A 288,358-nucleotide genomic window follows, 5' to 3' on the forward strand; every position below is an offset into this window, starting at 1 on the left:
AAGGTGCAGATTGGAAGTCTGTGTGGGGCGTCACTCCTCACACAGACACTAGAGCAATGTGTGGTTAAGTGCCTTGCTCAAGGACACGCAAACACGCTGCCACAGCTGAGGCTCAAACTAGCGACCTTCAGATCACTAGACAAACACCTTAACCACTTGGCCACGTACCGTAGTGAGAAGGTAAAGAAATCAGTAAACACTCTAGCCAGTTGATCAGCACAGGCCTTTAGAGGTCAGCCAGGTACCCCATCTTGGCTGGATGTTTTCTGTGGGTTCATCCTCCTGAAGGATGCTCTCACATCAGCCACAGAGACTGAAATCAGGGTAATCGGGGGCTGTGGGACATCTTATCAGTCAAAGTGAGCGTAGAAGGCATTGACATTATCTGTAAGTGAAGTCCTTCTATATATTGGCGAGACCTGACACAGACTGGGAGACCGCTTTGCTGAACATCTACACTCTGTCCGCCAGAGAAAGCAGGATCTCCCAGTAGCCACATATTTTAATTCCACATCCATTCCCATTCTGACATGTCTATCCACGGCCTCCTCTACTGTAAAGATGAAGCCACACTCAGGTTGGAGGAACAACACCTTATATTCTGTCTGGGTAGCCTCCAACCTGATGGCATGAACATTGACTTCTCTGACTTCTGCTAATGCCCCACCTCCCCCTTGTACCCCATCCGTTATTTATTTTTATACACACATTCTTTCTCTCACTCTCCCTCTGTCCCTCTGACTATACCCCTTGCCCATCCTCTGGGTTCCCTCCCCCCACTTGTCTTTCTCCCTGGGCCTCCTGTCCCATGATCCTCTCATATCCCCTTTGCCAATCACCTGTCCAGCTCTTGGTTCCATCCCTCCTCCTCCTGTCTTCTCCTATCATTTTGGATCTCCCCCTCCCCCTCCCCCTCCCACTTTCAAGTCTCTTACTAGCTCTTCTTTCAGTTAGTCCTGACGAAGGGTCTCGGCCTGAAATGTCGACTGTACCTCTTCCTAGAGATGCTGCCTGGCCTGCTGCGTTCACCAGCAACTTTGATGTGTGTTACTTTGTAAGAAGTGATAGCTCTCAAGCCTGGCCACAACTGTCAAGCATCTTTCAATAATTCATGTTTAGTGTGGAATTACCACTTCACCTGTGAGTTGGCTTTCTGGAGATCGTACCTGGACCTCTTGTATCTTACTTGGTCACCAGACCTGAATGCCATAGATCTGGCCCTCAGCACATGGCAGATCTCATGGTTCACCTGGGGCTTCTGGATTTGGAAGTACTCATGTACGACTGCCTTTTATAAAGTGCAAGACAACCATGGTGTATTCATTCAGATCCATTGATGAGTCCTTGAACACGGCCTAGTCCACCAACTCAAAGCTACTCCTCTACCTCCTGTGACCACCTCTATGTTGTTAATTTATTTGTGCTAATATTACTTTATATTACAATTTCTGTGTGCATTATACGTACTGTGATGTGCACTTTGGTCTGGATGAATGTCGTTTATTTTTGGCAGTGTACATGTATGTGGTTGAATGACGATAAACTTGAATTTGTACTTGAAGAGCTCTGATTTTACTTTTAGCTATACTTCTGATATAAAGTTATTAATGAAATCAGTACACAGTGTTAGTTTAAGTTAATAAAAAAACAGTTGGTGGCAGAGGCTGTACAAATAATCAACTAATTGATAGATGCTTCAAAGTTGTTAAAGATTTTAAATTCATTATTGGAAATATCGGCAGAATTATATAATGCAAATGGAAAGTTTAATAATGAAACACTCATATAGTTTAATGTAGACAGCTGATGATGTACATCAAAGCTCAGTGCTGGTAATCAACACTGACATTGTGGAGATTTCATGACTGATGGTCTTAGTGTGGTGTAAGTTAATTCTCTGTGTTTACAGCAGGTGACCCATATGGACTACTTGGAAAATTACTTTCGGTCAAGATGGCGCCTGTGTACAACATTCCTTCGGTTGACATCTTCTGGTTAGATTATGAAACCATATTTTTCTTTTTTATGTCTTTTACATTTGTTTTTCATCTTGAATGTGATTCTGGAACTGTTGGAGGCTGTGATTTGTAGCTTGGAGATCATCTGGGTGTTTCAGTGCTCTGTAACCTCTGTGGAGATTCCAGGAGGCAGAGGCAGAATGCGGGAATCTTGTGGCAAGAAGGCTGCCAGTCGATGTTCGACTCCATTTCACCAATTAAAGCTTCCATTGTTCATCGATTAAAACGACAAGGGAGATTGAACCGTCGGCTGCCTGCCTTTTTATTACTGGTGAGATCACTTTGATATGGAGAGGGATAATGTTGCCCAGGTTTTCTGCATTTTGGATGCGGACTTTTTTCAGTCGTATAGTTTTTTTCTATTCTGTGTTTTTTGCCTGATCGTTCTCATTTTTTTGTGTTGTGTTTGTGGGGAGGGGGATTTAGGGGTTGATGGTTGTGCTGCCTTTCTTTTCGTTCTTGATTTCATGGCTATCTGGAGAAGAAGAATTTCAGAGTTGTATACTGTACTTTGATAATAAATGAACCTTTGAAAGGCATCTTTTCTGGTCATTATCACATTAAAGTTTGCGAAACTTTGTTATTTGTGAAGTGACTTCTGCATCTTAACTTCAGCAGCTGTGCCTGAAATATACTTCTAGTTGTACAGCCTTTGGGGCATGCAAATCTTATGTTCTCATGCCTTCACTCTGAGGCTACAAGATGCAAAAGAACATCTAAATTTCTAAACACGAGAAAGTCTGCAGGTGCTGGAAATCAAAAGCAGCACATACAAAATGTTGGAGGAACTCAGCAGGTCAGGCAGCATCTATGGAAATGAGTAAACAGTCAATGTTTCAGGCAAAGACACTTCTCCAGGTCTGAAAGGGAAGGGGGAAGATACCAGAATAAAAATCTTGGGGGGGGGGGAAGTGGGGAGGGGAAGGAGCATAGCAAGAAGGTTATAGGTGAAATCAAGTGGGTAGGAAAGATAAGAGATTGGAGAGGAAAGAAACTGATAGAAGAGGAGAGTGGACCATAGGAGAAAGGGAAGGAGGAGGGACCCAGGGGGAAGTGATAGGTAGGTGAGAAGTGGTAAGAAGCCAGGGAGGAGAAAAGAAGAAAAGGGAGAGGAAGGAAAAAAAACAGAAGAAGAAATCAATATTCATGCCATCAGGTTGGAGAGTACCTAAGGCGTATAATCTTAAATTTCCTTCAATATTTCATCTGACCATTCAAGTGAAATAGAGATGATAGCATGTAGAATACTCAACGCATTCTCCCCAATCCTATCTGTTTCCAAATACTGATCCACTCAAACCTATCAGGTTGCTCTGGTTCTGTGCTCTCCCTTTGTTCCCCAATTGCCATAAATAGTGCCTGACCTGTTGTATATGGTTGCAGCATCTTCTCCTTTTAGATTTCCACCAACTGTAGATCTTTATATACATTTCAATGTCTGCAAGAGATACATTCAGTGGCCACTTTATTAGGTACACCTGTACACCTGCTTATTAATGCAAATATCTAACCGATGTTAAAAGTACAAAGTCAACTTAACATCAAAGTACATATATGTCACTATATATAACCCTGAGATTCATTTTCTTGTGGGCATACTCAATGTCTAATAACCATAATAGAATCAATGAAAGATCACACCAACAGGGTGGACAACTTGAAACCCTCTGTGGAGAACCCTCTATGGTAGACGAGATGTCAGCAAGGAAGCATTGAACACCTGGCCCTGAATTGGAGACCTCTTTTCAGAAACAGAGGGGCTTCTTGTGGCAATGCTGGACCAGGTGGTTAACGGGCTAACACAAAAAAATGATCCAAATACATAATAAAAGACCAACCAATTCAAGAGGATCAATGCAGAAAATGACAAGAGAAACAAGAAACAATCCAACACATTACAGGATCCTGCAGCAGTTTAATTCAATCTGATTACTTACACAGGTACAATCAAGTGGCAAACATCATTCATTAAAATCCTGCTTTAAAATACAAACTCATGAAAGACAACATACCTTGCTATAAATACAAGCCTGATCCAGTTTTAGAGTCAGAGTCCTGCAAATTGTATTATGACTGATCCATTATTGTAGATAGGACAATCTATAATAATCATTCAGCTATAATATCAGAATCAGATTTAATATCACCATATGTCGTGAAATTTGTTAATTTAGCGGCAGCAGTACAATGCAATAAATGATAATATAGAAAAAAAGTAAAGTCAATTCAGTAAGTGTGTGTGTGTGTGTGTGTGTGTATTAAATAGTTAAATTAAAAATAGTGCAAAAACAGCAATAATAAAAAAGTGAGGTAGTGCTCAAGGGTTCAATGATCATTTAGGAATCAGATGGCAGAAGGGAAGAAGTTGTTCCTGAATCACTAAGTGTGTGCCTTCAGGCTCCTGTACCTTCTTCCTGACATAACATTGAGAAGAGGGCATGTCCTGGGTGATGGGATCCTTAATAATGGACGCCGCCTTTCTGAGGCACCGCTCCTTAACGATGTCTTGGATACTACAGAGACTAGCACAATGGACAGAGCTGACTAATGTTATAACTTTCTGAATCTTTGATTACAGGATAAAAAAAGCAAGAACAACTTAATAGATACAGTATAGCGATTCCAAACACACATAACATACAGAAATCATTAAGTGAAAAACACCAGAAATATGCTGAATTAAAAGAGGAAGTTGAAAGACTATGGAACGTGAACAGGATATACATTGTCCCAATAGTAATAACATAAAAATACAATAATAATAAATATACAATAAATATCAAGAACATGAGATGAAGAGTTCTTGAAAGTCAATCCATAGGTTGAGGGAAAAGTTCAGTGATGAGGCAAGTGAAGTTATCCCCTCTGATTCAAGAGCCTGGTGGTTGAGGGGTATTGAACCTGGTGGTGTGGGTCCTGAGGCTCCTGTACTTTCTTCCTGATGGCAGCAGTGAGTAGAAATCGTGACCTGGGTGTTGGGTTCCTGCTGATAGATGCTGCTTTCCTGCAACAATGCTCTGTGTAGATGTGCTCAGTGGTGGGAAAGTATTACACATGATTGACTAGGCCGTATCCACTACTTTTAGTAGGATTAGCCAATCATGGGGCAGCAACTCAATGCATAAAAACATGCAGACATGGTCAAGAGGTTCAGTTGTTATTCAGACCAAACATCAGAATGGGGAAGAAAGGTGATCTAAGTCAGTTTGACCAGTGGGATGATTGTTGGTGCCAGATGGAGTGGTTTGAGTTTCTCAGAAACTGATCTCCTGGGATTTTCAGGCACAACAGTCTCTAGAATTTACCTAGAGAGTGACGCAAAAAACAAAAAAAAACAAAAAATATCCAGTGAGCGGCAGTTCTGTGGGTGAAAACCCGTTAATGAGAGAGGTCAGAGATGAATGGCCAGACTGGTTCAAGCTGACATGAAGGCAATAGTAACTCAAATAATCACACGTTGTAACAGTGGTGTGCAGAAGAGCATTTCTGAAGGCACAACACGTTGAACCTTGAAGTGGATGGGCTACTGCAGCAGAAGACCACAAACATGCACTCTGTGGCTGTCATAAGGGGGGTGCTGGGAGTGGACCCAAATGCAAGACACAGATACTGACATACTAGGAACAAGACTAGACTAGAGGGCTGGGACAAGACGATGAACTGGGAACTAGGAGCCTGGGCTTGGACCCCGAGCCAGAGACTGGACAAGGATCCAGAACCTGAATCTTGACTCAGGCTCGGACCCCGGAACCAGGCGAGGACATGACGTGGCTACAGGACTGGACATGGCTTGAGTTCCTCGAGGTGAGGACATGACAGGGCTTGGGTTCGGACTCCGAGCCAGAGACTGGACAAGGATCCAGAACCTGAATCTTGACTCAGGCTCGGACCCCGGAACTAGGCGAGGACATGACGTGGCTACAGGACTGGACATGGCTTGAGTTCCTCGAGGTGAGGACATGACAGGGCTTGGGTTCGGACTCCGAGCCAGAGACTGGACAAGGACCCAGAACCTGGGTCTTGACTCAGGCTCGGGCTCCGGAACTAGGCGAAGACATGACGTGGTCTTGGGAGACAGGACTAGGCGAGGCTACAGGACAGAATGAGAGACTCCTGGGCAAGACAAGGGTACTCCAGTACAGGACGAGGGAACTCCTGCACAGGACAAGGCACATGGACAGGACAAGGTTCTTAGACGTCGCTTGGACAGGACGAGAGACTCCTGGACAGGATGAGGGAACCCCAGCACCAGGCTGGGCGAGGCACGTGGACAGGACAAGAACACGAAGCATTGACTTGGTCAAGGGAGACAGGAACTCAGAGCCTTGGTCGAGGGAGAACAGGAACATGGAACACAGAGCTGGGACCCCACCTTGGAATCAGGACATAGGGCCAGGACTCATACACAGAATGCTGAACATGACGAGACAGTTTCCCAACACTAGGTAGAGGCAAACAGCCGGACCTACCTAGCGAAGGCATGGACACAGAGATGGTTCCCAACACAAGGTAGCGGTAAACAGCCATACCTACCTAGTGAAGGCATGGACCCGTGGACACAGAGACAGTTCAAAACAACGATAGACAGTTCCTTATCTTGCTCCAGCAGTTAAACTTGACAGCAGTGCAGGCAAGGGTTACAGGCGAGGCAAGGCTACGGACACTGGTTGCAGGGCAAGGCTTCAGGAGGTAGGGGCCAAGAAGGGATTCAGACACAGGGGTTTGACAGGAACAACCCAGAAGCCAAGCCCTGGTCTCCGGAGGTATTTATGTGTCAGTCCGAACGAGAATCATGTGCCTTAATTAGAGCACCCAACAGAACAATGGAAAACCAGAAAACCTGGAATACGGATCAGGGACCGGACCGTGAACCGGAATGCGGATTTCACGGACCGGACCATGACAGTGGCCACTTTATTAGATACATCGGCCGGTACCTATAAAGTGGCTATTGTGTGTACATTTTCAACGACTGTAAGGGATATGTTGGCCAGCAGAGGGAGATCATTTCCCACCTCATACAGTGGAAGCGACAGCATCGGAGACAATCTGGACGAGCTGGGATTTTGTCGATCGATTTAGGTGACTGAAGTGGATGCACAACTTCTCAGTGTATTGTATCTGTCTGGGTCTGCTTGCATTTTCAGGATGGCCAAGGTTGAAAAAATTGCCGTTTTCGGAAACTCGTCAGAGGAATCGTTCATTAATAGCCCAATTTACGAGTTCGATTACGAATATTACGATCTTGATATTTCATTTGACGGACTCAAAGCGAATAAGTGTGAGTATTCCCGGGAACTCGATGGATTTTTATTTAGGAGAATTACCGGGTGTAACATAACATATTTAATACCTTAGAATCACTTACCCATGTTTGTAACTGATTGGTCGTTTTAATACTAACGAGTACGAAAGATTATTTTGTGAGTAAGCTTTGCTGTAAAGTAAATCAGTTTTCACACGGAAACGAGACCCTCGGCTTTCTTAAATCAGCGGGTCAGCGTGTCTCAACCGCTCAAGTTTTAAAAAGTATCGGGTTTGTAAGTTACGACGAAAGAGTGAAACGAGATCCGCTCGGAATAGATGCGAGTTTTTAATGGAACTGACAGACTAGGTGAGTTGCCCAACTGATATTTTTTGACAGACCAGGATCTGGAGGCTTCTCTGTTCTGGTGTATATATCAATAACTTACGAGCAGCTCCAATGATGGCTCTGCCTTCACCTCTCGAGATCCACACCTCGAAAGATCTAAACCCCATTTTCCCTTCTCCTTCAAGACTTTCCTTGATAGCTATTTTTTAACCTCTTTTCATTATCTTGTCCTCTCTATTTACGGAGCCCAATGCCGAGTGCCATTAATGCTCCCTGTAGTGTATCAGAAAGTTTCATAGTAAGGCTCTATAAAAACGCAAGCAAGGTGTGCATGCATTGCCTCATTTTTTCTTCGGCAGCACACAAAATAATGGAGGAACTCAGCAAGTCAGGCAGCATCTATGGAGGTGAATAAACAGTCCATGTTCAGGCTGAGACTGTTCTTTATGTTTATATGTTTCTACCTTTTTCTTCGTGTGTGGAACAACAGGAAGAAGCTAGAGGCTAGTTAACCCTTATAGCTGGTCCCCGCTATTCAATAAGATCAGTGATCTATCCTCAGATGTTATTTTCTTTAACATTCCAGTGACTTACAAAAATCTCAGTTTTAAAATTTACAATTGATCTGCTATCAACTATCATTTCTAGAAGAGATTCCACATTTCAGCCACTTTTTAAATGTATTGAAATGCTTCATAGGCATATCTGGAAGGCCTGGATGATTTTTTTTATATTGAATCGACTTGTCCTGGACTCCATAATCTGCTGAAATTGAATTATCTTGGTTTAACAGGAATTCTTCTTAATATTTTGAAAAAACAAATTCAGCTCTTCCCTTAATATGAAGTCAGACAAACACAGCCCTTCTTTTGGTTACAATTTCATCCTTGGATTCCAAGTATCATACAGTAAATTTATATCAGACTCTCTCCAAGTAAAATAGATTTATCCTAATGTGTAATGTCCAGAAATACTTACTGTTCTTTGGGTGTGACTACCTTTTTTATCTTAAGGTGGCACAGAGGATCAAGGATTTTGTGTGTTTTCAGGTGACTGAAACATCCATAGTGAAAATCACAGATGCTTTCACCAATGCAACAAGAGAATGCCTGATGGGATGGGTACTTGGGAAGTTTCGGAGCTGGCGCACTTCTGTACTTCCAAATGTACAAATAGAAGACTGCCAATATTTGAGATATGCTCTGTATATTTTTCACTTTGAGCCATGTTAGAGTGAACTGAAGAGTCACAAGATATTCACTAATTGTGGAGGGCTGGCTGCTGAGATGACAGACCAGCTCATTTTTGATGATGAAGCTCAATAGGCAAAGATAACATTCCTTCTCTGGTTACCGTCCTTAGAAGATGTGACTCTGCTTTGTTCTTTAGACTGGCTATTTTCTACCTACAAAGTCTCATATTTGCAATGTTGACGTCAAAATGTCTGAGTGCCCCCCTCCCCATCAAGGAGCAGCCTCAGCAGTTTTCCTGCCTTTTGCACTCCATTTCTACAACTATAAAGACCGCATTGCACTGGCATAATCTCTTGCTGACCTTAACTTTTTAAAATGTAGCCAAATGTGAGTTAAAATTGACAGTTCATGGAATGTAATGGTTTTATATGGTACCTGAGAAAACATAGGTTAAATCTACATAGCATCTTTGTTTAGTTCTCTTCTTTACGATAAATGTAAATGTTATTATTTTAATAGGAAGACTATACTTTGTCTTAATTCATAGTTGAGATATCTCTGAAATGATCTACTGGCCTAAGAACACTCAACAAACACAGCATGTTCTGCATGATAAACAATTTAAAATATAGTATAAATTGCAACATAACTTTGGGTGAGTTATGTGGCGTCAGCTTCATTGTTTGCTCTTACTTTTGAATCAAAGTCTGGTTCAAGTCAGAATCCTTGAGTATAAGACAGAGAGGTATTATGGGCTGAGAGGTTAAACTAAGGCTCCTGTGCTTATTGATCAGATAGCTGTTTGAGATCTTAGAATTCTCTTTGAATCAGAGTAGCATTCTTTCATAGTGTTGCCTTTTTCCCTTATTCATATTTCAAAGCCTTGTTAATGATTTGTATTTTAATTAATTATTTATATTAAATGTTTTTGGAGAAAAATCTGCAGATAGGGAAGGCAAAAGCAATACACTCAATCTGCCGAGTTCCTCCAGCATTTTGAGTGTGTTGCTTAAGATTTCAATGATCTCTGTTAGAGTCATAGCAATCTCCTCCCTTTTAACCCATTGCAGCCTGGGATGCATCTCTTGGGCCCTTGAGGATTTTCCACCTTTAATCCTGCCAAGACATCTAACACCTTCCCTTCTTTAATTGCAATGCATTCTAACTGACAAGTTTGGGCCTCTGTATCTCCCTCTGTAACTAAATCCTTGACTTTCTCATTGGGAGACCACTGTCAGTTTGGATTAGTATAACATCACTGACAATCAGTGCAGGTTCACCTCAAGGATGCATGCTTAGCACACTGTTCTACTCACTAGGCACACGTCACACACCACTTATACATTTGCCAATTACACCACCATTGCTGGCAGAAAATCAGATGGTGATGAGGAGGTGTACAGGAAAACGATAGGTAGGTTGGTTGAGTGGTGTGGCAATACAGCCTTGTGCTCAATGTGAGCAAGACCAAGGAACTGATTGTGAACTCAGGAAGGGGAACTGGGGAGAATACACACTGATCATCATCGAGGTGCCAGCAGTGAAAAAGAAAAGCAGCTTCAATGTCATGTGCCTCAACATCTCAGAGTATCTACCCTGGGCTCACCATATGGATGCAGTTGTGTCGGAGGTGATTGGGTATATCTCCAAAGGTTCTAGCAAATTTCTACAGATGCACTGTGGAGAGCAATCTGACAGGCTGTATCACTGTCTGGTATGGAGATGTCAATCCACAGGATCATAAGAGGCTTCAGAAGGTTGTAGACTCACCAGCTCCATCCCGAGCAGAAGCCCCTCTCCAATGAGGACACCTTCAAAGGCGGTGCCTCTGGATGGCAGCATCCATCATTGAGGACCCTCATCATCTGGGACTTGTTGTCTTCTCATTACTACCATCAAAGAGGAGGTACAGGAGCCTGAAGACCTTCTCTCAATACTTTAGGAACAGATTCTTTCTCTCTGCCTTCGGATTTATGAACGATCCGTGAACCCATGAACACCACCTCTTTGTTCTTTTGCACTATTTGGTTATTTATTTATTGTAACTTGTAATTTATTATGCCTGCACTGTAATGCTGCCACAAAACAACAAATTTCATGACTAATGTCAGTGACAGTAAACCTAATTCTGATCTGATTCATGACTCTAGAATTTTATTATCCCCCTCAAGATCGGAAGATCGGAATCAGGTTTATTATCATTCACTTACATGACAGGAATTGTGTTGTTTTGTGGCAGCACTTAAGTACAAAGACATAAAAATGACTAAAACTGCAAAATAAATAAATAGTGCAAAAAATAGGAATAATGAGGCAGTGTTCATGGGTTCAGGGACCATTCAGATATCTGATGGTAGAGGGGAAGAATTTCCTTAATCAACTACAATGTCTTTCTCTTTAGTGAATATGAATGAGGAGTATTCATTGAGGCTCTTGCCTATGTCCTCTGGTCTTGTTTTGGTTTCCTGTTGGGCACTACTCTTACCTGATTACCCTCTTGCCTTTTTTATACTTACAGAATAGATTTTTTTTATTGCAATAACTCTCCTATGGAACATACTGAGATATTTTAGATACTTTAAAGATGATGCATCAATGATGGCGGGAAGAGAGGGAGCAGCGCACGTGCGTGCGCAGCCCTCTGGTGAAAAATGATATTGTATCCGTTAAATAGGGGCTGTGGACAATTCTGATTTGATGGAGGGGGACGTGAAAGTACAGAGGAACATCTGGAGAAATTTCTGAAACGTTCGTTCGCAGCTGTCGTTACTGCGTGGTCGGGAATCTTTCGGAGGGTAGGCCTCAAAATCCCCGGCTTTGCCTGCTGTTGGTGACCGAGATTGAGGTTGAATCATTCGGACAGAGATGGTGCTCAGTGCTATACTCGGTGTCAGAGAGCTGATCAGAGCTCGAAGTTTTTGGATCACTCAGAGTCGGACTGTGGTCGGCATGGCAGGGAGATTTCTTCCTTCTCCCGTCTGTGTGAGATGTGGGACATTTGAGAGACTTTGAACTTTACTGTGCTCATGGACTTCTTCATCAAGTTATGGTGTTGTTGCACTGTTGTAACTATATGTTATAATTATGTGGTTTTGTCAGTTTTTTTCAGGCTTGGTCTGTCCTGTGTTTTGTGATATCACACTGGAGGAAGTATTGTATCATTTCTTAATGCATGCATTACTAAATGACAATAAAAGAGGACTGCACGTCTTCATAATCTAAATGTGAATTGCTGTTGTTGTCATTTTGTCGGCCTTTTGCTTGATTTTTTTTCTGCTTGTAATTTTTTCTACAGAATGATTTATTTATTGATTGATTGAGATACAATGTGGAATAGACCTAACCGGGCCTTTCAGTCCGGCAGATCCAAGTGGCAATGCTCTGCTTTATCACTTGGGTATTTACAAATACTGATAATTTTGGCAATTAAATTAATTAGCTATTAAATAATTATCTTAAGTACAGTCAAAAGATAATTATTTTCAAAGAAACTATTTCTTTGTTAATTCTGTCAACAAATCGACACCTGAATGAGTGTTCAGGTAATGAGCGAGGAAGGATAGGAAAATGAGTCAGCACTGAAATAGATTAAGAAGAAATGCTGGGTTTTGGAAAGTCGGCTGTGCAATGAATGTAGCATGTGGCACTCAACTAGTTTCACCAGAAATCCATCGGCCAAGTACATGAGCAGCTCTGCAGTCTGAACTACCCAAGTGATTCTGTTGGAAATGGTTAGCAGTTTAAAAAGTACTCGGATGAGCTGTAACCTGTAAGTCCATGGACCAAGAGCTTGGAGGCAGAATTTTGTGTCCCCACCCCCTACTCCATTCACAGATTTATTCATCTGTTCCATCTTACTGTGACCCCTTACTCATACACAGTATTATTCTTCATTAATTCTAGCCGGCATGCTTAATTTCATCATTTCATAGAGACATCTATTCATCGAGCCACACATGATGCCCACTCTCCAATTCGTGCAAGCGCCTTTTAGTTAACTTTATTTGTAGCTTACCTTTGTCCCTTGTTCTTTCAGAAGGAACAGTAAAATAGCTGTACTAAATGAAATAATATTTGCATGATCACTGCTAACACACACAAACAGTTGGTTCCATAAGGACTGAGGCAAGATCTTCAACAGCATGTATCACCAGCATCCATGGGTCACCAATGCCTAACCAGACAAGCCACATAAATACTGCGAATGAGGAAGTTAGAGGATCATTGTCAGGTGGTGTCTAGTTCATCTCTTGGCATTTATAATGAATAAGAGACAAGATGGCACTGAGCTGCAGTCTCCGTTGATATTGTGGTTCAGACTCAGTGTCTTTTTTTAGGTTCATTGGGATGGTTTTGGGGACAGGGAGGGGAAGTAGCAGTCAGGTTAGGGTTTAGGGACAAGAATGTGAGGGAGTTAGAGGTCAGGCTGGAGTCTAGGCCCACACTCCGCTCTCGAAGGCCAGTGATGTGGACCTGGGATGAAGGGCTTCAGAGGTTGGAAGTCAAGCTGGTAGACAAGGGCTGGTGGCCCCTCCCTCCAAGTTAGTGAGCTGTTGGTGGGTTGTAGGATCAGAGGTCTGTGCAGGCAGGAGGAACGAGGGCTGGTGACACTCAAGGTGCGTAAGTTGGCAAGACTGGAATTCTGCCACTCCACGAATATTCATAAAACTCAACAGCTCCCAGGAAAAGGCAAACACCAACCACCAACCTGAACTTTCACTTCATCAAACTCAGGCACATAACCTGCACTATGTGTCTCCTTTCCAAGTTACACTAAATTGCCAGGGGTTTTCAAACAGTACATGACAAAGCTAGAAATTCAAGTACAGTAGGCACATGGGGGAGTTTGTTCCAAGTCATACCCAACTCTATTGAAAATATGTCAAATATCCTTTAAAGTAGCTAGTTCCAAATCTTGAAGCTCCTTGCCTTGCATCTCTGGGTGAGTCTACACCACCAAAACAGCAGAGGTTTAAGCTGGTGACTCATTTCTAAATCTTAGTAACAACTAGGGATCCAAGAAATTGGTAAATGTCTTTAAAAATTTCTGGCTGCCTGTCTCACCTCTTATACGATATTAATTTTATTTTGAATAGATTAAAAGTGTCTTACATTAAAATCTGAAAATACATAATTCTTATGATGTTCTATTTTTAATAGTCAATTATCATTTGGGAAACTTTATAATCTTTATAAACATAATCTCACAAATGTTAAAAATGGAAATAGTATTAAATATGTTAATAAATACTATCAACATGTAACCTATGCTGTTTATTTATGCATAAATTACAGTTTAACTTTCTTAGATATTAATAATTTGTAAAATAAGAAATATTTCTTAATAGCTTACACCTAAGAAATAATAGAAGCTTGCTGATAGTGGAATCCCTCAATTAGTCAGACTCCAATCAGAAAATCAAAGTATACAATTATGTTTCCAAACCAAACATTTCATCAGTATCCCTCTGGATTTCTGATTGTTTCTGACTCTATTTCAGTCAATTGATACAAATTTTGTTCATGCTAGCTGACTTAGAAAACCCTTTTGGAATAGTTGAATACAAGAAATAGTAGTTGGAAAAATGCTATTGCAGTGAATTTAAATCCCGGCCTCTAGGGACAACGGGCCCTGAATTAGAGGCAACCCTTTATTATCAGAGGCACTTCATTAGAACTGGAATAGTAAGAAAACAAGAGATTCTGCAGACTCTGGAAAACCAGAGCAGCTCACACAGAATGCTGGAGGGTGTCAGCAGGTCAGGCCAGGCAATATCAGTGGAAATGAATAAACAGTCGACGTTTGGGGCTGGAAACTTTCTTCAGGACTGGAAAGGAAGGGGGAATAAAATGGTTTGTCGGGATGGTGGAGAGGGGAAGAGGACTAGCAGGAAGGTGATAGGTGAAGCCAGGTGGGTAGGAAAGGTAGAGAGCTAGAGAAGAAGGAATCTGATAGGAGAGGAGATTGGACCAGAGGAGGACAGGAAAGAGGAGGAGCACTGGGGGAGGTGAAAGGAAGGCAAGAGGCTAGAATGTGGAACAGAAGATGAGGGAAGAAAAAATACTGGAAGGAGAAATCGATGTTCATGTCATCAGGTTGGAGGCAACCAAGATGGAATATAAGGGAATACGAGAGTAGCCTCATCATGGCAAAAGAAGAGGCAATGGACTGACATGTTGGAACGAAAGTGGGGATAGGAATTAAAATGGTTGGCCACTGGGGATTTCTGCTTTAGGCAGATGGAGTGGAGGTGCTTGACAAAGCAGTTCCCCATTTACATTGTGTCTCATCAGTGTAGATGAGGCTGCAATGGACAACCCCAACAGATCTACAGGTGGAATCCTGGAAGGAGTCCTTGGGGTCCTGTATGGAGGCAAGGGAGGAGGTAAATGGACTGGTGTAGCACTTTTGCCACTTGCAGTGATATATGTCAGGAGGGAGATTAGTGGGGAGGGATGAATGAACGAGGGAATCGGGGAGGGAGCAATCAGTGTGGAAAGTGGAGAGTGGTGGGTGCAGGTAAAGATGCATTTGGTGGTAGGATCTTGTTGAAGATGGTGGTGCGGTAGAGAATGATGTATTGGGTGCAGGGGCTCGTGGGGTGGTAGGTGAGGAACTGAGGAACTCTATCACTGTTAAGGTGGCGGGAAGGTGGGATAAGCGCACATGTCCGGGAAATGAAGGAGATGCAGGTGAAGGCAGCATCAATAGTAGAGGAAGGGAAACCCCGTTCTTTGAAGAAGGAGAACGTCTCTGATGTCTTAGAAAGGAAAGCCTCAACCTGGGAACAGATGTGGTGGAGACGAAGAGTTGAGAAAAAGGAAAGGCATTGAAACATAGAAAGTCAAGTCAAGTCACTTTTTATTGTCATTTCGACCATAGCTGCTGGTACAGTACATAGTAAACATGAGACAATATTTTTCAGGACCGTGGTGCTACATGAACAATACAAAAATTACACTGAACTACATAAAACAACACAAAACTACACTAGACTACAGACCTACCCAGGAGTGCATAAAGTGCACAAAACAGTGCAGGCATTACAATAAATAATAAACAAGACAATAGGCACAGTAGAGGGCAGTAGGTTGGTGTCAGTTCAGGTTCTGGGTATTGAGGAGTCTGATGGCTTGGGGGTAGAAACTGTTACATAGTCTGGTCGTGAGAGCCCAAATATTTCGGTGCCTTTTGCCAGATGGCAGGAGGGAGAAGAGTTTGTATGAGGGGTGCGTGGGGTCCTTCATAATCCTGTTTGCTTTACGGATGTAGAGTGTGGTGTAAATGCCTGTAATGGCGGGAAGAGAGACCCTGATGATCTTCTCAGCTGACCTCACTATCCGCTGCAGGGTCTTGTGATCCGAGATGGTGCAATTTCCAAACCAGACAGTGATGCAGCTGCTCAGGATGCTCTCACTACAACCTCTGTAGAATGTGGTGAGGATGGGGAGTGGGAGATGGACCTTTCTCAGCCTTCACAGAAAGTACAGACGCTGCTGGGCTTTCTTTGCTATGGAGCTGGTGTTGAGGGACCAAGAGAGATTCTCTGCCAGGTGAACACCAAGAAATTTGGTGCTCTTAACGATCTCTATGGAGGAATTGTCGATGTTCAGCGGTGAGTGGTCGCTCCGTGTCCTCCTGAAGTCAACAACCATCTCTTTTGTTTTGTTCACATTCAGAGACAGGTTGTTGGTTCTGCACCAGTCCGTTAGCTGCTGCACCTCCTCTCTGTATGCTGACTCATCGTTCTTGCTGATAAGACCCACCACGGTCGTGTCATCGGCGAACTTGATGATGTGGTTTGAGCTGTGTGTTGCAGCACAGTCGTGGATCAGCAGAGTGCACAGCAGTGGACAGAGCACACAGCCCTGGGTGGGCCCCCGTGCTCAGTGTGATAGTGTTGGAGATACTGCTTCCAATCCAGACTGACTGAGGTCTCCCAGTCAGGAAGTCTAGGATCCAGTTGCAGAGGGAGGTGTTCAAGCCCAGTAGGTTCAGCTTTCCAATCAGTGTCTGAGGAGTGATTGTGTTGAATGCTGAACTGAAGTTGATGAACAGCATTCAAACGTACGTGTCTTTTTTGTCCAGGTGGGTTCGGGCCAGGTGAAGGGTGATAGCAATGGCGTTGTCTGTTGAACGGTTGGGACGGTATGCAAACTGCAGGGGTCCAGTGAGGGGGGGCAGCAGGGACTTGATGTGCCTTATGATGAGCCTCTCGAAACACTTCATGATGATGGATGTGAGTGCAACGGGATGGTAATCATTGAGGCAGGACACTGAAGACTTCTTCGGCACGGGGACGATGGTGGCGTCCTTGAAGCACGTAGGAACAGCGGTGCTGCTCAGGGAGATGGTGATGATGTCAGTGAGAATCTCAGCTAGCTGGTCTGCACATCCTCTAAGCACTCTGCCAGGAATATTGTCTGGTCCAGCAGCCTTCCGTGGGTTGACTTTGCACAGGGTTCTCCTCACATCGGCCACGTTAAGACACAGCACCTGGTCGTTTGGAGGAGGGGTGGTCTTCCTCGCCGCCACGTCATTTTCCGCCTCAAAACGAGCATAGAAGTTGTTCAACGCATCTGGGAGGGAGGCATCACCAGCACAGGCAGGTGGTGTTGTCTTGTAGTTGGTGATGCACTGAATACCCTTCCACATGCGCCGCGTGTCACCGCTGTCCTGGAAGTGGCTGTGGATTCGCTGGGCGTGTGCACGCTTTGCCTCTCTGATGGCCCGGGACAGTTTGGCCCTCGCTGTTGTTAGCGCTGCCTTGTCACCTGATCTGAAGGTGGAGTCACGGGCCCTCAGCAGCGCATACACCTCCACGGTCATCCATGGCTTCTGGTTAGCGCGTGTAGTGACGGTCTGGCCACGGTGACATCATCAATGCACTTGCTGATGTAGCTAGCACTGATGCCATGTACTCATGTAAGCTGGTAGAGTCGCCATCGGTTGCAGCCTCCCTGAACATGTGCCAGTCAGTGTGCTCAAAACAGTCTTGAAGAGATGGCTCCTGCTGGCCAGGCTTTCACCTGCTTCTGAACTGGTCTGGAGTGCCTGACGAGTGGTATGTACGCTGGGATTAGCATAACAGAGTTGTGGTCTGAGTAACCAACGTGGGGGCGGGGCTCAGCCCGGTACACGTCGGGAATGTTTGTGTAAACAAGGTCCAACGCGTTCTCCCCTCTTGTCGCAAAGTCCACGTATACTGATGGAATTTGGGGAGCACTGACTTAAAGTTTGCGTGGTTAAAATCTCCGGAACATAGAGAACCTACAGGACAATACAGGCCCTTAAGCCCACAAAGCTGTGCTGAACATGTACTTACTTTAGAAATTACCTAGGGTTACCTATAGCCCTCTACTTTTCTAAGCTCCATGTACCTATCCAGGAGTCTCTTAAAAAACCCTATCATATCCGCCTCCACCACCATCGCTGACAGCCCACTCCACGCACTCACCACCCTCTGCATAAAAAACTTACCCCTGACATCTCCTCTGTACCTTCTTCCAAGCACCTTAAAACTGTGCCCTCTCGTGTTAGCCATTTCGGCCCTGGGAAGAAGCCTCTGACTATCCACACGATCAATGCATTGTCACAGGAGACCGTGTTGGTAAACATTTTGTCTCCCAAGATGGAGACAAAGAGATTGAGAAAGGAGAGAGGGGTGCCAGAAATGGACTGAGTGAATGTAAGGACAGGGTGGAAGTTGGAGACAAATTTAATGAAATTGATGAGGTCAGCATGAATGCACAAATCAGCAACAATGCAGTTGCCAATAGAGTTGGGGGCATTACCAGTGTAGGCTTGGAATATGGACTGTTCCACATAGCCAATGAAAAGGCAGGCATAGGTGGGGCCCATGCAGGCCGCCATGGCTACCCCTAGTTTGGAGCAAGTGGGAGGAGCTGTAGTCATGAAAACAAGCATGAGGGATGAAAAGAACAGGTGAATTATCTGTGAAGTGGTGCAGTTCAAAGTTGTCAAGGTAACTATTACTTTAAGAGCCAGCAGAAGAGAAAGTAACAAATTGCAACTGAAATATCCAGCAAAATCTACAGAAGAGAATTGGTTATCTGAAATCTTTGAATTCAAAATTAGATCCCAAGGGCTGCAACATGTCATTTGGGGAATCAGATGCTGTTTCTTAGAACAGTATTGGGACAAAGGCAAAGAAGTCAGAATTGGACTAGGGCAGAAATTTAAAATGGCAGATGGCTGGAAACAGTGTGAGCTTTATGGATTGAATGGGCATGTTGTGCAAAGTTGTCGTGTGGTCGACATTTTGTTTTCCGAAAGTAAAAGGACTGCGGCATGAAAAAATATAAATTGTCTATGCCAAAATGGAAGAAATAAAATTCTGCTTCACTGGAGGACTGAAACAAAAACAGAAAAACTTAGTAAGTCAGTCATACAGGCTAGACTCACTGCAAGTGGAGTCACCTCACTAAAAAGGAGAATACCATTAACAAATAACGGAGAGCGAGCAAAAGTGGTTAAATTACATTTGTGAGGTGGCATTCGGTGCAAAAAGCTTCAATTAAACTATTAGACATCATTTCATGCGCGCTACAGGGACTGAAGTCAAAGAAACTTGGCTTTCATGGACATTCAGATCCACAAATCATTGAAATCTGATATTCTTTCATGGTTGCTTTCCCTGTGCTTCGGAAGACTAACATTAGAATTAAAAATATATAGGAAGGTGTGAATCAAATAAGAACTTTTCTCAGGTGACATGTTAGCCACTGCAGTCTATCTATGTGAGAAAATATTTCATTCTAAATATAGAATTGATTCCAATAGTTTCTAATGTTAAAATATAAAATCTGAGTTTTGATCTTGTGATAGTTCCTTAGCATGTTTAAGGTACATTTTAACAGTTGTTGGTGTATTACATCAAATTGTGTTCTCTTTTTCCAGATTCCATTGTAATAGCTTTCTGGGTTGGTCTTGCTGTGTTTATGATATTTCTCTTCATAATACTTATGTTGATGTCACGCTCTGGCCCTACACCAGCACCGTAAGTGGATTTATTGGGCTTTTTTATATACTCACCTCTTGTCCATCAATTTTAGTACCAGTGATTATTGATTCATCCTACTTGTCAACATGCATTTGATTTATACTTACATCTACACATTTCTAGAACGTTGTCAGTCAACCCACATATTATGAAAGCATATCATTTGCTGTCCATTTTCAGTGGTGTTAAATAGAATAAGATTATTAATGCCAAGCTATCCCATATCAATTAATTAATTAAAACAGTCAGTAATTCCACCAGGAACTTCAGTACAGATATCAGCACAAGAACAGGAGTGAAGTGAAATATTAGTAAATTAATGTTGTTACTAAAATTATTCTAGTCTTTTGGGATTGAGATTACTCACTTAACAACAACAGTAATCAATGATGCAGATTCAACTTTCTGGAAGACTTTGCATTCATATCTAGACTTGCTGCCCTTAAACATTGGCACAAAATGTCCCTAAATAATGTTTATTATAGCTCATTACTGATAAACTTAGACAGTCCTGCAAGAATTTCTCCAGATATTACAGAGCATAATTTCAGGCCATATTTTCATTGCTCCTGTGTGAACTACTCCATGGGTACAACACTCAGCATTAAGACTTCATCTGAGACCTTACTGTCACCAATTCAACCACACTGGAGGGTGGCTAGGCAATATAGAAATCGAGTTTTAGCAATCTATAACTGGAGAACTCCCGGGGCATTGCTTACAGCAGGGTTGGCAAATTCTGTCTTCAAATGATGACGGCCACTTTTAATACAATGATTTTTAAGCAGGCTGACAGTGATAACTGCAATAAATAACTAGCAGAGGTAAACCTTCACCCACCGGACCACCAGACATAAATTTTCACCCACCAGACCACCAGACATAAACCTTCACCCACCTTACTAGCAGACATAAACCTTGACCCACCAGACCACCAGACATAAAACTTAACCCACTGTACTAGCAGACATAAACTTTCATCCATTGGACTGGCAGACATAAACTTTCATCCACCAAACTAGCAGACATAAACCTTCACCCACCAGACCACCAGACATTAACCTTCACCCACAGGACTAGCAGACACGAACATTCACCCACCGGACTAGCAGAGTTGTATCTTTACAGTTTGCACTGATCTCTATTCTGCTTTGATTACGGGTATCTATAGTTTTTTTGTAGGTAATCTTGTTGAGGTTTTTCATTTGATTGTATTCTGCATCAGATCTAATCGCGTACAAGGGTAAAATCCCACTTCTCTCAGTAAGGTGCTTCATGTTAGGAGCCAGGGCCTCCAAATCTGAATTATGTGTTAGTATTTTGTTTTAGTTTAATGATTTTAATTATTCACAAATGCTCCTAGTTATATGTTTTATAAATATTTAATACATTTTATTTTTATAAATAATTTATTGTTGTTAATAAGGGTTAAATTCAGCATCATATAAAAGCTATTAACCTCATAGCACCCCTATAGCATGATAGCCAGCAAAGAGACAGAGTAGCTCGGAAAAGTAACCCAGTTGTAGATACCACACACCTCTGTGCATTGGTAGTGGAAGGAATAGATGAACTAGACTGGTCTGTCCTGAATGGTGTTTTTCCAACACATTTCTTCTACCTTGTGTATGGCTGGCAGCTGTATGACACTATGATTACTTCATATTTATAAAAAGTTAGTACATCCAGTACCTTCAACCATCTGCTGAATCAAAGTCATGACAAAATTATACTTTGACATTAAGCTGCAATGCATCCAAGTAATGATAAATTTAAAATGCACATTGAGTAAGATGAAACAAAAAATAAAATCTTATTTAACAAAAAATCATGAATGAGGAAGATCATTTCATCCATTTCATTTAATCCGTCATTCCATTACTTGATAATTATTTACAGATAAATTAAAATTGCTTTCATATGAGCTCTTAGTACCTATAACCTAATAATACCTTTTGGACAATTTCACTTTACGATGAATACAGACTTCTTTAGTATTTCTTCATACTTTTTTCTTAACCATGTCGTACCAGACATTCAGCCATTCTTGTTTGGCACATGGTGTCAGGATTAACCGGGTCACGTTATGAGCGTTCCTGACTCGACACTTGTATTTTTTACGAGGCTAGCTCGACACTCAACCCGGCGTGGATAGACTGGATTCGAACTCGGGAACCTTCGCTCCAGAGTCCGGTGCTGATCTCACTGCGCCACCAGCCAGTCTTCATACTAAAGACAATTTGATAGATCTTAATAGTAATGGGGAGAAGGCAGGAGAATGGGATTGAGATAAAGTCAGCAATGATATAATAGTGTAGCAGACTTGATGGGTTGAATGGCCTAACTCTGCTCCTATACCGTATTGTCTTATGATCTGTGTTAAGGATGTTACCTTGTTGCTGCTGAGGTTCATTGGTGAGTATAAATGGGCTGTTAAATTTCCCTCAAACTGCATGACAACCTTACAAAAGTGAATTATAGTTTCTGCTGCATCATGAGTGCATTATATATATAAAAAAGTCAAAGATATGTAACATTATGATCTGTTGGCTGGGTGATAATGGGTCATCTCTATCCCTTGAATAGTGCAGTACATCATTCAGCATCCAGCTGAGCAGACATCTTAATGTGTTTAATGTGGCAGCTCTTATGACCTGATGTCAGTGCTAAGTCCAGCACATATCCCAGCAACTCTGTGGATGTTCTGGTTCCCAGCACGGCTTTTGGCTAAAATCAAGTTGACCTCTTTCGCTTAGCCCCTGCTTGCCTTGGTTGTCCTGTTTTGTTCTGATGAGCTCCTTGCAGAGTCCAATGGGGTAACATAATCTCCCACAAGCCTTCCAGCTCTTAGGCTCGAACCATGCCTGCTGGGTATGTGCCCAATTAAACCTGGTACAAGCAACACAGTCTGCATGCTATTGAATTGGGGAACATCAGCTCCCAGGAACAAAACAGAGATCCATTATATATTCAACTGAGTTTTAATGATTTTAATTTATTTTTAAAATGTAATAAAACATATTTCTAACATTTTAACAATCTCTTTTTTATATATATCCTAATTATGACTATCAAAGATGACCAGTAGCATTCATAAGTACTGGTCACACTGACATATTTGATTACTGAAGTTGGAGTCAGCTGATTTACTTTTTTATTACCGTTGTTTTGCTGCACTCTGAGGTACACTTCATTTTATTTATTTTTATTTTTAGTTAGAGATACAGCACGGTAATGTGCTCTTCTGACCTAACGAGCCGACACCGCCCAATTACACCCATGTAACAAAGTAACCTACTGACTCGTACATCTTTGAAATATGGGAGGAAACCAGAGCACCCGGAGGAAACTTACATTGTCATGGGGAGAACTTAGAAACTCCTTCCAGACAGTGGTAGGAATTGACTTTCAATAAGATGCTTTGTGTGTTGGTAAGTCACTAGCAGAAGGCAATACATCAGTGTAAATACATTTTATGCAGTCCAGTGAGTTTTATTTTTACCACAACTTGAGCTAATTTTGCTCTCGGTGTGTAACATCTTCAAAAAGCAGCTCGAATAGAATTTTATTGTACTAGGAAACCTGAGGACATTTTCCCCATTTTACAGCTAATTAGAGATGGTTGTAAAATGGGGGGCACTGGAGCTTCTGTCGCCTCAGAGCCTGCACTTCGTGCCAGGCAAGCATAATGATATGTCTTGTTCCTTTGAACAGAGTTGGATATTTCAGAGGAAGATGCTTGAGTCCCCACAGGTTTAAATTGTCTGCAAAATAGCTGGTGCTTCTGTATGGAGCAAATCAAATTTGGCAATAATAGTACCATATTATTCAGTTCTAACAGTGACTATCCTCTGTTGAATGGAGACCTCTCCATTTATTTTAGTCATTTAATTGCCAGTGCAAAAGAGGTGGGGGAGTGACACTGCTAATCAGGGATAGTATCATGGCTGCAGAAAAGGAGGAAGTCACAGAGGGATTGTCTACTGAGTCACTGAGGGACAGAGGTCAGAAACAGGAAGGGGGCAATAACTCAACTGGGTGTTTTTTTATAGACCCCCAATAGAAACAGGTGAGAGGCAGGATTTATGAACATTTGGAGAGACATAATCTGATTAGGGATAGTCAGCATGGCTTTGTCAAGGGCAGTTTGTGCCTTACGAACCTGATTGAATTCTTTGAGGATGTAACAAAACACATTGATGAAGGTAGAGTATATGGATTTCAGTAAGGCATTTGTTAAGGTTCCCCATGCAAGGCTCATTCAGAAAGTAATGAGGCATGCGATCCAAGGAGATCTTGCTTTCTGGATCCAGAACTGGCTTGCCCACTGAAGGCAAAGGGTGGTCGTAGATGGTTCGTGTACTGCATGGAGGACGGTGACCAGTGGTGTTCCGCAGGGATCTATTCTGGGATCCGTCCTCTTTGTGATTTTTATAAATGACTTGGATGGGGTAGTAGAAGGGTGGGTTAGTAAGTTTGCTGATAACACAAAGATTGGGTGTGTTGTGGATAGTCTGGAGGGTTGTCAAAGGTTACAGCTTGGCATTAATAGGGTGCAGAACTGGGTTAAGAAGTGGCAGATGGAGTTCAACCCAGATAAATGTGAAGTAGTTAATTTCAGTGGGTCAAATTTGAGACAGAATATAATATTGATGGTAAGACTCTTGGCAGTGTGGAGGATTAGCAAGACCTTGGAGTCTGTGTCCATGGCACACTCAAAGCCCCTGCACAGTTTGACAGTGCTGTTAAGAAGGTGTATGGTGTGATGGCTTTCATCAACTGTGGGATTGAGTTCAAGACCATGAGGTAATGTTAAGGCTATATAAGCCCTTAGTTAGACCACATGGAGTACTGTGTTCAGTTGTGGTCACCTCACTGCAGGAAGGAGGTGGATACTATAGAGAGAGTGCAGAGGAGATTTACAAAGATGTTGCCTGGATTGGAGAGCATACCTTATGAGTATAGGTTGAGTGAACTTGGCCTTTTCTCCTTGGAGCAATGGAGGATGAGAGGTGACCTGATAGAGGTGTATAAGATGATGAGAGACATTGATCGTGTGGACAGCCAGAGGCTTTTTCCCAGGGCTGAAATGGCCTGGGAAAAAGGTGCTTGGAAGTGGGTACAAGGGGGATGACAGAGGTAAGATTTCACACATAGAGTGGTGGTACATAGAATGCACAGTGACAGTGGTAGAGGCAGGTACAATGGGGTCTTTTAAGAGAGTCTTAGTTAGGTACATGGAACTTAGGAAAATAGAGGGCTGTGTGGTAGGGAAATTCTAGGCAGTTTCTAGAGTAAGTTACATGGTTAACACAATATTGTGGGCCGAAGGGCCTGTAACATGCTGTAGATTTCTATGATCTATGTTCTAAAAGGAAAGATCTTCACCATATCTACTGTTAAGATGCGTATGTTTTAATTTTGTCTGTACTCCAGTATGAACAAGTATAGCTTGTTCAATCTTTCCTGGCAGGACAACCTGCCCATTGCAGGTATTAATTTAGTAAACTGTTTCCAAAATTTTAATACCCTTCCTTAAATAAGGAGACCAATATAGCACACAGTACTGTAGATGTGGCCTCACCAGTGCCTGATATGACAGATGCATTATCTCTCTGCTTTTGTTGTATTTAGTTCCACTAGAAACAAATTATGATAATGTGTACCTGCAAACAAGTATTTTGTGAATCATGTGCCTGGAGATTACTCAGTATCTCAGAACTCTGCAATCTCTCACCAGTTTGATAGCTATGTTTCCTTATTTTCCTGCCAAAGTGGACAATTTTACATCTTCCCATATTTAACTCATTTCGGCAGATCTTTCCTTACTTACTAAACTAGCTACATTCCTTTGTAGCCGCCTCTGTGCTGACTTGGGGAACCAGCAGAGTAAATAGAACATTTATCTGCATCCTTGGGTGTAACCCCTGTAATAAAAAACAATCTGTTTGGCCTTCTTCCCCAATAGAAAACCTACAGCACAATACAGGCTCTTCGGCCTACAAAGCTGTGGTGAACATGTCCTTACCTTAGAAATTACCTAGGGTTACCCATAGCCCTCTATTTTTCTGAGCTCCATGTACCTATCCAGAAGACTCTTAAAAGACCCTATCCTATTGACCTCTACCACTGTTGTTGGCAGCCCATTCCACGCACTCACTACTCTCTGCGTAAAAAAAAACTTACCCCTGACATCTCCTCTGTACCTACTTCCAAGCACCTGTAACCTCTGCCCTCTCGCGCTAGCCATTTCAGCCCCAGGAAAAAGCCTCTGACTATCCACACGATTAATGCCTCTCATCATCTTATACACCTCTATCAGGTCAGCTCTCATCCTCCGTCACTCCAAGGAAAAATGGCCGCGTTCACTCAACCTATTTTCATCAGACATGCTCCCCAATCCAGGCAACATCCTTGTAAGTCTCCTCTGCACCCTTTCTATGGTTTCCACGTCCTTCTTATAGTGAGGCGACCAGAACTGAGCACAGTACTCCAAGTGGGGTCTGACCAGGGTCCTATTTAGCTGCAACATTACCTCTCAGCTCCTAAACTCAATCCCACGATTGATGAAGGCCAGTGCACCGTATGCCTTCTTAACCACAGAGTCAACCTGCGCAGCAGCTTTGAGTGTCCTATGGACTTGGACCCCAAGATCCTTCTGATCCTCCACACTGCCAAGAGTCTTACCATTAATACTATATTCTGCCATCACATTTGACCTACCAAAATGAACCACCTCACACTTACCTGAGTTGAACTCCATCTGCCACTTCTTAGCCCAGTTTTGCATCCTATCAATGTCCCACTGTAACCTCTGACAGCCCTCCACACTATCCACAACACCTCCAACCTTTGTGTCTTCAGGAAATTTACTAACCCATCCCTCCACTTCCTCATCCAGGTCATTTATAAAAATCACGAAGAGAAGGGATCCCAGAACAGATCCCTGAGGCACACCACTGGTCACCGACCTCCATGCAGAAAATGATCTGTCTACAACCACTCTTTGCCTTCTGTGGGCAAGCCAATTCTGAATCCACAAAACAATATTCCCTTGGATTACATGCCGCCTTACTTTCTCAATAAGCCTTGCACGGGGTACCTTATCAAATGCCTTGCTGAAATCCATATACACTACATCAGGGGTCCCCAACCTTTTTTGCACCACGGACCGGTTTAATATTGACAATATTCTTGCGGACCGGCCGACCGGTGGGGGGGGGGGTGTTCAAATAAGGTTAAACTCACCTCAACATGTCTTTCACAGTTAGGGTTGCCAACTTTCTCACTTCCAAATAAGGAACAAAAGTGGCAGTCAAATCCTGGGACACTTTACCCCAGGAAAGACTACCATGACCATGAAGCCTTGCGCAGGCACCTGTGTGCGCATGCGTGACATGTGCATGTGATGCGCGCATGCACGTACGTGCTGAATTTTTTCCCCACTAATCGGTTTTGCCTTCATCTTCCCAACTATACTGTACATATATTATTTCTATTTTATATAGGCTGTGTATTTATCATACCATTCCTGCTTTTACTATATGTTAGTGTGATTTATTTTTGGTTTTTGTGTTATTTGGTATGATTTGTTAGGTTATTTTTTGGGTCTGGCAACACTCAAAAATTTTTCCCATATAAATTATTGGTAATTGCTTCTTTGCTTTATGCCATTTCAGCACAAAAGGTTTCATTGGAATGCTTTACTTTAGTGGGGGAAATATGGGACAGACCAATTTAGCCCACTATACGGGACGTCCAGGGAAATACAGGACAGTTGGCAACCCTATATTCAAGTTCAACAGCGCATGACAGGGAATGAGGAAAGGTGCAGCTGACTCATATCATTTCCTCATGGCCCAGTACCTGGGGACCGCTGCACTACATCTACTGCTCTACCTTCATCAATGTGTTTAGTCACATCCTCAAAATAATTCAATCAGGCTCATCAGGCACGACCTGCTTTTCACAAAGCCATGCTGACTATTCCTAATCATATTATGGCTCTCCAAGTGTTCATAAATCCTGCCTTGCAGGATCTTCTCCAACAACTTACCAACCACTGAAGTAAGAATCGCTGGTCTATAATTTCCTGGGCTATCTCTATTCCCTTTCTCTAATAAGGGAACAACATCTGCAACCAATTTCTTGCCCCTATGTGTATCATCAGTAAATTAGCAAACATACCTTCAGCAAAATCATTTTTATCTCAAATTAAAAGGTTGGGACTTCATCAAGATTATTCACTAATGATTACATCTTGTTAACTGGAAAACATGCATTTCTGATGACTCTCATTCTTGTGTTAGCCAGAAAAATCCCATGACCTATGGTGGGGGGGGAGTCGAGGGCCAGAGAGCACAACCTCAGAATAGAGGAATGCCCCTTTAGAACAAAGTTGAGGAGGAATTTCTTTAGACAGAGGGTGGTGAATCTATGGAATTCATTCCAATAGACAGCTGTGGAGGCCAAGTCATTGGGTATGTTTACAGCGGAAGTTAATAGGTTCTTGAATAGTAAGGGCGTCAAGGGCTACGGGGAGAAGGCAGGAGAATGGGATTAAGAGGGATAATAAATCAGCCACCATGGAATAGTAGAGCAGACTTCATGGGCTGAATGGCCCAGTTCTTCTCCTGTGTCATATGGTCTTGTGATCTAATAGGATTAATCAAAAGGTTGACTTTAAGGAGCAATTTAAAGGGGCTGAAGGAGGTAGAAAATTCCAGGGTTAAGCATATACAATACATAGCTGTGGGTCGCCAGTCAATTACATAGATACATGGCTATGCCCAAGAACCTGCTTGGGAGGAGCTGGAAGTGTCATAAGGTGGGCGTTGATGGCGGACCCAAATGCAAGACACAGACACTGAAGTACTGGGAACTGGACTGGACTAGAGTTAGGGATGGGACTGGACATAGACTAGGAGCTGGGACAGGAACACAGACTTGGGCTGGTACTTTGGCTAGGAAAGCAGGACCAGGACAAGGAACTGGGAATTAGGAACCTGGGTTTGGACTCCAAGCCAGAGACTGGACAAGGACCCAGAACCTGGGTCTTGACTGGGGCTCGGACCCGGAACTAGGCGAGGACCTGACCTGGCTACAGGACTGGACATGGCTTGGGATCTTCGAGGCTTTCCTGGGCAGGACGAGGTACTCCTTAGATCACAGGGCCGGGACCCTTCCTAGGACGCAGGGCCGAGATGACTGCTGAGGTAAACCACCGAGGAAACTGTCAGGGATTCAGATGGGGGGAGGGGAAAGAGAACAGTCCTGCCTCAGGGTAATGGCAAAGATGGCCTGACTTACCCCATGGAGGCAAGGACAGGAAGGGAGCTCAATCCTGGGTGGCTCTGAGTCTCAGGGCGGCCAGCAACCTTGGCTGGCTACGGAAACAACCAAATTCATATCTAGCTCAGCATGGCAGACGGCCAATCAGCTGGCCCCGGAAACAGCCGAATCCATACCACGATGACTGCTCCGACTAGAGACAACAAGGCTCCATGAAGCAGTGGTCCTCCAACTAGGCCTGGAGATCACGATTGGCTGCTCTAGCCTTCCACCAGCGGGTTGCTCCAAGGTGATACTGACAAGACAAACCAGCACCCACACTTGATCCCAGGGCCACTTACATTCCCAGCACCAAGACCAGCATCAGGTGCCCATGATTAAGCCCAACTGAAACAAGGGACAGCCGGAAGATCCGGAGTCTGGAGTCCACGGACCGGACCGTGAACCAGAATGCAGACTTCACAGACCAGACCAGGTCAGGAAGAGATTTTAGACAAAGGAGGAGAAACAAATTCATTTGGGTTTGTCCCTGGATGTTAATCAGTGGCTGTGATTTTACTGAAGATAAAGATTATCTTTATTTGTCACATGTACATCAAAACATCAAAATGTACATTTGTAGACTTTGAACCAAAGCAGCGAGGATTGTGCTGGAGGCAGCTTACAAGTGTTGCCATACTTCTGGCGCCAACATAGATGCCCACAACCCACCTAACCTTAACCGTATGCCTTTGGAATGTGGGAGCGAACCGGATATTTATTTATTTAGACAAACAGTGCAGAATAGACACTTTCAGCTCTTTGAGCCAAGCCACCCAGTAACCCCCCCCCAACCCCCCCAATTTAACCCGAGCCTAATCATGAGACAATTTGCAATGATGAATTAACTTACTATCCTGTGCATCTTTGGACTGTGAGAGGAAACCGAAGTACCCAGAGAAAACCCACGCATTCCACAGGGAGCACATACAAATTCCTTACAGACTCCTTTTAGCCTGTGCAGTGTCCAGTCCATTGTGGTCGTACATTCTAGCAGGGATATCTCAATTCCTGGGCACAAATTTGAGTGAACTGATTATCAGAAGGAAATTCAAGCTTGTTTGTGTACCAGGCTGTCTTATTTTTATGAGTTCACTGAGCTCATGTGATCCAGTGCTCAGGACTATCTCCTTAAAACAGGGAGCTCACTGCCATATAGCATCTGCAGTAAACAGCATTAGTGCACATTGGATACACAATAACCGATATGAATAGAAGGGAGTGAAAAATGTGTTGAAGGAGGAGGAATGGGTGGAAACTTATGTGGGGCATAAATTCTGCAAAGATCAGTTGAACGCTCTGCATCTGTGTGTTCGGTGTAATGCTAGTGTAATTTAGATGATAAATAGTGAATCATGCCAAACTAGATTTTTTCCAAATTCTTGAATATTTTACAGAATTGACAGTTCAAGAAGAAAGCCAACAACAACGTTTACTAGGAATAATCATCAAGAGCAAGCAGAGAATGTGATCAACTGTGTTATTTCATCATTACTACCAGATGACACCGGAAAAGCAGCGAACAGCAATGTCAACAATGAACAGAAGTGCCCTGGAGCCTCTGCAGGGCCACAGATACAGCTGGATAATACTATAGATTCTGGCAGAGTAATTCCACAATCAAACTAACTCTAATTGGCATAGGTTTCCTTGTGTTAGTCCTGGGATAAACTTGTAGTGTCGCAATATTTAGCAATATGGTCAGAAAAAAATATTCATATATGTTTGGATAGTTCAGGGGATTCGTGAAATTCCTAATTGAATTGTTGGAGTTGTACTAAATAACATCACTAGCAAATAAATGAACTTGTTGGAACAGCAGGCCAGGCAGCATTTGTAGCAAGAGGGGCGTAAATTCTGGGCCTGATTGTGCTGGTTCAGTCTCGCACATAGAAGTGGGGACTATGGAAAGTAAATCACAAAGCTCCAGAGGAAATATTCTTTACAAAATATTGTAAAGGCTGGGAGGGAGTCATGTGCTTGGTGGTGACATTATTTTGGTGGTGTCAAGAAAAGGGCAGAGAATGCTTCTTTGAATGCAGAGGCTGACAGAGAGGAAAGTGAGCACAAGGCAACTATACATAAACAGGAGTCCTGCTGAAGGGTCTCAGACCGAAATATCAACCATTTATTCTGCTCCATAGATGCTGCCTGACCTGCTGAGTTCTTCCTTTATTTTGTGTGTATTGCATAAGAAAGCTATATTCCGATTCCCATTCCCATTCCGATGTGTCAATCCATGGCCTCCTCTTGTGCCAAGATGAGGCCACCTCAGAAAACAGGATTGTGGTTTTGAGAGTGTGTGAAAACCAAGTGTGGCAACTGGAAACATAAGACATATAGTTAAGATATGGAATGGATATGCCTAACGGCCTTTCTGGGCTTAAAGAAAGAGAATCCTCAGCTGAGGACAAAGGAAGATCCTTCAAACCAAAGCAAGTTTTACCTTCTGCTCCACCAGCAAATCTAACAAATCACCTTCTTCAATTTCTTACACCTCCAGGTAATGCTATAACCAAACGCACCTTCTCCTCCTACCCCTTCTTACTGATTTTGCTCTCTTATTTATCTCCAGCAGGACCCACTCTCATCCAATGGCACCTTTCTATAGAATTACAGGAAGTTCAACACCTGACCTTGTATTTCTTCCTACCAACCAGGGGTCCAAAATTTCACTGTGGGTGAGGGAATGAAATTGATACTTCTTTTCAGCATCTGGACCATTCTCTTCACCCATTCCCCACTCTGCAGCATAGGCTAGTTTTCTCATTTTTCCAGTCCTAATAAAAAAGCCATCAGTCTGAAACATCAACTGTGCCTATCTCCACAGATATTGCCTGGCCTGCTGAGTATTCCCAGCATTTTTGTTTTCAGATTTCCAGTAGCTGTAGAATTTTACATTTGTGTTGGCAACAAATGCACTTTTCAATTTTTTTTTCAGTAATACTTTGAAGCATCTACTGTGAAAGGTCACGCAACTGTGACACGGTAGTGTAGTGGTGAGCACAATGCTTTATAGTACAGACTGCCTGAATTCAATCCCCACTGCTGCCTGTAAAAAATTTGTTCCTTCTCCCCGTGACCATGTGGGTGCTCCGGTTTCCTCCCACAGTCCAAAGACGTACTGGATGGTAGGTTAATTGGTCATCATAAATTATCCCTTACTTAGGGTAGGATTAACTCGGGGAGTGTGGCTTGAAGAGCCAGAAAGGCCTATTTTGCACTGTATCTCAAAAAAAAATGCTGATGCCTTCAATACTTTCATAAAAAAGTGCAGTTTCAACTCACTTGTGGTAACGCTACACTGCAGAGTGCCTGAGGTGACAGTTGCTGATTAATAGAAAAGTCCTGGCTTTACAGGAATATGCACATACACACTGTCACACACATTCACTCACACACATAAACAACCGCCAAAAATTCTGTCCTCAACATTCACTGATTCTGATCCCCACAGTGAGAACAAGTTTGAAAAAAGGACATCTTCCATCTATGGCTCTGTCACACAAACATGATCAACACAAAATTGCAACCAAATCTAGTTATCATTCCATTATCAAAATAAATCCACCAAGATGCAGGTTATACTGAAACCTTCTTGGTCTGTGACCTCAGAAATCCAGAAACATGTATGTATCCAACGCAAATGAAATAATGGAGTTGGATTATTTTTACTGTAAAGCTTTAACATTAAATGTTTGGCTACAGCATTATTGGCTGGATATCATATTTCTGAAAAATATAAACCGTTTTTGTTGGTAAATTACAAACATATCTGCAGAGTGATTGAAAGTCTTTGCACACTAAACTCATATATTTTTTGCTGAAGTCCAGTTGGAACTCCCAGAAAAATATATATATATTGGCCAAAAGGATGTTTGGACTGGCAACAAAATGAAGAAAACTGAGTTTTCTGTAGTTTCCAATGGGTCCAAGTCCTATTCATCACAATTTGCACTGCACCAACTTGAGCAGGGTATTTCCTATAGTAGGCACACAACAGCAACACACGGCTTGGGTACTATGAAGGAGAAAGGCTTTCACAGATTGGTAGAGAGCCCAAATCTTTTCTGGAAGAGACTTGGGTACTCTTATCAATGAAGTACTATATAGGCCAAGAGGGAGGTCCAGTGTCCTGGGTAGTTAGGATATTTGCCAAGGCCACCACAGGAAGAGCATGGTAGGCACTACATAGAAAGTATCAGGAGTGGCTGCAGACAGTGGGGAGCTATTTCAGTAATTGGACCAGCGATTCATTTATTAGTGTGTTGGAATCAGCAAAGGTGGACCCATAATCAGTACATGAAGAGTTATGAAACCCCATCTGGACTCCTCAGACATGATTCCTTTTATGATAGGTTGGGTAACTACTGGCTCATGATTGCATTGACAGAAGCCATTGATGAAGCCACATATGTTTCCTGGAAACATGACATTGACCATTAACTATTCTTCCTGTGGATCCTCAGTAAGGGAGTGGAAGAGTTTGCGTTTTTAAATTCACTACTGCGAAGCCTCTTCTGGTGATGCCTACACTGAAGAAGTTTAAGTCTCTCTTCGAAGGGAATTCAGTGTGTCAAGTGACCGGCAACAATGAATATAAAATTGAGTCAGGTTCTATAAACACATAAATGTTTATTAAACACAGCTCAAAATTAGGAAAATGATAAACAAACGAAAAACTTTAACCGGAAGTAAACTGTTATGCGGCCATTTAACAAACCGCCACTCAGCACTAGTTCTTAAAGCAATAAATGCGAAAACAGTTCTTAAAGTGGAAAATTCAAACACAGTTCTTAGAATGGTAAATTCAAAAGTCCAAGAGATTTATACAGTCAATTAGGAGAGACTTTCCTGAAGTAAAGAATTCCTCAAAGACATGACATCACTGTCAATCTCAGCCGGATCCGGCCTTGTCCGCAGGATTCACGATGACGGAAATAAAACGGTTTAAAGGCACTGACCTTTCCCTCTGGATAATAGATACTGCACAGCCTTTTCTGCCGCTTTTAGCAAAGGCTATCTCATGCAGATCACTCTTTCTTGAACGAATTCAATAATGGTCGATTCTCTCCAAAACTGCTGAACGACTCCTTCAGGTTCTCGTCTTCACTCTCCAATATTACTGAAGAGGTACATCAACAAACCTGACAGCGATTGGTTAAGCTGCCGGCCCAACACTTTTGTATCTTACAATAGAACGTAAAACTCCATTTTAAATCAAAACTGCGTAATAAGGCAAATACACAGCGTAGCGGAGTATCTGGCTGACGTTCTAACTGGAAAACTAACTGCGTCACCAGGGGTGTACACTTATATACCTGGTGAGAACAGGTCATCATGTGACCTCACATCGGTGGGAAAATTACATCGTGACCTCCGTAAGACCATTACATCATCCTCATAAGACAGTCACAAGATATCCATGAAGTATGTAACAAGTGAAAACATCTCTCACTGCTCCCCATCTATACTTTCTTTGGCTCTTCAACTTTTTGACCATATTTTGACTCAGACTTGCTATTCCAGCTCTTGGCTCCATCCCTCCCCCTTCTGTCTTCTCCTATCATTTTGGATCTCCCCTCCCCGTCCCACTTTCAAATCTCTTACTATCTCTTCTTTCAGTTAGTCCTGATGAAGGGTCTCGGCCCAAAACGTCGACTGTACCTCTTCCTGTAGAAGCTGCCTGACCTGCTGCGTCCCAGCAACTTTTACGTGTGTTGCTGGAAGTAATTGGCTGCTTGCATGAGTGAGATGCCAGCAATGCCTGAAAATCCAAGTGTCTGACATGCCTCTGGTTCTCAATGAGATAAAAGTAGGTGAAATTATTCTCTTGTGATGGCCATGCCTGAACAATCACTTTGATGCCAGGGTGAGCAGAAAATTGGGAGACGTTGCAGAGTTATTCTGTGGCTGTGGGAACAGTCCTAAAGCAAAGAAACTGAGAGACAATATAGCCTTCCCCTTCATGGAGACAGAAGTCCAAATATGAAAACCTGGTCAAAGATCTTCCAAGAGAATGGTACATAACTCAGAGATGACAGCCTTGGAAGAGCCGAGCCTGTGAATACATTCTTCATTAGAAAGGTCCAGATAGGATGTGGCAGCTCCGAAGATTCTACAGCTCTTTCCCAATTCACATGTCTTTGCTTTCTGCCTGAAGTCTCCAACCCAAGCTGAGAGAGTATAATTTCCATAGACCCCAGTCAACTTGGATTGGCAACAAAATCTGCATGATCTCCATCAGCACAGGTGCACCATAGGGCTATGTGCTTAGCCCCTGCTCTGTTCATTTTACACCTATGACTGTGTGGCAAAGCAGTATGGTAGGCTCCAGTAATGAAAAGATGCTAGTAGTGCCACCATGATATCCAATTAAATTAAAGTCTGTAGTACCAGACGCTGCGGAAGTGAGAGGTTAAAGATCTCAGTGAACACGCCAGCCAGTATTTAAGCGGCAAAATAGCATGGAAAACACACCCTGTTAGTTGCAACACTTACAACGGATTTTGAAAAAACATCTGAGCTGCCATGTAGGCATTTCTTATCAAAGTTCAAATACATTTTCTTATCAAAATACATAGATGTCACCATAGACAACTCTAAGATTCATTTTCCTGCAGGCATACTCAGCAAATCTATAGAGTAGTAACTATAACAGGATCAATGAAAAATCAACCAACTGTGCAAATGTAAACATAAATAAATAACAATAAATAACAAGAACACAAGATAACAAGATAAAGTGTCCTTAAAGTGAGATCATTGGTTGTGGGAACATCTCAATGGATGGGCAAGTGTGTGTAGTTATCCCCTTTTGTCCAAGAGCCTGATGGTTGAGGGGTAGTAACTGTTCTTGAACCTGATGGTGCAAGTCCTGAGGCTCTTGTACCTTCTACCTAATGGCAGTAGTGAGAAAAGAGCATGGCCTGGGTTGTGGGGATCTCTGATGATGGATGCTGCTTTCCTATCACAGTGTTTCAGGTAGAAATGCTCAATGGTTGGGAGAGCTTTACACATAATGTACTTGACTGAATCCATTTCCTTTTGTAGGGTTTTCTGTTCAAAGGCATTGGTTTCTCCATACCAGGCCATGATGCAGCCAATCAATACACCCTTCACTACATATCTATAGAAAATTGTCAGAGTTTTAGATGTCGTGCTGAATCTCCGCAGACTCCCAAGGAAGTAGAGGTGCTGCCATGCTTTCTTTTCAATTGCACTTACGCGTTGGGTCCAGGACTAATCCTCTGAAATAGTAACACATAGCAATTTAAAATTGCTAACTCTCTTCATCTCTGATCCTCCGACGAGTACTAGCTCACAGTCCTCTGATTGCCCTCTCCTGAAGTCTACAATCAGTTCCTTAGTCTTGCTCATATTGAGTGAAAGGTTGTTGTTATGACAGCACTCAGCCAAATTTTCAATCTCCGACCTGTATGCTGACTCATCACCACCTTTGATTTGGGCCATAACAGTACTGTCATCAGCAAACCTGAATGTGGTGTTGGAGCTGTGCTTAGCCATACAGTCATGGGAGTAAAGCGAGTAGAGCAGGGGGCTAAGCACATAGCCCTGTAGTGCACCTGTGCTGATGGTGATTGTGGAGGAGATTTTACTGCCAATCCACTGACTGGGGTCTACATGTGAGGAAATCCAGGATCCAATCACACAAGGAGGTATTGAGGGCAAGGTCTTAGACCTTATTGCTTAGTTTTTGAGGGGATGATGGTATTGAATACTGAGCTATAATTGATAAAGAGCATCCAGATGTATGCTTCTTTGCTGTCTAGATTTTCCAGGACTGAGTGAAGAGCCAATGAGATGGCATCTGCTGTGGACCTGGTACTCCAGTAGGCAAACTGGAGCATGTCCCAAGTCACCTCTCAGGCAGGAGATGGTATGCTTCATCATCAGTCTCTCAGAACTGTGGATGTAAGTACAATTGGTAAGTACAAATGAGGCAGGTCATTACGCTCTTCTTGGGCACCGGTTAAATTGAAGCCTGTTTGAAGCACGTGGGTACCACACACTGCAGAACTGAGAGGTTAAAGATCTCCGTGAACACACCAGCCAGTTTTCATGCACAGGTCTTCAGTATGTGGCCAGGTACCCTGTCCAGTCCAGATGCCTTCTGTGGATTCACCCCCTTGAAGGCAGCCTGCACATCAGCTTCAGATACTGAGATCAAAGAACCATCAGGAGATGTGGGGATTCGCGATGCTTTCTTCATGTTCTGATGGTCAAAGAGAGCATAGAAGACATTCAGCTTATCTGGAAGCAAAGTCCTGCTGTCTCCCATGTCACTTGATTTAACTTTGTAGGAGGCTATAGCATTCAACCACTGCCACACTGTCAAGCATCCCTTGTTGATTCAAGTTTGGTCCAGAATATCCACTTCACCTGTGAGATGGCTCTCCAGAAATCATACCTGCACCTTTTGGTAGCTTTCTTGGTCTCCAGACTTAAACGTCTCAGTTCTGGCCCATAGCATATTTTGGATCTCATGGTTCATCCAGGTCTTCTGATTAGGGAAGATGCTAAATGATTTAGTGGGGACACTCTCATCTACAGTTGTTTAATAAAGTCCATTACAACATGGTGTGTCCATTCAGATCTCTAGATCATGGCCCAGTCCACTGACTCAAAGTAATCAAATTCCTTTGCCTCTTGCCTGCTATCCTGCCTGGTCCCCTGATTCCAGTAGAGTGCTACTGTACTTCCGAGCTCTACTATGACTGTTTCTTAATGTTTATAATTTAGATTTCAATGTTCAAATTGTTTCAGTGAAGGTGGAATTGGACATGGCACAACCAGCAATAGGTATGCATCAGATGCCACAATCGGACCCACCAGGATATTTTTCTCTGTGCATGAAAAACAGGTACAAATTGAATAGCTAGACTACTATGTTATGTTCTGACATGAGAATTTTAAAGGGGCATATTTCATGGTACAATTTGCATAATCTACTAACATTTTACAGTAGAATCATCAGCATTGTAGATGGGGTTTTGAAGGGGTAATTTAATGCATCTTCAATAGTTTCAGGGTTACTCAATTAAGATTTGAACCCTGTCAGCCTTAAATTAAAGTCAAAGCAAACCAAGAGCTCTGCCTGAAGTCAAAGACCAAGACAATGAAAGAAATATGTTTTATGCAGGTTATATTTTCTAATTATCTCATAATGTTCTAGAGCAGGGGTTCTCAACCTTTTATATGCCATTAGGCAAGGGGTCTGCTATCTATCCTTATTTAGCATTGTGGGTTGCTGTTATTCACAGTTACTGGATATTGATCTAGCTCTGGTTTCATCTGATTTGACAGTATGGACAAACTTCTCTAATTCAGCATTGAGCCATGGTCATTCCATATATACATGGCTGGGTCTGTCTCTAGGATAGAAAGACCACATTTCACCTTCTTCTTATGCTGAAACGGGAATATCACCTATTTACCAGGCCTCAATGAAACAATGTACACTCATATTGTGGCTTTAACACGGCAAAACGTCTCAATGGACAACAGCTGGAGTGATATTAAGCAAAATTTGAAATGAGTGATGTTGCGTATGCATGTGCACAGATTTTTGGTGAACACTATTTACCACTCCCAGTGCCCCTCCCTCTCATCACAATCCTTCATAACTCCCAGTGTGAAATTCTCAAACTGGCATAATACTCAGTGTACATCATTTCCTCTCCCAGGTTCAATCAAAGAGCGTCACCGGGGCATAATTGAGTATAAATATTTAAATATAACATCTACAATTCTGTCTTTTACCAATTCTGTCTTTTACATTTATTTTAAACAAAGCCGATGTTCACTTAAGTAGTCATGCATGCAAGACTGACTTTTGAATATTTTAACCAACTGACCATTTTGAACAGCTTCATTAAACAGTAGCTTAAAAAAATATAGCAGAGTAACTGTATCATATCAGCAAGATCCTGCCCTTCTGGAATGCTGATTACATTCAAAGTAACTTTATTATCAAAGTACATATATGCCACCATATACAGAACATCTCTGAGATTAATTTTCTTATGGGCATACTCAACAAAGTCAGCAATGCAAAAGACAACAGACTGTGCAAACAAAAAGAGAAAGAAAAAAAGAAATAATAATAATAATAATATATTATTATTATAATATTATTAACCCCAAGCCTGGCTCAGAGTTGGAGACCTCTTCCCAGAAACAGAGGAGTTACTTCTAGCCATACAGGACCAGGTGGTTAACACAAAAATATATCAAACATACATAATAAAGCAGAAAATGCCAAAAGAAAGCAGAAACAATCCAACACATTATAGGATCCTGCAGCAGTTTAGCACAATCTGATTACTCACATGGCCACAATCAAGTGGCAAACATCATTTACCAATATCTTGCATTAAAATACAAACTCATAAAAGAAGCCATACCTTACTATAAGTACACATCTGATCCAGTTTTTGTGTCAGAGTCCAACAAATTATATTATGACTGATCCATTATTAGAGAAAGGAAAATAGATAATAACTGCCTGGATATAATAATACAAGATAAATGAGTAAGAACAGCTTACTCAATGAATATAACCATTCCAGACAGACATAACGTACAGAAATCAATAAATGAAAAGCACCAGAAAGATGCCAAATTAAAAGGGAAATTGAAAGGCTATGGATCGTGAAGAGGGTATTAATATCTACAACTGGTATCATCCCAAAGCCACGCACAATAGCATTAAACAATTAGGCCTGCACGTCAATAATTATGCAAATCTTCAGAGAGCCACAATACTAAACACCACCAGAATAGTCTGAAAGTTCTAGCAATTGAGAAATGAGTGTGCTTGATTATGCCTGTATCTCAGGTTTTACCAGCCTGAGCTGAGAAAAAAATATTATACTAATAATAAATAAGGAACAAATATCAAAAACATGAGATGAAGAGTCCGTGAAAGTGAATCTGTAGGTTGTGGGAACAGTTCAGTGATAGGGCAAGTGAAGTTGAATGAAGTTATCCCCTTTGATTCAAGAGCCTGATGGCTGAAGGGTAGTAATTGTTCCTGGACCTGGTGGAGTGAGCCCTGAGCCTCCTGTGCCTTCTTTCTGATGGCAGCAGCAAGAAGGGAGCATATCTTGGGTGGTTGGAGCGCCTGATGATAGATGCTGCTTTCTTGTGACAACTCTCTGTGTAAATACGCTTAATGGTGGGGAGAGGTTTACCCATGATGGACTGGGCCATATCCACAACTTTTTGTAGCATTTTCCATTCAAAGTCAATCTACTCTCCACTATACATCAATAGAAGTCTGCCAAAGTTTTAGATGCCATGTGCAATCTTTGCAAACTCCTAAGGAAGTAGAAGCGATGCTGTGCTTTCTTTGTAATTGCTGGGCCCAGGACAGGTCCTCTGAAACGATAACACTGAGGAATTTGATGTTGCTGACCCTCTCCTCCTCTGATCTCTCAATGACGACTGGCTCACAGACCTCCGCTTTCCTCCTCCTGATGTCAATAATCAGCTCCTTGGTCTTGCTGACGTTGAGAAAGAGGTTTTTGCTGTGGTGCCACTCAGCCAGATTTTCAATCTCCCTCCCACATGCTAATTTGACATCACCTTTGATTCAGCCTACGACTGAACATTGTAGCTTTGTGTATGGAAGATAATACCTTATGAACTTGATTTAAGTATTTTGATGAAGTGACAAAGAAAGATGACGAGGGCAGGATGATAGAAATGCCACTTCAGTAAGGTCTTTAATCAGGTCCCACATAGTTGGCTGCTCTGGAAGGTGTGATTGCATGGAATCCAATGAGAGCTGGCTAATTGATACACCATTGGCTTGATGGTAGAAAGCAGAGGGTAATGGTGGGAGGCTGTTTTTGGACTGGAGGCCTGTGACTAATGGTGCTGGCCCATTGTAGTTTGTCATCTATATCAACAATTTGGATAAGAATTTACAAGGTATGGTTAGTAAGTTTGCAATTGACTCTAAAATAGGTGGTACAGTAGCCCATGAGGAAGGGTATCAAAAATTACATGGTGATCTTGATCAGTTGAGTAAATGACCACAAGACCATAAAACATAGGAGGAGAATTAGGCCGTTCAGCCCATTGAGTCTGCCCTGCCATTCCATCATGGCTGATCCCTGCTCCCACTCAACCCCATACACCTGCTTTCTTGCCATATCCTTTGATGCCCTGATTGATCAGGAAATGATCAACATCTGTCTTAAGTATACTCACGGACTTTGCCTCCACCGCAGTCTGTGGCAGAATATTCTTCAGATTTACTACTCTCTGGCTAAAAAAATTCCTCCTTACCTCTGTTCTAAAGGATCACCCCTCAATTCTGAGGCTGTGCCCTTTAGTTCTGGATACTCCCACCATAAAAAACATCCTCTCCACATCTAGTCCTTTCAACATTTGGTAGGTTTCAATGAGATCCCCCTGTATTCTTCTAAATTCCAGTAAGTACAGACCCAAAGCTGCCAAATGCTCCTCATATGTTCCCGGAACCCCCTCATTCCTGGAATCATCCTCGTGAACCTCCTCTGGACTCTCCAATGACAATACATCCTTTCTGAGATATGGTGCCCAAAATGTTGTAAGCACTCTAACTGTGGTCTGACTAATGCCTTATAAAGGCTCAGCATTATCTCCTTGCCTTTATATTCTATTCCCCTTGAAATAAATGCCAACATTGCAGTTGCCTTCTTTACCACAGACTTAACCTGTAAATTAACTTTCTGGGAGTCTTGCATGAGGACTCCTAAGTCCCTCTGTACCTCAGATTTTTGAACCTTCTCCCAATTTAGATAATAGTCTGCACTATTGTTCCTTTTACCAAAATGCAATATGATACATTTCCAACACTGTATTCCAACTGCCACTTTTTTGCCCATTCTTCCAATGCGGCCAAGTCCTGCTGCAATTGTATTGCTTCCTCAGCACTACCTACCCACCCCTCCATCTATCTTCGTATCATTGGAAAACTTTGCCACAAGCCATCAATTCCATTGTCTAAATCATTGACAAAGGATGTGAAACAAATGGGCTGAGGAAAGGCAAATGGATTTGAATATAGTTAAGTGTGAGGTATGTAATTTGGAAAGTTACTGCGAGCGTCAGGACCCTGGGGAGTGGTGTAGAAGAAAAGGACAGAGAAGTATAAGTATATGGTTCACTGAAACTGGAGTCACTTGTAGACAGGGCAGTGAAGAAGACTTTTGGCACATTGACCTTCATAAGTCAGGGCACTGAGGATATAAGTTGGAAGGTCACGCTATGGTTGTTCAGCATGCTGATGAGGTTCCACTTGGAGTATTGTGTTCAGTTTAGATCGCCTTTCTATGGAAAGAAGTCATTAAACTGAAAGGTATCTATGTAGAATGAGCTGCCAGTGGTAGTAGCTGAGGCAGGTATAGTAATATCTGCTAAAGAGAACAGTTGGACAGGTACATGGATTCAGAGGAGTAGAAGGTTATGGGCCAATTACTGGTAGATGGGACTAGTGTGGATGAGGTACCTTGGTCAGCATGGACTGGTTAGGCCTGAGGTCCTTATGCTGTGCTGTATAAATTTATAAGGTTACATTGAAACCAATACATACCGTAACTCCTTACCTATCTGGGTTTAAATTTTCTCTAATATTTTTGCCCAACCATCATGTTTAATTTCAATATTTTCAATGAATCACCAGTTTTCTGAAGGAAGCTCTTGGCACTATGTGAAGTATTGGTTCCTGTCATTAGCCCTGAAAAGCTTGGCTCTGATTTCAAGATGTTCTTTGTTTATGTCTACCTCACCAAAAGAAAAAGTTCCTCTCTAAATACCCTATAAACCTTATAATTATCTATAAAATCTAAATATATTTATGATATGTGTCATGAGACCTCAAGATGGCTTCAGTAATTTTAAGCTATTTCAGTACAATAGTGGTTTTATACTTCGTTGAAAATAGCATTGCTTTTGGTTAATTCATAGCAAGCTGCTTTGAATTACTGTTAATATTTTAATGTATGTACTTGCTTGGCTTGTGTTTGTTTTCTTCTTTTCCTGCGAGTGCATATAGAAACCTGTATCACCCTTTAAAGCAACTAATCCACTGTAATCTATTAAAATGATTAATCCCAGGCATTCTTGGTTGGTGTTGACTTGCTGAAAGTGGTTTAGGCAAAGCATTTCTGATGAGTTTCTACAAAGATTTAGCACAGACTTTGGGCTGAAGGTGAAGGCATATTGGATGTTTTTCAGTCGTTCTTTACGTATTGTTTTTCATAAATCCATTGTATTTTATATTTCTCACGTCAATGCTTGCAAGAAAATTAATCTCAATGTAGTATAGTATACCTTGAGTATATATACTTACTTTGATAATAAATCTACTTTGAACGATGAAATTAAAGTTTCTGACTTTTCTGAAGCAAAGTATCTTGCCTTGTGCTCAATAGTTGGGCTTTCCATTCCATCTTTCACCTGAGAATTGATGCAACAGAACTACAGGCCATTTGGAACTTGAGGGAATAACAGGATTAATAGTTTGGGCCCTAACCAGCAAAAGCCAAGATGTGTTCTTTAATATTAAATGGATTGGTATGTAAATAATTACATCTCAATTCTGAAGTCACTTTGAGTTCCCCCATCTTGTCAATTAAACAAAGATATATAATATTATGAAAGTAGGCATCCGTTAGTCTCATGAGACCATGGATTTGCACCTTGGAAGGTTTCGAGGGTGCATGCCTGGGCAAGGTTGTTTGGAAGACCAGCAGTTGCCCATGCTGCAAGTCTCCCCTCTCCACGACACCGATGTTGTCCAAGGGAAGGGCATTAGGACCCATACAGCTTGGCACCAATGTCGTTGCAGAGCGATGTGTGGTTAAGTGCCTTGCTCAAAGACACACACGCTGCCTCAGTCAATGCTCGAACTAGCGACCTTCAAATCACTAGACGAATGCCTTAACCACTTGGCCACGCACCAACACTTATGAAAATAGAAACTGGAATATATTCAGCAGGTTAGACAGGAAAGAAATTCAGAGGCCAACGTAGTTTGAATGTGCCTTAGATTTGTATTACTCCATAGAGTTTCTGTCTAATTAAAATCTCATATCAACAAATTTTCATCAGAACTTTTAGTACATCAAGTAGACAATTCTTACTGCCATTTATTGGTGAGGTGTGGTCAGTTCTCTCACTAAGCAGTGTGGTAGAACAAAGAGATCTGGGAATACAGGTACGTAATTCATTGAAAGTGGCATAAAGAAAGTAGATTGGGTTGGAAAGAAAGCTTTATTAACATTGGTCTTCATAAATCAATGTATTGAGTACAGAAGTTGAGATGTTATGTTGAAGTTATATAAGACATTGGAGTACTGTGAGCAGTTTTGGTCACCTACCTCCAGGAAAGATGTAAATAAGGTTGAAAGAGTACAGAGAAGATTTACAAGGAGGACTTGAGTTATAAAGAAAGATTTAATACGTTAGGACTTTATTCCATAGAACGTAGAAGAATTGAGAGGAGGTTTGATAGAGGTATATACAGTAAAATTATCAAGGGTATAGATAGGGTATATGTAAGCAGGTCTTTTACACCGTGGTTGGGTGGGGCTATAACCAGTGTTCATGGGTTAAGGGTGAAAGGTGAAAAGTTTAAGGGGAACATGAGGGGAAACATCTTCACTCAGAGGGTCGTGAGAGTATTGAGTGAGATGCCAGCACAAGTGGTGCACGTGAGCTTTCTTTCAACATTTAAGAGAAGTTTGGATAGTTACATGGATGGTAGGGGTACGGAAGGTTATAGCCTGAGTGCAAGTCGATGGGAGTAGGCTGTTTAGATGGTTTCAGCATGGACTAGTTGGGCTGAAGGAGCTTGTTTCTGTGCTATACTTCTCAATGACTTCCAGATGAATGTAAGGACCCTATTCTGTGAAGGATTAGGTGTGTTACCTCTGATATTGCCAATATTTTTCTCACAACTAACAACTCTAACATTGCTTGACCATTAACGCAATGTTGTTGGCCAGAATTGGTTCTATGCAAAGCTTGCATTATAACAGTGCATGCATTTCAGAAATACCTCCCCGGCTTTGAGATATCCTTAGACCATAAAATGTGTTTTCCTTTGAGTCCCTTTGATAGAAGCAGGTATGATTGAAGCAGCTTTGTAAACTCAAACCCCAGGGCAAAATTACTTATATAATTTCAAGACAGATAATAAATTAGTTCTCTGCAATTTTTGTAATCTGATTATATCATTAAGTTGAAGAATTCATTTTGGAATAACATTTGTTATCTAGTAAAGAGATAACAACGATAAGTAATATTTGCAAGGTGATAATGTCCTTATAACAATATATTTATTTTCTTCTCCTTTGATAGATTTTACTCACTGCTCATCTCCCTGACTCTTTTCTGCTATATATCTTCAACGGTTCCTTAAGGATGACTGTTCCATTAGCCTTTCTTGATTTTTGATACATGATCTTTCGCTCTTCATTTAGTATTTTGTTATCTTATCAATGTGACGTTGTTGCCTGTCAGTAAATTGCAAGTTGCATCCCTAATTTGCAGATGGAAATTGTTAGTCACACATGACATTAGAAATACGGAAAACAATTGCTCCGTACAACTACAGTAAATCCTGGTTAGCTTTGCATGGAACATTTACATAATCGAAAGAGCAATGGTGGAAATAATGTAAATCCATCCGAATCCTTTCTAAAAATATTTTCACAACGTTTTCATTCATAATTTACAGATAAGCATTTACATGTGCCATAGTTCAAGGAGTAAATTATCATGAAATTGTTTCATTTCCTTTAATTGTCTTTGTCATTCTTTCTCATCACCTAATTGCTATTTCTATTGCGCGTAGTTCCAGCTATTTTCTCATAGTGATGTCCCTTCATCTAAAATATTCTTGTTATTTCCTCTTCTCCTTATATTAAGTCTGTCTGCATTATGTATTTCCTAATCCGATAATTTGACTTTAATATGTTGCCAAGTCACAAAATAGTAAGGGAAGCACAACCATCTGACCCATTTTTGTATAATCCAGAAATGTTTTATCACAGAGTGAAAGTGCTCGTTAATATATCCAGGATGTCTAGAATGTTACTTCAGAAACTGAACACAGTCTGTTTGATTATATCCTTGGCATTAGAATTTCTTAATTAATATGGACCTACCAACGGTATAATTTATTTAAATGCCATGTTATCAATCTCCTTAAATTTCTTTTGTGGTGAAAGGCTAGTCTTTTCATGTCCTACAGATGTTTAGAATCAGAATCAGGTTTATTATCACCGGCATATGTAGTGAAATTTGTTAACTTAGCAGCAGCAATTCAGTGCAATACATAATTTAGAAGAAAAATGATAATAAAATATAATAATAAATAAATAAATAAATAAATAAATAAACATATATTGAATAGATTAAAAATCATGCAAAATTGTTTTTTGCACAATGAGAAATATATTAAAAAAGAAGTGAGGTAGTGTTCTCGGGTTCAACGTCCATTTAGGAATTGGATGGCAGAAGGGAAGAAGCTGTACTTAAATCACTAAGTGTGTGCCTTCAGGCTTCTGAATTTCCTACCTGATGGTAAGTGAGAAAAGGGCATGCCCTGGGTGCTGGAGGTCCTTAATAATAGACACTGCCTTTCTGAGACACTGCGCCTTGAAGATGTCCTGGGTACTTTGTTGGCTAGTACTCAAGATGGAGCCAACTAAATTTAGAGTTTATTTCAGTCCTGTGTTGTCGTAGATCCGGTGTCACCTCCAACCTCATTCGAAATTGTCTCTTCGTCCTTGAAAAAGCCCTCTGCAAATCATACCTGGTTTTCTGGCACGGACCTGGATGGCCAGTCTTGAATGTCACAGATCTGGCCTCCAGCAGATGACGTACCTCCTGGTTCATCCATGGCTTTTGGTTTGGGATTGTACAGTAAGTCTTCATGGGCACACACTCATCCACACAGCTTTTAATGAAGCTGATAACAAGTGCAGCATGCTCATCCAGGTTCTAAGATGAACCCCTGAATACAGTCCAGTCCATCGACTCAAAGCAGTCCTGTAGGCGCTCCTGTGCTTCCCTTGTCCATACCTTCTTGGTCCTCACTACTGGTGCTGCAGTCTTCAGTCTCTGCCAATTCTCAGGGAGTAGGAGTACAGCTAGGTGATCAGACTTCCCGAAGTGAGGCCGTGCAATAGCACAGTAGGCATTCTTGATGGTGGTGTAACAGCGGTCGAGTGTGTTGTTTCCTCTGGTATTGCAAATGATCTGTTGATTTTTTCAGACTGGCCTGGTTAAAATCCCCCAAAACAATGGTGAAGGTGTTAGGGTGCGCTGTCTTGTGCATGTTGATCCCGTTGCTCAGATCATCTAAAGCCTGCTTGACAATGGTCTGCGGTGAAATGCATACCACCACCAAAATGATCCCAGAAGTCTATTCCTAGATATTTCAGATCTGGTGAGCAGATCTGGGACAGCACTGATATATTTGTGCACCAAGAGAAGTTGATCATGAGGCACGTTCCTCCACCTCTGCTTTTGAGAGTCTCTATAGATCTATCCTGAAGGTGTACAGTAAAATCCGTCGATCTGAATCACTGCATCTGGTATGGAAGAGGTTAACCAGGATTCCGTGAAACAAAGGACTTAGAAAGTGTAATAGATTCCTTGTAAGAGGGTTATTCTTATTTTCATATTCATCCATCCTCGTTCACTCTTTGGGCTTACCTTATCTATGCCCAGTGCATCTTCCACTTCACACCTTATCTCACAATTCATATTTCTGATCTCGTGCTAATGCATGAAGTAGGTATCAGAGTTCATCTTTCAAAACCACATATCTCATCAGAAATAGAAACATTCCTCCATTTGACCTCTGTAGCTACTGTAATGTACCCAACTTCTCTCTCCAAGTTTTTCATTTGTCACACTTTCAGATCCCAAAATTTAGTTAATTTCTGCAGTTTATAAACAACAATAAAGGCTTTCTGAATAGTCAAAAATAATATACTCTGCAAATGTGACTGAGATAAAACATCCCCCTTCATTTTATCTGCAACACTTAATACAGTTGGGTTCAACGTCCTTTTGCCATTCAGCTGGTAGGGGCAACCTCTTTATATGCAGTGTCAGTGGGACATCAGTGACTGCTGTGTACTTTGCTTCACAGAAACACGGCTCACACCCACCATTTGGAAGCTGTGCCACAGCTTAATGGCTTCACCATTCTCCACCAGCATGGGACAGCTCAGTCTTTTAAGGCAGAGGAGTTGGAGTATGCTTTGTGATTAACTCTTTGTGGTACACAGTCTTCGTGGTTCTTCCTCAGTCCTGCTCACTCGATCTGGAACATTGAGCAGTCAAATGTTGTCCATTTTATCTGCTGAGGGTGTTTTCCACCATCATCCTGGTAGTGGTGTACATTCCCCCTCAGGCAGGCACTGGAGGAGCTGAGCACCATGATCAGCAGACACGAAACAGTGCACCCGGATGCCATCCCTATCATTGTGGGAGTTTCTACCAGGCCAGCTTGAAGAAGTCTCTGAACAACTACTACCTGTGGAACCGGAGGAGCCAATACACTCAACCACTATTACATCACCATCAAAGATGCCTGCACTTTGAAAAGTCTGATCACCTGGCTGTATTTCTACTCCCAGTGTTTAGGCAGAGACTAAAGACTGGAACCATAGTGGTGACGACCAAGAGGTATGGTGGAGGAGCGCTTACAGGACTGCTTTGTGTCAGTGAATTGGAGAGTATTCATGGATTCATCTTTGGGCATGTCTGGTATGTTCTCAAAGGCACACACAGGTCTTGATGAAATCGGTGACAACTGTGGTGTATTAATTCAGACTCCATCAAAAGCCATGTATGAACCAGGAGTTTCATAGCCTGCTGAGAGTTAAATCTGTGGCATTTAAGACCAGTGATCCAAAACTATATAAGAAGTCCAGGTACAACCCATGGAAGGCAAAGATATAACAATCCTGATTGAAGTTAGAGTTGGAATTGGATGTATGTCAGCTCTGGCAGGATTTGCAGGCCATTACTTCATACAAGGTGAAACCTAAGATTATGAATGGCTATGACGATTCACTCCCAGATGAACTCAACACCTTTTATGCACCCTTTGAAAGGAAGAATAAAACTACACCTGTGTAAACATAGAAACATAGAAAATAGGTGCAGGAGTAGGCCATTCGGCCCTTCGAGCCTGCACCGCCATTCAGTATGATCATGGCTGATCATCCAACTCAGAACTCTGTACCTGCCTTCCCTCCATACCCCCGATCCCTTTAGCCACAAGGGCCATATCTAACTCCCTCTTAAATATAGCCAATGAACTGGCCTCAACTGTTTCCTGTGGCAGAGAATTCCACAGATTCACCACCCTCTGTGTGAAGAAGTTTTTCCTAATCTCGGTCCTAAAAGGCTTCCCCTTTATCCTCAAACTGTGACCCCTCGTTCTGGACTTCCCCAACATCGGGAACAATCTTTCTGCATCTAGCCTGTCCAATCCCTTTAGGATTTTATACGTTTCAATCAGATCCCCCCTCAATCTTCTAAATTCCAACGAGTACAAGCCCAGTTCATCCAGTCTTTCATCATATGAAAGTCCTGCCATCCCAGGAATCAATCTGGTGAACCTTCTTTGTATTCCCTCTATGGCAAGGATGTCTTTCCTCAGATTAGGGGACCAAAACTGCACACAATACTCCAGGTGTGGTCTTACCAAGGCCTTGTACAACTGCAGTAGTACCTCCCTGCTCCTGTACTTGAATCTTCTTGCTATAAATGCCAGCATACCATTTGCCTTTTTCACCGCCTGCTGTACCTGCATGCCCACTTTCAATGACTGGTGTATAATGACACCCAGGTCTCGTTGCACCTCCCCTTTTCCTAATCGGCCACCATTCAGATAATAATCTGTTTTCCTGTTTTTGCCACCAAAGTGGATAACTTCACACTTATCAACATTAAATTGCATCTGCCATGAATTTGCCCACTCACCTAACCTATCCAAGTCACCCTGCATCCTCTTAGCATTCTCCTCACAGCTAACACTGCTGCCCAACTTCGTGTCATCTGCAAACTTGGAGATGCTGCGTTTAATTCCCTCATCCAAGTCATTAATATATATTGTAAACAACTGGGGTCCCAGCACTGAGCCTTGCGGTACCCCACTAGTCACTGCCTGCCATTCTGAAAAGGTCCCGTTTATTCCCACTCTTTGCTTCCTGTCTGCCAACCAATTCTCTATCCATATCAATACCTTACCCCCAATAACGTGTGCTTTAAGTTTGCACACTAATCTCCTGTGTGGGACCTTGTCAAAAGCCTTTTGAAAATCCAAATATACCACATCCACTGGTTCTCCCCTATCCACTCTACTAGTTACATCCACAAAAAATTCTATGAGATTCGTCAGACATGATTTTCCTTTCACAAATCCATGCTGACTTTGTCCGATGATTTCACCACTTTCCAAATGTGCTGTTATCACATCCTTGATAATTGACTGCAGCAGTTTCCCCACCACCGATGTTAGGCTAATCGGTCTATAATTCCCTGGTTTCTCTCTCCCTCCTTTTTTAAAAAGTGGGGTTACATTAGCCACCCTCCAATCCTCAGGAACTAGTCCAGAATCTAACGAGTTTTGAAAAATTATCACTAATGCATCCACTATTTCTTGGGCTACTTCCTTAAGCACTCTGGGATGCAGACCATCTGGCCCTGGGGATTTATCTGCCTTTAATCCCTTCAATTTACCTAACACCTCTTCCCTACTAACATGTATTTCCCTCAGTTCCTCCATCTCACTGGACCCTCTGTCCTCTACTATTTCCGGAAGATTATTTATGTCCTCCTTAGTGAAGACAGAACCAAAGTAATTATTCAATTGGTCTGCCATGTCCTTGCTCCCCATAATTAATTCACCTGTTTCTGTCTGTAGGGGACCTACATTTGTCTTAACCAATCTTTTTCTTTTCACATATCTATAAAAGCTTTTACAGTCAGTTTTTATGTTCCCTGCCAGTTTTCTCTCATAATCTTTTTTCCCCTTCCTAATTAAGCCCTTTGTCCTCCTCTGCTGAACTCTGAATTTCTCCCAGTCCTCAGGTAAGCCACATTTTCTGGCTAATTTGTATGCTTCTTCTTTGGAATTGATACTATCCCTAATTTCCCCTGTCAGCCATGGGTGCACTACCTTCCTTGATTTATTCTTTTGCCAAACTGGGATGAACAATTGTTGTAGTTCATCCATGCGATCTTTAAATGCTTGCCATTGCATATCCACTGTCAACCCTTTAAGTGTCATTTGCCAGTCTATCTTAGCTAATTCACGTCTCATACCTTCAAAGTTACCCTTCTTTAAGTTCAGAACCTTTGTTTCTGAATTAACTATGTCACTCTCCATCTTAATGAAGAATTCCACCATATTATGGTCACTCTTACCCAAGGGGCCTCTCACGACAAGATTGCTAATTAACCCTTCCTCATTGTTCAATACCCAGTCTAGAATAGCCTGCTCTCTAGTTGGTTCCTTGACATGTTGGTTCAAAAAACCATCCCGCATACATTCCAAGAAATCCTCTTCCTCAGCACCCTTACCAAATTGGTTCACCCAATCTACATGTAGGTTGAAGTCACCCATTATAACTGCTGTTCCTTTATTGCACACATTTCTAATTTCCTGTTTAATACCATCCCCAACCTCACTACTACTGTTAGGTGGCCTGTACACAACTCCCACCAGCGTTTTCTGCCCCTTAGTATTATGCAGCTCTACCTATATCAATTCCACATCCTCCCGGCTTATGTCCTTCCTTTCTATTGCGTTAATCTCCTCTCTAACCAGCAACGCCATCCCACCTCCTTTTCTTTCATCTCTATCCCTCCTGAATATTGAATATCCCTGAATGTTGAGCTCCCATCCTTGGTCACCCTGGAGCCATGTCTCTGTGATCCCAACTATATCATATTCATTAATAACAATCTGCACTTTTAATTCATCCAGCTTGTTACGAATGCTCCTTGCATTGACACACAAAGCCTTCAGGCGCTCTTTTACAACCCTCTTAGCCCTTAAACAATTAAGTTGAAAAGTGGCTCTTTTTGATGCTTGCCCTGGATTTGTCGGCCTGCCACTTTTACTTTTCACCTTACTACTTTTTGCTTCTACCCGCATTTTACACCCCTCTGTCTCTCTGCACTGGTTCCCATCCCCCTGTTGTGAACTAACCTCCTCTCGCCTAGCCTCTTTAATTTGATTCCCACCCCCCATCCATTCTAGTTTAAAGTCACTTCAGTAGCCCTCGCTAAATCCCTACAGCATTTTGTGACCTTGTGATCTCTGTCTCGGAGGCTGGCATTAGAGCATCTTTCAAGAGGGTGAAGCTTTGCAAGGTGTCAGGCCCTGATGGTGTACCTGGTCGGGCACTGGAAACCTATGCCAACCAACTGGTGGGAGTGTTCAAGGACATCTTCAGTTTCTCATTGCTGTAGTTGAAGGTTCCCACCTGTTTCAAAAGGGCACAAATTATACCAGTGTCCAAGAAGGAGGAGGAGGAGAAGATGGCGGCGCGACGCAGCTTGCGCGGCCACTGTGGTGATTGATATCTGTAATCTGTCAAGTAGGGTGCCGTGCACAATTCTGATTTGATGGATACAGATGTGAGAGAATGAAGGAACATCTGGAGAAACTTCTGAGATGTCTTTTTCACTGCCACTGTTACTGTGTGATCCTGAATCTCCAGAGGGGAAGGCCCTGAATCCTTGGCTTTGCTTGTTGCTTGGCGGCCGGGATGGGGTCGAGGCGCTCGGCAGAGATGGTGCTCGGTGTTGAAGGGCTGGTCGGAGGCTCAAAGTTTTCGGACGGACTCAGAGTCGGCTGGGGTTGGGTGCTTCCAATTCATCGACTGTTGTCGGTGCCTGGAGGTTTATGGCAGAGAGAGTTTCTCCCTTCTGCCTCCTGCTATCGGGCACCATCGGGAGTCAATCAGAACTTTGAGACTTTTTTTTACCGTTCCCATGGTCTGTTCTTTATCAAATTATGGTATTGTTTTGCACTGCTGTAACTATATGTTATAATTATGTGGTCTTGTCACTGTTAGTCTTTGGTTTGTCCTGTTTTTTTGTATTATCACTCTGGAGGAACATTGTATCATTTCTTAATGCATGCATGCATTTCTAAATGACAATAAACGAGGACTGAGTGTCCTCATAAACTAATCTAAAAAAAAGAGCGGGATGAGCTGCGTCAATGACCATCACCCAGCAGCACTCAGATCTACTGCAATGAAGTGCTTTGAGAGGTTGGTCATGGCCAGAATCAACTCCTGCCTAACTTGGATTTCCAGAAGGCATTTGAAAAGCTGCCGCATAAAGGACTTATCCGTAAGATAAGGATGCCTAGAGTTGGGGATAATGTATTTGCATGGATAGAGGATTCGTTAACTAATAAAAAGCAGAGAGTTGGTGTACATGAGTGTTACTTTTGCTGGCAATCAGTGGTGGGTGGTGTGCCGCAGGGGTCGTTGCTGGGACCGCACCCGTTCATGATATACAGTAATGATCTGGAAGAGGGGACCGAGTGTAGTGTATCAAAGTTTGTTGATGACATTAAATTGAGTGGAAAAGCAAATTGTGCAGAAGATAATAAGAGTCTGCAGAGAGATATAGATAGGTTAAGTGAGTGGGCAAGGTCTGGTAGATGGGGTATTATGTTGGTAAATGTGAGGTCATCTACTTTGGAAAGTAAAATGAAGGAGCAGATTATTGTTTAAATGGTAAAAATAATTGCAGCATTCTGCTGTGCAGAGGGACTTGGGAGTGCTTGTGCATGAATCGCAAAAGGCTGGTTTGCAGGTGCAGCATGTTATCAAGAAGGCAAATGGAATGTTGGCCTTCATTGCTGGAGGGATTGAATTTAAGAGTAGGGAGGTTATGCTGCAACTGTACAGTGTACTGGTGAGGCTGCACCTAGAGTACTGTGTGCAGTTCTGGTCTCCTTACTGGAGGAAGGATACTTAGAGGCAGTGCAGAGGAGGTTCACCAGATTGATTCCAGAGATGAAGGGGTTAGACTACGAGGAGAGATTGAGTCGCCTGGGACAGTACTCACTGGAATTCAGAAGAATGAGAAGAGAAAATATATAAGCAGATAAAATAATGAAAGGGATAGATAACACAGAGGCAGGAAAGTTGATTCCACTAGTAGGTGACTCTAGAACTAGGGGACATAGCCTCAAGATTTGGGGGTGTAGATTTAGGACGGAGATGAGGAGGAACTGCTTTTCCCAGAGAGTGGTAAATCTGTGGAATTCTCTGCCCAATAAAGCTGTGGAGGCTACCTCAGTAAATACATTTAAGGCAAGGTTCGATAGATGTTTGCTCGACGGGCCAGATGGCCTACTCCTGCTCCTATTTCTCATATTCTGAGCAAAGACCTGGACCCAAAGCAATTTGCCTAAAACCACAACAGGTTTACAAGTGGATACAATCTCACTGGCTTTTCACTCGGCCTTGAATAACCTGGACAAAAGCAATACCTATGGCAGGCTAGGATTACAGCTCAGTGTTCAAAGCAATCATATCCTCAGTTCTATTCAACAAGCTCCAAAACCTGGGGCTCTGTACCTCACTCTGCAACTGGATCCTTGAAATCCTCATCAAATGACCACAATCAGTGAGGATCAGAAATAATATCTCTTCACTGGACAATCAACACCAGCATACCTCAAGGATGCATGGTTGGACCACTGCTCGACACTCTCCAAAGCCATGACTGTGTGACTAGGCACAGTTCAAACATCATCTATAAATTTGCCAATGACACAACTATCCTTGGCAGAGTTTCAGATGGTGATGAGGAACTGTACAGGAGTGGGATAGATAGCTGGTTGAGGGTTGTCGTAATAGCAACCTTGCATTCAACGTCAGTAAGACCAAGGAATTGATTGTAGACTTCAGAATGGGGAAGTCAAGGAAACACATACCAGTCCTCATTGAGAGATTAGCAGTGGAAAGGGTGAACAGTTTCAAGTTCAGAATCAGAATCAGGTTTAACATCATCGGCATATGTTGTGAAATGTGTTAACTTTCTGGCAGCAATACAATGCAATACCTGATAACATAGAGCAAAAACTGTGAATTACAGTAAATGTATATCTATTTTATATATTTATTTTGGATTTGAACCCAGGACCACTGGCTGGCTGTATATGTTAAACAGTTAAATATGTAGTGCAAAAACAGAAATAAAAAAAAGTAGTGAGGTAGTGTTGATAGTTTGAATGTCTGTTCAGAAATCAGATGGCAGAGGGGAAGAAGCTGTTCCTGAATCATTGAGTATGTGCCCTTAGGCTTCTGTACCTCCTTCTTGATGGCAACAAAGAAAGGAAGGTATGTCCTGGGTGGTGAGGGTCCTTAATGGACGCTGCCTTTTTGAAGCACAGCTCCCTGAAGATGTCTTGGATACTATGAAGCCTAGTACCAATAATGGAGCTCACTAATTTTACAATTCTGCAGCTTACTTTGATCCTGTGCAGTAGCCCCTCCCATACCAGATGGTGCTGCAACCAGTTAGAATGTGCTCCCCAGTAGATCTGTAGAAAGTTTTGAGTGTTTTATATGACATTCCAAATCTCCTCAAACTCATAATGAGGTATAGCCACAGTCTTGACTTCTTTATAGCTGCAATGATATGTTGGGACTGTTAGGTTGTTGCTGCGACACCACTCAACTAGCTGGTATATCTCACTCCCTCTTGTCACCATCTGAGATTCTGCCAACACTGGTTTTATCATCAGCAAATGGGGCACTGTCCAGGATTGGAAAGTTGTAAACTCAGCCAGCTCAATCATGGGCACCAGCCTTCTCAGTGTCCAGGACATCTTCAAAAGGCCATGCCTTAAGAAGGTGATATCCAGCATTAAGGACTGCCATCACCCAGGACAGGCCCCCTTCTCATTGCTATCATTGACGAGGAGGTACAGGAGCTTGAAGACACACACTGAGAGTTTCAGGAACAGCTTCTTCTCCTCTGCCATCATATTTCTGAATGGATATGAACCCTTGCACACTACCTTATTACTTTTTTCTCTTTTTGCATTAATTAATATCATTTTTGTATATATTTCTTATTATAATTTATATATTTTATTATGTATTGCAATGTACTGAAGCTGTAAAACAAATTTCATGACATATTGCAATGATATTAAACATGATTCTGTTTCAGTTCCCACTAATTCCTGCAGTCAATACATTCTCCAGAAATATCTGTTCCGCCCTTCCTCACAGATACTCGTTCCTGTTTTTTCCTGATCTAACACAGGGTCTTCAAGTCAAAACATTTCTCTTTCAACTGATGATGCTTGTCCTGTTCATTGTTTCCAGCATTAAAAAAAAATATTTCCCTATCTAATCAATGGACCTTTTTTTAAATAACTCTCTTTCATATTTTCAACATAAATGGTCAAAAATACAGTTTATACACTTTTGGCTAGACCGTTAGAAAAATGTGTTGAACTACATTAAAAAAATATTCTTCAACATTTCAATTATATCGACTAGAATAGAAAATAATTATGAAACAAAGATGGAGTTTAGAAACCACATCTACAAGTGTAAATAAGACGAAGAAAAGTATTTTAAAAGTAATTCCTCAGATGGGAGATACTTCTGATTGGGGGTTCAGTAACTAATTTGAGACGTGAAAGCAGGAGGAATTTATTTGCAAACCATGCAATGCTTTGCTAATCACTGAACCAGTGGCTATTTGTTTCTTAAAGAAAAAGTAGATGAAGATTTGAAACAGAGTTCAAGCACATGAGAAGATAATGGGGCAGTGTGATTGCTTAGACAATAACACAATTGGACGATGAAATTTCAGTGCCACCAGCTAACATGGTTCTATTTTTACCCAATTTCCCTTGATCCCTGAAGTCTGCTGGTCAAACATCAAGTCTTGTATTAGTCACAGCATTCTCCAGCTCAGTAATGAGAAGACATAAGCCATTATCTTTTCTATCTACTGCAAAGTTTGTTCCTTAACTACTGATTCCATCATGTACACCTGCCTCTCTCAGTCCAAATCAAGTCAATGACAGTCCTAGTATCTGGTTCAACTTTGGGTCAAAGTCAGCAATCATATTATGTTCCTGTGCAGAAACAGTAAACTTATTTCTTCACTTCACTGGAATTTTACATTATCTTTAACCAGACTTTGTTGTTCGAACATTGTCCTTCCTGTCTCAGCATCATTATCCTCCATAAACATTGTTTGCCTGTTACCCTGTCTTTTTGTTCACTTATATAAAAATCAGGTTTATTATCACTGTCATATGTCATGCAATTTGTTGTTTTGCAGCAGCATTACAATGAAATACATTTTAAAAATTACTAATGGTCAACAAGGAATATAAAAATAAATAAATAGCTTGAAAAGTGAGCAAAATAGGGAGGTAGTGTTCATGAACTGTTGAGAAATCTGATGGCAGAGGGGGGAAGAAGCTGTTCCTTTCTTTCTTTCTTTCTTTCTTTCTTTTTAAATCTTTTTATTGAGTAAGTATACAAAAAAGGTAAGCCATATAAACATTAATACAATGTTAAAGTACAATAAAATTCCAAAAGATAACAATACCAAAAAGAAAATACTACAAACAATGTAATTTAAGCATAAGAAACCAAGATAACATAATAGTATACTAGATTTTATATATATCAATGGAAAAAAAAAAGAAAAAAAAACCCCCCAAAAAAAAACCCACCGTGCAACTACCTAAAAGCAAAGCAAAGCAATGGGCTAACTTGAAACCAAACAGAGTTAAACTTAAAATCACGTCCTCAATCCCGACCTCCATTAAAACAGTGAAAAAAAAACAAGAAGGGTAAATATTACATTAAATGAAAATATCGAATAAAAGGTCCCCAAATCTGTTCAAATTTAAATGAAGAATCATAAAGGTTACTTCTAATTTTCTCCAGATTCAAACATAAAATCGTCTGAGAAAACCAAAAAAAGGTAGTTGGAGCATTAAGCTCTTTCCAATGTTGTAAAATACATCTTTTCGCCATTAAAGTAAGAAATGCAATCATTCTACGGGCTGAAGGGGAAAGATTACTAGAAATTTTAGGTAGTCCAAAGATAGCAGTAATAGGGTGAGGAGAGATATCTATATTTAATACCTTAGAAATAATATTGAAAATATCTCTCCAAAAAGTTTCCAAAGTAGGGCAAGACCAAAACATATGAGTTAAAGAGGCTATCTGCCCCGAACATCTATCACAGAAAGGATTAATATGCGAGTAAAAACGCGCTAACTTATCTTTGGACATATGTGCTCTATGAACCACTTTAAATTGAATTAGGGAATGTTTAGCACAAATAGAGGAAGTATTAACTAATTGTAAAATCTGCCCCCAATCATCCACAGAAATGGTAAGCCCCAATTCCTGTTCCCAATCTACCCTAATCTTATCAAATGGAGCTTTCCTAAGTTTCATAATAATAATATAATAATAATACACTGAATGTGTCTTTAGACTCCCGTGCCTCCACCCTGATGGTAGGAACGAGAAAAGGGCATGTTCTGGGTGGTGTGGGTCCTTAATGACTGACACTGCCTTCAGGAGGCACTGCCTTTTGAAGATGTCTTCAATATAGTAAATATAAAATCTTCACCCTTGTTTCAAAATTGCTCAATTTTCATCTCAGTTTGCCTCAACTTTTCCTTTCTGTGTCCAAGACATTATTTGTAAATCTATTTACAAGTATTTGGCATGTCTTCTACATTGAAGAAGTGATTGCCTTGCAAATCATTGTTTACACATTACACTAAGACAAGGAATCAAACCCCAAACAATTGATCAATTGGTGGCACTCCCACCACTGAGCCAGAAGACTGGGAGTACAGGTTCTAGGGCACAGATGTAGCAACTTATTACAGCTGCATCATCAGTGAAAAAACAGTTGCACTGAACACGTTATCTCTTGGGAACTAAGCTATCTGTCATGCCAGGTGACTTGTAAATAATCTATTGCCTTTATTAGTCAAGGAAATGAGATCACGTGTCACATAGCTGAATAGAACTCCAGTTAGTATTGCATTCAATTATGGCCACTCAGTTATAGGAAGGATGTGCAGGCATTGGAGAGGGTGCAGAAGAGGTTTACCAGGATACTGCTTGAATTAGAGAGCATGTGCTATAAAGAGAATTTGGACAAACTGGGGTTGCTTTCTCTGGAGCGGTGGAGGCTGAGGAGATTTGATATAGGCATCCGTTAATCTCTTGAGACCATGGATTTGCACCTTGGAAGGTTTCCAGGGCACAGGCTTGGGCAAGGTTGTAAGGAAGACCAGCAGTTGCCCATGCTGCAAGTCTCCCCTCTCCACGCCACCGATGTTGTCCAAGGGAAGGGCATTAGGACCCATACAGCTTGGCACCAGTGTCGTCGCAGAGCAATGTGTGGTAAAGTGCCTTGCTCAAGGACACACATGCTGCCTCAGCTGAGGCTTGAACTAGCGACCTTCAAATCACTAGACGAATGCCTTCACCACTTGGCCACGCGCCAACACACACACGCACACACAATTATGAGAGAGTATGAGAGTTATTGATAGAAAAACAGCATCGTTTCCCCACTGTTGAAATATCTAATACTAGAGGGTATGGTGAGAGAAGGCAAGTTCAAAGAATATGCTTGGGGAAGTATTTGTTCCCAGAGAGTGGAGGGTGCCAAGAACATGCTGCCTGGGGTGATGTTGGAGGCAAATACGATAGAGGCTCTTAGACAGGCATATTCATGTGTAGGGAATGGAAAGATATGCACGTTGTGTAGGTAGAAGAGATTAGTTTAGTTTAGCATTTGATTACTAATTTATTTAGTTCGGCACTACATTGTGGGGCGAAGGACCTGTCCCTATGCTGCACAGCTCTGTGTACTAATCCTATGGAACTACTTTTGGCAATGATGTGGAAGAACTCTTGTATTTCCTGGTCAAGATTCCTATAGAAACACATGGCAAAGACAGCAGCTATTGAACTATCATATCCATGCTAGCCAAAAACTGAAATTTATGTTACTTGTTTTGTTATTCTTCTTACTTTGCTCGACTTCAATACACTGGGTAATGAATAATATATGAACAGCATGCACAATTAGCTTTTCACTGTACATTGTACATGTTACAATAATAAACCAATTCCAATAGTCACTCACAGGTTTTGGTCCAATGCCTTGTAACTTAAGCTATTCAAAAATTCAATGAGTTATTTCTAAATGCAATGAATATGTCAGTCTTCACTATCCAATCAGTGAGCTTGAGACCTTCATTATGGGTTTAGAAACTTTTTCTCAACTTCATTCAAATCTTTCTATTAATTAACTAACTTAAATCTATGCCCTGGGAGCCTTGTCGCAAGCAGCATCCATCTTTGTTGCTCCCACCACACAGGCATTTCACTCTTCTCACTGCTACTACCAGGCAGAAGATGCCGACTGTTTATTTGTTTCCACAGATGCTGTCTGACCTACTGAGTTCCTCCAGCATTGTGTGTGTTTTGCTTTGGATTTCCAGCATTTGCAGACTTTCTCGTGTTTGCGAAGTTCACTCAATTTCACAAGCCCCATCATTGAAATGTTCCCACATCCTATGGACTCACTCTCATATTCTCCATATTTATTGATTATTTATTATTATGTTTTTCTTTCTTTTTGTATTTGCACAGTTTGTTGTCTTTTGCACTCTGGTTGTATGCCCACAAGAAAATGAATCTGAGTTATATATGGTGACATATACAGTGCCTATAAAAAGTATTCGCCCCTCCCCCCCCCCAGGAAGTTTTCATGTTTTATTGTTTTACAACATTGAATCAGGGTGGATTTAATTTGGCTTTTTTGACACTGATCAACAGAAAGAGACTCTTTTGTGCCAAAGTGAAAACAAATTTCTACAAATTGAGCTAAAATTATTACACATATTAAACACAAAATAATGTATGCATAATTACTCACCCCCTTCAAGTCAGTATTTAGTAGATGCACCTTTGGCAGCAATTATAGCCTTGAGTTTATGTGGATAAGTCTCTATCAACTTTGCACAGCTGGACACTGCAATTTTTCACCATTTTTCTTTACAAAACTGCTCAAGCTCTGTCAGTTTGCATGGGGATCATTAGTGAACAACCCTCTTCAAGTCCAGCCACAAGTTCTCGATTGGATTGTGGTCTGAACTTTGACTTGGCCACTCCAGGACATTAACTTTGTCATTTTTAAGCCATTCTTGTGTAGCTTTGGCTTTATGCTTGGGGTCATTGTCTTACTGGAAAACAAATCTTCTCCCAAGTCGCAGTTCTCTTGCAGACTGCATCAGTTTTCCTTCCAGGATTTCCTTACATTTTGCTGCAGTGAAGCATCCCCACAGCATGATGCAGCTATCACCATGCTTCATGGTGGGGTTGGTATGTTTTTGATGATAGAAACATAGAAACATAGAAAATAGGTGCAGGAGTAGGCCATTCGGCCCTTCGAGCCTGCACCGCCATTTATTATGATCATGGCTGATCATCCAACTCAGAACCCAGCCTTCCCTCCATACCCCCTGACCCCTGTAGCCACAAGGGCCATATCTAACTTCCTTTTAAACATAGCTAATGAACTGGCCTCAACAGTTTGCTGTGGCAGAGAATTCCACAGATTCACCACTCTCTGTGTGAAGAAGTTTTTCCTAACCTCGGTCCTAAAAGGCTTCCCCTCTATCCTCAAACTGTGTGGTTATGTTTAGTCTGATGGCCAAAAAGCTCAGTTTTGGTTTCATCAGGCCATAAAACCTTGGTCCAGCTGACTTCCCACATGCCTTCTGGCAAACTTTAGCCAAGATTTCATGCGTTTTTGTTTCATCAGTGGCTTTCTCTTTGCCACTCTCCCATAAAGCTGCAACTGGTGAACACCTGCACAACAGCTGTTGTATGCGTAGTTTCTCCCATCTCAGCCACTAAAGCTTGTAACTCCTCCTGAGATATCATACATCTCTTGTTGGCCTCCCTCAGTAGTCCCCTTCTTGCACGGTCTCTCAGTTTTTGAGGACAGCCTGCTCTAGGCAGATTTACAACTGTGCCACACTCTTTCTGTTTCTTGATGACTGATCTAACTGCACTCCAAAGGATATTTAATGACTTGTAAATTTTCTTGTACCCATCTCCTGACTTGTGCTTTTCAATAACTTTTTTGTGGAGTTGCTTGGAGTGCTCTTTTGCTTTCATGGTGTAGTTTTTGCCAAGATATTGACTCACCAGCAACTGGGCAGGCATATTTTTACTATAATCATTTAAAACACCTTGACTGCACATAGGTGATTGCCATTTAACTAATTGTGTGACTTCTAAAACCAATTGGCTGCACCAGTGATGATTGGTGTGTCATCTTAAAGGGGGTGAATAACTATACAATCATTTTGTGTTTTATATTTGTAATTAATTCAGATCACTTTGTAGAGATCTGTTTTCACTTTGACACAAGTCTTTTTTCTGTTGATCAGTGTAAAAATAGCCAAATTAAATCCACTGTGGCTTAATGTTGTAAAATAATAAAACAAAAACTTCCAAGGGGGATGAATACTTTTTATAGGTACTGTATGTACTTTGATAAATCTACTTTGAATTTTAATCTTTACTGAAGGGAACAGAGTGTCCCTATTTTAATACCTAATTAAATGATGTTGTTCTGTCATTTAGTTGAGTCTGACTCTTCGTGACATCATGGACAATAGGGTTTTCAGATCAAGATACAGAAGTAGATTACTGAGTTAGGACCCGGCTGGGTTTGAACCCTGGACCATCTGCCTTGAAGTCTAGTACTGATGCCACTACACCACCAACCAGCCGAACATTTAATACACCAAAATTATATCTTCTCTGAGTTCCAAACAAAAGAATAACATTAGCCTATCAGTTTCAGTTCAGTTACTATCATTTTGCAGCTCCTGAAAGGAATAGAAAATAATCATCATTGCTTCAGTATTCATTATGGAAAAGATCCTTGGCGATTGTAGGGATGGCTTACAGTGAACTGAAAAGCTTGGGCATATAGACATTAAGAAAGAGGATGAGCTTTTAGAAAGCATCAACTTAGGTAAGTTCACCAGGACCGGATGACATATACCCCAGGCTACTGTGGGAGGTGGTAATCTATTGAGTCTCTGGCAATGATCTTTGCACCATCAGTGGGGACGAGAGAGGTTCGGGAGGATTGGAGGGTTGTGGATGTTGTACCCTTATTCAAGAAAGGGAGGAGAGATAGCCCAGGAAATTATAGACCAGTGAGTCTTACTTCAGTGGTTGGTAAGTTGATGGAGAAGATCCTACAAGGCAGGATTTATGAACATTTGGAGAGCATAATATGATTAGGAAAAATCAGCATGGCTTTATCAAAGGCAGATTGTTCCTTACAAGCCTGATTGAATTTCTTTGAGGATGTGACTAAACATGTTGATGAAGGTAGAGCAGTAGATGTAGTGTATATGGATTTCAGCAAGGCATTTGATAAGGTATCCCATGCAAAGCTTATTGAGAAAGCTTGGGATCCAAGGGGACCTTGCTTTAGGGTCCAGAATTGGCTTGTACACAGAAGCAAAGAGTGGTTGTAGACTGGTCATATTCTGCATCGAGGTTGGTGACCAGTGGTGTGCCTCAGGGATCTGTTCTGGGACCCCTTCTCTTCGCGATTTTTCTAAATGACCTGGATGAGGAAGTGGAAGGATGGGTTAGTAAGTTTGCTGATGACACAAAGGTTGGAGGTGTTGTGGATAGTGTGGAGGGCTGTCAGAGGTTACAGCAGGTCACAGATAGGACGCAAAACTGGGCTGAGAAGTGGCAGATGGAGTTCAACACAGATAAGCGTGAGGTAGTTCATTTTGGTAGGTCAAATATGATGGCAGAATATAGTATTAATAGTAAGGCTCTAGGTAATGTGGAGGATCAGAGGGACCTTGGAGTCCAAGTCCATTGGACACTCAAAGCTGCTGCACAGGTTGACTCTGTGGCTAAGCAGGCATATGTTGCATTGGCCTTCATCAACTGTGAGATTGATTTCAAGAGCAGAGAGGTAATGTTACAGCTTTATAGGACCCTGGTTAGACCCCACTTGGAGCATTGTGCTCAGTTCTGGTCACCTCACTACAGGAAGGATGGGGAAACTATAGAAAGGGTGCAGAGGATATTTACAAGGATGTTGCCTGGATTGGGGAGCATGCCTTAAGTGAATTCAGTGAATTGAGTGAATTCAGCTTTTCTCCTTGGAGCAACAGAGGATGAGAGGTGACCTGATAGAGGTGTATAAGATGATGAGAGGCATTGATCGTGTGGATAGTCAGAAGCTTTTTCCCAGGGCTGAAATGGCTAACACGAGAGGGCACAGTTTTAAGGTGCTTGGAAGAAGGAATAGAGGAGATGTCAGAGTCAAGTTTTTTTATGCGAAGGATAAAGATCCTGCTCAATGTGCATCTTATAGACCAATATCTTTATTAAATGTTGATTCTAAAGTTTTTTCTAAGTTATTAGCAAATAGATTAGAAAAAGTACTTCCCTCTATTATTTCGGAAGACCAAACGGGTTTTATTAAAGGTCGTTACTCTTTTTATAATATTCGCACACTGTTAAATATCGTTTATACTCCCTCACAAAATGTTCCTGAGTGTGTTATCTCTTTAGATGCTGAGAAAGCTTTTGATAGAGTAGAATGGCCTTATTTATTTAAGGTGCTTGAAATGTTTAATTTTAGCTCGAAATTTATATCCTGGATTAAACTGTTATATTATTCTCCTGTGGCCTCGGACCGTACTAACTCTTTAAGTTCACCTTTTTTCCCTCTTTTTTGAGGTACTCGACAAGGTTGTCCTCTTAGTCCCTTATTATTTGATATTGCATTAGAACTTCTTGCAATTGCCATTCGAGAATCTCCAAATATCACTGGGATAACTCGGGGCTTAAAGTCCCATAAATTATCACTCTATGCTGATGATTTACTTTTATATATTTCTAATCCTCAAAAATCCATCCCGGCTGTTTTAGAGTTATTAGCACAATTTGGTCTTTTTTCAGGTTATAAATTAAATCTTAGTAAGAGTGAACTCTTTCTGATTAATAAACAACTTCCCTTATATTATAAATTTCCATTTAAATTGATTAATAATTATTTTTCATATCTTGGGATTAAAATTACTTGTAAATACAAAGATTTATTTAAGACTAACTTTTTACCATTAATAGACCATATTATTCAACTTTCATCTAAATGGTTTCCTTTATATTTAACTTTGATTGATCGTATTAATGCAGTTAAGATTTTTTTTTGCCAAAATTTTTATATATATTTCAGGCATTACCAATCTTTGTTCCAAAATCTTTTTTTGACAAAGTTGACTCTAAAATTTCTTCATTTATTTGGCAAAATAAAAACCCGAGACTGGGTAAAATACATTTACAGAAAGCTAAGAGAGATGGAGGTTTAGCATTACCTAACTTTAGATTTTATTATTGGGCAATTAATACTCGACATATGAAATTCTGGTTACTGGACCAGGATATACTATCCATTCCTAAATGGGTAGCATTGGAATTACAATCTGTTCAGGGTTTTACACTTGGCTCTATTTTAGGTTCCTCTCTTCCTTTTGATTTGAAACGCCTTAAACAGGTGTCTTACCCGATAGTTAAATATACCTTGCGTATTTGGTTTCAATTCAGAAAAGTTTTTGATCTTAATCAATTTGGGTTAGCGATTCCTATTTTAGGTAACATATTTTTTCCTCCCTCTTTTACGGATCGTGCTTTTCAAACTTGGAAGACTAAGGGTATTTCACGGTTTTTGGATTTATTTTTAGATGGTTCCCTTATGTCTTTTGAACAATTATCTAATAAATATAACTTATCAAGAATACATTTTTTTAGATATCTACAAGTTAGAAATTTCCCAAGTACTATACTTTCTTCCTTTCCAATGCTTCCTCCTACATACATTTTAGATACTATAATCAACCTTAATCCATGTCAGAAAGGTGCATCGGCTATGATTTATAATATTATTATGAAACTTAGGAAAGCTCCATTTGATAAGATTAGGGTAGATTGGGAACAGGAATTGGGGTTTACCATTTCCGTGGATGACTGGGGGCAGATTTTACAATTAGTCAATACTTCCTCTATCTGTGCTAAACATTCCCTAATTCAATTTAAAGTTGTTCATAGAGCACATATGTCCAAAGATAAGTTAGCGCGCTTTTATTCTCATATTAATCCTTTTTGTGATAGATGTCCGGGGCAGATAGCCTCTTTAACTCATATGTTTTGGTCTTGCCCTACTTTGGAAACTTTTTGGAGAGACATTTTTAATATTATCTCCAAGGTATTGAATATAGATATCTCTCCTCACCCTATTACTGCTATCTTTGGACTACCTAAAATTTCCAGTAATCTTTCCCCTTCAGCCCGTAGAATGATTGCATTTCTTACTTTAATGGTGAAAAGATGTATCTTACAACATTGGAAAGAGCTTAATGCTCCAACTACCTTTTTTTGGTTTTCTCAGATGATATTATGCTTGAATCTGGAGAAAATTAGAAGCAATCTTTATGACTCCTCATTTAAATTTGAACAGACTTGGAGATCTTTTATTCAATATTTTCATTTAATGTAATATATACTCTTCTTGTTTTTTTTTACTGTTTTTAATGGAGGTCGGGATTGAGGATGCGATTTTAAGTTTAACTCTGTTTGGTTTCAAGTTAGCCCATTGCTTTGCTTTGCTTTTAGTTAGTTGCACGGTGAGTTTTTTTTTTGGTTTTTTTTTTCCTTTTCTCTATTGATATATATATATAAAATTAGTATACCATTATGTTACCTTGGTATGTTATGTTTAAATTACATTGTTTGTAGTATTTTTTTTGTATTAATATCTTCTGTAATTTTATTATATTCTAACAGTGTATTAGTGTCTATATAGCTTACCTTTCTGTATACTTATTTAATAAAAAGATTTAAAAAGAAAAAGTTTTTTTATGCAGAGAGTGCTGAGTGTGTGTGGACGGGGCTGCCGGCAACGGTGGTGGAGGCGGATAAAATAGGGTCTTTTTAGAGACTCCTGGATGGGTACATGGAGCTTAGGAAAATAGAGGGCCCATAGGTAACCCTAGGTAATTTCTAAAGTACCGTAGGTACATGTTCGGTATAGAATTGTGGGCCTAAGGGCCTGTATTGTGCTGTAGATTTTCTATGTTTCTATGGTCAGAAACTCTGCTCTTTCAGTCCTTACTTAAGTTAAAGCTTCACTTCTTTTAACCTTGCAATGTGCAAATGTTGCATGTTTTCTATCTTATTGAAATAGGGTACACTAAGATGACAATAGTAGCTATCAAATAAATTAATGCTATTATATTATTTACATTTAGATTTAGTCAAAATAAAGTGAAAAAGGTAATAAAGTTGATTAAAGTCTGAATTACTTGACAGCGTGAGGCATTTTAATATGAAGATTACCCAGTTAGCCCAGGGCTCACTTTCTGGATCAGGACTCTTACCTCCAGAGGTTGTGATTTCAAGTCAAACTCTATAGAGTATTTTTTGGCTGCAATGGAGCCATATAACATAGAATATAACTATTCTTCTTATTCATAACATCCTGCCTGATTTTATCTTTGGTAACTTTATTTTTCCTTGCTGATCTCCATAACCATTGATTTCCCAGTAGTTCAAAAGCCTAACTGACCTTGTTAATAAACCCAGTGCCTCAGCAGCCACAGCCCTTTGTGGCTGAGTTTTAAAGATTCATAGCCCTCTGAGAGAAGAAATTCTGTATCACATCAGTTTTGTAATCAATACCTTATCCTCAGATAATGCCCCCCTGCCTCTTTCACATTAGGAAACATAACCTATCAAGGCCCCTCAAAATTGTTCATTGCAGTTATCCTTTTCATCCTTCAACATCCTTTTGTTTAATTTACCTTCAAAAGACAATGTCCACATCCCAAGAATCAATATCATTGACATTAGCCACACTGCTTCTAAGTAAGCCTTTCTCTATAAAAAAACCAAAAATACATCCTTCAACCAGTGTTATTAAAAAAGATTATCTGGTCATTATCACATTTCTATTTCAGGACACTGCTGTACAGAAAATGACTGGTGCATTTACAGTAGTAGCTACAATACAAAAATAGTAAAGCATTTAGAAACGTTCTGAAGTTGACGAAGATGTGATATAAATAAAAAGCTTATCACAGTAGTTTTATGAAGAATCAAATTAAAGCGGCTAGGTGTGAGGAGGTTAGTTCACAACAGAGGGATGGGAACCAGTGCAGAGAGACAGAGGAGTGTAAAGTGAGCGTAGAAGCAAAAAGTACAAAGGGGAAAAGTAAAAGTGGCAGGCCGACAAATCCAGGGCAAGCATTAAAAAGGGCTAAGAGAGTTGTAAAAGAGCGCCTGAAGGCTTTATGTGTCAATGCAAGGAGCATTCGTAATAAGGTGGATGAATTGAAAGTGCAGATTGTTATTAATGATTATGATATAGTTGGGATCACAGAGACATGGCTCCAGGGTGACCAGGGATGGGAGCTCAACGTTCAGGGATATTCAATATTCAGGAGGGATAGACACGAAGGAAGGGGAGGTGGGGTGGCGTTGCTGGTTAAAAAAGAGATTACCGCAATAGAAAGGAAGGACATAAGCCGGGAAGATGTGGAATCGATATGGGTAGAGCTGCGTAACACTAAGGGGCAGAAGACGCTGCTGGGAGTTGTGTACAGGCCACCTAACAGTAGTAGTGAGGTCGGAGATGGTATTAAACAGGAAATTAGAAATGTGTGCAATAAAGGAACAGCAGTTATAATGGGTGACTTCAATCTACATGTAGACTGGGTGAACCAAATTGGTAAAGGTGCTGAGGAAGAGGATTTCTTGGAATGTATGCGGGATGGTTTTTTGAACCAACATGTCGAGGAACCGACTAGAGAGCAGGCTATTCTGGACTGGGTTTTGAGCAATGAGGAAGGGTTAATTAGCGATCTTGTCGTGAGAGGCCCCTTGGGTAAGAGTGACCATAATATGGTGGAATTCTTCATTAACATGGAGAGTGACGTAGTTAATTCAGAAACAAAGGTTCTGAACTTAAAGAGGGGTAACTTTGAAGGTATGAGACATGAATTAGCTAAGATAGACTGGCAAATGACACTTCAAGGATTGACGGTGGATATGCAATGGCAGGCATTTAAAGGTTGCATGGATGAACTACAACAATTGTTCATCCCAGTTTGGCAAAAGAATAAATCAAGGAAGGTAGTGCACCCGTGGCTGACAAGAGAAATTAGGGATAGTATCAATTCCAAAGAAGTAGCATACAAATTAGCCAGAGAAAGTGGCTCACCTGAGGACTGGGAGAAATTCAGAGTTCAGCAGAGGAGGACAAAGGGCTTAATTAGGAAGGGGAAAAAAGATTATGAGAGAAAACTGGCAGAGAACATAAAAACGGACTGTAAAAGCTTTTATAGATATGTAAAAAGGAAAAGACTGATAAAGACAAATGTAGGTCCCCTGCAAACAGAAACAGGTGAATTGATTATGGGGAGCAAGGACATGGCAGACCAATTGAATAATTACTTTGGTTCTGTCTTCACTAAGGAGGACATAAATAATCTTCCAGAAATAGTAAGGGACAGAGGGTCCAGTGAGATGGAGGAACTGAGCGAAATACATGTTAGTAGGGAAGTGGTGTTAGGTAAATTGAAGGGATTGAAGGCAGATAAATCCCCAGGGCCAGATGGTCTGCATCCCAGAGTGCTTAAGGAAGTGGCCCAAGAAATAGTGGATGCATTAGTGATAATTTTTCAAAACTCGTTAGATTCTGGACTAGTTCCTGAGGATTGGAGGGTGGCTAATGTAACCCCACTTTTTAAAAAAGGAGGGAGAGAGAAACCGGGGAATTATAGGCCGGTTAGCCTAACGTCGGTGGTGGGGAAACTGCTGGAGTCAGTTATCAAGGATGTGATAACAGCACATTTGGAAAGCGGTGAAATGATCGGACAAAGTCAGCATGGATTTGTGAAAGGAAAATCATGTCTGACGAATCTCATAGAATTTTTTGAGGATGTAACTAGTAGAGTGGATAGGGGAGAACCAGTGGATGTGGTATATTTGGATTTTCAAAAGGCTTTTGACAAGGTCCCACACAGGAGATTAGTGTGCAAACTTAAAGCACATGGTATTGGGGGTAAGGTATTGGTGTGGGTGGAGAATTGGTTAGCAGACAGGAAGCAAAGAGTGGGAATAAACGGGACCTTTTCAGAATGGCAGGCGGTGACTAGTGGGGTACCGCAAGGCTCAGTGCTGGGACCCCAGTTGTTTACAATATATATTAATGACTTGGATGAGGGAATTAAATGCAGCATCTCCAAGTTTGCGGATGACACGAAGCTGGGTGGCAGTGTTAGCAGTGAGGAGGATGCTAAGAGGATGCAGGGTGACTTGGATAGGTTGGGTGAGTGGGCAAACTCATGGCAGATGCAATTTAATGTGGATAAATGTGAAGTTATCCACTTTGGTGGCAAAAATAGGAAAACAGATTATTATCTGAATGGTGGCCGATTAGGAAAAGGGGAGGTGCAACGAGACCTGGGTGTCATTATACACCAGTCATTGAAAGTGGGCATGCAGGTACAGCAGGCGGTGAAAAAGGCGAACGGTATGCTGGCATTTATAGCGAGAGGATTCGAGTACAGGAGCAGGGAGGTACTACTGCAGTTGTACAAGGCCTTGGTGAGACCACACCTGGAGTATTGTGTGCAGTTTTGGTCCCCTAATCTGAGGAAAGACATCCTTGCCATAGAGGGAGTACAAAGAAGGTTCACCAGATTGATTCCTGGGATGGCAGGTCTTTCATATGAAGAAAGACTGGATGAACTGGGCTTGTACTCGTTGGAATTTAGAAGATTGAGGGGGGATCTGATTGAAACGTATAAGATCCTAAAGGGATTGGACAGGCTAGATGCGGGAAGATTGTTCCCGATGTTGGGGAGGTCTAGAACGAGGGGTCACAGTTTGAGGATAGAGGGGAAGCCTTTTAGGACCGAGGTTAGGAAAAACTTCTTCACACAGAGAGTGGTGAATCTGTGGAATTCTCTGCCACAGCAAACTGTTGAGGCCAGTTCATTAGCTATGTTTAAAAGGAAGTTAGATATGGCCCTTGTGGCTACAGGGGTCACGGGGTATGGAGGGAAGGCTGGGTTCTGAGTTGGATGATCAGCCATGATCATAATAAATGGCGGTGCAGGCTCGAAGGGCCGAATGGCCTACTCCTGCACCTATTTTCTATGTTTCTATGTTTCTATGTGATATAAATGTAGTTTTAAAGTGTTCTTTTAATGTAGTATTATTTAAAGAAATGCTCTCTTCAACTGTAAGTTATATAGGTGATGGAAATTTAAAATAAGACTAAAATGGCCCCAGTCAAAACTGCAGATGTCTCATTGATTTCCTGAAGCATCAAATGAAAAATCTGAAACCATAATATTTATAAATCATAATAAATGTTAGTATAATGTTGTTTAACTTTTCATTTGCAAAGTAACTAGTATTTATACAGTAATAATTTATTTAAAACATTTAATAAAAATAATTTTTTAAAAAGCATCTTCAATGCTGACAGATTAGTATCCAAAATAACACACATCTTGACAATGCTGAAAATATTCAATTACATGACCATACATTTTCCAACCTTTTAACAAAATAAAATGTGAATTTGAAAGTGTAACTAAAGAGGTAGTTTTCTGACTATAGCCTTTCAGTAAGGAAATGGATGTCTCGACAGAGAGATACAAGAGCATCAGTCGGCTTCTGGTTTTCTTTTGGATTCCTGTCAAGTCGTTGTGTTACTTCAGTGGCTTCTAGGATCAAGGCTACATGAGATGGTAAGAGCTGAGGATTCTGACCTCCAAGCCACAAATCCCACAAGTAGTCAGACAGAAGAGCCAGTGCTGCGGCTGTAAGAAAACATAGAATTAGCATAAGAATGTCCATGGCAAATGAAACAACAATTCACTTTTTACACAGGATAATTCTGTCATTTTGTGGTATGTGTTATCTTCCTGCGGAGGTGCACATTTTTTTTCATTTTCTCTTATTCCTATTGAGCCAAGAAAACGCCATAACTGAGAGAGTGGTTTATGTCCTTTCTCAATAGTGCTCATACTCAGATTTCATCTGTACCTACCTCCATTATCTAATCCAGCTCTCTCAGCCTCTTGGACCATTTCAAACAAACATTCTTTATATTTTCTTCAGCTGCTTAGCAAATTCAAGAAGGACCGTCCTAAGGAACTTCACTTTCATCTTTTGTTAAAGGGGCTCAAAATTTCCCACTTTGACTAAGCTCCTTCTCAATTGTCCTAAGGATTCCTTGCAAAATGTTTGATTATGCTCCTATGGAACTCTTTAGTGTATTTGCATCACACAAAAATAATGTCTTTCTAGTAGGTGCCTGCAAAGATGTATTCAAAATCAAGTCATCTGATTTACTGCTCTTTTTTGTATGCAACACTGCAGAGATTAGGGGTTTCCTTATGGTTATCATCGCTGGGGGTGGGTAGGGGAGGGGGAGAGAAGTGGGGATAAGCTCCCAGCACCTCTTAAATGCTTCCAGTGGCATGTGTCTCAAATGACCAAGTCCAATTCCTGTCCTTCATGTGTACCAGAACTACTAAGCCCAGCAGAACAGTTTCTGCTAGCAGAAGGGGCATAGGACGATTACTGGCGCCTTCAAACCAGTCGCTTTGGGGAGATGGGGCCCATCAGCCATGGCTGGCAGCTCATCTAGGAGAAGGAAAACTCTGATCTCAAACCTTCACTGCCTTGTGGTCGTACCCACTCATGAGGAAGGCTTGGTGAATAAACCACGAGGAAAAATACGAAGCTGGAGCCCCTATGACAGCACTACGTTGTGTTCGACAATGACTGGCAACTCCTACGATGCCACTGGTGCTGAACTGTATTGGTCTTCGCTGTTCCTTTGGATGCATCAGCTGTGTGGAGAGGGGTGCCTGCTGCATGGGCTACTGCTTGCTTTCTGTATTGTACTTTCCTGGCTTGTGTATCAAATGCGGAGAGGTAGGATGCAATAGCTGGAGCAGACCTCAGCCAATGGAGGCCCTATATACAGTTTGGGGACGCACCCTCTGGTGATGTGTAAGGCCACCATATCCAACTGTTTGGTTTAAGTTAATGAAACTTTATTTAAATTCACATGTAGTATTCTGTTTCTGGTAAGCATATATTTATGCAAAAAGAAACCACATAAAAAGAAATAATTGTCTGATGAATCTCGCAACGTGAAAATTAAACTGACTTTATAGCTGTGTACAGGAAATTGCATTAAACAATCTTGAAAATGGAAGCACTGATGTGATTACGCTGCTGGCCAGCTTGCGGTTCCATGGAAAACGGCTGGTTAGCTACAGTGGGTGCTGACTTCCACAGCTGTGCGCTGACTAGCAGACGTCAGGAATCAGCTGGAGGTGAGAGGTCACGTATCTGATCCCCACTCTGCCACTGGACTCAGTACTGATTTCCGCAGCGAGCACATCCTGGGCTGAGGTGCTGAGTACACTTTAGTTTCTGCTCCTTGGCTTAATGGCAGGGATGACTGGTGAATGCAGGCTGATTGAAAAGCTAGGTTCAGGAGTGGTTCGTTTTATATCACTCTCATTTCACAATTCTGGCACTTTTAATTAATTTATAGTGTATGACATAGTTAAGTATATTTATTATGTCTAATTACTTTTCAAAAGTATTTAAAATGTATTCAGTCGTCAGGACGTAAAGGCAATTCAAAAGCAGCAAGCTGCCAAAAGGTTGCAACGCTGACTTCAAAGCAAGACTTTTGGATTCCCACTGGATGGTTGTGGCAGTGAAACCCTCAGGAAATTTTGACCAGCAGTGCTGCAAGGTATACAGTTCCAGGGATACCATGGGTAGCAAGCCAGATTGAGCACAATTCAGACTCCTAATACTCAATGAGCAAGGAACAGAAAACTCTCATAATATTGGGTGCAAAAGCTGTATTAAATATAAATTATAAGTGATAGAACATTAAAAAATACTTTATTGAGGAAACATGGTTGTGAAAACTGTATGTGAAAATAAGCTCCTGAATTTGAAATTTTTGATGATTTACCAGAGTTTAGAGCAATCAGGAATTAAAACTGGGTATATAACATTGATTCCTACACTTAGTATATTAATTTTTTTACATGAAGAATTTAATTTCCTGTGATAACAAATTAACATGTTAACACGTCTGTGAACAATTTTAGTGTACAATTCAAATCGAGTTAACAAGGCACATTACCACAGGAAATTAAATGCATTCAAGCATGGTTTAAAACAATCAGATGTTATCAATAGCATCTATTAATACTGTACCATCATAATTTATGAGAGCAGACATGTCATTGTCTGAAAGTCAAGGAAGTGTAAATCAGAGTTTTAAAAAAGCAGAAAAGGGGATGATTGATGAATTTGTAGATGAATTCCAAGGATGCGTACTTATCTCACTGGTCTACTCGGTCTACGCTCATGACTTTCTGACTAGGTGCAGCTCAAACAGCATTACTACACCAATGGCAGCACTTTCCTTCTCAGAATCTCAGTTGGTGACAGGGAGATGTGCAGGACTGAGATAGATCAGGTGGTTGAGTAGTGTTGTTAACAACAGCCTTGTACACGTCAGCAAGATCAAGGAATTGATTATGGACTTCAGGAAAGGGACGTTGGGAGAACAGACACCAGTCCTCATTGAGAAGTCAGCAGTGGAAAGGGTGAAAAGCCTCAAGTTTCTGGGCATCAGCATTGTGGAGGATCTCTTCTAGGCTCAACACACTGATGTCATCACAAAGCCAGATGCTAGTGGCTTTACTTTATTATGAATATGAGGAGATTTATTATATCACCAAAGACTCTTGTAAATTTCTACATTTGAATGTTGGAGAATCATCTGACTGGCTGAATCACCACTTGGTATGGAACCTCCAATGCCTGCAGAGGGTAGTCCACTCAGCCAGTTTCACCATGAGCACAACCCTCTCCAACACTGATAGTGCCTCAAGAAAGCGGAGCCCATCATTAAGGCCAATTTATACTTCTGCGTCGAATCTATGCCGTAGGTATAGCCATGTACCCTACGCCGTAGGCTGACGCGCACCTCCCCAAAAATGTAACTACACGTCGCGGTGATGCAGACTGCAACAACTGCGATTGGTCCGCTTGATAGCATCGCATTTCCGGTTGCTTCTTCGCATCAAATCTACCTGCCGACATCTGAAAATATTTGAAATGCATTTCCTCATCCATGTCTCTCAGTGGCCAAACAAGCACAGAAAATTCACTCTCCTTCTGCCTCAATCCGTTCAATGGTCGTACACACCATCTCCTCCGATGTCTTCTCTCTTTTCTGCATTGCAGTAATTTCAGTAAAAGTAACTCTTAGTCAACATTAGCTCCAACTCCATGATGCACTCCGTTTCAGTCGCCATTGAAGTACACAAAGAAACTCAACACAGTGGCATAGAAACACCACCGCCAACTAGTGCTTTGGCGGTGAATTGCAGAGCGATGCAGACACACCAACGCACAAGTATAAATGCTAACAAAGGCGTAGGCCACTTGTGTAAGCTACGGCGTAGAGCCTACGTGGAAGAACAAATCAGCCTTTAAAGACCCTCACCAGCTGGGACAAGCCCGCATTGTGTACAAGAGCCTGAAAACCCCAGATTCAATGTTTGGGAACACTTCGTCTTGTCCACCATCAGATTTCTGAACGGTCCAAGAACACTATATTATTTGTCTTTTCTTTATTTCTGTAACTGACAGAAATGTTTATGTCGTCCACTGTGTTTCTGCCACAAAACAACATATTTCATGATATATCTCAGTGGTAATAAATCTTATACTGGTTCTAAAAATCCATCAGGTTGAATTCATGAATCAGTAGAAATATTGGTATTATTCTCTGGAAATAATGACTTAAGTTTAAAAGCCAAATCTTACTGAATCATTATTAGCCAGATCCACTTCAGATGTTAGTAAGCTCACATTCCACCTGGGTAGTCCACAAGCCAAAGGAATAAACATAGAATTTTTAAAATTTTAGGTAAGTCTCATCTTTAGTGCATTTTTTCCCACCTCTCTCTCTTCTTCCAGTTCTTCTCCAGTCGTCCCATTTCTATCCCCTTTTCCATGTCACCATCTAGTCTCCTATTACTCATTTAGACAATAGACAATAGGTGCAGGAGTAGGCCATTCGGCCCTTCGAGCCAGCACCACCATTCACTGTGATCATGGCTGATCATCCACAATCAGTACCCCGTTCCTGCCTTCTCCCCATATCCCTTGACTCCGCTATCATTAAGAGCACTATCTAACTCTTTCTTGAAACCATCCAGAGAATTAGCCTCCACTGCCTTCTGAGGCAGAGCATTCCACAGATCCACAACTCTCTGGGTGAAAAAGTTTTTTCTCAACTCCGTTCTAAATGGCCTACCCCTTATTCTCAAATTCTGGCGCTCTCCATCCCTCTCCTGGTTCCATCTGCCCTTCTCTTCTCTTATGGCTTTCATTACCACTTTACTGACTTGGCAGATTCCAGCTTATCACCCTCCTAGGTGTCTCTATCATCCCCTTCCCTCTATCATCACCTGGCTCCATTTATATCTACCTGCCTCTGTCTTCTAACACCACCACCTCTCTTTGCCAACTCCCCACTACAGCCCTGACTCATTCGGACTGTCATCCTTTGGCACTCCTTGGTCCACTGGCCCCTGTCGCACCACTTTCTCTCTCCTCTTCAAAATTATCTTCCCATTCCATCCTTCGTCATGACGTATTGGTCCACTTCCCCAGGAGGAGCTGCTCAACCCACTGAACTCCTCCAGCAGGTAGTTTGTTGCTCCACTTCAAGTTTTGCTTCTTTCAGCTAGGTGGTCGGTGGAAATTTTGTCTTTAACAAACGCTGATGAAAAATAATATATTTACCTTTTCTTTCATGATCCTGGCCTTTCAGTGCAGGAAGACAGACTGCCTTGATGACACTCTTGTATATATTGCTGTCTGCCAATCCTCGAATCTCCAGCAGCTGAAACATGATACAGGTGAAGAGGTGAAAATGGTTCCCTGTCAAGTCATCTCCATTTACACTGTTAGTAATTTTACTATAAAACTGTAGTAGGTGACGCCGTAAAATACTGTCTTTCAAAAGTTCTTGAGTCACAGCAGCATGTGGCAGGAGATTTCTCTGAAGCCATACCAATAATGAGAAAGTTTGTGGATCACTAATAGGATTTTCAAGTGCTGACTTTATCACCCATCGAGCTACAACAAATAAGGTTGCTTTAACAGCACTGTCTTCTTCCTCTTCGCTTTCTTGGGGGTCAGTGGTTTTACTGGGGAGTTCTGCATCCCAGTTAATGAATATAGACCTCAAAGAAATTCTGCATTCCTCTAAACAAGATTCATCTGCTTCATTTTCAGCATCGTCTTGCATCTCCTCTCTCTTTTTTCTGCCACTCCGAGTTGCTCCCCAACCAAATCCTTTAGCTTTGTTCTTCTCTTTAATAACTTCTGTAAAGAATCATATCAAAGGCGAAATCAGTAATAGTATAAAGGACACAATTTAAATGGAGTCAGGTAACCTCTCATTCAGATTTAGGGTTATTAATCATCCAAATCAGTTAATGTTTTATCTTGTCTCTAATGGCTTAAATAATTTAATAACTCCTTTATTTTTAAGTACAAGACTTTAAGACCATAGAACAGTACAGTACACACCCTTCAGCCCATGATGTTGTGCCGACTCTTTAATCTACTCCAAAGATCAATCTAACCCTTCCCTCTAACAGAGCCCTCCAATTTTTTCCATCCATATACCAATCTTTGAAAAACAAATCAGTTATTATGATGTGAAGACAGATGTAATGCTGTACTTCTTGTTGGGTATACTTCAGTCACTGGAAAAAAAATGACAACCTAAGTATAAAAGATATTGAGTAGCAGTGCAAGAAGACAGGCACTCCAGCCCACTATTAAGGACCAATTTATACTTATTCCATTTCAATTTTCACACACCATCATCCAAGATTCTATCACTCACTCATACACTTCAGGCAATTTACAATGAACCATTAACTTATCAATTCTGCACTGGGATGTGGAAAGAAACTGCAGCAGCTAGAGTAAATCCACAGAGTCATAGGGAGAATGACCAAACTCCATACAGGTAGTCACACCAGAGGTTGGGATTGAACCCAGGTTGCTGGAGCTGCCTGACAGCAAGACAGCAATTCAATCTGGTGCACCATTGTGCAATCCTGCGCCAGCAGATAATTTATAATTTGTCATTTCATTAAAATTGTCTGATTTTTATGGCCTCGCCTGAAGAACTTCTTTAAATGTAAGAAGTAAATATATCGAGTTAGATGTGCTATCGAACAAGCCTAAAAACCTAAACTTTGCAAATAATGAAAGTATCTCTATTTATTCACTGTGGCCTCATCTTAAATAAAGCTTCTTGCATTTACATCTTCTGCTAAATGGAACAGTTTGTTTTTGGGGCCATATGGAAATAACGTATAGCAGATGCTGGAAATTTGAGTAAAGACAGAAAATACAAGAAATCCCCAGCTGGTCAGAAAGCATGGGGAAACTGAGTTAATGTTTCAAGTCTATTATCTTTCATGAGAACTAACCCCAGGGAAAAAGGATCTAGTGGTTTCCCAGCATATATGATGAATAAACTCTTCTCGGGCTTCCAGCCGGGTACAGGTATCGATTTTAACTCACATTTTGATACCAACTCTGTTATCTTCATCAGGGATGATGCCTGGGCATTCTAGTCCGGTGGTACTTATACCCCAGTTGTCCATCCCTCCTGACTGGTTAGGCCTCATCTACTCAGGTTTCCGCTATCCTACCTTGTTTACAATCGAATTCCAGTTCTTACTTAGAGTGATACCTTTGCCTTTGTTAAAATTATTTTCCTCTAGTTTTACTTCAATGGCTTCCTTCACCAGGTGGTTCCAAAAGCCATTGGTGCGGCACAGTAGTTTTGTGCCATCAAAGTCAATCCTATGAATTAACCCCGGAGCTTTGCTTTGAAACACTATTTCATTTCCACTTATTCTATCCTGCCACTAACAGATTTGGATATTTATTTCCAACTTCAAATGTCTTCAATGTAGTTCATGTACAGTTCTGTGCAAAAGTCTTGGGTACATACATTTAGCTAGGGTGCCAAGACTTTTGCACAGTACTGTATATTATGTCTTTCCAGTTACCAAATAATACTTAATACTACAAGTACAAAGCTAAGTACTCTTATTTTGGTTTCCCAGCCACCTTCCCATTTTGACCAGTATAGAGTACTGTGCAAAAGTTTTAGGGACATGTACAGTATATTGCAAGGGTGCCTAAGACTTTTGCACAGTATTCTATATTGGTCAAAATAGGAAAAGTACTGTAAATTGGGTGATTATGTATAGCCTCATCACTGGCATCAGTGTACAGATAAGAACTATCAATCTTTCTATATTTACAATAGGATCATAACTAAAGCAAATAAAAATTATATATATTTTTTGTAAGTTCTCTGTGTTATATTGGCCATCAACCTGAGATGCTTTAAATGTTGATGCATGGAACTTGCTTTACCCCAGTAAAGACAACTTGGATCTAAGTAATGGTTGCAAGATTAGCAGCCTTTCACTGAAAATCCCACAAAACTGCAAGGTGATCTTTACTGGCTTTATTGGTGTGAATGTCAGACCACCTGGTTGAAGTACTGTTGCCGGAGGGCAAAACAGTGAGAAGTGTCTGCGGCACAATTTCTCTTAACACCAGAAAATTAAAAAAAAGAATCAAATGCAAAACACTTTTCAAAACAACATAACCAGTAGAATGATTAATCTCTTGATGAAAAGCCAACATTTTCTACAGACTTTCAGAGAGTTTACTTCTCAGTACATGAACATCCCTGGCAATGCCAGCAGTGGGAAGGTTGTGATGAGCTTCAGTTATAATAGACAATGTTAGGCCAATTTATAGAACAGTTCAAATTCAACCCGATTGCTGTAGGTCTGGAGTCAGACCTAGTAAGGGATGATGTTAGTGAACATGATCCCTTTTTCAGCAAACTAGTAGTTTCTTAAAGATTATTTTCAAGATTAATTCTCTTAAAAATTCTTATATTTAATGTTTGAATTGAAAACATAGAGTTATCTATGTCAGATTTGGCCCTACCTTTTGCTAGTCTAGGTATTTACTAACTTGACCACTACACTATTATTGAGTCCATGGTTGCCAAAAATGAATATGAAAAATATTATTTTTATATTAAAACTAAACGATAATAAGCCATAAGGAAAAGTATAAACTTACTCTGCAATTCCTTAACATTATATTTGTGAGCCAGATTTTGTAAGGATTCCTGCACATGGGACTCCTTTCCTACAACACTCCACTTATGTAACAATAACAAGACCTCTGTGTAAGACAGAACTTTTTCATTTAGAACAATCCACCCTTTCTCCTTGTAGTCATCAAAAGCATCACATCGATGTTGCAGAACAGAACTCAATGTTTGCAGAAATTTTGACAATGTTCTGTTCTCCATCTTTATCCTGCCAAAAGAAATACACGTTGGTGAATTAGTTTAATACAGTACGTAGAAATGTATAAATAGCCTGTTTTTTCCAATGTGTGACATTCTGGATGGAGTACGGTTATAATCTACCTCTGAAGATTTTCTGAACTTAGAAATCTTTTAACTGAGCACAGTTGTGAGGAACAGGTGTCCCACCATCAAAATAACCACAGTCTGCCCTGTCACCTGGACAAATTTTAACAAATAACTTAGGAGACAGCTGTCAGAATCAGAATCAGGTTTATTATCACCAGCATGTGACATGAAATTTGTTAACTTAGCAGCAGCAGTTCAATGCAATGCATAATATAGAAGAGAAAAATAAAGTAAAATAATAATAAGTAAATCAATTAGTGTATATGTATATTGAATAGATTAGAAAATGTGTAAAGAAAGAAATACTGTATATTAAAAAAAGTGAGGTAGTGCCCAAGGTTTCAATGTCCATTAAGGAATCGAATGACAGAGGGGAAGAAGCTGTTCCTGAATCGCTGAGTGTGTGCCTTCAGGCTTCTGTACCTCCTACTTGATGGTAACAGTGAGAAAAGGGCATGTCCTGGGTGCTGGAGGATCTTAATAATGGTCTCCATTTGCCCTTATTTTCTTCCATTTAGCAAACACACATGAAGACTAGGTTTGCATGTTGATGGCATACTGAAGGAGCACCTGTCAGAGATGCTGCATCTGGACATGACGTTACACGAAATTAGAACATAGAACACATTCTACATGAAATATGAAGATTCCATTTTATTACTCATGAATAACAGGAAGCATTCTTGAATAATGGCAAAATGCACCTCTCAAATCAACTCACTTTAAAATAGGTTGATTGTTTATTCATTATATGATTATTTCTTAGATTTTATTGTATAACACAATGTTTTGAAATATTTCAGCAAGCCAAGCAGTGGGTAAACCCAAACATTATGTCAGTAAGAGAAAGCTTTCAGAATTCATATTTCTTACCAGATATGTTGTATCAGAAGAGAGAAAACAAACAGAAATTCATTTATCAGTGGTAAAGGTAGAAACTTCTGAGTCGTTTCTTTGTTTCCCAGGTTAGTGAACCACAAGGTATAGAGGAGTGAAACTAAGTCAGAGAGCAGTCTGTTTTCTAAAGTCCTTTAGAGCAAAGAGATCCAAATCAATTCCAAAAATATATAAAAGACGATTATAATGCAAACTTCACAGATAAATTTAACATATTTAATAAAGTTGGTATTAAAATAATGTAAAGCCATGAGTAAATTACCTTGTAAGCACAGCACATCTCAGAAGGTCCAAGTATATTAGAAACCTAGAAAACCTACAGTACAATACAGGCCCTTCGGCCCACAAAGCTATGCCAAACATGTCCTTACCTTAGAAATTACCTAGGGTTACCCATAGCCCTCTATTTTTCAAAGCTCCAGGTACCTATCCAGGAGTCTCTTAAAAGACCCTATCGTATCCGCCTCCACCACTGCCGCCGGCAGCCCGTTCCACGCACCCACCACATTCTTCGTAAAAAAACTTATTCCTGCCATCTCCTCTGTACCTCCTTCCAAGCACCTTAAAGCTGTGCCCTGTCATGCTGGCCATTTCAGCTCTGGGAAAAAGCCTTTGACTATCCACACGATCAATGCCTCTCATATTATGGGAATTACATTCTCAGAGATGATTTTATAACCTTCCCATTACAAATGATTCTGATATAAAAATGCAACACAGAATTTCACAAAGCAGTATTTTAAAAATGAATCAATTCAACAATTTGCAGCCTGACAATAAATTAATTTTAAAGTATCAAAGTTATACAGGAAGGAAACAGACCCTTTCGTCCAATTATCCAAGCAGACTAAGGTGCCTACCACAGCTAGTCCTACTTGCCTGCATTTGGCCCATATCCCCGGAAACATTTCCTATGCTTTAAAATGTATTTTAAACATTGTAATTGTACCGGCCTCTACCACTTCTGATGGCAGCTTGTTCTTTATACCCACCAACCCTCATGTGGAAAAGCTGCACCTTAGGTCCCTTTTAAATCTTTACTCTCTCACCTTAAATGATCTCTAGTTTTAGACTCCCCTACCCTGGGAAAAAGACCATGACCGTTTACCTTATCTAAGCCATTCATACCTCAGACACCTCTTAAACTCTTATGCTTCAGGGAGAAGTCCCAGCCTATCCAGTCTCTCCTTGTAACTCCACCTCTCCAGACTTGATATCGTCCTATAAATCCCCTATGTACCCTTTCCAGCTTAATGACATCCTTCCTATAGCTAGGATACTCGAACTGCACATATCCAAGTACAGACAAACCAACATTTAGTTTCAGTGCAAACGTGATGTTCCAACTTGTACTCAGTGGTCTGACTGATGAAGGCAAGTATGCCATTTGCCTTCTTTACTAGTCTTTTTAGCTGTGTTGCCACTTTTGGAGAACAATGTACATATATCCCCATAGACCTCTATGTTCTACAACACTCTCCAAGACCCTGTAATTTTTTGGTACCATGGTTCACTTTCCCAAAATACAATACTTTCCCTTTGACTGAGTTAAATCCAATCTTCCACTGACTCATTTTCCCAGTTGATCAATGTCCTGTTGGAATCTTAGATGTCCTTTTTCACTGTCCACTACACCACCAGTGATGGTGCCATCTGCAAACTTAAAAACCTAGTTCTCCCAGATTGTTAATATACAAGACAAATGACAGTGGATCCAGCAGTGATCACTGTGGATCAATGACTGTTATTGGTCTCCAATCTGAAAAGCAACCCTACAATACTAGTCGACTCCTACTACCATGCAAATGCAACATTCATTTGGCTGGCTCACATGTGACCTAACCTTCCAAACCAGCCTACCATGCAGGACCTCGTCAAAGACTTTAGTAAAGTCCACGTAGATAGAGGCTAACACTCTGCCCTCATCAATCTTCTTAGTCACTTCTTCAAATACTCAATCAAATTCAGTGAGGCACAATTTCCCCATACAATGCCATGCTGCCTTCCTTTCCTTTCCAAATGCAGTTAGACCCTGTCTCTCAGAATCCCCTTCAACAATGTTATTTTTCACCAGGCTGTAGTTCCCTAGCTTGTCCGTGCAGTTCTTCTTAAACAATGGCAGAATATTAGCACTCTCCAGTCTTTCAGTAACTCACACATGGATAATGAGGATCCAAGAATCTCAGGAATTTCTTCCTTGGCTTCCCACAATGCTCTAGGATACATTTGGTCAAGTCTTGGGGACCTAACCACCTTAAGACATTTTAAGACTGGCAGCATATCTTTTTCTGTAATTTGTATATGTTTCCAGACAACACTTCTCTTCCCCATGTATCTTGGCCTCATGATCTTATCCATGGTAAATACAGATGAGAAATATTCATTCAAGATCCTGCCCCTCTTCTGTGGCTCCACACATAGATGACCATGTTGATTATAAAGGAGGCATATTCTTTCCCTTGCTAACACTTTGCCCTAACATATTTAATCTCTTGGGATTCTCCTTAACCTTATTTGCCAAAACCCTCTCATATCCTCTACTTGGCTGCCCGATTTCCCTTTTAAGAGTGCTCTGAACTGGATGAAAAACATAGTTGCTAAGTTGGGAAGAGTGCTAAGTTTGCTATTGCTGCAGAGTGTGAACATACCTTCTCTGCAAGATGTGCGATATCCAAGTCAGTAGGTTGTGGTCTCTGATCAGTTGGTATGCTGCTTTTGTAATGTGTGCTGCACGTAACAAAATCTGCATAATCTGATACTTTAAATAAAAGAAACATTAAAATGACTTGAAGTGAGGGATATTTAAACACCAAAGAAAATATAGCAATGATGTCTCATGTGACAACACTTTATGAAGCCAAAATTTCACAGTTATTTTACTTCCAAGTGTAAATAACACCTTACCTCTGTTCTCTCATCACACAATGGACTGTTAAAGAAGCCTAAGAGAACATGGATTATTTTCTGACGGTCGCAAATCTCAAAGCAATGCTTGTCCTTTAAACTATTGACAAGGATGTCGAGGATCCATTCACGTTCAAACTTGTGCTGTAAAAGATCAAAAGGACGGGGTAAAAGATGAAATCAACACACACTTTCCATCATAGAAGTTGAGATATAAGAAGTCATTTGGATCATTGTGATGGGTCAATAGCAATGACACCCCAAATGTGTTAAGCACTGAAACAGGGAACTTCTACCTCACAGGTTTAATATCACTGACATTTGTTGTGAAATTTGTTGTTTGCAGTAGCAGTACAATGCAATACAAAACAAAAATAATGAGGTAATATTCATAGTTTCATTCATGGTCCATTCAGAAATCTGATGGCAGTGTGGATGAAGCTGTTCCTAAAATGTTGAGTGTGTGTCTTCAGCCTCCTGTAGCAATGAGAAGAGGGAATGTTCTGGTCTGATTTTTGACTTGGTTAGTACTTGCCATTCGTCATATGTCATTAATTTTTGCCTCGAATCTCTAATGAAGACAGTGTCTGCATGCCTCCATGTGAAATGGGAAATAAATCTGGAAGCTATTTGTCAAATGTTAATGTATGTATTTCCCAAAGGGACATCCCTGCCAAGCTCAATGCTCTACCCTTTCCAACAGCAATTGCTAAATACGTGCTTCCAGATAGATTGTTACAAGGTGTGAAAACAACACTCTGGATTTATATACTTCCATCCCCCATCAGGAAGGTCTCAAAGCTCTCCGCTTCTTTTTGGATTCCAGACCTAATCAGTTCCTCTCTACCACCACTCTGCTCTGTCTAGCGGAATTAATCCTTACTCTTAATAATTTCTCATTTAGCTCCTCCCACTTTCTCCAAACTAAAGGTGTAGCTATGGGCACCCGTATGGGTGCTAGCTATGCCTGCCTTTTTGTTGCCTTTGTGGAACAATCTATGTTCCAAACCTATTCTGGTATCTGTCCCCGACTTTTCCTTCGCTACATCGACGACTGCATTGGCGCTGCTTCCTGCACGCATGCTGAGCTCGCTGATTTCATTAACTTTGCCTCCAACTTTCACCCTGCCCTCAAGTTTACTTGGTCCATTTCTGACACCTCCCTCCCCTTTCTAGATCTTTCTGTCTCTATCTCTGGAGACAGCTTATCCACTGATGTCTACTATAAGCCTACTGACTCTCACAGCTATCTGGACTATTCTTCTTCTCACCCTGTCTCTTGCAAAAATGCCATCCCCTTCTTGCAATTCCTCCGTCTCCGCCGCATCTGCTCTCAGGATGAGGCTTTTCATTCCAGGATGAAGGAGATGTCCTCCTCTTTCAAAGAAAGGGGCTTCCCTTCCTCCACCATCAACTCTGCTCTCAAACGCATCCCCCCATTTCATGCACATCTGCTCTCACTCCATCCTCCCGCCACCCCACTAGGAATAGGGTTCCCCTTGTCCTCACCTACAACCCCATCAGCCTCCGGGTCCAACATATTATTCTCCGTAATTTCCGCCACCTCCAACGGGATCCCACCACAAAGCACATCTTTCCCCCCCCCCCCCCCCCCGGCTTTCAGCAGGGATCGCTCCCTATGCGACTCCCTTGTCCATTCGTCCCCCTCACCCTTCCCCACTGATCTCCCTCCTGGCACTTATCCTTGTAAGAGGAACAAGTGCTACACATGCCCTTATACTTCCTCCCTTACCACCATTCAGGACCCCAGACAGTCCTTCCAGGTGAGGTGACACTTCACCTGTGAGTCGGCTGGGGTGATATACTGCGTCCGGTGTTCCCGATGTGGCCTTCTATATATTGGCGAGACCCAACGCAGACTGGGAGATCGTTTTGCTGAACACCTACGCTCTGTCTGCCAGAGAAAGCAGGATCTCCCAGTGGCCACACATTTTAATTCCACATCCCATTCCCATTCTGATATGTCTATCCACGGCCTCCTCTACTGTAAAGATGAAGCCACACTCAGGTTGGAGGAACAACACCTTATATTCCATCTGGGTAGCCTCCAACCTGATGGCATGAACATTGACTTCTCAAACTTCCACTAATGCCCCACGTTCCCCTCGTACCCCATCCGTTATTTATTTATATACACACATTCTCTCTCTCTCTCCTTTTCCTCCCTCTGTCCTTCTAACTATACCCCTTGCCCATCCTCTGGGTTTCCCCCCTCCTCCCCCTTTTCCTTCTCCCTGGGCCTCCCGTCCCATGATCCGCTCATATCCCTTTTGCCAATCAACTATCAGCTCTTGGCTCCATCCCTCCCTCTCCTGTCTTCTCCTATCATTTTGGATCTCCCCCTCCCCCTCTCAAATCTCTTACTAACTCTTCCTTCAGTTAGTCCTGACGAAGGGTCTCGGCCTGAAACGTCGACTGTACCTCTTCCTAGAGATGCTGCCTGGCCTGCTGTGTTCACCAGCAATTTTGATGTGTGTTGCTTGACTCTGGATTTATCTTGCTTTAAGCTTTGATTCTTATCTGGCTTAATGTACAGAGGTATTTTGGGATGCAAGTATGTAGCTCCCTGAAAGGGGCACCACAAGTGGATAAGAAGGTGTACAGGATGCTTGCCTTTATGATGGGGATAGTGAGAATAAATGTCAGGATGTTGCAGCTGTGTAAAACATTGGTCAAGCGACACTTGGAGCACTGTGTGCAGTTTTGATTGGAATGATGTGGAGACTAAGGAGAGATTGCAGATGAAGCACACCAGGATTAGAAAATACTATTAAGTAGTTCTCTAGCTTCTCCGTGCAATAAGTAGTTCAACAAACTTGGATTGCTTTCTCTGGAGCTTTGAAGGCCGAGCGGTGACCTGATAGGAGTATATAAAATTCTGAGATGCAGGGACAGGGTAGATGGAATCCTTTTCCCATGGTGGAAATGTCAAGTACTACAGGCACAGGTTTATGCTGGGAGGGGGGTGGGGAAGTATAAAAGTGATTTATGTGGTAAGTTATATAGAGAGTGGCAGATGCTTGGAATGTCAGGGGAAGTGAAGAAAGCAGGATGGTAACAATGTTTAAGAAGCATTTGGAGAGACACATAAACAGACTGGAAATCGAGGGATGTCGAACATGCCTGGCAGATGTGCAGTTTAATTGGCATCATGGTCAGTGGACTCCATGGGTCAAAGGACTTGTTCTTGTGCTGCAACGTTTTGTTTAAAGACATTGAATCTGAAGTCCTCTTGATTTGCATGGCTCATTGTCATACTACTTAATGTACTTGCATTAAAAAAAATTAAAATTGTTTTGAATGCTGGACATTAATCGTCCTGCCATCACCAATAGCTCAGAAAGAAAAAGGAAAATAATTTTACCTCCGCATTAAAGCTGTAGAAAAGCCTGAAAAATCCAGGCACTTTACTTAAGTCCAAATATTGATGCGCCAGAAGGAAATGGTTAATCTTCACATACATGTGCTCCTCTATCGGGAAGTGAGGGAAAACAAATTTATTTTAACAAGGAAAACCACACTGACAATAGAAAAGTTGGCTTCTAAATTTAACAATTATTCTTAGATCAGACCTTTCTTCTTTAATTACAAACGAAGCTAACTTTAATCAATGCAACCCCTTCGTTTTTTTGCAAAGTTGAACTTTGTTCCAGTTTTAAAGACATTCTTTTAACATTAAAATTGTTTTAAATTAGCTTTAATAGAAACATTTTAAAAACCTGATTAACACGTGAATAACAGAGACTCTTTATTAAGTATGCAAAACAACGTTGACTTTTATGTTGAGGGCCAAATCCCATATTAGGAAATGAGTGTAAGAATTTATGATGACAGTAGTACAATATTGCAATTAGGTACCCAACATTTAAATACTTAACTATAGTTAATGAGACATAGATGAAAAACAAGACTAATCAGGCACATTTTATGCTCAAACTGGGAACTACAAACCATGCAGTTAAAGTTAACCATGTGTACTTGTAGAACTGGGTGCAAGATATTAGTCAGAATAACTAACTACAACTATAGATTTATAGTTTAAATGTAGTGCAAATTACATCTTATTCAAATCATTCTTTACTATAGTTCAATATACAATACAAACATTTCTTAAAATTACATTGTTCAGTCTTTTTTTTTAAATTGGCTTAAAAACTGTTAAACAAAGGACTCAAAATAAATTTGCATTTCAGGACTTCCAAGATATTGGAAATGGAACAAAGAAATCATTTTTGTATTATTTATCATCACAGCAGTATGCAGTAGGACAGTATTTTTGACGTTATTTATAACTCCTACTATGATCTGTTGCACCGCTACCTGAGGCCACAAACCTTGGAATAGTTTGCTGTGTACTCCACCAAAACATACTGCAGTTAAACAAGAGATTTATGTAAGTTGAAAGAACTGAAAATTTATTCCAAATTTTCAATTTAAATGGGTATTAAACTGGCTAGATCAGAATGTGATGGCCTGAATATGGTTACGTTTGAAGTTGCAAGATGACTGAATTGGAAACAAACTAATTAAAATAAAATCTGGTAAGATATATCAAATATAATATATACACAAATAACTGGATGCAACTGATAATATAACCACAATTTTACTGTTAATCTAGAAATGTACTTTGATGGAATGCTACCAGATAAGAGACTTCAGTTATATGGAGAGATCAGAAGATGAGGTTGTTCATTTCAGTGTAAGGGAAGGTTATAGATGTTTTAATAGTAGGTTTAGCAGGATGTGATTTTTTTTTTAATTGGCAAATGCTTATTTCACCTTGCATTCAGAGACCAACTGAAAAAAAAACAATTGTTAACAGTAGGCAATCCAACATGATCAAATTTATTTGTTCAGTTTTATTTGAATGTAATATATTTATTTAAAACAAGTAAAATTTATATTATTAATTTTCACACATTTACTTTTTATATTTTGACATACAATTATATAAAGCTTTTAACAGTATTTGGATCATTGCTAAACTGTCTGCCACCCAAGCCCCCAATTTTGGACAATTACGTAACGATTTCACGCATTGGAATTATTTAACGTCAAGAGAACCAAACTTTGCCAATTCTGAATGCAAATGATAAAACATTTGAGTTATTTCATTAGGATGCACAGGCAGAACCTGTTTCATAGTAGGAGAATCAGTAATCAGAAAAGACGGATTTAAGATATCTGCTAAAAGATAGCACATACCTTAAATCTCAGCAGAATGTTATAATTTGGAATCCATATTTTGAAAGAGTGAAAACAGATTTTAAAGTAATTTTCAAAAAGTGAATTGAATAAATAGCTTTATTTATAGGGAAATGGTGGCGCTAGAGACATTAAATTAGATGTTTTTCATATGACTAACACATGCACAATTGGCTGCATGGTCTCCTTTCTTCTCTATCATTCTATTAGGTTAGCAAACTCTTTAAACCTATATTAATTTCATGGAACTAAATAATATATTTTGGCAATTAGAAGATTCAACCAATCCAAATTTCAAATACTCAGCATTCGTACTAAAAGCAACAAATGAAAGAGAATAGTTTTAACATTGGTGAATGGAAGATGCAGCACAGAGACAGATGAAAATACCTCAATGAAGCATTTTGATATTCCAATCCTAATGAAATAATTGAAAAAGTTTTTTGCAGAATGCGATCAATATACAGTGGCATGCAGAAGTTTGGGCACTCTGGTCAAAATTTCTGTTACTGTGAATAGTGAGTAGAAGATGAACTGATCTCCAAAAGTCATAAAGTTAAAGATGAAACACTCTTTTCACCTTTTTAAGCAAGATTAGTGTATTATTTTTGTTTTGTACAATTTTACAGTGAAAAAAAGGAAAGGAGCACCATGCAAAAGTTTGGTACCCCAAGCTCTCAGATAACTTTTACCAAGGTCTCAGACCTTAATTAGGGCTATGGCTTGTTCACAGTCATCGTTAGGAAAGGCCAGGTGATGCAAATTTCAAAGCTTTATAAATACCCTGACTCCTCAAACCTTGTCCCAACAATCAGCAGTCATGGGCTCCTCTAAGCAGCTGCCAAGCATTCTGAAAATTAAAATAAATGTGCCCGCAAAGCAGGAGAAGGCTATAAGAAGATAGCAAAGTGTTTTCAGGTAGCCCTTTCCTCAGTTCGTAATGTAATTAAGAAATGGCAGTTAACAGGAATGGTGGACCAAGAACACTTTCCAAGAGAACTGTTCGTAGGATTGCTAGAAAGGCAAATCAAAACCCCCGTTTGACTGCAAAAGACCTTCAGGAAGATTTAGCAGACTCTGGAGTGGTGGGGTACTGTTCTACTGTGCAGCGACACCTGCACAAATATGTCCTTCATGGAAGAGTCATCAGAAGAAAACCTTTCCTGCGTCCTCACCACAAAATTCAGCATCAGAAGTTTGCAAAGGAACATCTAAACAAGCCTGATGCATTTTGGAAACAAGTCCTGTGGACTGATGAAGTTAAAATAGAACTTCTTGGCCGCAATAAGCAAAGATATGTTTGGAGGAAAAAAGGGTGCAGAATTTCATGAAAAGAACACCTCTCCAACTGTTAAGCACGGGGGTGGATTGATCATGCTTTGGGCTTGTGTTGCAGCCAGTGGCACGGGGAACATTTCACTGGTAGAGGGAAGAATGAATTCAATTAAATACCAGCAAATTCTGGAAGCAAACATCACACCGTCTGTAAAAAAAACTAAAGATGAAAAGAGGATGGCTTCTACAACAGGATAATGATCCTAAACACACCTCAAAATCCACAGTGGACTACCTAAAGAGGTGCAAGCTGTAGGTTATGCCATGGCCCTCACAGTCCCCCGACCTAAAGATCATCGAAAGTCTGTGGATAGACCTCAAAAGAGTAGTGCATGCAAGACGGCCCAAGAATCTCACAGAACTAGAAGCCTTTTGCAAGGAAGAATGGGCGAAAATCCCCCAAACAAGAATTGAAAGACTCTCAGCTGGCTACAGAAAGCGTTTACAAGGTGTGATACTTGCCAAAGGGGGTGTTACTAAGTACTGACTATGCAGGGTGCCCAAACTTTTGCTTCGGGCCCTTCTCCTTTTTTGTTATTTTGAAACTGTAAAAGATGGAAATAAAAAAGTAATCTTGCTTAAAATATTAAAGAAATGTGTCATCTTTAACTTTATGCCTTTTGGAAATCAGTTAATCTTTTACTCACTTAGCTAGTCACAGTAACAGGAATTTTGACCGGGGTGCCCAAACATTTGCATGCCACTGTAGTTTGAATAGTATAGATCTGGGATTCTAAATATAAAATTTCTTAAACAACAGGAATTCTGCAGATGCTGGAAATTCAAGCAACACACATCAAAGTTGCTGGTGAACGCAGCAGGCCAGGCAGCATCTATAGGAAGAGGCGCAGTCGACGTTTCAGGCCGAGACCCTTCGTCCTGACTGCGCCTCTTCCTATAGATGCTGCCTGGCCTGCTGCGTACACCAGCAACTTTGATGTGTGTTTCATAAAATTTCTTATTTACTTTTCATTACTTTCAGGGCCACACACAATATGAGATTAAAACAGAACCTCGTGACAGAAGTTATATATCTGTTAAACCAGCAGAATTGAAGGCTTTGCTTCATCAGATCCTCAGTTTCTATCCACTTAAGATTTTGCACAGATGGCAATGGAACAATTAACATTAACAATGATGCTATATGACATATGTTGAGTGTACCAATTTATCTAAAGGAATCCTCTTATATATTGCTGAATTTGAACACTTCCATTCTGAATACAATACTTTTATCAGCTATTAAAAAGATTTTCTTTCAAGAGTGGATCTTGTTTTAATGCAACCTAAAGCATTTGTGCAAAAATCCCAATTACTTGCAAATAATACAGGAATCCTTTCAGCAATTTCCATCTTGTCTCTGAGCTCCCAGTGGCATTTTACAAGGCTGCAAAGATTGATGCTAATCTTTGGGAGAGGAGGGAGAGGGGTGGGAGTTTCTGAGTTTTGACAGCAAGAGTATGTTGGTTTATAAATTCCTGGGAAATCCACCAAAGGGTCAGGAAATTCAAGAAGGTCACAAACAGTACTCTTCCACTGAATTTAATGGGCATCCTGATGGTGTTTGACCTCTTACATTACTCTGACCTGCTTTTCAATATGCAGAGGCTGAGATCGGAGACAAATGCAGAACAACTCAATGAGATCTTCCACAACATCAACTACCTAAAATGGCATCTGAAAATCCTCCCTAACCCAAGTAGAAAATATTTTAATTTTGTCTCAACATTTATCAGTCTCATTTCATTTTCTGCCTTGGAGTGTTATAATATCACAGACCTTTTAAAAAAAAGCAGAAAATTAACACTATTTTCACTAACCTGGTTTCAGCATCAGTTGAGCAACTTGAGCAATATAAAATGCCAAGCAAAAGGTTAACCTGGCATTAGGTTCTCGGATCCCATTTTTCACAACATCCAACAAATACATCAGCTAGACAATAGGGAGAAAAGAGAAATTATTCATCATTACAAAATTCTCAGGACATTATTCGAGTTTTGTACATTCAACTTTGGTTGAATGCAAGACCGTGAGCCCGATAACACAAATGGAAAGAAAATACTGAGCAAGAAAAATGCAAGCAGGGAGTCATGACTAGTGATCAGTTTAACCCATTTTAGTCATCGCAATGGAACACAGTTGCGATCTAGTAAAAAAAGGTCAATACTAGAGAAAAAAAAACGAGACAGCATTATCACTTTATAAACCGTTGGTGAGACCAGTCAGGGAGATCAAGCCATAGAGCACTACAGCATTGAATTAGGTTCTTTGGCCCATTAAGTCCATGCATACTTGTTTTTCTGGATAATCCCATCTACTTGCACTCAGACCATAACCCTCAATACCCCACTCATTCATATCCAAACTTTTCCCAAATGCAGTGCAGAATGTGCAAGTCCTCTCTGCCACCTCTTCCAGCTATGCTTCTCAAGTGGTGTGTTCCCAGAACAATGGAAAATAGCATCAGTAACACCAGTACACAAGCAGGATTCCAGAGCTGATCCTACAAATTACCACCCCATATCCTTACTCAATGTCATCAGCAAAGTAATGGAAGCAGTAGTCTACAAACAAGCTCAGAACTACCTACTCCGTAACAACTTAATTTCAAGTAGGCAGTATGGATTTAGACCTGATCACAGTACAGCCGATCTCCTCACCACCTTATCTCAAATGTGGAACACCTTCTTAGACAAAGGTGGAGAAGTGTGTGTCATAGCCCTGGATATCAAAGGAGCATTTGACAAGGTCTGGCATAATGGACTCTGTGTTAAGCTGAGATCCAAAGGAATAACTGGAAAGCTGCTTAGGTGGCTGCAGAGCTACCTTCATGGACAGACCATCAAAGTTGTTATCTCCGGTCAGGTTTCTGATTCTTCAACCATCAATGCATCTGTACCACAGGGTTCAATACTTGGGCCACTTCTGTTTTCCATCTTTATTGATGACTTGGTTGATGCATGCAGTAATGAGCTATAGCTGTACGCTGATGACTCCACACTATTTGCCCCCATTAGAGCAGGAGAGAGTAATACAGTGGCAGCAGGCCTGAATAGGGATTTTGACAGGATGAAAGCCTGGGCAGACGACTGAAATGTCACCTTTGAGCCTACTAAGTGCAAGGCGATGGTGATGTCCTGGAAGAAGCATCCATCTGACCCCGACCTGTATTTTGGGAACTGCAAGCTGGAGTTAAAGAAGGAGCTAGTAATCCTTGGTGTTAATATTGACAGCAAGTTGGCGTGGGATAAACATCTTTCCACTATTTCAAACAAGGCTGGACAAAGGCTTGGAGCACTGTGGAAACTAGCATCTAAACTAGACAAAGAGGACAGAGCCACGGTTTACAAAGCCCAGGTACGAAGTATCATGGAGTATGCCTACTTATTATGGATGAATGCCTCACAGACTGTCCTCAGCCAGCTTGATTTCATTCGAAGAAAGGCTCTCAGGATTATAGGTGTAGATGAAGCCACAGCCCGTGAGAAGCTAGCCATCAGTAGCTTACACCACAGACGACAACTACTGTGCTATACAAAATGCACACCAGCCACAGCCCTGCAGACCTTCACGCCATGCTGCCTTCATCTTATGAGAGACGGCGCACCACACCATCAAGTTTATCTATGCCTGCTCATGCTGTTTCTATGCCAGATGCAAGAACCTACACACTGGATAGAAGCTTCCTTCACTGTGCTATCAGAATTTGGAACAGCCTTTCAGATGCTGTAGTTGGAAACATCTGTGATGATGGGGTCCAAGCCTTCAAGAGTCCAGTACACAAACACCTATCATCTCTGGGAGGGAAGTCACATGCTTTTACATAAGCTATCATGAAGGGGACCAAGATGGCAATGCTTGGTTGTTGGTAGGTAGGGTTAATACCTGACTTTCAAGACCACTTGTGAGTTATGTTCCGGCTGGACTTAGTCCTTAAACTGCTGGAGAACGGTGCAGAAAGAACAGGTGCTATTTTCTCCTGGTAGGGATTAGTTTTTAGCTCCAAGTGCTCCTGCCACGTTTTGTCACCCTGCAACCTTATCCTTCAATCTCTCTGAATTATGGAAGACAGCATGTGTATAAATGTCTCTCTCTAGCAGACTTCATCATGACTCCAGTATTTCAACTATTTTTTAATGTTTCTTAATTGTACTTATGTTTTTTTGTGTTGTCACTGAGCAGCAGTGAACCATCTGATTGGCCTATCAGAGTTCTCTTTGGGAACTAGTTGACTTGATCAGCATTTCTGATCTGTCTATTGTTCACGATTGCACTTAATTAAAAAAAAACATCCACCACCTCCACTTGCAGCTCACTCCACACTTTCATCATCCTCTGATCGAAAAAGTTCCCCTCAGGTTTCCCTTACAGTATATCAAGGAGATTAAACTACTTGGTTCCTTAAAGTTGTTAAAGCTATTGGTGATAATGGGGACAAGCTCCAACTACCTATTAAATGTTCCCAATAGCGTGCGCCTCATAAAGCCTCTGACAACCAAGTCCAGCTCCTGACCTTCACGTCTGGCTTAGCTACTAAGTCCGATGGAACCATTTCTACTAACAGGAGAAAGGGCAAAGGCGGGTTACTGGTGCCTTAAAACCAGTTGCTTCAGGCAGATGATGCTTATTTGGCAACTCATGTAGAAGAAGGAAAACGCTAATCTCAAATCTCTGCTACCCACTCATAGGGAAGGCTTCGGGAGTATACCCAGAGGGAAAAATCTGGAGCTAGAGTCCGTAAGGCAGACTTATATTGACTTCAATGCTGACTGGCAACTTCTATGATGCTGCTGGTACCAAACTGTGTTGATCTCTGCTGTTCTCCTTTGAGATCAGATGCGTGGAGAGGGGGAGCTTGCTACACGGGCAACAGCTTGTTCTCTATATTGTACTGCCTATGCTTGCGTATCTAGACAGCTCGGATGCAATATCTATGGTCAACTCTGACCGACAGAGGCCCTCATCTCAAACTACTGAGAAGTTTTGGATGAAAATAATAAGTTTGAAAAATTGGGAGATGGGTGCATTCCATTGGTATGAACAATTATGCAAACTGGCATATTCTCACTGGAAAAGAACTTTGAAAGTAATATGATTACTTGCTTTTAGGACTCTGAAATGGATAGGTAATGTAAAAATGACAAGCTACTTCACTTTGTTCACAGCAAAAGAATCAGTGATCCAGCTTTTATACCTACAAGGGCAAATTCAAAACTAGATTAGGGACGGATTATTTCAATGAACAAATAATCAACCTATTGAACTGACTCCACAGGAAGATTGTGGAAGCAACTACCATTAATTCATTCAAAAGGAAATTAGGCAGTTTTGTTTCAGAGAACAGGAAAACAGTAGTGGAAACATTTTTGGTTGCATATAAATATTTGGGAGGAACTAATTAATATTTTCTTCCAGCTTCATTTCGGCCATAAATGACTTAAATGAGATTAATCTTTTAAGTCAACAACACCATTGTTGCTGAAGGGCGAAGTGGATAACAGACAGCAAACAGGTTGGACCATGACCTTTTCTCCCCAATTAAGCATTCTAACATTTCTGTCTTTCAAAACTAGTTTCATACTTTACCTCTGCCTGCAATAAGGTTGTGGAATAAATTTAGAGACCCCTAGTTAAACCTCAAAATAACATACTGGAAAAAGGATCTAAATCAGACTAAAAATGATAATATCAACATGAAGGCAAATAATATTACTTTACAGTGCAAGATCCCAAGGTATTAACAGTAACAGTCAGATTTGTGCTATGAATTGAATATGTTTTCAGCTAGAGTTGAATATTGGAAAATAAATAGAGTTTATAACTTCGGAGTAGTATCACTGGTTAACCACTGTGATGGGGTGTTTTGCCATGGCGATAATGATGCACCGTGCCAGAGAGTGTTAAACCTTTCTGCTCTTTCCAGGGAGGATTGCAAGGTAGTCATACAAAAGACAGTGTCAAATATACACTCAGTAGCCATCTTATTAGGTACAGGAGTGGAACCCACTGGGTATTCTGCTGCTGTAGCCCATCTACTTTAAGCTTTGATATGTTGAAGCTTTTCGGTATCATGTGATTATTTGAGTTACTGTCTACTTTCTGTCAGCTTGAACTACTCTGACATCTCTCATTACAAAGGTGTTCCCCCCCCGCCCCCCACATAACTGAAGATCATTGGTTGTTTTTTGCTTTTTTGCACCATTCTCTGTAAACTCTTGTGTGTGAAAATCCCAAATGATGATGCTAGGAGCATTAGAAGAAAGGTGGATGAGCTTAAAGCATGGATTGATACCTGGAAGGATGATGCGGTAGCTATTAGTGAAACATGGTTGCAGGAGGGGTGTGACTGGCAACTAAATATTCCTGGATTTCGTTGCTTCAGCTATAATAGAATCGGAGGGACAAGAGGGGGAGGTGTTGCATTGCTTGTCAGCGAAAATATTACAGCAGTGCTGTGGAAGGATAGGTTAGACGGCTCCCCTAGGGAGGCTATTTGGGTGGAATTGAGGAATGGGAAAGGTGTAGTAACACTTATAGGGGTGTATTATAGACCACCTAATGGGGAGCAAGCAGTGGAGGAGCAAACTTGTAAGGAGATAGCAGATATTTGTAGTAAGCACAAGGTTGTGGTTGTGGGAGATTTTAATTTTCCACATATAGACTGGGAAGCCCATACTTTAAAAGGGCTGGATGGTTTGGAGTTTGTAAAATGTGTGCAGGATAGTTTTTTGCAGCAATACATAGAGGTACTAACTAGAGAAGGGGCAGTGTTGGATTTCCTGTTAGGGAATGAGATAAGTCAGGTGACGGAGGTATATGTTGGGGAGCACTTTGGGTCCAGTGATCACAATGCCATTAGTTTCAATATAATCATGGAGAAGGATAGGACTGGACCCAGGGTTGAGATTTTTGATTGGAGAAAAACTAACTTTGAGGAGATGCGAAAAGATTTAGCAGGAGTGGATTGGGACAATTTGTTTTATGGAAGGATGTAATAGAGAAATGGAGGTCACTTTGAGGGTACAGAATCTTATGTTCCTGTTAGGTTGAAAGGAAAGGTTAAAAGTTTGAGAGAGCCATGGTATTCAAGGGATATTGGAAACTTGGTTCGGAAAAAGAGAGGGATCTACAATAAATTTAGGCAGCATGGACTAAATGAGGTGCTCGAGGAATATAAAGAATGTAAAAAGAATCTAAAGAAAGAAACTAGAAAAGCTAAAAGAAGATACGAGGTTGATTTGGCAAGTAGGGTGAAAATAAATCCAAAGGGTTTCTACAGTTATATTAATAGCAAAAGGATAGTGAGGGATAAAATTGGTCCCTCAGAGAATCAGAGTGGACAGCTATGTGTGGAACCAAAAGAGATGGGTGAGATTTTGAACAATTTATTTTCTTCGCTAATCACTAAGGAGAAGGATATTGAATTGTGTAAGGTAAGGGAAACAGGTAGGGAAGTTATAGAAACTACGATGATTAAAGAAGAGGAAGTACTGGCACTTTTAAGGGATATGAAAGTGGGTAAGTCTCCAGGTTCTGACAGGATATTCCCTAGGACCTTGAGGGAAGTTAGTGTGGAAATAGCAGGGGCTCTGACAGAAATATTTCAAATATCATTAGAAAAGGGGATGGTGCTGGAGGATTGGTGTATTGCTCAAGTTGTTCCATTGTTTAAAAAGGGTTCTAAGAGTAAACCTAGTAATTAGTGAGTAAGTAGTAAGTAGTGAGTTTGATGTCAGTGGTGGGTAAATTGATGGGAAGTATTCTTAGAGATGGTATATATAATTATCTGGATAGACAGGGTCTGATTAGGAACAGTCAACATGGACTTGTGCGTGGAAGATCATGTTTGACAAATCTTATTGAATTTTTTGAAGAGGTTTCTAGGAAAGTTGACGAGGGTAAAGCGGTGGATGTTGTCTATATGGACTTCAGTAAGGCCTTTGACAAGGTTCCACACGGAAGGTTAGTTAGGAAGGTTCAATCGTTAGGTATTAATATTGAAGTTGTAAAATGGATTCAGCAGTGGCTGGATGGGAGACGCCAGAGAGTAGTGGTGGATAACTGTCAGATTGGAGGCTGGTGACAAATGGTGTGCCTCAGGGATCTGTACTGGGTCCAATGTTGGTTGTCTCATATTTTAATGATCTGGATGATAGGGTGGTAAATTGGATTAGTAAGTACGCAGATGATACTAAGATAGGTGGCGTTGTGGATAATGAAGTAGGTTTTCAAAGCTTGCAGAGAGAATTAGGCAAGTTGGAAGAGTGGGCTGAAAGATGGCAGACGGAGTTTAATGCTGATAAATGTAAGGTGCTACATTTTGGTAGGACTAATCAAAATAGGACATACCTGGTAAATGGTAGGGCATTGAAGAATGCAGTAGAACAGAGGGATCTAGGAATAATGGTGCATAGTTCCCTGAAAGTGGAATCTCATGTGGATAGGGTGGTGAAGAAAGCTTTTGGTATGCTGGCCTTTATAAATCAAGGCATTGAGTATAGGAATTGGGACGTAATGTTGAAATTGTATAAGGTATTGGTGAGGCCGAATTTGGAGTATTGTGTACAGTTCTGGTCACCAAATAATAGGAAAAATGTCAACAAAATAGAGAGAGTACAGAGATTTACTAGAATGTTACCTGGGTTTCAGCACCCAAGTTACAGAGAAAGTTTGAACAAGTTGGGTCTTTATTCTTTGGAGCATAGAAGGTTGAGGGGGGACTTAATACAGGTGTTTAAAATTATGACGGGGATAGGTAAAGTTGACGTGGATAGGCTTTTTCCTTTGAGAGTAAGGGAGATTCAAATAAGAGGACATGAGTTGAGATTTAGGGGGCAAAAGTTTAGGGGTAACATGAGGGAGAACTTCTTTACTCAGAGAGTGGTAGCTGTGTGGAATGAGCTTCCAGCAGAAGTGGTAGAGGCAGGTTTGATATTGTCATTTAAAGTAAAATTGGATAGCTATATGGACAGGAAAGGAATGGAGGGTTATGGACTGAGTGCAGGTCGGTGGAACTAGGTGAGAGTAAGAGTTCAGCATGGACTAGAAGGGCAGAGATGGCCTGTTTCCTGCTGTAATTGTTATATGGTTATATGATCAGTTTCTGGGATATTCAATCCACCTCATCTGGCACCAACAATCATTCAACAGTTAAAGTCTCATAGATCACATTTCTTCTCAATTCTGATGTTTGGTCTGAACAACAACTGAACCTCTTGACCAAGTCTGCAGCCTTTTATTCATTGAGTTGCTGATACATGATTGGCTGATTAGATATTTCAATTAACAAGCAGGTACACAGGTGTACTTAATAAAGTGGCCACTGAGTGTATTTTTGACTGACAATTGGCTGTAGTCCAATTAAAAGACTATTTCAGAAGCAGGCACATGACAAACAGCTATAATTCTCCAAATTTTTTATCTGTTGATTGCAATTTTGCACAAACAGGCAAAAATTTCTCATTTTTATTAGAGACCTTTGAAGTGAGATTTTAAAATGTCATTTAACAGTTTTTCTTTTTTTGCTCAAAAATAATTTTGCACATTATTTGCAGAAAGTGTCTAAATTAGTTCCTATTGGGACTTCTTAAAATCTAGAACAAGCATTCCGTTTTAAAAATTAAGTATTGAAGTGAACAAGCAGTTTACTCCTGAACTTTGAAGAAAAGATTGATTACTGCTTGAAAATATAAATCTAGACCAATTCAATGGACTGAATGTACATGTCTGGGGATATTCCACATACTAGTAAAGATTCGTTGCAGATTGCATTCCACTTACTTGCCGCCTCCCCTTAAAACGAACAGCCTCGATTTGCGTGCGGTAATTGCTCAGGATGTGATAAGCAGCAGCTCTAATTTTAGGATCATAACTGCTAAGAGATGCCACAGTTATTCCAAAAGCATTAACGTCCACGAACATGTAGCAGTTGACCACACTCTCTACAAAAATAAACAAAGATTTTAATTTAGCTGACATCAAAGATGATGAAATATTCTATAGGGCCTCATAAACAAAGAATTATGTAGAATTATGAAGAATTATCTAGGCACACTTTGCAATCATGTGCACAAAATGTCTACCAAATTAATGACCAACTACTAGATTTTGAATGGAGAAGAATGCTGGTAGTGCTGATGATAAAAACAAAGGACAAGCTAACCATCTGTCAAATTTGATAATGACCTCATAATCATAGGTCTTTTGATTATTTGCTGTAAAGAACTCAGTTCAGACATTGCATAATTCATTAGTCCTAAAATATCACAAAAACATTTGACTATATAATCATTTTTCAAATAGACACTTTCATTTAAAAAGACAAGGCTGCTTCTGAGTTAGAGTAGAGAAAATTGACAATTGACTTTTTCCTTGCATGTGACTTTTCCTTGAACTAATCTTGATTTCACACTGTGCAGTGAACTGTGTATTGGTGACATTGTGTCACTGAGTAGCATGACATTAGTGGATGCCTGGGATTTCTAGAAATAACCAGATCTCTCTTCACTGAACTTTTGGTTGCTTGATTTCATGACCAGAATAGAGCAAATAAAGCAAAAGATGGGTTAAAACAATGGATTCATCTCATCAGACTGGATTGTTTGGGACTTTGGGTGGTGGGAAGAAAAGAAATAAATGGACAGGTGGTGAATTCTGTGACAGAATAGAATCTTCTCAATGCAATGCTATAAATAGTTCCTAATGCTCACACAAAGCACAGTAGAAGGAGGGACCAAAGAGCTATATTAGAATCATAGATTCATACAGCACAGTAACTGCTTAGTGTGTTTTGAAGGGATGTTAAAGCATTCTGTAAAGATCTTGTTCCAAAGAATGGAACACATTTACATTTTGGCATCCAGTATCAGGATTAGTGTACCACAAATACAGAGCAAATAATTTTCACTGATTCTGTTTTAACAACTTTCATTAATATGACCGAAATCAAACTGACTTTGGCCCAACACACCTACGTTGAGTCTCACTCTTTTTACATCAATTCAGACTGTTAGAAAGCGCAAATTCCACACAGACAACGCTGTAAGTTAGGATTGAACCTGGGTCACTGGAGCTGGGACGTAACATTGTTACCACCTGCTCAACCTGCCTATCCCCAAGTTATGGCTGCTCTAATTATGTTGCACATTGTCTATCAACCAGTAATTGTTATTCTGAGATGTACTGAGCCCATTTCTATGAATTTAAGTGTTTCCAAAGGACTAAACTCTTCTTTTTGGGTGCGTGTGATCATGCAACAATTTCAAAATAATAATTTTAGATATCATTTGTGCTACACCTGCTAAAATACACATTAGTTGCCCAAGTGCATCAGGTAGTCATTGGCAGTTTTTAAAAAATTCTTTAAGGAATGATGGAAAAGTGATTGGTCTCTGCTAAGCTCACACACAAACTTAAATATAAAGATTACAAGCAGTTCAACAATTTAAAACAGTATCAAACATCTGCAAACTATAAATATCTGGTAGTAATAAGAAACAAATAAAGAGCCACATGAAAAGCATTTTAAAAGTGGCATTACCATGCTAAATGTACACTGTAGGTGAATTGATTCTTGATTCCCATCTTTTCCTCATCTTAAAAGCAAAATTTAGGACTGTAATGGAATGTCTTCCGCTTAGCTAGAAGACTACATTTCTAACAACACTGAAGAAGCTTGTCCACATCCAGAACAAAGCAGCCCGCCCGCCTTTATCCTAATCACTGGTGTACTGCTATTAGCAAGACCTACATGATGTAACATTTCTCGAGGCTTCTATAATGACATTTCTTAATAGTAAACAATGCGAATGAGAGAAGAATTTGATGAGTTAGTTGATTTCACCTTTTTTGCTTAATATTATTTTACTGTCAGATTTTCTTAAGCTTTAGTGTCTTGCTTTAAGCAAGTTACTTGAGCAAGCAGGAAAAAAAAGTGGTAAGCAGGTAGCCTTCCAATCTTCCAGATAATTAGGTGACAAACTGGAAGAGATTTACTGTAGTTACTGCCAGCTGACGCAGAATTTGTGGAACCTGGAAATATGTTTGGGTTCTGCTAATGCACAGCTTTCTTTAGCACAATATGAAGAGTCTGTTCAGTTCAGTGTCTGCAGGAAGTAGACTCGGATGAGTAAGGGCTTATGGTGAGGTAAGGACAGGAAGAAATTACTGCAATATTTAAAAATACCTCATTTATTTTTGGTTAATCTGATATAATCTTGCTAATGAGTGTAGTTTTTGTTTTCCATCTTAAAGATGCTCACTTCCAATTATAATTTATTGAAGATTCTGACTAAATCTGGTTTCAGTAAGCAGATGAAAATTTAGTAGGTGCAATCTGTGGGAGGTGACTGAAAGCCCTGAGATCCACAGTGAACACACACAAAAAAAGAAAACTGAAGGCTCTTTAATTAAAAGCAAATGGATACAGCAATTGTAACTGGATTGACAGATTATTGGGAGGCACTAGAGATAAACAGACATGATTTAATAGCCATTCTGGAGATATGGCTGTAAAGGTACCAAGAGTCATAGCTACACAGCACAGAAACAGGCCCTTCAGCCCAACTGGTTCATACTGATTAAGATGCCCCATCCAAGCTAGCCCCATTTGTCAGCATTTGACCCTCAACCTTCTAAAACTTTCCAATCCATGTACTTGTCAAACTGTCCTTTAAAGGTTGTTTTTGCCTGCCTCAATCATTTGCTCTGGTAGCTCACTCCACATAGATACCACCCTTTTGTGTAAAATAGTTGACACCCATGTTCCTTTTAAATCTTTTTCTCACCTTAAACCTGTGCCCTGTAGTTCCCTAACTCTGGGAAAAAGACCAAGTGTGTTCACCTCAACAAGATACCTCTCAGTCTAAGTCTATTCCTATAAAGTTTTAGCCTGTCCAACATCTCCCTATAACTCACTCCCTTAAGATGTGACAGTAGCTTTGTAAATCTTACAAAGTGGGCCAGAAGGACCTGTTACTGTGCTGTATCTTTAAAAAAATAAAATGTGGAACCCTATCAAAGGCCTTACTGAAGTCCATATAAACCACTTCTACTGCCCTGCTCTCAACTGTCTTGGTCATTGCATCAAGAAACTCAATCAAGTCTGTCAGGCGTGATCTCCCATGCACAAAGCCATGTGAACTACCCCCAATCAACCCAGCTTTCCATTTTCTTGCATTCTGTACTTTGAAGATGAAAAGTGATAGGCAAAACAGGACAGGAGAGTTAGCCATCATAAAAAAAAAGTTAGAAAGGGTATTATTTCCAGAAATCAACAAGTAGGATTGGTTTGAGTGTTGCTGAGTTATAGAGAGAGCAGTACAAAATATTACTTAGGAGAATCAATGGCGCCAAACGGCAACTCCTTTGCTTGCATCTTTGGAAACAGCTCTATTTCCATCTTTAATATCTCTATTTTTCCCTTTCAGGCTTCTTTTGGAGACCCTGACCCGGAGTTACATGCTGTCTACAGTTCTTTGTGGGAATGGGATCCACCCTTGGGGTTTCATGACAGTCTGTTATTTGGCATGCCAAGGGCGCGGCCTAAGAGCTTCGCTCACCTTCGGAGATCTGAGATTTCATGGCTCTGGAGACAAAGGGGAGTGGGGTGGAAATCTGAGTTCAGTGTCTGGGCAGGAGATTGGTGTGTCGTGACAGATGGAAGATCTAAGGCTGTCTGCCCAGAGACCCGAGATCTTTGGGCACCGAGCTCGGAAAAAGCGATGCAGTGGACTTTTAACATTGTAAACCAGTGAGTTGTTTGTTATATCTCACCCCTTGCTATGAAACGGAGACACCTCTTTCTCCCTTATTGGGGGGGGGAGGGAGAGAGAGGAGAGAGGGGAGAGGGGAGAGGGGAGAGGGGAGAGGGGGAGAGGGAGGGGAGAGGGAGAGGGAGAGGGAGAGGGAGAGGGGAGAGGGGAGAGGGGAGAGGGGGGAGAGGGGAGAGGGGAGAGGGGAGAGGGGAGGGGAGAGGGGAGAGGGGAGAGGGGAGAGGGGAGAGGGGGAGAGGGGAGAGGGGAGAGGGGAGAGGGAGAGAGGGGAGAGGGAGAGGGGAGGGGAGAGGGGAGAGAGGGGAGAGGGGAGGGGAGGGGAGAGGGGGGAGGGGAGGGGAGAGGGAGAGGGGAGGGGAGAGGGAGAGGGGAGAGGGGAGAGGGGAGAGGGGAGAGGGGAGAGGGGAGAGGGGAGAGGGGAGAGGGGAGAGGGGAGAGGGGAGAGGGGAGAGGGGAGAGGGGAGAGGGGAGAGGGAGAGGGGAGAGGAGGGGAGGAGGAGAAGAGAGCGCGTGCGCACCAGCCTGTGGTATGTCAAAAACCGGGTGAACGAGTAGTCTTTGGAGTACTACAAGTCTGTGTCTTTGCTTTTACTTTGCTCACGCTTGAGTACTCGGTGGTGGGTGCCGATGTGTGTTTTTGCCAGTGGGGGCGGGGAGGGGAGGGGGGATTGTTGCTTGCTGCTGCTTGTGCGTGGAGCTGGTGGGGGACTTTGGGGTTCTAACATTTAACTGTCATTCATCCTTTGGGGGCACTCCTCTGTTTTTCATGGATGATTGTGAAGAAAAAGCATTTCAGGATGTATATTGTATATATTTCTCCGACATTAAATGCATCTTTGAAACCTCGAATATTGGTAGGAATTGCTGTAGGCCCCCAAATAGTGAATGTGTAGTGCAATGTATATATCAGGAAAGCAGATGTAGATGTAACAAGGATAATACTATGATCACAGAGAAGTTAAATACATATAAATTCTATAAATCAAATTAGCAGTAACAACGTGAAGGACAAATTCAAGAAGTTTTTGAGATGGTCTTCCAATTCTTATTTTGTGATGCAATCAACTATAAAATAGGCTATTTTAAGTATTACACATTGATTAATAATCTCTCATTAACACACCTTAAAAAATGACTATTCAATGATAAGAGTTTTATATAGTGATTGAAAGGGATTTGGTTCAATGTAAAAACAGTTGTAAATCTAAATAAAACTAACAAAGGGATAAGAAACAATTGGCTTTGATGCAGTATATTTAAATGATTAATAGTTTACAATAAATACTTATCATTTTACTGCACAATAACCCAGCAGGTCTAGCTGTGAAGTTAAAGAGTGTATTCGGTAAAATGAAAGGTTTACAATATTATCTATAATATTGTCAAAAAGAACTGTAAGCCTAAGGTGTTTGGGGGGGGGGGGAGGTGGGGAAGAAATCAAAATTCAGCAAGAGGACCAAAATATTGAAAAAGTAAGATAGAATATAAAAATAATCCAGTCCACGACACTTACATTTGCAATTTTGGTAATTTTATGTGACTCCCTGTTGGACTTAATGTTATTCTTATTCTGCTTGCCTTGGTTAATTTGCTCTCTCATTTGTATTTTCATTACCAAGCAGGATGGTAGCAACAGCTGTAGATCATGCATTCGATCTTTAAATATTTTGATTAAGGCACTGTTATGGTGTTATGCCTTTTAATGAAGCTCCCCATTCTATCATACCTGACTCATTTCTCATACCTTATGGTTTCTTTTGTTTCGATTCTAGTCTGTACTATTTTGCTTATCTCATCTTACAGAAGAGTTCTATCATATTACAGTCAATCTTCCTTAAAGGAACCCGCAAAAAAAAAACTGAATGACAAAACCATTTTATCTTAATTTTTAAGCAATTATCAACAGCTCTGTTTCTTAAACTGCAAACACTACTTAATTTACAGAACATTTCCAGCATTTTTTGTTATTATTTTAAACCTGCTGCATCTGTTTCACATTATTGCTCCTGTAATGGAACCTGAGCCTTTATTACATTCAGGGGTTCCCAACCTGGGGTCCGTGGACTCCTCAGTTAATGGTAGGGATCCACAGGATAAAAAAAAGTGGCGAACCCCTGGTTACATTGAAGATTTTGATGAATTATAAGCAGCTTGATGGAATGCCTGGCTTTCATAGTACTAAGTGATTGTGCAAGTTTCCATGATAGTTGCAGATGCTATATACAACAAATTTTCATGTGAAGCTGAACATTCTGTCTTCATGTGTAATTGAGACATCAATGAAAGGTAATTACACTATTTTGTTGGTTGCTAATTCTGATTCTAGATGTTAAGTGTAAGCATTTTCTATTCCTTGGATCAATTTTTTTTATACAAGACTTTGACAATTAACTATCATCTTTGACTTTGAGCTGCCAGAGGAAGCAATTGAGATAGGTACATTAACAATATTTATAACATTTGACAACTACATGGGGCGGGAAAGGGTTGAGATGAAAAAGCATGAACAAGTGGGACTGGCTTAGATGGACATTTTGTTCGATATGGACCAAATTGGTTGAAAGTCCAACTTCTGAGCTCTGTGGTAATTCTTCAAAATGCATGGAAAAAGCAATTGGCACAATATCCTTTTTTATTCTGCACAGCTTCTTAAACTTCGATGAATAATACAGCATACAGTCAAAAAATATGAATGAAACTTATTTTTAGAATTTATGATACACCTCAAAGTAATTTACTCAAGTACAATTGTTGCTATACAGCTGCATTTAGTACTTATTCAATGAAAAGCTTCAACAGATGAAAATCAATTAAGCTATCAAAAGAAGCATTTGGAATTGAACATTAGGTTAACTGTTTTTTTCTCCCTCTAGCAGTTCTATGGGATGTTTATTGCCCATTGAAGACCATTTTCTGTTCTTGGTGGGTTAGAGTCTCTGCTGTGAGGGGGAAAAGTCCCTCACATTAATTGACATTGAAAACCATCACAATGAGCCTCTTGTACTTTTTAAACTGTCATTAATACCTTCCAGATTACAAAAAGAGCTAGTATTTCCTGGAGATATTATACTTTTGAAATGGACAGTTGTAAAACTGTCATTACTTTCATTAATCTTGCAAGGTCAAATACATCTAAAATTATAACGATTTTCACTGACAGATTTGTGTCAGACAAATGTGATTTCCTTCACAGTCCAAGGTCACTACTGGTTGCGATGCAATGATACATCATTTGAAACAACGCAACACTTTTTATTTAACATCCAGCCAGATGGTGATGTGGGCTATTTATGTAGGGATAGTTTTGGTTCTAAGATCATATAATTTTAACTGTGTAATTATGTTAAAATTAAGATGACTCATTGCTCATCAGATCTATAAATAGATATCCTTACTGATTTATGATGACCTTCAATCCTAGATTTACACATTCTGATGGAATTTCATATATATATTTCTTTTTATAACAGATACTAAACTCCATTGACACAAAGTCAAGGGAATTGCAAAACAGGCGAACAAAACACTGATTCTCACTGAAATAAAGTTTAAATGTCATAGGCACAGTAAAAATCTGCAGTGCTTTTTATTTATTAGCATTTTAAAGTTTTATAATTAATGTGGATAAAGGATATTTCATAAAAATTGTGTAAAATAGGGTAGATACTAGCAGACACAGCCAAGAACAGTTGAATGTAATCTCGGCACACCTACACTCACCAGGTCAAGATGCAGAAAGCACATACCGCTTTCTCTTCACACCCTCTAGTCAAGTAACAAGATGTCAAAAATACAAGATGACCATTTCATCCCTCTAGCTTGCCTCACATTCAATATGATCACGGCTGATATATCCTAGGCTTCAACTTTTCCTCAAAGCCATACCCCCATAGCCCTAACTCTCTCAATCTTCCAAAAACTTATCTACATCCACTTAAATTCATCAAATGAGCTGGCCTCCATAACTCACTGGGGTAAGAATACCATCAATTCACTATGCTCTATGAGAAGCAATTTCTATGTAGCTTGTTTTAAATGACCAGGCCTTTACCTTGAAACTATTTCCCCTTATTTGAGACTCTCCCACCAGTGCAAATATCGCTAAAGCTACTCCTTCATGCTGCCTTAGCATTTTACACGTATCAGTAAGATCACCCCCCATTTGTTTAAAATACAGTACCATTGGTAATGAAGTGGTAAGCAGGTGGCAAAATAAGAAGGCATTTAAAAATCATTAAAATTGAATTAAGTTATTAAAAACTTAAAAATAAAAGTTAATTTAAACTGCACAAAATGGTTATAAATACTTAAAATATAAGTAATCCTTACTGAAATCAACTCTGCCCTAGCAGAGGATCAACAAGACTATTCAGCAGGATAGAACGGGCCTCACTAGTGACTGCAGATAGAGGGCAGTAGTGAAGTACTAATGTCAATGTCACTCAGTGTGCAAAACTCAGAAGCCTACTGAAATTTCAGTAGCTGAGAAACAACAGTTTTGTTCTAAAGCACCAATTCCATCCACAATGATTCCCTTTGGTAAGACCATAATAGAAATAGGAGTGGGCTGTTCTACTTGTCAAGCCTTTTCCACCAATCTGGCTTGCCTTAATTCTACTTTCCCTTCCCTATTCTCATAACCCTTGATACCCTTACTGACTAAAAAACTATTCAATTCAGTTTTGAATATTTTCAAGGATTCAGTATCTGCAGTATTCTGGGACAAGAAATTGAAAAGACTCAATCCCTTGAGAAGAAATTCTTTCTCGTCTCAATTGTAAATAAACAACATATTCTGAAATCATGCCTTTGGGTCCCTGACTCTCCTAGATTTCAAGCTGCTTAAGAAAATCTTATGTTTCAGTAAGATAGCTCCTTATTCTTAAATTCAAATGAAAACAAACCCAAAATTAGCAACTGAATTTAATATTTTTCTAATAATGGGCATTTGGCTGACCAGTCCAAGTCTACCAGCTTTTTCCCTCCCACACATCAGTAGCTTTTCCCTGTTTTTGGAAGATTTAAACTAATACATCAAGTTCAAGTTTACTGCCATTCAATCATATACATGTATACCACCAAACGAAGCGACGTTCCTCTGGCTTAAGGTGCACCACACAGTACATATAACTCAAACACAACACAAAGTAATATTACCAGAAATAAATTAACAAAATAATAAAATATAATCCATAAGATTGAAATTTAGCATAAGGTGCATTTACAATGCAAATCAAAAAGTAAACAGCACTACTGGCACTTTGTAAGTGATGAGACTGGAGTTCTGCAGTCTCACGGCCTGGGGGAAGAAGCTGTTTCTCATCCTAACAGTTCCTGTTGTAATGCTACAGTACTTCCTGCCTGATGGTAGGTAGGGAGGGTCAAAGAGATTGTGGGACTATCATCTCTGTTGCATTTTTTGTTATATAAGTGATCAAGCTCAGTTATGGTAAAGGTATTTGATTTCTCTCCTGTTCTTATTTTTAGTATTAATAGAATACACAGAATTCTCCATCCTAAAGGTTGATGCAGAATATCTGTATAACTTCTCTGCATTTCCTTGTTCCCCATAACTATTTCCCCAGCATCATTTGCTGAGCGACCCATATTTAATGACATAGTCAGATAGCACAGATACAGTCCATGTCGACTACAGTGCCCACCCAGTTAGTCCCTACTTCCTGCATTTGGCCCATATCCCTTCAAGCCCCGACCCTGCCTCCCCTCATGCACCTATCCAAATGCATCTTAAATGATACTATTGTATATACCTGCCTCAATGACTTCCTCTGGTAGCTCATTCCAAATGCTCACCACCATGCATTACTAAATGACAATAAAAGAGGACTGCGTGTCTTCATAATCTAATCTAATCTGCATGGAAAAGTTACCCCTCAGATCTCTTTAAGATTTTTCTCCTTACACTTTGACCTCTTTTAAAATGTATTTAAAGAAGTTCCCATTATCAGTTTTTATACATTAGGTTTCCCTCAGTTTATTTTCTCCTTGATCTGTTATGCAAACCTCATTTATCAAACCGCTCGTTCTACATTGCCAGATCCAAAATACAATGTTAGGGCTCCACATAAAAATAATTTCAACCCATTTCCTTGTGAACAAGGATATGTTTTGGTTGTTCATCATTAACAAAATTAAGTGAGAAGTCCTGACTTGTTCTATAATAATGAACCAACAGACCAAATTATTAGAATGCTCATGATGTTATTTGTAGACTGTTAATTGCAGGGATGAAGCAGCTTGTTATGCAGGTTCTTTCTCAGATTTACCAAGGGCCTCAACTCATTATCCATAATGAAGTACTCATTAAATTAAATAAAATGTGCAAGGCAATTTCAGTGCAAAGAGGTTCTGCAAAGAGGTTCTGCAAAGAGCATGAACTGTAACATAATGAGGATGCGACAGCTTTTATTGATGTTGTTTGTGAGATAAATATTCAGTACGTAACCTTTTTTTCCCCTTTGAAACAGTGTCACGAGGTCCTTAACACCCAACTAGAATCTACATGGGATTTCAATTCAAAAAATCACATCCAAAAAATGACAGTCATATGCAATGGATACATCTGTGCTGATCGTCGAGCATTTATTTTTACTTATCCTGCTTTCCAGCATCTAGTCCATCATCGCCTATGGCATATCATTCAATGTGCTTATCTAAATATTTAAAATGCTTTGATCTCCACCAACTCAAGAGGGCACAGTTTTAAGGTGCTTGGAAGTAGGTACAGAGGAGGTATCAGGGGTTAAGTTTTTTTTAACGTAGAGAGAGGTGAATGCGTGGAATGGGCTGCCGGCAATGGTGGTGGAGGCGGAAATGATAGGGTCTTTTAAGAGACTCCTGGATAGGTACACGGAGCTTAGAAAAACAGAGGGCTATGGGTAACTCTAGGTAATTTCTAAAAATAGTACATGTTCGGCACAGCATTGTGGGCCAAAGGGCCTGTATTGTGCTGTAAGTTTTCTATGTCTTACGTTTTCTAACTCCTGAGGAAGAGTAATCCAGATTTCAACCACCATCTACAATCCATCCCGGCCTTTAAATTTTTTTCAGTAATTTCTCCACCACTGATATTAGATTCACCAGCCTTTAATCACATGATTCATCTCCTTTGCTTGGTTAGAAAAGACTTGAAAAATGTTGACAAGAGTCCCAGAAATCTCCTTTCTTGTCTTTCATAGCAGCCTAGGTTCTGGGGATGTAAGCAGCTTTAACCTCACAAAGATATTAAATAGTTCCTTTTCTAGCAACAACTAGTTCTAGAATTCTACCATTCTCCTTCTAACTTCTTTTCCATATTTAATTTAGATATCGTTGATTACTAAAGTCCAATTAACAGTTAATTATACTTTAAAAAGAAATTGAAATGGTTCTAATCCTAATTAAATGAAGCCGTTATCCTGATACTTCAGTTAGTTACCATGGTTAACCAGTTGATTAAAAAAAAGTCACTGATGCCCTCTGCTGGGAGAAGCAAGTAGGTTTCCATCTGGCCAATCCAGGAACACATAAAATAACATCGGACACAATTTTTGATGGGTTTTGAACTTGCTGGCATTTACCAACATAGATGCTTTGGCACACGCTTATTGGTTTTGATTTCAGTAATATATCATGGAAATAACCAATGCCATGCCAAGTTGAGACCACTCATTTGGATTATTTATGACAGGATTGGAATAACAAGCCATTATTTATTGCCCACTCCTAACTGGTCCCTGAAGTAAATCGTTTGCTGAATCATTTCAAAGCGCAGTTAAAAGTCAACTATATTTGTAAATCAGAATCACATTGAGCCAAGGTTAAATAATGAATGATGATTTCACAAATGTGAGTAAAAAGATTAACAAATTATATATTTTTTACTAACTATTTTTGTTTGGCATAAAGTTTATGAGTTTTAGCTTATTTTACCTCTATTGACTTTACTGAATATTGTCAATTGTTCTTTTAAAATCAGTTTCACGGTTAAACGTCAGAGACATTCAGAGATTTCGTCATTCAGAGAACTTGTTTTGGCCCATTCATGTGACCCAATTGCATTATTCAAGGCAACAGACCATGCTGGCTCTCTGTTATTGAGCTTACAAGACATCCATTTTAGAAATAAAAGGCACCGAATTCCAAAACTAAAAATCTCTGGTACAATCTATATGGGAAGGAAGACTACTGTTTACCACTGAAATTAAACTAAGTATCTTACTTAAATAGCAGTTCACAGGCATGCTTACAATAAATCCACATTTTTTCAAATAAATCATTATTTCCTGAGGAGACAGCTTTCTTAAAGACAATTCAGATATGAGAAATGATGATAGAAGAAATGAAATCCAAGTACAAGAGCTAATTAATATCTAAGCAAACTGTTAAGAATAAGGCTGTTATGAATAAATCTGTTAACCTTTTAAAAATGAAGGATTTTAGTGTTTAATTTTGCAATAAAAATTTGGGTCTTGAGCTTTCCTTCATACAGTTTTAACAGATAGGTCAAGTAGTTCAAAATTGGGAAAGGCACACTCCTTTGAAAGCCTGGTTTCAGCCCATCAGTGATGGGTAAGATACTGGAAGGGATTCTGAGATACAGGACCTACCTGCATTTTGGAAAGACAAAAACTGATTGGGGATGATCAGTATGGCTTTGTGCATGGAAAATTGTTTCTTACAAATTTAACTGAGTTTTTTTTGAAGAGGTGACCAAGAGAATTAATAAGGACAGAACAGTAGACATTGCCCACATGGACTTTAGTAAGGTTTTATCAAGGCCTTGCATGGCATACTGATCTGGGAGGTGGGTTACATGGAATGCAGGGTGAGCTAGCCAGTTAGATGCAAATCTGGCTTGGGAGGAGTCAGAGAGTGGTAGTGGAAGGTTGTTTCTCAGATCGGAGGCTTGTGCCGCAGGGATTAGTACTGGATCCCCTGGTAGTCGAATTTATATCAATGATTTGGGTGAGAATGTAGGTGGCTTGATTATTAAATTTGTAGATGACAAATTGGTGGTGTGGAGGGTGGTGAAGAATTTTGTCCAACCAGATCAACTGAAGAAGCAGATATACAAATGGCAGTGACAAGTATGAAGTGAATCACTTTGTAAAGTTAAATAAGTAAATGATAAGAATCTGGAGAGTTATAATATTTTGTGCAGTTCAGGTTGACATACTTATAGAAAGGATGTGATTAATCTAGAGATGGTGCAGAAAAAATTCATAAAGCTGTTGCTAATACTGGCAGACTCCAGTTACAAAGAGAGAATGGGTCTGTTTCCCTGCAGTGAAGGTGGCTGACAGTTGAACTTATAGAGGTATACAAAATCATGAGGGGCATAGAGAAGATACATGGTTTCAGCTTTTTTCCCCCGGGTAGAAAATTCTAAAACTAGACAGCACAGGTGTGAGGGGAATAATTTAAAGGGGACCTGCGAGGCAAATTGAGGATAGTGTGAATGGAACGAGTTGCCATAGGAAGTGGTAGAGGCAGGTACAATTACAAAGTTTAAAACAAGTTTGGACAGGCTTAGAGAGACATGAGTCAAATGCAGGCACATGGGAGTAGCTCAATCAGACAACTTGTTTGGCAAGGATGAGTTGGGCTAAAAAGCCATTTTCCGAGCATTGTAACACCATGACTCTATTTTGCATACCTGGTGTAATTAATCCACTGAAGAGAGGTAGCAAGAAGCAAGGGTCATAGATATTAACACAGTACTCTTTCAACAGCATCTCCTTTCCTTCCTGAAAGGAACAAAAAAAAGCAATGATGAACCTGTCATAAAATACGGGACAGACAAAATTATTGTAATTTAATTTTCACTTAATATGTCCTTGAGTTGTATTTAAATAAGTGAGAAATAAGAAAATAAAATGTGGTGTTTTATGCTAAATCTACCTCAGGCAACATATGCCTATGTTGAGGAAAGTTAATGATGGTCTGGAACATTTTCTCTCTGTCCAGCAATGATAGAATTTCTTCCATGGTTGGTTGTTGCCACAGGGTCTTCCCTAAGCTCTTGCGAGTCTTCTGATGTTCAACAGCGGCTGGGCCCCAAAATAGCAATCTAGAAAACATATGTTTATTTAAATTACGGTTGAGTAACTAAGTTTAAATGTCTACATTCCTTTATTTTGTGAAAATTATATTAGTTGTTCTTCTTGTCAATGTGTTTTGTTATTCCTTTCTTTTTAAATACTGGTTTATACAAACTCACAAAATATAATTTGGTTCAAAATAAAACATCATTTCTAATGACTACTTCATATTTTTCCCCATTTGTTTTTTCCATCAATAAAGCAGAATATTAACTGGTAAACAAGAATACCCTGTCACAAATAACTTCTTACAAAATATAATTTGGTTCAGAATAAAGTGTGTTCAGACTGCTCTGTACTGTTCACTATTATTTCTTCATCCATTTTTCCTATTCATTTCCCTTAAATGTTGAGTGTTTAGCTCTCTAGACCAAATATCACCAAGTATTTTTCATAATTAGGTTCATTCATTAGTTATGTGTCATGCTGTATAACATGGGCGATCATGGTCTTTCCATGACCATGATTAATCTTGGCAAATTTTTTCTGCAGATGTGGCTTACCATTGCCTTCTTCTGGGTAGTGATTTTACAAGATGGGTGAGCCCAGTCATTATCAATACTCTTCAAAGACTGCCTGGCCTCTGTGATCACATAACCAGCACTTGTGATATACACCAGCTGCTCATACGACCATCTAACACTTGCTCCCATGGCTTCATTTGATCCTGATCGGGGGGTGGAGGGTACTAAGGAGGTGCTATACCTTGCTCAAGGGTGCTTGTCCAAAGAGAGTTACAATCCCCAACAGATATTGAATTCTAGCTGGTGATTGTGCTGGTAGGGTTAGGGTTTCAGTTTCCTCTCCTCTTGAATTAACTTTTAAACCAAAAGGTCAATCTTTCTTTTGAGCAGTAACAAAAACTGCATCACACTAGTACAGGAACTAGAAGACCCTTCCCATGCTCTGACCAATAATTATGCATTAATGAGCAAAGCTACAACTAGCTCATTATCTTAATTGTGTTACTGTGCATAATATGGTTGTTGAATTCACATTTATTACTATATAAAAAATTAGCTTTATTTGTCATGTACATCAAAACATACAGTGAAATGTATTGTTTTAATATTAAATATACTACATTTTATTAGATATCAGGTACTTTGGGACATCCTCTTGTTGTGAAAGGGAACAAGGTTCCCAACTTTGCCACCAATAATGACCTGAGCAGTAAATACATCGGAAAGCTATACAGGTGTCCCCCACTTTTGAGACGTTCGCTTTACGAAATCTCACTGTTACGAAAGACCTACATTAGTACCCTGTTTTTGCTTTCAGAAGTTGTTTTCATTGTTACGAAAAAAGCAGCGCACGATAAAAGGCAGCGCGTGCCCCAAGCAGCCGCTCTCCCCCGGATTCGGAACTGCATTCTCGCTGGCATTGCTTAAACACATGCCTGTGAGCAGCTGTTTGCAAGATGAGTTCTAAGGTATCGGAAAAGCCTAAAAGAGCTTGTAAGGGTGTTACACTTAGCGTAAAACTAGACATAATTAAGCATTTCAATCGTGGTGAACGAGGTAAGGACTAAGTGAGTTTGGCGGAACATGATGTTGGAGAGGTTTTGGCATCCCATGACCAAGATCTAATAGATGAAGAGCTGATGCAATTGGAAGAAAAAAGGATAACAATCAGTAATGATAAAGTACGACTTTAATTTTGAAAGGGTACATCGGTTTAGGGGATATTTGCAGGATGGTTTCAGTCCTTACAAAGAACTGTGTGATAGAAAAATGCGCAAGGCTCAGCAGTCAAGCAAGCCTTCCACATCAGCCACAGCAGACAACGAACCTCGACCTTCGACATCGAGGCGGGCAGAGATAGAAGATGACCTGCCTGCCCTAATGGAAATGGACGATGATGAGATGACACCCCAGTGTCCCACCACCCCAACCCCCAGGCCACGGACAGATACCAATTTGCGGAGAATGCAACGGTAGCCGGGAGGCACACAGCACATCTTTAAGAAAAAAGCCGAAATAAACATGTTAATTAATTAGGTGCCGCCAACATGTAATTGTTGGCTCAGATCAGAGACGACGCAATTGGCAATCAGCACTGACCTGGGCCGACAATTACGTGTCAGGCGGCACCTAATTAATTAGCATGTTTGTTTCGGCTTCTTTCTTAAAGATGTGCTGTGTGCCTCCCGGCTACTGCTGCACCCCTGCATGCTTCGCGGCAACGTATTGCTCGGCGGCCTGGAGGGTGAGGGCCACTGCACCACCCAAACCCCGACTCAGCCTAACACACCATCATCAGTATGCTCAGCGCTGAACCAATTCCGGTAAGTGAAACTACACTGTACATACATTATTTCTACTTATATAGGCTGTGTATTTTTACGTGTTATTTGGTATGATTTGGCAGCTTCATAGCTTAAAGGTTACTGGACAGCGCTTGCGCCATGTTTTTGCCAACAGCGCATGCGTGAGATTTTCGCTACGGAGAACACTGCAGCAATGATTGTGGAAAAGTATTTCTATTTTATATAGGCTGTGTATTTATCATATCATTCCTGCTTTTACTATATGTTACTGTTATTTTAGGTTTTATGGGTTATTTGGCATGACTTGGTAGGTTATCTTTGGGTCTGCGAACGCTCACAAGATTTTCCCATATAAATAAATGGTAATTGCTTCTTTGCTTTATGACATTTCGGCTTACGAACCGTTTCATAGGAATGCTCTATCTTCGGATGGCAGGGGAAACCTGTACAGGTGTCCCCTGCTTTTTGAACGTTTGCTTTACGAAACGTCACTGTTATGAAAGACCTACATTAGTTACCTGTTTTCACTAACAGAAGGTGTTTTCACTGTTACGAAAAAGGGCAGCGCACCCCAAGCAGCCAAGCTCCTCCCCCGGAACTGCATTCTAGCCGGCATTGCTTAAACACGTGCCTGTGAGCAGCCGTTAGCAAGATGAGTTCTAAGGTATCGGAAAAGCCTAAAAGAGCTCGTAAGGGTGTTACACTTAGTGTAGACATAATTAAGCGTTTCCATCATGGTGAACGAAGTAAGGACAAAGTGAGTGTGGTTTATGGAAGTCGACAAAGATGATGTTGAAGAGGTTTTGGCATCCCATGACCAAGAACTGATAGATGAAGAGCTGATGCAATTAGAAGAGGAAAGGATAACAATTGAAACAAAATGCAGTAGCGAAAGGACCGAAAGTTAAGTCCTCCAGGAACCGAACGTGAAGCAACTGCGTGAGATTTTTATTGCAATAATAAAGTACGACTTTAATTTTGAAAGGGTACGTCGGTTTAGGGGATATTTGCAAGATGGTTTGAGTGCTTACAAAGAACTGTATGATAGAAAAATACGCGAGGCTAAGCAGTCAAGCAAGCCTTCCATATCAGCCATAGCAGATGACGAACCTCGACCTTTGACATTGAGGCAGGCAGACCTAGAAGAAGATGACCTGCTTGCCCTGATGGAAGCAGACAACGATGAGATGACACCCCAGTGTCCCACCACACCAACCCCCGGGCCGCGGCCCAATACATTGCCGCAGAGAATGCAGCGGTAGCCAGGACGCACCCAACACATCTTTAAGAAAAAAGCCGAAATAAACAAGCTAATTAATTAGGTGCCGCCTGGCGCGTAAATGTCGGCTCAGATCAGAGGCGATGCATCTGAACTCACCTGAACTCAGCAAGGCTAACGTTGTTTTTCTCATAGGACTGTAGGAGCAGCAGCAGTTTCTGATCTTTACCAAAGAAAAACAAAAGGTAGAAAATAAAATGGAAATAATTATGCACGTTCAATTATATGAAACGTAATCACAGAAATAAGATACCTACCTGTGATGCTGAGTGTTGCTCCATATGCTCCCAGCAATACAGGAAAATGGTTCCTGTTGCACACTGATGGACAGTGTCTGACCAAGATTAGTAACACATCAATTACAGCATCTGCCAAAAAGAAGCATAACAAAATCTTAATTAAAAAATACCTCTCAAAAGTGGAGTTACTTCATCCAATTTGGTACACAAAACAAGATTAGCAGACATTTGTATTCAACATTGGATACGGAACCTCAAAGGACATACAAGCCTTTAGATAAAGTTCACTGTGACTACTCGGAGTTTTGAGATACAGCAAAAATGAGATTGAGAAACACTGCATTACATTACTCGGAGATAAACAGATTAAAAGTCTGATACAGCTAAGGACACAGGATACAGCAAAAGGATCTTGATAGGGGAAGTCCTAGTCCACTGCTCTACTCTCTGTATACACATGACTGTGTGGCTAGGCACAGCTCAAATACTATCTACAAATTTTCTGATGATACAACATTGTTGGTAGAATCTCAGGTGGTGACGAGAGGGTGTACAGGAGTGAGATGTGCCAACTAGTGGAGTGGTGCCGTAGCAACAACCTGGCACTCAACGTCAGTAAGACGAAAGAGCTGATTGTGGACTTCAGGAAGGAACACATACCAATCCTCATAGAGGAATCAGCAGCTTCAAGTTCCTGGGTGTCAAGATCTCTGAGGATCTAACCTGGTCCCAACATATTGATGTAGTTATAAAGAAGGCAAGACAGCGGCTATACTTCATTAGGAGTTTGAAGCAATTTGGCATGTCAACAAATACACTCAAAAACTTCTATAGTTGTACCATGGAGAGCATTCTGACAGGCTGCATCACTGTCTGGTACGGAGGGGCTATAGGACCAAAGAAGGTGCAGAAGGTTGTAAATCTAGTCAGCTCCATCTTAGACACTAGCCTACAAAGTACCCAGGACATTTTCAGGGAGCGGTGTCTCAGAAAGGCAGCGTCCATTACTAAAGACCTCCAGCACCCAGGGCATGCCCTTTTCTCATTGTTACCATTAGGTAGCAGATACAGAAGCCAGAAGGCACACACTCAGTGATTCAGGAACAGCTTCTTCCCCTCTGCCATCCGATTCCTAAATGGACATTGAAGCTTTGGACACTACCTCACCTTTTTTTTAAAGTATACAGTATTTCTGTTTTTGCACATTTTTAAATAATTTATTCAATATACATAATTGATTTACTTGTTTATTTACTATTATGTTTTATTTTATTTGTTATTTTTTTCTCTCTGCTAGATTATGTATTGCATTGAACTGCTGCTGCTAAGTTAACAAATTTCACATCACATGCTGGTGATAATAAACCTGATTCTGAGATGCAATATTCAAATTTACAATAAGAAACGTTAAAGCAAATTCAGAATCATTCCTTGTAAAGAACTGGAAGCAATGTTATACCTAATGAGTAAAGTGGCTCAGTAAAGAGGGATTTGGACCAATACTCAAATTAGTGACATGTAATCAGTGATGCCCTACAAAGGACTTAGATGTGCTGCAGCTATTCACTACATACATAAATAACCTACGTAAATAGACAAATGCTGCACATCCAGTTTGGTGAAAGACAGATCAGCAGCAATTGAATCAATTTAAATGTGCACAATATATTTTAGGGATTTTGAAAAACAAGCTAAGAGCAAAACTGTGGCTGCTAAATATGAGCATTGATACATGAAGTTATCCATATCAGCCCCGTAAAGAACAGAACAGAGTATTTTCTAAATACTGAAAAACTGGAAACAGTCAAGCTCCTGAAGGACTTGGAAATTCATAGACAAAAGAGCTAGAGGCTGATGGAATGCAGATTTTTATTTCCATCGGAGTAAAATACAACGGAGTGAAGTTATTTCTCAGCTACACAAAACCCCAATTACACTACATGTTAAAGGTGATTAAAAAGTCCTTGCAAAGACTGCAGTGTTCATTCAGTGGCATAGTTGTTGCACGTTACTGGTGCTTTCAGCCAAGTGCTTCATCATTCAGTTCAATGTCACTTAAGAATATTAGGACTCAAGTTCAGGGCTAAAGTGGGGCCAACTGGTCGGTATTACTCACACAATAAGTGGAAATCAACTTGCAAAGTCTTACACATGTGCAAACTGTTTTGTTTTGGAAACAGCGTTTTAATTTTTATTGATCAGGAGTTGAGTATCAGGTAGAAATCGTAGTCCTAGTTAAAATTAAAGGACTCCTTTAAAGGTAACAACCAAGTGTGTCGAAAACCGTTACAGTGAACAGAATGGCTATTCATCCTTCTTTTGTATTGACAAGGACTTTGTTTAAATTAAGAGTTCAAGATAAAAATTATAAATGATTCTTCCAATTCTGGTCATACCTTTTATTCTTGAATTTTCATCTGAATCCTCGCTGCTTTTCAGCATGGTTGGCAGAAACAAAGAATGATTTGTTACCATCATGTGAACCATAGGAAGTGACACCAAGTTTTGAGCCAGCTCTTCTTTCTCATACAATACTGGTATTAATTTCAGGAGGGCTTCTAAAAATCCCAGATCTGTATAGCGATATCTGCCATTATAAAAGGATCATTAGAACCATGAACACGTGTAGGACAGTTTATATGAGCCAACACACATTAATTTGTTTCCATGTTATCAAAACTACTGTAGTCAATACTTCTGAACTTCCATGTTCCTAATATACCACCCTATACTTTATCTTTCTCTTGCCTTTGACCCACCATTTATCACACCTTTGTAGTTCACAGCCTTCACCTCCAAATTTATTTTCTCTCATTTCACACTAAAACCGTAAGACCATAAGATACAGGAGCAGAATTAGGCCATTTGGCCTATCATGGCCGATTCATCTCAGCCGCAATCTCCCGTCGCCTCCCTGTATCCCTTGATGCCCTGACCAATTAAGAATCTATCAACCTCTGCCTTAAGTATACATAAAGACTTTGCCTGTGGCAAAGGATTCCACAGATTCACCAACCTCTGGCTAAAGAAATTCCTCCTCATCTCCATTCTAAAATGACACCCCTCTATTCTGAGGGTGTGTCCTCTGGTCTTAGACACTTCCACCATAGGAAACATCGTCTCCACATCCACTCTATCAAGGCCTTTCACCATTTGATAGGTGAAACGACTCTCACCTTATTTCTCACTCTCATTTTGTTTATTTTCTCCATTCCCATCTATATCTCAGTTACCTTATGTTCAAGGAAAACAATTTTGAAAGAAATGGTAAGAAACTGGTTTAATCATTCAGCCCGGATTTGGCTGGATCATAAAATATATTCTGAATTTCCGATGATGCTTAGGAATCATCCTCTGCAAAATAACACTGTTTTTCTTATTACAGTATATAGCATCTCCTTCCAGACATCTCCCTGTTATCCACCAACAGTTCAGGTATTCCTTTGTCATTAAGAATGATGCGATCTAGAAAATTGTCTCTACCACTTCTCAGATTATTAGACCAAACTTTAACACTAAAGCTTCCATTTTCTTGAAGTTATCTCCAAATCTTGTCTACAAAATGTACCAGCTTTTCCCTCACAACTACACCATAAAACTTATCTACCTTTCTGACCACATCAGCTGATATATTTAATTCTTCTCTCTCCTCAGTATGGATCTTTCTCCTTCAAATCTGTCATCATCATCATCACCACTTTTCTCCAAACCCTCTAATTATACAATCCTTGCATCTATTGCTCATCACCAACAAACCTCTATTCTCCAAGATCTTTAAGGTGGTGAGGTAGCTGTACAACTTCATATTTACTTTTCCCAGGGCTGTTACTGAACGTCTTCAATAAGGTTTTAAATGCCTCTTGACACCGTTAAGGCTGATTTATACTTGTGTGTCAAATGTACGCCGTAGATACCATGTACCCTACACCGTAGGGTGACGTGCATTGCCCCAAAAATGTAACTCATGCGTCGCGGTGAAGCAGACCGCAACAACTGTGATTGGTCCGCTTGGTAGCATCGCATTTCCTCATACGCATTTCCTGTTGCTTTTCTCCGCCATGTCTGTACACTGATGCGAAATAAATGGTTGGGGACGATGAAGCAAATCGTCAAATCTACCTGCCGACATCTGAAAATATTTGAAATGCATTTCCTCGTCCATGTCTCTCACGAAGAAACTCAACCCAGTGGCATAAAAGCCCCACCGCCAACTAGCATTTTGATGGTGAATTGCAGAGCAATGCAGACACAACTACGCATGCTTGCTATGGCGTAGGGCTACGCAGAAGTATAAATCAGGCCTATGGCGTAGCCTATACGCACAAGTATAAATCAGCCTTTACTTTGGACATTATTAGTGAATGTGATAATGATAATTTATCCATCATCCTTCTTCAACTGTTTATGGTTGCTAACACAGCTGAATATGCTGTATAACAACATTTTTCTTCTCCCATTTTGGAGAGATAAAAATGTCTGATTCTACTATCATCCAGTAAAGAATAATGAGCAAATATTTCACTTTTCATTCCAGCACTGTTACATCCAGTGAATTCTTAAAGAGTACAATCTTGTAACCCTCCTATTTCTCAACTACACGCCACTCAAGACAGTACTGGGGATGAGGAAAATCTGGATCATGTGCTGTATGGTGATGACCTCCCAACTTCACATAAACACCATTAACTCTCTTGATACTTTCACCCTTTCTAAACTGTTCGTCTATTTGTCCGACGTATACCATTTGATAAGTACAAAAATCCTCCAATAACTATTCAGAAAACTGGAGTTATTGTCATTGGTCACTGCCACAAACTCCATCTCTCTCCCTAGCAAAAATCTGAAACTGAACAAGTTTGCTTTAAACTTTGGAGTTATGTTTAGTAGTGAGATGATCTTCAGATATTATTCCACCTGCCTATACTCCTATAGAAGTAATTTAGCTCATCTGCAATTTTGTTATCTCTGGATTTGATCATTCCAGTGCAATCTTTCTCTCCTTCTATGTTCTAACTCCATGGTTTTGAGGTTGACCACAACATCATTGCTTAAGTCCTATTCACTCAATATAGTGCATGTCGAATAATGCCTTAGTTTTAAAGTCAGTTTCAAATTCCTCTCTTTCTTGTCCATATTCCTGTAGTCATCCAACTCTCAAGAGTTATCTACACTACTCCAAATCTTTATGCTTCTTTAATTTTAATTACACACACTGTTGAACTGTTAAACATGACTGCTTAAAACATTATCAAGATGTGTACATTTTTTTGCAAAGTTGCCAAAATGAATTAACATTTTAACTTACTTAAGCCCATTCTTTACAAAACTGTTCCAATCATCTGAACTGACCTCACCAACTGAAATCTGCAAAAGGAAAGTATACGCTTTGGCATCAATGGTTTTCATAACATTTATAATTTTCACAGGACGAATGATCATTGCTTGCACCTAAATGAGGCAATAAATATAAAACTAACCAGTAATTCCTGCAATCTCCCCAGCAGTGCCATTTCAGTCTCCTTCATATTCTCTTCCTGCACCTTGCAGCTGCTATAGTTGGACACTAACCATCGGATGCAAGCCTTCAGTAGGGATTTCCTCCAAGATTGTTTGTCCTCAGGGTATTCCTCCAGTACATTTGTTATTGCATCTGCTAAAGTCCACCTGGAAAATTATGTATTATAAAAACGGTAATTTTCTCGAAAAGAAATGAATGCTCAAAAAATGACCAAGAATACAAAAAATAATAGATTATGTTCATAAACTATCATGCCCATGACAAAAAATGCACTTTACACATCTATCACATTCATATCAATGCTGTAAATTTATGGTGAGGAAAATAAAGAGAATGGGAAAACCACTTTATTAATAAATGTTTTAAGTTAGGGAACAAAATACATTGAACTTGACCAAATACATCTGACTGGGCTCCATTCCTGCTTCCAGGTCAGGAATGTTGGTGTTCAAGTCCATTCCACATACTGAGCAAATAATCTAGATTACCACTGCAAATGCAGTTATGTCCCACATGACCATTTGCCCCATCTTCCATACATGAGTCAGTCTTCCCACCTGCTAAGCTGTTCTTCTGGAACTCATCTCACCTCTCCGTTCACACCCTCTTGGCAAGGACATTGGACCCCTTCCAGTTCAGGAGGGCAAACTACCCTGCTCATACAGGTCACTTCTGCCCCAGAAGAGATCTCAACCTTCCAGAAATCCACACCAACTCTTCAGACAATCGACAATAGGTGCAGGAGTAGGCCATTCAGCCCTTCGAGCCAGCACCACCATTCACTGTGATCATGGCTGATCATCCACAATCAGTACCCTGTTCCTGCCTTCTCCCCATATCCCTTCACTCTGCTATCTTTAAGAGCTCTATCTAACTCTTTTTTGAAAGAATCCGGAGAATTGGCTTCCACTGCCTTCTGAGGCAGAGCGTTCCACAGAACCACAACTCTCTGTGTGAAAAAGTTTTTCCTCAACTCCGTTCTGAATTGTCTACCCCTTATTCTTAAATTGTGGCCTCTGGTTTTGGAGGCCCCCAACATCGGGCACTTGTTTATGTTATAAGCCTTTCGTTATCAAAGGCTTTCTGAAAGTTCAGGTACACTACATCCACTGGCTTTCCCATGTCCATTTTCATAGTCACATTCTCAAAATATTCCAGAAGATTAGTCAAGCATGACTTCCCTTTCGTAAATCCATGCTGACTCGGACCTATCCTGCCACTGCTATCCAAATAGGCCGCTATTACATCTTTTATAATTGATTCCAGCATCTTCCCCACCACTGATGTCAGACCAACTGGTCTATAATTGCCTGTTTTCTCTCTCCCTTCTTTCTTAAAAAGTGGGATAACATTAGCTACCCTCCAATCCGCAGGAACTGATCCTGAATCTATAGAACATTGGAAAATCATTACCAATGCGTCCACGATTTCTAGAGCCACCTCCTTAAGTACCCTGGGATGCAGACCATCAGGCCATGGTGATTTATCAACCTTCAGTCCCATCAGTTTACCCAACACTATTTTGTGCCTAATGCGAATTTCCTTCAGTTCCTCTGTTACCCTAGGTCCTCTAGCCAATATTACAGGGGTCCCCAACCTCTTTTGCACAGCGGACTGGTTTAATATTGACAATATTCTTGCGGACCAGCCGAGCCGGGGTCGGGGGGGAGGGGGTTCAAGTAGGGTTAAACTCACCTCAAAATGTCTTTTACAGCTAGGGTTGCCAACTTTCTCAATCCCAAGTAAGGGACAAAGGTAGCAGTCAAATCCTGGGACACTTTATCCCAACAAAGCCTACCATGACCATGAAGCCTTGCGCGGGCACCTGTGTGCGCATGCGCGTAAGTGCCGATTATTTCCCCACAAATTGGTTTTGCCTTCATCTTCTTGACTATACTGAACATATATTATTTCTACTTTATAAAGGCTGTGTATTTATCATATCATTCCTGCTTTTACTATATGTCAGTGTTATTTATTTTCGGCTTTATGTGTTATTTAGTATGATTTGTTAGGTTATTTTTTGGGTCTGCGACCGCTCAGACACTTTTCTCATATAAATTAATGGTAATTGCTTCTTCACGTCATGCCATTTTGGCTTTCATAGGAACGTTCTACCTTAGCGGGGGAAATACGGGACAAACCAATTTAGCCCAATATACGGGATGTCCCGGCAAAAACAGGACAGTTGGCAACCCTATGTTCAAGTTCAACAGTGCGTGACAGGGAATGAGGAGAGGTGCAGCTGACTCATATCGTTTCCTCGCAGACCAGTGGTTGGGGATCGCTGCACTATTACACCTGGGAGATTGTTTGTGTCTTCCCTAGTGAAGACAGATCCAAAGTACCTGTTCAGCTCGTCTGCCATTTCCTTGCTCTCCATAATAATTTCACCCGTTTCCGTCTTCAAGGGCCCAACTTTGGTCATAACTAATTTTTTCCTCTTCACATACTTAAAGAAGCTTTTACTGTCCTCCTTTATATTTTTGGCAAGCTTACCTTCGTACCTCATCTTTTCCCCTCGTATTGCCTTTTTAGTTATCTTCTGTTGCTCCTTAAAAATCTCCCAATCATCTGGCTTCCCACTCATCCTTGCTATGTTATACTTCCTCTCTTTTATTTTTATACTGTCCTTGACTTCCCTTGTCATCCACGGTCGCCCCTTACTCCTCTTAGAACCTTTCTTCCTCTTTGGAATGAACTGATCCTGCATATTCTGTATTAGTCCCAGAAATACCTGCCATTGTTGTTCCACTGTCATCCCTGCTAGGGTATCTTTCCAGCCAACTTTTGCCAGCTCCTCCGTCATGTGTCCATAGTCCCTTTTGTTCAACTGTAATACTGACACTTCCGATCTTCCCTTCTCCCTCTCAAATTGTAGATTAAAACTTATCACATTATGGTCACTATCTCCTAATGGCTTTAGCCAAGCATTCATTCATTTATCTTTTCTTTCTGTTTCTATACTTACTGGCATGTGGCATATTAAGAAAGGTAACAGACTAAAAGACATTAAAAATATAGTGATTTGGATGGATCCCAGGTTCCAAGTTCCCCACTTGACTATCTCAACTGTTCTTTCTTTAAGAACACCCTTAATATCCATTTCTATGTGCAAGGTTATGGTTACTCTGGCTGCCTCCCTCAAATAACTCATCCTTCGATTCAGATTCTTATACATGATTAAAAATTCTTTCAGCTATTTTCTAGGTTGAAAAATGATGCATAAAAGGCTACATTGCAATGTACCTTGATAAAGTTGCTGTTTTCTCCAGTACTGCAGGAAGTTGTTCCATAATACCTGCAACATCTTCACGTGATGATGGCAACTGTTGCACTAATCTAGTAAATACTTTCATCTGTGAATCAAGTTCAGTGGATGGATCATCTGATGCAATTTTGCTTAACAGCCTTGTCCACATGGTATTCTTAATAACCCTGATGACATCTGCAAAGACTGAAGGAAGAAGACTGCTATATTGTTTTGTTTGGTTATTTCTGTAGAAAATATTTTAATGATAACCAAGGCATATCAATAGATCATCTGAGTACATTCTATTGAACAATTCCTAAAGATATTTGCTTTAAATGACATAAGAGGCAGCTGACAGGTTTGGGCCAGCTTCCAAAAAAAAATCCTTTTGACTCAATACCCCTTTCCTTATTTCCCGACAACTTGCAATTTATGCTCTCTCCCTTGCAATTATTTTTGCCATTTACTTACACTAAGGAGCAATTTACAGTACTGTGCTAATATCCTAGAGATATATATTCTTGAGCAAGGCACTTAATCACACATTGCTCTGCGATGACACCGGTGCCAAGCTGTATGGGTCCTAATGCCCTTCCCTTGGACAACATTGGTGTCGTGGAGAGGGGAGACTTGCAGCATGGGCAACTGCTGGTCTTCCATACAACCTTGCCCAGGCCTGCGCCCTGGAGAGTGAAGACTTTCCAGGAGCAGATCCATGGTCTCGCAAGACTAACGGATGCCTTTAATATATGTGTGTGTGTGTGTGTGTGTGTGTGTGTGTGTGTGTGTATATATATATATATATATATATATATATACATACACACACACACATACACACACACACACATATATACATATATACACACACACATATATACATACACACACATATATATACATACACACACACACACACATATATATACACAGACATACATACATATATACAGTGGCACACAAAAGTTTGGGCACCCCGGTCAAAATCTCTGTTACTGTGAATAGCTAAACGAGTAAAAGATTAACTGATTTCCAAAAGGCATAAAGTTAGAGATGACATATTTCTTTAATATTTTAAGCAAGAAAACTTTTTTATTTCCATCTTTTACAGTTTCAAAATAACAAAAAAAGGAAAAGGGCCTGAACCAAAAGTTTGGGCACACTGCATGGCAGTACTTAGTAACACCCCCTTTGGCAAGTAGCACAGCTTGTAAACACTTTTTGTAGCCAGCTAAGAGTCTTTCAATGCTTGTTTGGGGGATTTTCGCCCATTCTTCCTTGCAAAAGGCTTCTAGTTCTGTGAGATTCTTGGGCTGTCTTGCATGCACTGTTCTTTTGAGGTCTACCCACAGATTCTCGATGATGTTTAGTGCAGCCAAAAAGTTCTATTTTAACTTCATCAGTCCACAGGACTTGTTTCCAAAATGCATCAGCCTTGTTTAAATGTTCCTTTGAACCTTTTGAATAGAATTTTTTGGCTGCAATGAGCAAAGGTATGTTTGGAGAAAAAAGGGAGCAGAATTTCATGAAAAGAACCCCTCTCTAATTGTTAAGCACGGGGGTGAATCGATCATGCTTTGGACTTGTGTTGCAGCCAGTGGCACGGGGAACACTTACTGGTAGAGGGAAGAATGAATTCAATTAAATACCAGCAACTTCTGGAAGCAAATATCACATCGTCTGTAAAAAAAGCTGAAGATGAAAAGAGCAAACAACAGGAATTCTGCAGATGCTGGAAATTCAAGCAACACACATCAAAGTTGCTGGTGAACGCAGCAGGCCAGGCAGCATCTCTAGGAAGAGGTACAGTCGACGTTTCAGGCCGAGACCCTTCGTCAGGACTGACGAAGGGTCTTGGCCTTAAACGTCGACTGTACCTCTTCCGCGAAGATGAAAAGAGGATGGCTTCTACAACAGGATAATCAACCTAAACACACCTCAAAATCCACAATGGACTACCTCAAGAGGTGCAAGTGGAAGGTTTTGCCATGGCCCTCACAACCCCCTGACCTAAACATCATCGAGAATCTGTGGATAGACCTCAAAAGAGCAGTGCATGCAAGACGGCCCAAGAATCTCACAGATCGAGAAGTCTTTTGCAAGGAAGAATGGGCAAAAATCCCCCAAACAAGAATTGAAAGACTATTAGCTGGCTACAAGAAGCGTTTACAAGCTGTGATAACTGCCAAAGGGAATGTTACTAAGTACTGCCATGCAGGGTGCCCAAACTTTTGCTTCGGGCCCTTTTCCTTTTTTTGCTATTTTGAAACTGTAAAAGATGGAAATAAAAAAGTTTTCTTGCTTAAAATATTAAAGAAATGTGTCATCTTTAACCTTATGCCTTTTGGAAATCAGTTCATTTTTTACTCGCTTAGCTATTCACAGTAACAGAAATTTTGACCAGGGGTGCCCCTTAATACTACTGAGCTAATACAAAGCTAAGTACTCTTATTTCCCCTCTCCTACCACCTTCCTATTTTAACCAATATACAATATTGTGCAAAAGTGTTAGGCACTCTAGCTATATATATGTGCCTAAAATGTGCACAGTAATGTAAAGTGGCCAATTAATCCACAGGCTTGTCTTTGGAATGCAGAATGAAATTGAAGTACGCAGAGAAACTGAAAATGCTACAGGAAGTGCTCAAGGTTAAGATCAAAACTGGGTGCGTGGAACTCTGTGCTAGATGCTGTGGTCACACTCATCAATATTTTAAACAGGTTCATTGCTGAAGGCTAATTCTCTCCTTCACAAATAACCCTGGCTTAAAGTTTCTCTGGAGAAACTTTCATGGATTTGCTATTGCCATCCTCTTCGGGTAAGGAGCAGCACTGAAAATTATTGAAAGACTTGCTGAATAGATCAAGATCCATCACAACTGGTATCTTCTGCTTGCTGTTTCGTAGATCTAAAATTGGAACACATTTTGTGGAATAACTTATGCAAATTTCATGATGGGCCTACGAAACAACCATTAATACTAACAGGTAAGCAAACATTTGTAACTTATATCAAATAACAATTCCCAATAAAAGCAGATTCAAAAGGATGAAACCTAATAATATAGCTTTATAAAGTTAATTACCTCTCTCTGGTCGTGTATATTTACTCTTTTCTTGGCACTCTAGATATGTGCTAAGAAGTGAAAGGTAAGCATTCATATTTTTCCGAAGATGTTTCACTCTGCCTGGTTCTAAGCACCAAAGCTCAAACTGTAAAAGGCTGGTCTTGTTGTGCTGAATAAGAAATTTGCAAATTGAAAGGGAATCTTCAGTCATGTGATTCAAACAATCAAGAAACATATCTGGCCTCACGGCCTGTGCGAATACTAGCTCTTTCACTAGAACTCGTAGAACCACCTTCTCCAACTCTTCACAGTTAGAATATTGTAAAAGTGTTCCAACAGCACTGAAATGGTCACATGATAATAATAGATCATCTCTGTCTGGAGTCTTCTGGTGATTTTCTGTGAGGATTTTTACCAAAGCCTTTCCATAAAAGCTCAGCTGTTTCACTCCATCACCCTCTTCGTCAGGTTTACTTTCAAGAGCTAGACATCCTTCTGGAAGTTCCAATATTGATGTCACAATATTTTTGAGCGAATTTATATCCATATAGTTGTTTAAATTTTCCAGGGCTTCTAAAGACAAGGTTTTTTTACTCACTACTGTTGATTTAGGTGTAGATAACTTTTTCATTTCAATTTCCTTCAAAACACTTTCCTCTATAGCTTTAAAATAAGTTAACACTATATCCATGCGACCAAGTCTCTGCAAAAATGGGACACTTAGTCCGAGGAGGCTTAGGGTGCCTGAGCTAAGTTGAGCTGACAACATTTTGAAGCTGATAGGGTTAAGACTGTGTGTTGGTGAAGCTTGTAATTCCAAAGCCATAAACCACTGCTCCAGTGTTGGGTGTTTAAAAACTGTTGATAACATGCTCTCCAGAACCTAAAATTAACAGTAGAGAATAAATGGCACAAAAAACATCAGAAGCAGAAACAGAAAATGCTGCAAATATATGCAGGTAGGACAGCACCTAGGAGGAAATGCCAAGTTAATTTCACACAGGATGCTTTATTGGAACTGACTCAGTCAGATGCAAAACTGAATTCTGTCAGAGTCCCAGAAGTGTCTACCTTCTTTAAATATTAATTGATCTTCTTTGCTAATTTCAGAAATTAAGATATATCATTAATGACAACCTAATATTTGGCTCTGCATTAGCAATAAATAAAATCATGAAAATTCACAACAGAGTTTAAGATTAACTCTGCCTTCTATTTGAAAATTAAAATCAAATACTGAAAATCTGAAATACAAAACAAAAAAAGGTTGAAACATTCAGTGGTAACAAAAACAGATTAATGTTTCAGGTTTGCGATCTTTCATCAGAACAAATTGAGAAAAAATTTCTAAGATCTTAGATAAACACTTGCACGAATTTGGAAAAAGCTCAACATCCCAACCGTGGCCAAACCTACTCCAAAAGCACCCGCCAAACCAGTCATCTCTATCAAAGATAAGGGCAGCAGCAGAATGGGAAGACCAACACAGCAGGCTTCTTTCTCAATTACATATCGCATTAACTTGGAACCTCTACGCCTGTTCCCTCTGCATTATTGCAATCCTGAAACATGCTATAAGCCATAGTAATGCGAATACTTTCACCAGGATTGTAGTGCTTCAAAAAAGTGATTTACCAATGCCTTCTCATGGATAGTTAGGAATGGACAACAAATGTTGGTCTTGCCGGCAGAACTTAATATTCCATTAAAAAAAAAGAGGACATTTGAACAATTGAATAATGACTATTTTGATGAAACTACATACCTGCAAGGAATCAATATCTGCAGCAGGGAACTATATAAGGGAAAGGGTTATATAGTTAACAAAATAAAGTTAAAACAAATACATATTTTCTGTAGTGCTAAAATTCATAATTTTTCTCAAGGTTGAGAAATCTTATTCTTGTCATTCCATTTTTTATATTTAATCTATCAAAGCAAAACAAAACTTTCTGATGAAATACCTGCTCTTTTGTCAGTTCATCTGTGTCAGAATTAAAGTCAATGAAAAGCTCATTTTCTTGCTTTTCTAATTTCTCTTCAATAATATCTTCAGACTGTTCACATTTATGTAGCAGTGACTTCAAGAGATCAATACATAATTCAATCAGTCCTAAGCCAGTGCTTCTTCCCAACTGTAACAACAAACAGATTCAGAACCATTAGAATAACATAATCTAATAGTTAAGCATACTTTACATATATGGTTTCAATTTCGAAAATTTTTTGGGTTGAACCAATTTATTTTAGCAAGTCCTATTATATCTAATTTCTTTTTTCAACCTTCCACTATGGATCAAGCTTACTCTGATTGGAAAATCAAAGATATAGTTCGATTTCGTGATTTATTTTTGGATAATTGTTTTATGTCCTTTGATCAACTTTCTAATAAATATAATTTACCCAGATCTCACTTTTTTTTAGATACCTACAGGTTAGAAACCTTTTAATTACTGTTTCTCCTAATTTTCCACACTTATATCCAATGGATATTTTGGAAAAAATTTTAATTAAAAAATTAGGAGTGTGGTTTATGACGCTTCCATTAAATTTGAAAAAACTTGGAGACCATTTATTCAGCATTTTCATATGATGAAATTTGACCATTTCCAGACTTATTTTACTTCTCTGTGATGTTGGTTGAGAGGAACCAAGTCGTTGCCGCTAAGATTTTCTTTTCTTCCATTTTTTACGACCATGGTCTTTTTTTAGTTTAGTTGATTAATTCTGTTTAGATTAGTTTTTTTTGAGGGGGTTATTTTTTTTTCCTTTTTCATGATCTTTGTCTAGATATTTCTTTTTGTTCTGTATTATTCATTGGTATCCTATATGATTGGGAGTTTTGTCAATTAAGTATTATTTGGTTTTATAATTACTCATGTTAATTATAACAATGTATTCCCAATAACTTTGTACTATTATTATGTCATGTTTATATTTTATGAAACTAATAAAAATATTGAAAAAGAAAGAACAACTAGAATCTATCAAACAACTAATACCTATCAAGTAATTATTTCTAACCTTCTGTTTATTCCTCACCGATATGGCAAAAGTTCATTACACAGAATCATTTTCAGAGACAGCAAATGCTGCTTTCAAATTATATAACTGATATATTCCCTATTTTTTTGAGGGATATTCAGAAGATGGTTAACAGACTGCATTATAGACACCCATGTTCTTTGGGTATTTTCAACGCATAAGCAATTCTACTCGGTAGAAATCCCAAGATCATTAAGTAAAGACAAAATTCTCAACTTTCAATAGAAACAAGTGAACGTTCAGAGAAACTAGATGGTACATGATTAGATGTAGGAAACACAGTTTGCAACAAATTTTCCTTTCGGAATTCTGAATTTAAATCCAGCTGTGATTTGTTCTCCATGCAAATTGTCAGCATTGATATAATTTGTCAGAAATTTGCTTTGACCCAAAAAATTGTCTTACTCAAATACAATCCATGTCACTGAATATTTCTTATTATTAGATTAGATTCAACTTTATTGTCATTGTGCCGAGTACAGATACAAAGCTAATGAAATGCAGTTAGCATTTCAACAAGGAGTTGACAATTGGATATTGACCTGGATATTGACAATTTGTATCCTAGAATACAAAATGATAGCTATGCCAATAGTAAAAGCACTGGTTGTCATCTTCATAAAAATTCTGCAGAGTTTGGAATGATTCAGGCTGATTGGAAACAGCAAATGTAAAAAATCTGGGAGACAGCAAATCAGAAACTATAGACCTGTTACTTTGTTATCAGCAGTTTACCGCAAAGGATCTGATAGCACAACACAGAAAATATCAATGAGATGAGACAAATTCAGAATGGATTTATCAAACCTCTGGAAGCTTTTGAAGATGTAGCTGTTAGAACAGCAAACGTGAAGGCAATGCAACCCATTAAAGAGGCAAGCTGCATGCTGGTTTCTTTACAAGAGATATGTTAGATCTGATTGGTTAATTGCTTTTTTCTTTGAAGGTTAACAATTAATTGCCTGCTTGCATTTTATACAGTTACTTATATACAAGTCAGTGCTGTATATGGCTCTTAGTGGTCACAGTATGAATATGTGGTTGTTCAATGAGACCTGTATGATTTTGGAAAGCTCTGAAAGCTTTCCTTGGTGCTATATCATTTGAATAAAGGCTTTCGGATTGACTGACTCTCATCTGCAAACTTAAATGGAATCTTTCTTATCTATGTAGTACAATAAGAGCTGTTCCACATAAGGCACCATCTTTTTTCGTTTGGCTCTCCTTTCTGCTACTAGCCTCTGCTCCTGTTACTGTCCGTTTCAAATTTTCATTCTCCTGTTAACATTTAATAAAATAATCACGAAGCAACATGTTTTGTGCCTCTTTCCTGAATTCTGAAAGAACTTAAGATTAAAAACACCAGAATCCAATAATTGGTATAACCAATAGATGATTATGAAGATTTAAGGGCTTTGAACATCACAGACAAAGTGGAAGATTTTTAACGAGCAGCAAAAGAGATTAAGAAATTCCTCTGTTCCAATTTGTCTGAGAGAAAACTTAGTTCTAGCTTCAATACACCAATGGTTGGAAATTAGGAGTGAGGATGCTACTCAATTGTTAATTTTTTCAAAAATCTGTAAAAATATTGGTTGCAATCCATTTTGGTTGTAGGACAATCCATTAAACTTACAATTACATGGCAATCCATTTGGTAACTAGTAAAACTTCCGTTGTGCAATCCATTACTACTTCAGTTACAGGGCCATTCATTGGTCCTGGGATGACCTATGGGTTGCAATCTATATTTCGAGATTGCGCTCAAAGTAACAAAAAGTATTGAGACATTGAGACAAGGTCTTTCTGACTAGCTGACTCTTATCTGCAGATTTGAATGCAATTTTTATTAATTATGTATATTAAAAAAAGGTGCTTCAAGTTTGGCGCCACCCTTTTTCTTTTGTCTCTCTTTTCTGCTAGCAGCCCCTACTCCTTGCATGTCCATTTCAGATTTTCTCTGGTCTGTTAACGCTTTATAAAACAATTGTGAAGCAACAAGTTTTGTGCCTCTCTCCTAACTTCCAAAAGAACCTTGGATTAAAAACATCAGAAACAGACACTTTACTGCAGTTATACAGCGTTTCGGTGAGATCACACCTGCAATACCTTGTGCATTTTTGGCCTTCTTAGTTAAAAGTTACATTTGCATGCGGTGGAGTAAAAGGAGGCTCACCAGACTAATTCCTGGCATGATGGGAATGCCCTATAATGAGAGATTTGATCCACTGGACCTGTATTCATTAAAGTTTAGAAGAATGAGATAAGAACTTATTAAAACATAAAATTCCAGCAGGTGTCAAAAGGGTCAAGGCACAGATGATAGCTGGTGGTTCTGAAACCAGGGCTTACAATCTCAGGACATGGGATCAGATTTTTAGGTCAGAGATGAGGAGAAATTTCATCACTCTAGGAGTGATGAGATTGTGGAATTCTCTGTTGCAGAAAGATGAGAAGGCAATGTTAATAAATATATTTATAAGATACAGTGCCTACAAAAAGTATTCACCCTCTTATAAGTTTTCATATTTTATTGTTTTACAGCAATGAATCACAGTGGATTTAATCTGGCTTTTTCGGACACTGATCAACAGAAAAAACTCTTTCACATCTTAAGTGAAAACAAATTTCGACAAATTGGTCTAAATTTATTACGATTATTAAACACAAAGTAATTTATTGCATAATTACTCACACTTTCAAGTCACTATTTAGTTGATGCACCTTTGACAGCAAATTGCAGCCTTGAGTCTGTGTGGATAGGTCTCTACTCAGCTTTGCATATCTGGACACTGTATTTTCCCCTATTCTTCTTACAAAACTGCTCAAGCTCTGTCAGATTGCATGGGGATTGTGGGTGAACAGCCCTTTTCAAGTCCAGCCACAAATTCTCAATTGGATTGAGGTATGGACTCTGACTTGGCCACTCCAGGACATTAAGTTTATTGTTTTAAGCCATTCCTGTGTAGCTTTGGCTTTATGCTTGTGGCAATGTCCTGTATTCATTTTACCCTCTACCTTCAAAAGCTTCCCAGGGCCTGCTGCAGTGAAGCATCCCCACAGCACGATGCAGTCACCACCATGCTTCACGGTAGGGATAGTGAGTTTTTGATGATGTGCAGTGCTTATGCCAAACATTGCGTTTAGTCTGATGGCCAAAAAAGCTCAAATTTGGTTTCATCAGACCATAAAAACTTCTTCCAACTGACTTCAGCTGGCAAACTCTAGCTGAGGTTTCATTAGAATTTTTTTTCCCCCAACAGTGGTTTTCTCTTTGCCACTCTCCCTTAAAGCTGTGACTGGTGAAGAACCCGGGCAACAGTTGCTTTACGCACAGTCTCTCCCACTTAGCCAAAAAAGCTTGGAACTCCTCCCGAGTTGTCATAGGTCCCTTGGTAGCCTCCATCACTAGTACCCTTCTTGCACGGTCACTCAGTTTTTGAGGACGGCCTGCTCTAGGCAGATTTGCAGCCGCGGCATATTCTTTCCGTTTCTTGGTGATTGGCTTAACTCCACTCCAAGGAATATTCAATGACTTGGAAATGTTCTTGTATCCATCTCCTGACGTGCTTTTCAATAACGTTTTTGTGGATTTGCTTGGGGTGTTCTTTTGCCTTCAGGGTGTAGTTTTTGCCAGGGTATTGACTCACCAGCAGTTGGACCTTCCAGATACAGGTGTATTTTCACTACAATCAATTGAAACAACTTGTCTGCACCAAAGTGATCTCCACTTAACTAATTATGTGACTTTTAAAAGCAATTGGCTGCACCAGTGATGATCTGGTGTCTCATTAAAGGGGATGAATACTTATGCAATCAATTATTTTGTGTTTTAGATTTGTAACTCATTTAGATCACTTTGTAGAGACCTGTTTTCACTTTGACATGAAAGAGTCTTTTTCTGTTCATCAGTTGCAAATAAAGCCAAATTAAATCCACTGTAATTCAATCTTATAAAACAATAAAACATGAAAATTTCCAAGGGGGAATACTTTTTATAGGCACTGTATATTTCTAGACAGAAAAAGCTATTTTGGGGGGAGGGGGCACAGGGAGAAAGTGAGACATGAGATTGAGATAGATCAGCCTACTTTTGCTTTTGTATTTTTCAATGTTTCAATGCATCTGCAAAGCATCTCACAGTCTGAAAGTGTGTGACTTGCTGCCCCATATGTCTGTCTGCAAAAACTACTTAAGTTTTATTTAAATTGGATATCTCAGTTGTACAATACAATGTAAAATATTTTGGTTAACATAAATAAATTAATTAAAATTCTATTATGTATCTTATAGTTTAGGGGTATTCCAAAATATTTCACTAGCTATTAGCTTTCTCATACAAGAAGAGGGCGTCATAGTTTGATCTAAAACCAGTGTATCAAGCCTAAATGAAGGAGACTGCAATGGGATGAAGGAGAAGCTGGCCAGGATAGACTAGGAACACAGGCTGTATGGTGGGGCAATTGAGGAACAGTGGAAGACTTTCAGAGATTTTTCATGATGCTCATCAAAGGTACATTCCAGTTAAAAGCAAGGGTGGGGAGAGCCAGCTTTAGAAATAACAAAAAAAAGCATTAAACAAAAAGGTCATAAATATAAACATACTGAGAGTGGGAAACAGGAAGATTGAGAAACGTTTAAAAAGAAACAAGGAATCACTAAGCTAGAAATAAGGAAAGGTTATGAAAGTTAATTAGCACAAAATATTAAAACGATAGTAAAATTTTAAAATTATATATAAAGTGGAAAAGGGGGAGAAAGTAAACATAAGTCCCTCAAAAGGTGAGAAGGGGGAACTAATATTGGGTAATATGAAAATTGCTGAGGCCTTGAACAACTATCTTGTGTTGGGCTTCATTGTGGCGGATACCTCTAACATGCCAAAGATAGATGTTATGGATGTGATGGGAGGTGAGGACCTCAACACAATTGTTGTCACTAAAGATGTAGCAATGAGCAAACTAGTTCACAAGTCCCCTGTTCCTGATGTGATGGATCCTAGGGTACTGAAAGAAATAGCAGAAACTAAAGTGAATGTTAGAATATTGCTTCAAAAAGGACGTAGGCAAAAGACAGGTAACTACAGGCCAGTTAACTTAACAGTTGTAGTTGGGAAAATGCTTGAAGTTAAGGAAAAGATAGCAAAACATCTGCATAGAAGTGGCTCCATCAGGCAGACACAGAATGAAGAGTGATTTCTGTTTGGTAACTTTGCTGGAGCTCTTTGAGGATATAATGAACACTGTGGATAGATGAGACCAGGTAGATGTTGAGTACTTGGATTTCCCGAAGGTGTTCGATAAGGTGCCATATAAAATATTTATCCATAATATAAGGATGCATAGAGTTGAGGAAAATGTATTGGAATGGAAAGAGAATTGATTAATAGAAGGCAGAGAGTTGGGATAAATATTTGTTTCTCCAGTTGGTTGGAGAGCCAAACTGGTTGGTACTACACCCATAACTGATCACAATTTACATTAGCAATTTGGAAGAGGAGCTGAGTGTATTGTATCTAAGATTGCTGATGACACTAAATTGATTGGAAAAGCAGATTGTGCGGAGGAAATGAGAGTCTGCAGAGAGATTAGATACGTTAAGTGCATGGGCAAAGATCTGCAGATGGAGTAGGATATTTGTTAATGCAAGGTTATCAGATTATTACTTAAATGGTGAAAGATTACAGCATGCTGTTGTGCTTCAATTGCACCCAGAAACTTCTAAATTTTCTCTTAAGTAAATAGATCTTCTTAATAAAACTTTTTGTTTAAATTTCAGATTTCAAACAGTAATCTGACAATAGATTTGTTTAATAATCCTAATAATTTACTTTAAAATACAATGATATGGTGTGTAACATCTTGGTGAAATGTTATCTAACGTAACAAGTGACCACCAACTATTATTTAATTATAAATGTTTCATAGTTGTCAGGTATTAATAAGTAAACAATTATACTTACTTTGTTAAAGTTTGCCACAGACATTCGGGTATACAGCATCACTTGCTTCACAGCCAGAACGAGCTCACACAGGTGCAATTGTGTGACTGCCTGTTTCAAATTCCCTTTAACATCATCACTGAGGAGGATGCTGACCCCCATTTCATATGCTCTCATCAGGAGACTGCAGAAGGAAGTTCCCTTCAATGGAAGAGAATGTGTACTTTCCGTACCAAATCGTTCAAACTGTGGACAAGTTTCAGAAAAAAAAGATGTTTTACCATTTGTTATACTCAATTTGCCTAATGCAATGGCAGTATTTTAATTTAACATCTGGGAAATTCACCTTCATTGATGAGAAAGTTCATATTAGTTTTGGCTGGCTCTGTGCAATAAGCAAAATCATACTTGCTATGGCTGGCAGTTCTCATCAGAACTGCCAGTGTTCAGTCACCCAGAATGAAAGAAGACATGGACCTCTCATGCGTGTAAAGTTCATTTACTACTAGACCTAATGTTAAAAGGCCTTTGCTTGCTTACTGCTTGAAATAATTTCAATGGAGTTTTGTATGACTCAGATCTAGGATGCAAAGGGGAAGGTTAGTAAGTTCATGTTTAATTTTGAAACATAAAAATAAATATAAATATGCTTTATGTATTTTGTATTAATGTTATTTTTCATTTTTCAAACTTTTATTCTCTTTTTTCTTAATACTTTAATTCAACCTGATAGATTTTAATGCCAGAGACATTGCCTTATGAATTGACATATACAAAGTTTTGCTCCCTGGTTTGCCATGTTAAATCCTCAACAGTGATCACCACACTGGATTACTTAAGGCCCTTCACTTCCAATGGATTCCAGGGGACAGAATGCCAGTGAGAAAAGTTCCTGCATTGGATCTGGATAAATGTGGTTTTGCAGGAAATGGAGTCAGTGATTCTGGACAAGTCCAAATAATGCAGTCGAACATGAAAATTTCCAGCTAGTCTCAAGTTTGAAATAATTTTGTGCAGCTGGATTGGTCCATTTTGGAATTTATACATTTTGATCGAAACAAGTCATCTTTGAATATTTACTCCATTATCAGATGAGTGGTATTTTTGTAACTGTAAGTCTTATAATGTTTGGAAAAAGCATTAAGATGTCTAGTATTATGAAAACTACTTCTTGTATGCTTAACTTTTTAAAAGTAGATTTTTGATTTCCGGAAACCGAAAAACAATAAAACTCAAAGGATGCTTAATGATCTTGTTCCCACATTGTACAACATAATTTATCAAAATGCTTGTATAACAATAAAAACAGGCTCTGCAGTTTGCACTAAGTTCATAAAAGGTAATGCATGTTTCATTGATATCCCAAGTTTTATCAAAGATACCTTTTTTTAAAAAAGTGTAGTCACTGTTGTAACTTATGAATGATAACAGAAATAAATAATTGGACATTTGCTTTTTGGTGATGCTGGTTAAAGGATAAACGCTGATCAGTACATTGAGCAAATTTCCCTACTTCACATTCGAGAGATCAGGTAAGGGCACTACAATTGTGTCGGAGATGCTATAATTAACTTAAATAGCAAAAAAAAAGTTGTCCACTGAAACTGTTGGTTGTGTAGTGCAAATAAAAATATAATCTATATAAATGCACATATTAGACATTGTTCTATAAGCCTCCAAAAGGAGGAGAAATTTAAAACTATAGAGTACATAATGCTGAAAACATTGTCAATCTATGCTGTGGGAGTGAAACTATAGCTGGAAATTTAATTTCTTACCAGTGTCTCCTTAGCTTGCTGTGGGATCCAAAGATTGTAATAAGAATAAAACTGCAAAATATTTTTGACTAAACTTTGATTTTCAGTAAATGAATTCAGTTCTTTGTCATACATCTGTAATACTAGACACAAAGCCAAGGGATCTTGTTGTACATGTAGAACATCAGTAAGAGTAGCAATAAGGTACTGTAAAACAGCATCTGAAACAGCACAAAATAATGCAGAAATTACCAAATGAAGCACATCATCTTTCAGTTGTAATTATGTGAGATTCAAGTTAAACCAATTCTCCAAGAGGACCACAACTTTGCCGTGGTTTGGAGGCTTGTGTGCCTCAGTGACCTGGAGAGCAATGATGGCTGGACTCAGGGTTCTATTCTTTGGCACTTGGTAGGGTCACCCATGCCAAACTGTCAAAGGGTAGAAGCCAGACTAATAGCAGTCCACTGGTCCTCCAGGTTTAGGGGTTCAGTTCAGGGCCAACAACCCTTACTGGTGAAACCGTTATGGAAACAGCAATAAAGAATTCCTCTACAGCTGAATGGCCAAGGACAGACAGAGATGGAGGACCTTCATTGCAGCCCTAAACACCAGTGGCGTAATAGGCAATAAGTAAGCAAGCAAGATAAACCAGTAAGTTCAAGGTATCAGATTAGCACAGATCTAAACTTGAAGTATACATATGTACTCTGTTATTAAGATTTCTTGGCTGCCTTCATTTGTGGAAGGATCAGATTATCTGGTGAAATCAGCTTCAACACATTTGTTGAATGTTTGGCAACACCATATAAATCAAGTGGGACTAACACAGAACTTATTGGACTTTCAAAAGATGTTGACAATTGCAGATGAATGGACCAATGCAATAACAACTGTTCTAAATAAAATGCGGATTGAAGAAAAGAAAACAGAACATAAAAGAGAAAGACAAAATTGTTACAATAGTCAGCTTTCACATGATAGACCGATGCCAACTGTATTCCTAGATATTTGAATTGAGGTTTCTGCATTAAGTGGTTTGATTAATATATCCTGTTTAAAGTGAAATGCAAAATTTTGAAAAAAACATCAAGATTGAAGTGATAGTGTCACGAGTAATGAAGCTACTCTTCATAATCACCTCTAACGATCAGAGGCAAAAAGTTCTTTGAAAGATTATTTAGAAAGTCACCTGCTCCATTACTGTTTCCCAAGACCATTTTGTTCCTGGCTTCCAAAGCAGCTGTGACCACTGCACTGAAAGGAAATGTCTGTGTAATCACATCCTCACTTAAAGTAAACCCATCCTCATCATTCAGACCTTCACTAGTGTCCATAATAATGTCCACCATATCCAGCACATCTAAAGAGAAAGTACAGAGAATCATTACATACAAAGTGAAACTAATTAGTTAAAATAAATAAATTCCTGGTTTACATAGTTTCAAATGGAGTTTGTGCATTAACAAAATAATGTTTTAGTTCACAAATTAATTGTTCCATTGAGATTACTTCAGTTGGTAGAGGGACTGTTAGTGTGCTTGAAGTTTGCTCCAGTGTAAAATTTGGACATGTAAAATTGACAGGCCATAGTTAATCTGAGCCTGTTCCAAGACAATTAAAACACTTATTTTTGTTACCTAACCCAATTTACATCTGATACTTGCAGCTGAGTTGCATTTGGCCTCAATGGAACTCAAGGTCGTCACGTTCTATTGCACTTGACATTTTCACCTCCCAAAATTGATGAGTGTCACAAAATACAATAAGTCTCTTGTGTTTTGGAAAGCCAGTGGGTTTTTCTGTGCATTTCTGGGATAACTGTGCTCCAATTGCTGCTAAATATGGGCCCACAGTAGAGGATTGATCCTTTTCACAGGATTACCATGAGAAGCCCCTGAAAGCCGTGGTAGAAAAATGTCAAACCATCAAAAAAGGAATCACTGTCTTCTGCAGTCTGAGTTAAGCTCATTGCTGGGATGAGAGTAAAAGCTCTAATCTAGGCATGCTGTATTTGTCCTTTGAGTACAATGTTGAGGTATGTTTCACTAACAAGGATGACTATCAGTTTTAATGTGTATAAACATTCAACTACAACAACCAGGATTGTTCGCTATAATGTACCATGCATACTTGTAATAGACAAGAAAAATTTGGCAAAGATGCTTAAAATTTCCATAATATTAGGTTGTTAGCCAGAAATGATTTGAATGTTTTAAATTTCTCAATATATGGTTCTGGAGTGCAGCATAAAATGAAAAATCAGAACAACTTACTGCAGGGCACCTCTCAATCACATACTTTATCTTACTGTGACTGACAATATTATTTGGAACATTTAACTGGAGAGTGAATCAGTTTTTTACTTTTTCATTTGCTGACCATATTTAGAAACTGATTGCAGAAGAATTCAGAGTTTTTTTCCCGCTCACCATCAATATTTGAAATGGGCAAACTAACAGCATCCAAGTCCTGCCCATCAAGCTGTGCTTGCAGTGTAATTGCTTCTTGTATTGCTTCTGAAATCTGGTCAGTGTAAGGATGTGGGTTTTGTATTAACTTTATCAAAACCTACAAAGGAAAGAACAGATTGAAAGCTGTAGAGTTAAGCAATCATGATAGATACTATAAATTTTAAATCAAAGACAACTGAAAATTGTTTATTTTCAACTTAAGGCTCCTGGAGCTCAGAATGGAGCTACCTTTACCACAAGAACTGTAGGTACTGAATGTGGTGGTAGAACTTCCTAACGGCAATTAGGAATGAATAAATGCTAGCCCTGTAATGATAATTAAGCTGACGTTTGACTGATATAAGTGCCAGGCCTAATTGGAAAGTTCGGGTGCGGGCCAAATTGAGGTGGCAGGTCTCGGGCTCGAGAACGTATCAAAGCGACAGAGCCTGAATCCAAGAGTGAGGAACGACGATGAGCTGTTTGGCCAATTTAAGTGCTGGGCCAGCTTATAAAGGTCAGGATGTCGGGGCTGGAGGTGAGGGATGGGCTGCTGTTCAGCTCACTGTTCTGCAAGGTTTACTTGTCTCTGTGATGAATTGAGGCTGCAACTAATGGGCTTCTGAATTGGCTGTGACTGTGACTGACTATGTGGCTGTGAACTCACATTTGTGAACTTCAGTTCTGAGTATTATTTGCATATGTTTATTACTTGCATGATTTTTTTCTGCACATTGGGTGTACGATGGTCTTTTTTAATGGGTTCTACTGGGTTTCCTTTTCTTGTGTCTGCCTGTAAGGAGGCGAATCCCAAGGTTGTGTATTGTATACATGTTTTGATAATAAATGTACTTCGAAGTTTTGTACTTTAAATCTCATATCCCATGAATGAACAATTAAAACAATGTCAGAGGAACTGATGAATTTGTTAGATCGAGTTGATCTAATGCTGTTAAATGTTGCTTGTCTCATGATGTTAAGCAAGCACCTGTACAATGATACTATAAGACTATTGCATTAGCATCCAGATTTCACAGGCATCTCTGTGCTTTGATCAGTTTCTGATCTTAGCACAAGAGTATGGGTATTCCTGGGTATAAAACTAGCTGGTTGCTAGTCAAAGCAAAGCAAACAATTCCCTTTGCAACATAGATCCAACTGCGGAGATAAATTAGTTACGGTGTCATCTCAGCTAGCACAAAGCACAGTAGAGGACCAGTGAATGCAGAAAATTGTTACATATCTATTACTTTTAACAATATTGACAGTATGTAACTCTAGGACAACATTTTTTAAGGAATCAAATCAAGACTGACCATATAAAAAGTGAATCAGCGATGTAGGTTGTTGAATTGGGATTACGCACCCCCAGCTGCGCCCTAGCTTTCAGTTTACTCAAAGCAGGACAGAAACATTAACTTGCAGGAACTGGATACATCAACTTTGATTTTAGATCTGCTTTCATTACATGCTAACCAACAACAGTTCATTTCAAATAACTCCCACTAGCTGCAATCCGATTAAGTTGCCACATTTATTAATGGAACAATAAAGTATCTCTTTTCAATGAAAATTCCAGTAATATAGATTCCAAAGAGAAGAGCATAGATAGAAGATCACTGAGCGGAATATGATCCACATAACATACATGGCAGAAGCATCATAGGAGTCAATGTAGACACAATGAAATTTTCAGAAAAACTGATCCAACTATCGCAGATCTTGAGCATTAAGTTTTAAAACAAAATACCCATCAATCAAATGACTAAACACATCTTCCTCAGTAAGAAATTGTTGCTTTAAACTGATTACTAAAAGGAATTGGACTAAGAGCTTGCAAAATAAATACCCTCCATTGTAAACTAAGAGCACAGGACTGGTGAACATCATTTAAATATACTTACTCTTTCAAGAAACAGAATGACAATTTCTTGTTCTGATTGTGAAACAGAATGAAGGCCTTTCATCCACAATTCTAATTCATTCCAAGTATATTCAAAAATTCCAGTGTCCCGTAATACCTAGGTCGGAATAAAATATTTTTTCAAAGAAACATATAGAGGAAATCGTAATACAAAAGGGGGTAATGGAGTCACTGCTATTGTTGAAGTTAAATTTAACACCAGAATATTCAAATCATCTCAGTAACAGTGATAGAATATATTTTTTGATAATTATATTTGACTAGTGGATAATATTTATTCACATCTTGATTCTCAAAACAGTCAAAAGCTGATACTTGCAATTCCAGGTAAAGTTGCAAGTTCAGCAACAAATGTGCATGTCCTAAGTATTTAAAGAAAATGAGCAATACTACATTCAACAGGTCTTCCTTTGAAAGATAAAAGGACTATCACATGGTGAAAAATATATAGTATTTTGTTATACAGTATTAATAGTTTTTGTTCTCATAGCCAGGTTAAAAGAGGATATTCCTTTCTTTTACATCCACTATAATTGAACACAATCTATATTTAATATTATGCTTTTACTAGTTACTGTAAACATTTTCATTTATCTTGTTCTGAAGAGACATTAAATCAATACAGCGTACCATGCAATGATACAATTGATTATTTCTATGCAATTTCTTTGTTCAACATTTTCAAGAAGCTGAACAAGACAGCAGCATCCATTATCACCCAACAGGTGGTGACAACAGACCATAGTCTCTCAGAAATCTGTCAAAACAAAGCATGTGCTGTCAGTTGTCAGCAATGGTCCTGGCCAGGGTGCAGTTCTGTGCTCCCCATCTCAGTGCAGGGAGGCTGCAGTGCTCATCCCAGCTTGTTCGACACCAGTCCTCCCTTGCATAACTGGGCTACGAGCTATTCCTTGCCAGTGGAGGGCAGGGGCTCGCATGATGTTCCTGCATAGTAGTGTGCAGCCTGGGCAGATGGCTTTTTTTAGTGCAGTGAGTGTTCCAGATTTCAGACCAAGAACACTATAAATAAATCAGGCACTGCAGGGCCATGCTGTGCAGGGTACTTGTGTATCCACACACAAAAATAATAACAGTGATTCCATCTCTTTTTTTTTTATTTACTATTCTCAAAGGAGATCTCTGTGCTAGTGTCAAGTGCAAACTGTGCTAGTCAGCTGAGATTTTGTTTGTGTGAATATTTGAGTTATTTTATAGAACACCATGAAGAATTTTTATAGAGGTTGCTATTAATAAGGAGAAGATATTCAAGATTTGAAGGTAGATACTTCATTTGGACCAGATGGACTACACCCCAGGGTTCTGAAAGAGATAGTTAAAGAAATTGTGGAGGCATTAGTATGATCTTTCAAGAATCAAGAGATTCTGGAATGGTTCTGGAGGACTGGAAAACTGCAAATCTCATTCTGCACGTTAAGAAATGAGGGAACCAGAAGAAAGGAAATTAGAGTCCAGACTTCAATGGTTGTGAAGATGTTGGAGCCATTACTAAAGATGAGGTTTCAAGGTACTTGGAGGTACATGATAAAACTGGCCAAAGTCAGCATGGATTCCTTAAGGGGAAATCTTGCCTGACAAACCTGTTGGAATTCTTTGAAGAAATAACAGGTAGGACAGACAAAGGAGTGTCAATGAATGTTCTTTACTTGGATTTTCAGAAGGCCTTTGACAAGATGCTACACATGAGAAGCTGCTTAATAAGAGCCCATGGTATTACAGGGAAGATACTAGCATAGATAGAAGATCAACTGATTGGCAGGAGGCAAAGAGTAGGAATAAAAGGAGGCCTTTTCTGGTTGGCTGCTAGTTACTAGTGATGTTCCACAGGGGTCAGTGTTAGGATTGCTTCTTTTCACGTTATAAGTCAATGATTTGGATGATGGAATTGATGGCTTTCTGGCCAAGTTTGTGGACAAAACAAAGATAGGTGGAGAGGTAGATAGCGTTGAAGAAGCAGGTAAGTCTGCAGAAGGACTTACACAGATTTCCTAAAGGTTAACTTTCTTGTTAAGTCTGTGATAAGGAAGGCAAATGCAGTCTTTTAATTTGTTTTGAGAGGACTAGAATATAAGAGCAAGGATGTAATGCTGAGGTATTAAAGCTTTGGTCAGACCACACTCGGAGTATTGTGAGCACCTTAGGGCCCCTGCTGGCATTAGAGCACGTCCAGAGAAGGATCACGAGAATGATTCTGGAAATGAAAGGTTTAATGTATGGTGAGTGCTTACTGGTTGTGGGCCTGTATTTGCTGGAGTTTAGAAAAATGGGGGGGGGGGGGAGGAGTCTTATTTAATTGAATACTGAACAGCCTGGATAGAGTGGATGTGGGGAAGATGTTTCCTATATTGGGTGAGTCTAGGACCTGAGGGCACAGCCTCAGAATAAAGGGATGTACATTTAGAACAGGAATTTCTTTAGCCAGATGGCAGTGAATCTGTGGAATTCATTGCCACAGATGGCTTGGAGGCTAAATCACTGGGTATATTTAAAGCAGAGGTTGATAGCTTCTTGATTAGTCAGGATACCAAAGGTTAGGGGGAGAAGGCAGGAGAATGGGATTCAGAGGGATAACAAATCAGCCAGGATGGAATGGCGGAGAAGACTAAATGGGCTGAATGGCCTAATTCTGCTCTGATGTCTATGGTCTTAACAGATGTTTATAACACTGAAATAGCTAATAGATAAGGCATTTATGTCCAGGGCCTATGCTAGATTTAGAAACCAGAATTATTGTACCAAGTAGTAATGTCTGTAAATGCTCAAGCTTAATGTTCTAGTTAATTCAAATTAAAAGAGAACTGCTGATGCCTTTGCAAGCTATCATCCATTCAGCGTGATCCCAAAATATTACATTAGATCAAATCATGAACCAATTATGAATTCAAAAGTACAGTAAATGCTGGAAAAAATGTGAACCAGCAGACAACACACTTGGAATGAGTTAATGTTTCATACTGCCAAGCAGTTATGATGAATGGTTACTTACTTAAAATGCTAGCCATTTCTTTCTCTACAGATGCCCCCTGACTAGCCAAGAGTTCCTTACATTTTCTATTTTTATTTCAGTTTCACCAATATTTTAGCTTTTGATCTTTTCACAGTCGTGGTCTGAAAACTGATATCATGCACCTAATTTTCCTTTGAATTATCAGATCTAAGCAACAGTTACAACACCATCAACTCACCTTTATTATAAGCTGTTTTGTTGATGTTTTCAGATGAGAGCTCTTACAGGTCACGTACATTTTAAGCAACAAATAAAATACTGACTTTTCTCCAGTATTTTTATCTGTGTTTGCAATATCCTACAAAGAAATAGCACAAGTCAGCAACTGAACTCGATGGCTCCCCTGTAGACTGCTCAATCAGACCATAATGCATTACACTCTGGAACTTTGTAACATCTCAGGAGGTTTTGAATTAGTCTCGTGTGGAGGGTGTGACCAATAGAGTACTGTGGCAGATGAGAAGATTAAAGCAGATATAGAAATTAAAATAAGCAGGTCCAGTAAGTAAGACAAGCAGGGGCAGGACAAGGAATGAGGAAGATCTGAGAAACTAAATTGTATTTATTTTAATGTAAAAAACCTTTACTAGTAAGAAAGATGAGCTAAGGGCATGCACAGGTACATGGGATTGTAATATAACAATAATGAACAGAAATATGGTCAAGGGATTAATAGGTGTGGCAGGTCAATGTTCTGGTGTGCAGATGCTATGAACATTATAGAGATGGAGATAAGGACGAGGAGTTATGTTTCTTTTAGGGAGAACATCACAACAGTAGGTGGATACTTTTGGAGAGTTGTCCAGTAAAGGAATACAGGTGAAAATAAGAAGGGAGTGATTACTTTGATGGAGTCATATTAAAGGCTTCCCAATGAGCAGTCCTATACAGAGTCATAGAACACTACAGTACAGAAACAGATCCTTTAGCCTATTGAGTCCATGCCAAAACATTGATCTGCCTAGTCCCATCAATCTGCATCCAGACCATTACCTTCATACTCCTCCCATTCATGTATCTATCCACATTTCTCTTAAATGTTGAAATTGAACCCACATCCACCGCTGGTGCTGGCAGCTCGTTCCACACTCTCGGCATCCTCAGAAGTAGTTCCCCTCATGTTCTCATTAAATAGACCACTTTTCACCCTTAACCCATGACCTCGGATTGTAGTCTCATCCAACCACATTGAAAAAAGCCTGCCTGCATTTACCCCATCTACAAACTCATAATTTTGTATACCTCTATCAAAATCTCCCCCAATTTTCCACGCTCTAAGGAGTACAGTCCTGACCTATTCAATCTTTCCTTAAAACTCAGGTCCTCCTGACCTGCCAACAACCTTGTAAATTTTCTCTGCACTCTTTCAAACTTCTTTACATCTTTCCTATAGGTAGGTGACCAAAACAGCATACAATACTCCAAATTAGGCCTCACCAACGTCTTATAAAACTTCAACATAACATCCCATCTCCTGTACTCAATACATTGATTTATGAAGGCCTATGTGCCGAAAGCTTTCTTTACGACCCTATCTACCTGTGACACCACTTTCAACAGATTATGGACCTGTTGAAAGGACTCCCATATCCCTTTGTTCTACAACACAACTCTAGTTGTAAGACCTATCCTGGTTGGCCCCCCCGAAGTGCAAAACCTCGCACTTGTCTGCATTAAATTCCACCTGCCATTTTTCAGCTCATTTTTGCAGATAACCCAGATCCCGCTGCAAGCTTCAATAGTCTTCCTCGCTTTTCACTATACCGCCAACGTCGGAGTCATCTGTAAGTTTGCTCATCCAGCTTACCACAATATCATCCAGATTGTTGATAATGTGATAAGACTGCTGAACGGATCCTGACCCGTACCCTCCAAATATCCGGACCTGCCTCTCGGTTTTTCTGCACTACTTTACTTTCCGTTTTTCTATTTTCTATTTATGATTTATAATTTAAAATTTTAATATTTACTAATTTTTACTATTTTTAATATTTTAATATTTAATATTTGTAATCAAGGGAGAGGAAAGCACAGAATCAAATATCGCTGTGATGATTGTACGTTCTAGTATCAATTGTTTGGCGACAATAAAGTATAAAGTATAATGATGACAAACAACAATTGACCCAGCACCGATCCCTGCGACAATTCACTAGTTCACAAGCCGCCAGACAGAGAGACCGCCATCTAATATCACTCTGGCTTCTCTCGCAAAGGTAATGTCTAATCCAATTTAATACCTCATCTTGAATGCCAAGCCACTGAACCTTCTTCACCAACCTCCGATGTGGGACCTTGTCAAATTAAGTCCATGTAGACAACATCCACTACCTTGCCTTCATCAACTTTCCTGGTAACTTCCTTGAAAAATCTAAGATTCGCTAGACACAACCTACCATGCCCAAAGCCATGTTCACTATCACCCATTAGTCCCTGTCTATCCAAATTGTAATATATCTAGTTCCTTAGATTACCTTCCAATAACTTTTCCACTAGTGATGCCATGTGCACCAGCCTACAATTACCCAGCTTATTTTTAGAACCTTTTTTAAATAACGGGACAGCATTTGCTTTCCTCCAATCCTCCGGCACCTGTCCCATGGTTAAGGATATTTTAAACATCTCTGCTCGGGCCCCTGCAATTTCTGCACTAGCCTCCCACAGGGTCCATGGGATCACCTTGTCAGGCCTTGGGGATTTATCCACCCTAAACCAGAGGGCATGGGTTAAGGGTGAGGGGGGGAAAGTTTAAAGGGAACATTAGGGAGGGCTTCTTCACACAGAGAGTGGTGGGAGTATGGAATGAGCTGCCAGATGAGGTGGTAAATGCGGGTTCTTTTTTAACATTTAAGAATAAATTGGACAGATACATAGATGGGAGGTGTGTGGAGGGATATGGTCCGTGTGCAGGTCAGTGGGACTAGGCAGAAAATGGTTCGGCATAGCCAAGAAGGGCCAAAAGGCCTGTTTCTGTGCTGTAGTTTTCTATGGTTTCTAATTTGCCTCAAGACAGCAAACATCTCCTCCTCTGTAATCTGTATTGGGGCCATGACCTCACTGTTGCTTTGCCTCACTTCTATAGACTGTGTCCATCTGCCAAATAAATATAATGCAAAATATCCATTTAAGATCTTCCCCATCTCTTCCCACTTTATGCATAGGTTACCACAATGACCTTCCAATTTTGTCTCCTGTCATCCTTTTGCTCTTAATATATCTGTAGAAGCCCTTAGGATTCTCATTCATCTTGTCTGCTACAGCAACTTTATGCCTTCTTTAACCCTCCTGATTTCCTTAAGTGTTCTCTTGTTCATTTGTTCCGACCTGTTTATACCTGCTACACATCTCCTTTTTCTTAACCATGGCCACAATATCTCTTGAAAACCAAGGTTCCTTAAACCTGTTGTCCTTGCCTTTTATTCTGACAGGAACAAATACTGTGCTCTCAAAATTTCACTTACCAAGTACACCTTTGCCAGAAAACAACCTGTCCCAATCCACACTTGCTAGATCCTTTCTGATACCATCAAAGTTGTCCTTTCTTCAATTTAGAATCTCAACCCAAGGACCAGACCCATCCTTTTCCATAATTACCTTGAAACTAACGGTTTTATGATTACTAGATGCAATGTGTTCCCCTACATAAATTGCTCTCAAACCTGCCCTGTCTCATTCCCTAATAGGAGATCTAGTATCACACTCTCTCAAGTTGGGACCTCTCTGTACGGATTAGGGATACTTTTCTGAACACAACTGACAAACTCTTTCTCATCCAGCCCTATTACAGTATGGCAGTCCCAGTCAATTTTTGCTTAGATGTCAGTGAGGACTCATTTTCTTTCTGAGATGTTTGAAAAGATTTCACGGCACTGTGATAGATTATTAGCTAATTAAAAATGATATACTGCTCAGTATGCATGACAGAACTCAAATCATTAAGGATTATCTAGTCATCATCACATTCTTGTTTGTGAGAGCTTGCTGTGGGCCAGTTGGCTATTGCATGCCCAATATTATAACAGTAATTGTTTTTAAAGAAAAGGACCAAGAGGACACCTTGAAATAACGAAACATGCTATAGAAATTCACGTCTGCCTTTACTTAGTTTAATTTCTTCTACCTCAGGGAAAAGGCGAAGAAGTTTAATAAAACTAAAACATGCCCTGCTCTTTTTATAAAAAGGAAATTTTTTCCATCAGCATTAGGACTTCAGTTTAATGTCAAAAACAGCTTTTTTAATGATATAGTCCCATGCAAACTAATAAGGAATTAATTTGACTAGGTGATTCAAGTCTGACCTCTACTGAAAATGAACATTACAGCTACCTATCTAAAATGCTACACTGATTTAAAAACAAAATAAAAATCTCTCCAATACAAGACTGTACCTGAAACCTGAACCAGGCAAACTTATTGGAAGGCAGCTCCAGAGCCAGCTGCAGAATGCAATGCTGTAGGACTGGAGCAACTTCTTCTTTTACCCCCTTTTCACTCACAATACCTGGAACATAGGAGTCAAACATCCCATTAGAAGAACAACCTAAGATTATGCTTACAGACGAACATACAATATGTTCTCAACTCTATCAAATAAACTTATACTTCTTTCTGTCAAGCTGGATTTACTTTTCTTCTTTGAAGATTTGCCACTTCCCCACTTGAAAGAGCTTGAATGAGTCTACCCAAAGGTTTTTTTTTAACTGGATTCCACTCAATGACCAAACAACTTTTCCTCTTTCCTCCCTTTATTTTTCGCAAGAGTGGCAGTTTGATAGTTCCATCAACCATTAGCCGTTAGACATTAGCCATTAGTCATTAGACATTAGTCGCTAGTCATAAGTCATAAGTCATAAGCCATTAGTCATTAGGTAAAAAACTGGCTACCTCTCCAGACTTTGTAGACAGATTCTGACCTGCACCTCTCCGCTCTCCAATAGACCGTTATGTTTTCAAACCGGGCGCACCTTCCCGAAGGTTCCCGAGTTTTTCTTAATCCTTGCGCCATTTCCCAGAAGCGCCTGTGCGCGATGATCCCCATGACGTGAAGCTAGCGCTAACCCAAAACGCAGTGACTGCAGTGCTCTTTTCCATGAAACAGTCTCTCAAGTTATTTAAAGTTCAGCATCTTACCGCAGATTCCAACGTTGCTCCCGGACTGCCGCTGTGATGCTGCCGGGTCCTCCCGATGTTCCGGGCAGAAGCAGCACTCAGGCAGCAGGTTCCATCCGGTCTGTCAGTGGATTCTTCCTATTACTTTTAAATTTTATTTTCTTTTGTCTCTAGGTCCCAATACTTTCTAGAAACTCTAGTTTGCTTTGACACTTTCTATCCTCATATTTATTCAGCTAAGCTTTTAATTTCTATCTGTTACTTGCCTACACTATTTCTCATTCTAACCAGTTCCCAACAAGGATTGGAAAGCACAACTCTAACAAAAAGATTTTTGTAATAATCACAACCTTAAGTTTTGCATGATGAAGTTTAGTAAGTTCACCGAATGAGAACTAAGAAATACAGAGAAAATAAAAAAGGCAAATTATTTTCACATGATATGCTCAATTATTCAGGACAAAGCAGTCCATTTGATTGCCATTCATCACCATAAGCATTAATTTCCTCAGCTACCACTGCATAGTGGCTGTAGTTTGCACCAATTACAAAATCCAGTGAGGTAATTTTCCCCAAAGGAATTGTGACAACATCTTCCAATCCTGCGGATTCTACCAACAAGAAGGACAAAGGTTTGGGTGCATGAGAACATCAGCATTTGTAGATTTTATTACAAATTGCACACCATCCCAACTTGGAAATATACGGACGGACCTCTGTCACTGTTGCATCTGTATCCTAGTCTCCCTACCAACAACAGTTCAAGAAGACAGTTCATTTAGGGATGGGCAATAAATTCTGGTCTTGTAATTGATTCCCAGATCTCAAAATTAAAAAAAACACAAAAAAATTAAGGCAAACAACAGGAATTCTGCAGATGCTGGAAATTCAAGCAACATACATCAAAGTTGCTGGTGAACGCAGCAGGCCAAGCAGCATCTATAGGAAGAGGTGCAGTCGACGTTTCAGGCCGAGACCCTTCGTCAGGGATGTGTTCCAGAAGAAACCATAACTCAATGTGTTTGGAACATCGGAGGAAATAGGAGTAGCTGGAGGAAGCTCGTGCAGTCATGGAAGAACGTACAAACTCCTTCACAAGAAGGGGTTATTGGTCCTGCTATTACCATATATAGCCATATAAAAATTACAGCACGGAAACAGGCCACCTAGGCCCTTCTAGTCCATGCCGAACTCTTACTCTTACCTAGTCCCACCGACCTGCACTCAGCCCATAACCCTCCATTCCTTTCCTGTCCATATATCCATCTAATTTAACTTTAAATGACAACACCGAACCTGCCTCAACTACTTCTGCTGGAAGCTCGTTCCACACAGCTACCACTCTCTGAGTAAAGAAGTTCCCCCTCATGTTACCCCTAAACTTTTGCCCTTTCATGTCCTCCTGTTTGAATCTCCCCCACTCTCAATGGAAAAAGCCTATCCATGTCAACTCTATCTATCCCCCTCATAATTTTACATACGTCTATCAAGTCCCCCCTCAACCTTCTACACTCAAAAGAATAAAGACCCAACTTGTTCAAACTTTCTCTGTAACTTAGGAGATGAAACCCAGGCAACATTTTAGTAAATCTCCTCTGTACTCTCTCAATTTTATTGACATCTTTCCTATAATTCGGTGACTAGAACTGTACACAATACTCCAAATTTGGCCTCACCAATGCCTTGTACAATTTCAACATTACATCCCAACTCCTATACTCAATGCTCTGATTTATAAAAGCCAGCATACCAAAAGCTTTCTTCACCACTCTATCCACATGAGATTCCACCTTCAGGGAACTATGCACCATTATTCCTAGATCCCTCTGTTCTACTGCATTCTTCAATGCCCTACCATTTACCATGCATATCCTATTTTGATTAGTCCTAACAAAATGTAGCACCTCACATTTATCAGCATTAAACTCCATCTGCCATCTTTCAGCCCACTCTTCTAAGTGGCCTAAATCTCTCTGCAAGCTTTGAAAACCTACTTCATTATCTACAACTCCACCAATCTTTGTATCATCTGCATACTTACTAATCCAATTTACCACCCCAAAATCCAGATCATTAATATACGAGACAACCAACATTGGACCCAGTACAGGTCCCTGAGGCACACCACTAGACACCGGCCTCCAACCTGACAAACAGTTATCCACCACTACCCTCTGGCGTCTCCCATCCAGCCACTGCTGAATACATTTTACTACTTCGATATTAATGCCTAACGACTGAACCTTCCTAATTAACCTTCCATGTGGAACCTTGTCAAAGGCCTTACTGAAGTCCATATAGACAACATCCACCGCTTTATCCTCATCAACTTTCCTGGTAACCTCATCAAAAAATTCAATAGGATTTGTCAAACATGACCTTCCACGTACAAATCCATGTTGACTGTTCCTAATCAGACCCTGTCTATCCAGATAACTATATATACCATCTCTAAGAATACTTTCCATCAATTTACCCACCACTGATGTCAAACTCACAGGCCAATAATTGCTAGGTTTACTCTTAGAACCCTTTTTAAACAATGGAACAACCTGAGCAATACGCCAATCCTCTGGCACCATCGCCGTTTCTAATGACAGTTTTTGTCAGTGCCCCTGCTATTTCCACACTAACTTCCCTCAAGGTCCTAGGGAATATCCTGTCCGGACCCGGAGACTTATCCACTTCTATATTCCCTAAAAGCGCCAGTACTTCCTCTTCTTTAATCATCATACTTTCCATAACTACCCTTCTTGTTTCCTTTACCTTACACAAATCAATATCCTTCTCCTTAGTGAATATGGAAGAAAAGAAATTGTTCAAAATCTCCCCCATCTCTTTTGGCTCCGCACATAGCCGTCCACTCTGATTCTCTAAGGGACCAATTTTATCCCTCACTATCCTTTTGCTATTAATATAACTGTAGAAACCCTTTGGATTTATTTTCACCTTACTTGCCAAAGCAGGCTCATATCTTCTTTTAGCTTTTCTAATTTCTTTCTTAAGATTCTTTTTACATTCTTTATATTCCTCGAGCACCTCATTTACTCCAAGCTGCCTATATTTATTGTAGATCTCTCTCTTTTTCTGAACCAAGTTTCCAATATCCCTTGAAAACCATAGCTCTCTCAAACTTTTAACCTTTCCTTTCAACCAAACAGGAACATAAAGATCCTGTACCCTCAAAATTTTACCTTTAAATGACCTCCATTTCTCTATTACATCCTTCCCATGAAACAAATTGTCCCAATCCACTCCTTCTAAATCCTTTCGCATCTCCTCAAAGTTAGCCTTTCTCCAATCAAAAATCTCAACCCTGGGTCCAGTCCTGTCCTTCTCCATAATTATATTTAAACTAATGGCATTGTGATCACTGGACCCGAAGTGCTCCCCAACACATACCTCTGTCACCTGTCCTGTCTCATTCCCTAACAGGAGATCCAACACTGCCCCTTCTCTAGTTAGTACCTCTATGTATTGCTGCAAAAAACTACCCTGCATACATTTTACAAACTCCAAACCATCCAGCCCTTTTACAGTATGGGCTTCCCAGTCAATGTGTGGAAAATTAAAATCTCCCACAATCACAACCTTGTGCTTACTACAAATATCTGCTATCTCCTTACAAATTTGCTCCTCCAATTCTCGGTCCCCATTAGGTGGTCTATAGTACACCCCTATAAGCGTCACTACACCTTTCCCATTCCTCAATTCCACCCAAATAGCCTCCCTAAACGAGTCCACTAATCTATCCTGTCAGAGCACCGCTGTTATATTTTCTCTAACAAGCAATGCAACACCTCCCCCTCTTGCCCTTCCGATTCTATCACATTTGAAGCAATGAAATCCAGGAATATTTAGTTGCCAATCACACCCCTCCTGCAACCATGTTTCACTAATAGCTACAACATCATATTTCCAGGTATCAATCCATGCTCTAAGCTCATCCACCTTTATTACAATGCTCCTAGCATTAAAATAGATGCATTTTAGAAACTCTCCACCTCTTACTCTCTGTTTATCCTTAATGGAGCAAACAACTTTGTTATCTTTTTCTTCCTTCTCCCCTACATCTTCCATCTGAGTGCTCCCGATCTCTGTCCCCTGCCTATCCTCCCTCACACACTGTCTTCTAGCTCTCTCTATTTGTGAACTAACCTCCTTTCTCCTAGTCTCTTCAATTTGATTCCCACCTCCCAACCATTCTAGTTTAAAGTCTCCTCAGAAGCCTTCGTAAATCTCCCCACCAGGATACTGGTCCCCCTAGGATTCAAGTGCAACCCGTTCTTTTTATACAGGTCACACCTGCACCAAAAGAGGTCTCAATGATACAAGAACTCGAATCCCTGCCCTCTGCTCCAATCCCTCAGCCACGCATTTATCCTCCATCTCACTGCATTCCTACTCTCATTGTCGCGTGGCACAGGCAGTAATCCCGAGATTACTACCTTTGTGGTTCTTCTTCTCAACTCCCTTCCTAACTCCCTATATTCTCCTTTCAGCACCTCTTTTCTTTTCCTACCTGTCATTGGTACCTACATGTACCATGACCTCTGGCTCCTCTCCCTCCCACTTCAGGATATCTTGGACACAATCAGAAACATCCCAGACCCTGGCACCAGGGAGGCAAACTACCATCCGGGTCTCCTGACTGCGTCCACAGAATCGCCTATCTGACCCCCTAACTATCGAGTCCCCTATTACTACTGCCCTCCTCTTCCTTTCCCTACCCTTCTGAGCTCCAGGGGCGGACTCTGTGCTGGAGGCACGGCCACTGTTGCTTCCCCCAGGTAAGCTGTCCCCCTCAACAGTACTCAAACAGGAGTACTTACAGTGCTACCCAATACACTACCATGCTTCTTTCATTTAGCCATACATACTATACTTGACCAAATTAAAAATTTAAACACCCACATCAAATATTCAAATTCTTCATTACACATGTCAAACAACGCTATAATTTATACCATGTACAAAATCCACTACATCAACTTGCCATATATTTTCAAATTCCACAATCTGGAAGCACAAGGAGACCAAGTGTATGGGGACTACACTACCAGCTATTTCCCCAGAAGCGTGTGAAAGTTTCCCCCAAAGTGGAAGAGTGTCTTTGGGTGCTGGGACACAGCCTGCAATCCGTAATTAACAACTCATTAGAATTACCTTTGCAACAGGATGATCACATTTCAAGGAAGTAACTCACCAGCATCTTTAAGAGCAATCAGAGATAAATGCTGACATAAATGCTGGCCTTGCTTGTGATGGCTGTGTGCTACGATTGATAAAAGTTGCTATACTTCAGCTTCACATTCAACGACCATCTACAGCTATTTCCATGCAAGAACAAACAAATGTCCATGAATGACGAAAATGAAAGCTATTGTGAATCAATATATCTAGCTTACCTCCACCTAATTTACTCTCTGCAAACTGGCAGCTGTTTATGATTTACATATTTCCAGAAAGTAACAGAATGCTTACCTTTAAGTAATTTACTGAAATCAAATGCACACTGTGAAACCACATGAGGGACCACTTTCTGGTAAAGACACATAACCTGGAGTACCATTGCCTTTACAATAGTGGTTCCAACATCATCACCAGCTAAAAAAAAAAGTGAACAGGAGATGAGCCTAGCTTTACTAAGATAAACTAAACTAAATTAAATGCACAACTTAACTGTTTAATACCAAAAATATTCAAAAGTTGATATTAATACAAGATCTATTTAAAATATCCAGCATTTAAAATCATGATTTAAATATGTCAAAATTCTAATATTCCCATTTCTTTGTTGCTATCATTGTATTTTTAAATCTCTATGTAAGCACGACCCTTATTGATTGATTGATTGATTGATTGAGATACAGAGCAGAATAAGCCTTTTGAGCATGTTGTCCAGTATCTCCTGATTTAATCCTAGCCTAATCACGGGACAATTTATAATGACCATTTAATCTACCACTTGGTATGTCTTCGGATAGTGGGAATAAACCAGAGGAGACATGGAAGAAACCCACGTTATGCCTTGTTGGAAAGAAACAATAATCATGCACCATTAATGTCTCAATGTTCAATATTTTTTTAAAATGCGATGATGCTAGTTAAGGCCATACTGTATGTCCAGCCCAAGTTGGCTTGAAGTAATGAAGGAAAGCCTTGAGTTTAATCATTCTGGTCCCTTCAATGATCGCACCTCATAATAGAGATGATTCAAGCAGCATGAACTGAGAAAGCCACCAAGTACTATATGTGTTCAAGTAGGAACAGACTATGCAAATGTAATAGGCAAGTTGGGGAAGCACAAATGGACAATAGTAGACACAAAAGAACAAGTATTTCCTAGTTAGGCCACATCTTTTATTGTTATATTGGGCCAATGTAGGACAGCTCATGATACACACAATTACACAGACTTCCTCTATTCTTCAACTAAAAATATTTTTGCCACAAAGTTATTAGAAGCATAAAGATGTAATGATGTGGTGAGGGGCATTGGGAGTTTGTTGAATTATGAGATCTAGTGTAATCAATGAGCTTTAAAGATTGACAGAGAAATTTAAAAATCACAACAATATTGTTAAGACTACATTCAACTCTCAGCCTGGGTTGCCTTGAGACAGTGAAAGAGAGCCTTAACTTAAAAGCATTTTGACCCATATGACCCAGTATTGTATGTGATTCAAGTAGTATGACCAGAAAGAAAGCTAACATCTTATACCAGCTGTGGCAGGAATAGCCAATGCAAAGGGAATATTCTCAGTGTCAAATCAGCTGTAGGAAGAGAAATAAAGAGACACAGGAAAATGTTTTAAGGCAGAAATAATGGAGAAAGGAGATTTTTGATCAAACTCAAAAACTTCCAGCATTTCAATGTCTGAAGGAATGACACGGCATTTATTTAACTGTTCATTTTCAGGACAGCTGTCATTAACAATTCTCATATTGTTAAAAGGGAAGTTAACCAGTAAAGTTAATGGAGGATAAATATGCAAACAAATGGAAATGAAAGAAAGGAAGGATGCTACATTTGCAAAGATTAAACTAGAATAATAGTGTTTGTACCTTGTGGTGATTCACATGCAGTTTTTGCTTATAACAAATTCAGCTCTATTGATTCTTTTATTTAACCCACACATGATACCCAAACAGGTGACCCCTGTTTCCATCCAGGGGGTCAGGGTGGACATGGTGGAGGATTACAAATACCTGGGGATACGAATTGACAATAAACTGGACTGGTCAAAGAACACTGAGGCTGTCTACAAGAAGGGTTAGAGCCGTCTCTATTTCCTGAGGAGACTGAGGTCCTTTAGCATCTGCCGGACGATGCTGAGGATGTTCTATGAGTCTGTGGTGGCCAGTGCTATCATATTTGCTGTTGTGTGCTGGAGCAGCAGGCTGAGGGTAGCAGACACCAACAGGATCAACAAACTCATTCGTAAGGCCAGTGATGTTGTGGGGATGGAACTGGACTCTCTCACGGTGGTGTCTGAAAAGAGGATGCTGTCCAAGTCGCATGTCATCTTGGACAATGTCTCCCATCCACTACATAATGTACTGGTTGAGCACAGGAGTACATTCAGCCAGAGACTCATTCCACCGAGATGCAACACAGAGCGTCATAGGAAGTCATTCCTGCCTGTGGCCATCAAACTTTACAACTCCTCCCTTGGAGGGTCAGACACCCTGAGCCAATAGGCTGGTCCTGGACTTATTTCCTGGCATAACTTCCATATTACTATTTAACTATTTATGGTTTTATTACTATTTATTATTTATGGTGCAACTGTAACGAAAACCAATTTCCCCCGGGATCAACAAAGTATGACTATGACTAAACACCCTCTCCCATCCCACCCTGAGAAGAGAACAGTACCATGATCTTCTGTAACATCTGAAGTCTCCATGACTACAGTTTCATTTTTTTTGTTGTTGTCATCTTCCTGTCCTTGCTTTCCATCTTTATTTTCATTTTTTAAAAGTGATTGCCAAGTAGCTACAATGCTATTCATGTCCGGCAAATGCTGTGTTAAAAAGAGAAACTACATTTAAAAAAATGTTAATGTTCTTTATAGATGTTTCCATAGAAATTTATCAGCTGATTTTTGGAAATACAAATTGAAATTTCAATAAAACTTTTTATACTGTACATTAAATGACTGTTTTACTGATTGACAATTACAGAATTTGATCTAGTATTTCATAACTTATATGCTGAATATTTGGTTAGACGGTTTTAATTAGCACTCCCAAAGACAGCCTTAATACTATAAGCTGATATGACTTGTAAAGCATTGCTGGCAAGTACAGAAGTAAATGCAAAACATGTTTCACCAGAACCCATCTGCACTTCTAAAACAGCAAACAAGCTTAATGAATCACTTCATTTAGTCAGTTTTATTCCTGTTATCAAACACTGTGCATTTTACTTACACACTCCCCCTTCAACTTAGTTCATTTCCTATTACTAAGGCAATGATTATTCAAGACTGTGGTTATCGATCAATGCCAGTCCTCAAATGACAATCACCAGCCCCCTACTATCCAGCCAAAAGCAGATTTTCTTAGAGAAATGGTCTCAGAGGCAGAATTAGATTTAGTGTTAGTAATACAGAGCAAAGACATAAACATTACAAATTACTAAAATAAATAGTGCAAAACAACAGGAATAACAAGGTAGTGATTATGGATTCACAGATTTGTTGGCCAGTACAAGACAACTCCGAATTTATATCTCAAGAAGTCCAATGGGAGACTTCAGCTCATTGAGACTCAAATTCAGGTCTATAAATTGGGAATTTATTTAGCTTTCCACTACCACAACCAATGTGATTGGCGATTTTTCCTCATTCAAAATTTCTCCTCTTTAATCTTGATTTCTCTGATGCCTGTTGAGTGGTCTACCATCTCTGCTCACCTAAAGTTTCCAGCTTAGTCAAATCTTCAACTTACCCCAACCTTTTCACCTGAAACTTCCAGCTTCACTAAAACAAAAACTTGTGCTTCCAGTTTGCCTTCTGCTTATCTGCATATCCATTATTTCCTCATCTGTAGCATGAGGGTACATCATTCTTACTGCAATTAATTTAAAATGTTCACCCTCTCATCCATTTGTGAATATCAGATGTCTACAATTTCCTTCATTCTCAAGTACCCACCCAATGTTTCCAGTATGACTGTGGCCTTCAATGCAGTTGTTTTTCTGTCATTCTAACACTGCTGAAGGAGCTTCAGACACTTCATTCCCTTCTTCATATATCTCCATCATTGTGTTCCTTCCTAAAACCCACTTGTTTGATATAAGTTTGGATTACCACCTGGAAAGCTCACACTGCAATTCCAACGTCTACCCTTTACCCTTCGAGATTGTTTTACCCATTCACTTGTATCAAATGCTCTGCAATTTTTAAAATCTTGTATATCCATAAGTTATAACAAAAATATCATCCAGGCAAAAGGCAAATTTGTCTGGTGTGCCTGCAATCTTTGATACCTTGCAGAGGATTTCTCTGAACTGCTGTGCAAAGTCCTCCATTGCACTGGGAGTGTAAATTTCAGAGTGTTGCCACAGTTCCTCATTCAGACAATGCTCAATATTCTTCAGAGCCCTCTTCAGAACAAATGCTAGCAGAGATAAAGTTGTCTGTTGAACTACTTTATTTGCAAACTGAAAGCAAAGAAATACATCATGTTTATATTTTTAGATTGATTAAAAGAAAGAAATAGCTTGCATTTGAATAGAATGGCTGATAAATGATACTGCAAATAAAAATTGAAACTAACAGCAAAAAAAACAATTCAATTTAGTACTTTCCTAAAGATATTCTGAAAGGAAATATTACTGCACTATTTACTACTCAATTGAAAACTTAAACTTGAATGCTTAAGCCAAAATAAATTTGGAATTATATAAATCTATCCTTATTTTATACCTCAAGTGGGCAAATTCACTGGAAGGAAGGAGAGTTAGTTAATTGTCAATGAGCGGATAATTTAGACTTAAAGTCACTTAGCTAAGAAAAAATATCAAAAACAACACATTTTGAAATCTGAAACAAGAACAGAAAATACTGGAAATACTCTGTAAATCAGCAATCAGAGAGAGAAATAATTAACTTTCAGGTCAAAGATCCTTCATCAGAATATAACATGTTATGAAAGCAATTTTCTTATAATCCCAATAAAATGACTCCTTCAATGCAAACATTAGGAAAAAAAACAAAGCAGAACATGTAAAGTGTCTTGTTGAAAGGTTTCGGCCTGAAACATCGACTATACTCTTTTCCCCAGATGCTGCCTGGCCTGCTGAGTTCCTTTGGCATTTTGTGTGTGTTGCTTAAAACCTGTAAAAGTCTCTTTTGCTGTGCTTTTGAAATTCCATGGATTCACTCTCAGGATATTGTGCAGTGCTAATTCCCAATAGCGAGAAATGGACATTCCCAGATATTGGGAAATCTAAAAAAGCTGTCAGCGGTTTGAAGATAATGGGTGCTAGAATGGAAAGCAAACTGACTGGAAAGAAAAATCTGCTATTTCATTCACTTCATAGGAGTGCATATTTAATGGTTCTGGCTGTTGTTTTACAGGACCAACCAGAAGATAACAAGGTCATACTTGTCAATAGGTGTACACCATGCCAGGAAAATAAGTAACTACTCACTTACTAATTTAGACAATATTATAACTAGAACTGATGAGAAGTAAATTGGCTGTAGAGGAGACAGTAACCTGTATGCTAACAAAACCAATCTCCTTCATACAGTACAGAAATAAATCATTAGATATACTTTCTCTTACATTGATTCCTTGAATAAACATGGTTTTAGTTGCCACTGGAGGTACTGTTGTAACCATCACCATAGACAGAAGGCGAGAAATTGGGATGTATTCCTTTGTCTGGAAAGCCTTGGAAACTTCTGGCTGAGCTTCATAGATCTGGAATGAAAGTTGAAAATACAAATATAATGTTAGTTCCTGTGATTCTGACTCGGAGAAAGTTTATTATTAGGATTTACAGAGGTTACTTATTTACGCTGATAGTAATTTTCGTTTTATGGGCCTTAGTAATAATAATCAAACAGACTTCCAATATGTGTGAACAACACCTTGCATAGAAGTTAAGACAGTGATTCTTTTAAATGTCTTGTCTTCTTTTTCTCGTTCTTTTTCTCACCATTATTTAATCTCATGAAAAACTGGTGAGACAGTGTTATAGTAATAAAGAAGAACATTTGAGGTTCAGCATTCTTTCACCATGAAAATGACAGCGAATTTGGAATATTTGAAGTTTAATGTGGAAATTCTGAAGCTGCCACCAGTACTTGTGTCCTGCTTGAAACTTTACAACTTTTGCAGCCCATTAGGGAATCAAACGAAATTGCTCAAGTTAATATGAATGTAACTTATTTTAGTGTTGCATGCTTTCCATCTGCTTTAGGTTCAGCGCCGAGTTAGCAACTTGGCCTTGTAAAAAAAAGACAAGTGCTAAAGAAACGACAAGGTTACTGCCCGATGCACTACAAGGCATGGAGAGGAACAGCACCAAAACAACCAAAAAGTTAAAATTGCTTTTACAGGGAATCTAAAATAAAACCATCCTTGTCCACAGGTAATAACTTTTCTTGTGTATTTCTAGCTTTTTCCAGTTTCAATTTAGCTGTAAAAATGTGGAAAATATTTTGTTGCACGACTATTAAGTAACATTTTAAAAGGCCTTTCAAGCCATCATGATGAAGCCCTCTGTTGGTTGGGATTAACCACGGATATTGCATCTTAGCTGTCTATGTGATCTCTGGCTATCCATCTCATAGGATGATGATGGTTCCTTTCAGTCAGTTGGGAGAGTTTGATATGTGCGTCCTGGAGTGGCTGTACAGGCCAATCCTTGACAGCTACTGCTCGCCACATACTTGGCAAGTGAGGCCTGGAGGGGCAGCAGGGGCAGGAGCTCTGTTGTGGTGCTTCCTGTGCCTTTCCAGTGTTGACTCGTTGAGCTTGTTCTCAGCAGTGTCCACACATTTTCTGATGGCGTCCCTCCACTGTGAGCGATCTTGAGCCAGATCCTCCCATGCTGATGTGGCAATGTCAGCTTTCTTGAGGCTCCTGTGAAGAACATCCTTGTACTGTAGTCCAGTGGTCCCCAACCACCAGGCTGCCGACCGGTACCGGGCCGCAAAGCAATGTGCTACCAGGTCGCGAGGAAATGATATGATTTGGCGATATGAAATGATATGAGTCAGCTGCACCTTTCCTCATTCCCTGTCATGCTCACTGTTGGAACTCGAACGCACACGTGGTCATTACCCGCACGTCATCCTTGTCAGCGCGGGAAGAAGATCAACTCCTCGAGCTTGCAAATGACGGTGGGCTGAAAAGTATGTTTGACATAACATCTCTGCCAGCATTCTGGATCAAAGTCAAGGCTGAATATCCTGAGATAGCCATGAAAGCACTGACAACGTTGCTTCCATTTCCAACATCGTATCTCTGCGAAGCGGGGTTTTCTGCAATGAATGCAACGAAAACTAAATTGCGGAATAGACTGGACACGAGGAACCCCCTTCGAGTATCGCTGTCTCCCATCACCCCTCGATGGGACCATCTTGTTGCAGGGAAACAAGCCCAGGGCTCCCACTGATTCAGCGATATTGGTGTGTTGCAATGATTTTATATGTTCATACGGGGAAAATATGCACTGTGTGTTTCATATTAAATTCATTAGATAAACCCTTTTAGAAACGAAATTGAGTGTATTTGCCACTTATAAGTGACTTAGTTGACTTATCACCTATATTCCGGTTGTGATTAACAACACCCACACCGCCCCCCCCGCCCCAACTGGTCAGCCAGTCTGCAAGAATACTGTCAATATTGCCGTAGTTGCTGGCCTCCATGATTTCCGGTATCACTGGACAGTTGGTCATACAAGATGTCCTTGGGCAGTCTTCCATCAGGCATTCTGACAACATATTCTGCCCAGCGCAGTTGGGCTGACATCACCAACGTTGAAACTACTGGCATTCCGGCTCGAGAGAGGACCTCGGTATTGGAGACCTTGTCTCGCCAGGTGATCTTCATCAGAGAACGTAGGTGACGCTGCTGCAGTTGGTCAAGCTGGTTTAAGCGTCTCTGATATGGGCACCATGTCTCACATCCGTATAACAAGGTTGATATGACAATGACCCTGTATACCTTGCACTTGGTGGCCAACGTGATGTTCTCTGACCAAACTCGATCTTTCAGCTGACCAAAGGCAAAGCAGGCTTTTCTGATTCTTGACTCAATCTGTACATCCAGAGAAGCTGAGGATGTTACTATGCTGCCCAGGTAGCAAAACTTGTTGACAGCGTTCAGACGAGTGTCATCAATGAGGACAGTTGGTTCTTTGTAGCTTGAGCCAGGAGCCGGTTGGTACAAAACTTCCATCTTTTTCAGGCTGATTGTTAGTCTGAAGCTTTTGGCTGCACTGGCAAAGCAACTGGTGATCTCCTGTAGTCTTTGAGAGAGTGGGCAACCAGTGCACAGTCATCAGCTAACTGTAGCTCATGTGCCACAATGTCCCTGACTTTTGCTTTTGCTCTCAATCTTGCTAGGTTGAGGAGCCCGCCATCAGCCCTCGTTTGTAGGAAGACCCCTAACTTCATCTGATGTGGCATCCTGAAGAACAGCAGCGAAGAATAATCCAAACAGAGTAGGAGCCAGAACACAACCCTGTTTTACACTGTTGCTGATAGAAAATGGGTCTGCCAACTCACCACACATGTTGATGCAGCCTTCCATGCCTTCGTGGAACTGACGGATGATGTTGGTTAGGCGTGGGGGGCAAACAAATTTTGGTAGGAGCTTCCACAGGCCATCTCTACCAACAGTGTCAAAAGATTTGGTTAGATCAACAAGTGTGACATAGAGACCTCTCTGCTGCTCAAAACATTTCTCTTGAAGTTGCCTCAGTGAAAAGGTCACGTCTACTGTACTACGGCCTGTTTGGAAACCACACTGGCTTTCTGGAAGGATGTTGTCACTGATGTTGGACACCAAGCGTCTAAGGATGATCTTTGTGAGGCATTTTCTTGGAAAAGGTTATATGTGTGAAAAAAGTACATGATAATTGTGAACTCCTTATCCAAATAAAAATAAAATTAAAAAAAAAAGCAAATGACAGAAGAGAGATGCCACAGTAATTGTTGCAGTCTCTCTTGTTCTTATAGATGGTCACTATTGATGTGTCTTTGAAGTCTTGTGGTAGTTCTGCAGCTCCGCACAACTTTGTGGACAGCTGGTGCAGGCATGATGTCAGTGTGTGACCACCATACTGGTAGATCTTGGCTGCGATACCGTCAGGCCCTGGTGCTTTGTTGGGTTTTAGCTGTTTGATGGCTTTGATGACCCCGTGAAGAGTAGGGGGAGCATCTAGCTCGAACAGTATGGGTTGAGGGTGTACTCTGCCCAGTGCTTCATTGGTGATGGTTCCTGGTCTGTTCAGCAGCTCGTGGAAGTGTTCTTGCCATTTTTTCATGAGCTCTTACTTCTCAGTGAAGATGGGTGTACTGTCCTTGCTCAGGAGTTGTGAGGTGCCTTGTTTTGATGGACCATACACAACCTCGATTGCTTCTTAGAAGCTTCTTGAGTCATTACAGTCAGTGAAGGTTTGTAACTCCTTGGCCTTGTTTGCCCACCACTGGTCTTTCACAACTCTGAGCTGCCTGTGCAAAGTTGATTTTTCACTCAAAAAGGTACGTTTTTTGGAAATTGAGTCTTGGAAGGTCTTGCACAGATTGGTTGCTCTCATCAAACCAGGCCTGATGCTTGCACTTGACTTTCCCCAAGGTGTCCTGGGCAGTGCTGTAGACCGTTTCTTTGAAGGCATTTCAGTGCTCAGTAATGTCGTCTGGTGGATTCTCAACTAGCCTGCTTAGAGCAGTTTCCATAGAGGATTTCAGGGCATCAGCACACTCGTGATGTTTCAGTTCGGTGGTGTTCAGCTTTTTGGGTGGTTCAGTCTGCATGGAGGTTTGTCTGCCAGAGAAAGCAGGATCGCCTGGTGGCCACACATTTTAATTCCATGTCCCATTCCCATTCTGATATGTCTATCCACAGCCTCTTCTACTGTCAAGATGAAGCCACACTCAGGTTGGAGGAACAACACCTTATATTCCGTCTGGGTAGCCTCCAACCTGATGGCATGAACATTGACTTCTCTAACTTCCGTTAATGCCCCACCTCCCCTTCGTACCCTATCCATTATTTATTTATTTATTTTTAAATTATTTTTATATATATATATTTTTTTCTCTCTCTCTTTTTCTCCCTCTGTCCCTCTCACTATACTCCTTGACCATCCTCTGGGCTTACCCTCCCTTTCTTTCTCCCTAGGCCTCCCGTCCCATGATCCTCTCATATCCCTTTTGCCAATCAACTGTCCAGCTCTTGGCTCCATCCCTCCCCCTCCTGTCTTCTCCTATCATTTCCGATCTCTCCTCCCCCTCCCACTTTCAAATCTCTCACTGTCTCTTCTTTCAGTTAGTCCTGACGAAGGGTCTTGGCCTGAAACGTTGACTGTACCTCTTCCTATAGATGCTGCCTGGCCTGCTGCGTTCACCGGCAATTTTTACGTGTGTTGCTTGAAATTCCAGCATCCACAGATTTCCTCGTGTTTGTGTGGAGGTTTGATCGATAGACATAGATCCAACCAAATCATTTGATATCAGTTGAGCACTCAGCTCCAACTCTGGTGATACGAATGTCAGAGATGTCTCGTTGTTGGGTGATGACATAGTCAATGAGATGCCAGCTTTTAGATCGTGGATGTATCCATGTGCATTTGAGCTTGTCTAGCAATCCGAACAGTGTGTTAGTAATGCAGAGTTTGAATTCTGAGCACATCGAGAGGAGCAGTAGACCGTTACTGTTGCCAACCCCTTGGCATCAAATCACACCAGGTCACACAGTAGACTCTTTGCCAACGCGAGCATTAAAGTCTCCCAGTAACAGCAGCTTATCAGAAGTTGCCACGCTACTGATGGTGGTTTTCAGCTCACTGTAGAATGCCTCCTTGACTTCACTGGGATTAGTCAGAGTTGGGGCGTAAACGATGACTATGGTGAGGAGGCGTTTTCCTTGCAAAGGTGTACGCAAGGTCTGGATTCGGTCATTTAAAGTAACAGGCAGGGTTGGTAGCTTTGCTGTGAGGCAATTTTTGCTAGCCAAGCACACACCAGCTTCTCTTCGTTCTTACACAAGCCAGGGCAGTACGACAAGGAGAGTAGGCTGTTGCTCTCCATGAGAGCAAGCAGGTTCTGCCTCCATACAGCTGCTGATTCCAAAAGAACAGCAGAGATTGATATAGTTTGTTGCCAGTGTAGCAGGAGTTGCCAGTCAGCATTGAACTCAGCATAGGCCAGCCTTAGGGACTCCAGTTCCGGATTTTCCCTCAGGGTTTACTTCTGAAGCCTTCCTCATGAGTGGATATAGCCATAAGGCAGCTGAGGTTTAAGATCAGAGTTTTCCATCTCCTAGATGAGCTGCTAACCGTGGCAGACGAACCCCACTTGCCGGAAGTGACTGGTTTTAAGGCACCAGTAACCCGCCTTAGTCCCTTCTCCGATCAGTAGAAACAGTTCTGTTGGGCTTCGTAGCTAAGCCACACATGAAGGCCAGGAGCTGGACTTGGTTGTTAGAGGCTATTTGAGACGCACACCATTGGGAGCATTAATAGGTAGTGGAAGCCTTCCCCACTACCTCCTCCAACTACAACGACCTTAAGGAACCAAACCTTCATTACTGCTCATCTAAAATATAATCTACGTGCATGTAATTACTTATTGCAACTCAATAACAATTAAAACAATTATTTTTAAAAGGAGAATTAAACCCTGCTGCCTTAATCATATGCTCCAAAGTTTATTTTGTCCTCTAAAATGTTTAAAGTGTCAATTAAAAGTTCTGCTCTTGTCTGTTTCCCTGTTTGACATCTATAAGAACTCTGACACAATTGGATACTTGTCCAACTTGACTTCAACCTTGTTTCTCTGTATCACTGTTGAACTGGAAATGTCTGATAGCAAATTACAAAGGGAAAGGGACAACAGATCTGACTTTTACGGAGATCTTTCTTCAAAAACAGTGAAAAATACCATCCTTTCTTTCATTGCTGATTAAAATTTCAGAGCCATTGCATTCTGTAAAGCATTCTTTCGCGGGAGTTGGTTTGTTTTATATATCAAAAGAGTACAGAACCAAAACATGTTTTCCTTTCTCAGAGATGCTCCACAGTCTGTCCAGCATTCTTCATTTTGGATTCAATTTAAATTGGTACTGCATCAAACACAGAGAATCCCATTGTTTCTATTTAAAATATGCATGTTAACTATCCAATTTTAAATGCGTTCTCATTACAGAATTTTGTTAATTAAACTGTAATATTCCACTATTTTTCCATTTGTGCTTCCTTTGTCTCTGAGTTGTGATCTCAGAAAGTACATATTCAGAAATGAATCAAATTTGAAAGCTCTGTGCAAATTATTTGCCTCCTACCTTTCGAAGCAATTTCATATTGTCTAGCCAAACTGTCTTAAGTCTGGGGACAAAGGAATACTGTGTTTCTTTGAAGAATCTGTTCAATAAATCAGGACACACTTTAAGGATGTTCACGATGAGGTCAGCCACTAGCTCATCTTCTGTCGCTGTTTTTAAGCCAAGCAGGAACCTCAGCAGCACCACATTCCCTCCCCTGCAGACACAATCACAATTCATATTTGAACAATACATATTTTTAGATCTGTAGATGGTGCATTAATTAACATCACTAAATTCAAAGGTAATGTGCAAATTACAGCAAAGTAAAAGTAATTCGATGCTAATAACGGACATTGCAATATAGATTTCTCCAATAACCCAGACGTGAAAACATTTTCTTCTTTCTTTTTCAATATTTTTACTGATTTCTAATTAGAAGAGTCCAAAAGAATACAATCATAAAACAAAAGAAATATAATAATACCAGATACAGTATATTGAATCACACTAACGAACTCCTTACCCTACATTCATATAGATTAGATTAATTCATATATTAGAATATAAACAGTTTTATTAAAAAAAAGATCTACACCCACTACCAAAGTCGAAACTGTTTGGGGAAAAAAAGAAAAAAACCTTATCAGATAATAAAATATGCTATTAACCCACTTCTATACTTTAACGAGAAGTCAAAGATTATGAAAATAATTTTAAAACACTCCCCATAAATTTTGAAAACCTTGGTTAGATTCAGAAATTGAACAACAAATCTTTTCTAAATTTAGGCATGCCATAACATCCTGTAACCACTGAGCATGGTTAGGTGGAATATCATCCTTCCATTTAAACAAAAGCGCCCTCCTAGCCATAAGAGAGATAAAAGCCAGAATGTGCAGATCAGATGTCTTCAAAATGATATCTTTCCTTCAAATAATACCAGATAGGGCAGTCAAAGGATTAGGCTTAAAATTTACTTTACAGAGTACAGAAAAAGTTTGGAATGCTTCCTTTCAATATTTTCCAAGACTTGGGCATGTCCAAAACATATGAATAAATGAAGCTTCTCCATTGTTACACCTATCACAGTACGGAGATATATCCATATAAAAACGAGATAACTTATCCTTGGTCATATAAGCCCTATGAATCATTTTAAATTGTAGGAAGGAATGATGAGCACATAATGATGAAGTATTAAGCAATTTAAAAATTTCATTCCAAGTTTCTTCAGAAATTGAAGTCTGTAAATCTTGTTCCCAAAGATTTTTGATTTCATTTCTCATTCCCAACAACATATCATAAATATTGGATATTGAACCATTATAAAATGATTCCATATTAAGAATTTCATCTAATACATTCTTGTCAGGACTATTAGGAAATGTATATAATTGAGATTGCAGAAAATCTCTAATCTGTAAGTACCGGAAAAAATGGATTTTTGGTAAACTATATTTAGCTGACAATTGTTTGAATGAAGAAAGACTTCCTCCAACAAACAGATCCTGGAAACATGTAATGCCCAATCTTTCCCATTGTTTAAAAACTACATCAGTCATAGAAGGCTTAAAAAAGTAATTTAAAAAAATGGGACTAGAAAAGGAGAATCTCAATAAACCAATGTGTTTTCTAAATTCACCAATTCACTTATTTGGGTGTAACAATTACTAAGAATTATAAATACTTATTTAAAGAAAATTTTCTTACTTTATTAAATTATATAAAAAGAACATTATCAAATAGGTTGTCCCTTTTGTTATCATTGATTGGTCGAATTAATTCTATTAAAATGAATGTTTTACCTAAATTTATATACCTCTTTCAGGCTTTACCCGTTTTTATTCCTAAATCCTTTTTGACTCTCTGGACTCTATTTTATCCTCCTACATATGGAAAAATAAACGTCCTCGATTGAATAAAGTCCATCTCCAGAAAGTTAAAAAGAATGGAGATTTAGCTTTACCAAATTTTAGGTTTTATTACTGGGCAGCTAATGTATGGAATCTCACATTTTGGTTATACTATATTAATCATGAGGACTGTCCTGGGTGGGTTTCTTTAGAAGCTAACTCAGTTAATAAATTTTCTATTATCTCTCTTTTGGGATCTTCACTTCCTTTATCCTTAAGTAAGATAACTGAAAATGTGGTAGTCAGACATACCTTGAGGATTTGGATACAATTTAGAAAACACTTCGGTTTATTGAAATAATTTCTTTCCAAAAATTATTTTATTCATTTATTTATTTTTTAAAATTTATATAAAATGAATCATTCAAGCCACCATTTTTATCACAAGTAACTTTACTCTAATTACTTAATTCCAATCATGATATTTTGCGCAGACTACCGACTATTTTGTAATTAAGTCTTTTTATGATATCTGTTCTATGCAGAGCACGTGATGAGCCGAGGTCAAAATTAAAAGAGTATTCTATGACACATTGTCAGACACTTCTTTGGCAAAACTGGAGACAGAGTGACACTAGTGTTTCCCTACCCATTGTAATTAAAGGTATACATCAAAATGAGGGCCATGTTGGGTACATTGTCCCACATTTTATAGAGATCAATGCATTGAGGCCCTGCAAACCCAATGCCTTTTTAAGCTCCAGACAACCTGCAAATAACACAGGTAACAAGTTTTGCAAAATTGTGTAGAATGAGCCATACCTGTGAACATCAATAGCCAGCTACCTCACACATATGGAGAGCAGGTGATTGAAAGGGGATGATGGTACCAGAATGCCACCTTTCTCTATAACCTATTTATACACTCCACCCAGCTCCTCCAAAACATATTCCAAGCACCTTCAATTGGATCTGACAGTGATGGGAACAAAATATCTGTGGAACCAGCTACTAAATAACAGGGCCTGGAATTTGCAGTGATTAATTCTGACCCCCAAATCTAGTTTGAATTGGCTGTGTACCTACACTAACCTTCCAACCCACAGCGAATCAAAGCAAAAGGTGATTAAATTGCCCATGTTCAGAGAGGCTTTGAGCTGAGTGCCTCTGCTACCTGATAAACTCTTTATCCTATTTATTCCTGCATACATCTTGATTGACTCAACAAAATGCAATACAATAACAATCTTGCTTAATGGCTGATTAGAGCTCGAAACTTTGTTTCCCACCCATTTGATCAGCATTAGACTAGATCTCTGTGGAGCTAATGCATATACCTATACAAAAATTAAGAGCAGGAGTAGGCACTAGTTGCCTCTCCACTCAATATGGTCATGGTTGATCTGAACCAGGGCTCCTCTTCTTTCCGTACCATTTTACATAGCTATGAATTCCTGGTCTTTCAAAAAAATTATGTACAACGAATTCCAGTTAACTGGGAAACAACAGGACCAGCACATTTTGGCTTAATTAAGCAATTGCCCCAATTAGGTGAAGTTTCTTGGAAAAGGTATTTAAAAAAAGTCAAATTACTGCTTAACTGTATAACAAATTACGTATTTAAATTAAATATAGAACAAATTAGAACACTAACAATACTACTACAGTATTAGTAATAAAACTGTGTATTAGCTCTGACGGAGGAATTCATCCACTGTATGCTGGCGTGTTTTTTTTATTGACTGTAAATGAACAAAATCAGCGCTGACACTTAGTGCAGATAATGGACTGCCTTCATACAAAGCTTTCCACGAGTGCATCCCTCCAAATCTTCACTTTCATTGCAACAATCAAGATGATACCTTGTCAATACCATCAAATTCTTCATGGTTCTTTATTGCTGAAGTAGTGAAGTCATTTCATTTTCACTCCCAGCCATTTCTGGCATCTCTAAGTCAGAATGCTTGAAACCACAGTGAGCAAAACAGTTCTGAATTGTCTTGCTGCTTATTTCTCACCAACTACCCCAGTAACAAAATATCACGGCTTTTTGAACACAAACACACGCAACTAATGCAATTAAAAACTGTTCACTCTAAGCACAATGTAGTGTCTGTCTAACGGCCACATAAATGCACACAACTGACACTAGTTAAACCGTTCAGCAATAGTCTCCTGTTCCCAATTCAGGGGCATAGGGTCCCAAATAAATGAAGGGAATCCTGGCTGTTTTCTTGGATTAGTTTTTGTTCTTTAAGTGGCTGTCCCGATTAACAAATGGCCAGTTAACCAGAATCCACTGTACTTCTTTAAATACAGTGATCTAGAGTCCAATACACATCTATAGAAGTTTGTCAAAGATTCAGCATGACATCAAAAACTTTGACAAACTTCTATAGATGTGTAGTGGGGAGTATATTGATTGACTGAATCACAGCCTGGTCTGGAAACATCAATGCCTTTGAAGAGAAAAGTAGTGGATATGGCCCAGTGCATCACTCCTAAAGCCCTCCCCACCACTGAGCACGAAACACCGTTGCAGAAAATCACCATCCATCACCAGGATCCCCACCATCCAGGATACGCTCTCTCTCACTGCTGCCATCAGAAAGGTGGTACAGGAGCCTCAGGACTCGCATCACCAGGTTCAGGAACAGTCACTATCCCTCAACCATTAGGCTCTTGAACTAAAGGGGACAACTTCACTTGCTCAATCTTTGAAATCTTCCCACAACCAATGGACTCACTTTCAAGGACTCTTCATCTCATATTCTCGATAGCTATTGCTAATTATTATTTATTGTTATTATTTCTTACTTTTGTATTTACACAGTTCTTTGTCTTTTACACAATGATTGAATGCCCAAGTTGGTGCGGTCTTTCATGGATTCTGTTACGGTTATTATTTTACGAATTTTATTGAAAATGAATCTCAGGGTTATATATGGTGACAAATATATGTACTTCGATAATAAATTTACTTGGAACTGTCTGGGGTAGATATTCTCCTGTATGAAGAAGTCCTCTGCAATTCAGTTTTAGATAACTGTTCTTAACCTTGTAACCATGCTCTTCACTTGAGATTTTCCCACCATTATATATCATATACCTTGGCATTTGCACTTTCAGGCCTTCCTTCTCAGGATCTTATCTGTTCCAATGAGATCAGCTCTCACTTCCAAAAATGAAATCCCATCCCAAATCCCATTTGAAAACTAGCACTGGGAATTCCATATTTGAACCCACAAAGCTTAGAAAGAAAACTCCTCTTTGATACCATGGAGGAAGCATACCGACAAACCTCTGTAATGAAATTGCGAACTAGGGTTTCATTTAGTTAGCTGAAGGGCAGTAAGCACGTTTTACCAATATCCTTTCCATTTCAAAATATAAAGTGCACAGTGAATTGACGTGAAGCTACGAGGAATATTCTTACCTTTTTGCTGTACCCAGACTAGAATCATAAAAATTTATGCCATATTTAAGTGAGCAGCAGAGATCAATCAAGAAATTGTGCACAAGTTCTCGAACCAGATCCTTTCCAGCTATCGTTGAATCTTGACCTTCCTGTAAAGCAGTACATAAGGTAGAATTGTTCATTTTTATAGCATTGCATAACCTGTATTCTATCCAACTGACCTACATTAGTGCTTATGCAGCATTTCATCCACAGCATTTCATCTCACCCTCTCAGCACAGTCTATTCCTTTCTCCCTTAGCAACTTCACCATCTCCCCTTAATATACAAGGTTATCTACATCAACTACTCGTTACAAGTTCTACATTTTTATCTTACATTTGAATGAAGACATTTTTCATGCATTCCTCAATAGATGATGAGTCAGTATTAAAATTGTATTAACAAAAATAAATGTATGATGTTGGAAATCTAAAAAAGTCGGAAGTTCGGGCAGCTTCACTAGAGAGCATAACAGAGTAAAGGCTCACAATCTTTTCTCCTTGGAGCAATGTAGGATGAGAGGTGACCTGATAGAGGTGTACAAAATCATGAGAGGCATTGATCTTGTGGATAGTCAGAAGCTTTTTCCCAGGGCTGAAATGGCTAATATGAGAGGACACAGTTTTAAGGTGCTTGGAAGTAGGTACAGAGGGGATGTTAAGTTTTTTTATGCAGAGAGTGGTGAGTGCATGGCTGCCGACGACGGTGATGGAGGCGGATACAATGGGGTCTTTTAAGAGGCTCCTGGATAGGTACATGGAGCTTAGAAAAATAGAGGGCTATGGGTAACCCGAGATAATTTCTAAAGTAAGCACATGTTCGGTACAGCCTTGTGGGCTGAAGAGCCTGTATTGTACTGTAGGTTTTCTATGTTTCTATCTTTCATCAGAACAGGTGAAAGATCACCAACTTTAGTGTTATACCTATTTCTTCACTGATACAGGCTAACTTTCTTGTTAGTGAAGATGAAGAGACATTGCTTTAAAATTTTCACAGTACTTTAAAATGTAAATGAAATGGTGCTGTGACATATACCAGGATACAACCATATTACCTCATATCTAATAAATATTTATTCCATTATTTGAACATACATTTCAAAATAAATACTAAAAATATGGAAGGAATTTGCTCTTAATCCATTAAAATAGGATAAAGGTATATTAACAAAAATTAATTACATAGATCCTATTAGTTAATACCTAATTACATTTTTATAGGTTGCAGTAACTTCAAAAAATAAATTCTACAAAGCCAGGTAAATTCACTCTATAGTCCAGCCTTCTGTCAATACTCTGGCAGATATTTGCTTTCATTTGTGTTGCTATCAAAATAGCTTTATTGACTTCAGCACAGCAGTGGTCAACAAGGATTATTTTAGACAGAGAAGAGCTTCATATAGAGCAGGAGAGAATGCAAGAAAATAAGTCAACATGCCTGAGGGGAGAAGCAAACATTTAGGAGATTGTGGTGTCCATAAAACAGCATTTAACATTACAGAAAACATTTTAGATGCAGTTCGGAATATCGTCATCCATGAAATGCAAGTCTTATTTTTAAAACAGTATCAGCTTGTGTATTTGGTGCTATAGCACAAAAACTTGATCCTAAATTATGATAATTACTATTTTTGATCCATTCAAGTACCTACCTTCCCAGTATCGACCTGAACATCAACTGTTCCACTCCAGCGATATAATGTAGCAATCTGACTCAAAACTCCTACTGAGAATAAGCGAACCTTCTGTGTTTTACTTATGGCTTTATTTTGCACAACCTTGATGGCAAATGAAAAATACACAAAGTGGATTTTATTAATTAAATCCTCAAGAAAAAAAATTCCAGAAATTATGAAAGGTTAAGATATTAAAATAGAATTAGCACTTTCAATGCATGGCATGTATTCCTATTGTTACAATGTGCCTGGTAACTGTGAACCTGTTCCTCATGTACTCAATCACATCATTCATGCCACAACCAGAGAATGAGTAGGGAGTTGTGCAGCCAACAGAGAGATGTAATGAAGTGAGGAGGGGTGCAGGAGGTCAGAAAATAAAAGCTACATTTCAAGACTCAAGTTGATTTACTGTCATTCTCCAGTGTAAAGAAGAACAAAATGATTGTTACTTTAGCTCTGATGCAGCATAAAAAAAACACAATAAATATAAAAGCAATCCTATAAAACAGAAATAAATGTTGAATGTGGAGTATCTACGTATATAAGATGAGCTTATAAAAACAGACTGATTGAATGTTCAGTAAGTGACACAAAGGACGGGAGTATTTGAACCTAAGGTGACTGTCAGAGTGTCAAAGTGACTCTTGGGAAGAGGAACTCTTCTAGGTAGCAGCAGGGCATCTGAAAACACAATAGAACAGTGACTGTATCAGTGTGGGTGTAAGGTTTGGAGAACAGGCATAACGTGGCAGTGAAGAGTGCTGATTTTATGGTTTTACTTCATGTGTATCCAAGAAACATAATTGAATCACTGAGAATAGAAACATGAAGGGTAAGCAACCCTGGTCAGCTCTCGGTGCAAATGTACAATTGTGTTAAAATACAGAATATGGATAAACTTTTATGAAGTACTGTATCTGTGCATAATTAGTTTAAACTCCATTTATAAAATACACTTAGCAAATATATAATTATATAACAAAAGAGAATGATGCAGGAATTAATCCTTAAGGCCTGCTCCAGTTCTCAATAAGATAACATTTGATCTTATATTTCAACACAACTTTCCCATGCCCAGGGGAATCATCAAGCTTGCATCTACCTTGTGAAGCCCTGCAGAGTTTTGTATGTTTCTGTGAGATAACCTATCATTCTTCAAAAACCCTGGAGTATACAGTACATACATTCGATATAAACTTTCTATGCAGAAAAAACCCACCACCTCTGCAAACAACTGAGTTAATATCTATTGAAGCCCCTCAATGGTAAGTACATCCTTCCTAAGTTAGACATATCAAGTTAGACTTCCCAAGTAAGACTTGTGCACAATATTTCAATGTGGTCACACCAGGGCTTGGTTTGATTGTAGAAAAAACACAATTCCTTTGCTCTCAAACCCTGCTGCATTATAAGACAACACATTCATTGCTTTCCTAAGTACTTGCTGAACCTGTGTGTATGAACTTCTTGTGATTGATAAATAATGACACAAAAGGTACCTTAGAAGTCCAACATTTCATCATTTAGAAAAATATTTTTCTCTTCTATTTTTCTACCACATTATCCCCATGCTCTCACTGTCACTTAGTATGTGCATATGTCCTAAAGACCCCTTGCATCCACTTCACCATCTACACTGCCATTCAACATCATATTATTTGTAAATCTATCACACTTGAACTCCTCTTCCACAACTTTCAAACAGATTCAAGTGATCCAGCAATGATCCTCGATGCATACCAAATGCCACAGCTTCTGAATCTGAAATTTACCTATTTACTTTGACTGCATATTTTACTTTTATAAAGCGTACACTGTAAACTAAAAACATAATCCATGCTGCTTTAACAAAATGCATGCGGTTTCTAACAAGTTATAATAATAAATTTCTGTTAAAAATACATCGTGTGAAAGCTTTCCCAAAGCGGACTTCTAGATAACCGTTGGATACTTGAGCTGAAAACTATTTACAAGTAGATTGACAAACCTTTGCTTTAAAAGTTGATAGAAGTAAATTTATGACAGAAATATGATCTTCTTTTAGTCCAGAAGTGAATATATCTGCAATAAAATCTTAAGAAAAACACTTCAGTTAAAATGAATACTAAGTACTGTCGGACTCTTCATTCCTCCATTATTACTGTTCCCAACATTCTTCATTATTCCTCTGAATCTCCCGATTCCATACTCCTCATCACTTGCACTTTGATCAGGATTTACTACTTGGCCTTTTACTCTAACACCTTCCTTAATAGAAGGATCTAAAAATAATCAAAGCAGCTTTTTCAGCCTTTTCTTCTTATAAACCACACTGGTTATCTTAATTATTTTTCACGGCATCTTTTTTCATCTTGGCAATCTCTCAAACAATGCAACTCTATAGCTTTTATCATTGTTTCTCACAAAGGGTAACTTGTTTACATAATGCATCAAGAACATTATTTTGGCACTTGGCACTGTTATCAATACAGGAAGATATTTAAAGCAAAAGTCTTCAGATTTCAAATTCTGGTTGACTAATGAGACTGAAAGTACCTTTTAACTCCAGGACTTGGCTAATTGTGTTGTTGTCGCCAGCAATCAGAAACGAAATTGCAAACTGGATATAAGCCATACGAACATCAGGCTTCCCCTACAGCAAATATATTTTTGATTACTCTCTTTGTCATTATCACATAGCATTACTACTTTAAATGAATTACAGAATTGTTGAGGCACTTCACACTGAAAATTGTTAGTGATTTAACCACGTTTATTTGAAAGCTTAAAGCATTTCTATTTATGAATAAGAAAGAAAGCATCTTATAGGTCAGGAGTCCCCAACCTTTTTTGAAACGCGGACCGGTTTATCATCGGCAATATTCTTGCGGACCGGCTGACCCGGGGGGGGGGGGGGCCGGGGTGATGTAGGGTTGCCAACGGACAAGAGTGGTAGTCAAATACGTTATGTTTACCCCAAGAAAGACTACAATGACCATGAAGCCTTGCGTGGGAACCAGTGCGCATGCGTGTACGTGCCAATTTTTTTCTACAAATCGTTTTTGGCGATTCTGTTCGGGGGGGTGGGGGGCGTTAATCACGACCGGAATATAGGTGATAAGTGGCTAATATACTCAATTTCGTTTCTAAAAGGGTTTATCTAACGAATTTAATATTAAACACACAGTGCATATTTTCCTCGCATGAACATAGTGATAAGTCAATTATCAGGGGAGGATGGGGAGCCTGAAGTAAGTGTTGAATGAACTTCCAGTAGAAGTGGTAGAGGCAGGTTCGATATTATCATTTAAAGAAAAATTGGATAGGTATATGGACAGGAAGGAATGGAGGGTTATGGGTTGAGTGCAGGTCGGTGGGAGTAGGTGAGAGTAGCGTTCGGCACAGACTAGAAGGGCAGAGATGGCCTGTTTCCGTGCTGTAATTGTTATACGGTTATATAAGTCACTCATAAGTCAATAGCATCATAACATTTTAAGTAACGTTTGGATATTAAACACACAGCACATATTTTCCCCGTATGAACATATAAAATCATTGCAACACACCAATATCGCTGAATCAGAGGGAGCCCTGGGCTTGTTTCGCTACAACAAGATGGTGCCGGCAGAGATGTTATGTCAAACATACTTTTCAGTCCATCCTCATTTGCAAGCTCAAGGAGTTGATCTCCTTTCTGCGCTGACATGGATGACGCGCGGGTAATGACCTCGCGTGCGTTCAAGCTCAACAGTGGCCATGACAGGGAATGAGGAAAGCTGCAGCTGACTCATATCGACAAATCATATCGTTTCCTCACGGCCCGGTAGCTCATGCTTTGCGGCCTGGTACCAGTCCGCGGCCCAGTGGTTGGGGACCGCTGTTACAGGTTATAATGGGAGCTGATAGATGCAGAACTGGGCTGAGAAGTGGCAGCTGTAGTTCAATCTAGAAACGTGTGAAGTGATGCACTTTGGAAGGTTGAACTTGTTCTGTGATCTAAAGCCATTCTTAGCAGTGTGGAGGAACAGAGGGATTTTGGGGTCCACGTCCATAGACCCCTCAAAGTTGCCAAGCAAGTTGAGATGTGTGGTGTGTTGGCCTTTATTAGTTGGGGATGCGAGTTCAAGAGTCGCAAGTTAATATTACAGCTCTACAAAACTGCTTTGCTCACACTTGGTGTACTCAGTTCTGGTCACCTTATTATAGGAAGGATGTGGAAGCTTTAGAGAGGTGCAGAGGAGATTTACCAAGATGCTGCCTGGATTAGACAGACTGTGCAAGCTAGGACATTTCTCCTTTGAGGGATGGAGGATGACAGGTGACTAAATAGAGGATATAAGATGAAAGGAGGCATTGTTGGAGTGGGCAGGCAGTGCCTTTATTGCAGAACAGAAATGGATAATACAAGAGTGCATAATTTTAAAGTGATTTGAGGAAAGTACAGGGGGATGTCAGAGGGAGGTATTTTTGCACAGAGTGGTGGGCTGCACAGAACAAGCTGCTAGGGGTGGTGATGGAGACTGATACATTAGGGACATATAAGTGACTGTTAAATAGGCACATGTATAAAAGAAAATTGGGGGGAGGGGTGCTATACTAAGGGTTAGATTGATCTTGAAGTAGGTCAGAATGTCGGTGCAACATCATGGGCTAAAGGGCCTGTACTGAGCTGTACTCTTCTAGGCTTCAAAGCTATTCAGCAATAAAACCATGCACACATAGTACCCTTGCTTCACAAGACTGGAAAATAATATTGCACTAAATATTCGAACTACGAAACACTGACAATCAACATGAGCTGCATTAATTGAGTATAGTTTGCTTGGCTGTTGTGCCACAGCTACAAAAGGAAGAATGAAATAGTCACATCATAGATATAAACACAGGAGATTCAGCAGATGCTGGAAATCCAGAGTAACACATAAAAAAGTGCTGGAGGAACTCAGCAGGTCAGACAGCATCTATGGAAAGGAATAAATAGATGATATTTTGGGTTGAGACCCTTCATCAGGATATCAATTGTCTTGACGAACTCCTATTCAACTCTTACTCCTCCTGAATGCACTGCCTTCTACTCTTTCTGTACCAATCCCAACCTCACCGTTAAACCTGCAGAAAAGGGGGAGGGGATGCTGTCATAGTCTGGCGGACTGACCCTTACCTTGCTGAGCCCAGTCAGTAGCTCCCAGACACCTTCTCTTACTTACTCCTCGAAAAAGACCTCACTCAGGACCATCAGGCCATCGTCTCCGGCACCATCACCAACCTCATCAACCCTGAAGATCTTCCACCCACTGCTACCAACCTCACAGTTCCGTTAATCCCCACTACTCATTTCTACCTCCTACGCAAGGTTCACAAACCTGATTGTCTGGTTAGGCCCACTGCGTCTGCCTGCTCCTGCTGCACTGAACTCATGTCTGGAGTTCTGATGAAGGGTCTCGGGCCAAAATATCATAGACATACACGTTACATGCATTGACTGTTATTTTTCCAGTTGCTTTTGTTCCAGATTCTAGCATCTGCAGTGACTCTTGTGTCTGTATATACTGGCCTGTTTGGATTTTGCTAAGATACCAAGGTTGAGTGAGCAACCTTTCTGTGTGGACACAGAATTTGTAAACATCATATATTTAATAATGTAAGAGTGTGTGATATTAAACAGAGAGAATATAGAATGATAAAGTATTATTCTCCTGATAAAGGTTTGCTTTTATTCAATCAATGAACAATTTGGTTTTATAAACCCTTCAGTATCTCATCCACTGATCATTATTTATATGTTGAAGTACAGAGAATGATAGCATGCTATTCAAATACAGTTAAGCATTAGATCTGAATCCAATTCTGACATTTATTTCTGTGGAAGTACACATTCAGGAAGTGTCATTAGACATGCAGGAAAAGGACCATTGCTTAGCTGTGATGTTTACTTGTGTGCTTGAGTTGCAACTGGGCGTAAAAACAATGTTTACTCATATGCCTCAAAACCAACTAAAGTACTCCTACTTCTTGCAGGCTAAAGAAGAAAGCAGGAACCATAACAATCTAAACCACTTATTCATCCGTGGGGGACTGAGGAAACCAAAGAGGTACTTTAATTGAGATTCTGAACATATTTTAAATTATTACATTGCAGAAAGAATTAGTTTTACTGCATATATCAGCCTAATAATTTAGTCTGGGAGCAAAATTAGTGTGGCTGAATACACTATTTATATAATAGGGATCAAGTTGAAAATGTTGCATCACTACCATTCTATCAGGTAACACACCAAATTCTGAGCATCTAATTAGATTAGGTTAGATTAAACTTTACTGTCATTGTGCCGAGTACAGATACAAAGCCAATGAAATGCATTTAGCATCTGACCACAAATGCAAACAATAGTGTTATTTACAAAATAACTGCAAATAAAAAAAGTGCTACAGCACACAAATATAAAAGTACTGAGACAGTACAATACGGATGCAATACTGCTTAACACTGTGATGAGAGGTTCAGCAGTGTCACAGCCTCAGGGAAGAAGCTCTTCCTGTGCCTGCTGGTGCGGGAGCGGAGGCTCCTGTAGCGCCTACCGGATGGGAGGAGAGTAAAAAGTCCATGGTTAGGGTGAGGTGCATCCCTGATAATGCTTTTCGCCCTGCCCAGGCAGCGTTTATGGTAGATGTTCTCAATAGTGGGAAATTGGGTGACGAATGTCTTGTTCCCTGACACGGCACTTAAATCATAAGCCTGACCTCTGGAATAAGTCAGCAGTATTCTTCCCAAATAATTAATGGAATCATCAGTAGAAACAAAATCAAAGTTTACAAGGGTGGGTTAAACCTTCACAAGCCAAAGCACTTACTGTTATATCTCTGATTTTTAATAAGTCTGGGAGGAATTTGTTGTTGAAATCAAAGTGACTGAAGAAATTTCGTGCAGCTTCTGGACCTTGGCTTACCATTGCAGACAATAAGTGAAGGCATGCTTTGGTACATCTGAAACAAAATTAAATTAAAATAAATTCAACTGAAAAAAAAATTGGCTAGTCATGGTGCCGCCAGAATTATGTACCATTGTAATACATTGTTATCCCAGATCTAAACTAGTGTAAATCACTTTTCCCTGAGCATGACAACTTCATCGAATAAATTTGTTTTCAAATTTACCATTGTCACTACCTAGCCTGTTTAACTGTTATACTTCATAGATATTATACGACTCAAAGTATAATGCCCTTAGAGAAACATGTTAGGAGTTGAGAAAAATGCATAACTGTACATCCTGGAGTTTTTCCAAAGTGTGGGAATTCCAAAATTATGCTTTCTTGAATGGGAGAGAAAGAAAAAAGAAACGTAGTCCAAAAACGTCATTATTTTCATTTTAAAAACGCAAACACGAGGAAATCTGCAGATGCTGTAATTTCAAGCAACACACATAAAAGTTGCTGGTGAACGCAGCAGGCCAGGCAGCATCTCTAGGAAGAGGTACAGTCGACATTTCGGGCCGAGACCCTTCGTCAGGACTAACTTAAAGAAGAGCTAGTAGGATATTTGAAAGTGGGAGGGGGAGGGGAGATCCAAAATGATATTTTACATAGTTTACTATGTAAAATGAAAATGAACAAGTTTAGGAAGACGTAACTAGATTAACCAGGACACTGTGTTATGCTAGCTCCCAATCCAAATTCTGAACTCAGCTTCTACTTGCTTGAATCTAAGCACCATGTACTGACAAAATTCTGTATCAAAGCTTAAAGGGTTACCACCGAGAATCACAACCAGGTTCTTGCATATATTTTGAAATTTGTTGTTTTTTTTTGCAGCAGTACATTACAATACATAATATGAAAAAACTATAAACTATAGTATATATATATTTTAATAAACAGTTCAAAAAGAGAGAGAAAAGAGTGTAATAAGTATCCAGCTATGAAACATTATATCTGATACAACACACATTAAATGCTGGAGGAACTCAGGTCGGACATCATCCATGGAAAAGAGTAAACCATCGATATTTCGGGCCGAGACACTTCTTGAGTCCTGAAGAAGGGTCTCGGCCTGACACGTCAACGATTTATTCACTTCCATCGATGCTGTCTGACCCACTGAGTTCCTCCAGCATTTTTTGCTTTGGATTTCCAGTATCTGCAGATCTTCTCGTGTTTACTATATCTGATACCTTGTTAATCATAAAAAGACATTTCCTCCAGGCTTGACATTTCTGACAAAATGTTTGTAGCTAATATATCTGCGATACTAATGTATGATACACAAATACTACAAAATGGTTGTTGTGACGTGTCCAGTGTGATAGCATACAGGGTAGTGCTTGCCGCTCTCACTTTTAACTTCCACCAGTGGCTAGCAGTCCTGCCAAAAGGAAAGCTGAGTCTGTAAGTCCTCCCTGCCAGTACATAGCCTCTCCAACAGCAAGCCTCATGTAGCGACCCCTCGTTGGCGACACATGGAAACTGAACTCCTTTCCGACTCAGGCTAAACTACAGAGGACGGGGAGGAGGTCTGGCCCTTGCACACGTAGCATGCTGGCCCAGCGGTGTGTGGACATGCCCTGGTGCTCGTGAACCAGATCCCCAGCTATGGGTAAATAGCTCCACCGCCTTGTGGGCAGCCTTGGGAGAGACAAACGCTACGGGAGTAAACCCAGACAGAAAATCCGGAGTGGAGCCTCTGAGGTGGCTGGACATTGTTCCAGCAGCTCCTGCAGCCAAGCTGGTGCCAAGCGTATTGCTTCATAAGCTTTCCTTTGGACTACTCTGGTGAGGCCAAGAGGGGGATGTCTGACGACCTCCCAGGATCTCCATACATTCCACCCAGGCTTGTGATGATGATGATCATCACTCATTGTCCTTCAAGACAGGCGGATGCCGACCAACTACACATAAGCCATTATACATATGCGAGCTCCTCCAAACTACACCCTAACTAGCCTGGACTTTCCTGATCACAAAACTCAACTTGGAGGCAATGTGGGTATTGTTGTTCAGGTAACAAGCAAGAGACAATACAATAACATAAAACATCCCAAGCTATTGCACAGAAGCATCATAACAATATTTAGTGGTTATATTCACACAATGATAGTGGCTACAAAATGACTGATTGCTTATGAAATGCTTTAGAATTCAAAGAAAGTTTATATAAACATTTTTAAAATGATCACAAAAATATCCCATCATCCACAAATATACTGAATCACAAGGGGAAAGTTTAAAGGAATTAATGCTCTACCTAAAATTTGAGTTAATAAACATAGTGAGTCACATTGAATATTCATTGCTTTTGTTCCCAAACCAGCTCCCTAACAATTGTCAAACTTACAATATGACACTAACCTGTGACTTGCTGAGAAGAGTGCTGAGTATATTAACTTCATGTAACCATACAGCACTTTCTTCACTATGTTCATCCCCACTGAACTAAAATGGGTAAGATCACTGGCAGTTCGCAGCAAAATGGCCTCCAAGGCTTGGAAAATTAAAATCCTCTGAAGGACAATAAAAGAAACTGATTATGTTTCAATTCAGGGATACTAAAGAAACACATTTTTAGTTATTTGTCTATACCACAGCACTGCTTACAGCAATCAGAATGAAGTACATTTTTATGAGTATTGTAAAAATCATGAGAAGTACAGTGTTTAAGATCACAAAATTGTCTTTTGACAGAAAAAAAATTGGCAAATCTTTACATGTTTTCAATGGGAAGCCGGAAGAAAGTAATGTAATACAATCACTTCTTTCCTGGTTGAAGTGCGAGATATACATATCGTGCAGGTTGTACGGCTATGGGCATTGAAGGAGGATTGAGTTCACTACAACTGGTTTTTAAAAACCATCTTATACTGAAGCCATTTGGAAGATAAAACTTGTTTCAGCTTCAGCATTTTCATGTTCGCTGGGAGCTATTAAACATTTAAACTTTACAGGTCACCTTTTTCAGACTTAGGAAATATTAATGCCAATGTTCTTTATAAAAATCTAATCTCTGGTGCCAACAAGTAGTTAGACTTTGCTAAATGGTATTTCCCATCTCCCAGTGGTATTTAAATAGGAGAATCCAAATCTTTATCTAGCAGCAGCAAAGGTAGTTTCCTTTCGAAGACAACAATAGTTAAGAGTTATCTGGCACAGATACTATGCTAGATATTACTGAATTGCATAATCTCCAAGACATCAATTTAAGCCAATAATTTATTTTTTGATCAAACTTATTTTTGAACAGAACGTTGATTGTAAAAATCAGCATCATGTTCACCCAAGCTCTTCTATCACAAAAACATTAATTGGGACTTAATCAGTGTTAGCATACATCATTGTGCAAATCTCTAAACTGAGCAACCAATCCAACTGGGTAGCCCTGTTACAGCCAACAGGGCGACCCTGGGTACAAAGCACCTTGCTTGGCCCACAGACAAATTTGAATCCCCCTTGCGGCTGGACTAATCATTTGACAGAGTACTGATGAGCTGAAGAGAGGGCCAGGATGCATTTCACATCCAGCTTCATCATAGGCTTGACTTACTTACAAATGATGATTTCTTTCATTTAGTGAATGTAAGTAATACTTCATGTTATTTGTTTCAATATTTCTAGCACTGGTAAGCAAAGCACTATTTAATTCAAGTTTTAACAGTAAAATTCACCTCCTTTTCTGTCAAGTTTTCTCCATCAAGCAGCTTAAAAAATTCTGCACATTCAGCTGAAATTTTTATGTACCCTTCCACAACATCATACAGTCCAGAGCAGGGTAACTGTTTGGCTATAGAAATAAAGGTCACCAAACCTGAAAGAAACAGAAAAGGAGTTTTAACATTTCAAATGTCTACAATTATTACAGCAGCTCATAAAAACAACATTCATTTGCTAGGTATCTGAAATTTAAACAAAAACTTGTGGAATTGAATCTTTTCTTAAGAAATACTAACAAAATTCACGTTTCAGATATAGGCTGCAACACAGAGAAAACACTGTAGGAACTCAGCAGGTCAGGCAGTATTTTTGGAAGGAAATGAACAATTACATTTCAGGCCAAGACCATTCGGCTATCAGGACCAGAAAGAAAGAGGGAGGAAGCCACAATAAAAGGCCGGGGAGATGAGGAGGAGCACGAGCTGGTGAATCTAGGTGATGGGAATGAATCAAAGGAGGGAGAGTGGTGAAAAAAGGGAATGATGTGAGAAGCTGGGAGGTGACAGGTGGAAGAGGTAAAGGGCTGAAGAAGTAGGAATTTGATATGGGTCCAGTAGATCATGGAAAAAAGGGAGGGATCTCGGGGACCAGACAGAGAAAAGTAACAGTGACAGGCAGGTTGTGAAAGTGAAGATACAAGAAAGGAAGTGGTAAAGACCACCAAGAGAGAATGTAAGGCGTTGCTCCTCTAATCCGTGCTTGGCCTCAATGCGGCAACGGAAGAGGTCCTGTATAGACATGTCAATGTGGGAATGGGATGATAGTTTACAATGGCTGGCCACCAGGAGATCCCGGACATTACAGCTGACAGAGCGCAAGTGCTCGACGATGCGATCCCCTAAATCTGCGTCACATCTCGCTGATGTAAGGAGGCCACACCAGGAGCACTAAATACAATACACGAGGCTGATGGATTCACATGAGAGGTGCTGCCTCACCTGGATGGACTGCTGTGGAGAATATGTTGGATGTGGAGGCTCAAAAGGTGGTAGGTCACAACAAGGGGAACCTTATTCCTGATATACCTGGGTCCAACGGACAGAGTGTCCGACATGGAGGCGATATAGATGAGGACTATGTTGGTCAGACATCCCCTGGAGTGGAACTGGGAGAACGAAATAGCATTTTTGCAAGTGACAGGGTGGGAAAAGGTGTAGTTGGGGTAACTTCGGGAGTCAGAGGGTTTGTAAAAAATTTTGGTAGATAATCTGTCTCTGGAAATGGAGAGATCAAGAAAGGGACATGACATATAAGCTTTCTGTTTACTCATTTAGCTGTTGTCAGGTCAAATGCATATTCACACTATTGTGTTTTAATTTCAGACAATATTCAATTAGTTTTGATTAGAACAGACCAAATGATAAATACTTGCTGACTGGAGAGTAGTCCCGAATTGTTTTTAATCCCAACCACGTTATAGTTTTCAGAAAGTGAAAATTTTTTCACAAGGATTTGTTAAGCATTTCCTCACTCCCAACTTTATTTCTAACAAAAGCAAATATTACCAATAATAAGAAACTTGGCACGTTTTCAAAGACAGCATTTCAATATTTCTTGAAGACGTCTGCGGGATCTCCCAGTGGCCACCCATTTTAATTCCACTTCCCATTCCCATTCTGATGTCTATCCATGTCAGGATGAGGTCACACTTAGGTTGGAGGAATACCTTATACTTTGTCTGGGTAGCCTCCAACCTGGTGCCGTGAACATCGATTTCTCGAACTTCTGGTCATCTCCATTTCCCGCTGTCCTTCACCATTTCCCATCTCTTTTTCCCTCTCTCACCTTACCTCCTTGCACACCCATCGGCTCCCTCTGGTGCTCCTCCCCCCTTTTCTTTCTTCCATGGTCTTCTGTCTCTTTCACCAATCAACTTCCAAGCTCTCTACTTCATCCCTCCCCCTTCAGATTTCACCTATCACCTTGTGTTTCTCTCCTCCCTCGCGCCCCCACCTTTTAAATCTACTCCTCAGCTTTTTTTCTCTAGTCCTGCTGAAGGGTTTCGGCCCAAAACGTTGACAATACTCTTTTCCATAGATGCTGCCTGGCCTGCTGAGTTCCTCCAGCATTCTGTGTGTGTTGCTTCCCTCCCCACCAAAATGTGTTTACGTTTGAACTTCAAAACTTTAATGTTGTCAGTTCTGTAAATTCACTTTTAATTTTTCCTGATAACCCCTTTATCATAGGACAAATCACCACCTTCCCTTACCACACAGAAGGCACCTATTCTGGCATATCTTGTCTGTGCCAGCTCAGAGCGACGTGATTCTTCCACTAATTTGACTTCCCTCAGATTCTCCCACCAACTTACACACTAACAATAATTTACAATTAACTTACTGGCTCGTATCTTTGTGATGGGGGTGGGGGTAAACCAAGTAACCCAGGAAAACCCATTGATAAAGTGCAGACTCCAACAGCACCAGTGATCAAGGTTGAATCTGTCCCTAGAGCTCTGAGGTAGCCCGACTAATTGCTTCACTGTGCACCCCACTCTCAGGATGAATGACACATTAACCTGTTATCTCTCAGTTCCTTTGCCCAGTAAGTTTATTACATTACTATAATAAAGGCTTTTTTCATTACTTCCCACTATTTCAAGTCACTGATTCAAATATGGATCTAGTTAACACTCACAACATGCTGGAGGAACTCAGCAGGTCGGGCAGCATCCGTGGAAAAGATCGGTCGACGTTTCGGGCCGGAACCCTTCGTCATGACCGATCTTTTCCACGGATGCTGCCTGACCTGCTGAGTTCCTCCAGCTTGTTGTGCATGTTGCTTTGACCCCAGCATCTGCAGAGTATTTTGTGTTATGGATCTAGGTACTTCTAAATTTGGAAAATTCCAAGTTTTACATTAGTCTCCCTAAATAACTGTTTGTGATATGGGATTACAATTATTGGCAAACAGATTTTTTTTCACTTTGAATTGTGGAAATTGCCCCAAACTGTCAAAATTCTTATCAGAGAAGCACAAAATCTCAATGAAAGACTCGTGAAGATCTTTAAGATACCACCAGAAACCCAAAAAGAAAGTATTTGTGATAACAATATGGCAGGTTACACATTCTGATAAAATAGTCTACCAACTATTATACTAAGATTTGGTAGATCAAGATTTTAATCCAACAGAATAGGAGATAAGTGCAAACCTAAATAAAGTATAACTTGCAGTGTGATGTTTTATATACAGCATTGTCTGAGGATGCAACACAAGTGAAAATAATTGTTCTGTACAAACGTTTCTATACAAACAGTTCTTTGGAAAGCCAGTCCACGCTCATCCATTTGAGCAAACTTCTATACGTTGGCTACACAATACACATTAACCCTGATCAGCACTGTCAAGAATAGACCCGTCCGCATTCCTGCTGAAATCTAGATATTCTCACTCATGGACATATAGAAAGGAAAGATTCAATATCTGAAGACAAGAAAATGTCTGGGGGCAGGAGGAGTTGAGAGAGAAAGAAAAATGTTTCCCTGTAACAAATAGTTTGCCACGTTTTACCAATCTCTACTCTCATTGCCAGCGGTCTGCTGGACTCCTCGTTATGTCATAAGAGATGGTCCGTTCAAACCTGTACTCCATCTGCACCAGACTTAATGTTAGAAGAAAGTTTTTATTCTAAAATGTGTACTAAGCAATTCATCCAAATTTCAAGGCCGACGAAAAGAAAGTCGTTAAGCACCAAACTACACAATGGGAAGAGAATGAAATCTCCAACTTGTCATTGGCTTCACCTTTCTCCACTCCTTCTGGACGTTTCAACTGGTTTTTAAACAGAGTCCCAGTGAACTCCACAGCCACAGACTTGACTTTACTCGCGTCTGCATCAGTTAAAGAACCACTACGCTTCCGTTTCTTCGTCATGCTTGTTTAATGGTGTACGGTGCAAATGATTTTCCAATCTCGCCTTGTGCATCCACAGCGCCGCCGGAAGTGTCCGACCTCGCTACATTCCGGCGAGGAAACGATAGCTCTCTCTGACCTTCCCCCTCAAAATTTGAATACAGTGGCTGACTGGGTTCATCAGGATCTGTAACATAAACTTCAGCGGTGCACATTTCGCTCAATTTAGCAAGATTGTCACCGACACCGTTATAAAATTATACTTTATTTTATCCACAGAATAATATCTTTGTAATAGCTACCTGTTGGAATTCTTTGAAGATATAACAAGCAGGATAGACAAAGGAGAATCGGTGGATGTTTACGATTTTCAACGGCCTTTCACATGAGGTTGCTTAAAAAGCCCATGGTATTATAAGAAAAATTCTCGCATTGATAGAGTATTTACTGATTAGCAGGAAGCAAAGAGTAAGAATTAAGGGAGCATTTTCAGGTTGGCTGCCAGTGACTGTGGGTCTGTGTTGGGATCGCTTATTTTTAACATTATATGTCAGTGATTTGAATGACGGAATTGGTGGCTTTGAGGTCAAGTTTCAGGACGATATACAGATAGGTGAGCGGTAGGTAGAGTTGAGAAGCAGGGAGTCTGCAAAAGGACTTGGACACATGGAGAGAAACTGTACAAGAATCTTACCGTAACTAAAGTGAAGGTTCTTGGGAAACTGAAAGGTGGATTTGTTGGGTCATGAATGGTACGGAAAGAACGCAGGAGACTGGGACTCATTCCACCGAGATGTAACACAGAGCGTCATAGGAGGTCATTCCTGCCTGTGGCCATCAAATTTTACAACTCCTCCCTTCGAGGGTCAGACACCCTGAGCCAATAGGCTGGTCCTGGACTTATTTCCCAGCATAATTTACATATTACTATTTAACTATTTATGGTTTTATTACTATTTATTATTTATGGTGTAACTGTAACGAAAACCAATTTCCCCCGGGATCAATAAAGTATGACTATGACTATTAGAGGGAAATGGGTCAGCCATGATGAAATGTCAGAGCAGACTTGATGGGCCAAATGGCATAATTCTGCTCCTATATTTTATGGCCTTATCCCTTGTTATAAATCCTGAAGAAGGGCCATGATCGGAAACATTGACTGTCGATTTTTCTCCATAGATTCAACTCCCATGGCTGAGTTTCTCCAGCAGCTTTTTTTTCCATTTCAGATTTTATCACCAAGATCTATATGTCTCCATTTTGACTATTAACATTTCTTTACATTAACGGGTGCCTTTTGTAGACCTTATTTAAATACCCACTTACATCAGGATTGGTACTGAAAGAAATGTACGGTTTGAACATTCTCAGCTAGTGACATTATAGAAACAATAATTTTCAACTTTTGGTCAGTCTGTAACAGGAGTGGGAATCTTGTGGGTTCAAATTCCAATCCAGAAGCTTCATCGCAAAAAAAGTATGCTCTAATTTGCAAACCAAAAGGAATACTGAATAGATTTGACAACTTCTGTTGGAGAAAGAAAATTTTTGATGATGGCCATTCACCAGCACAGGTCTTCGCAGTGACAGAAACTGTAAATTTGTTTTATTTCGGATTTCTGGCACCTGCACTGTATTTTTGTTTTGTATCATAAAGTACAGTAATGGAAAATGCAACGAGATTCTCATGTAAGAGACTTGCTACGAAGACAAGTTGTAAAGTAGGCTATTCGTTCAGCGCATTTCTTTTGGGGTTTCAGTATCGTTGCCCCGGGAATGAGGGCATTTGACCTGGGAACCGGAGGAATCTGGGGTGCACGGACCGTTGCCCAGGTGATTGGTGTGTGTGGAGTCTGCGCAGTAGAGGGTATTCAGGGCGCTTGTGCTTTAGAGAGGCTCCGGGTGTGGATGTGCTGTCGTTGCCCCTGCCGGGATCTTTGTGCTGAGGTACCGGAGTTTTGTCAGCAACTACCACTGCTCCGTAGTTGCGTTCCCCAACGCTGAACTATTGTTTCCTCTTAACGGAAGTCCCGCCGCAGCCTAGACCTGCGCCAAACCCAGTGACTGCTGGACATGTGCGGCACATGTTGCCGGTTGCAGACAGCGTGTGCTGCCTAAAGGACAACCGTACATTCACTGCGGAAAATGAGTCTTATTAAACTGAGCATCGCAATTGTAGTTGGACAAGCACCACGTAAATTTGGAACTGTGGTCTAATTCCATCGACCTGTAAAATGCACTTTATATTTGTCAATTTGCTACGTGAGCTGTAGACTGCATTTGCTTGCGTAATAATAATCAGTTGCAACCGGATCATCCCAACTTTGGTCATAAGGATAAACTAGAGTTCTCCATAGGTGCAGAGGAGTGGTCGAATTATTTAACATCATGACGTTGATAGACGGAGTAAATAGAAACAAACTGATCCCGCTGGGAGAAGGGTCAAGTGCCAGGGATGTGGAATGGTGAAATGGATCAAAAGTAAAATATGAAAAGACTTTTATATAGTGAATGGCGGGTATCCGAATACACCACCTGGGTAAAAGTGAAGGCAGATTCAATTGCATCGTTCGAAAGGGATTTCAGTAAGTACTGTACCGGAAAAGAAATAGTTTGTAAAGCCAAAGAAATGAGACTAGGCGGATTGATTTTACAGTCATTGTAGGCTCGGTGGGGTGAATGATTTTCCGTATCTCAAAAATGTTATATTGTTAATTTCTGAGAAATAATATATGGAATTTGTGAATCTGAAAGATTACAAGTATACCTTATCTCCGAAAGTCAGGGGCTTCCCTTTCAAACTTCAAAATGAATGAACATCATTGAATGAATTATACTTGTGCAATTGCTCACTGATTATTTTGCAGTAATTCTCAAAGTAGTGGGAGTAAGCCCTTTAGTAAGTTAAATCTACTGATTAATCTATGGCTGAACTCCATACTTTTTCCCATGCTCTTAATCCCAAATGTCTAAATGCAAGAGATCTTGCAGATGCTGGAAATCCAGAGTAACACTGACACATACACACACACACACACACACACACACACCCTCCCCCCCCCAGAGGAACTCAGCATCTATGGAAAGGAATAAAGAGTAGTTGTTTCAGGCCAAGGACCCTGGTGAAGGTTCTCCAGCATTTTGTGTGGGTTACTATACCAAATGTCTACCTCTGATTTTAAAATCAACAATTATCCCAGCAACAATTGCTGTTTGTTGAAGAGAATTCAGACTGTGCCAGTTACTCAAAACAAAACAGTATTTATTGATTCCTGGAATGTCTGGATGTCATTTTTAGACAACATCCCCAGCTACCAGAAATAGCTTCTTTCTATCCATCACATCTGCATAATATTTGGCAAATATCTGTAAAGTTACACCTTCAATCTAAAATCCAGAGAATACAATCCAAGTTATTGTAATTTTAAAAATAATTTAACAAGTGGTTAAAATATAAAATCATAAAATTTGTGTAGCATAAGATTTTCCAGCTTATTGATTTAAAAAGCAATTATTGCTAATTATCACAGTACGAAGTATTACAAGCCCTGTATTTACTGAAATGATTTTGTTTAAATGGCCAACACTCAAACTGCATTCTTAATCCCCATTGAGCCCAGTGACTTCCTACAAACTCAAGTTGTATCACGACTGTATTGACTGAACCTTAGGTTCATGATTTCACCTTCTTCGCCTTGTGAAATTGTTAGAACTTTATTTCTCAACAAGTAGCTGGCAAACATGATTTTAGGAATTCTGAGGAGTCTCTTCAGTGACTTTGTGGACAATTATTTTATAATTAGCACCCATCGTCAGAATCCCCACCACCCAGGACATGCACTCTTCTTACTGCTGTCATCAGGAAGAAGGTACAGGGGCTTCAGGACTCACATCACCAGGTTCAAGAAAAGTTACCACCCCTCAATCATCAGGCTCTTGAACCAAAGGGAACATCTTCACTCAACTTCCCTTGCCCCATCATTGAAATGCTTTCACAACCAATGGACTCACTTTCAAGGACTCTTCATCTCATATTCTCAATATTATTGCTTATTTATTTATAATTATTACTTCTTTCTTTTTGTATTTGTACAGTTCGTTGTCTTTTGCACACTGGTTGAATGCCCAGGTTGAAACAGTCTTTCATTGACTCTATTATGGATTTATTGAGCATGCCCACAAGAAAATGAATCTCATAGTTGTATATGGTGACATATATGCACTTTGATAGTAAGTTTAATTTGAACTTTAACAATGCCCTTTGAAAGGGAGTGAGGAATAAAAGCAAGTTAGCTTTTGGATTTCAGTTATTTACAAAAGTTAGAATTTATGATACCAATTTTGTCTATAATTATATTAAGAGTATATTTCACATGAGAATATGCATGAGATCTATCTTCAGAGTATCTCAATATGTACAGTCTGACCCGAGACAAACAATATGGTGGTTTGGAAGAAATACAACCATGTGACATCATTTATTATGACTGCTAACAAGAATGTTTTGTTCATTAAAAAAACTATAGGAAGATGTTTTCAACGCCTTACTGTCCCCATGTCGGCCGTGGAGAATACGCTGATGTATATGATCCAGCAGAGGATACCTTCCTATTAATGGATGCCTTAGAAAAAGATGTGAAAGAAATACAGCAGCTCTGGTACGCCATTATCTGAAACTGTTCAAATATGTTTCAATTGTGTGATTTTAAAAAAATCTTTAAATCAGACTATGTTAAAAGCATAATGGGAATTTGTAATTATTTTTCACCTAACTCTAGGCAGTTTTATGCTGAGAAGGAGGTATTCGAAGTGAATACCTTAAAGCCTGGTTAAGAAAGTTTGAGGGGACACAAGGATTTCAGATTGAAAAACACAGTCAAAAGGAAGATGGTTGCTAGTGAAAGGAATTTAAACCATCATACTTAGGGCAGGTCCAATGTGATGGTGTGTATAGGCCCATGTTTACATGTTTCATCGAGAACATGTTGGCAAAAGGTTCCTGAGCCTGAGAATGCCTTGCTTTCTTTTTGTCCATTCTTTCATGATTTGGCATGGCCATGTTTCCCTTTCCTGGACTTGGGGTTCTCACTGCCTCAGTCCATCAAGTGGTAATTCCTGCATTCAACAATCTTAGACCATGTTTGTAATGTTCTAGTAATCCAAATACAGATAAAGCGAGAACAAGTTAGTCAATTCCTCTACTGTGTGCTAGTGCAGTCAAGCTTCTGGTTACTTTCTTGCCCTTTGTTGTTTCACCACTTCATCTGTAAAAAGAAGACTGACTTCAGAATGGACATTGGTAGCCAGATTCCTTGCCGTGGCAAAGGATATTGGTTATCTTGTTCGTTTACCTTCCCTTGTATTGTTCAGTGTATGATGCCATGATCATATTGAACTTTACTTCTAAAATTCAATTCCAAAGATTCTGCAACAGCTCGATAAGCAGTTAACCTAGTTAACATTTTCAGGATCAGAGAAATATTTTATTAGGTGTACCTTGTATACATGCTGGTTAATGCAAATATCTAGTTAGGCAATCATGTGGGAACAACTTGGTGCAGAAAAGCATGCAGGCATGGTAAAGAGGTTTACTTGTTCAAACCAAACATTAGAATGGGGAAGAGATGTGAGCAAAGTGACAGATCATGGAATGATTGTTGGTGCTGGATGGGATGCCTAAGAAGAACGTGGTAACCTGGCTCAATGATCATCATTCAGGAGCACTTTCATCCACTGTGATGAAGTGGTTTGAGAGGTTGGTGATGAATCTGCCTGAGAAGCGACTTGGGTCCACTCCAATTTGCCTACTGTTATAATAGGTCAACAGCAGTTGTCATTTCATTGGCTCTTCCTTCTATCCTGGAACATCTGGACAGCAAAGTTGTGTACATTAGGATGTTCTTCATCGACTACAGCTCAGCACTCAATACTATCATCCCCTCAAAACTAATCTATAAGCTTCAAGACCTAGCCGTCAGTAATTCCATGTGCAACTGGGTCCTCGATTTCCACACTTGCAGACTCCGGTTAGTTTGGATTGACAACAAAATGTTCTCCACAATTTCAGTTAGCACAAGTGCACCACAAGCTGTGTGCTTAGCCCCCACTCACTTTATAGTTATGGCTGAGGCTAAGCACAGCTTCAATGCCAAAGTTAAGTGTGCTGAAGATACCACCATCATTGGCTGAATAAAAGGCATATAGGAAAGAGATTGAAAATCTGGCTAAGTGCTGCCAAATCAGCAACCTCTCACTTACTGTCAAGTAGACCAAGGAGATGATTATTGACTTCAGGAGGAGGAAACTGGAGGTCCAAGAGCCAGTCCTCATCGGGAGATCAGCGGGTTCGAAACTTAAAATTTCTTGGTGTTATTGTAAGTGCTGTTATGAAGAAAGCACAGCAGTGCCTTACTTTCTTAGAAGTTTGCAAAGATTCAGCATGTCGTCTGAAACTTTGACAAGCTTCTATAGATGTGTGGCAGAGAGTGCATTGACTGTTTGCATCATGACCTGGTATGGAAACACCAGTGCCCTTGTACGGAAAGGCAGACAGAAAGTAGTGGATATAACCAGTGCATCACAGGTAAAGCCCACCCCACCATTGAGAGCATCTACTTGGAGCACTTGCAGGAAAGCAGCATCCATCATCAAGGACATCTTAAACTTCTGGCACTGGTGAATATCAGCGACTTCTAGCTGGTGGCTAATGAAACAAGGAGAACAACTAAATAGTTTGTTAATCACACTTTTTCTGGCAAATGACCATCGCAGATAATAAACTTGGAGGCAATTCGATCTGGCAGAATCGAGGCAAGGCAAGGCAGCGGGCCTGTCATCAAGAGCAAGGAAGACCCAGGTTCAATAGTTTTAAGTGCCATACTGAATGCTGAATTGAGGTGGCAAGGTCTGGACACCAGAGTGTCCCAATTTGACTGAACTCAATGTTTGGATGGAAACTTAAGCACAGGGCTGAATTGAAAAGCTCGGTTATAGGCCAAGTTGAAGTTGCGGGGTCCAGGCACCGGAATGGGTCAGGGTGATTGATCTTGATGTTTGGATGGAAACTTAAGTGCAAAGCTGAACTGGAAAGGTTGGGTACAGGCCAAATCAAGGCGTTGGGTTCATGGCCTCAGAGCAGATCAAGGCGATGGAACCTGATGTTTAGATGTTGATTTAGGCACTGGGCTAAATTGAAAAGGTAAGGTCCAAGGCAAGGGATGGACAAGATTAGCTCGTTGCTCCACAACTTGGCTCTGTGCTGAATTATGCTGAACTATGGGAGTCTTTGCGGACTTCAGTTCAGTATGCTACTTGCTAGGGGGTTACTGTTTGCGTGATACGCTTTTTCTCTATGCACATTGGGTGTGTGACAGTCTTTTTTTCAGGGTTCTTTTGGATTTCTTTGTTTCATGGCTGCCTGTTAAGAGAGGAATCTCAAGGTTGTATAATGTATGCATACTTTGATAATAAATGTACTTTGAACTTTGAAGGACCCCCACAATCTAGGCCATACTCTCTTCTCACTGCTGCCATTGGAAAGAAGGTACAGGATCCTCAGGACCCGCACCACCAGGTTCAGGACTCATCGGTCATTGGGCTCTTGAACCGGGGGAGATAACTTCATTTGCCCATCACTGAATTGGACTCATTTTCAGGGACTCTTCATCTCACGTTCTTGACATTTGTTGCTTATTTTTATTATTTTTCTTTTTTGTATTTCCACAATTTATTGTTTTTGTTTTAAACATTGTTTGTTGTCCATCCTGTTGGATGTGGTCTTTCATTGATTCTGTTGTGTTTCTTGTATTTACACTGTCCGCAAGGAAACTAATCTCAAGGTAGTATATGGTGACATATATGTACTTTGATAATAAATTTACTTTGAACTTTGATATTCCTGGGAATCTCCAGAGTTTCAAAGAATGGTGCAAAAAACAAAAAAAAAAAAATCCAGTGAGTGATAGATCTGTGGGTGAAAGTGCCTTGTAAATGAGAGGTCAGAGGTGAATGGCCAGACTGGTTTAAGCTGACAGGAAGGCAACAGTAACTCAAACAGCCATGCGTTACAATGATGGTGTGCTGATGATGATCTCTGAATGTCCAACATGACGAACCTTGAAGTGGATGGGCTACAGCAGCAGAAGACCACGAACATACACAGTGGCCACTGTATTAGGTGTAGGAGATATAATTACAGTATATTAATAGCACAAGTATTACTTACTTTCTACAGAGAAATGAAATGTTTTATTTTTGCAGTCCCAGTATTTGCCTTGAGGTTGGAACGGGATCTGGTGTTGTCTCGGTATTCCTAGCTTCCATGATTGGGCCTACCTCATTTTATCTGTAAGTGTTGGTTTGTCACATTATAGTTTATTCTAGAATAATAAATATGTGAATGCCGAATTTAATATTTGGGGCTACAATTTAAATTAGCTCAGAATTCTACAAAAATTAGTGTGATGTTCGTGGGGGAGACTGTCGAGTATGTAAGGTTGAATGGAGAGCTGCAGTGTGAAAGGGATAAGTAGAAGGTATGTTTTTCCATAAATATTGGAGAGAATTGACTGATTTTTATTTACTCTAGTGCACTGATACTCAATTACTTAATTAAAAAAATGGGTTTGTGAAGAGAAAACCAAATGATATTCAAAGTTCTAACTGCAGAGACATTTGCAGACAGATGTGATAGAGTAAAATGAATCTTGATGTTTGTCCTTTTAATTTTTATTTAAAGCTGTACAGATATTAACTGCTTGGCTGCTGCTTGTGCACAAGAAAGTGCCTGGAAAAATGGGGTGAATATCCAGCCAATCATTACTGATCTGGTAAGTTGTGAAGTAAAGGCAAGGTTAAATTATCATGAAGCGTGATGGGGGTATAAATTTAGATTGTGAGGAAAGAGTTTTGAAGGGATTTTTTCCTAAAACTGGCTGCCAGAGGAGATGTTGGAGTAAAATAGAATTACTACGTTTAAACCAACACTTAGGTAAGATATAGAAGGATGCAGACCCAATGTGGGGATTAGTGTAGCTTGGCATAATGGTCAGCAAGGGTCACAGTGGGTCAAAGGCATGTTTCTGCGCTGTACCATTATATCGCTCAATTACATTGCATTCCTATATTGTATAATAAAGAAGGAGGCTGCTTGGTCTATCAGCTCCACACTCACTCCCAGGGAAGCAAATCCATTAGTCTCACTTTCCCAGTTTTTATTTCTCTGCCTGCAATTTATTCTCTTCATTAATATTCATTGCCATTTTTATATAGAATACCATTTGTAAGAATTTGGTCTGTCCATTAGCTGTGTTTTCAGTAGTGTTATTGATAACATGACAGACACAATAATGTATTAAACTGCACTGTCTAAGTTGATATTCATCATGGAAATGATGGAATCATAGATGGTGTGGATGAAGGCCTTTTTGCCCATTGAGTCCACTGTGACTATCGAAGATTCAAAGTACATTTATTATCAAAGCATGTTTGTAGTGTACAATCTTGAGATTGTCTTCCCCACAGATAGCCAACAAAGAAAGCCATGGAACCCACTCAAAGAAAAACATCATCCCCCATGTACAAAAAAAAAACAATTGCACAAATGGCAACAAAAAAAAGAGTGAAAGATGCAGAATATAAAACAACATTGAAGGAGTCTAGGTATGTTCGATACAGCTCAGTCCATTATCTCCAGACTGCCCCAATTCAAAATTGCCCAAAATAGCAACAAAAAAAGGAGCTACCAGAAACATATCATAACATGAACTACAGAGTACAATCCACAGACTGCGTCGATTAAATCTTGCCCAATCTTGAACTCTAGCACCGTCCTCTGAGAGCATTGAGTGAGAGAGAGAGAGAGAGACACACACCACCCCCCGCCCCCCCATCGGAACGCAGGGACCTTCGGGAGCAGCGATAGAGAGAGGGAGGCCATCACATTTATTGTTTTCATTAATTCACTATGCTAATTTCACTTTTCCCATGTCCCTACCAATTTGTTTCCTCTTTCTCCCCCACCCACCACCCAGGTTCTACCACTCACCTATATACTATGGGCAATTTACAGCAATCAATTGTCTTATCTATATGTCGTTAGGATGTGGGAGGAAACCAGGGCATCAAGGGAAGTCCAGTCTTAGGGAGAACATGCAATCCCCACACAGACATGTCGTGATCAAACCCATATCGATGGAGCTGTGGGGCGGCAGCACTGTCCGCTGTGACATTGTACCACCCCCTAGAATTCCATATTAAACACTGCGTTTTCTCTTCCTTTTCCTTTTGATCTTAGTTCTTATTAACGTGTAATCATATGTTTAATCTAATCAAATAGTAGCCATTGTGCTTTAGTTTTAAGTCTGGTGCAGTGCTTTGATGTAAAAAGCAAAATTGTAAATGACAAATAAATGCACATTTTGATTTAATTGTCAGCTTAGCCAGAAGATGGAGGAATATGTCAGGTAAGACCAGTTGCTTTTTTGAAGAAGAGTTTAGAAGCAAAGACAGAAAATATAATTAAGTATAGGCCAGGTAACTTGTCCACTTCACAGTGTAGATTTAGTTACTGCTTACTTCAAGTCAATGAATGATTCAAGGAAACAGGCGTCTTGGATAATGGCCAAAGTGTTTCAAATCCTAATGTACTATTACTATTCCAGTCAAAAAATGCAAGCAATTCTGCAGATCCCAAGTAATACATACAGAATGCTGGAGGAGCTCAGCAGATCAGGCAGATCTTTGGAAGTGAATAAACAGTTGATGTTTCTGGCTGAGACCCTTCAACAGGACATTGCTGCCTGATCTGCTGAGTTCCTCCAGCATTTTGTATGTGTTACTTTGTATTCCTGTCAGTATGGTTAAGCATACCTGGATGCATGAGATATGGCAGAGCTTAGCAAAGTGACGAATTTCCCAAGTTTCCTGTCATTTTGGTTTTTGAAAGCCAAACATGACGGCTGCCATTGTGATGAACTGTTGGTTCTTCCCTTTAGTGGTATATATCTGGGATACTACCGAATGTAAATGACCAAATGGCCCGAAATTCACTTAGGACCAAAAAGCATTGTCTGGATTGGAAGCTCAACTCCATCAGAGGTGCAGTTCCTCTGGAAAAAGATAGAAAATCTTGGCTACTGAGCTATCCATCAAAATAACAGTTTTAATATTTAGCCTCATGGTTTGCTTCTGTTTCTGCATTTATTTCTTTAAAAACTATTATATTTTCATTTTTACTTCCTTCATATAATCAGGTCACTGGACTGCTGCCACGACTACAAAATCAAGTTGATGTGCTGGTATTTAATCCACCTTATGTTGCAACTCCCTCAGAAGAAGTGAGTATAAAATTTATAAACCTGACTTTCTAAGTGCAGTTTTACATTTTAAGCTACGTTGTTCCATCTCCTATAAGTACTTTAAAGGTGCGTTTTGAACACTAATCCTATTCTACAGTCATGGGCATAATCTTTAATACATTACTAAATGAGTATTGTACCATATCTGTGATCAACTTTGTACAGCATATATATTTGCAAGTTCCTAATAATGTATCTGGTGAATAAAGTTGATCATTTCTAATGGCCACTATTTGTCTTTCAATAATCTGTATTAAAATAAGTTATTTGGTAACTGTTACAGTGCTATTTTGGACTTGCTTGTGTATAAATTGACTGTCACATTTCCTTGAATTCCTTCATTCTGGAACATTCCTACAGATTGAAAGGTAGCAAAAATAACCGGTAATTAAGAAAGGAGAAAGTAGGGAGCTCTGAAAAAATAAGCAAACACGAGCCGATAGCCTCTTCCTATAGTTGCTGCCTGGCCTGCTGCATTCACCAGCATTTTTTATGTGTGTTATCTGAAAAAATAAGGCTGTCTTTGGTAAAATTTTGCAATCTAACATGAAAAATCTGGCTTTTGAAAAATAACTAAATGGTCATTCAGTGGGGAAATTATATTTGATAAATCTAATAGTAATTTTATAAGGTTATTTTTGCAGAGTAGAACCACTGGATTTGCAAAATGTATTGATAAAGTAATATCGGATTTTCAACCACTCAAAATTTATATTACTAACTTAGATGAAAAGTTTGGTGTAACATATCCAAGTTTACTGATGATGCAAAGATAGTTACACCACTTAAGTGTGCAAGATAGGTAGAACAGGAAGGCTGCATTTTTGAAATGTAGCTAAACTAGTAAATGTTGGCTTTTATTATGATAAGGCAAATAAGAGTATGATACTGAGATTGCACACAGCTTTAGTGAAATCACATTTGGTGCATTAGATACGCACACCATAAGAAGCACGCAGTTGCTGTGGAGTGAACGCAGTGTGGAACCACTAAATTGATCTTGGAAATGAGGGAGTTTTATGAGAGTTGATTAAGTATAATGTGGGCTTTCCCACTCAAGTTTAGAAGGACAGTCTTTTTGAATTATACAGGACTTTAAGAGATTTTGATTGGGACAAAAGATGCTCTTGTGGTCTGGATTTAGGACAGGGGGTTAACCATTTGTTACAGAAATGGGAAAAATTCCTAAAACAGAGTTATGAACCTAAAAATCTCAACTGTAGAGGGCTGTGATTACTCATATGTTGTGAATGTTTAAGTTGAGATTTATAGATCTGATTCTGTTTTATACATTAAGTGCTTCATTGATGTAAAATAATTTAAGATATCATAATGTTGTGAAAAATACTACACAAATGTAAGTACGCAAACACGAGGAAATCTGCAGATGCTGGAAATTCAAGCAACACACACAAAAAGTGCTGGTGAAAGCAGCAGGCCAGGCAGCATCTATAGGAAGAGGTACAGTTGACGTTTCGGGCCGAGACCCCTCGTTAGTCCTGACTAACTTTCTTTGAAAGACTACTAAAATGATTGAAGTAGAGACTACGGGACAGGAGAAATTTTGTAAAAATGTAAACAAGAAGTGTCCTAATTGCACCTCTAGTATTTCAATTATTTGAAGAATTATTTTAAAAAAATTATAAAAATGTATCTGTGTGATTGTGTTCTAACTGCCTGTTCTTGTGTTTTTTTTTCCTTCCTAGGTTGGTAGCCATGGTATAGAGGCATCTTGGGCTGGTGGAGAAAGAGGTCGTGAAGTCATGGATCGCTTTTTTCCTCAGGTCTCAAGCCTCCTCTCCAGTCAGGGAATCTTTTATTTGGTGACAGTTCAGGAAAATGATCCAGGTGAGAAGATTTGAAATCATTCTCGTTCTTATCAAAAGACTTGTGGGCATAAGTGAGAAACAGTTCTCAGTACATAATCTTTCGCATCTGTATTGATATTCTATTCATTTCCTTTAAAAGAAATAAGATTTTTATTTGATTTATGAATAGCCAATAGATGATGAGTGAATGCTTTAGGAGAAAGAAGGAGAAGCTTATTTTCAACAAATTGGATAGTAATCGATCTAACATCTCAAGGTGAAAATGAAATATTTCACAAAAGGGGTGACAGAGGTGAATATACTTGCTTATTGTGGTTTGTGGTGAATTCTTTTTATTGTTTGATTGTGTTTGTAAGAATGAATACAGGTAACCACAAAAAGGAGTTTGCTAAGGGGGGATGGGGGGAAGTTGCAGTCTGTGGGAGCTAAGTCAGCACAGATACTATCAGAAGGTTTGGCTTCCTTTCTTGGTGGGTTGGACAACTTCCTCAAACTTGCTGTCCAGAAGGTTTCATTAGTATTTTCTTCTGGTCCAGATATAGACTTCCGAGCGTATGCAGATGGAATGACTGATTCCAGCTAATCAGGAATTCAACCAGGAGCTGTGCAGTACTTGTTTCATAGAGTCATAGTCGTAAAGCACTATAACACAGAAACAGGCCCCTTGTCCTATCTAGTCCAAACTGAACATCATTCTGCTTAGTCCCACCTAGATCACAGCCTTCTGTACCGCTCCCATCCGCGTGTTTACCTAAACTTCCCTTGAATGTTGAAATTGAACCCACATCCGCTAGCTAGTTCAACGCTCTAACCACCCTCTGAGTGAAGAAGTTTCCAGTTATGTTCACCTTAGAAAGCCAGTTAACATTTATCCTATCTATATCCCTCTACCTCTATCAAATCTCCACTCATTCTCTGACGCTTTAAAGAATAAAGTCTTAACCTATTGAGTTTTTCTGTATAACTCAAGTCCTCAAGTTCATAATTAATTTTTTTCTGTATTCCTAGTGGACAGTATTTTCTACACACCTTGTCTCTGAAAACCAACTTCAGAGCTGTTGGCTGAGGGGGCAAAGGACAGGGTGGTGAAATTGTATCCCCTTTGCATGTTTCCATGTAGGGTTACCTACATACTTGAGGTTTGATATCATATAAATATGAATTGATATGTAAATGACATTTACTTTGAAATGTTGATGTTTACTTTAAGTTAAAGATATATGATGAAGTACTTAATTTGCCAATTCAGGCTGCTTCAGCTTCTACTTCTGTATTATTTGTTATCTGCATAACTTTGTTCCTTAATACCATATCACTAACTTTCTAAAAGATCTTTTTTCTCTTTGAGTAGTGTTCACTTTGAAATGCATGCCCAGTTATTTATCTATATGTTAGAAGTACTTGCTTCACATGAAAACACTGCTTTAATTGTGTGTGTTTTGTTTTTTTTTTACAGAGGAAGTAATAGAATCATTGAAAAGTTTTAATTTGAAAGGGACTGTGTTTATTTCAAGGCAAGCTGGGAGAGAGCGACTATCAGTACTCAAATTTCGGAAAGCCTGATTGTTGAGTTCTAGTACTCCGCTTTCATCAAAACCACAAGAAGCCATCATCCTATACCGGAAAGAAATGGACAGTCCGACCTACTGCTTACCTTATGACTGCCGAGGGAATTATGAACACAAGCATCTAAGTGCTGTAATCCAATTAAAATTCAGCTGAATGCCCAGAACAATTTCCAAGGAAAACTGGAGATAGTTCAGTACTAACATGAGTTGTTGAAACTGCCCCTCAGAAGACTTATAACCTGGAGGCATTTTTGAATGCAGGTTTTGAAGATCAATGACTTGATTATATTATGCCAAAAATTGCTTAAGGCAAAGCAAATGAAAGTGTATGTGGTAACTTGCAATTACAGAAAGCCCGTTCTACAAGCAAATTAATTTGAACAGCAACAGTAAAGAAAAACAAGGCAAACTGCAATCAAGTCATGCTGAAAGGAATAGTGTGATGTGGGAAGATCTGAAATCAAATAACAAAAGTTAAAGCAATTGTACTAAATGTATTTTAAATCCTGAAGTATGGTCTTGAACCACATTCTGTCTGAAATGATTTTCTGTGCATTTTTAAGGTAATATGACGAATGGGGATTTTATGAAAAATGAATATTTTGTTAATCCATTATTTGCGTACAATTGATCAATAATGAAAATAAATGATTTAAATAGGAAATGAACCTAAGATCAAATCTCTTACTAGCTCTTCTTTCAGTTAGTCCTGACGACGGGTCTCGGCCCGAAATGTCGACTGTACCTCTTTGTAGAGATGCAGCCTGGCCTGCTGCGTTCACCAGCAACTTTGATGTGTGTTGAATGAACCTAAGGTAGAGGTTTACAATTGCTTGACAGTGTGATATTTTAACCACCCTGAGGAAATGTACAAATTTTTCAAGACTTGGACTAACATAATTGCGATAAATGAACTGCCCAGCTTTCAATACAAAAGAAAAATCTGAAAATGCTGGAAGTAGAGGAACAGACAACAACTGTGGATGGATAAACATATAATAAATATTTTAGGTTGAAGGCCCTTCATAATTCAGATACTCCCATAGTGATATTTTTGAGACAGCTCCAGGATTTGAACCTAGCAACATTGAAGGTTTAGCAGTATATTACTAAATCAAGGTTGTGTTCCATGTTCGGGGGGACCGGCAGGTGGTGGTGTTCCTATGAATTCCATGCCTCTTGAGTGGCTGTGGTTATGGGTTTGGGAGGTACTGTTGGAACAACCTAGATAAATATCTGTAGTGTTTTGTGGTTAGGGTGCATAGCAGTCATTGTGTGACAGAAGTAGAAGGAATGAGTTGAGAGACTAATCCCTCTGACTTTAACATAAAATAGTGAACTTCCTGTGTGTTAGTTGGAGCTGTGCTCATCAGTTCATCAGTTCATTCCATATTTCAGCCTGTGGTTAGTGGAGAGTTTCTGAAGATATGGCATTCCTGAGATATACAGCTTTTGATCTATTCTTGTAGCCACTGTATCAATGTAGCTGGTGGAGCTAAGTTTCTGGTCAGTGGTGAGCCCCAGGATGTTGATGGGGAAGTCAGTGATGATAATGTCATTGAATCAAAATATCTTGGTGGTGGTGTTTATTAGTTGTTGGAGATGGTTGCCATCTGGCATTTTGGTGATATGAATCTTCCTTACCACTGATAGCATATTCCTTAATGTTGCCTTGGTCTGTTGTCTTACAGGTGTGGAGTGCTTCATTTGCTGGGCAGGTACAGGAGCCTGAAGACATGCACTCACCACATTCAATGTTTTAGAAACGGCTTTGTTCCCGGTGCCATCAGATTTCTGAATGAACAGCCCATAAACACTACCTCACTATTTTTGCTCTCATTAAGAACATTATTATAATTTATAGTATTTTTATGTATTGCACTGTACTGCTACGACAAAACATTTCATGACATACTCTTATGTCAGCTAAATTAAACTTAAATCTGATTTTGAATGAAATTGAGCGTAATGCAAGCATCCCCACTCCAGAGATTATGATAGAAAGAAAGGTGCAGATCACCTGGAACAGGGGGTGTACTTGATTGTTTAAATATGGAGGTTCCAAAAGGATAATGGCGGTATGTTATATTAAATGTGATTTTTTTGAGGATGTAACTATGAAAATGGACATGGGAAAGCCAGTGGATGTAGTGAACCTGGACTTACAGAAAGCCTTTGATAAGGTCCTACATAGGAGGTTAGTGGGCAAAACTAGAGCACATGGTATTGGGGGTAGGGTACTGACACAGATAGAAAAATTGGTTGGCAGACAGGAAACAAAGAGTAGGGATTAACAGGTCCTTTTCAGAATGGCAGGCAGTGACTAGTGGGGTACTGCAAGGCTCGGTGCTGGGACCACAGCTATTTACAACATACATTAATGATTTAGATGAAGGGATTAAAAGTAACATTAGCAAATTTGCAGATGACACAAAGCTGGGTGACAGTGTGAAATGTGAGGAGGATGTTTGGGTGAGTGGGCAGATGCAGTTTAATGTGGATAAATGTGAGGTTATCCACTTTGGTGGCAAGAACAGGAAGGCAGATTACTATCTGAATGGTGTCAAGTTAGGAAAAGAGGAAGTACAACGAGATCTGGGTGTCCTTGTTCATCAGTCACTGAGAGTAAGCATACAGGTACAGCAGGCAGTGAAGATAGCTAATGGCATGTTGGCCTTCATAACAAGGGGAGTTGAGTATAGGAGCAAAGAGGTCCTTCTGCAGTTGTACAGGGCCCTGGTGAGACCCCACCTGGAGTATTGTGTGCAGTTTTGGTCTCCAAATTTGAGGAAGGACGTTCTTGCTATGGAGGGAGTTCACTGTAGGTTCACTGGGTTAATTCCGGGGACGGCGGGAATTTTCAACATCTTTCATATGTATACACTGGAATTTAGAATGATGAGAGGGGATCCGATTGAAACATATAAGATTATTAAGGGATTGGACATGCTAGAGGCAGGAAACTTGTTCCCGATGTTGGGGGAGTCCAGAACCAGAGACCACAGTTTAAAAATAAGGGATGGACCACTTAGAACAGAGTTGAGGAAAAACTTTCACGCAGAGGGTTGTGGATCTGTGGAATGCTCTGCCTCAGAAGGCAGTGGAGGCCAATTCTCTGGATTCTTTCAAGAAAGTTAGATAGCGGAGTCAAGGGATATGGGGAGAAGGCAGGAACAGGGTACTGATTGTGAATGATCAGCCACAATCACAGTGAATGGCGGTGCTGGCTTGAAGGGCTGAATGGCCTACTCCTGCACCTATTGCCTATTGAACATCTTAGCTAAATTTGTCAAAAGTTATCTTCGAAAAGATCCTCATTTTCAATGTCCTGTTTGGCCAAATTTGCATATGTGTTATAAGTGGTAGAAAACCTCAGACCAGTAATTAAGAATTGTAGGATGGAGTGGAAAATGATTAAAGTTGTGCTTAAAGTCTTGCCCCTTTGTCAAGAAAAATAATCACATAACGCAGGAAATCCATCCACAATAAATAAGCTTAACAAATGGTCAGGTATGGAAATAAAAATGGGAATGGTAGAATCAAGACATAGATGTGGGGGAAAAAATAGGTGATTGTAAAAAATACATTCAGTGGCCACTTTATTAGGTACCTACTGTATGCTTGTGGTCTTCTGCTGCTGCCGTCCATCCACTTAGAGGTTTGATATGTTGTGCATTCAGAGATGCTCTTCTGTGCATCCCTATCGTAACATAGTTATTTGAGGTTACTGTCAGCTTGAAGCAGCCTGGCCATTCTCCTCGGACCCCTCATTAACAAGGCTCTTTTGCCCACAGAACTGCCACTCACTAGATGTCCTTGTTTTTTGCACCACCCCCTGTGAACAATAGACTAGAAACTGTTCTGCGTGAAAATCCCAGGAGATCAGCATTTTCTGAGATACTCAAACTATGAGTCCGGCACCAACAATGGTCAGTCACCTAGATTACATTTCTCCCCCATTCTGATGTTTTATCTGAAGAACAATTGAACCTTCTGGCTGTGTTTGCATCCATTTATACATTGAGTTGCTGCTGTGTGATGGGCTGATTAGATATTTGCATTAATGAGCAGGTGTATAGCCACACCTAATAAAGTGGACACTGAGTGTATATCCAAAAGTACAACAGCTACAAAGGCACCAAAGTAATATTGAAGTGGTATTTTAGTGAATTCAGAGGATCCCAAGTCCACTTTAATTAATGGTTATCCTCTGAATGTGTACTGTCTGCAGCGAGGAAGATGGTAGCCACATGAAGACTTAATAATGGATGGCAAGAATTACACTTAATAAGCTATAGGAAACAGACTTGGAAAACTTTAGGAATATAAACTAAAGTTGAATATAAACTAAAACAAAAATATTTTGTTTTCTGATAAATCAGTAGAGGGAGCCATTGCAACATCAGCTACTTTGAAATAAATTACTGACCTGAACAGCAGAGGCACAAATGTACCTGTATCATAAAAAACTGAAGATGCTGAGCACCTAGAATAAAGGTAGAAAATACTGGAAAAACTCAGCATGTCAGGCTACATTTGCTGTTGCGAGTTCAGGCTATATCTGAATAATTGAAACCGCTTATTATCACCACACTTGTAATATGCTGACAAAAAAGACCCAAGAGACATAGCAAAATTAGGCCCATCGAGTCTGTTCTGCCATTAGTGAGTCCCAGAACTAATACTTCAGATTTTTCCTCATTCCTCAAGCTTGAATTCCAACATGAAGCATTTTTTGACTAACTTCTCTACTTGCTTAGAATATGACGTACTCCTGAAAGTTTAAGTGTTTAATACCAATTTGTATGTGCAGCCTTCATAACTGATGTAGCAATTGTTACAAGAATCTATAACTGGCTCAAACATTATCCTAGTGACTATAAAATAATTCACATAGTATCCTTGATTGTTCTAGGACATGCACTTTCCCAGCATTCCTTTATCAATACTTCCACTTCTGCTTCTTTGTTCCCTTCGATATATTTTTCTGAACTCAATTCTACCTTTTTTTAGTCAGTACTCTTAAAATTGACACAGTATACTTATCCAATGTGATTATCTGTGCATACAGCAGAACAGCCTTAATATGTATATTTCTTGCTTTTATTTGCTCTTGGACTCCCTTGGATTTGGAAAATCTGTCATTTATTTATTCTGTTGCTACTTGATCTCACCAAACCTTTTTTTGTTGCACCCTTTTTTCCTTTTCAAAGCTCCCTCTGTAGGTCCACCCTCAGCTAAATTACTTGAAATGTTGCCCTGAAGCAACAGCAAGTTACGTTGCAAGGATATTGGTTCCAGCTCTTTTGAGATGTAAAGTGACTGACCTATATATGGTATGTCACACCTCCCTAGAATTGATGCCAATGCTCCACAAATATAAATTGTTCCTTGATTTACCTCTCTTGACCAATGCATTTATCTGACATAGTCGGTAGCTAATTCAGCCTTGCTACCTTTATCATGTGCTCATGCCTTTATATTTTTCCATTCTTAGCTCAAAGAAGTTCTGAAGATTAGATTCGTGTCACTGAATTGGAATTTTCCACTGTTTTCTAAAGTGCAAATGTGGTATGACCTGCTTCTTTTGAGTTCAGTTGATATTCTGCTACTGACTTTTCCAATATGGTTACCTTCATACTTTTGTACAACCCTTAAGCCTTGCTGATACCTCCCTTTTCTTTGTGATTCTCCCAAAACTCTGAAAGTAAATTTAGTGCTGATTAAAGCAGTTTTTATACTTACTGAGAGTGAAAGTGCTCTATTTTGCTATGGTTTGTGCAGCAGTTTCACCCTCCCCCTCCGAACCATATTAGTAAATTCGGCAATTTGAAACTACCTCAGTGTTCGGCAAAGGCAGAATGTGGGTGATTATGCAAGAAGAAAAATGTTTTAAACTTGATCATGTTGACCCTTTGTTTCATTCTGATGTGATTATTGAAAAGACTGGTTGAGTTCTGAGTGTTTGGGACTAAATGGGCATGAACAGTTGACTTGAAGTCCAAAGCAAAATTCTTAAATAAGAGGCAGTGTGACCCCTGATAGCATATTACAACTTTTCTTATCAAAATCAACTTTTCCAGCAAGGTTTAGGGTATTTTAATAATTTATGCCACCCTTAATGTTAAGAACTAGATTGTTTGAAATAAGGAGAAAATAAGTTCTGTGGACAAGACAATATTTCATTTTTTCCTATATAACTTCCATTAAGTATCAAAATCACAAATTTAGTCTACAGCAAATTATCACAAGGGTTCAGCCAATACGTTGAAAATTAGTGGAATAATAACTGCCTTAGTAGTCTAACCTTAAGTTTTGCAAAATGATAATGACTACAGAATGCTGAAGAGTGTGTAGGCGTGGACATTGTGTATGGGGTTCTTCTGTATCTCATTTGAAAAAAGAGAATGGAAACTTTACAGTGGCAGATAATTTTTGTGAGATGTTTGCTGTATCATGCTGTGCTAAAAATTAGCTGCCCTTTAAAAAATGTTACTTTACATACTTTTTGTAGTTGTTGAAGATATGGATTTTGTCTTATTGAGTGTCTCAAGATCTTTTTCTACAGTTTCTTCTGAGTTTTTAAAAAATAATCTTTAATATAAATATTTTTTCTCTTTGATCTATATTTACTGGTATGATAAAATATTATTTTCCATCAGCTCTGCTTCATCTCAATGAGATTTTACCATAATCCCCTGGATAATGGTTGGATTTATTCCATCAAATGCTTAAAAGAAATTACAAAAATAAAGCACTTTCATAAAAAAAAAACATGTTCCTATAAGACTTCTATCGTCAAGGAACAAATATTCTTGTGGTATATATCACATCTGTTTGCAGCCTTCCTACATTTAATTTGCACATGTAATATGCATGTACAAGGAATAAATCCTTATTCAGTTGTAAGATTTAATATTATTTGTATGACAGTCCAATTGGAAATAAACTAATTCAACATTACATTTCTGAGAAAATTACTTTACTAAGGCAAAGCAATAGATTAAAAAAGCAAGAAAATCAAATAACTGCAGATGCTAGAAATCTGAATAAAAACAGCAAAGGCTGAAAATACTGAGCAGGTCAGAATATATCTGTGGACTGAGAAATGTTAAAGTTTCAAGCATGCACCCTTCATGAAATAGGAATGGGAGGAAAATATATTAAAATTTATGCTTTACATTCTCTAATTTTGCCTTCAGTGGCAGATAATGAAATATATGAGACCCCTCTTTCAAAATGTTTCCTCTAAAATTCCACATTAATCCTTTCTGTGTTCCGTAATTATCTGTTTGGAGCAAGCTAGTTTGTTGCTTCCATCAGCCCTGCTGGACATTAATTCCATACATGAAAAGCATTCTGAATGTGTGTACTAACTAAATAGTTTTCACAAAGAAAATCATAGTTCTTACACCATGAATGTTATTACAATGATTATCTAGAAATGAAATTGACAGCATTATTCTAGTTTGGTAACTTTCCACTCAAACAAAAAGCAAATCTTGGACTTTATTGTATGGTTATGAAAATTTATCTCTTCTGTAAGTGTTCCTATTTGCCCTTCAGTCATAGAAAAATTTCACTTTTAAAATGCTTTCATATCTTATATTTACTACCTTTCATAAAAACCTTATCTTTCTGTTACCCAGCTTGAGTCTAGTCTATTAATACACTTGCATTTTTTTTAAAATTAAGGTGTTTCCTATATATTGTACTATATTTATCTTGGCTCTCTCTTCTTTAGGCCATTTTCTGATAAATTCATGTCAGTACCAAGTTATTGTGGCACTAAACTTCCTTTTAAACTATGTTCTGCTATTTATCAAATAATATTTCTTAATTATGACATTATTTGTTTCTTTGAAACTTTTTATAACTGAATATTAATAATTTCTATAGGCAGCTTTAAACTTCTATTGTGATACTGTACTTGTAACTTTGAAGTTATTTTATTGTCTGTATGTGTGACTTGCTTTCTGACTTTGATTATTTAGGAGTAAATTAATTCTAAATTAAAAACCCAGCTTAATTACACAGTAGCTTTAATGATATAACATGTCGCAAGGTGAGTCTCAGAACCGTAATCAGACAAAGACTGACAATAAAGTGAAGAATGTTAAGGAACACTCTTTTCTGAACTCTGGCATGCAAAGATTTTCATGTGAAGGATGTTATAAGTAAGAAACAATATTTCACACAAATAATACTAAATTAGAGTTTACTGAGCTGTACTGAAATTAAATTGGAGTTGGGTAATGTAAGATAGTTTGATCAGATCACGTTAGACATCCTTCACTCTAAAAGTTATGGTAAGCAGTGATTCCAGATTAATATCTGAGTGACAAAATGAAATGAAGTATTCAGAATGTATATCAGCTTGTTGATATTTGTCATGATTTTCAAGAGAAATGTCCATGAGTTGTCATTAAAATATATGATATTGAAATAATAATTTATCTTGTAAATGTTTTAATATAACAATATTCATACTGGAGAACAAAAATTATGAGAGTTTTAGAAACTTGCTTCATGCTTCTGTAGGCCACACAGGGATTGATGTGTTACCATGGATACATTCCATCTCAACTCCTGCTCTTGGATCCCTCCCCCATCCCCTCAATTCCCACTTCCATATTTTTTGACTTCTGCTCTTGATTATTTCCTGATTTCTTCTCCAATGTCCATGACTCCTGATCTTAATCCCCTCTAATTCCTATTTTACACCTTGACTCCGGCTGCCAGATCTGCATCTCCTGTTTTCAGAACTTCAACTTCTCCGTCTATTGCTGTCTCAGCAGCTAATATTGACTAGCTAAGGCTCAGTTTGACCAACCCCTTCTTTCCCCCCTCACTCTCCTCAAAGACAAAACATTTGCTTTTAAGACCAATCACTAATACTGGCACTTTATGATTCTTTCAGCAGTGCAATAAAACCATCATTATAAATTTGAATGGAAATTAATAAATTCCATGCTAAACTGTCATAGTTTTTAGAGGTGATATGAGAATCTTGGTGAGAAACTTTCAGTGTTATTCAGAGCTTAGCGGTTGTGAACGTTGAATGTTATGGAAATGTTTATGTAATGGGTTAACACAGGAAGGTTTTTGCTAACACTTCACATGAAATTAGTAACAAAGATTCCATAAAGCACCAGGACGATTGTAATATTTCTGAAATAACTTGAAATGTATTCTGCTATCAAAGGCTTAGCTTCAGATAATTGTATTATTTACATGTTCTTACTAAAGGAAATGGATGTATTAACATTACCATAGTGGATACACAGAAGACCACAAAAGAAAAACCATAATAACTCATAACCAGTTCAGTGTTCAGAAGAGATAGGATCAGAAAGAATGCATTCATGAATGCTTAATATATGAATATAAGAACATTAGAAAGGCAGGCCAACTGGCCCATTGAGTTTACTCCACCAAACAACAGGAATTCTGCAGATGCTGGAAATTCAAGCAACATACATCAAAGTTGCTGGTGAACGCAGCAGGCCAAGCAGCATCTATAGGAAGAGGCGCAGTCGACGTTTCAGGCCGAGACCCTTCGTCAGGACTAACTGAAGGAAGAGTGAGTAAGGGATTTGAAAGCTGGAGGGGGAGGGGGAGATGCAAAATGATAGGAGAAGACAGGAGGGGGAGGGATAGAGCCGAGAGCTGGACAGGTGATAGGCAAAAGGGGATACGAGAGGATTATGGAACAGGAGGTCCGGGAAGAAAGACAAGGGGGGGGGGGTGACCCAGAGGATGGGCAAGAGGTATATTCAGAGGGACAGAGGGAGAAAAAGGAGAGTGAGAGAAAGAATGTGTGCATAAAAATGAGTAACAGATGGGGTACGAGGGGGAGGTGGGGCCTTAGCGGAAGTTAGAGAAGTCGATGTTCATGCCATCAGGTTGGAGGTTACCCAGACGGAATATAAGGTGTTGTTCCTCCAACCTGAGTGTGGCTTCATCTTTACAGTAGAGGAGGCCGTGGATAGACATGTCAGAATGGGAATGGGGTGTGGAATTAAAATGTGTGGCCACTGGGAGATCCTGCTTTCTCTGGCGGACAGAGCGTAGATGTTCAGCAAAGCGGTCTCCCAGTCTGCGTCGGGTCTCACCAATATATAAAAAGCCACATCGGGAGCACCGGACGCAGTATATCACCCCAGTCGACTCACAGGTGAAGTGATGCCTCACCTGGAAGGACTGTTTGGGGCCCTGAATGGTGGTAAGGGAGGAAGTGTAAGGGCATGTGTAGCACTTGTTCCGCTTACACGGATAAGTGCCAGGAGGGAGATCAGTGGGGAGGGATGGGGGGGACGAATGGACAAGGGAGTTGTGTAGGGAGCGATCCCTGCGGAATGCAGAGAGAGGGGGGGAGGGAAAGATGTGCTTAGTGGTGGGATCCCGTTGGAGGTGGCGGAAGTTACGGAGAATAATATGTTGGACCCGGAGGCTGGTGGGGTGGTAGGTGAGGACCAGGGGAACCCTATTCCTAGTGGGGTGGTGGGAGGATGGAGTGAGAGCAGATGTACGTGAAATGGGGGAGATGCGTTTAAGAGCAGAGTTGATAGTGGAGGAAGGGAAGTCCCTTTATTTAAAAAATGAAGACATCTCCCTCGTCCTAGAATGAAAAGCCTCATCCTGAGAGCAGATGCGGCGGAGACGGAGGAATTGCGAGAAGAGGATGGCGTTTTTGCAAGAGACAGGGTGAGAAGAGGAATAGTCCAGATAGCTGTGAGAGTCAGTAGGCTTATAGTAGACATCAGTGGATAAGCTGTCTCCAGAGACAGAGACAGAAAGATCTAGAAAGGGGAGGGAGGTTTTGGAAATGGACCAGGTAAACTTGAGGGCAGGGTGAAATTTGGAGGCAAAGTTAATAAAGTCAACGAGTTCTGCATGCGTGCAGGAAGCAGCGCCAATGCAGTCGTCAATGTAGCGAAGGAAAAGTGGGGGACAGATACCAGAATAGGCACGGAACATAGATTGTTCCACAAACCCAATAAAAAGCCAGGCATAGCTAGGACCCATATGGGTGCCCATAGCTACACCTTTAGTTTGGAGGAAATGGGAGGCCTACTGACTCTCACAGCTATCTGGACTATTCCTCTTCTCACCCTGTCTCTTGCAAAAACGCCATCCCCTTCTCGCAATTCCTCCGTCTCCGCCGCATCTGCTCTCAGGATGAGGCTTTTCATTCTAGGACGAGGGAGATGTCTTCATTTTTTAAAGAAAGGGGCTTCCCTTCCTCCACTATCAACTCTGCTCTTAAACGCATCTCCCCCATTTCACGTACATCTGCTCTCACTCCATCCTCCCACCACCCCACTAGGAATAGGGTTCCCCTGGTCCTCACCTACCACCCCACCAGCCTCCGGGTCCAACATATTATTCTCCGTAACTTCCGCCACCTCCAACGGGATCCCACCACTAAGCACATCTTTCCCTCCCCCCTCTCTCTGCATTCCGCAGGGATCGCTCCCTACACAACTCCCTTGTCCATTCGTCCCCCCCATCCCTCCCCACTGATCTCCCTCCTGGCACATACCCGTGTAAGCGGAACAGGTGCTACACATGCCCTTACACTTCCTCCCTTACCACCATTCAGGGCCCCAAACAGTCCTTCCAGGTGAGGCATCACTTCACCTGTGAGTCGACTGGGGTGATATACTGCGTCCGGTGCTCCCGATGTGGCCTTTTATATATTGGTGAGACCCGACGCAGACTGGGAGACCGCTTTGCTGAACATCTACGCTCTGTCCGCCAGAGAAAGCAGGATCTCCCAGTGGCCACACATTTTAATTCCACATCCCATTCCCATTCTGACATGTCTATCCACGGCCTCCTCTACTGTAAAGATGAAGCCACACTCAGGTTGGAGGAACAACACCTTATATTCCGTCTGGGTAACCTCCAACCTGATGGCATGAACATCGACTTCTCTAACTTCCGCTAAGGCCCCACCTCCCCCTCGTACCCCATCTGTTACTCATTTTTATGCACACATTCTTTCTCTCACTCTCCTTTTTCTCCCTCTGTCCCGCTGAATATACCTCTTGCCCATCCTCTGGGTCACCCCCCCCTTGTCTTTCTTCCCGGACCTCCTGTTCCATGATCCTCTCGTATCCCCTTTTGCTAATCACCTGTCCAGCTCTCGGCTCTATCCCTCCCCCTCCTGTCTTCTCCTATCATTTTGCATCTCCCCCTCCCCCTCCAGCTTTCAAATCCCTTACTCACTCTTCCTTCAGTTAGTCCTGACGAAGGGTCTCGGCCTGAAATGTCGACTGCGCCTCTTCCTACAGATGCTGCTTGGCCTGCTGCGTTCACCAGCAACTTTGATGTATGTTGCTTGAGTTTACTCCACCGTTCATTGACTTTGTGCCTGATCTGCTATGGATTCTGTTCCACCTTCCTGCCATTCCCCCATAATGCTTCATTCCCCTACTCCGCAAAAATCTATCTAATTGTGTCAAAAATACATATAATGAGTGAGATAGCCTCTACTGCTTCCCTGAGCAGGGAATTCCGACAGACTCTCTGCTCAACATTGACCTAAATTGTATGAAGTCTCATGACATCAGGTCAGACAGGGGAAACCTGGATCTTCATTGTGACAGTAGCCACACTTTTTCAAAGGTCACTAATGCCCACAAATGCAGCTGCTCATCACATCCAAAGGATGTCCGTGGCAGGTCGATCAGTTATTCATCATCTGCCTCTAATGTTGTGGCCTGAAAAGTTGGGAAAATAATAATAGAGTCCATTACAAAGGATGAGTTAACAAAGCCTGTGGAATTTGCTGTCACAGAGGAGTAAACATTCAGGTTTCCCATGTTTCATGTAACACGATGTCACTTCATACAATTTAGGTTAATTCTGATTATTCCTAGAGCCTTCATCTCCAGTACCTCTGTGCCACCAGGTCTTGTTCTTCTGTCCTTCCAGTTGGACAGGGCATAACCAGGGACAGTGAAGAAGGAATCTGGGATGCAAACTGAAAGGTGGAATTCCATTTACTAAATACACAACATAGTTAGTATACAACATGTCATTCTTTGCCACTTCCGTCAGTTATAACATGACCCTCCACCAGCCACATCTTCCCTTCCCCACCATGTCCTGCTTTCCTCAGGGACCACTTTTTCTGTAACTTCCTTGTCCGCTTATCCTTCCCCCTCCCTTGGCAAATTCCCATGCAGGAGGTGTAATATCTGTCCCTATCCCTCCTCCCAACATGGGTGGCATGGCTAAGATACGTTTCTATCAAAGGAGGTGTAAGATGCTCTTTCCCTCCGCTAGCCTACAGTCACCCTTGGGATCTGCTTAGCATCCCACCCATTCAGGGTCACGTGAAGCAGGTGGGAGCAGGTGGTGTATGGCTGTCTGAACAACTGGTGCACATTATGTCCTGGTTATGTGACCACTGACGCCAGACAGACAACCACTGAAGAGTATTGATAATGGCTGGGGTCACCCATCTTTTGAAGACAATGCCCCAGAAGAAGGCAATGGAAAATCACTTCTTTAGAAATATTTGCCAACAACAATCATAGTCATACATAGAGAAAAAAGCTAGGAACGACTGTGTGAAGAGGGTCTTCCAAACTGGCAGATTAAAGAGAGATGCAACACCATGATTGCCCATTTCATACGACATGGCATATAATGATGATGTCTCCTTCCCTCATCACCATCCAGGACTCTAAACAGCCCTTCAAGGTGAGGATGATATTTAGATACTTCTCCTCCGTCCTTGATTATTGCATTTGATATTCTTGATGTGGCCTCCTCTACATCCATGAGACCAGGCATAAAGTAGGCAACTATTCTGCTATGAAGCTGCACCCTGTCCACCGTGGCTGTTGGGTACTCCCCATTGCCAAGCGTTATAATTCTTCTCCACATTCCCACCCTGATCGATGTGGCACATGAAATGACATCTCTGGTGGCCAGAACACATACTAGTCAGTAATAAAGTCACTGTCCTACCATTCCAAACAAGGCCAAGTGCTTGTTAGGGAAGACAAATTTCAGTACATATTGGTAGCATCTCAAGAACTTTGAAAGATACTGCCTTCATTTTTTGCTACACTTAAACATCAACCTAATAGATTCTGATAAAGTGTGGTGATGAAGTACCCTCCTAAATTGTTCTAATGGAAAGTAGCCTAGATTTCAGCAAGCAACACACACACAAAATGCTGGAGGAACTCAGCAGGCCAGGCAGCATCTATGGAAACGAGTAAACAGTCAACATTTCGGGCTGAGACCCTTGGGATCAACCAATTGACACATTTAAGTTAATGGTTGCAGCAGTGTTTTGTATTTGTGGATTCCTTGAATGTAATGGAGGATACAATAACACAGGAAAATTACTGCAGGCATGAAAGGAACTGATGTAACTGGTTGCAATATTAAAATTAAGCCCTACTTTTAGGATGATTTTCACCACGATACCACTAAAACCCGGACAAGATTCTGCCTGTGTACAATTCTCTGTCAGTCAACATCTTCTGGATCGATCATGAAACCATATATTTCACTTCTTTTATGTCCTTTATGTTTGCTTTTCATCTTGAATGTAATTCTGGAACTGTTGGAGCCTGTGATTTGCAGTTTGGAGAGTCTTTGGGTGTTCAGTGCAAGAGGATTCTGAGACAGAGGAACCGTGCGCAGACATATTGCTGAGGAGACTGCAGGATGATATTCGACTCCATTTTGCTAATTAAAGCAAAGGGAGATTGAAACATCGGGGTAAATGTGGAAAGCAAGTGTCGGCTGCCTACCATTTTTTGCTGGGGGATTGCTCTGCTACCAGAGAGGGGAGACTGCCTTGTGATCGCTGGTGGGATTGCTCACTGTCGGAGAGGGAAACTGTCTTTTGATTGCTGGTGAGATCATTCTACTACCAGAGAGGGGAGACTGCCGTTTTATTGTTGGTGAGATTGCTCTGCTGTTGGAGAGAGTAGATTGGCTTCTGATCGTTGGTGGGATCACTCGCTGTCAGAGAGGGGAGAACCTGCTGCTGTGCCCGGAGAATGTTACCCAGGTTTTCTGAACTTTGGATATGGACTAGGACTATAGACTTTTTTTTAAGTCAAATAGTTTTTTTATGTTCTGTGTTTTTCACCCAATCTTTCTCATTTTTGTGTGTGTGGGGGAGGGGAACTTGGCAATCGATGTGCATTCTTGTTCGTGTTTTGTGCAGGGAGGAGGAACTTGGGGGTTTATGATTGCACTGCCGGTCTTTCCTTTCTTGGTTTTGTGACAATCAGGAGGAGAAGAATCTCAGAGTTGTATACTTTGAATATATTGGACCTTTGAACTTTTGAACCTTTGAACCTTTGCTTGATATACCGTCAGCCCTGATCTCATCTGCCAAAATGGCTCTCTATACTATAGGAATGTATGATAATCCATAACTTTTCTAGACTGCATCTCCCATTTCCCTTATCTCCCTTCTCCACATCTGAAACCAGGAGAACTATTAGATCATCTGAAAATTAAGAGCCAGTTAAATTGCGTAATGTCCAAGTCTTTTCCAGCACTGTCTCCCTTAAAATGAACATTACCCATTTGAAAACCAGTACTGTATGTGAATGTGAATTTGAGTTGTTCTGGATAGAGCTAAGGAACTGCAAGGGTAAAAAGTCCCTGATGGGAGTTATATACAGAGCCCCAAACAGTGGTAAGGATGTGGTTTATAAATTACAATGGAAGAGAGAAAATGCAGGCCAAAAGTGCAACGTTACAATAATCATGGGGGATTTTAATATCTATGTAGACTGGGAAAATCAGGTTGGTGCTGGATCCCAAGTGGGGGAATTTGTAGAATGCCTCTTAGGTGGCTTTTTAGAGGAGCTCATGTTTGAGGTCACTGAGGGAGGAGAAACATAGAAAACATACAGCACAATACCAGCCTTTAGGCCCACAAAGCTGTGCCGAACATGTCCCTACCTTAGAACTACCTTGGCTTCACCTATAGCCCTCTATTTTCCTAACCTCCATGTAGCCATCCAGGAGTCTCTTAAAAGACCCTATGGTTTCCGCCTCCACTACTACTGCTGGCAGTCCATTCCACGCATTCACAACTCTCTGCATAAAAAACTTACCCCTGACATCTCCTCTGTACCCACTAACCAAGCACCTTAACACTATGCCCTCTCATGCTAGCCATTTCAGCCCTGGGGAAAAGCCTCTGACTATCCACATGAGCAATGCCTCTCATTATCTTGTACACCTCGATCAGGTCACTTCTCATCCTCTTTTGCTCCAAGGAGAAAAGACTGGGTTCACTCAACCTATTCTCATAAGGCATGCTCCCCAATCCAGGCAACATCCTTGTAAATCTCCTCTGCACCCTTTTCACGTCCTTCCTATAGTGAGGCGATCAGAATCGAGCACAGTACTCCAAGTGGGGTCTGTCCAGGATCCTATATAGCTGCAACATTACCTCTCAGCTCTTAAACTCAATCCCATGATTGATGAAGGCCAATGCACCATATGCCTTCTTAACCACAGAGTCAACCTGCATAGCAGCTTTGAGTGTCCAATGGACTCGGAACCCAAGATCCCTCTGATCCTCCACACTGCCAAGAGTCTTACCATTAATACTATATTCTGACATCATATTTGACCTACCAAAATGAACCACCTCACACTTATCTGGGTTGAACTCCATCTGCCACTTCTCAGCCCAGTTTTGCATCCTATCAATGTCCCATTGTAACCTCTGACAGCCCTCCACACTATCCACAACACCTCCAACCTTTGTGTCATCAGCAAATTTACTAACCGATCCCTCCACTTCCTCATCCAGGTCATTTAGAAAAATCACAAAGGGTAGGGATCCCAGAACAGATCCCTGAGGCACACCACTGGTCACCAGCCTCCATGCAGAATATGACCCATCTACAACCACTCTTTGCCTTCTCTGAGCAAGCCATTTCTTGATCCACAAAGCAATGTCCCCTTGGATCCCATGCCTCCTTATTTTCTCAATAAACCTTGCATGGGGTACTTTATCAAATGCCTTGCTAAAATCCATATACACTACATCTACGGCTCTACCTTCATCAATGTGCTTAGTCACATCCTCAAAAAATTCAATCAGGCTCGTAAGGCATCATGACCTGCCTTTGACAAAGCCATGCTGACTATTCCTAATCATATTATGCCTCTCCAAATGTTCATAAATCTTGCCTCTCAGGATCTTCTCCATCATCAACTTACCAACCACTGAAGTAAGACTCACTGGCCTATAATTTCCTGGGCTATCCCTACTCCCTTTCTTGAATAAGGGAACAACATCCGCAACCCTCCAATCCTCCGGAACCTCTCCTGTCCTCATTTATGATGCAAAGATCATTGCCAGAGGCTCAGCAATCTCTTCCCTCCCAGTGACTTATCCAACTTGATGCTTTCCAAAAACTCCAGCACATCCTCTTTCTTAATATCTACATTCTCAAGCTTTTCAGTCCACTGCAAGTCATCGCTACAATTGTCAAGATCCTTTTCTGTAGTGAATACTGAAGCAAAGTATTCATTAAGTACCTCCGCTATTTCCTCCGGTTCCATACACATTTTTCTATTGTCACACTTGATTGGTCCTATTCTCTCACGTCTTATCCTCTTGCTCTTACTTAGTAGTTATTCTGTATTGGGTGTTGTGCAATGAACCAGAATTGATTAGAGAGCTTAAGGTAAAGGAACCCTCAGGAGTAAGTGATCATAATATTATTGAATTCACCCTGAAATTTTGGAAGGAGGGGCTGAAGTCAGCTGTATCAGTATTAAAGTGGAGTAAAGGGAATTACAGAGGCTTGAGAGAGGAGCAGCCCAAAACCGGTTGGAAAAGAACACCAGTAGCCATGACAGCAGAGCAGCAATGGCTGGAATTTCTGGAAGCAATTTGGAAGGGACATGATCTATACATCCCAAAGAGGAAGAAGTATTCGAAAGGCAAGATGGCACAACCACAATTAATAGGAGAAGTTAAAGTAAACATAATAGCCAAAGGGATGGCATATAATAGAGCAAAAATTTGTGAAAAGTTAGAGGAATGGGAAGGTTTTAAAAACCAACAGAAGGCAACTAAAAATGTCATTTAGAAAGAAGAGATGGAATACAAAAGTAAGTTGGTCAGTAATATTAAAGTGGATACCAAAAAAGGTTCAACAGCTTTCCCAGCGTATATGACAAGTAAGCTCTTCTTGGGATTCCAGCCAGGTACAGGAATTGATTTAACCAATGTTCGATGGCGAACTCTGCCATCTTCATCAGGGATGATGCCTGGGTATGTCTAGACTGGTGGTATTTATACCGCTGTGTTCTGACCCTCCTGCTTGGTTAGTCCTCATCCAATCAGGTTTCCGCTGTCCCACCTTGTATGCAATCAAATTCCAGTTCTTACATAAAGCGAGACCTTCAGCTTTGTTAAAATACTTTTCCTCTAATTTTATTTCAATGGCTTCCTTCAGGAGGTGGTCCCAAAAGCCATTGGTGCGGTACAGTGATTTTGTGCTGTCGAAGACAATCCTATGGCCATTGTGAAAGCAATATTTTGCTACAGCCAATTTCTCTGGGTGACCCAAATGGATACACCCCCTGTGCTTCTTGAATGGGTTTCTACCATGTGTCCCATCTGGCCAATATAAGCTGCTCTGCATTCACAGAGTATCCTGTAAAAACTAGCCGTCCTGAGTCCCAGTTCAGTTCTGACCCACAGAAGTTGTGACTTGAGCTTCCATATGGGTTTGTGATTGGTACTATTCCAGTATCTCTTCAGGATCCTGGCAATCCTTCCAGAAACCATGAAAATAAATGGAAGACAGTCGGTAGTGACAGATTCCTCCTTGTTGTTAGGTTTCCAGGGATTTCTGTTGGCCCTTTTAAGGGCCCAATTGATTTCGTTCACCTCGTAGCAGCTCTGTAGGAATGCTGTGTGTAATCGTCTTATTTCCTCGTGGAGACTCTTTGGGTCCAAAATAGTTTTTGCACAGTTAACCAAAGTAAAAAGGTCTGCTCTACATTGGGAGGTGTGCTGTTGGCTGTTATTGTTGAGGTATAAGTCCGTGTGAGTGGGTTTACAACAGACACTTTGTACGAGGCTACCATCTGGTTTCTATCATATTAGATTGTCCAGGAGCAGGAGGCAACCATTCCCATTGAGTTTATTTATCAGGATTATTCTTATGAGTGTATTCTTATTATTTTATCAGTTTATTCTTATGAGTTTATTCGTCTGGAAACCAGAAGTTTCTTTAGTGACGTAAAATGTAAAAGAGAGTCATGAGTGGATATCAGACTATTGGAAAATGATGCTGGAAAGATAGTTATGGAGACAAGGAAATGGTGGATGAACTGAATAAATATTTTGCATCAGTCTTCACTGTGTAAGACACTAACAGTGTGTTGCAAGTGTCAGAAGGCAGAAAAGTGTGAAGTTGCCATTACTAGAGAGAGGTTTATGGGAAACTGAAAGCTCTGAATAAGTTACCTGGACAAGATGGTGTACACCGCAGGGTTCTGAAAGAGCTGGCTGAAACGATTGTTGCGGTATTAGTAATGCTCTTTCAAGAATCAATTGATTCTGGTATAGTTTTGGAGGAACGGAAATTTGTGAATGTCACTCCACTCTTCAGGAAAGGAGAAAGTCAAAAGAAAGGAAATTTTAGGCCTGTTAGTCTGAACTCAGTGGTTGCGAAATTGTTGGAGTTGATTATTAAGGATGTGGTTTCGGAGAATTTGGAGACACATTATAAAATAGGCCGTTGTCAGCATGGTTTCCTTCAGGGAAAATGTTGCCTGACAAATCTGTTGGAATTCTTTGAAGAAATAACAAGCAGAATCAGTGGATGTTTTGTATTTGGATTTTCAGAAGGCCTTTAACAAGGTGCCGCATGTGAGGCTGCTAAACAGGTATTACAGGAAAGATACTAGCATGGCTAACACAGTGGCTAATTGGCAGGAGACAAAGAGAGGGAATAAAGGGAGCCTTTTCTGGTTGGCTGCTAGTGACTAGTGGTGTTCCACAGTGGTCTGTGTTGGGATTGCTTCCTTTTACGTTATATGTCAATGATTTGGATGACAGAATTGAAGACTTTATGGCAAAGTTTACGGACGATATGAAGATAGGTGGAGGTGCAGGGAGTTTTGAGGAGTAGAGGTGCTACAGAAGGATTTGGACAGATTAGGAGAATGGACAAAGAAGTGGCAGATGGAATACTGTGTTGGGAAGCGTAGGGAAGTGTATGGTCATGCACCTTGGTCTCTGAGGTGCAAAAGGTCTTAGAAGTCCTTGTGCAGGATTCCATAAAGGTTAATTTGCAGGTTCAGTCGGTAGTGAGGAAAGCAAATATGATATTAAGATTCATTTCACGAGGAGTAGAATATAAAAGCATCTCACCCTAACCATAGAATTTTTACTCTCCTCCCATTTGGTAGGCGCTACAGGAGCCTCCGCGCCCGCACCAGCAGGCACAGGAAGAGCTTCTTCTCTGAGGCTGTGACACTGCTGAACCTCTCATCACAGCGCTAAGCAGTATTGCACCCATATTGTACTGTCTCAGTACTTTTATATTTGTGTGCTGTAGCACTTTTATTTTTTATTCACAGTTATTTTGTAAATAACACTATTCTTTGCATTTCTGGTCAGATGCTAACTGCATTTCATTGGGTTTGTATTTGTACTTGGCATAATGACAATAAAGTTGAATCTAATCTAATCTAACCTAATTACTCTTTTTCTATGTATATTTGAGTAGCCTCCAGAAATTGTTATAGCGCCGAGCTGTTGCAGCCAATTTGAAGCAGAATAATCGAACAGGGCGAAAAGCTTTATCAGGGATGCATCTCACCCTAACCATGGACTTTTTACTCTCTTCCCATCCGATAGGCACTACAGGAGCCTCCGCGCCCGCACCAGCAGGCACAGGAAGAGCTTCTTCTCTGAGGCTGTGACACTGCTAAACCTCTCATCACAGCGCTAAGCAGTATTGCTTCTGTATTGTACTGTCTCAGTACTTTTATATTTGTGTGCTGTAGCACTTTTTAAAATTCACAGTTATTTTGTAAATAACACTATTCATTGCATTTCTGGTCAGATGCTAAATGCATTTCATTGGCTTTGTATCTGTACTTGGTATAATGACAATAGAGTTGAATCTAATCTAATCTAATAAAAGCAAGGAAGTAATTTTGAGACTTTATAAAGCATTGGTGAGGCCTCAGTTGGAGTATCGTGAGCAGTTTTGGGCCCCTTATCTTAAAAAGAATGTGCTGAAACTAGACAGGGTTCAAAAGAAGTTTGTGAAAATGATTCCAGTATTGAAAGACTTGTCATATGAAGAGAGTTTGATGATTCTGGGCCTGTACTCATTGGAATTCAGAAGAACAAGTGGTGACCTCAGTGAAACCTAACAACAGTTGAAAGGCCTCACTATTACGGAAGAGGTAAGGATGTTTCCTGTGGTGGGAGAATTCTAAGACCAGAGGACACAGCCTCAGAATAGAGGGGCGTCCTTTTAGAACGGAGATGAGAAGGAATTTCTTTAACAAAAGAGTGGTGAATCTGTAGAATTCGTTGCCACAAGTGGCTGTGGAGGCCAAATCACCAGGTATATCTACGGCAGAGGGTGATAATTTCTTGATTAGTCAGGACATGAAGGGATACGGGGAGAAGACAGGAGATTGGAGCTAAGAGGGAAAATGATGAAATGACGGGGCTGTCTTGATGGGCCAAATAGCTTAATTCTGCTCCTATATCTTATGGTCTTATGGTTTTATTTTATTCAGATATGTAGTTGGAAAAACAGAGCATTGACAGGCACTGCTTCACTGCTACTGACTTTCTTTCCATAAACAACATTACATTTTACAACCCTGTTGTCATCTTTGTTTCCAGGAAACAACTCATGACTATTTGAATCATAATTAAGCCCAGCTATGGAGTGGCAAGTAGCACAATGCTTTACAGTACCAGTGACCCGGGTTCAATTCCCACCACTCTCTGTAAGGAGTTTGTATGTTGTCCCTGAGACCACATGGGTTTCCTCTGGGTGTTCCAGTTTCCTCCCACAGTCCAAAGACATATTGGTCAGTGGGTCAATTGGTCATTGTAAGTTGTCCTATGATTAAGCAGTGCAGCTTGAAAAACTGAAAGGGCCTTTTCCGCACTGTATCTCAATAAATGGATTTGAAAAAAAATTGAACAATGACTTTGCTGATTGGAAGTTGTTACCAGCAACTTCTTGGTGTGTATGATTAACAGAGATATGGTGGGGTTATAGTTAAGTTACTGGACCAGTAGCTAGAAATCTAGACCAGTGATCTATGGACAGTAGCTCAAATCAAAAACACCGTATCCTCTAAAAGGGAAGGTATGAAGATAATGCAATAAAAACACTCCACCCCTCCCAATGTTCATTAACAGAATAATTCTGATCCTCTTGAGTCTTTGTATCATTTTGATTCAAAGTCTATCAATTATGTAAATAAGTTTTAGGTCATTCAATGGAGATTTCTATATGGTGCCTTTTAATTGAGTTCACTTTGTTTCTTCTTCGAGCTTAAGATGATCTATTTTGAATTCTCTGGTGATAGTTGGATGCAATAATGATAGCTGGTGTTTGAAAGGGTAACCTCCTTGGTGTGCAGCTTTAAAAACATGTGGTGCTATGACCATGTAAAATTTCTGGGCAATAACTAGTTAGTTGTAAGTGAAGTGTCGCTGTTGGCAGGCATTTTTCAAGATCCCTCTCCAGGTTGTAATATTTTCGATTTAATTTTTATGTTTTCTACATTAACTTTGATGATATTTCTTTCGGCTTTATCATGCTGGCATGGGTTATCATCCAGTTCATGAAGTTCATGCAAGGTATTTACACTTAGTTATGAAAAAGCAAGCATATTTGCTGCCATTCCTATCACTAATGTGAAGTGTCCTTAAAGACCTATAATGTTCCTGCTTCCCTGATTCTTCTTTACATGGGCAGAGCAGATCTTAGTTTTAAGCTTTTGGGGCACCATGGCAGAATAGGGGTTAGCACGACGCTATTACAGCTTGGGTCTTTGGAGTTCAGAGTTCAATTCCAGTGTCCTCTGTAAGAAAGCTTGCACAATCTTCCTGTATGAGTGTGGGTTTCCCACCACAGTTCAAAGACGTACCGATGGGTAGGTTAATTGGTCATAGTAAATTTTCCTGTGATTAGGCTAGGGTTAAATCAATGGGATGGTGGGTGGTGTGGCTCAGTGGGCTGGAAGTGCCTGTATCTCGAAATAAATAAAATAAAGAAAACATTGCATTAGATCCCTCCACTTCACTGTTGCCTTGGTGTGATCTTATGTGCCTGTAATTTACAAACTTGCTGATCAATCAGCAGATTTATTATCTGATTTCACTATTTTGAGTGTGTCAAACAGCAAAAATAAATTATGAAAATTTGGAAGCTTTTGCAGAAACAGAGTTATCAGTTTGTACCAGTGGACAATCACGGGCAAGTGATCATCAGAACATAGGTGTGTAATAGTCAATGCCAATATTAACCTGTTGGCAATGTTCACAAATGTTAGTTAATGCAGATTTGACATTATGATTGCCTGAGATGTTGGGGTATTTATTGATTTTATTTTAATCCATAAAACAATAAGACATAAAACATAGGAGCGAAGTTAGGCTATTCAGCCCATCAAATCTCCTCCACCATTTAATCATGGTTGATTTATTATCACTCTCAACCCCATTCTCCTGCCTTCTCCCTGTAATCATTGACACCCTTACTGATCAGAAGCCTATCAACCTTTGCTTTAAATATACCCAATGACTTGGCCTCCACAGCTGTGTGTGGTAATAAATTTCACAGATCCACCACCCTCTAGTTAAAGAAGTACCACCTCATCTCTGTTCTAAATGGGCATCCTTCTACTTTTTAGTCCCAGACACCCCCACTATAGAAAACATCCTCTCCACATCCACTAGACCCTTCAGTATTCAATTGGTTTCAATGAGATCCTTCCTTCTTCTTCTAAACTCCAGCAAGTACAGGCCCAGAGCCATCAAGTGATCTTCGTACATTAACCATGTCATTCCCAGGATCTAGCTCATGAACCTCCTTTGGACCCTCTCCAATGCCAGCACATCCTTTTTTAGATAAGGGGTTCAAAGCTGTACACAATGCTTCAAGAGCAGTCTGACCAATGCCTTATAAAACTTGAGTATTAGATTCTTGCTTTTATATTCCATACCTTTTTTTCCAAAGTTCTAAGTAAATTTATTATCAAAGTACATTTATCATCAAAGTATATGTCATCATGTGCAACCCAGAAAGTCAATTACTTGCAGGTAAACTCAATAAGTCGAATAGCCATAACAGAACCAATGAAAGACCGCACCAACAGGGCAGTCAACCAGTGTGCAAAAGGCAACAGGGTGCAAATACAAAATAATAATTAATTAGTTTTCATGATTAATTTACAGCCTTTTATACAGAGTTCTGTCAGCAACTGTGGGATGACAATGCATTTATTTCATAGCTCAAGATCTGAGGTTTATATAAGGTGTTATTGTAAATTTTTTTTAAAAATATTGCTGCAAATGTGCTACATCACTTGAGAATGCATTCTCTGTAACCTGCCTCAATTTCTGAGACTGACTTGCGGCTGTTCTTAGGGATATAGCAATAGTTTGCTTCATTACAACTTTAGTCTGGCTTAGCAATATTAAGATAATGCTCTTCATATCTAATAATGTTAGTTGTGGGCACTGCCTAAGTGATCTCTACACCGTAAAGAACTGACACTATGTTAAAAATCAGGAGGGCGTTACAGACTCCTAAGGTTACATACTCTTGGATTTGAATGTTTTTGGAAGAATCAATCCCAGAACCTTCAAAGGTCTGCTATCACTGGCATTTCCTTGATGACTTAGATTAGGATGAAGGTAATGACTGTTGAAGAATTGTTTGCACATCAAGTTAACAGATGCGCCTGTATTAACCAGTACATTAGCTTATAAAGTGCAAATGTTCACTTTTAATCATGCTTTGATGAACGTAATGACAAACCATAGTGTACTCAGGATCACCTTTTTACCCGTTTATTCACTTTAACACACTGCATGCTCTCATTCTTTCATAATTAATAAGCAAAGTGAAGGAAACAATATTGCATATTTTATTGACCTTTCCACATTACTTTTGGTTGCTTCAGGTTGTTACAGCCAGAGGTAATAGTGGGGAAAAGCTCCCACTACCTTTAAAATGCTCCCAATGGTGTGCAAATCAAATAGCCTCTGACTTTGAACCTCCACTGCTTTGCGGCAATACCCACTCATGGGGAAGGCTTCGCAAGTAAACGCTGAGGGAAAAATCTGGGGCTGGAGTCCCTAAGGCGGTCCTACGTTGAGCTCAACATTGACTGCTGATGGTGCCGGACTGTGACAGTCTCTGCCATTCCTAGCCTCACAGCTAGGATGCAACATCCATAGTCGACACTGGCCAATGGAGGCCTCATTACTTTTACTTTACTAACACCACTGTAACAGCAATGTTTTGATTCTGCACATCCTGATGTTACCAGCAATTGTTTTCTCAAGAGGTTGAAGAGAAGAAGTCCTGTCTAGTGTTTATTTTGTTTTCTTAACCGATTCATAATAGTGCCTTGTGGTCTTTCTTCCTCAACTGCTCTACCATCTGAACTCAAACGGCTTGCACAGTTTGATACCCTTTGCAATGTCTTTCTGTTGATGTCTCTTTGATATGCATCCCTCAAAGACTTGCATTTTCAGTTCTCGCTTAAGACCAGAAAATTCGCCTTTTGTAGCAAGTTGTCTCAGAATCTGCAATGTTGATCAATTGTTTTGTTTGCTTTGTGACTGTGCATGGAACGCTGTTATCTGATGTAGCTCATTCTGCTGTGGACTGAAATAAACTGTCAGTGCAGCCTTCACTTTTATGTAGGTGCCAACTGTAGGTGTTAATATGTCTAGAATGGCCTGTGATTCAACTCTCCTACAGTTTAACTGGTGTACTTTTTAATTATTGCTTGTCAGCTTTCTTGTTGTCGTTCTGTATACAGTATATTAATGATGTGGAAGTGAATATTGGTGGCTGCAAGCCCCATCCTAACAGAGGGGAAAACATATGAGTGCCAAATGGAAATGGAGCAACACAGGACAACATTGGTGTGAGGAAAACACCTCTGGAAGGGGAAGCAGAGGAAAGGGTCTCGGCCCGAAACGTCGACTGTACCTCTTCCTAGAGATGCTGCCTGGCCTGCTGTGTTCACCAGCAACTTTGATGTGTGTTGCTTGAATTTCCAGCATCTGCAGAATTCCTCGTTTTATGGATGGGTTTCGGAGGCACATGGACTGAACGGACTCTGGTGAAGGAAACGGGTGAGGAATTACTTTGACAAACTTCTATGGATGTCAGAATCAGAATCAGAATCAGGTTTATTATCACTGACATGTGACATGAAATTTGTTAACTTAGCAGCAGCAGTTCAATGCAATACATATTGTATTGACGGGCTGCATTACCGCCTGGTATGGGAACAACAACGTCTCTAAATGGAAAATCCTACCAAAGGTAGTGGACTCGGCCCAGTCCATCATGGGTATAGCCATCCCAACATTGAGCACATCTACATGAAACATTGCCATAGAAAAGCAGTATCCATCATCAAAGATCCTCACCCTCCAGGCCAAGTTCTTTTCTTGCTGCTGCCATCAGGTAGAAGGTACAAATGCCTCAGGACTCGCACCACCGAGTTCAAGAGCAGTTACTAACCCTCAACCATCAGGCTCTTGAACAAATAGGGATAACTACACTCTTTCTATTTCTGGTATTCCCGCAGCCAATGATCTCGCTTCAAGGGCTCTTTATCTTGTTATTTCATATTCTCATTATTTATTGCTATTTATTTATATTTTCATCTGCACAGTTTGTTGTTCATTAATCCTGTTTACAGTTACTGTTCTACAGATTTGCAGAGTACGTCCACAGGAAAAAGAATAGTATGTGGTGAAACGTATGTACTCTGGTAATAAATTTTACTTTGAACTTTGAACTTTTGAAGGTGGTTGCTTAGTTCAGGTGGCAGAACTGGTGACTCTGATAGAAGCACTGTGTTGCAGTAAAGGCAGACGTGTAAATATATATACAGACAGCGAGTATGCTTTTGGGGTAGTGCATGATTATCTGATTGTGTGGGCACAATCAGGATTTGTAACCTCAACAGGGGCAGGTAGTCAACACTGGCACCTAATGCAAGTACGCTGCACTCTGTAAGGGGTTTGTACATTCTCCATGTGACAGTGTGGGTTTCCTCCCACAGCCCAAAGTCATACTGGTTGGTAGGCTAATTGGTCATTGTAAGTTGTCCCGTGATTAGGCTGGGGTTAAATCAGGGGTTGCTAGTCAGCGCGGTTGAAAGGCTGGAAGGGCCTATTCCACATTGTATCTCAACAAATAAGTAAATAAGAACTGCTGGAAGCAGTGAAGCTGCCAGGGGAGGTCGCAGTGATTAAAGTAAAGGCCCACCAGAAAGGGAATCAGTGGGCAGACATCAGGGCAAAAAGGGCAGCAGACCAAGAAGCAACTGAAATTGTACGTGTGCAGGAGGTAACCACTGGGGCCAGTTTAGTAAAATTATATGAAGAGGTAGAGGCAGAGGAGAAGGAGAAATGAAGGAGAGAGGGAGCAAAGGAGGGACCAGATTGGAGCTGGACTCATGGGGAGTCAGGAGTCGCGGTAGCCAATACTACTGAAGTTATATCATGGGGTAATGTATCAGGGAAGGCACAGCAAGATCATGACCCTCCAGCAAGCCTGGTGGTGGCCAGGGATGGGCAGGGATATTGAGAACTTCTGTTACCATTGTTATCCTTAGTGCCCTGCATAACCCTAGTAAGAGCATAAAGGTGCAGTTAGCAAATCAGCCATGGCCAAGGGGAGCCTGGGAGAACATCTAGATGGACTTCACATGGCCCCTGCCAAAAAGCAGGGGATAAGCTACTGACTGGTGATCATGGATCACTTCACCTGGTGGGAAGAGGCTTTCTCAATGAAGAACTGTACTGCCAGCAAAGTGACATGAATTCCAGTTCAGGAAACCCTCTCCAGGTGAGGATCCACAGCCCAGGTTGACTCGGATCAGGGAGAACACTTTGCAAGGAAAGAGATGAAGGAACTGTGCAAGCTATTAGGGATTTGACAATGATTCCATGTACCCTACCACCCTCAGGGCTCAGAAATGGCAGAAAGGATGAACTGAACAATCAAAACTGCCGTAAGTAAAGCTACACCTGAGACAGGAAAGACATGGGTTGATGTGTTGCCAGGAATCCTGATGAGATTGCAAGCAATCTCAGACCTCATCCTGGGTCTGAACCCCTATGAATTACTGACGGGGCAAACAATGCAACTTCCTTTTGGGGTGATTATGGGTCGCAGTGAACTTGGAACTTACTGGATAGGGATAAAATAACTCAGTATGTAAAGGACCTCTGTAACCAGCTTAGAAGTGTTGAGGTACCGAACAATACAACAGCAACATATTGCTAAACAGAGAGAGCCAGAGGGAGGGTGGTAATCCTCTCACAGCTGAGACACCAAGTCATGCTCAGGGAACTACTTGAAAAGGCAGGGTTCAGTCCCAGGTGGATAGGGCCACAGGTGGTGCTTCTGCCAAAAGCCACTTGTGTTTGTGTACAGACCTGGCAAGGCAGCCAGTGGAAACACTGGACTCAGGTTAAACCATATGCCTCAACTTCTTGTCCCCACAGACAGAACAAGGGATCAAGTCCACCCATTAGCAGTGTAATCTGCTGCGTCACACCTGGTGGGAGTAGGCCCACAGCTGAGAGAACAGAAATGCAAATTGTGAAGACAGAGAGAGAGTATCAGCGAATCATGAATTAAGCTTAAGGTATAATGGTATTTGTAATGAAGACTGGTTCCTGGAGGTAGATGATCAGTTATATAGATCAGAATAGAACGATATTGGGGAAAGTAGACAGGAAGAGATCCAAATTAAGGCAGAGACATCAAGTTCCACAACCTTTCTCAGTCTGCAAGGCAGACTGAGAAAGAGAGAAGAAATCGCACTCAGCGTCAGAAGGCAGCCATCCCAGATGAATGGGGAGTGAACACAAATAATCTGGGCCCTTTCGGTGGGTGGGCTAGCGATCAAAAGAACAGTCTGGGAGGGGTGAGATCCTTGCAACTATTCAAAGAGAGACCACTCCAAACGCTCCTGTAAATCGATCAAATAGTCTGATTTTCAAGATCATTCCGATAATCTTCTGTCGTGCATGGAATGTGAACTGTTGCCTGTGAACCTGAAACAAAGTTCCCTTGCTGTGACCCTGCCCAGAGTAACTACTGACAGCCAAACTGATAGTTTAACTATCAGAGATTGAGGGAATGAGGAGAATGTGATCAAAGTTTCTGGAATATTTTATTGTCATCTCTGTGCAGTCTTGTAGATAGCCCATTAAGGATGTTAGATAGTACGGATGTAGGTAATTTGGGGAGGGATTGAAGTGAAGGGCATTGTTGTTGCCCTGCTTAATCAGATCCTCTGTAAAGTTTGGCCTTTCTGGGACAGGTTTCTGTCCAGGGGCCAAGAAGAGGGTATGTTAGAGAGTATTCTGGAGTTCTATGAATATAGCAGATATTAATTCAAACACGTACGAGGCTTCAGTTCTTCTTGTAAATGTAAGTAAGTTCAGGAAGCTTGCAACTCACCTTTATATGTTTTTGTAAATTGCAAGCAGTAAATTGAATTTAAAAGCACAGCCTGCTCCACAGACTGAGAGCTTGCTTCTGCAAGAGACAGACATTGCGCTTCCGTTAATTGGCTTGCATCAAACCAGGCAACATGGTTAAGTTATTTGCACCATTGTGAATTATGTGCAAGCTGGCAGACCAGATGGATGATGTCACTTGATATATCAAACGTGGTCAAAGAGTACAGGCAATCAATAGTTTTAGGTACTTATCATATTTGTACTCAAAGACAGCCATGACAACATTAATTTTGGTACCTAGCTCTCTGTTGTCAACAGGTTTTAGAAGATTTGTGTTAATTAGTTTCTCCCAAAGGTGTTTGGACATTCACAGGTGTGTTAACAATTACAATGAGCGTCCAAAGGAACCATTTGTCAAACCAAAGTATTGAAGTAAACATTGTCATTGCAACTATTGAAATTGTATTGTTACCTTTTGATCTTCAGGGTATAAAAATATGAGGTACCTTTGGTTTTGTAAACCTCTCCAGGGAGTGTCTTTAGAATGATGCCTGCTTGTTGTGCTGAATAAAGACTTCTATATTAGTGTCTCTCCGGTGACTTCAAACACAGCCACGACCTTTGGGGGCTCACTCGGGATACATTCATGACCCATACACCGACCCATGGTCAGTGACTTCAGCAGTGTAAGGGGATGAGTAATTTTTTTGTAGGAGTAGCACCCATACTTGGATCTGTTTAGATTAATGACCATGGGATCATGGAATATCAAAGAACACAGTGGAGGACTGAAATATTAGATATAAAAGAGTGGTGTGCGTGTGTGTGCGTGTGTGTGTGTGTGTGTGTGTGTGTGTGTGTGTGTGTGTGTGCGTGTTTTGTGTAAGGGAACAGGTACCAGACAGTGTTGGGTAGTTTGTTGAAACTACCTGTTGTAAAAGGTGGTTACTGACTGTTTGGGATGCCAGTGGGTGCGTTTATACTTATTCGGTAGGCAATGGATTAAGTGTAGCGTGACTACTGAGAATGCTTGGGTAGTGTGGGAGATACTGTTTGGGCCAGAGGGTCTGTGTGTACTCATTTGGGGGATTCTATATGTGTATCTGAATGTGTGTGCTGGAAAACCTGAGAATCAACCTCTAAGATGGGCAATAGTGCAGAAATATTTAACTTTCTCCATAAAAGGGCTCAGAGAGGAAGAGGGGAGAACTCACAGGGTATAGACTTCGTAAGCATGAGAATTTGAACAGGGAATGGACAAAGCTGAGTGGATTAAGACCCAGCCTGAAAGAACATTGGCAATGGTGGAAAAGCCCATCAAAGAGGATGGGAGATAAAGCAGCAGTTGTTCTATGTCAGGTATATTTGCAAGAGAGTATAAAGTACCTGGAATTGTTTAATAAATATTCCAGCTACCAGAGGCAATCCATGGCCTCAGTTCATCTACCCCATCTATTAAGCCACTTGTATTGAAATAGATGCAATTTAAAGCAGTCATCTTATCTGCCCTTTTGCTGTAAAGATTGTTATTTTGATTGATATGCTTACAGTCTTTGTATGCTGGACGTACCCCTGTGTTTTCTCACTGATTTCACTCTCACAAGTGCCTCACCCTTTTGCCAATCTAATTTAAACTAAAAGGAAAGGTACGTCGCATCTGGAGTTTCTTCGGTTAGTGGACAATTTCCCTCCATGCCTCTCTAAATGTAAACAAATTTCCCCATCAGGACATTGGACCTTTTCCAGTTCAAGTGCAACTTGTCCCTCTTGTACAGGTCGCCTCTACCATAGAAGAAGTTCTGATAATTCAAGAACCTGAATCCCTGCCCCCTGCACCAGCTATTCAGTTACATTTCATCTGGCCTGTCTTTTCCTTCTTGGACTTAGAAGCACCTGGCACTGGGAGTAACCTGGAGATCATTATCCTTGAGGGCCTTCATTTTAATTTCTTGCCTAACTCCCTCTAGTTATTCTGCAGGACTTCATTCTTTCTTCTTCTGATGTTGTTTCCACCAAGGTGAATGCACGAACAACCTTTGGCTGTTTGCACTACCCCTTGAGAGCTTCCAGTCAGTGCTTATTTTAATTCTCTATTCCTCTCCTACTCTGACCCCTCCATCTTTTCCCACCCTCCCGCCCCACTCTGTTTCAGTGATACCCAAAAAAACCTGTGGAAAATTACATCATCTTGCATCTGGGCACACCACAACTCTTAGGGATCAATATTGAATTCAATGATTTCCAATAGCCAGTACTTTCTGCCTTTCGCATGCATGTTGTTGGATATTTCATCTTTAATTGGTAGGATTAAATAGAATAAAAAATACAATTGAATCAATGAAAACTATATGCAAATACCAAAAACCAATGTGCAAAAGAAGACAAACTATGCAAATACAAAATACAACAAATACTACTACTAATAAATAAATAAAACTACTGAAGCTTATGATTCTACCTCTCTTTTGGCACAATACTTACTCACTTGCTGCCCATTATGCCATTGGCATTTAGGGCAGCAATGAAGGTCCTCCATCTCTGGTGGTGTTCGGGGTTTCCTTCATCATGTCAATAGCTTCCTCTCAGTTTCCATTGCTGTCAGTCATGCATGTTTAGGGTGGAGACTCAGGAGTACCACCGCACTCCGATGTAGAAGGAATCTTCATTGCTGTTTCCGTAACAATTTTGTTTTACCAGTCAGGGTTGTTAGCCCTGAGGTCAATCCCCAAACCTGGAGGACTGGTGGACTACTATTGGTCTGACCTCTACCCTTTGACCCAGTTGGCATGGGTGACCCTATCAAGAGCCAAAGTATAAAACCCTGACTCCAGCCAACATAGCTTTCTGGATCATTGAGGCACGCAAGCCTTGAAACCCTATGACAAGGTTGTGGCCCTCTTGGAGGTTAAACATGGTACTCTTCCTTGTTTGATGTGAAACTTGTTTGTCCAAACAAGCATCTATATTAAGTATAAACACAAGAGGTGCTGCCCGACTTGCTGAGTACCTCCAACAGTTACTTTGCTTTAAGTATCTACCCCTTTGGGTTCTGTTCTTGCTCCTGCTTTCCCAGTGTTCATCAGGCCCAAAAGAAATCCAAGGCCCTGTAGCTCCAGATTAAAACAGAGACAGGTGGAGTTCAAAATAAATAATGAACTTAAAAAAAACCTGAGAAAAGCAGCTTTTGTGTGAGAATTGTGGAAACATTTCCAGCAGTGATATCCAAAACCACAGTGAGCCGAATTTATTATGTAAAACTCGAGTATGATGTAGGAGGAAATATTGCTGCAAAGGAACCACATTTTTTAGATTAACCTTACACTGCAAATATTTACTATTTCCTGGAAAATTGAGTGAATGATAAATGATGACTGAAATATTCTCTCACATGTATTTATGTAACTGATAAGAGTCATTCCATTGTCAAAATATTTCTATGAGGCAAAGCCAAAAGTAGTCTCTGGTGTCACAGCACTGTTGTACATCACTAAACATTTCTCTTCACAAGAATCAAATTTCTTGTTGATGATGTCACCTGAGCTACATTTTCTCTAAACCAGGAAAATTAAATTGTTTGCCTTTTCAGTACAAAAAATACAGTTTCTTTGTCTATTAAAAGATGATGGTGGAGGGGAAAGGGGGCAGAATTGTATGCAGTTGTTCCAACTTGTGTAAGCTCATTCCTTGCCAGGTTGCAGATTGCCTTGTCAGAAATGACTGGATCTGTTTCCTTGGGCAGCAATGACTAGTACAAGGGGACATGATTTTAAGGTGATTGGAGAAAAGTATACAGACAATGGTGGGTGCACGGAATGCACTGTTAGGGATGGTGGTAGAGGCAGATAATTTCGGGACATTTGGTTAGGCACATGAATGAAAGTGAAATGGAGGGCTATATGGGCGGGAAGTATAGGATTGATTTTAGATCGGGTTGTAGGGTCGGCATGGCATTGTAGGCCTAAGGGCCTGCACTGTGCTGTACAGTTTTATGTTCTACATTAAAAGGAGGTAGCACATTAGACAAGCAGGTAGTCCTAAGCAATGCTGGTAGAACTTAGCCGGCCAGACAGCATCGATGGAAAAGAGTAAGCTGTCAACATTTCTTCTCCAGTTCTGAAGAAGGGTCTCGGTCCAAAACATCGGCAGTTTACTCTTCCATAGATGTTGGCTGACCTGCGGAGTTCCTCTGCATTTTATGTACGTTGCTTTGGATTTCCAGCCTTTGCAGATTTTCTTGTGTTTGTGAAGCAGTTAGTTCTGCTGCTTTAATAGATCTCTTCGTCTTATCCTGAAGCACCAACTGTTTATTTCCTCTCCAAAGTTGCCTTCTGACTTGCTGAGTTCCACCAGCATTTTGTGTAAGTTGCTAGTCATCCTGACCTCCTTTGCTGGTTGTGTGGAGATTGCACAGTTGTCTTGTGAGTGTAAGGGTTGGAATTGTACGTGGAATTAGTTTTTTATTATTATAGAGATACAGTGAAAAGCTGGTTTTGCATCATGTTCATACTGATCAGATCATTGCACCGTGCATTACAAGGTAAAACAATCATAGAGTGCTGAACAAAGTGTAACAGCTACTGAGAAAGTGCTGTGCAAATAAACTAAAAGTTGCAAGGTCATAACAACACAGGTTATGAGGTCAAGAATTTATTTTATCGCACTAGGAAACCATTCAATAGTCTTATAACACTGAGGTAGAAGTTGGTGCCATGTGCTTTCAGGTTTTTCTATCTTCTGCCCAGTGGGAGGGGGAGAAGAAGGAATGTCCAAGACTGGTGGGCTCTTTCATTATGCTGGCGGCTTTATTTAGGCAACAAGAAGTATAGACAGAGTACACGGAGGAAACGCTAGTTTGTGTGATGTGCTGAGCTGTGCCACAACTCCCTGCAGTTCCTTTTGGTCTCGGGCAGAGCAATTGCCGTACGAGCCATGTTAGCAGGTGCAGCATGGTATCGTAGCAGAGGGCGGCACAAGTGTAGTGAACAGCGCAATAGTGTAGTGGACGACACAATAGTGTAGTGGATAGCACAATAGTGTAGTGAATAGCACAATAGTGTAGTGGATAGCACAATAGTGTAGTGGATAGTACAATAGTGTAGTGGACGACACAATAGTGTAGTGGATGACACAATAGTGTAGTGGATAGCACAATAGTGTAGTGAATAGCACAATAGTGTAGTGGATAGCACAATAGTGTAGTGGATAGCACAATAGTGTAGTGGACGACACAATAGTGTAGTGGATAACACAATAGTGCAGTGGATAGCACAATAGTGTAGTGAATAGCACAATAGTGTAGTGGACAGCACAATAGTGTAGTGAATAGCACAACAGTGTAGTGGATAGCACAATAATGTAGTAAATAACACAATAGTGTAGTGGATGGCACAATAGTGTAGTGGACAGCACAATAGTGTAGTGAATAGCACAATAGTGTAGTGGACGGCACAATAGTGTAGTGACTAGCACAACAGCGTAGCGGACAGCACGATAGTGTAGTAAATAGCACAATAGTGTAGTGAATAGCACAATAGTGTAGTGGACAGCATAATAGTGTAGTGAATAGCACAACAGTGTAGTGGATAGCACAATAATGTAGTAAATAGCACAATAGTGTAGTGGATGGCACAATAGTGTCGTGAATAGCACAATAGTATAGCGGACAGCACGATAGAGTAGTGGACAGCACAATAGTGTAGTGAATAGCACAATAGTGTAGTGGACGGCACAATAGTGTAGTGAATAGCACAATAGTGTAGCGGACAGCACGATAGAGTAGTGGACAGCACAATAGTGTAGTGAATAGCACAATAGTGTAGTGAATAGCACAATAGTGTAGTGGACGGCACAATAGTGTAGTGAATAGCACAATAGTGTAGTGGATAGCACAATAGTGTAGTGGACAGCCCAATAGTGTAGTGAATAGCACAATAGCGTAGTGGACAGCACAATAGTGTAGTGGACGGCACAATAGTGTAGTGGACGGCACAATAGTGTAGTGGACAGCATGATAGTGTAGTGGACAGCATGATAGTGTAGTGAATAGCACGATAGTGTAGTGGACAGCACAATAGTGTAGTGAATACCACAATAGTGTAGTGGACAGCACAATAGTGTAGTGGACAGCACAATAGTGTAGTGAATAGCTCAATAGTGTAGTGGACAGCTCAATAGAGTAGTGGACAGCACAATAGTGTAGTGGACAGCACAATAGTGTAGTGACTAGCACGATAGTGTAGTGGACAGCACGATAGTGTAGTGGACAGCACGATAGTGTAGTGAATAGCACAATAGTGTAGTGAATAGCACAATAGTGTAGTGAATAGCACAATAGTGTAGTGGACAGCACGATAGTGTAGTGAATAGCACAATAGTGTAGTGGACAGCACAGTAGTGTAGTGGACTGCACAATAGTGTAGTGGACAGCACGGTAGCGTAGTGGACAGCATGATAGTGTAGTGAATAGCACGATAGTGTAGTGGACAGCACAATAGTGTAGTGAATAGCACAATAGTGTAGTGGACAGCACAATAGTGTAGTGGACAGCACAATAGTGTAGTGAATAGCTCAATAGTGTAGTGGACAGCTCAATAGTGTAGTGGACAGCACAATAGTGTAGTGGACAGCACAATAGTGTAGTGACTAGCACGATAGTGTAGTGGACAGCACGATAGTGTAGTGGACAGCACGATAGTGTAGTGGACAGCACGATAGTGTAGTGAATAGCACAATAGTGTAGTGAATAGCACAATAGTGTAGTGGACAGCACGATAGTGTAGTGGACAGCACGATAGCGTAGTGGACAGCACAATAGTGTAGTGGATAGCACAATAGTGTAGTGGACAGCACAATATTGTAGTGAATAGTACAGTAGTGTAGTGGACTGCACAATAGTGTAGTGGACAGCACAGTAGTGTAGTGGACAGCACAATAGTGTAGTGAATAGCACAATAGTGTAGTGGACAGCACAATAGTGTAGTGGACAGCACAATAGTGTAGTGAATAGCACAATAGTGTAGTGGACAGCACAATAGTGTAGTGGACAGCACAATAGTGTAGTGGACAGCACGGTAGCGTAGTGGACAGCACAATAGTGTAGTGGACAGCACAATAGTGTAGTGAATAGCACAATAGTGTAGTGGACAGCACAGTAGTGTAGTGGACAGCACAATAGTGTAGTGGACAGCACAGTAGTGTAGTGGACAGCACAATAGTGTAGTGGACAGCACGGTAGCGTAGTGGACAGCACAATAGTGTAGTGGACAGCACAATAGTGTAGTGAATAGCACAATAGTGTAGTGGACAGCACAGTAGTGTAGTGGACAGCACAATAGTGTAGTGGACAGCACAGTAGTGTAGTGGACAGCACAATAGTGTAGTGGACAGCACAATAGTGTAGTGGACAGCACAGTAGTGTAGTGGACAGCACAATAGTGTAGTGGACAGCACAGTAGTGTAGTGGACAGCACAATAGTGTAGTGGACAGCACAATAGTGTAGTGGACAGCACAGTAGTGTAGTGGACAGCACAATAGTGTAGTGGACAGCACAGTAGTGTAGTGGACAGCACAGTAGTGTAGTGGACAGCACAATAGTGTAGTGGACAGCACAGTAGTGTAGTGGACAGCACAATAGTGTAGTGAATAGCACAGTAGTGTAGTGGACAGCACAATAGTGTAGTGGACAGCACAGTAGTGTAGTGGACAGCACAATAGTGTAGTGGACAGCACAGTAGTGTAGTGGACAGCACAGTAGTGTAGTGGACAGCACAGTAGTGTAGTGAATAGCACAGTAGTGTAGTGGACAGCACAGTAGTGTAGTGGACAGCACAGTAGTGTAGTGGACAGCACAATAGTGTAGTGGACAGCACAGTAGTGTAGTGGACAGCACAATAGTGTAGTGGACAGCACAGTAGTGTAGTGGACAGCACAATAGTGTAGTGGATAGCACAGTAGTGTAGTGGACAGCACAGTAGTGTAGTGGACAGCACAATAGTGTAGTGGACAGCACAATAGTGTAGTGGACAGCACAGTAGTGTAGTGGATAACACAATAGTGTAGTGGACAGCACAATAGTGTAGTGGACAGCACAGTAGTGTAGTGGATAACACAATAGTGTAGTGGACAGCACAATAGTGTAGTGAATAGCACAGTAGTGTAGTGGATAACACAATAGTGTAGTGGACAGCACAATAGTGTAGTGGACAGCACAATAGTGTAGTGGACAGCACGATAGTGTAGTGGACAGCACAATAGTGTAGTGAATAGCACAATAGTGTAGTGGACAGCACAGTAGTGTAGTGGACAGCACAATAGTGTAGTGAATAGCACAATAGTGTAGTGGACAGCACAATAGTGTAGTGGACAGCACGATAGTGTAGTGGACAGCACAATAGTGTAGTGAATAGCACAATAGTGTAGTGGACAGCACAATAGTGTAGTGGACAGCACAATAGTGTAGTGGACAGCACAATAGTGTAGTGAATAGCACAGTAGTGTAGTGGACAGCACAATAGTGTAGTGAATAGCACAATAGTGTAGTGGACAGCACAATAGTGTAGTGGACAGCACGATAGTGTAGTGGACAGCACAGTAGTGTAGTGGACAGCACAATAGTGTAGTGAATAGCACAATAGTGTAGTGGACAGCACAATAGTGTAGTGGACAGCACAATAGTGTAGTGGATAGCACAATAGTGTAGTGGACAGCACAATAGTGTAGTGAATAGCACAGTAGTGTAGTGGATAGCACAATAGTGTAGTGGACAGCACAATAGTGTAGTGAATAGCACAGTAGTGTAGTGGATAGCACAATAGTGTAGTGGACAGCACAATAGTGTAGTGAATAGCACAGTAGTGTAGTGGATAGCACAGTAGATTTACAGCACCGGCAATCACTGGTTGGCATTTGTTTCCTGCCGCTGCCTGTAAGAAGTTTGTATGCTCGCTGGCTGCTCCAGTTTCCTTCCACAATCCAAAGGTTAGAGTTATGGTTATGGTTAGTAAATTGTGGGTATACTATGTTGGCGCTGGAAGCATGGAAACACTTGGGGCTGCCCCCAACACATTGACGTCTGATTGATTTGACGTAATGACACACTTTGCTGAGTGTTTCGATGTTTTAATGTACATGTGACATATAATCTTCTAATTTTGCTTCCAGATAGAATGATTACTATAGTGCATTGATATAAAAGTTAGTAAAGGTTGACATGTACATGCCAAATTTCTTTAGCCTCCTGAGGAATTAAAGGTTTTGATAAGCTTTCATCGCCATGGCGTGTACATTCTTCTTGTGGGTACTTTGCTTTCCTCCCACATCCTAAAAAAATAAAATGGTATATTAATCATCTATTGTAAAAGTACCCCAGGTGTAGGTAAAGAGCAAAACAAATCAAAGGGGAGTTAATGTGCATGTGAGAGGAGGGCTGCAGAAAATGGAAGGAAGAATCTTATTGGTGGGATTGAGAACTAGCAGGAAATAGAAGGAAGAATCTTATTGGTGGGATTGAGAACTAGCATGCACCTCATGCTTCTCTAAACTAACTAATAAGAAAAGGCAAATATAGTGAACCACAAAACTTGCAAAAACTTATTCCCAAGCAATAAGGAAAACTTGAAGTTGTTAAGTGGCTTTGTACTCTAAGCACAATCTACTAATTATAGATGCTTAATTTACCAAGCTTTGAAAGAGACTTAAATTCCAAAATTGCCACTTCCATCAAACTTCTATGTTATAATGAAACCCCAATGTAATTTTTCTTTGGCTTGATTTTTTTTTCTCTGCAGCTGGTCTAAATGCGATCAGAAATCTGAATCATTTTAATTAGGGTTAGAAATTGGGCAGAACAATTTCCACCCACGTTTCCATTTCATTACTCTCGATTGTACTCATTTAGCGGCGTTTTAATGTCAATGTGTACAGTGTGTTAACAAGTTGCACCTGCAACTCTTTTCATCGGATATATATATATATATAAATTGTGCTAAACTTTGGGAGAATTTTTCTCTTTAAAGTTAATATCCTTTTGTTTGTCTCACTGTCACTCGGCAGTAACTGTGCAGCAAGCAAATGTCATAGAAGACATATGTATTAGTATGTGAATAGGAAAGGTTTGGAATAGAGGTTCTGAACCTGCGGTCCATGGACTCCTCAATTAGTGATAGGGGTCCACGGCATAAAAAAGATTAAGAGCTCCTGGTTTAGAAGGAGATGGACCAAAATACAGGTAAGTGGGTCTAGCTTAGGTGGGCACTATGGTTGGTATGGATGAGTTGAGATGAAGTTCTGTTTCCATGTTGTTTTAATCTATGACTCTAAAAGGGTGAAAGAATGTTCAAAGTAAGTTTATTATGAAAGTACGTTTATGTCACCATATACTAGCCTAAGATTTATTTTCTTGTGGCTATCACAGAAAATACAAAGAAATGCAATGGAATCAATGTAAAACTAAACAGAAACAAAGACGGATGTACAACCAATGTGTATAGAAGACAAGCTGCAAATAAGAAAACAAATAATAATAATAATAATAGCTGATTACCAAGTAATAAGCAATATTGAAAAAATGAGTTGTGGGACCCAAGGCTTCTGTACCTCCTTCCCAATGGCAGCAGTGAGAAGAAGGCATGGTCTGGATGCTGGGGGTCCTTAACGATGGATACTGCTTTCTTGCAGCAGTGGCCCTTGTAGATGTGCTCAGTGGTGGAGAGGGATTTGCCTGTGATGGACTGGGTTGTATCTACTGCTTTTGTAACTTTTTTATTCCTGGGCATTGGTGTTTCCATAGCCAGCTGTGATACAACCAGTTAGGATACTCTCCACTGTGCATCTATGGAAGTTTGTCAAAGTTTTAGATGACATGCTGAACCTGCACAAAATTCTAAGAAAGAAGTGGACGGGGTGATTTCCTCTTTGACTTACCTTCGCATCCCTCAATAAGACTGATCAATTGGCACAATGTTAAACACGGGGTTTGCAGAACTGTGTTTACCTCTGTGAAATGTCATCTCTACACTCATTATCTTTCAAGAGTTCCATTAATGAATTGATGGCTTCAACAGTTTGTCATGCTTTATCAACAGCTTTTGAATCTTTGAAAGTAATATCACACCAATGGATTGAGGTGTTTGTAAACAGCTAGATCATTATCCATTAGACTAGAAGACATAGGAACAGAATTAGGCCATTGGACCCATCAAGTCAGCTCTGCAGAAACTCATATTTTCCTGATATGGCATGAAGCATTTTACAGAATGTATTAGTGGTACACTTTTGTGTAATGTAATTGAAGAGAAGTCCTGTCATTCATACCAACGTTTTAATTTTCAATTGCATTTAACACACTTCCCTCTGTTTGGAATAGGATTGTTCAAGTGTTTATTTTCAGTCTTGAGCTGTTACTTTTATTGTCATACATATCACTCAGCAAATTGGGTAATAGGATACTGGAAGTACAGCAAGTAGGCAGTTGATGGTATTAATCCTTTTGTTTTTTTTAATTAGATGTCAGCTTGGTCCACAACAATGCAACCAATGACATGGCGTCTGAGAGTTATCAGAGGGATCATCTATGATCCTGGTTTGTTGGTGACTAAGCAGCAGCTGAGGTCTTTAGGAATCAGTGTACTGTTATTTGTTTCAGGAAATAAATTGTACTATTTGTGCATAAGGTATCATTCCTATGACTTTGCTGGAGTCTTAATTTGTTCCATTGTTGTCACAAGAGAGGAGTTTGGTTTCCAGGGGCGGTGCTAAGGTGGTACTATAGCCCCAGTAGAAATTGCAATAGCACCACCGTAGCACCACCAAGAAATTAACTGAAATTTCACATACAAATTGCAGCTGCTTTGCTTTCTCTGTATAGTTTTGTATACAGCTTGTTTCTCCAGTTGATCTAGTGAAACAGTGCCCCCAATTACCATAGCACCCACGCAGCAATAAAGTTATAAACTCTGTCAGATCCACTCTACACTTCTACTTATTTGTTCATTGTCAATGTCTTGCCGTTGCTGTTCCTCAGATCAGTTAAGCTGATCTAAGATCACTTAAGGTGGTGATGTCACTCACTCTCACTCACGGGAGAGATTGATAGTATACATCCAGGAGCAGATCCGTGGTCTCGCGAGACTAACGGATGCCACACGGGCACATTGTGCTTTTACAAGCGAGCATCGACCTGGCACATGCATTATTTTGGCGGCATGAAAAATTGATCGATTTTTAGTGAGAAAATGACCTCATCCAGAGGAATCAGTGGTGTCTCAGCTTGAGCCGATCTTAATTGAAAGTGACATGCAGAAAGAAGTAAGTGGGGATGAGGACGACAGCAGTTCATCGAAGGAGTGTGAGGGCGAAGTAGAGGAACAAGAAATGGAGCAGATTCGGAAGAGAACATGGATGAAGCTGCTCCTAGTGCTAGTGGGACTACTGTTAGCGATGTTAGCCAGCAGACTGAGGAAGGACCCCGTCGGCCAGCATTGAGAATGTACCCTTCGCTGCTCGCAACAAATTGGCAATCAGCAAAGGAGTTTTACTCGTGGCTGGTTTGACTGGCTGGAGTATTCGATCACGAAAGATACTATGTTCTGCTTCGCATGCAGGCATTTCCTGGGCGGAGGACATGGGTTCCATTCTGCGTCTACCTTCACTGTCACCGGTTACCGCAACTGGCGGAAAGCGACAACAGCTTTCAAAACCCACCATGTAAGTGCAGCTCATAGATTTGTGATGGAGGCACGGGCCGAATTCAGATTAAGAAAACAAGACGGTTCAAGATTGGGAAATATGCTTGACAAAGGACATGCAAAGATTGTCTAAGAAAATCATGAATATATGAGAGCAGTCGTTGAGTCTCTAGCAAGGACAGACAGTGAATGACACAGTTGAATTTCTAGCTCCAATGAGACCCTACTACAATGCACTTATAGTTTTATACAAACGAATCTGCATATCACCGACTCTACCCGTGACATCTGCCTCATGCAAACTGAGTTTCACTTGCCTCAGATGCGTCAAAAACCACCTAAGGAATAGCAATGGCGATGCTCAGAACAGTAACTTGGCCCTATTGGCCATAAACAGCCAGAGGACCAAAGCACTTGACATCCAGAAAAATCATTAATGCTTTCACCACCAATCACAACAACAGATGGATTGTGCTTCTCTGAAAACATCAATGGTGAGTGCGGTTGATTTTTTAAAAATTTGGGCCAGAACTAATGCTGATTATTATTATTATTTTGTGGTGGATACCCCATAGTCCTTATGTTTCCTGCAAATCCTAAAATATTACATTTACTGCTATTAAGCCTATTGGTTTTGCTTAGACTTCCAAGCGGTGATTCTGTTGATTTTTATTTTAAATTCAGTAGCCGAATTAATTGAGGTATTGCATGGTCAGAGTACGATTTGTCCAACTTTTGGTAAAGCCTTGCATCTGTTGTTTGCCTTACAGTATTTGACTTTAATAATGGTGTATCTTTTGCCATTTTCTGTCTATGTAATGCGAATAGCAGTGGACATTGTGTTGAAAAGCACACATTTGACGCTGATTGAGGGATTGGTACGTTTTGCGCTGTGGGTCGGATGCTCTGTTGGTTTGTTTATGGTCTGTGTAGCCCGGGTTGTCTCTGATGCTGTTGACACTGTCACAATTTCTCTTCTATATTATATTTATCAATTGCTGTTGCTTGTGAATCAACAGAGGCATTTATAGTAGGCACATAATGCTTGAAAGTGACTTTGGAATGCCACGCTTCTGGCCTTGCGAATACATATTACCATAGGGTACATCCCTCAGCACTGTCACTGAATAATTCAGCCCCACTGTCGCACCAGCAAGAAAAAATCTCTGGCGTCACCACTGTTGGTTTCCATCCTCCCTAATGCAGCAGAGAAGAGCCCAAAGATCAGGCCAATTTGCTAGAAAGGGCAGGAGATTAAAAAAAAACTTTTGACAGAATAGCACTTTCTGCCTGGATGCTTAAGGATGAATCTTGCATCGACAAGGTGACTCCAGTTTTTCCATATGAGATGGTGTGTAACATTGCAGAACCACTCCATAGAGATCGGTTAACATTACAGATATTAAGGATTGTTAGATGTAGGACATCCATTGTGGAAAGCAGCCATTAACAAAAATGAAATCTAGTCTTCAGAATCAAAGCCTGTTCAATATAGTTTTCATTCATGCTTTAAGGACATTGAAACCAGACATTCAACATTCTGGTTTTACACTGTTGTAAATTATGCAGGGAAAAATAATCGATTAATGTTCATATTAATTGCCTCATATCGAAACTTTTGATTATATTAATTGCTTTGTGGTTCCAGTGAGGACTCTGATTTGACTTGGGGGAGGCACGGAAATATAGTGTTAGTGTAACAGCATCAGTGACCCAAGTTCAATTCCCCTTGCTGTCTGTAAGGAGTTTGTACATTGTCTCTGTGACCGCATGGGCTTACTCTGGGTGCTCTGGTTCCCTCCCACTTCCTAAAGATAAGTGCCCGAAGAGGGTCGCGAAACACAACCTGGTATGGAAGTTGTCCTGTCCAAGACCGGAAGAAGCTGCAGAAGATCGTAAACACAGCGCAGCACATCACACAAACCAATCTTCCATCCTTGGACTCACTTTACACCGCACGCTGTCGGAGCAGTGCTGCCAGGATAATCAAGGGCACGACCCACCCAGCCAACACACTTTTTGTCCCTCTTCCCTCCGGGAGAAGGCTCAGGAGCTTGAAGACTCGTACGGCCAGATTTGGGAACAGCTTCTTTCCAACTGTGGTAAATCTGCTGAATGGATCCTGACCCGGATCTGGGCCGTACCCTCCAAATATCCGGACCTGCCTCTCGGATTTTTTTGCACTACTTTGCTTTCCATTTTCTATTTTCTATTTATGATTTATAATTTAAGTTTTTAATATTTACTATCGATTTGTACTGCAGGGAGCAGGAAGTGCAGTATCAAATATTGCTGTGATGATTGTACGTTCTAGTATCAATTGTTTGGCGACAATAAAGTATAAAGTATAGTACGCTAATTAGTCACAAGGGTACAATTAATTGGGTGGCGTGGGCTTGTTGGGCTGGAAGGTCTTGTTACTGTGCTAAATTTCTAAATAAAAACAAAAAGAAAAATAAAAATTAATTGCCAAGCTTATGATTGTTAATAGATTAGCAATGCAGCTATAGTGGACGGAGCAAATAGTGAAGCACAGAGATGAGACATGAGAAAACATGGGCATGGGCTCACAAGATGTTGAATGACCTTGATCCTGAGCGTAATGTCATTAAGTATCTTGTGAGCCCATATTTATTTATTTCTTTCATTTCGAGCATTGACATCAAGCATGAACTCCACCCCTCACCCCCCAACTCCCAGTATGGCTTCCATAAGGATCTGGAGGGTTTGATGCTCCTCGTGCACATAGAATGTATCTCATTTCCTTTTCCTCATCTGCCATGGCATATATTACTCAGATTCTAATTCTGGAAACTGAGGTAGGAATACAAACTTCACTTCCTTTGGAACCAAAGGACACATGTTTATGGTGCATCCTAATCCTTGTGCATGGTTCTCATACAGCTTAATTTGGTCCCTTTTTCTTCAGTGATGGAATGTTTCTTCAAACCGATTCTGTCTGTTAGAAACACGTGGGAGTGCAATGCACTTTGTTTTTTTTTTATCATGTTTTCACTTTTGCATAAGATGAAAAAAAAGGAGCCTGCAAACCTCCGAATTGATTTAACAGAACAGAAAAAAAATAGCTCTTCAATATGTTTTATTTCAAAGTGTAGAACTATTCAAGCCAAAGCCAATTTATAATCGTTGGTAACTGTATTCCAGATTCCCTTCAGTTTTTGGCTGTTAAGCACACGGAGTCCCAGTTGATTGTGCAAACCTATGATTAGAGTATTGCTGATTAGTATGTGCCCACATTGGTTTACTGCTGGCAACATTTTCGTAGGACTCAGTAACAACCTTCTGTCTTCCACCGTGGAGGAATATTTCTACTCCTTTTCAACTCAGTACACCTCAGATGTTTATGTGGGCTGTTGAGGCTGATAGTTTGTATTATCTGTATAACTGTTCATTTCTGAGTCAGAAGATGACAAATTACAGTTCTATATTCTACCCATTTTTATTTCTTAGTTAGTGATAAAAAAATGTATTTACTTAACAGCATTTACAATCCATTACTTGCAAAAGCCATCCTGCAATTGGCCACATTTACAAGGAGCGCTACTGCAAGAAAACAGCATGTAACATCAAGGACCCCACCATCTAGGCCATGCTGTCCTTTTACTACTGTCATCAGCAAGGAGGTACAGGAGTCTTGGGATCCACACCACCAGTTCAGGAACAGCAACCCTTCGAAAAATTTGGTTATGTTTTGTTTAATTTACAAATCGTACAATACTCTACTCATTATTTTTCTGTGACACTAAATGCTCTTCAAACCTTTCCTTTAGTAAGTTCCTGATGAAGTGTATTATTGTGGTTAAATTACTGGAAATCACCCAGAGGCCTGGACAAATGAGTTGGTGAGATGAACTCAGAACTCAGCAAGGCATCTAGGAAATCCACTTAGTGAAGTAACTTAAAATAAAAACTTAGAATAGTAATGTTAACCATGAAGTTACAGAATTGTCATAAAACCCATTTGTTCTGCTGCTGTCCTTAATGTAATAAATCAGCTATTTTTGCCCAGAAAGCGTATATACTGAAATATGGAGCAACATCCAAAGTGCTGGAAGAACTCAACAGTTCAGGTAACATCTATTGGAGGGAAATGGACAGTCAAAATTTTGGGTTGAGATGTCCAGGTGAGGGATCTCAACCCAAGACATCGACAGTTTTTACCCAGCATGGACTACATCAGGGGTCCCCAACCTTTTTTGCACTGCGGACCGGTTTAATATTGACAATATTCTTGCGGACCAGCCGACCTGGGGGAGCGGGGCGGGGTAGGGTTGCCAACGGACAAGAGTAGCAGTCAAATACGTTGTATTTACCCCGAGAAAGACTACAATGACCATGAAGCCTTGTGCGGGCACCAGTGCACATGTGTGTACGTGCTGATATTTCTTTCTACAAACTGTTTTTGGCGATTCTGTTCCGGGGGTGGGGGGGCAGGTGTTAATCACGACCAGAATATAGATGACAACTAGCTAATACACTCAATTTCGTTCTAAAAGGGTTTATCTAACAAATTTAATATTAAACACACAGCGCATATTTTCCTCGCATGAATACAGTGATAAGTCAATTATCAGGGGAGCTTGAAGTAAGTGTTGAACGAACTTCCAGTAAAAGTGGTAGAGGCAGGTTCGATATTATCATTGAAAGAAAAATTGGATAGTTATATGGACAGGAAGGAATGCAGGGTTACGGGCTGAGTGCAGGTTGGTGGGACTAGATCAGAGCAGCGTTTGGCACGGATTAGAAGGGCAGAGACGGCCTGTTTCCGTGCTGTAATTGTTATATGGTTATATAAGTCACTTATAAGTCAATAGCATCATAACATTTTAAGTAATGTTTGGATATGAAACACACAGCACATATTTTCCCCGTATGAAAATCATTAGAAAATCATAGAAAATCATTGCAACGCACCAATATCGCTGAATCAGTGGGAGCCCTGGGCTTGTTTTCCTGCAATAAGACGATCCCATCGAGGGGTGAAGGGAGACAGCGATACTTGAAGGGGGTTCCTTATGTCCAGTCTACTCCACAGTTTAGTTTTCGTTGCATTCATTGCAGAGATATGTTGGAAATGGAAGCAACGTTTTCAGTGCTTTCGTGGCTATCTCAGGATACTTAGCCTTGACTTTGATCCAGAATGCCGGCAGAGATGTTATGTCAAACATACTTTTCAGCCCGCCGTCATTTGCAAGCTGCAGGAGTTGATCTCCTTCCCGCGCTGACGTGGATGATGTGTGGGTAATGACCTCGCGTGCGTTCAAGCTCAACAAAGGGCGTGACAGGGAATGAGGAAAGGTGCAGCTGACTCTCATATTGTTTCCTTGCAGCCCAGTAGCACATGCCTTGCGGCCCGGTACCGGTCCGCGGCCCGGTGGTTGGGGACCACTGGTCTACATGTAGCTGCAGACTCACAGTAATGTGGCCGACTCCTAACCTGCGATGAACAGCCACAACAAGTTGCTCAATTCAAGGGCAATTAATAAATTCCTATATTTCACAAATTAATTTTGGAAACCCAAATTCTTTCGTCAGATAGTTTCTAAAGATGTGCAGCGTGGAAGTAATGAGCAGGAGTAAGTTATTGAATCATAAAGACACACAGCACAGAAAATGGCCCTTCAACCCATCAAGTCCATGGTAACCTTCAATCACCCATGTGCACTAATTTTATTTTTATTCCCCCCATACTCTATTCTCCAGTTGCAGGTTGATGGGAGTAGGTAGTTTGGCATGGACTAGATGGACTGAAGGGCCTGTTTCTGTGCTGTACTCCTCCATGATGCAATATTTTCATTAACTCCCACTCAGGTCTGACCACACAAGTGTGGCCTTTAATCTAACAACAATTGTAGTTCTTTCAAATTAATTTTTTTCTAAATTTTTATTTTTATAAATATGTACATAGTTGTGTATATTTAATTTGTGTAATAATTCCTATGCATCTGAATGTAATTGTTAGTTACCACAATGTAGCTGTGCATATTTTAGTGCTATCAAAGTAGCAAATCTGAGAAAGAATATGGATTGTTGACATTTTGAACCAGTCAAGTCTGTATGTCTTTGATTTCTGGGTCACCCACTTGACTTCAAATGGAATGAGTGCTCATGGGCTTGAAGTTTGGGAGGTGAAGAGTCTATGTAATGATATCACAACAGAGAAGAAAACAGACTTTAAGGAGAATTAACCCTCTCTAAAATAGAATATCTGTATTTTCTCATGTTTCAAACTTTAAGTACCTGTCTTAAAGGATTTTAAGGCAGGAATGGCTGTTTCAGTCCAGCTCAGCATTACATTTCAATGGGGTTTACTTTGTCCAGTGCTATTAATCCGCAACCATTGTAAAATATTCTTGTAATCCTGTTACATAAGTTTTAGGCACTGGGGAGATTTGGAGAAATGCAGGTTTCTTTGAGGAAGATAATACAGATGTGTAATTAAAGAAGAACTCTGACATCCTTCAAAGTAGACATATTGCAAACCAAATAAAATATATCCAGGTAACAAGGGAAGGAAAAGCTGGCTATAATTTTCCAGTCCCCTAAAATTGGAGATGTGGTGCCAAGTGGAAAGGAATTAATTGTATACCTTTGTTTAAAAAGGGAGATAGATTGAACAATTATAGGCATGCCAGTACAAATTCAGTGGTGGGCTAATTTTTGGAATAATCCATGAGGGTCAGCATCATTTAGAATACTGCAGATTAATTAAAGACAGCCAGGATGGAACTGTTAAATGAAGGTCAAGTCTGACCAAATTATTTGAAACTTTGAGGAGATTACAAGGAGGCTGTTGAAGACAGCATAATGAATGTAGCCTTTGGGGATGTTAGCAAGCTTTTTTCATGAAGTGTCACATAGTAGACAGATTAGGAAAATAAAAAAGGAAGAGCTCCAAGGGACAGAGGAAATTTGGATTCAGAAATGGCTGAAAAGGGTGGCGTGGTAGTGTGGCAGTTCGCATAACATTATTACTGCAACAGCGATCAGCGATTGGAGTTCAATTCACCCTGCTGTCTGTAAGGACTTTGTACAGAATGTTCTCCCTCTGACTGTATGGGCTTTCCCTGGATGCTCCTGGTTCCTCCCATATTCCAAAGCATTGCGTGTTAGGGTTAGTAAATTGTGGGCATGCAATGTTGATGCCAGAGGCATGGCAGCACTTGTGGGTTTCTCCCAGCACATAGTTGGACTCTGTTGGCCATTGACACAAATGATGCATTTCTCTGTATGTTTCGATGTATTGATGAGCGTGTGACAAACAAAGCTAATCCTAAATCTTTAATATATAGTCTTTAAAAGCAAGTAGGTCATGGTCACCATTACTTTTAAAATCTGGAAGCTCTTAGCGGTGTTCTGCAGGACAACACTTAGTCACCTGTAATTTCCATTATATGTCTCTGTCTTAGATATGTATGTACAAGCATGGCGATTAAGAAGGGGAAGTACTGGCGCTTTTAAGGAATATAAAAGTGGGTAAGTCTCCAGGTCCTGACGGGATATTTCCTAGGACCTTGAGGGAAGTTAGTGTGGAAATAGCAGGGGCTCTGACAGAAATATTTCAAATGTCATTAGGAACGGGGATGGTGACGGAGGATTGAGGTATTGCTCCTGTTGTTCCATTGTTTAAGAAGGGTTCTAAGAGTACACCTAGCAATTTTCGGCCTGTGAGTTTGACATCAGTGGTGGGTAAATTGATGGAAAGTATCCTTAGAGATGGTATATTTAATTATCTGGATAGACAGGGTCTGATTAGGAACAGTCAACATGGATTTGTGCGTGGAAGATCATGTTTGACAAATCTTATTGAATTTTTTGAAGAGGTTACTAGGAAAGTTGTCGAGGGTAAAGCGGTGGATGTTGTCTATATGGACTTCAGTAAGGCCTTTGACAAGGTTCCACATGGAAGGTTAGTTAGGAAGGTTCAATCGTTAAGTATTAATATTGAAGTTGTAAAATGGATTCAGCAGTGGCTGGATGGGAGACGCCAGAGAGTAGTGGTGGATAACTGTCAGATTGGAGGCCGGTGACAAGTGGTGTGCCTCAGGGATCTGTACTGGGTCCACTGTTGGTTGTCTCATATATTAATGATCTGGATGATGAGGTGGTAAATTGGATTAGTAAGTATGCAGATGATACTAAGAAAGGTGTTGTTGTGGATAATGAAGTAGGTTTTCAAAGCTTGCAGAGAGAATTAGGCAAGTTGGAAGAGTGGGCTGAAAGATGGCAGACGGAGTTTAATGCTGATAAATGTGAGGTGCTACATTTTAGTAGGACTAATCAAAATAGGACATACATGGTAAATGGTAGGGCATTGAAGAATGCAGTAGAACAGAGGGATCTAGGAATAATGGTGCATAGTTCCCTGAAGGTGGAATCTCATGCGGATAGGGTGGTGAAGAAAGTTTTTGGTATGCTGGCCTTTATAAATCAGAACATTGAGTATAGGAGTTGAGATGTAATGTTGAAATTGTACAAGGCATTGGTGAGGCCAAATTTGGAGTATTGTGTATAGTTCTGGTAACCAAATTATAGGAAAGATGTCAACAAAATAGAGAGAGTACAGAGAAGATTAACTAGAATGTTACCCAGGTTTTATCTCCTAAGTTACAGCGTAAGGTTGAACAAGTTAGGTCTTCATTCTTTGGAGCGTAGAAGGTTGAGGGGGGACTTGATAGAAGTATTTAAAATTATGAGGGGGATAGATAGAGTTGACGTAGATAGGCTTTTTCCATTGAGAGTGGGGGAGATTCAAACAAGAGGACATGAGCTGAAAGTTAAAGGGCAAAAGTTTAGAGGTAACATGAGGGGGAACTTCTCTACTCAGAGTGGTGGCTGTGTGGAACGAGTTTCCAGCAGAAGTGGTTGAGGCAGGTTCAATGTTGTCATTTAAAGTTAAATTGGATAGATATTTGGACAGGGAAGGAATGGAGGGTTATGGGCTGAGTGCAGGTCGGTGGGACTAGGTAAGAGTAAGAGTTCGGCACAGACTACAAGGGCCGAGATGGCCCGTTTCCGTGCTATAATTGTTATATGGTTATATAAGAAGTTTTCAGGTGAGACAAAACATGACTGAATAGTGGAAGAAATCTGAAATGCAAGAAGCCATCAATAAATTGGTTAGAGGTGCAGAAAATAGGAAATGGAATTAATTCTGCAGCAAGTCTGAGGTAATGCATTTGATGATGCCAAACAAGGTAAAGAACTATATAATAAATGATAGAATCCTGTGAGATATGGAACATAAAGAATCAATGAGTGAATTGCAGAAGCAGAGGAGGTTGATAAATTGGCTAATAGGGCTTGAAACATTTTTTTTATTTGCTGAGTTATAGAACAAAAGAACAGTAAGGTTATTTGAAATGCATGCAAAATATTTAAAGATTAACTTTATTTGCTTTATATCTCACAGGTACATCAGAATATACAGTGAAATATATTGATTTGCATCAAATCAAATCGGTGTGGATTGTGCAAGTATTGCAACGCTTCTGGTGTCAACAGAGTAATTTCCCACAACGCACAAACTCTAACTGTATGTCTTTGGAATGTAGGAAGAATGTAGGGCTTTGGTTCAATAGGTTTAGGTGGTAACGGGAAGAGGCGTGAGCGAGGCACCAGCTCTTTTTTCACCCCTTGGCGAATCGGCCCGGACAAACAGAGGAACAGCAGGGCTCTCACAGCTAACAGTACGAGCTAACGGTTTAAAAAGTCCGTGTGTTTGGCGAGGTAAGTGGGTGAGTAGACTTACTTTTCCTGTTTCATTCCTGTAGAATTAAGTAGCATGCCTGCAGGGTTAGTGCTTTGTTCAGGGTGTCAGATGTGGGAATCCTGGGAGACCTCCAGCCTCCCTGATGGTCACATCTGCGCCAGGTGCACCGAGATGCAGCTCCTCAGAGACCATGTTAGGGATCTGGAGCTGCAGCTCGATGACCTGCTGCTTATCAGGGAAAGTAAAGAGGTGATAGACAGGAGCTACAGGGAGGTAGTCATCCCTAGGCTACAGGGGTCAGGAAATTGGGTGACTGTCAGAAGAGGGAAGGAAAATGCCCGGATAGTGGAGAGCACACCTGTGGCTGTCCCCCTCAGCAACAAATATCTTGTTCTGGATGCTGTTGAGGGGGATGACCTGACAGGGGACGGCCATGGTGACTGGGTCTCTGGCACTGAGCCTGGCGCTGTTGTGCAGGAGGGAAGATTGGAGAAGAGGAATGTGGTAGTCATAGGGGATTCCTTAATCAGGGGAATAGACAGGAGATTCTGTGAGCCTGATAGAGATACCTGCATGGTGTGTTGCCTCCCAGGTGCCAGGGTACGGGATGTCTCGGATCGGGTCCAAAATATTCTGAAGGGAGACGCCGAGCAGCCAGTTGTCTTGGTACATGTTGGTACCAATGACATAGATAGGAAAAGGAGAGGAGGTCCTGAACAGAGATTTCGGGGAGTTAGGAAGGAAGCTGAGAAGCAGGATCTCCAGGGTAGTAATCTCGGGATTGCTACCTGTGCCACGTGCTAGCGAGGGCAAGAATAGCAGGATCAGGCAGATGAATGCGTGGCAGAGAGACTGGTGCAGGGGGCAGGGCTTTAGATTCTTGGATCATTGGGATCTCTTCTGGGGGAAGTACGACCTGTTCAAAAAGGAATGGTTGCACCTGAACCCGAAGGGGACCAGTATCCTGGCGGGAAGGTTTAATAGAGCTGTTAGGGAGGGTTTAAACTAATTTGGCAGGGGGATGGGAACTGGAATGATAGAGCGGAGGAGGGGGAAAACAGAGATAAATCTAAGATAGTGAGCAGTAAAGATGTCAGGAAGGACAGGCAGGTGAGGGGGCAAATTTGCAGCCATTGGGATGAGTTGCAGTGCAATCAAAGCAAAAAGTACCAAATACTGGACTTAAGGTGTTATACTTAAATGCACGCAGCATAAGGAATAAGGTGGATGATCTTTTCCTACAGCTACAGATTGGCAGGTATGATATTGTGGCCATCACTGGGACGTGGCTAAAGGATGCATGTTTCTGGGAGCTGAACATCCAAGGATACACGGTGTATCGGAAGGATAGGCAGGTAGGCAGAGGGGGTGGCGTGGCTTTATTGGTAAGAAATGATATCAAATCATTAGAAAGAGGTGACATAGGATCGGAAGGTGCAGAATTTTTATGGATTGAGCTAAGAAATCGCAGGGGTAAAAGGACCCTGATGGCAGTTATATACAGTCCTCCTAATAGCTGCAGTGATGTAGACTACAAATTACAACAGGAAATAGAAAAGGCTTGTCAGAATGGCAGTGTTATGATAATTGTGGGGGATTTTAACATGCGAGTGGATTGGGAAAATCAGGTCGGCACTGGATCTCAAGAGAGAGAATTTGTAGAATGTCTGCGAGATGGCTTTTTAGAACAGCTTGTTGTTGAGCCCACTAAGGGATTGGCTGTACTGGATTGGGTGTTGTGTATGAACCAGAGGTGATTAGAGAGATTGAGGTGAAGGAACCCTTGGGAGGCAGTGATTATAACGTGATTGAGTTCACTGTGAAGATTGAGAAAGAGAAGCCGAAATCTGATGTGTCGTTATTTCAGTGGAGTAAAGGAAATTACAGTGGCATGAGAGAGGAACTGGCCAGAGTTGACTGGAAAGGGACACTGGTGGGAAAGACGGCAGAGCAGCAGTGGCTGTAGTTTATGCGAGAAGTGAGGAAGGTGCAAGACAGATATATTCCAAAAAAGAAGAAATTTTCGAATGGAAAAAAGATGCAACCGTGGCTGACAAGAGAAGTCAAAGCCAAAGTTAAAGCAAAGGAGAGGGCATACAAAGAAGCAAAAATTAGTGGGAAGACAGAGGACTGGGAAGTTTTTGAAAGCTTACAAAAGAAAACTAAGAAGGTCATTAAGAGGGAAAAGATGAACTATGAAAGGAAGCTAGCAAATATTATCAAAGAGGATACTAAAAGCTTTTTCAAGTATATAAAGTGTAAAAGACAGGTGAGAGTAGGTATAGGACCGATAGAAAATGATGCTGGAGAAATTGTAATGGGAGATAAGGAGATGGCGGAGGAAATGAACGAGTATTTTACATCAGTCTTCACTGAGGAAGACATCAGCAGTATACCGGACACTCAAGGGTGGCAGGGAAAAGAAGTGGGCACAGTCACAATTACGACAGAGAAAGTACTCAGGAAGCTGAATAGTCTAAGAGTAGATAAATCTCCCGAACCAGGTGGAATGCACCCTCGTGTTCTGAAGGAAGTAGCTGTGGAGATTGCAGAGGCATTAGTGATGATCTTTCAAAATTCAATAGATTCTGGCATGGTTCCAGAGGACTGGAAGATTGCAAATGTCACTCCGCTATTTAAGAAGGGGGCAAGGAAGCAAAAAGGACATTATAGACCTGTTAGCTTGACATTGGTGGTTGGGAAGCTGTTGGAGTCGATTGTCAAGGATGAGGTTACGGAGTACCTGGAGGCATATGACAAGATAGGCAGAACTCAGCATGGTTTCCTTAAAGGAAAATCCTGCCTGACAACCCTATTGCAATTTTTTGAGGAAATTACAAGTAGGCTAGACAAGGGAGATGCTGTGGATGTTGTATATTTGGATTTTCAGAAGGCCTTTGACAAGGTGCCACACATGAGGCTGCTTAACAAGATAAGGGCCCATGGAATTACGGGAAAGTTACATACGAGGATAGAGCATTGACTGATTGGCAGGAAACAGAGAGTGGGAATAAAGGTATCCTATTCTGGTTGGCTGCCGGTTACCAGTGGTGTTCCACAGGGGTCCGTGTTGGGGCCGCTTCTTTTTACATTGTACATCAACGATTTGGATTATGGAATAGATGGCTTTGTGGCTAAGTTTGCTGATGATACAAAGATAGGTAGAGGGGCTGGTAGTGCTGAGGAAACAGAGAGTCTGCAGAGAGACTTGGATAGATTGGAAGAATGGACAAAGAAGTGGCAAATGAAATACAATGTTGGAAAGTGTATGGTTATGCACTTTGGCAGAAGAAATAAATGGGCAGACTATTATTTAAATGGGGAGAGAATTCAAAGTTCTGAGAGGCAACAGGACCTGGGAGTCCTCGTGCAGGATACCCTTAAGGTGGTGAAGAAGGCCAATGCAATATTGGCATTCATTTCTAGAGGAATAGAGTATAGGAACATGGATGTGATTTTGAGGCTCTATAAGGCACTGGTAAGACCTCACTTGGAGTACTGAGGGCAGTTTTGGGCTCCTTATTTAAGAAAAGATGTGCTGTCGTTGGAGAGGGTTCAGAGAAGATTCGCTAGAATGATTCCGGGAATGAGATGGTTAACATATGAGGAACGTTTGTCCGCTCTTGGACTGTATTCCTTGGAGTTTAGAAGAATGAGGGGAGACCTCATAGAAACATTTCAAATATTGAAAGGCATGGACAGAGTGGATGTGGCAAAATTGTTTCCCATCATGAGGGAGTCTAGTATGAGATAGCATGACTTAAGGATTGAAGGACGCCCATTCAGAACAGAGATGCGAAGATATTTTTTTAGCCAGAGGGTGGTGAATCTATGGAATTTGTTGCCACGGGTGGCAGTGGAGGCCAAGTCATTGGGTGTATTTAGGGTAGAGATTGTTACGTATCTGAGTAGCCAGGGCATCAAAGGTTATGGTGAGAAGGCGGGGGAGTGGGACTAAATGGGAGAATGGATCAGCTCATGACAAAATGGCGGAGCAGACTCAATGGGCCAAATGGCCGACTTCTGCTCCTTTGTCTTATGGTCTTATGGTCTTAAGAAACTGGAGCACTTGGAAAAAACAACATGGTCACGAGGAGAATGTAAAAACCCCTTACAGTGATGGGAATTGAACTCCAATCTTACAGGTGATGCTGTAAAGCATTGAGCTAACCACTGTTGTACCTTGCCACCTCCCCCGACCCCCATTATTAGATGTGTTTGCCAGTTTGTAGAGAGGTATTAGTGAGTTTGTGGTGAGAATGCAAGTTCCAATTGCCACTTTACATGAAAAATGTGATGGAGAGTGCTCCGAGGAGTATTAGGCTGAAATAACAATATGAAATAGACCAGCTCTGAGAACTTAATTTGAGCCAGGCATGTAGATAACTCACAGAGATAGAGATAGGTCTCTGCCTCTTTATCAAGAGGAGTGATTGTATTAATGGCTGCTATATAGAAATAAGGCACATTGTGATATGGCATGGTCTGCAACTTTTGGTTGTTTGACCAGGATCCAGGGTCTCTGACCTTCTTTCTAACAACTTCTAGGCTCTTAAGGTTCCTTCTTGGCTGCTCCTGGAGTAACCGCCTTTTTTGACTGAATCTCCTTTTTTGCTGGTTCCTGGAGTCTCTGCTCTTCTACAGGAATGATCCCGAGATTTGGAACTGAAGTTCAGCCACTTCCTGGGTCACTGGTCTCTATCTCAGTTGTTCCCTGGGTTTGCAGGGTGCTTACCCAATCCAAACTCAAGTCTCAGCTGTTTCTGCAGCAGACACCAGAAACAAAACCATTTATAGCCCGGATTGGAACAATAACCTATAGTATAATGAAACAAGAGAAGTGCATTGAGAGAAAGATTGTAGTTTCCAAGTTTAAAACATTTCACAGACATAATTTAATAGCTTGATTTCAAGATACTTTGAATCAATGCATTTTAACAGTTTGACTTGCTTTATTGCCAGAGATTAATATGCCTTCTGACTTTTTGAAAATTGCCACAATTTATCGAAGTAAAAATTCCACTTACATAATTTTTCCTATCTTGTCAGCAACTTTACTATAACTATTTGAAGTCTGTACCATTATTTATATAGGGCCTAATATAAATAGCAAAATAGTGTGAAACAAAGAAATTCCAAGATTCACGAAGATTTACATATTACTTCAAGTTTCTGTGCCTATTAAACTTTGCACTTTTACACCACAATCCTATTATTTGATAGGCATGCAGAAACACTGATTAAAATGGTGAAATTTGCCACCTCTGAAATTAGCAAACAGCATCGCTTTTTGCATTGCATCTCTTGATCAGCTTTGGTAATCGAAATGGAGCCAGATAGTGACCTGAAAGTGAGTGGGAATTAATTTGAAGGGCAGCATTTTATGCAAATCAGTGGTTTTTGCAAAGCGTTCAATATGCCACTCAGCATGTACAGATAGCATTTCAATGATTTAAGAGGGGTAACATATCTAAGATTCATGTAATCAAAATGTGATATCTTATTTATGGAACGAACAAAAGCTTGAGTAAACAATTTCAATAGTTCTGATGGGTGGCATGAAAGCAAACTGTTAAAAATGTCTTTTGGTTGATAGGCCAAACTCTAGTTGTGTGAAAACTCTTGTTACATTAGCAGAACGATACAAAAATTCGCTGCTACCAGCAAAAGAATTTATACAAGACGAGTGAGTAAATTGCCTGTTAAAATAAGGGCTCGAAATCATCAACTACGGAAGATGGAATTTTTTTTTGAAAATTCAGCCAAAAATCTTGCTGATGCTTAATAACAGATGGAAAGTAAAATTGAGTCAACCGATTGCACTCTTATCTGCCAATATCTGAACACAAGAGTTGCTGGAGATGCTGGCAATCTTGAGCAACAAACATAAAATGCAGGAGGAACAGTTAGGCAGCATCTATGGAGGGGAATAAACTGTTGACATTTTGGGCTGTGACCCTTCATCAGGTTCTGCATCTGCCAATATCTGTTTTGCTGAACAATATTGTTAGTCAATTCCACTCTCTCTCTTTATTTTCATTGGAAATTTTTGAATAATTTTCATTGGAGAACTCTACATCTTAACAGCCAAAGGGAGTTCTGCTGAAGTGGTATCCATGGTGATTTGTTGTTCTTTAATTCAATGACATCAGGGCGACCATAGTATAGCTGTGCTGATGAAAAGTAAACACAGCACACATTGAAAATCGATCCCAGAGGCACTTATATTCTGTTCAAATCTAAACTTCATGCATAGCCACTGAAAGAACATTATTCTGAAATTTTAAAGCTGTTTCTTTCCTCACAGATGCTGCTTGTGTTGCTAAGTGTTCTCAGCAGCTTTCTTTCATTTCAAACTTTTAATATCCACACTACATTGACTTGACTTTACTAGTAATATTTGCCTTTTTGACAGAAAAATAGCAGTGAAACAAAGATGAAAAATAAGAGTATTAATGGAAACTGCAGTTATATTCTCTTAAATGTACTGTACTAGTTGATGGGAATAGTTCCACCCTTCAATAACGATAATGACTTTGCATGCCTTGATATGAATGTAGATGAAATGAATTTTTCCTTTTCTTTATTGACATAATTTAGCTTTGCTTAAGCCCATCACTCCTATTGGGGCATAGGTGACTGACAGCAGCTTGCCAAGTTCTCTGTCCTGGGCCAGTCTTTCAAGTTGTCCCCCGGTGAAGCACAAACAACAGGAATTCTGCAGATGCTGGAAATTCAAGCAACACACATCAAAGTTGCTGGTGAACGCAGCAGGCCAGACAGAATCTCTAGGAAGAGGTGCAGTCGAAATGTCGACTGCACCTCTTCCTAGAGATGCTGCCTGGCCTGCTGCGTTCACCAGCAACTTTGATGTGTGTTCCCCGGTGAAGCACATCTTTTTGGTAAAATCCTTCCTCTCTGAGGGATGAGGTCTTTGGAGTTTCTGATGGCATTTCTGTAGCTCTGAGCTTTTAGCAGGATGAGGTTGCTAGCCCCGTGGCCAATGCTCCTCCTTTTACAGCCGGGCTTGGGACTGTCCGTGGATGTTGTTTTGTGATAGGGCCAGCTGCAGATGCCGCTTACCAAATTGACCCAAACACCATTTTCCAGCTGCTGCTTAGAAAAATATTTTCCAATAGTCACCCTAATATTTAAATGTTCTAATTTACTATAAGTTGTGTAATGATATTGAAGGTATGTAATTTTCAAGAGGAGGTTGTTTTAATAGGAAATTTTCTTTGACTATCTTTATTGTAGGAGAGCAACTTCAGCAAATTTCTACAAGCATATCCAAAATATTCCCAGCAGCACTCCAGTTGGTAAATTCATCGAAAATGGTCCTCCTCCTTCCCAACTCAACTCTCGAAAACCTTTCTACAAACTTGAAAAACCTCAACTCCTGTGATGAACACACTAAATGGCGTCAATACTGACACACCAATATGCACCCGTCCCTGTTGGAGATCTGAGCGATGACCCCACCTTGCTCCTTCCAGGCTTTACTATGGCTACCAGAAAAAATTGGACAGCTGCAAACAGACTCAGAAGATGACATGCCAAAACAGCGTGAACGCTACATCAATGGGGCGCCTGACAAACCCCCGCTTGCCTCTGCGATGCCCCAACTCAGGATGTCCTCCACCTGGTCCAAACATGCCCTCTCACCAAGACCCAAGACAGCTTTGCCATGGTCCATTGATGCAACCACGAACTGGAAGAGTGGCTTAACAGAAACCAATTAGAAGTGTGAAGAGAAAAACACGTACTATACAGAACAACAGCAAAATGCAAAAAAATCAACAGCAGTTCATGCTTGTCTGCAAGAAAATTAGAACTGTGTGGTGTTAGAGAAATGTTACAGATTATTAATCGAGGTGCAGTAGTGTTCCAGCTCTCGTGACCCAGGTTCAATGCTGTTGTGTGGAGTTTGCACTTTTAACCATTTTGGTTTCCCTTGAGTGTTCTGGTTTCCTCCTACGTCCAATGATGTCCTAGTTGTGAGGTAAATTAGTTACTGTAAGTGACTCTAAGTGTAGGTAGATGGTGTGAGAATGGTCTTGAGTAAAACAGTGGGTTAGAGTGAACATAAAGCGGGGGTGATTAATTTCCTCTGAGTTGCCATAGATTAGATGGGTCAAATGGCCTTTATCTGCATTGTAATAAAATATATTAAAAGTAAACCAACCCAGAATTAAAATATAATCTAAAGGTCAGGTCATTTTTCAAACTTTTCATTCCAAACGTCAAATGTGGTGTTTATTTCTTATAGTTTTCTTTATGGTGATAATCTTTTAGTGAAAAATGAACCGGAATTTCTGTTTTGCATTTCTGACTGCTAAAAGCATGAGTTTATAAATACACTCCATAGTTCATAAACTATTGGAATCCCAAAATAACATCTCGACACATACTGTATACCTTTCCCCCATAACGTGGAACCTTAAATAATCTTACAGAGCTTTTCGGATTTTAAAAGCTTTTTGTCTCACCCCAAGAACATGGAATTGCTCTCTGATGAATTGACCTTGGAATATCTTTTCCGCATAATCCTGTCTTGTTTGTTCTGGCTTCTTGATCTCTTTGCCTGCTTGTTGCAAGAACTAGAGCTTCTTGTTCTGGCTCCTTCCCCCATTTTCCCAGTCCAGGTAGAGGCCTGAAGAGGTCATGAGGGTCCGGGTTACTGGGGTCAGAGGTCCGTGTGACTCCAGAAGTCAAGACTTGAAGGTCAAACCTATATTTGGCATTCTAGGTCAAGTCTGAAGCTTGAGGCCTGATATCTGTGAGCCTTTGCAGACTGCCCCAGCGCCAACGATGTTAATGCAAATAATGTGTTTCACTGAAATGACAAACGCTGCAGACGCTGGAAATCCAAGCAATACACGCAAAATGCTGGGAAAACTCAGCAGGCCCGGTAGTATCCATGGAAAAGAGTAAACAGTCGATTATCTGGGCTGAGATCCTTCATCAGGACTGGAAAAAATTTCTCATCTTTTTTGTCAGTCCTGATGAAGAGTTTCAGCCTGAAACGTCGACTGTTTCCTCTTTTCCATAGATGCTGCCTAGCCTGCTGAGCTCCTCCAGCATTTTGTGTGTGTTGTTGCATTTCGCTGTATGTTTTGATGTACATGTGATAATAAATCTGGATCAGAATCTTTTTTTGACATCACCTGGGTGATGAAACAGGCCTGAGAATAGTACTGGCAAAGTCCACACCTTTATCCAGAGTGCTATAGTCTTTCGGCATCAAATTATTGAACTGTTTAACCATTTCCATGGACCTGCAACAGGATTGCTTCATAGTCTGCCTAAAGTTGAATTTCACTCTTTGAATCTGTGGGCAGCAAGTCTGACACCTCACTGAGTGCACAGAATTACTGATAATCTTTGGAGAGGTTGCTCTGCAAGACACAAAAATAACACATTCTATTTTCAACCCAGGATTACAAATTTTTATGAATATTGCAGCAATTTGGAGGTGAAAGTGCATATAAAATGGCTGAATCAATAATGCTTGTGTCAGCTCGTTCAAAATTTTGGGAGAAGTTTTCACTCCTTCAGTAAAATCTTTAAAGTATAGAATTGCTTTTGGGAGCGATTAGATTATCCATCTAAATCATGACTAGAGATGGTCATTATGAGCTTCTATTTAAATCAACTTCCCAGCTCCAAGGAAAGGAAATTACTGACTTGTGTGTTGCTAATTCACATCTGGTAGCCACTGACAGGTTTACATGTCTTGTTCTGTCTTATTAAAATGTACCATCACAAATGATTTTGAAATGCATTTTGTAGCAAGTTGTCTCCGGTCACATATCGTTAAGCCATACAGAGGGCATTTGTGGGCACAACCCAGGCTCACTCCACTACCCGTAAACACTTTAAGAGTGTATGCGTCTGACACATCTGTTTAACACACACCTCTGCAAGCAGAAAATTTTTAATTCCTGTGCATTTCCTAGAGCCACTCAATATTTATACATAAGCATTTGATTATTTCCTATCTGCAGGTTCTCAAGATATTGGATAAGTGCATAAATTAAAAACACGATCAACGAATAAATCATATTGAGTGCTTGAATTGATTGATTCATGGCATCAAGTTGCATCCAAAACCAAATCAATGGCAGACTTCAAATGTTTCATAATTTAAATTGCTTCTGCTTTCCAGCCAACAATTTTATAAAGAATATATTTAATTTACCATAATAGAATATTTTGTCATAGAATCACATGGAACAGAAACAGATCTTTTGGCCTCGCAAGTCCAAGCCAACATCCATAAGACCATAATAAGGCATAGGAGCAGAATCAGGCCATTCAGCCCATCGACTCTGCTCCACCATTCCATCAAAACTGATCCTGGATCCCACTCAACCCTATACACCTGCCTTCTCGCCATATTCTTTGATGTCCGGACCAGTCAGAAATGATCAGCTTTCGCCTTAAATACACCCATGGACTTGGCCTCCACTGCTGTCTGTGGCAGAGCATTCCACAGATTCACTACACTCTGGCTAAAAAAATTCCTCCTTACCTCTGTTCTAAAAGGTCACTCCTCAATTTTGAGGCTGTGCCCTCTATTTATGGATACCCCCACAGTAGGAAACATCTTCTCCACATCCACCTGATCTAGCCCTTTCAACATTCGGTACGTTTCAATGAGATCCCTCTGCATTCTTCTAAATTCCAGTGAATGCAGGCCGAAAGCTGCCAAATGCTCCTCATATGTTAACCCCATCATTCCTGGAATATGCTTGTGAACCTCCTCTGGACTCTCTAAAATGACAACACATCTTTTCTGAGAAATGGCACCCAAAACTGTTGACAATACTCCAAATGCAGCCTTACTAGTGTCTTACAAAGTCTCAGCATTATCTCCTTGCTTTCATATTCTATTCCCCTTGAAATAAGTGCCAACACTGCATTTGCCTTCTTATCACAGACTCAACCTGTAAATTAACCTCTGGGATTCTTGCACGACGACTGCTAAGTCCCTCTGTACCTCTGATGTTTGAATCTTTTCCCCATTTAGATAATGGTCTGCACTATTGTTCCTTTTACCAAATTGTATTATCATACATTTCCCAACACTGTATTCCATCTGCCACGTTTTTGCCCATTCTTCCAATTTGTATAAGTCCTATTGCAATTGCCTTGTTTCCTCAGCACTACCTATTCCTCCACCTATCTTTGTATCGTCCACAAACTTTGCCACAAAGTCATTAATTCCATTATCCAAATCTTTGACAAGCAATATAAAAAGTAATGGTCCCAATACTTACCCGTGAAGAACACCACCGGTCACCGGCAGCAACCAGAAAAGGCCCCTTTTATTCCCACTCACTGCCTCCTGCCTGTCAGCCATTCCGCTATCAATGCCAGTAACTTTCCTGTAACACCATAGGATTTTATCTTATTAAGCAGCCTCATGTGTGGCACCTTATTAAACACCTTCTGAAAATCCAAGTCAATGACATTCACTGCTTCTTTGTCCACCCTACTTGTTACTTCCTCGATTTATCAGGCAAGATTTTCCTTTGCAGAAACCATCTGTCTTTGACTTATTTTATCATTAGTCTCCAAGTACCTCGAAATCTCACTTTCAATAATAGACTCCAACACTTTCCCAACCACTGGGGTTAGGTTAACTGGCCTATGATTTCATTTCTTTTGCCTTCCTCCCTTCTTAAAGAGTGCAGTGGCATGTGCAATCTTCCGGTCCTCTGGCACCATGCCACAGTCAAGTGATCCCTGAAAGATCATGACCAATGCTTCTGTTATCTCTTCAGCAACCTCGTTCAGAATTCTGGGATGCAGGCCATCTGGCCCAAGTGACTTGTCCACCTTAAGACCTTTGAGTTTGACTAGCACTTCTCCTTTGTTAAAAGCAATGGCACTCTCTCCTGCTCCCTGACACTCGTGGACCTCTAGCACAGTGCTAGTGTCTTCTACAGTGAAGACAGATGCAAAATACCCATTAAGTTCATCTGTTATATCTTTGCCCCCCAGTACTACCATTTTCTAGTGATCCAAGTTAAATCTTACCTCCCCTTTACTCTTTATATAACTGAAAAAACTATTGGTATCCTGGTTTATATTATTGGCTAGTCTACCCTCAGTTTTCATCTTTTCCCTTATAGCTATAGTTGTCTTTTGTTGGACTTTAAAAGCTTCCCAGTCATTCAACTTCCCACTTAGTCCGTGAGCCAAGACCCCAAATTTGGGCCACTGGTACCATCTGGGGTGAATAATTTTTATAGTGATTTTTGGCAAAGTATACACCCCTAGTGCTAGAAAATATGTGATAGCATTGCAGCAGTGGTAGCTTTCTTGCCTGCAAGAAGAACCCGGTGTGGACACTTGCAAGGCAAACAGATCCAGAGAATCAGACAATCCCAAGCTGGACTGGTTTTAATATCAGCACCAGGGACCAAGAACCAATCTCACAAGATATTGTTGGGTATCTGCCAACCATCAATTCACCAGCCACAGAGCTGACCACAGTATTTGAAATCCTGAACCAATCAGAGCTAATCAGGAAGGAACTTCATCTAGAAACAATGGTGGTAGTCATGGATCAAGCACTCTATGTAAAAGCCACTGAAATTGCCTGGAAGCACAGAGAGTGTTTCTCCAACATTCTTCTCAGGATGGGGACATTCCATACCATATGTAATGCCTTAGCCATCCTAGGAAAGCGATTTCGGGATGCTGGTCTAAAGGTCGTACGCATAGAGGCTGGAATTGTCGCAGAGGGGTCTATCAAAGGAGTCCTTGATGGTAAACACTACGATTGTGTCATCAGGGTCCACAAGTACATCTGTGAAGCACTGATGAGACTCGCATGGGCAGAGTTCACACCGTAGGTTGAGGACAACGTTCCAGAGAGGAGTGGGATGATCAAATCATTCTTAGACCATGTGAACGACATGGCCAGTGACTTGAACCAACAGAAGTTGAACAATCTGCTGCAAAGTCCACACTTAGCTGAGCTGATAACCCTGTGGACAGACTTTCTGGAACACCTCCGTCACAACAATGGAGAGCTATCTGCGTTCTGGATGTCATATATTGACATGGTAGAGAACGTGGTACTTGGGCTTCTGCGCGCCTCTCATGAGGGGGGCTGGGAGTTGCACATCCATGCTGTAAGAACTATGATCCCATGGTGCTTTGCTTATGATAAGATGAATTATGCCAGGTTGTTGTCCCTTTACTTTGCTCAGATGGTGAACCTCCCAGAGAAGAATCCTTCTGTGTATGAGGCCTTCAAGACAGGCCAATTCTCAGTGTAGCTGTCAAGTAAGAACCCCTTTGGGCAGATCCCTGTGGACCAGGCTATTGAAGCCACAGTGAACAAAGACGCACAGGATCCTGGAGGCACATCACGGTTCAGCCTGAATGCTGGAGTTATCAAACGTTACCACATAACAGCTGAGCACCGCAGTGCCTTCCTGGGACATTTAAGGGAGATGGTGCAAGGCAACAAAATCAGAGCTTTGTCATGTGGAGCTACAGCGGCCAAGAATCCAGAAAGATGAGGAAGCAGTTTCTGCAGTGGTTAGCCTCTTACATGAATGGGTCAACCCATTTGCAAAGAAGCAGGACCTCATGAGCATCTCTACGGCAAAGGCAGCCCCCAAGGACGTTGCCTCCGACCTGATGAAGGAATATGAGATTGGTGAGCAATGCTATGCAACCTTCAAGGATGAGAGACTAGAGGAAGACTCACCAGCAAAGAAATTCCATGCCCCAATGAAAATCAACAAGCTGACAACATTCAGTGATATGTGTAAGAAGAGAGGAGTGAAATAAAATGGGAGGGGAATCATCTTGAAAGGAGACAGGTCTTTGTTTGGACGCACCATAATGATGGCATAAGCGCACAGTCTACGTATGGAAGATATCCATTCTCATCCCCTTGGACCATTGCCCTGGGCCCTGTCCAGACCAGAAGGATTGCAGAGAAAGACAAATAAAGCTACTTTAGCCACAACCTTGCAGAAAAATGTAGCAGTAGAAAAGCAACTCCCAGGAAACTCTGCTACAGTGGTTGATGGAATGAACTTGGTCCAAAGAGTGAAAGGTGATCAAGTTACTTTCAGAGATGTTGCCACAGCAATTCTGGGTATGGCTCTGAGGGAAGGCAGTCAGAGTAGCATAATAGATGTTGTGTTCAACACATACAAGGAGAACTCTATCAAGAATAGTGAAATATCTCTATGGGGTGAAGAGACTGGTCATGAGTTACAAGGTATCACAGACACACAGATGGTGAGGCAGTGGAGGAGCTTCCTGACCAAAGTCAGAGCAAAAGTAGTCTCATTAGCTTCATAGTCCATGAATGGAGGAAGGCGGAGTACAGAGCAAAGTTACAGGAGAAGATTCTGTATGCAACTGTGAATGGCAACTGTTACAGAATCACATCTCAAGACAGTGAGGAGGCGTCAGCTCTTCAGTGTCAACAAGAAGAAACAGATGGCCGCCTACTTCTCCATGCTGCCCCTGCCACAAGAGAGGGATACCAATCTGTAGTGATCTGCTCAGAAGACACAGATGTTTTTATCATGTCTTTATCATTTTGTGACAAGATTGAGGCCCCATTGTTCCAGAAGAGTGGCACTAGAACCCGTACAAGGCTTGTAGACATCAGGAAGGTTGCTGCCACTGTTGGCATAGAGGTTTGTAGGGCTCTCATCGGGTTGCATGCATATACAGGATGTGACACAGTAAGCACTTTTGCAGGCAAAGGGAAGCCAAGTGCCCTAAAACATCTGACCAGCAACAAGGTCAGCAACAAGCTCCATGTCCCTTGGAGGGTCAGACACCCTGAGCCAATAGGCTGGTCCTGGACATTTCCTGGCATAATTTACATATTACTATTTAATTATTTATGGTGCAACTGTAGTGAAAACCAATTTCCCCCGGGATCAATAAAGTTGACTATGACTATGACTATGACTAAGGAAACTCAGGGCACATTCTTAGAGTTGGGTCAGGAATGGGACCTCTCCCCAGAACTGATGGACAAACTGGAGGCATTTACATGTCTCCTGTATGCTCCAAAAGCATCGACCACCAAGGTCAATGAGTTCAGGTATCACCTTTTCTGTGCCAAAAAAGGTGAAATCGAAAGTCATCAACTCCCACCATGCAAGGACTGCTTAGCAAAACATGCACAGCCAGCCAACAACCAGGCTGGTATATGGAGAAGATGTTTGGAAAAGGACCCACAAGTGCCAAGCCCTGTTGGCAGAGGATGAAAGATGGAGAGAGAAGAGGAAGCTGAACAGTTGGTGGTGCACTGGATGGAAGGCCAGCCAGCACCTGATGCCATCCTGGATCTACTGGCCTGCAACTGTCCAAAAAAATGTTCACTCCCAAGATGTATGTGTGTTGCAAATGGCCTCAGGTGTACTGCCATGTGTAGACCGGCAGACTGTGAGAACCAGGCATCCACCTCAGAGAGTGTAGAAAGTTCAGATGAAGATGAGGAAGATGTGGAAGACCTGGAAAATTATTATGATTATTAATAGGTTATGAAAGTATGGAAAACAAAGTATGGAAAGCAGTCTTTGATTAAATATATTCATTTTACAACCAAATGGGGCCTAGGTTATGGCTGTGTGGAACCCCACATTTGAATTATTATACTGTAATTCTATATGCTATGACAAAAACTTAAGATTGTTTTGATTTGATACAGCAATATGGAAAATATTATGACATTGATAAAACTCCAGAAATCTCTCCAAATGAGGTTTTTTACCTTTTGGGGGGTGGGGTAACATTTTCTGCTGTACTGATGTTAATAGGGAATATATTCAAAAAGTGATTACTTATTTAAGTGATAGAGCTACCACTGGTGCAATGCTATCACATATTTTCTAACTCTAGAAGTATATACTTTACCAAAAATCACTATGAGCATTATTCCCCTCAGATGGTACCGACCAACCCTACTGGCTCACGGACTAACTCACTTTTGCTACCTTCTTTGCCCTTTCCTTAGCTTTTATGCAGTCTTTACTTTGTCAGCCACTGTTGAGTACCCCTGCCATTTGAGAACTTCTTCCTCTGTGGGACATATCTATCTTACACTTTGTGAACTTTTCCCAGAAACGTTAGCCATTTCTGCTCTGCCGTCATCCCCACCAGTATCCTCCAATCCATCTGGTCAAGCTCCTCTGTCATGCCTCTATAATTCCCTTTAATCCATTCCAATACTGACACATGTGAGTTATGTTTCCCCCTCTCAAACTGCAGTATGAATTCAATCATATTATGATCACTGCCTCCAAGGGTTCCTTTATGATAAGCTCCCTAAGATCTGTGTTATTACACAACACCCAGTCAAAGATAGCCCTTCTCTGAGTAGACTCAAGCATGCTGCTCTAAAAAACCAGCTCGTAGATATTCAACAAATTCCCTCTTTTGCAATCTGACACCATCCTGGTTTTTCTAATCCCCTTGCATATCAAAGTCCGCCATTACTATTGTGTCATTACCCTTATTACATGCCTTTTCCAGCTCCCTTTGCAAACTCAACCCCATATCTTGGTTACTAATTTGGAGGCCTATGTATGATTACTAAATACATTTTTTACTCTTGCAATTTCTTAACTCCACCCGCAAAGAGTCAACATTCTCTGACCCTATGTCACCTCTTTCTAAAGATGTAATTCCATCTCTTACCAACAGAGCCACCACCGTCTGTGGCTTCCTGCCTGTCCTTTTGGTACAAAGGATACCCTTTAACGTTAAGCTCCCAACTATGGCCTTCTTTCAGTCATGACTCAGTGATGCCCAGAATTTCATACCGACCAATCTGTAATTGTGTCACAAATTCGTCCATTTTATTCTGAACGTTATGCGTATTTAAATACAGCACCTTCAGTCCTGCATTCTTTGCCCTTTTGAATTTTGCCTCTGTGGTGCAACTTACCTCTTTGCTCTGTCTGCATTTGTACCCAATCATTGCCTTGTCCTTCCATACATTCATATTACATCCATCATCTACTTGTAAACCTGCTGGCTCATCCTCAGCTCTATCATACTGGTTCCCATCCCCCTGCCATGTTAGTTTAAACCACTCCCAACAACTCTAGTAAATATACCCGCAAGAATATTGGTTCCCCTTGGGTTCAAATGCAACCTGTCCCTCTTGTATAGGTCCCACCAGTCCCAGAAGAGGTCCGAATTATCCTGAAATGTGAATCTGTGCCCCTTGCTCCAATTCTTCAGTCACCTCATTCTATTCCTATCTCCACTGTCTTGTGGCACAGGCAGCAATCACAAGGTTACTACCCTTGAGATCCTGCTTCTCAACTTCCTTTCTAACTCCCTATATTCTGTTTTCAGGACCTCCTCCCTTTTTCTACCTACGTCGTTGTTACCAATATGTGCCACAACTTCCGGCTGCTCACCCATGGGTACTTCCAGAAAAATTGCGGTCTCTGGCACCTGGGAGGCAATAATCTTACACTAATCTCCACATTTCCATCAGACTTTACCATCACCTATGCTAGGACTTGAGAAGGACACCTGCATGGTTTGGTGCCTCCTGGGTGCGAGGGTCTGGGATGTCTCTGACTGGGTGCATGACATCCTGGTACGAGAGGGAAAGCAACCAGAAGTCGTGATACATGTTGGGACCAACGACATAGGCAGGAAGGCAGGAAGAGGGATGAGGTCCTGAAGTGTGAGTTTCGGGAACTAGGCAGAAGGCTGAAGAACAGGACCTCAATGGTGGCGTTCTCAGGATTGCTGCCAGTGCTATGTGACAGTGATGGTAAGAATTGGAGGAGATGGCAGTTGAATGCGTGGCTGAGGAGTTGGTGCAAGGAGCAGGGTTTTAGATGTTTAGATCATTGGGATCTCTTCTGGGGAAGGTGGGACCTGTACAGATTGGATGGGTTGCACCTGAACTCGAGGGGGAGCAATATCCTTGCAGGTAGGTTTGCTAGCATGGTTCGGGAGGGTTTAAACTAATTTGCGAGTGGGATGGGACCCAGAGCGATCGAGCAGTGAAAGAAGTGCATGGAGTAAAGCCAGATCTAACATACAGAGAGGCTTTGAGGAAAGAGAAGCAGAATAAATGGTGTAAAGACAGTAAGGTAGAAGGGCTGAAATGTGTGTACCTCAATGCAAGAAGCATCAGGAACAAAGGTGATGAACTGAGAGCTTGGATACATACATGGAATTATGATGTAGTGCCCTTTACAGAGTCTTGGCTGGCACCAGGGCAGGAATAGATTCTCAATATTCTTGGATTTCAGTGCTTTAAAAGGGATAGAGAGGGCGGAAAAAGGGGAGGAGGGGTGGCATTACTGGTCAGGGCTACTATTACAGCTATAGAAAGGGTGGGTAATGTAGCAGGATCCTCTTTTGAGTCAATATGGGCGGAAGTCAGGAACAGGAAGGGACCAGTTACTCTATTGGGGGTGTTCTATAGGCCCCCTGGTTGCAGCAGAGATACAGAGGAGCAGATTGGGAGGCAGATTTTGGAAAGGTGCAAAAATAACAGGGCTGTTATCATGGGTGACTTTAACTTCCCTAATATTGATTGGCACCTGATTAGTTCCAAGGGTTTAGATGGGGCAGAGTTTGTTAAGTGTGTCCAGGACGGATTCCTGTCACAGTATGTGGACAGGCCAACCAGGGGGAATGTGATACTAGATCTAGTACTAGGTAATGAACCGGTTCAGGTCACAGATCTCTCAGTGGGTGAGCATCTGGGGGACAGTGACCACCGCTCCCTGGTCTTTAGCATTATCATGGAAAAGGATAGAATCAGAGAGGACAGAAAATGTTTAATTAAGGAAAGGCAAATTATGAGGCTATAAGGCTAAAACTTGCGGGTGTGAATTGGGATGATGTTTTTGCAGGGAAATGTACGATAGACATGTGGTCGATGTTTAGAGATCTCTTGCGGGATGTTAGGGATAAATTTGTCCCGGTGAGGAAGATAAAGAATGGTAGGGTGAAGGAACCATGGGTGACAAGTGAGGTGGAAAATCTAATCAGGTGGAAGAAGGCAGCATACATGAGGTTTAGGAAGCAAGGATCAGTTGGGTCCATTGAGGAAAATAGGGAAGCAAGAAAGGAGCTTAAGAAGGGGCTGAGAAGAGCAAGAAGGGGGCATGAGAAGGCCTTGGCGAGTAGGGTAAAGGAAAACCCCAAGGCATTCTTCAACTATGTGAAGAACAAAAGGATGACAGGAGTGAAGGTAGGACCGATTAGAGATAAGGGTGGGAAGATGTGCCTGGAGGCTGTGGAAGTGAGCGAGGTCCTCAATGAATACTTCTCTTCTCCAATGAGAGGGAACTTGACGATGGTGAGGACAATATGAGTGAGGTTGATGTTCTGGAGCATATTGATATTAAGGGAGAGGAGGTGTTGGAGTTGTTAAAATACATTAGGACGTATAAGTCCCCAGGGCTTGACAGAATATTTCCCAGGCTGCTCCATGAGGCGAGGGAAGAGATTGCTGAGCCTCTGGCTAGGATCTTTATGTCCTCGTTGTCCACGGGAATGGTACCGGAGGATTGGAGGGAGGCAAATGTTGTCCCCTTGTTTAAAAAAGGTAGTAGGGACAGTCCGGGTAATTATAGACCAGTGAGCCTTACGTCTGTGGTGGGAAAGCTGTTGGAAAAGATTCTTAGAAATAGGATCTCTGGGCATTTAGAGAATCATGGTCCGATCAGGGACAGTCAGCATGGCTTTGTGAAGGGCAGATCGTGTCTAACAAGTCTGATAGAGTTCTTTGAGGAGGTGACCAGGCATGTAGATGAGGGTAGTGCAGTGGATGTGATCTATATGGATTTTAGTAAGGCATTTGACAAGGTTCCACACAGTAGGCTTATTCAGAAAGTTAGAAGGCATGGGATCCAGGGAAGTTTGGCCAGGTGGATTCAGAATTGGCTTGCCTGCAGAAGGCAGGGGGTGGTGGTGGAGGGAGTACATTCGGATTGGAGGATTGTGACTAGTGGTGTCCCACAAGGATCTGCTCTGGGATCTCTACTTTTCATGATTTTTATTAACGACCTGGATGTGGGGGTAGAAGGGTGGCTTGGCAAGTTTGCAGACAACACAAAGGTTAGTGGTGTTGTAGATAGTGTAGAGGATTGTCAAAGATTGCAGAGAGACATTGATAGGATGCAGAAGTGGGCTGAGAAGTGGTAGATGGAGTTCAACCCGGAGAAGTGTGAGGTGGTACACTTTGGAAGGACAAACTCCAACGCAGAGTACAAAGTAAATGGCAGGATACTTGGTAGTGTGGAGGAGCAGAGGGATCTCGGGGTACATGTCCACAGATCCCTGAAAGTTGCCTCACAGGTGGATAGGGTAGATAAGAAAGCTTATGGGGTGTTACCTTTCATAAGTCGAGGGATAGAATTTAAGAGTTGCGATGTAATGATGCAGCTCTGTAAAACTCTAGTTAGGCCACACTTGGAGTACTGTGTCCAGTTCTGGTCACCTCACTATAGGAAGGATGTGGAAGCATTGGAAAGGGTACAGAGGAGATTTACCAGGATGCTGCCTGGTTTAGAAAGTATGCATTATGATCAGAGATTAAGGGAGCTAGGGCTTTACTCTTTGGAGAGAAGGAGGATGAGAGGAGACATGATAGAGGTGTACAAGATAATAAGAGGAATAGATAGAGTGGATAGCCAGCGCCTCTTCCCCAGGGCACCACTGCTCAATACAAGAGGACATGGCTCTAAGGTAAGGGGTGGGAAGTTCAAAGGGGAAATTAGAGGAAGGTTTTTTACTCAGGGAGTGGTTGGTGCGTGGAATGCACTGCCTGAGTCAGTGGTGGAGGCAGATACACTAGTGAAGTTTAAGAGACTACTAGACAGGTGTATGGAGGAATTTAAGGTGGGGGCTTATATGGGAGGCAGGGTTTGAGGGTCGGCACAACATTGTGGGCCGAAGGGCCTGTACTGTGCTGTACTATTCTATGTTCTATGTTTATGAAAGATTTAAAGTAGCTACTTAACGTACCGATCTTCATTATAGCAACCAGAGCTCCCAGAAGACCTATTCAGCCCACCGAGAACATACAGCCTCCACTCTGATATCACCAGAGGTCAGAATTGAAACTGTGTCTCTGGCACTGTCAGGCAGTGTGGCTCCTCTGGTGGGTGGTTAATGACTCCTGGGAAAAATTCAACAGATTTTCTATCAATTACTAAAAGAATACTATAGTTACAGTTATCACTGATTTATACAAAGCCTTTTACTTTGCTTTGATAAGCTTTCTGCTATTTAGTGGAACAAAGTCATGTGCTTGGTGTAAGTACTTTTAGGGAGAAGTCAATTTTTTTTCAGAAAATAACAATCAAAGTAGTTTGAAATGTGTTTTCTGGCAAGTTGTTTCCATCCAAACATATTGTTGTTAAGCCCACACAAGCAGCATTTGTAGGCACAACCCATGATCTCGTCATTACCCATAAGCATATTATGAATGCAGGTGCACAATGTACGTCTCTGAAGGGAACACATTTTTAAAGGGGAGAGGAAGGGTACATTGATGTTTGATGTATTCTGAGATAGTGAATGGGGGTTTGGGGCTGGTAGGTGGAGGGCACATTTTCAGCAGTGATACAATTTGTGCAGACGTGAATTTGGAGATACCTGTGGTTTGCAAGCTTGATATTTTGGTGCCACAATTTCCTATTGGTGTCTAGCACTAGCTGTTACTTCACAGGATGTGTGTCTCAGCTCCCCCTAATGAAGTGCAGACATGTAGGAAATACCAATCACAACTGTGAAGGAATTGATAGATAAAGACATGTGACAGTTTGTAGCCGAATAAATTCTTAAATGCCATTGGAAAATATTCAGACAGAGTCCTCAAACCACAAGTTTACTGAACGTTGTGTCGTATTGACATTATGAAATAATACACACTGTCGATTCTTATCTTTCAACCGACATCACCAAAGCAGATTATCTTAGTATCATCACATTGCTGTCTGTGTGATCTGCCTGCACATAATTTTCCTGACTGATTTCCTATACTACAAGGGGATCTCCATTTTAAGTCGAGTCGATTTTATTGCCCTATATGCAGCTGCGTGCAGGGACTACCATAACAAAAAGCCAATCTGCAGCAGTATTGCAGGCACAGAGGATTACCAAGTATTCACAAGAAAAAAAATATAAATTCAACATAAATTATAAAAATTATAGAGTTAAGAATACAAGTAGAACAAGAAAAAAATCAGTGTCGTGAAAAGAGACCAAAGTTATCGTAGTGTTACTAAAGTGAGGCAGTGATTAGGCTTGTGCAAGTTGGTTCGTGAACTGAATGGCTGAAGAGAAGGAGCTCTCTTGAACCCTGTGATGTGGGACTTCAGGCTACTGTACCATTTGCCCCATGGTTTCTGTAAGAAGATAATATGGCACAGATCATGGGAAACTTTAATGATAGTTGCTGCCTTCTTAAGGCAGCACCTCATATGAATACTTCCAATGGTACAGAGCGACATGCACATAATGTATCAGGCAGAGTACACTACTCTCTGCAGCTTCTTATTTTCTTGCACACTCGTATTGTTGCACGAGATCAGGATACTTACAACAGAACATCTGTGGAAGCTTTTTAGAGTGTTCAGTGTCATGTTGAACCTCCTTAACCTTCTAAGAAAGTTGAGTTGCTAGTGTGTCTTCCTTGTGATTGAATGAATGTACTGGTCCTAGGACATGTTACTCAATATGCTAACATCCAGGAATTGAGAACTACACACCTTCTTCCTTCTCAATCCACCAATATAGTCTTATATTCCGTCTGGGTAGCCTCCAACCTAATGGCATGAACATTGATTTCTCTAACTTCAGTTAATGCCCCTCCTCCCCTTCTTACACCATTCTTTATTTATTTTATACCCCCTTTTTTTTCTTCTCTCTCTGTCCCTCTCACAATAACTCCTTGCCTGCTCTCCATCTTCCTCTGGGCTCCCCTCCCCCTTTCTTTCTCCCTAGGCCTCCTGTCCCATGATCCTTCCCCTTCTTCAACTCTGTATCCCTTTTGCCAATCAACTTTCCAGCTCTTAGCTTCTTCCCTCCCCCTCTTGTCTTCTCCTATCATTTTGGATTACCCCCCCCCACTTTCAAATCTCTTACTCGGTGGCCGGGGTGGGGTCGAAGCGCTCGGCAGAGATGGTGCTCGGTGCTCGGTGTTGGAGGGCTGGTCGGAGGCTCGAAGTTTTCGGATGGACTCAGAGTCGGCTGTGGTCGGGTGCTTCCAGGATGCTGCATCGGCAAGTTTGCAGCGCTGGAGGCTCATGGGAGGGAGAGTTTCTCCCTTCTACCGTCTAAGTGAGACGTTGGGGCTATCGGGACTTTGGGACTTTTTTTTACCATGCTCACGGTCTGCTCTTATCAAATTACAGTATTGCTTGCACTGTTGTAACTATATGTTATAATTATGTGGTTTTTGTCAGTTTTAGTCTTGGTCTGTCCTGTGTTTCTGTGATATCGTACTGGAGGAACATTGTATCATTTTTTAATGCATGCATTTCTAAATGACAATAAACGAGGACTGAGTGTCCTCATAATCTAATCTATCTCTTCTTTCAGTTAGTCCTGACGAAGGGGCTCGGCCTGAAACGTCGACTGTACTTCTTCCTATAGATGCTGCCTGGCCTGCTGTGTTCCACCAGCATTTTGTTTGTGTTGATAGTCTAATGCATGCTCATTCTCTTTCCCCATCAACATTGAAGAAGCAGATAGGAATCTCAGAGCACAGAATTGAGAAGTTGAATTTGTTCATAAATACTCCAGAGAGTTGGTCTGCACAGATTTTCCATGCTCAGCCAGAAACACCATCCAGAACAGACTCCTTTCATGGGTTCACTCTCCTGAAGGATGTACAGATGTCAGCCTCAGAGGCTGAGATTACAGGGTCTTCTGGAGATTTGAGGGTTTGTGTGAGTGTGTCAGAATTCTCCCTATCAAATTGTGCATAAAAGGCGTTCAGCTCATCTGAGAGTGATGGATCATTACCAGTTTTGCTACCTGATCTTGCCTTGTAGGATGTAACACTGTGCAAGCTCTGCCATAACTGCCAAACATCTTTCTGTAATTCCAGTGTAGTTTGATATAGACTCCTTGTAATCATTAGCTGTAAAATGCTTTGGGATGTCTTGAGGTCATGATTTCTCTAATGTAAATGGACAGAGTTGTTTCCTTCTTATAAATTCTGTTTTGGTCGCCGGCTGCTCGACCATGTTTTTCGGTCGGGCGCTGGACGCTTGGAGAGATTCGGTGGGGGGCGGGCACCCGGCACTTGGCCGGGGGCCATGGTCAAGTGGTGGGCGACTTGGGCCAGCTCCCCCACAGGACTTAGTCTGGTGAGGAGGGTGTGAGGACACCCAGCAGGACTAAAAAAAAACAAGACCTGACAAAGGGTGGTTGAGCTCCTTGTGAGCCAACGGCCATTTTCTGTGGAAGAGATTAAAGCCTCACCACGTTTCTACGAATCGTATGCTATGCACCTAGTTAGAAGAGCTATGATGAACTTGGGCGCTGCACCGTCTACCTCGACCTGCCCAAGGCCTCCGCCTAAAGAAGGGCTGAGCTCTAAGAAGCGGCCGCGGCTGGAAACCGAAATGGCCTCGGGCTCGAGTTCGGCAGGGGCGGTGGCAGGTGGTGCCAAGGCAGCCAGCGAGAACAAACTGGAGGAGAGGCTGTTCTCGATGCTGTCTCAAGATCGAAGAAGCTGGAGATGCATAGCCGCCAAGCCCGGATTCGGGACGACACCCACTGACTGACTGACTGAGAACATAGAAAGAAGTCTTCAAGCCCCTTGGTGCTGGATCTTAGAGCATTCCCATCAGATCTGATTCCCCATCTGATTTTCCAGTAAACTACTATACTCTCTCTCATGTAGTCATCCCACTTAATCCTGTTGCCACCCACCCACCCTCAATAAGAACAGTTTTCAGTGGCCTATTCAACTACCGGGATGTCACTGGGATATGGGAAGCAGGGAGCACGTGAAAGAAACATATCTGATCAAGGAAGAACATGTAAACATGGCCTCTGATATTCCTCAACAACATCATCAGAGATAAAAAGGGGATGTGACACAAAATAGACAACTGATTTGTTATGAATCCTACTAGTGAAGATCAATGTTATTCCCAATCTCCTGGGTCTGGTGTTGTGTGAAAGTAGATGTTTGGCATTTGTGGAACCACAACAATACTTTAATTCAAAGTTAAGCAGTCAATAGATGACTAGTGGAACTTCCCCTGAGCTATCTGTTGCAAGAGAGACTGAATGCCATGTTGTTTCTGTTCCAGGTTTGTGGTGAGTCCTTTGATTTAAGCAATTATACCACTAGTCACCAACTTGACATTGGTTTCCTTGGTCTTGATGAGTTAGTATTTATGATTGAAGTTACCTTTAATGACAAAGGCACATATGGATATTGATTCAGAATAGCATTAGACCTTGAAGAGATTCTTGGTTTGATAAGCTGTTCCTAGATATTGTCTATGACTTCCCCTGCATGCCATGGTGATGTGTGATGGAGTGCTTGAGAAATTAACCTTTAGGATATGTCCTGACTTTGATGAGAAAATCCATGAAAAAGAGTGGATGTAAAAATGAATTACATTTCACCCTGGTGCCTTACACTGATCATGTGATCATGTGCCTGGTTCAGAAATTGCACCATCTCAGACTGCAAGACCCTGCAGCGGATAGTGAGGTCAGCTGAGAAGATCATCAGGGTCTCTCTTCCCGTCATTAGAGACATTTACACCACACGCTGCATCCGTAAAGCGAGCAGCATTATGAAGGACCCCACGCACCCCTCATACAAACTCTTCTCCCTCCTGCCATCTGGCAAAAGGCACCAAAGTATTCGAGCTCTCACGACCAGACTATGTAACAGTTTCTTCCCCCAAGTCATCAGACTCCTCAATACCCAGATCCTGGACTGCCCTCTACTGTGCCTATTGTCTTGCTTATTATTTATTGTAATGCCTGCACTGTTTTGTGTACTTTATGCAGTCCTGGGTAGGTCTGTAGTCTAGTGTAATTTTGTGTTTTTTATGTAGTTCAGTGTAGTTTTTATATTGTTCATGTAGCACCATGGTCCTGAAAAATATTGTCTCGTTTTTACTGTATACTGTACCAGCAGTTATGGTCGAAATGACAATAAAAAGTGACTTGACTTGAACGTGACATTGCTTGTGATTAGTTTGAGAGAAGGGAGGTTGGTGTGGTTGAAGAGTGAAATAGGAGACAAGGATAGGATAGTGCAGAGACTGAGTGAAAAGCAAAGCAGATTATGGCAGCTGTTGAGGGAGGAAGACATACAGACTGGCAGAAGTGCACATGACAAAGCTGCAATTCCACTCATTGACTTTAATCCACCAGGAATGTTTAAAGGTTCAAAGATTCAAAGGTCCAATTTAATGTCAGAGAAATGTATACAATATACATCCTGAAATGATTTTTCTTCGCAAACATCCATGAAAACAGAGAAGTGCCCCAAAGAATGAAAGACAGATAAATGTAAGAACACCAAAGTACCCCCACCCCCACGTGGAAGTGGCAGTCAACAACAATCCCCCCACTCCCCCCCACCGGCACCATCACCAAGCACTCGAACGTGAGCAAAACAATAGCAAAGACACAGACTTGCAGTTACCCCAAAGACTTCGTGTTTCACCCAGCATTCGACATACCACAGATTCTCTCTCTCCCTAATAAAGGAGAAAAAGATGTTTCCATTTTCCCAGCAAGTGGAGAGACATAACAAACAACTCGCTGGTTTACAATGTTAAAAAGTCCATTACATTGCTTTTTTCGAGCTCTGGGCCCAAAGATCCCGGGTCTTTGGGCCCACAGCAGATATCCTGACTCCCCCGACGACACACGGGCCTACTGGCGTGACACCGACCCTCGATCCACCCATCTCCAGAGCCCCGAGATCTTAGGCTTCCAAATGTGAGCCGGGCTCTCAGGCCGAACCCTTGGCATGCCGCACAATGGGCAGTCCTGAAACCTCGAGAACGGGTCCCACTCCTGCCAAGAACATGTAACTCCGGCATGTAAGTCAGGTCAGCATCTTCAAAAGAACACTGAAAGGGAAAAATAAAAATATTAAAGATGGAAATAAAGCTGTTTCCGCAGATGCAAGCAAAGGAGTTGCCGTTTAGTACCATCTTAACTCCGCCTCCATCTCTTTAGCATAGCTTAGTTAGTGTAAGGATCTTAATACTGCTGATGAAAGAAGGTTAGGCTGAGGCTTGTAAAATTGACTGCAGTTTCTCTGTGGATGCAGGCTTATCTCAGCATTTTTCTGTACAAAGGAGTAGAATTCAATAGATGGACAATGACTGTCATGTAACATTCCTTTAATCTGGTGCACTCAGGGATGAGGTGGTGCCAGTCAGTCTGATTTTCTGTACTCCAGCACACTTATAAACCACAGAAAATTTCTCACCCTCTGGACCATATTTCTCTCCCTCTGCATGCCACCTTGGCTGAACGGAGGAGCACTTTTAGGAATAGACTAAGACAACTGCACTGCTCTGAAGAGTGTTATATAAGGTCATTCTTACCTTGGCCATTAGGCTCTATAATGAGTCGACCTATAGAAGGGGAAGTGATGACCCCCTCCTGTTAGACTGTTCGAGGTAACTTCTTTATACTCTTTCTTACTTTACTTCTAATATTTGTATATTTATATATCTGTGTGCTCGTAATGCTACCATGACACTGTAATTTCCTTTGGGATCGATAAAATATCTATCCACCTATCTATCTAAAATACTGGAGGAACTCAGCAGGTCAGGCAGCATCTAAGGAATTAAATTAGCAATCAATGTTTTGAGCTGAGATCTTTCATCAGGGCCTGATGAAGGAACAAGGCCCAAAATGTCGACTGTTAATTCCATTCTTTAGAAGCTGCAGCCTAACCTGCTGAGTTCCTCTAGGATTTTGTGTGACTTACTCTAGATGTTCAGCATCTGCAGAAGCTCTTGTGTTAATCCTTATAATTCACCTTTTTGTGAGTGTTACATAATACAGAAATTTTATAAATTTTACACCAATCTCAATTTGGTTCAAGAGAGGGTAAGAAACAATTTAAGGGATTAATTTCAAGGGAACACATAACACAGGGATCCTGCACATTTTGAAGGAATGTTGGAAACAGGCCCTGGATGAATTTCTAGGGGGTTTGGTCCCAGGGAAGTTAAAGAACTAAAGGAACTGTTTGAATATGAAAGGACCGCATGA

At 40.6% G+C, this 288,358-nt stretch overlaps 3 protein-coding genes across 6 annotated transcripts; 2 read left to right on the top strand and 1 right to left on the bottom strand.

Annotated features, from left to right (window-relative positions):
- The first annotated feature begins 7,114 nt into the window (after window positions 1–7,114).
- Window positions 7,115–32,860, top strand: LOC134347490 (melanocortin-2 receptor accessory protein 2-like). Its single transcript, XM_063049819.1, has 3 exons — window positions 7,115–7,299; window positions 19,726–19,825; window positions 30,556–32,860. Exons 1-3 carry the CDS (start codon window positions 7,167–7,169, stop codon window positions 30,785–30,787), a joined length of 465 nt encoding a protein of 154 aa, XP_062905889.1. The 5' UTR covers window positions 7,115–7,166; the 3' UTR covers window positions 30,788–32,860.
- Window positions 32,861–71,809: 38,949 nt separating this feature from the next.
- Window positions 71,810–193,244, bottom strand: urb1 (URB1 ribosome biogenesis homolog). Of its 3 annotated transcripts, XM_063050485.1 has the most exons (40): window positions 193,064–193,244; window positions 189,272–189,411; window positions 187,962–188,113; window positions 185,469–185,601; window positions 181,174–181,270; window positions 180,626–180,711; window positions 178,612–178,737; window positions 176,937–177,067; window positions 171,666–171,861; window positions 164,931–165,068; window positions 163,627–163,800; window positions 162,010–162,157; window positions 159,612–159,734; window positions 153,407–153,519; window positions 149,197–149,316; window positions 145,974–146,090; window positions 144,049–144,187; window positions 142,809–142,979; window positions 141,638–141,837; window positions 139,881–140,105; window positions 132,838–133,008; window positions 132,639–132,668; window positions 130,892–131,756; window positions 127,802–128,009; window positions 124,512–124,698; window positions 124,340–124,398; window positions 121,431–121,621; window positions 119,053–119,163; window positions 118,895–118,958; window positions 115,048–115,216; window positions 114,803–114,893; window positions 101,153–101,313; window positions 93,193–93,304; window positions 88,194–88,300; window positions 84,809–84,952; window positions 84,553–84,662; window positions 81,881–82,036; window positions 80,647–80,888; window positions 77,251–77,835; window positions 71,810–72,206 (listed from the first exon to the last, which is right to left on the bottom strand). In XM_063050485.1, the coding sequence occupies exons 1-40, from the start codon at window positions 193,191–193,193 to the stop codon at window positions 71,998–72,000; spliced, it is 6,831 nt and encodes a 2,276-aa protein (XP_062906555.1). In that variant the 5' UTR covers window positions 193,194–193,244; the 3' UTR covers window positions 71,810–71,997. The 3 variants fall into 3 exon arrangements, with proteins under 3 accessions (XP_062906555.1, XP_062906556.1, XP_062906557.1); XM_063050486.1 differs by lacking the exon at window positions 132,639–132,668; XM_063050487.1 differs by lacking the exon at window positions 81,881–82,036.
- A 1,806-nt stretch (window positions 193,245–195,050) lies between these two features.
- Window positions 195,051–208,591, top strand: n6amt1 (N-6 adenine-specific DNA methyltransferase 1). Of its 2 annotated transcripts, none has more exons than XM_063049820.1 (7): window positions 195,051–195,760; window positions 197,702–197,833; window positions 201,435–201,521; window positions 201,913–202,003; window positions 204,428–204,511; window positions 206,239–206,380; window positions 207,818–208,591. In XM_063049820.1, the coding sequence occupies exons 1-7, from the start codon at window positions 195,687–195,689 to the stop codon at window positions 207,922–207,924; spliced, it is 717 nt and encodes a 238-aa protein (XP_062905890.1). In that variant the 5' UTR covers window positions 195,051–195,686; the 3' UTR covers window positions 207,925–208,591. The 2 variants fall into 2 exon arrangements, with proteins under 2 accessions (XP_062905890.1, XP_062905891.1); XM_063049821.1 differs by having other exon boundaries at window positions 195,051–195,122.
- Window positions 208,592–288,358: the final 79,767 nt, after the last annotated feature.

Source organism: Mobula hypostoma, chromosome 6, assembly GCF_963921235.1.
Source record: "Mobula hypostoma chromosome 6, sMobHyp1.1, whole genome shotgun sequence".
Lineage (NCBI taxonomy): Eukaryota > Metazoa > Chordata > Chondrichthyes > Myliobatiformes > Myliobatidae > Mobula > Mobula hypostoma.

Bases quoted from the DNA above. Each gene is read 5' to 3' on its own strand.
- urb1 (XM_063050485.1), bottom strand. From the start codon at position 193,193: ATGACGAAGAAACGGAAGCGTAGTGGTTCTTTAACTGATGCAGACGCG. The intron at 93,305-101,152 runs GTAAGTGGAATG...CCTATTGTCTAG, and splicing joins GTTTTAAGGGGAGGCGGCAA to CTGATGTATTTGTTGGATGT. The intron at 72,207-77,250 runs GTAAATATATTA...GTTTTCTTACAG, and splicing joins CCAGGATCATGAAAGAAAAG to CCGCAGCACTGGCTCTTCTG.
- LOC134347490 (XM_063049819.1), top strand. From the start codon at position 7,167: ATGGCCAAGGTTGAAAAAATTGCCGTTTTCGGAAACTCGTCAGAGGAA. The intron at 7,300-19,725 runs GTGAGTATTCCC...CTCTTTTTCCAG, and splicing joins CGGACTCAAAGCGAATAAGT to ATTCCATTGTAATAGCTTTC. The intron at 19,826-30,555 runs GTAAGTGGATTT...AATATTTTACAG, and splicing joins TCTGGCCCTACACCAGCACC to AATTGACAGTTCAAGAAGAA.
- n6amt1 (XM_063049820.1), top strand. From the start codon at position 195,687: ATGGCGGGTATCCGAATACACCACCTGGGTAAAAGTGAAGGCAGATTC. The intron at 195,761-197,701 runs GTAAGTACTGTA...AAAAAACTATAG, and splicing joins ATCGTTCGAAAGGGATTTCA to GAAGATGTTTTCAACGCCTT. The intron at 204,512-206,238 runs GTGAGTATAAAA...TTTCCTTCCTAG, and splicing joins TTGCAACTCCCTCAGAAGAA to GTTGGTAGCCATGGTATAGA.